The sequence below is a fragment of the Pogona vitticeps genome, chromosome 3 (genome assembly GCF_051106095.1).
Source record: "Pogona vitticeps strain Pit_001003342236 chromosome 3, PviZW2.1, whole genome shotgun sequence".
Taxonomy (NCBI): Eukaryota; Metazoa; Chordata; class Lepidosauria; order Squamata; family Agamidae; genus Pogona; species Pogona vitticeps.
In genome coordinates, this window is record NC_135785.1 from 53,857,324 (window position 1) to 54,145,681 (window position 288,358).

The 288,358-nt window shown below is 40.4% G+C and overlaps 2 protein-coding genes and 2 long non-coding RNA genes across 46 annotated transcripts; 2 read left to right on the forward strand and 2 right to left on the reverse strand.

Moving 5' to 3' along the window:
• Nucleotides 1-1,584: 1,584 nt before the first annotated feature.
• On the reverse strand, nucleotides 1,585-205,737 carry BTRC (beta-transducin repeat containing E3 ubiquitin protein ligase). Of its 11 annotated transcripts, XM_020790753.3 has the most exons (17): nucleotides 205,507-205,711; nucleotides 204,215-204,276; nucleotides 169,714-169,782; nucleotides 149,444-149,551; nucleotides 113,652-113,729; nucleotides 101,733-101,822; nucleotides 39,249-39,480; nucleotides 34,978-35,164; nucleotides 27,333-27,429; nucleotides 26,052-26,189; nucleotides 25,417-25,535; nucleotides 22,066-22,315; nucleotides 21,621-21,739; nucleotides 14,877-14,987; nucleotides 13,188-13,266; nucleotides 7,128-7,321; nucleotides 1,585-6,592 (listed from the first exon to the last, which is right to left on the reverse strand). In XM_020790753.3, the coding sequence occupies exons 3-16, from the start codon at nucleotides 169,768-169,770 to the stop codon at nucleotides 7,160-7,162; spliced, it is 1,827 nt and encodes a 608-aa protein (XP_020646412.1). In that variant the 5' UTR covers nucleotides 169,771-169,782; nucleotides 204,215-204,276; nucleotides 205,507-205,711; the 3' UTR covers nucleotides 1,585-6,592; nucleotides 7,128-7,159. The 11 variants fall into 11 exon arrangements, with proteins under 11 accessions (XP_020646412.1, XP_020646411.1, XP_072851753.1 ...); XM_020790752.3 differs by lacking the exon at nucleotides 204,215-204,276 and having other exon boundaries at nucleotides 205,507-205,712; XM_072995652.2 differs by lacking the exon at nucleotides 149,444-149,551 and having other exon boundaries at nucleotides 205,507-205,710.
• Nucleotides 39,340-93,973, forward strand: LOC144587889 (uncharacterized). 33 transcript variants are annotated; one of them, XR_013543098.1, is made up of 9 exons: nucleotides 39,340-51,641; nucleotides 52,115-52,151; nucleotides 63,874-69,567; nucleotides 70,828-70,875; nucleotides 71,280-71,425; nucleotides 71,603-71,733; nucleotides 87,251-87,312; nucleotides 87,913-88,058; nucleotides 93,247-93,973. XR_013543098.1 is itself a non-coding variant. In XM_078389448.1 (5 exons), exons 1-4 carry the CDS (start codon nucleotides 51,546-51,548, stop codon nucleotides 88,017-88,019), a joined length of 240 nt encoding a protein of 79 aa, XP_078245574.1. In that variant the 5' UTR covers nucleotides 39,340-51,545; the 3' UTR covers nucleotides 88,020-88,058; nucleotides 93,247-93,973. The 33 variants fall into 33 exon arrangements, 3 of the variants coding, with proteins under 3 accessions (XP_078245574.1, XP_078245573.1, XP_078245572.1); XR_013543092.1 differs by having other exon boundaries at nucleotides 87,251-88,058; XR_013543106.1 differs by lacking the exon at nucleotides 87,913-88,058.
• Nucleotides 205,738-209,499: 3,762 nt separating the features above from the next.
• On the forward strand, nucleotides 209,500-216,832 carry LOC110077628 (uncharacterized). The gene is made up of 3 exons (XR_002300314.3): nucleotides 209,500-211,236; nucleotides 215,376-215,476; nucleotides 216,670-216,832. It is a non-coding gene; the product is annotated as an uncharacterized LOC110077628 (long non-coding RNA).
• Nucleotides 216,833-234,005: 17,173 nt separating this feature from the next.
• LOC140705509 (uncharacterized) lies at nucleotides 234,006-235,831 on the reverse strand. The gene is made up of 2 exons (XR_013543118.1): nucleotides 235,409-235,831; nucleotides 234,006-234,235 (listed from the first exon to the last, which is right to left on the reverse strand). It is a non-coding gene; the product is annotated as an uncharacterized LOC140705509 (long non-coding RNA).
• Between the last annotated feature and the right edge of the window lie 52,527 nt (nucleotides 235,832-288,358).

Below are 288,358 nucleotides of genomic sequence, written 5' to 3' on the forward strand. Positions count from 1 at the left end.
TCTCACACAATATCAGAAGCAGGGATCATCCACTCAAATCGAGTGTTGAGAGAATGAGAAAAGACAAAAGAAAAAATATTTTACCTAGTGTGTTGTTAGTCTGTGGAACTCCTTGCCACAGGATGTGGTGATGGCATCTGGCCTAGATGCCTTTAAAAGGGGATTGGACAGATTTCTGGAGGTTACAAACCATGATGGGGATGTATAATCTCCAGACTTAAAAGGAAGGTACCTTCAAATGCCAGATGCAGGGGAAGGGTATCAGGAGACCGGTATCTAGTTGTCTCGTGTGCTCCCGCAGGCATCTCGTGGGGCCACTGTGAGATACAGGGAGATGGACTAGATGGGCCCTTGGCCTGATCCAGCAGGGCTCTTCTTATGCTTATGTGAACTTGCAGTTTTTTCTTACCTCAGGCGTCTGAGATTGCTGGATGCTTTTTGCTTTTGTGCTCCAGTTTCTTGGTCGCCCATCAGATTGGGGAATCATTTTGCCACAAGTGGCACATTTATCACGGCTGAGGCCATAAATTGTTGAAAAAGGGGATGGCTAGAAGCCATGGACAGGGCAGGGGGAGAGGGAAGGTTGTTGAAACTAACTCCCCCTACCCTTATAGTTGTTGTTGAGAAGAAAGGAAAAGGGGAAAAGGCAGTAAGAATGAAAGGCAGTTGACTTATCTACAAAAAAGCAGGTAAGTAAGCAGAGGCTCTGGAGCAGTCCTTCATGTGCTACTGCAGTGCAGACAAAAACAGACTTTGCAATATAGGCAGAGAGGCACTTTCATTTTTGAGGCTCTGGAACTTTCCAAAACAGCCTTCGCACACACACAAACCCTTTTCTGTGTGCATACATGGACACTACGAAGAAGAATCAACATTAGAAGAAGCATAACAGATGGTACATAATTAAGGCACTGCTGCCACAGAGTGTGCCTCCAAGTTTCCTAAAACATTTTTCATCACTACATTGTATTTTAAAGGTTAACTTTCTCCAAGAACATCCTGGAGAAAAGGTAGTAGGCAGGGGATATTCCAAACTACAGCATTATGACAACTAGGTCATTTTACATCATACATAGGATTGCAAAAAAGGATGTGTGTGGCCTAGGATGTCTTTACCTGTTGAAATGGTGCAAATTCAAGTCACTAACTTTTGGAGGGGATGCATTCACACAATAGCTAAACATTATGCAGTTGACCAAGCAGTGGATCCAATGAGACGTATAATCCAAATAATTATGTATTTGGCCTTGTTTAGATCAATAATATTAATCAATGCAGCTACATTTTAGGGACCTTCTAAAGCAAAACATTTTTCATTAAAATATCCTGTAGGACCCAGGATATTCTTTAAATACGTCCCCTCCACTGTAATACACTTGAGTAATTTGGTGTTTTAGCTGGAAGCCATTGTTAATGAAAGAACGCTTAAAGAGATGAGATTTTATGAATAAGCTGTCCTAGTGTCAATGAATGGCAGCCAGTATATTAAATGATGTTGCATTTCTGTACTAGTGAGTTCCTTGCAACAGTGCCTGGGAAACAAGCCCTTCATTTAAGGTTCAAGAAATAAAAACACTTCGCAGGTTCACAGCTTAATCTTATATTTGTATTTAAGTTATTTTCTGAACAGTTAAAATATTTCTTAAAAAAAAAACACATGACCCTAGCTCAAGTGAACACTAGTACATTAGCTACACATCACTGGAACATAATCACAAAAATTCCGAAGCATTCATTATTTTTAGCATCTAGAGAACAAAGAGAGCAGAGTTACAAATATGACCATATGCTTTTTTTCCTAACCTCCTGTGTCCACAATTCTTTGAACTTCCTGCAGTTGAAACAGGCATGTATTTGTCTTCTGAGTGTTTACTTTCAAAGGAGCAACAACCTATTAGATTAGCAAAACTGTCATCACTGCCACTTCTGTTTTCTCACACAAAAGCAGAACAGGTAGTTTTCTTTTTGGATTGAAGGCATAAACAAAGACCATATCTGAGCAGCATGTCATTGTGTGGACCAACTGTTACCTTCTCTTTCCTTTGTCAACCAATACGTACAGTCTGATAAAGAAAATTTACCCCATTTCTTTAGTTCCTCAGAGCTAGAGATTGATATTATGTGATAACCAATAAATGTGAGCAGTAGGATTACACTCTGACAAGTAGAAAACAAAACCAGGTATTTTTTTAAAAAGACCCTCTGCACCTCTCTAATAAACCATTTGCTTTAGGAACCATATGAAAGATATGTTTTCTCCAGTTCTGCATGCACAGTATTAATTTATGCGCATCAGATCCTTGAGAATCTTTTTTCATGGAGTTAAGTTTCTAGACTGAAGTACAGTGGAAGTACAGCAGAAAGCATGCAGGAATAATTGTAAAATGCCCTGGCCAAGGAGCACAGCTTCAGTCTTTGCAGCCTTCCTTCATGGCCTCCAGTTCTGCTCTGGCCAATGTAGCATAGCTATTGGTTTCCTCTTGCCAGTCTACCTCTCCCTGCCCGATGTGTGGCTACTATGTAAGAACTCATGTGCAGAATTAAGAACAAACAACAAACCATGCAAATTAATACAAAATAAGCAAATGTGGATACATTTTATTGATTTGCATCATTTACTGTGAACACTGAATTTTGAGTTTTCTATGCACGTAAGTAGATCATCAGAGTAGACCTATTTTTTCCAGAAAACCTGTGCAGCACTTTTAAGGCAACTAATATCTGCATCTAAAAAGGTGATTTTAGATTTTAAAAAATTGCAGGAGTTCTACAGGCATAAGTTGGCTAATAGCTTTTACATGGATTTAGGGTTATGATTAAGTTACAGGGCTAGTATGGATTTGTTCAAAGAATTCCTTCCTGAGCATACTTTTCATCACTGAAAGATTATGAACAAAATTTAACAAAACCTGGTGTGGCTGCTGTCACTTGAGAGGATCTGAATGCAACTGAGTGCATTCAGTAGACCTAGGCCATCCTTCCTATTTACAACAATGTTTTTGAGGAAATATGCTGGAGAGCCTTGCAGGAGATGGATTGCAACAGCAATTTTACTGGAGAACCCAATAAAGGATGGATGTCCTGTGTTTTATTCCATTAGCTAAATTATTGATCAAAAAGGAAGTAAAGAGTGTTTTATAAATAGAGGTGCTCCTCCCAGAACATGCAGTTCCTAACATGCAGCATTTAAAGTCAAGTGAAGGTTGCTTGGGTCAAGTTGGACCACAGTGAGGATTGTGCTTCTATGACCATGGCTGACTCACACCTAGCTGGATATGTGACACTGATTTCATATGAAAGGATGATCGTCCATAAGTATACTTTGAGGAGTTAAGAATAGTGTTTGGAAAGTTACCTGTTCCAGGAAGATTACTAGCTGACCACTTGGTTGAGAGAGGGAAATGAATTGGGGCACAATTCAGTCTTGTGAAAATGTATCACACAGGCCATTTAAGGAACATTTCTATACCCCTGCTTTTCCAGTTCTTCCTTCCTCCCTAGATCCAAAAGGATATATTAAAGAGGAAGCACACATTTGGGATACACCTTCATTACTGAAACCAACTAAATCTATCACCCTGCTGAATATTCTCTTCCCAATATGTTGCAATAGTAGAAAATAACACACAAACAGCTATTTTTTGTGGTAACATAATTGATTTCAACCCCTGATGACCTTGATCTAGAAGGAAGGAAACCCACAGGACCAGAAAGCTTAATTTTGAGAGATGCTGATCATCCCACCACTTATACAGGCTCCAATAGACAGATTAAATTATGTGAGCCCAGAAAGGAGGTAAGGAGACATGCAATGCTTTGTTTTCCTTTAATGAAGATGAAGCTTTCTTTTGCCCCCCCCCCCCAGTTGTGGGATATCTCTATTGTTCTCCAATTTTGCAAACAAGCATAAAACCTTAGAAGAACAACCAAAATGTTCAGTTTGCCCAGATGTTTAATAAATAATACAAGAAGTGGCTCAGAGGTACTTGCAGGGGATTCTCAAGTACCTCTGGCCTTACTGTAATCAACTGTCCTAGTATTAGAAATACACATCTTTACGGCAGGAATCTTTCTCATGACTAACAGCCAGTTATATGTGGTTTTGCCTCCTGTGAATACTTGCCCACATTGTTCTGCACTTTGGTATAAAAGCAAGAGTATTTGTTGCTATCAATTCTACATTAACATTTCATTCAAAAAGCAAGGAGGTAGAATTCAACCTCCTTCCAACAAACAAACAAAAAACAAAATTAAAAAACCCTCCTGAACTTCATTTTCAGATGCATTCGCAAATTAACTACTCAATTTATTAAGTATCCATGTACAAGATGGTCACATAGAAGATTTCAAGCCTTCCTCTCAAGATTAACAGGTAAATGGTTGAGGATGCATTAATCTGAAGCTTGTTAATGTCAATACATCTGCTGAGTTCATGCAACCTAAATGGCTACAAGATGGATAGGGACAGTCTCCCTTTTGCAATAGCTTTTCACTATGCCAATACACGGTGGACGCTCATTGTATCACGACTACACCATTTGAATTTCTTTCTTTGAAATACTGTAGTTTATTGGGAAATCTCATTACCTTATCCTTAAGCACTTATTTTACTCATTATGATAAACTGTTTAGCACCATGTTTGTTGAGAAAATCAACAAGCATGTTAGAAATGTTTGGGAAGAGCAGCTGGAAAGATCAGCACCTTGATAGTCAAGGAAGGGTTGCTGCACCAGCTATTTCTTATCTGATCCCCAACTCTTCATAACTCAGTAAAACAGAAAAATGTGCTTGAAATGGCCATAGCCCCCTCCACAAAATTACAAGGAAAAATTGCACTAATCTTACAACTCTGCCATCAAGCAAGAGAATGGGAATAACCTGTCAATGCTCCAGCTGCAGCAGATCTGCAATCTTGTATATACTCAACCCTGCAAATTTTGTAAGCGTAGGACAAAAAAGTGATTTAACAGTGTTAAGGGCAGTTGTGAACACAATGATAACTTAATATGTGGTAAATGTCCCCACCCCACCCCACTGTGTGCAAGGCAAAACGCTGCTATCTGAGGGGCCTATTTAAGACACATGCAACAATGCACACACACAGATCAACATGATCCGACCCCCTGTAAACAAATGCTTCTGACTATGCTTTTGATGATGAAATGCGTCTGGATTATATGTAGGGTTAAAATCCGTGGACAAGACAGGACCTTCCTTTTGAATCATTGTTGAGAACCACAGAGGCAGAACCGGCTGCCTAATTATTTTTAGTTCCCATCAAATACTGACCCGCAAAGAATGACACAGCAAACGCTAAACATCATAGACAATGAGAAAAGACCTATTCCCAAGGGGAACAAACAGAAAGGCCACTGAAGGAATCTGTCCTGAAGCATAAAATGAAATTCTTGTTTCTGAGCTTCAAAGCCTAAAACAGACCTCTGCTCAAAATGTTAACTTCTCTTTGTCAGGAGACCAAACTTCTGATATTCTCCCTAGAGGGCAGTGGTTATCTGAGTCATTCCCAGAGTAATTACTAAGTACCGTAAGGACAGGTTTGCTTTTGATCTTTCCTGCTCCTCTATTTACCTCTATTTTTCTTGTCTCCCTTCCACTACAAATCAGTTGACAGTTTTCAGACAGAGATGTGAGTCATCATAAGCACCCACTGATTCAGTAGTTCCTTCCAACTGAGTATGTTGGCAATTCATAACCGTCTGCCCAGGTGCAACAATGCAACCAAGTTAGCAAGAAGAGTCTGCATCACTAAGCCACTTGCTCAACACTGAAGGAAGTCCAAATAAGATGGCTTCCAATGTGAATGTAATATGTTTGCTATGGAGAAAGAGAACAAGTGCCACACTCCACAAATTGCAAGATGAAGCATTATCTTTCTGTAGACTATCCCCCTTACTTTGATAGTTAAATACGGCATACTACAACCTGATGTCATCTCCAATAAGCCTCTCAAAAGCAAACTCTCCATTTAATGCATCTGCTGGATAAACATTTCATACAGATTAATAACAGCAAAGGGCTTAAGCTGAAATTACTTCTGTCATGACCTAACTGGTTTCTAGCCACCAGGGCCCTCATTTAGCATGAATTTTGCCCTTCTATAAAGTTTGAAGCCCTTCTATAACCAGGCAGAGACGTTGCTTTTTTTAAAGTCCCAAGGCAGAGGCATCAGCCTGCTGTTCCCCTCCTACAACACATCACACAGTGATTCTGCCAGATATATAAATGGTGGCAATGCTTTTTCTGCTTAAGAGCAAAGCAAGAGATTCTGGCATCATGTTAAATATATTTATAGGACATCTGCACTTTGAAAAAGAGGAGATACGGGGTGGGGGAGAAGAGAGTGAAGAGGTGAGGTTTAACACATCAGTCATTCAGGAGATAAAAGAAATCTTCTGATAGCAGCACTTGAGCAGTCAGCTGTGCTGAGTAGACCTTGTCCGAGATCAACTGCATGCCAACTTGGTTCCAGAAGTGTGTCTGAAAGCTTCTCTCCAGTTAATATCTGTTATGTGGATAATTCTTTTGCCCTGGGATTGGCAGATAATTTAAATATCGCAGTTTAAATGAGTCCTGGTGAGAAAAGACAAGGAAGCTATTTGTTACCCATATGTTTATAAATAAAATTCTGACAAAATCTAAAGCACCTCTATACAGCTGCTTTACTTGTACAGGCAGGATTGCAACTATTCCAGAGAGTATATACTGTGCAAGCCCCACTGAACACAGTAAGTTTATTTATGTGTAAACCAGAGCACCACTTGCTAAGTACCAGCAGTATTTTTACAAATGACTCCTTGAACTGAAAAACAAATAGTTACCCCAGGTTCAGAAAGTCATTATATGTCTTTTAAGCTTGCAATGTTGATCTTTTTTCCTTCAGATGGTAAGCTGAACAAACCTTACATGTGATAAAGTAAGCAAATGATTGGAAGTACTGGCAACAGTATAGCCTTATGATCTTATTGGGGCCTGCCATTAAGGGACCACCCTCAATGTAAGGATCAGAAAGGCTTCCAAGGCTGCTCTTAACCACTTTACCATTTATGACTCATGCCTCTTGACTATGCACCCTACCTATTCCCTTCAAGGCCTCTTCTATATTTACCTGTGCAAGTGTGAGGTACAGTGTAGTACTATTTATCTGGAGATGTACGTATATGTTCTGGATGGGGAGCAATTTGATTCTGCTTGAGTAGCTGGATCATTCAGGAAGTCCCAGATAAGAATGGTGTCATCATGCGAGCTGCTTACAATTTGAAATTCATCGAACTGGAGACGGAAAACTCTGCCAGAGTGTTCCTGAATGGGAGAAGCAAGAATCCAAATTCAGACTTTAATCCCCAAGAGTTACTGAAGGCTTTATCAGGTAAGTCATATTTTATATTTATCCTGCTTAGAACATGTGTTAAAAGATTGGTCAGCAGTCGGCCTATGCATTGGCTATTTCCATCTTCAGCAATTTTTTTCCTATGCTTCTATGAGTAACTCAAAAAACTAGAAGCATGGCTGCCATGTCTACATGGCACAGAATCCATTTGTTTCCTTTGAATTTTGATATGTTGATAATTTCTGTTTCTACATCCATGTGTCTATATGCATATGTTAGCAAATTTCCAACCCACAGATATTTAAGGTAAAAAAATAACACATAGACAATCTTCAGAAGCCTCAGAAACCTGGGGGGGGGGGCTTGTAATAGATATAGTGAAAGACATTATACTATATCTACTATGAAAGGCCATTTTCACAGGTTCTTCCCATTACCAAGACCACAATGTTCACAATCATTCTTTTAGCAGCACTGTTCTTCAGCATTTTGGGAACAGACTATATTAGCAAGAATTTGAGACACAATAGATAATTTCCATATTTAACTTCCATGTTTACTGAAATCTTGGAAATTGGCTATTCTAATTGCAGAAAAGTATATGGTTTTAGATTGGAAATACAGAACTAACTAAAAATATACAAGGAAATATTCAAGAGGCTGTTTTTCAAATTAAACAAACGAAAAGATATAACATGTAAATTCAAAAACATATTGATTCATATTCAGAGACTTGAAAGGACAGGTTACTTACCTGTAACTGTAGTTTTTTGAGTCAATACACATTAATGGGGTTCTCCTACAGCTGCACAGACATTCTTGGAATCTTTCAGAAAAACTGTTAGCCCCACCCTCACACATAGCACATGCTCATCCACTGAATGGTTACCTCTCAGTTCTCATGTCTGCCACTGAGAAATACACAATGCATGACAGACAAAGGGGAAGTTGTGCAGGTTGTGTGAAAGCACAGATGACCACTCAAAGCACCACAGTTACAGGTAAGTAATCTGTCCTTCATGGTTTCTGTGATTCACACTAATGAGTGACTACCAAACTCATTTACTGGCCAGTGGGACGTCACAACAACAATGAAGATATTACTGCTTAACTCAACATCACATCTAGCTTAACTCTGACATCTAGTTTGTAATGCTTAAAAAATATCATGAGCTGGGATCAGGAAGCTGCTTTACAAATCTCTGTCATCTGAATTCCTTTCAAGAAGATTGGGGAGGCAGCAAGGACCCTAGTAGAAAGTTCCTTTAAGGACTAGGACAATGGCTTCCTTGCCAATTGGTAAGACAAGGTAATAACATTTACCAGCCACTTGGATATTCTTTGGGAGGATAGTTGGCTGTCCTGTTCTTTGCCTTGGTAACAAATGAACAATATTTTAGTTTTCTGTAGTTTTCCAAAATGACTTTGTCCTTGACACATAAACAGCTAAGGCTCTGAGGACATCTAAGAAATGCAAGGATCCATAAATGGAGATGGGGAAAAAGCCAGAAGCACCAAAGGCTGGTTAATATGGAAATCTGTTACAACTTCACCACTAGCTGTGCTGGCCAGGATTTCTGGGAGCTGCAGGCCAAAAACATGGGAACCCAAGACCAGGACCCAGAACTCTAGATGGTTGCTTGGAATCATAGTCTGATGTCGAGGATCTTGATGTCGAGCCTGAACGCTCCCAGGCCATATGCCTACAAGGTTGCAGAAATTTTGAAATGGATCGCCTCCATTTATCATGCTGAGTCCATTGGCGATCCTAAAGTGGGAGACTTGACATCAATCCACAGTATGTGGCTGAGTGTGCAATTCCTTGTGCCTTTTGGAAATTGAGATAGGGCGATGCATATGACCATTCTGCACCCATATAAAACTGGGGAGAAAACCAATTCTCCCCATTGAGAATTGCCCATAAGGGAAAAGGGGCATCCTTTTACCTTATGGGTTTCCTGATACCAAGGGTTAAGGTGACTCCAATTCCGATGATGATCCTGAGTGGGAAGTAGTACAGTGGGGTCTTGACTTACGAATGGCCCGAGTTACGAACATTTTGACTTACGAACCGCTCTCATAGGAAAATATTGACTTGACTTACGTACTTAGATTTGAGTTACAAACTGAAAAAAAAACCATGTGGGAGGCAAGGAAAGTGCAAAATTTGAACTTTCAGTTAACTGTTGGCCAGTGAAAAGGGTGCCTGTCTGCTTCCTCACTCCTCCCAGCATTTAGAGAGTGGACTGGGAGACAGTCTTCAGACTGCCTGGTACTGTACTGCCTGGACTGTATTTTCCCTGCCTTCCCTGAACCTTTCTTGACCTAAGAAAAAAAGAAACAAAATATCCCCCTCTAGTGGTCGAAGGCGGAATAGCAGCTTCCCATTAGTTTCTATGGATGGAAAAGAGCAGATACGGATCAAATGGTTTTCAATGCATTCCTATGGGAAATGCAGATTTGACCTGTGAACTTTTTGACTTGTGAATCGCCTTCCAATACGGATTAAGTTCGCAAGTCAAGACCCCACTGGTAACTTGTTTTGAATATCCCACTCTCCTTTCCATTATCTTTCAAATGCAGGCTCACTCTCTGACAATCCACACTGATGTCTGTGTCAGAGGTGGGGAGACACGAGGAGACAGATATGGAGCTCTGTCTTCCTCTGACACTGAGGAAGTTCATCCTGCTCTTTGTTTTGTGAGGCAGATGACGAGTTGGACGCTATACTATTACAAATGATAGTTTTCTTTTTTTCTTTTGACTTTTTTGTCTGATGTCAGTCTCAGAGAGGTCTGTTCCTCTTCTTTGATACTGATGGTGATGGTTTTAAAATAGATGGTATTGAAACAGGTTCTTTCGATGGTGATTACTGTTTTTTTTTATGCTTGTGGAACCGATTCTTCCTGGGCATTTAGATTCAAGTCAATTTGAATAGACTCTATGACTACTACTGTACCTTAGAAAGTTTTACAAATCATAACTGCTGATGTCAAAGTCTGCTTTGAGATCATGTCAACTGCCTGAAGAGATCTTAGCCAAAGACATCGCTTAAGTCGTGACTGTCTGTTTCTTATGGTAACTGTGGTGACTTTTTTTTTTTTTTTTTTTTACAAATTTGACATGATGTCCCTTCCCTGCATTTGATGTCTCTCCTCTAAGCAATAGAGACATTTGGAGTTTCCATTTGTGAGATGGATTTTATTTGTACAAATGACACACTTCTTCAAAGGGACTGTAGAGACCATGAATAGTGGGAACAAAATTTATGACAAATATACATTTTTTAAAGATTTAACAGAAACAAGAGGCTAACTGAAGAGGAATATTGAAAGAGAGGTAAGATTGTAGAACGATGTACAGATTCTATCCTAGAATATGCTCTGGATGACCACTGAGGTGTTGCTTTGGTGGCAGTCAGAATGGAACTGAGAGGTAATCACTGGGTTAAGGGGCATGAGCTATATATGAGGGTGCAGCTAACAGCTTTATGGACTCTGCAAGATTCTGAGAATGTCTGCACAGGCACAGGAAAACTGTATTAGGGTGATCACACAGATTACAAGAAATAACAAATGAAAGACAAGGTACGTAAAGGTTAGCATTGCCTCTGTACTCTATTGCTTAACACTCCATAGACACCCAGCTAGCTGCTGCTGTAATAGTATGCTGGACTAGGTAGAGCCTTGGTCTGATCCAGCCAAGCATTTATTTCTTATTAATCTGTAACCAGTATATGTTACACAGATCTTTCCTCTACTGAAAATTAAACATCAAACCACACAGTATATGCTGTGTTCATTGCACACCCAGATTCAGTTTCAGTCACAGAAGAGAAGCAGAAACAGCACACAAGGTATCTTACCAGCTGGGCAAGCATCTCAAACTTAAAATATTGCTGCCCACCCTTTCTGGAGAAGGGTATGAGACAGCTTTAATGAGGCAGTAAAAACGTTAGGTTTGTTTACATTGGCAGGTTAGCCATGAGCTGCAGGGTTCATAGCCCAGTCTCAGCTGAAGTGTGAACAGATTCCCTCAGAGGCAATGGACACAGACTACCTTTGCATCTCATTAATGCTCAATGAATTCTACACTGCTTCCCATATTTCGCCCTGTAGGATCAGAAACAAGATAAACTTTTTTTTACTTCACATTCTCTATGATTAAAGAAAACTATGTTTTAAGCCAGAGAGTTCCAGAAAAGCCAGAGAGTTCCAGAAAAATATCTACTTCTGCTTCATTGATTATGCAAAAGCCTTTGACTGTGTGGACCACAACAAACTATGGCAAGTTCTTAAAGAAATGGGAGTGCCTGGCCACCTTATCTATCTACTGAGAAACCTATATATGGGACAGGAAGCAAGAGTTAGAACTGGACATGGAACTGATTGGTTCAAAATTGGGAAAGGAGTACGACAAGGCTGTATATTGTCCCCCAGCTTATTCAACTTATATGCAGAATACATCATGTGGAATGCTGGACTGGAGGAATCCCAAGCCGGAATTAAGATTGCCGGAAGAAATATCAACAACCTCTGATATGCAGATGACACCACTCTGATGGCAGAAAGTGAGGAGGAATTAAAGAACCTTGTAATGAGGGTGAAAGAGGAGAGTGCAAAAAACGGTCTGAAACTCAACATCAAAAAAACTAAGATCATGGCCACTGGTCCCATCACCTCCTGGGAAATAGAAGGGGAAGATATGGAGGCAGTGACAGATTTTATTTTCCTGGGCTCCATGATCACTGCAGATGGAGACAGCAGCCACGAAATTAAAAGACGCCTGCTTCTTGGGAGGAAAGCGATGACAAATCTTGACAGCATCTTAAAAAGCAGAGACATCACCTTGCCAACAAAAGTCCGAATAGTCAAAGCTATGGTCTTTCCTGTCGTGATGTATGGAAGTGAGAGCTGGACCATAAAGAAAGCAGACCGCCAAAGAACTGATGCCTTTGAATTGTGGTGCTGGAGGAGACTCTTGAAAATCCCCTGGACTGCAAGGAGAATAAACCTATCAATTCTAAAGGAAATCAACCCTGAGTGCTCACTGGAAGGACAGATCCTGAAGCCGAGGCTCCAGTACTTTGGCCATCTCATGAGAAGAAAAGACTCCCTGGAAAAGACCCTGATGTTGGGAAAGTGTGATGGCAAGAGGAGAAGGGGACAACCGAGGATGAGATGGCTGGACAGTGTCTGCGAAGCAACCAACATGAATTTGACACAACTCCGGGAGGCAGTAGAAGATAGGAGGGCCTGGCGTGCTCTGGTCCATGGGGTCACGAAGAGTCGAACACGACTAAACGACTAAATGAGAACGATGTTTTATGATATAAGACAGTAGCTGTTGAGTTAGCCTGCACTGCACTGAGAAAAAAACAGGTCTGTGTCTTATAACAATTTATATGTAGGGCCTGGAGACCGTAAGCCCAAACATTCTCTTTTCAACTATAGATAAACTCTCTTTTCAGTATAGAGGTTACTGTCAACTGCCCGATGCCATCATTTCTGGTTTTGCTTGTTCTCATTTTCCGGAGTCTTTTAAAATATGTGCTAATAAATGCTAAAGAAATCCAAGCTGGTCAATATTATGTTCTCTCTCATTTGTATAGGACAATACTATTAAAAAGTCCTTCACAAAATGATTCTTGCAGTACAGCCAAACTGCGTTCTAAACCTTTGTGAACTCCATCCTTAAACCTAACTTCCAGTGAGCCTGGAGGGGCACATTATTTTGTGACTATTATTCACCAGATCAGATGAGATTTCAGTATACGGTAGGAGCTGAATACTCGTAACCCTCCCTCCCATCTCAAATTGAGTGGCTGATCCCTCTTACCACAAGAGTGCGCAGACATAGGGTTCCAGCAGGGGCACGAGGATCCAAAGCAGCCACCAGATCCCACACTTTAATCTTCCTGATAGCAAGAAAGAAAATAAAGAACAAGTATTCATTAAAGAGAAAACCTACACACTTTTTCAGAGATGGGAAACTTCTGACCCTCCAGATATTTTGGCCAAACCTTTCCTAACCATCAGAAGGTAGATGGGCTGAGAGGAGTTGGAAGTCAAAACATTTAGACATTCAAAGGTTCCTCAGCCCAGCACTGGTTGAAATCAAAACAAATGAGCCACTGAACAAAATTTAAATGATGAACAAATTTTATGAGGGTGGGGGAGAGAAGCTTTTGTAACTTGGTGATCCATTCTTGCTCATCTTGGGGTAGATGATCTACAAAAGACAATTCTCTTCTCCTTGCTCACCACAATCCAATAGCAAATCAAGATGCTCTAGATGGTGCTCTAGAAGGAAGAGTTCTAACTGTCTAGATGAAATGCAAGCCCTATTCAAGCATTAGTAGAACACATTTTGTGACCATGCTTGAAGGGAGTGCCTGCCTCCTGCTTCCCTTGGTGTTCCATTTTTCACACTATCAGTAGCCAGTCTAAACAGGAACTGTTCCTGCTCATATGTAGGTCTACTTATTTTAAACCATTTTAAAAAACATTTTTACACATTTGTTTTTAATGTGTTCTTCATAGTGTTTTTAAATAGCAACCACTGTATGATTTTAGTTAACTGTATGCTGACTTGAGACCCCAATAGGGAGAAATGCAACACAGTGCAATGCTATGCTAGGCTATGCAATGGAACACAATTTTAGACTTTCTAGGCCTACATGAGCAGGAATCTCTCTTCTTCACACTGGGAACTGAAAATGTGACAACAGAAAAGCCACGTGGGTCAGGAGAGATGCTCCACAATAAGCTTGTTTAATTATGCCCGGATAGAGCTCCAGTTTTTTCAAGGGAGGGTGGATGTGGTATAATGCAGTGGTCCCTAACCTTGGGCCTCTAGATGTTCTTGGACTTCAGCTCCCAGAAATCCTGGCCAGCAGAGGTGGTGGTGAAGGCTTCTGGGAGTTGTAGTCCAAGAACATCTGGAGGCCCAAGGTTGGGGACCACTGGTATAATGAATGCTGTCTGAGAGTTGGAACTGGTCTACAGCAATGCAACTACATGACTAACTGGTCCCTAATATGAAATTGTGATGTACCATTCGACAGCAGCAGGTTTTAGTGATATATAATTTTGGAAGACAACTTACAGCAGAATGGCAAGATAGTAAGTCACTTGCTATGACAACTGATTCTGGGCCAGGGAACCCTAATAAAGCTGAATCAGGAATTCAGAAGCAGTTTTGGTAGCGAGCCTTTCATGGTCACAAAAACTCCAGATAAGCAAGAAGACATACAAAACCAACCAAAAGATCTAAAATCAAAGAAGAGATGCCAAAGAAAGGGTTATCAGATCGCAGCCAGGAGGCTCTATGAAGCTGAAGAGGGTCCTAGCAGTCTAAGCTATTCAGAGCATTGCAGTCTGCACTAGACAGTGAGGATTGTAGGAGAAAGAGAGTGTTGGATTTGTCACAGGAAAGGTTTGGTAGTTTTCTGATGTTCAGGATAGACGTCACTTTGGGTGTACAGAAATGAAACTAGGCATTTGTACTTCAGAAGTAAATCCTCACCCATCATAGGCTCCACTGACTATCCTCTTGCTATCAAAACGAATGCATCTCACCAGCTCCTCGTGGCCTTCCAAGACCCTCAAGCATGCCCCACACTCAATGTCCCATAACCTGGGGAAATACAAGATAAGCAATCATTGTTACGTATTTGTTTTAAAATCCTATACTAGAAATACAGAATATGAATTGTACTTGCCTATTTAAGCTCGAAGTATTTCATATTTGATTCAGAAAACTACAGTTTTTCATGTCAAACCCTACCATTTTTCATTTCTAACAAATCTAGGAGTCACTGTAATATCCCTGAATCATTGCCTGAATCTTGTTAGGGTTATATGGGGGAGCAAGAAAGTACATCTAAAATGGTAACAAAGAATCCCCATGAACATGAAGAGATGCTGCCTGTTCCAGACAAGACTACATCTTTGTCAGAAGCTAATTTTGCTACTGAGGGAAGATTCATGTGGTTGTAGGAAATGCCCCCGACCCGTTTTAGAGGGAACATCTGTAATGTTAGCTTGTTAGAGGAAACCAGCCACTATCAACCATGTCTGGCTTGACTGGTTACCATAACTCAATCTACGTGAGACCACCTGGAAAATGTTTAGATGCTTCAGCTATGCAGAAACCAGCCTTGACTGTGGTTGGAACAGAGAACAAGACATATGTTGCACCAATTCTAGCCCAGATGAAGATGCTTGTTGTATAAATCCCCAATCAGACTAGGCTCATTGTGTCTTAGCATCTAATATCCATCAATCATAATACAAAACAAAATGTACATGTTGCCAACATAACCTTTCCTCAACAAAAACAAAAGCTGGTCAGTAACAAAGATTTGTAGTTGGAATCTGCAAGATGTTTGCAAGGTTGCCCCAGGGGAACAGGTGGTATTATACACTTTATGACCTACGGATAAAAAGACAGTTGTTACACATTTTATGACCCATGAAGCACACTGCTGTGTAACTTGGAAAAACTGGCTTCCATGGTTTTGTGAACGATGAATCATCTTTATGTCATTTCTGCTTTCCAAGTTGAAGATCAGTGAGAAATACCAATCACTTTAATTCAGGGGTTGTGCTGAACATTCTTATAAAATATATATTCACTCTGTTCATGAAGGGTTGGAAAAGGTGAAAAATATATGGGTATCTGCTGGGTGTGTGAATTTCTCTAAACTTTCTGATCATTTTTTATAAAGGGGACTGAGAAAGTGGATAGAGGGAAGCTATTTCCCCTCTCATGCAATATCAGAACCAGGGGACATCCACTCAAATTGAGTGTTGGGAGAGTGAGAACAGACGAAAAATAATATTTCTTTACCCAGCATGTTGTTAGTCTGTGGAACTCCTTGCCACAGAATGTGGTGATGGCATCTGGCCTAGATGCCTTTAAAAGGGGACTGGACAGATTTCTGAAGGAAAAGTCCATCGCAGGTTACAAGCCTTGATGGGGATGTATAATCTCCAGGTTTAAAAGGAAGGGACCTCAAAATGCCAGATGCAGGGGAGGGGTATCAGGATATAGGTATTTGGTCGCCTTGTTCCCAGAGGCATCTGATGGGGCCACTGTGAAGACACAGGGAGCTGGACTATATGGGCCCTTGGCCTGATCCAGCAGGGCTCTTGTGTTTTTCTGGAGAGGTGTACTGTGGCGTTCACCCTTATTATGTTAAATAGTCATGCATTATTCATGTTGTAGGCTAATGTTTTTGAGAGTCAGAGCTGAGAGAGAGAGAGAGAACAAGGCGGAGCCTGAGAATGAAGAGTCAGTCAGAGTCAGAGAGTGAGATGAGAGTGGAGTGAGAGAGAGAGTGATATTTGGGAGATCTGAGGTGTGATTAGTCAGAAGAGTGTATAATAATTGTAAGATCAAATAGAAGATTGTTATTGATGACTGATAAACCTGAAGATACATATGAATTATTACCAGAACATCCATAATCAATAAACCTGTTTTATTTAAAATACAGTGATGAATGGACCTTCATCTTTCTTTAGAAAAGTATGTTGATTTAGTGATCAACTGGTGACAGCGTGTGAAGAGGAGTTTGGTTTGCCTTCATGTGCTCTGTGGTTGGAAGATAACCAGGGGTAACTAGGGGCAAAGGCAATATGTACTACAATTTACTGGTCTGTGAGTGACTGGTGGTGCTTTTCTGTATTTGACACCTTTTTTTCCTTGAAATAAATGTTACTATTGTACAAAGCCAATGACAGCAAGTTCTCCTGATACAGGTCATTTTATCTGCAATGCATTTAAGGAAAGGTGCTACATTGTGAGATGATATAACGTCCCTCATGGTGATGTGATATAGCATCCTTTTGACTGTTTACTGCAGAGACCTTTGCCCTTATGTCTATATGTGTGGGGCTCTTTATAAAAATGGAATTCAGTAAAGTATCTAGCAACCTCAAAGGCCAAAATGTAAACATTTTTTTCCTTTGACAACCCTGCCATTCATGGAAAGCCTATCCACCAAAAACAAAACAAAAACAACAACAAAAACCCCACTATGGTAACACTGAATTTTTGGAACCCACTCACCACAGAGGCTGCTCCAAGGTTACATTATGATACAGTTTTCAGTACTGGACAAAAGCATGTTCTTCTTCTCTCAGGCCTTTAACTTTACACATTTTTAATGCTCACTGGTTTTGTTCTATGTTGCTGCATTCCCATCTAGTTATTATGCATGTTTCTTCTTACTTATTGAATTAGTATTGGTTCTACACATTGCACACCGCCTTGAACAATCTCTGTTTACACTTTAAAACAAATTTAAAAATCAATTTTATGTTTAAAATAAATACTACATTATTAAGCTTATTTTCAGTACTAAGATAGTTTGCTATCCATATTTTTGACTAGGGTACTTAAATGTTCTTTCTTAGCCAAGGGGTAATGTTAAAGTTACCCCAGTGTAATTTAGAGAATTGTGCTAAATTCTTATCAAATACAGAAGTAGTGGCAATTGGACATGCAGCATAGTGGGCAGGTGCACTGAGCACTCCCATCCATTAATGCTTGTCCTTGACGTTGCGTATGCCCAAACCACATTTCTTCCACAGGCATTTACTTCTAGGCTTGGAACCCCACCAAAAGAAAATCAAGTGGAATTAAATGGTCAAAGGGATGGGAGACAGAAACCTAGGCAGGTGGTAGATTTACTTTCCCTGAACCCCTTGATCCATGTTGCATTTTAAATATGGCTGCCCCATATGTATTTAGTAACAAAATAACTCTTTAACACATGCACCAGTTCCTTTGGCCCATAGATAGCAATGTTTGTAAAAAACAGAGAATGCTGTTTCTCAACCTATTAAGGTACTTTTATATTACACTGATGAGGCAGTGGCCAGTAAGGTGCACTATATCCTCACTTTTCCATGCTGGAAAGTGTTTGGGTAAGAGTTGCTGATATCAGGGGTCTCCAAACCCCAGTCCATGGCCCAGTGACACTCCATGGGCTTCGCAGGACCGGGCTGCAGAGACAGATCCCCCGCCACATGCACGACAGGCGTGGTGTGCTCGTGGGTGGGCACCCCACTCACCCGTGAGTGCACCACGCCCATCTGCGAACATGCCACACCCACCCCACAAGCATGGGAGGGTGCCTGCGCTCCCTACACACAAGGATCCCCCCCCCAACGGTCTGCAGTTCTGAAAAGGTTTGGGACCACTGGCTTATATGGTGCAGGAAAATTGTAACAGTATCACTGAACAAACTACTTCCATCAAAAGTGACACTAGAAGGGTAATTTGTGAAGCCAACCTAAGCGGCATCAATATTTTTTAGATGCCAATGACTTCATAATAACTTACGAATAGCCCTGTGCCTTGTTCATTATAAGTTTCTCATTATAAAATTACAAAATCAAGAACCATATCTTCTAGATACTTTTCACACTTGGCCAAATATGCAGAATTTTAGAAGATTCCAGTTCACTCCACTTCAGTAGATTCTGAAGTTTTAAATCTTTGTAATGCTAAGTTATCAATGGCTCTACAGAATAGTGAAGTCAGCATGCAGCCTTTAAATGTAGAGTTTTCAATCTACATTTGAAATAGAAGAGAAGGATGACAGAAACGTTCACTTCAAGTTTTGAATACCAAATCTAGGAAACATGCAGGCCAACTATGCACCCAACCTGGATTCTGCAGAGATACACTGCTAACTGCTGCAAAATTCCAGCACAAGATTTTTTTTCTATGTAAGCATAAAAGTAATTGTATTCCTCTTGGAATTTATTACCATATTGACATTTATAGTTGCTTTTCCAAGCTCTGCAATATTTAACTGTTTCCTCCTTTGATTGTTGTTGAGATCGGTGCTCCCCAACGTTAAGACTATAGGTCTGTCTTGCACATTTGTTTTGCTTTTGACTGAAATGACAGAGAGACTCCCTTCCTGGCTGAAAGTTTGTGCCATTAACTAAATTCCTAGTGGTTGATCTTCTCTGTCTTTTGTTGACTCATACAATGAAGCCATCACAACCCTTCCCAATAAAAAGGATGTCACTATTTACGAATCCGTTGATCTTTACAAGGCATTAAATAGAATGGCATTAAACAGAATGCAACTGGTGAGTGAAGGTGATAATTGGTTAATGTCTTTAACTTTCCCATTCAGATTCCCCATGTCTCTCATTTAAATTGTCTACTATAGCTCTCTGATCTGTTTGTTTTCATTACTCATGTTACTGCAATTACCTTCAGTAACTAGCTTTCTCTAAAAGCTACACTAGTTAATTAGCCTCTAAAGTTCCTTAATGAAAGCATTTGTTTTTCTGTTGCCATATATTTATTTGAGCAGTCAGTGGTTTGGTGTATTTGACCTTGAATCCAGAGAATTGTACACAAAAGAGGAAAGAGTAATATTAACTGGAGTGACTGCTGTTGATCCACTTGAAAGAAATCCTTTACCAATTTTGCAGATTCACTAACTGTTTACCATGTTTTGCTGTTAGTTTCTTAAATCAATCTTAACCAATGATTGAAACTAGGATATCAAGACATTTTCATGAAGGCTGCTGCAGCTGACCAGAAGAAGGTTTTAACCGAAGGGTATAATGTTTGGACACTATACTTCCTGAAGGAAAGAACATAATATAGCTTTTAAGCAAAAACAATGTTTACACTAACAAGAAGACTGGACAGGAGAGCAATTTGTAGGACTAGAGGTAGGTCACCATCATAGAGTTCCTTTTAAAACCATGAAGACTGCTTATCAATCATAAGGATGGTCTTCGGAAGCCACAGCTTCCAATTACTTTTGTCAGACTTCCTCTCCTAAGGACATTCAAATCCCATGTTTTACATAACCTTCTGCCCACTGTGTCATGGTCCTGTGTCATCATCCCTAACTTCATGCATTAGGCTTGCAATTCAGTTCTAGGATGAGCCTCTCCCTGATATACTTGGTTTTTTTCATACAACCTTCTAAAATGCAAAACAATGTTTAGCAGTGTCCTCTATCTACATTGTTGTTGTTTAGTCATTTAGTCGTGTCCAATCTTCGTGACCCCATGGACCAGAGCACGCCAGGCCCTCCTGTCTTCCACTGACTCCTGGAGTTGGGTCAAATTCATGGTGGTTACTTCGATGACATGGTCCAACCATCTCGTCCTCTGTTGTCCCCTTCTCCTCTTGCCTTCACATTTTCCCAACATCAGGGGCTTTTCCAGAGAGTCTTCTCTTCTCATGAGATGGCCAAAGTATTGGAGCCTCAGCTTCAGGATCTGTCCTTCCAGTGAGCACTCAGGGTTGATTTCCTTTAGAATTGATAGGTTTGTTCTCCTTGCAGTCCAGGGGATTCTCAAGAGTCTCCTCCAGCACCACAATTCAAAGGCATCAGTTCTTTGGCGGTCTGCTTTCTTTATGGTCCAGCTCTCACTTCCATACGTCACGACAGGAAAGACCATAGCTTTGACTATTCGGACTTTTGTTGGCAAGGTGATGTTTCTGCTTTTTAAGATGCTGTCAAGATTTGTCATCGCTTTCCTCCCAAGAAGCAGGCGTCTTTTAATTTCGAGACTGCTGTCTCCATCTGCAGTGATCATGGAGCCCAGGAAAATAAAATCTGTCACTGCCTCCATATCTTCCCCTTCTATTTCCCAGGAGGTGATGGGACCAGTGGCCATGATCTTAGTTTTTTTGATGTTGAGTTTCAGACCGTTTTTTGCACTCTCCTCTTTCACCCTCATTACAAGGTTCTTTAATTCCTCCTCACTTTCTGCCATCAGAGTGGTATAATCTGCATATCGGAGGTTGTTGATATTTCTTCCAGGAGTCTTAATTCTATCTGCATTACAGTGGTTGAATTCCAGTAGTAAGTCACAAGTAGGGTAGGAGCACTGTATTCATAAAAGGTATGAAATTCCCACTGATTTATTGGGCTTATTCTATTTGAGAGTTACTGCTGGATTTCAGCTAATCTTAGTTTAATTAAATGGTTGGAAAGCATTGTGTATCACAATTACACCCAATACATTTAACAGTAGCCCAATACTCTTTCCCTCTTTTGAGTAACAGGAGAGTAGACCAGAGAAGCTGAAGTATGGACATGATGAACATGGAAAGGTTTAAATACACACACATATGCAGACATACAAACCATGTGACTTATGTAACAAATGGCTATTTGGACACCAATTCCACACATTTGTGTACCATATACACTTTGGTCCAAAAGGACCATGTTGCTTGCTGTGTGATCCAGGCATGTGCTGTGCTTCTCACCTGATGGTATTATCTGATGAACCACTGACTACAAGTCTGTCTCTGTACTGTAGACATGCAATGCCTCGTTTGTGGCCATTTAAGGTGCGCACAAACTCACAGGTACTTGTGTTCCACACCTGAACAAAAGGAAAACCAAAGGAAATTGATTATTCTGGAAGTAACACACATAAATTTGTATGAAAAAGCTATATATACTTAATGAGAGTTAACGGTGTCTTGAATATTGGTTTGGGACTGGGGAGACCACAGATCAAATTCCACTTGGCCATTAAGCTCACTGGTTGATGATGGCCCTGTCATTCTTTCACAACCTATCTTACATACAGGTTGTGAGGATAAAAGGAGGAAGGGAGGAATATTTATGCTGCTTTAGGTATAAAAGTTAGAAATACAATAATGAAGATGTAATTGTCTAAAGTGATAACAAAGTTAAGATTTATACCTTTATAGTTCTATCACCTGACGCTGACACAATGTACTTGTCATCAAAGTCAACAACATTGACAGCTGCCCTGTGGCCAACCAAAACCCTTCGTAGGGTAATGTCTGTTGGGGAGGCCATGTCCCACACAGCAATGGAACGATCTTTGGAGCATGTCACCATCATGCCATTATTGAACCGCAGGTGAAGTACTGCTTCACAATGATGGATCAGTGTGTTTAGCATCTCACCCGTATTTACATCCCATACCCTGGAATTCATAACAAAAGAAAGGAGACAGAAGAAAGACATGATGAAATGATAAAAGAATACCTCCAATATCTGGTGAAATGTACAAGGAATAAAATTAATATTGTTAGTACATAAACTGTTAAAATGCTTTTGAATGATGTGTGAAACAAACCAATCCTTTAAAGCTTAGTTTGACAGCAGTGATATAGATAGCATTTTTTGTATTTAAAAAAGCATTTCAATTTTTTAAAAAATCATTCTTTGTTTATAGCAACTCTTTGAGATTAGAAGAACAGGTTGCTTATTGTAACTGTGGTTCTTTCAGTGGTCACCTGTGAACATACCCACAAATACATTTCATTGGGAACCTTCTAGAGCTAGGTATAGAATTTTGGTGGGAGCCCTGCTCCAACACCAACAAGCACACCTATTGGGGCTCCTATTTTCTCCTCACTACAGTGTCTGCCAAACAAGCAGCAGAACACTGTAGAGACAAGAGCAAGTGGAGACTATGCTAGTGAGCGTATGAGCTTACAGATGGCCACTTGAAGAACCACCGTTACAGGTAATTCTTTGTGGTCTGCAATTCACACATATGTGTGACTGAACAGCTGAGAAGGTTGGTTATGCTGTTACCACTTAGCTGTGGATATGGCCAAAGACTATTTTGTCTTGCTCTCATGCCCAGATAATAGTGTCTTATGATGGTGGATAACTGAGACTGCATTGCTTCCTGGCACATCATATTGCTAGAAGTGGAACTTGAGGGATTTTACAGTGTACGTTGAGGATGGGTGCTACCAACTTAAATAGTCTTTGTGTACAGACAAAGTGATCTAGTCTGTCCTGCTTTGGAATGTGGGGCTTGATTAGGTCGCTAGTTCCATTTTTATGGAAATAGCACTTATAGCCCTATATTTGAAATCTAGTTAACCACATGCTGGTGTTAGATCACTCCATTTTGCTCTGTTTGGTCACAATGTGCTCCTCCCCTTCTTGCTCCTTGCCTCCTGCTTTTTTTTTTTTGCAACAGCTGTCAGTCAGTTGGGAAACAGCCTGCTTCTCCTTGCTTGGGGATGGGCATTAAGGCTGGGTTTTTATGCACACAAAGAAGGTAGTATGGAGTGCCAAGTTTCAGTATCACATATCTCTTCCTTTCTCTTTTTCAAATTAATTTTTGGTTAGCAACATAATGCTGTATTTTTTCATCATTGAAGAATCCTAAGTGACCCCTTGTCTTTCTTCGTTTCTGAAATACATTTCTGTCTTTTAAAAAAAAATAAACAATACTGCCTACTGTGGAAGTTGCGATTAATAAGAAATGCAGGAATCTGGCTTTCAAGGGTAAGAAGGAGTATGGACCCAGCAGAAGTGGCTACATACATGCAAGTCATACCAGAACGGTGCCACATGGGAAATAATGATGTCCAGATGCAATCAACACTCCAAAGTAGGTGGACACTGGTGTGGTTAACCAAAGATAGTGATGCTTTGACCTTGAGGGAGATTGGGAATGTAACAGATATTGATAACAGAATCTGTTTAAGTGATATATCTGTGAAGATTCTCGGTTATCCAGGTGTGGTTATCTGGAAGTTGAGTCCTAGCAACTGGACTTCTTTCTTGTTAGGTTGAAATGTTTCACAACTCATCCAAGTAGCTTCTTCAGTCTGAGGAGAATTGGTAGGAGATCCCTGATATGTCCTCCATAGGCTTCTTAGAAGGACAAAGGACTAGGGGTGAGGGATAATCCCACTTCTGCAGTCCTTCTCCACCCATTGTCATGGGTCGTTAACAATGGCCTTTCTGGTTTGTGTGGTCCTAATCTTTCTGGGGATGGATGAAAGGACAACATAAATATTATTTATTTATTTAATGTAATAGATTTATATGCTGCCCACCTAGAACGTAGGAGACAGATTGTATCCAAGGCCTTTACCCTGTTGAGTGAGGGATTTTCTATATGCACATGTATGGCCTCCCTGACCCTTTTCGAACCACGTATCTTCTCGGTTCAAAATAAGTACATCTTGGTCATCAAATGAGTGTCCTTTGTCCTTCAAACGAAGGAACACTGCTGATTGTGTTCCTGAGCCGTTGCCCCTCTTGTTCTGGGCCATTCTCCTGTTTAGTGGCTGTTTGGTTTCTCCAATATGGAGCTCCAAACACTCCTCTTGCACCGGACTGCATATACTATATTGTTCTTGTTGTGTTTTGGTATCCGGTCTTTTGGGTGGACGAGTCTCTGCTTTAGTGTGTTTGTGGATTTGAAGTGCATGGGTATGTGGTGTTTACCAAAAATTCTTTCAAACTTTTCAGATGCACTCACCATGTAAGGAATGACCAGGTTCTTCAGTCGGCTCTGGGTCTCAGACTGTTCCATTGTCCTCCTGAGTCGGGACATTGCCATTTTGGATATCACTGTTCAAGTGATCTGGAGCAAGACTGCTGCCAATGACAATCTCAAGAACAGCCTTGAAACTGGTCTTTTCTCTTGAATACACATCAGTGTCATTGGTGGGAGCAGTATTGGGAAAGCAATCGATTACCTGAGCCTGCTTGGTTTCAGTAAAATAATGATGATCTTTTTAACTTGTCTAGAATCTAGGTCTTGATGCCTGTGAAGACTTGGTATTTGAATAGGAATGCATAAACTGGACTTCCTCAGCTGGGTTGGTTTCAAGAAACTCATAAGGAGCCTGTTCCTGAACGGAGGCAGGTGAGGTCAGGGCTGGTGTTTACAGTGACTCTCAGGGGGATGGGAAGAAAACCACAAGAATGACTATCTGGGGTACTCTACAGTACCATTGGGGCTGTAGTCTTCTAAGAAGGGGCAGAGTTTGGCTTGTGGATGTTCTACTGTACTTATCTGTTACTAGTTGTTTTAATCATGTGCAGGCTGCCCTGGAGGCTTTGGCTGATACCTTATTGCTTATTGTAGTAAGCTGCAGTAGAGTAGACCCACTGAATCAGTGAGGATGTGGTGAGTCCTCTGTAACTTCCATTGATTCAATAGACCTAGTCTAGTTGCAACTTACTATTGGATTTCAGCCATTATTTGTTAAAATAGTGAGGTAAGTATTTTCAATTAACAAATGGATAAATAAATAAAATAATTACCTCACTGTGGAATCCGATGATCCAGTGATGATCACCCGCTCATCATACTGGAGGCAAAGCACTGACCCCGTATGTCCAGTCAGAATCCTCTTGCACTCTAATGTATTCTTGTCCCAGATCTAGGAAGCCAAAGGGGCAGACATTTGGACATTGTCACAATGTAAATGAACTGTATTGCTAGACTGGCTCTTTTGTTTTCTGCAACACAGCATTTTATTTACTAAGCAGTACTTCTTTAAGTGGCACACAATGCACTTTATATTCCACAGACACTTGGAGCAATATAAACTATCCTTAATATCTCTGTTTTTAATATAAAGATAGTGTTTACCCTTCTCATTAGGGAACAGAAGACTTTAATTACTGCAGGACCAATAACACAACTAGCAATGAACAGAGCACAAGAAAATGGAGCAGATAAGATAGATTTATCTTCCTTGTACAGAAGAGTGGGAGAAAACCAGTGCATTTCAAAGTCAAACTTGACGGGGGAGGGAGCAGGGAAAAAGGGGAGAGAAGGATTAACCTCATCTGTCTCAGTTTCTCTCTTTATTGTGCCCCTTCTAAAGCTGTAACTGCATTCTTTTTGGAGCTGGATTTTGTGTTCCATTTGTTACCCACTGAGGGACTCTCACCTTTATAGTGTTGTCTCGGAGGCCACACACTATCTTCTGATCATCATATTGTAAACAATAAACCCCTTTGCTCGTTTCGCTTCTGCAGTGGATTCGCTGTAAGCTGTGCCTTCCACATCGCCAGTTTGATTCTATTGTCTAGGGGAAAGATAAAAACAAATTTAAATTTAAAGTATGAAACAAACATTATGGAAATTTTCCAACTATCAAGTCTGCTAGACTCCTGAGATAACAGAAGCAGCACTAGTGCAGAAACCATTTTTCATCAGAAAGTCCTGGAGTGTGCTAGGAGGAAGAAGGGAAGCCTGTTCCCTCCCTGTTTCCCTTATATTTCAAGTTTTGCTCAATACATTCCTGTCATCATGAAGAAAGCAAAAGTGCCAGCTATCTAGAATATGGTTAATCAACAATGGGAGGCAGTTTTGGTCTAGAAAATGGGCAACTGTCAGGGGAGGTGTGACTTCTTCCAAACCTTCTTGTCCTCTCTTGATTGAGGACAAGGTAGAATGCTTCCTGATCCCTTTCTACTCTATTCTACACACTCATTCTCTACTCTATTCTACACACTCATTCCTCTTTTGCTGATTGCCAGTCCTGGCTGTACCTTACTGAACATCTTCCTCTTTCTCCACAACTGTTTCATCCACACATACCACTACTTCACCAGGAACTAGTCCTCCCCACTTCTTCGAGAATAACTTCCCAATATCTCCACAATTAGTTGAACAGTGCCTACTGTCAAAAAGTCATTTGCTTTTATTTGGTCCTAACTACACAAGAAGAAGCTCAAATAGTTATTTGACATCAGAAAATCCACTGAGATACTATGGAATAATATTTATATGGAAAAGTTGATGTATTTAATTCATCCTGTGCATGAACAAAGGAAGTTTTTGATGTATAGCATAATGAGATTTTAACTGTGAACACAAGATTGTACCAGATTACTTATTTCTTCTTTTCATCCAAACTTCTAGACAGAACAGTTCACATCTCCAAAGTACCTTTCCCTTTCTATGAAGGCATAGCAGCAAGATATACTATGAAGCAACCTGGTATACAAGATAATTATTTCTAACAGGGATGTAATATCCAGAAAAAACATGAATCTGCACTTTCATATGCAAGGATGTTTCTCTTTTATTTTTGTGTACAAATAGTAGGAAACCACAACTGGGTGGTATGTGTAAAAGAAATGAAACAACCCTAGAAAGCTCAAGTGATGGATTTCTCCCATAATCACCCATCTCCTACTCCTATACAACATTTTCTTGCTCTTACCTCTATATCCTGTATAATTTTGGGATAAAGTGCTCTGTAGAAGGAGTTGGGTGGGGCTATCCCATCAGGAGGCTTGTTTTTAAAAAGATATTGTCCCCTAAAAGAAAGAAAGAAAGCAAGAAAGCCAGCAAGCGAGAAAGAAAGAAACAAAGAAAGGTAGCATTACTCATTAAGCTGTCTGGCCCCAGCTATTCTGTTCAAGGATTTGTAAAAGACTTGTAGCGCTCTGATTCCCTATTTAAAAGCAAAGGCTAATTAGACTAGATTTATAAGAAATGTCTCCTTTGGCAATGCTATTGCCTTTAGATATATGGCATATTTATAGACTAGTAAGTGGCTAAGGAAATCTAGAGTCCTTTGTTATTTTTTTTCAAATGGGGAAGTGAAGCCTTCAAAGTTGCAAGTGATGACCAATAGACAGGGTGTCCTGAAATGAAAATGACAGTAGGAGAATATCTCAGGTCTGCCAAGTTCTCCACAATGTGACTGTACCAAATCAAAGACAAAAATAATTAAGCAAAGCACAGTATGAACAAATGCATGTTATTGGTACTGTCTTCCTAGCTTCTAATAAATTGCATCAGCTTCTTCTTCAACACAACTTGGTTATGGAAAGCACATACCTTTCAGATTTTTAGAAAATTAGAAGTGTGTATGTGTTGGGGGAAAATGCTGTGAATGGCAGTCAATTGTGTTAAAATTTTAAATTCCTCATCTAAAAGTTAAGGAGCCACCAAACATTGTGCAGATGCTACAAAACCCACCAAAGGCATACTAACCACTCATTTATTTGGCAGCACTTCTCATGAAGTAGAGATGAGCATAAATACCTTAGAATGTAATCCTGGCATCTCAGGCACAGTGCTTAGCCTAGGCCAGCATTCTGTTCTCTTTTTAATTGTTGCATTTCACTAATACTTTCCCCCTACAGATCCTTCCCTTGTAATAAACTTTGAAGCCGTACTGACATGTTCCTTTGTATGTGAGGTTGATGATGGTTCAACAACCATATGATGATCTGAACCTTATCTGATTACTCCAGAATAAAAACCAAGGACTTCTTATTTATTTTTACAATTTATTAGAAACTTTACTTTTAGTTTTTTTAGATCTCATTATATTGGCCCAAATCATGTTGTTTAGAATAGTAAATTACACTAGAGTAGGCCCGCTGAATCCATGGGGATTTATTCAGTCGAATACTCTGTACGTTCTATTGATTGAAATGAGCCCACTGTGTCTTACTTTACCATAGTAAATCAGAGCTAAAATAGACCCATTTAGAGCTATGGAGCTTACATAGGGTTGACTTGCTAAATTCCAAATAATTTGCAGGGTCTACTCTAATGTGATTTACTATGCTAAGAAACAGGATGTTGGCAACAGAATCACATGTTTTTTATTACTGCAAAGATTAGATACTTCTAAAGTATAAATGTTGATATTATCTTAGAATTCTAGAAAATATATTGGTGCAGAAAACATTCGGCTAAATAGATAACTAAGTGATTCAACAGCAGCTTATTTATGAGATTACTTTGAAATACAATGTCTTAACATCATAGGCATTTGATAGCCTATTATTTAATTTACTGTCTCTTTTGGTGCAGGGAAACAGAAGAGGACACTGTAAGCTATTATGTTATTCCATTATTTCTTTGTAAGCATAATGGATCAGTCTTGTTGGATCCACTGATTCATCACTAAAAGTAGTGAACAAAGACACAAAGGAAAATATTTGGTTTAAAAAAATTTAAGCATACATTTCTGGAAAAAAGACTGAGTTCTGACAATCTGAGTTCTCAAATTGTCCCATGTAGCTCAAAAACATCTCGTAAACAAGTAATCTAACATATTGCTTAGTGACAGAGGTACTCCTGTTACTGAACTCATTTTTGTCCCTAATGAGAATCATAGACCAGATAATGAACTGTTATCCAAGCAAGTAACTTATAAGCCACTCTCTAAAACCTTACGAAGTGTCATTTCTCTACACTTGGGAAGAAAACTCTAGGAAAGAAAATTCTATTAATATTTTGAAGGTGGTAGAAGCAACACATTCCAATTACTTTAAATTCTGTCAGTGTGTTATGTGTTATCTATGATCCATCAAGTTCTCCATGGTAGGAAAATAGCTTAATCTTGACCACAGATTATTGTTTACTGAGCACTTGATTTAGAAAAATGGGTCACTATGTCTTCTTTGCTCTTAATGGTAATATGAGTGAGAGAGGAAGGTAGTCTGAGAAGTTCTAGTAATCAATATAATCACTTCTTGCCTTTGTCTAAGACCACGTATGTGTAATAATCAGTATTATTGATTGGTGTTCCCCTCTCCCAGCTGTGTCCGCCGGGATACTCAGTCCAGCACCAATGTCGCTTGGAAGGTCGAGGAGGGGGAATTGCTATAGTCTATAGGAGTTCTATCTCTTTGACCAGGCTTCCTATCCTTTTGGGATGAGGTCTTGAGGCCCTGTATTGTGTGTTGGGCTTATGGGACAGATTGGGGATTCTGTTGGTGTACCGCCCACCCTGCTGTGTATCAAAAGTCTCCTTGCCTGAGCTGACGGAGGTAGTCTCGGGCCTGGTGTTGAGGACTCCCAGGCTGTTGGTGCTGGGGGACCACAACATCCATGCCGAGGCTGCCTTGACTGGGGCGGCTCAGGACTTCATGACCGCCATGACAACCATGGGGCTGTCTCAATGTGTCATCGGCCCGACACATGAGAAGGGCCGTACTTTGGACCTGGTTTTCTCAGAAGGACTGGAAGATGGTGGTTTGGATGTGGAGGGGCTGGTTGTGACTCCATTGTCATGGCCAGACCACTTCCTGGTCAAGTTTGGTCTATTAGCTTCTCCCCTCTGCAAGGGTGGGGATCTATTAAGATGATCCACCCTAGGAGACTAATGGATCTGGATGGTTTCCTGAATGCTCTGGGGGATTATCCATCTGATAAGGTCGGCGCTCCTGTCGAAGCTCAGGTCACCCTATGGAATAGGGAGACGACACGGGCGGTTGACACAATTGTGTCTAAGCGCCCTCTCTCTGCATGCAGAGCCCAGACAGCTCCCTGGTATACTTCTGAACTGCATGCAATGAAGAGAAAGGGAGTTGGCTGAAGTGCAGGTGGAGGAAATCCCGCGGGGAGTCCGACTGAACACGACTTAGAGCCCATTATTGGGCCTATTTCGTGGCAATACTGCTGGCGAAATGGCAATATTTCTCCAGCTGTATTGTTTCCTCAGAATGTCGTCCAGCAGAGCTGTTTTGGGTGGTCCGGGATCTTCTTCAACCGGGAAATCCGGTGGAGGTCCCGGATTGCTCATCAGCTTGCTGTGATGAATTTGCCAATCATTTTGAGGGGAAAATCACTCAGATTCACAATGGGTTGGACTCCACCGTCACTGCAGAATCAGAGGATGTGTCCAGTGTGCCATGCTTAGATCAAGTATTAATTCATGAGCTTCAATTGTTGAGACCTGAGGATGTGGACAGGGTGCTTGGATCTGTCCATTCTACCACCACTCAGCTCGACCCTTGCCCATCTTGGTTAATTGGAAGATCTGCCAGGGGGGGTTCACACCTGGGTCCAGGAGGCCGTGAGCACCCCTTTGAGAGAGGGAGTGGTCCCTACCACCGTTAAAGAGGCGGTTATTTGGCCACTCCTAAAAAAGCCTAACGTAGACCCAAGGCTGGTGGTTAACTACTGACCAGTGGCGAATCTCCCTTATTCGGGCAAAGTATTGGAGCGGGTTGTGGCTGGGCAACTCCAGGCACTGCTGGATGTAACGGATTTTCTGGACCCATTTCAATCAGGTTTCAGGCTGGATTTTGGTACAGAGACTGCCTTGGTCACCCTGTACAATGACCTTTGCCAGGAGAGAGACAGAGGAAGTGTGACCCTATTGATACTCCTGGACCTCTCAGCGGCTTTGGACACCATCGACCATGGTGTCCTTCTGGTTAGGCTGGCTGGGTTGGGAGTTGGGGGCACCGCTTTACGGTGGTTCCGCTCCTTCCTGGCTGACCATGTCCAGAGGGTGGTGCTGGGGGACAGTTGCTCTGTCCCTTGGTGTTTATGTCATGGAGTTCCTCAGGGCTCGAGACTGTCCCCCATGCTGTTTAACATCTACATGGAACTGCTGGGAGAGGTCATCAGGAGGTTTGGGCTGAGGAGTCAGCAATATGCTGACGACACTCAGCTCCACCTCTTGTTTTCCACCAATCCAGGTGAGGTGGTTTCTGTGCTGAACTCGTGTCTGGACCTGATAATGGACTGAAGGAGGGTTAATAAATTGAAACTCAATCCAGACATTTGCCGGACAGGCTGGAGGGCCATTTCCATGCCCTGAATGGGGTTACATTCCCCCTAAGGGACTGGGTCTGCAGCCTGGGGGTGCTCCTGGACCACAGTTTAACTCTGGAAGCCCAGGTGGACTTGGTGGCCAGGGACGCCTTCCTTTAGCTGTGGAAATGATACTAGCTATGGCACTACCAGGATGAGCTGAGTCTCATGACAGTTACACACACACTGGTAACATTTCATATAGATTACTGCAATGTGCTCTACGTGGGGCTGCCTTTGAACATGGTCTGGCAACTGCAACTAGTCCAGAATTGAACTGTGCGGCTGGTGAGTTGTGGGGCTGCTCGGGAACATATTAAGCCGATTCTGATTAAATTACATTGGTTACCAGTTGCTGCCCGGGCCCAATTCAAAGTGCTTGTTTTGACATATAAAGCCCTAAACGGCTTGGGCCCTAGATACCTGAAGGACCGCCTCCTTCCATATGAACCTACCCAGCAGTTAAGATCTAGCTAAGGGGCCCTTTTGAAAGAGCCATCCCTCAAGAAGGTAAGAAGGATGGCTTGTAGACAAAGGGCCTTTTGGGCAGCTGCCCCCAGAATATGGACTGCCATCCCAACTGAGATTTGTCTGGCGCTGATGCTGATGACATTTTGGTGCCAGGTCAAAACCTTCCTGTTCCAGAAGGCTTTGAACTGAAATAATATCAACTGTGGGTCCTGATGGCAATTTTTAGAGTATATATTTTAAATATATTTTAATTGTTAATTTTTTTTATAATTGTATTTTAATTGTTGTAAGCCTCCCAGAGACCTTTGGGTAGTGTGGGCGGCATATAAGTGAAATAAATAAATAAATAAATAAATAAATAAATAAATAAATAAATAAATAAATAAATAAATAAATAAATAAATAAATATCAGGAACAAAACTGCATTTTAGATATTTTAATAGCCATAAAAGTATTTAACTGGCTAAATTATAATGTTCCTACAGTGTCAAAGTACTGAATAGAATTTGCACTTGGAAGTGTGTGGCCTTATTATTTTTCCTAAGGAATTTAATATCAGCTAGAATGCCTTAGCTGTCACTTTTGTCTTGTTTATGAAATATTCATACCATACTGTCTCACAGATAACATACTACTGAAACCACTTGAATATAAAATTATGTATTAGGGGGATTACCCAAGAGAGGGAAGCATGTAATAAAATGTTAATAGACCATCTCTAGATCTGGATGAGTCCAACATAATAGAAAGATTATTCCAGTTGATTAACTAACCTATCTGAATTTCTGCAGGCTTATTCTCAGTGGTCTGTGTTCTAAGCTTTATGACTAAAGACTAAACAGATTTCTAATTGCAAAAATCTGCTGGGAAAAACATGGGTACCTATCTATGCATAAGATTAAGGAAACCTGCTTTTAACTTCTAGAAAACTACCTGCTTTCTAAAGTACTAATGAATTTTTAACATCCACTAGATATATACCCTGTTACACATCTGTAAACCAACTTAGTTCCCTTTTGGGGAGAACAGTAGGAGACCTAATATAAACAGGTAAATAAATAAACCAATGGGCAGGAAAAATACTGCACCTCACATAACTCACAAACCAGGAAGTACTTACACTTACTCTACCTTATTTGGAGCACTGCCTTCTACAACATGTGAGAACTGTAATGTGAAATAGATTGTGAACATCCTGGGGTGCACTCCTTTGTGCTCTATCTTCCTAAGCAGTATTGACTGAAATAGAGGCCATTTTGAGGACAGCCAATTAATTTAATTAAGAAACAAATCTGAGGCTAAAAGATAATGCTGAAGCATTATTTCCAAGAATGCACATTCAAGCCTCTTTCCTGCTCCTCATATTAACAATAAGACTAAATGCTCACATTTAAATCAGTTACACAGCATTCTGAGATGCAAAACATGGACTCTGTTGAGAGACCGCATAGGTCAAGTACTTAAAATAAGACCATGGAAATATGAATTTGTCTTTGCGGTAAAGGCCAAGAGGTATAGAAGGTTAGTTTAAAGAGTTTATCAGCTGCCAGTGACATGTATGTTTTTCTAAAACAGATAATAACTGAGTGGACTTCTCAAACTAGGCATCTCTCCTTGATTAGGAAGCAAGGTCTGTTAACTCGGTTGTTTGTGAAGAGGCTTCCTTCTACCCTCCTGGACTGGAGCAGAAGAGCAGATGCATTTCCCAACTCCAAACCAAGAAACAGTGGGAGTGGGACACAGTTAATTCATCTCTCTTGACTCAGTAACATGTAAGGTGTTGTGATACAATGGTAGGCAATAGACATGGGTGCTTTGTATTCGTATCCAGGGGATACAAATATGAAGCATGGCACCACACCAGGCACCATGCCAGTCCATTCCTGACCCCCAGAACCATTCCCGTCCACTAACTGTGCTTGCACAAAGGGCATGTCTGTCAGCATCATCATGTGCCAATCGCGGAAGTAGCCAGCGCTTTCCCGCCTCTCCCCACACCTGAGCAGTCAGCAGTGGGGAGAGGTGGGGAAGCACCAGCCAGACTATTTCTGCAATTGTTGCGATGATGATGCTGACAAATGCGTGCACCATGTGAGTCCAGTGAGTGGACTGGGCTTGTTCTAGGGGGCGAGAATGGAGCGCCATGGCATCTGTGGTGCCGTACTTCATATTCATATCCACTGGATATGAAAACAAAGCACTCATGTCTACTAGGCAATCATATTGTAAGGTGTCAAGAGTCCCTGCCTCTTCCCAAAATGTTGTCAATTAACGCATCCTATGCCTGCGACACTGCTGTCCAAATATAAGGTGGTACTGCAGCCGACAATCCCTAAGAAATCAGGGAGGTGAAGCCACCCCTTGCTGTCTGCATGTTTTCAGTACTGAGATGCTGCTTCTCTGATTAAGCTACTTCAGGTGAGAAGAAAGAGAGACAGCAAATTTAAAACAATCATGCTGAGTTCTTAATAGCACTATTTAAACTCTGCCTCACCACCAGTAGACAGCTGTCCAGTGAGGTGAGGTAAGCTTGAATAGTAACTAATTGAAAGATCAGGTATGTTGCTTCTTAGAGATCTCAAACAGAGATCTCAGTGCATAAATCCTCTTAAAAACCTTTTGGATTTTTTTTTTGGGGGGGGGATTACCATTCCAAAGAACAGTAAAAGAAAGTGAGAAATGCATGTCAGAATTTATTAGACATCCTCTAATTTTCAGATAGAATGAACAGTCATACTGGGGACTCTTCAACTGTGTGTTGAAGTTAAATCATTGGCATCTGTTTCTCTTAATAAATAAAAAAATTATGCATGTACGATACTCTCACCATCCTCTTCGCTCTGCCAACCCTCTCCACAATGAATCTGTTTGGACCATCCTCTCAATCAACTTCTTCCACAGCATGCCATCAGAGGTCACCCGGTACCACTCCTTGCATACCAGCTCAACAGCACACAAAGATTTAGCATCCAAATACGACAGGATATTCTCAGCAATGTGGTCCAGGCCTCGAGCTGGAAGAAAAGTGAAGCCAGACAGTGAATGCTGGGGAGCTCCCTATGAGTCTACAACTGTTGAGAACACACTTTCTTCCCCATCATTGCTTGTTTCCTTTTCTGTATTATAGAGCTGGGATTATTGGGCAGAAAATAATCTGTGAAGTTGAGAAACCAGTAGCTTCTTCTAAGTAAGAAACAGGAAAGCTTTAAAGATGATAAAGAGTCCCGAAAGTCATTCTAATCTATTTCTATGGGTTTTAGCACTAGAGGGATGTTCTATGGAAGGCTATTCTCGCTTGATGATGCATCCCCCAAATCTTGCTATATTAGGACCATTTCTCATTTTGCTACTACAGCTGTTCTTTTAGTCCAACAGCTCAAATGCTGCTTTTTAGCTAAAAGAAAAGCTTTTTGATATCATGAAGAACTGAACACATATATTTTTAATATGTACTCTTCATGAGCAGAGTGTGTTGTTTACACACATGTGTGAAAACAAAAATCTGTGATGAAACTCTCACAAAAAGAAGAGGAAGCAAAAAACAATTTTACTGATGCCATTTACTTTGCCAGGAAGGAAAAAAAAAACATGCAACTGATTGCTACAAGTTACAAACATCTTCCAACGATGGCAATTGGAACAGGCTGTAAGTGCCCCAACATGGCTGGTGTAAAATAAGAGACAAGGTAACATTGACAAAAACATAACAAGGGTATTGCAGTAATAAAGTGGTTAATTTCACATAGACTAATAAGGAATTCTCCTGAGGCCCTTGAACTAGGAGGATTCTTCCATTAAATTATTGCCTTCTACTTGAGCCTAATGTATGCAAAGGGCTATGAAGAGTAAGAGGCCCCTAATATGTCTCACTAATAAAGCTTCACCTGATTGCCCTTGTAATGCAGAAGAGGTATGGAGGCAGTCAAGAGGCCATTTCTGCCAACTGATTTGGACAAATATGTAAAAAGTCTGCTCTGTTAAGAGCAGCAGAGGTTCATCAATTGGAGTTGTGGCCAATACACAGCTTATTTTGAGCATGTAACACATATGAGTGCCTGGCTTGCTTGAATGAATGGGTAATTCTCTAAACCATGTGCACAGATACTTTAGCTCTCTGGCTAAGTCTATCCTTCAATTTCATTTGGGAAAGAGGCAAACATGGCAGATTAATACTGTAGCTGACTTTCTTACCCTTAAAAAGAAGCTACTGTACACCCACAGCAATCAAATGCTTCATTTCTTCCTCTTACTACAACTGCCCCGAAGACAGAGTTTAGTTTGTCAGCAACAGAGAGTAATTGTAGGGAATAGTAAAGGCACTCTGGGCCTTCTTAGATCAGACATGAAGCAGACATGGATAATTAGAGGCACCTCTCACATGATTCTTATTAGGGTTTATGCCAGTCTTTGTTGCTGATGATAAAAAAGCAAAAGGTCCCCTAATCAATTTCTCATGCATTAAAGTTGCTTTCATTCCTTTCTTCCATCGTTTCCAAATTCATTAAGCATAGGTGTGAGGGTGGGGTGGAACTAATGTTAAAAGATAATTTTCTCAATCCTGCCTCTACAAGATGTGGGATAACAATTCTTAAAATCAAAAGACAAACTAATGGAGATAAATACAATTCTGTATCACTTCTTGGCAAACAAGATGGCATACTTGACAGGTGTGTAAAATATTTTTAAAGCTGAGTTTAAAAAGGCTTATTTCTCTTTTAGCACAAAGGGCACTTGAAGCGTATGCTTACCACAGAAAACAATGGTACTAATACTTTGGAATTTGATCACTAGAGCTAAATAAAGAAAATAACAAATTGGCAAGCAAATATGAGCCCTAACTTTCACCACATGCTGAAATAAGCAGATATAGAATGATTGCACAGCAGGACAATGACTAGCCTTCATTCTGTACCTTATTATTTATTTATTTATTGGATTTCTATCCCACCCATCTGGACCAAAAGTCTACTCTGGGCAGTTAAGGTCTACTCTGGGCGGTTATAACATAATTTTTTTTGCAGAAAGAGGCATCTCTAGGTTCTGCTTTATTCATTCACAGCTTTTATTTAAAAATGAATCTAGCATGTTTTTATGTATAGGTTCCGATGCCCTCCCAAGCAGCTCTACTGTATGATACAGAAGCATGAATTCTGTAATTGAAAGAAAAACAAGCTCACAAAGGTAAAAACTCCAACAAAACACAATGACCAAAATCCTGTTTGTATAAAGTTATGTGGTGGGAGCTGATGAGATTATCAGCTGGCACAGCTAACAGTTAATTAAAACTAATTAAAAACTTTCTACGCACCTCCTGTTTTAGGTTCCAAGGCTCCCTAGGGCTCCCTCTTATCTTGGGGAGGACTTTTGGAACCTTAGGAAGAGTGCAGGAGATTTTAAAAGTCAAAAATCATTGCTGAATCACAGCAACTTGTCCCATTCGTACCAGCAGCAATTTGTGAGTTTTAAACATCTCCCCCCCCATCTCAAGACTAGAGATGGGGTATTTGCATTTGTATACAAATACCTCTGCACAGGTGGACATAACGAGGGTCCAGCCCCCTCTGGGCTGGAGAGTCCACTCACCGTTCCGCCACTGCTGCGACCTCCGCAGAGCTTTCCAATGGCTCCAGAGATGGCAACTGGCTGGCCACTCCTGGCAGGAGGCGGGATGACAAACCTCTCTGCTAGGTCAAAGAGTGGCTCACCAAACACGATCTCCGGAGCCATTGGAAGGCTCTGCGGAGGTTGCGGTAGCGGCGGAATAGTGAGTAGACCGTTGTGCCCCGGGGGCTGGACCCTTGTCATGTCCACTTGTGCGGCGGTATTTGTATTCATATATGAATACAAATGCCCCCTTCTCTAAGACTCCAAAGACTTCCCAAAGGCAAAAGTGAGTCTTAGAGAGCCTCAGAATCTAAAATGGGAGCATAGGAAGCTTTTAATTAGTTTTAATTGTTACCGGTGCCAGCTCATGACATAATCAGTTTCTGCCATGCAAATTTACAAAAACTGGATTTTGGGCACTGTGACAAGCCAAAATACTTCAAAATGAGGACTTCTTTTTGAGACTCCACAGACATAGAACATCTGAGACTTCACAGACATAGAAAATACATTGCAAGGCTGTTTGAGAGATATGGCATTGTAAGAAATGTAGGACAAAAAATTCTAGAGTAATTTTAATGGTAATATCAGAAGCAATAATGCTGCTGCAATGTCTAACCTAGATCCCTTCAAACTGAGGAAGCAAACTGGCCATATGATGTGGTCCACAGCATCGAGAGAGAGACAATCAACACCAAGCCTAAGTAGTGACAGACAAATGTGTTTTGTTCATATTTTAAAGTGACATTACCAAATTAAGCACTTCTAGACTGCCACACAAATCCATATACTGTGATTCTTCAAAATGTGCCTATGATTTCTGCAATAGTTCTCCAATTCATACATGTACACATAAATACCCTTATTGGGGACTAGTGCACACAAAAATGTATATATTGGGAAAATAACATTCAGAATGTATTATATTCAGGAAGTCCAGATCAGGCAAAATCATGTACAAAAATTTATTTATTTGTACATGGATAGACTGTATTTACTATGCACAAATACTTACTAAAATTCACTAGTAAGCTGCAACTAGAGTAAGTTGAACTTACAGAACAGTTGACTCCTCAGATATCTACTGATTCAATATGCCTACACTAGTTGCAAGTTACTACTAGATTTCAACCAACTGGAAAATAAATTCTCAAGGTCCATAATGATATTTCTAGGCCCTGAAAATAGAAAACAGTAAAGTCAAAATTAACAGATTAGCTATCCCTATATCTAATTACCAGTAAATTTCTGATGTTGCATGGATATAAAACCCCACATGTAGTCTGCCAGTCAAAAAGAACCTGTTATTAGAGTAAACCTATTCTAGATGGGCAGTATATAAATCTAATAAATAAAAAACAAAACAAAATAAATAAATAAACTGTGAAACACATTTGTGGTCTTTTGCAATACAGCTTAATCCAGTTTACAGGATTTAAAATTCTGGAGGGAAATGGCCAAACACAGAAAGTGAAGACAGGCCCATGGAAATACCTGGTAGTGCTGTGATGAAGTCTCTCTGTAACATAGGTTTGAGGTACGAGTTGATGTGCCCATGCTGGTAGTGACACATCTGGGAAATGAGATGTTCTACAAATTCTACTTGGTCAGACTCTGACCATTGTTCAAAATACTTGATGCAGAGCTCCTTTTCCTTTTCATAGCTTGCAGACAGCTTCCTTTGCTTGGGGACAATCATGCTTGAAGTGCCATTGGCAAGTTTCGTCTAAACAAGAGAATAAGAAAATGAGGGAAAATATATATACTTAATAACAGAGATTTTATATCCCTAGAAGACAATATAGCACACATATACTCACATGGGTGATAGGAAAAGCAAATTTATCCAAGTCTTAATTATATATTACATTGACTACATTGCTGCCAGCTTCCTATTTTGCCATCATTACCTATGTTACCATCTAACTGTTTGCCTGCCTAACTTTGCTCTTAAAATATTTATCTTAGGATCGTAATGGATTGCTGCTAAAATTAATAGAAAATATTACAAGATTAAAAAGATAAGCTTCCCACTGACGCTATTCAGTATCATGCACAGCTAATCCAATGATTATGAACTTAAAGCCACCTAAACAGAAAAATTTGAGAGTTCTATTAAAAATGTGTTTATAGTTTTATAGTTTCAGATACTCAACAGAAGGAAGGCTGCAGAAGTAGTAGTTCAGGGACCCAGTTAAGTTATAAGCCTCTTCTCCTGTATGAGAAGGATGACCACTGTTAAATTCCTGATAAAATATTCAAACAGTTTTCAGTACATGGGTATCTTGCTGCTACAAGGACATTCACAGATCAGCAACTAAATGAATTATGGTCCAATGCTTTTCCGGGCAGGGAAGCTTGTATCCAACAACTAGAGGTTCAGGCATTCCACAACTATTAACAGACAATCATCATAATCCTCATTAGTAAAATGCTACAAAGAAACTATTACCAACATTCTGTTTTGTAGTTACGTCCACACAAGGGAAATGGTGTAGCTCCCAGAGGAAAATCCCTATTAGAGATTCCCGGCTTGGATTCCTGGTTGTACAAAAAGCTACCCAGCTGGAATGCAATGAGCACTCCAAGCAGGGAATTGTTAATCAGAGGTATCTTGCCACTGCAAGCTATACTATTCCCTTCTGCCAGTGTAGCTTTGCAACAGGATTTCGGTGACAGGTGAGAAAATAAATAATTCAATAGCCCAACCTTGGATTCAGTGGGACAAAGTGGAACTATCAACGGGACTTAGAATAACAGTCTCAGATGTTCTTATAGATGAACATAACGTCCAGAATCCTTGGGTACCCTGACAGCTAGAAGTCTCAGACATAGCTCATCTATGGACAATTTGTATTATTCTGCATTACTTGAAGTGAAACACAATGGGTTAAGAATGAAAACATGATATACATTTCTCATAAAATTGCAATGACTGAACTTGGGCCATCACACTTCGGACATATAATGAGAAGAGAAAACTCCCTGGAAGAGACATTAATGTCAAACAAACAAACAAACAAACAAACAAAAAAAACAAAACCTGAAGCCAGAGATTGAATATGAAATGGATTGACTTGGTAAAGGAAGCCATGATTCATACTTAGTCTACAAGAGCTGAGCAGAACTATTAATGATAATGCCTTTCAGAGGTAATTAATTCATGGGGTTGCCATATCAGAAGCAACCTGATGACACATTAGCAACATTTCTCATGCCCTACCAGAAGTTGCATACAATACAGGCAGCGTCTACACTATACACAAAATATACTGAAGATTGTTTCCTTATATAGTTTCAAGTAGTAATTGATTGTCAAAACAAAATGTTTAGGTGGCAAAACAAAAATCATAATAAACATAATAGACTTTCTCTGTGTCAAGGCCTCACCATCTTTATGGAAATACTGTAATAAAAAACGGTTACGTGATAAAGAAAAACTGGATTTCTCTATACTCAAATGTTGCTGGTGATAGCCTACTATTAAAGCAAGGAGGTTGGACTCACTAAACAATGGCCTACAGGGTTTCTGTGACTGTTTTCTTAGCACTTCAGTTGTTTGCAGTACAGGAAAACCAATGAAATGCTGGATTAAAGTTCAGATAGTTGATAAATGGTGTATTTTATAAGCCCGACCTCATTTCATTTCCCATTTCATTTGCTGCACAGCCAATCTTACAGGAGGCCATCTTCTTACAGCAGGCTGTCTTCAGTCAACATACCAGCAATCACTGCTGTCTAATAACACTATAAGAATCGTATGCTTTTAAAATGTGGACACAAGTGAATCAAATAAAAAAAAAATCTGCATAAGATGTAGTGTTACCGTTCAGCACACAGGAATGACCGCTCTTGTACGTCCACTCTGTATCATCATCCACCCTAGGAAGATAATCTCCAAACTCAGAGCAGATCACCTCTGATGTCTTTCCATGCTGCAGTGCTAAATGAGGGTCTGATACATAGGAGTTTACTACCATTGGTAGCTCTTTAACATGGATTCAGAGTAAGTATTTTATATATAAATGTAAAAAAGCAAAGTATCTCAGTGAGAATGACCGCTTAAACTATCGGAACTCAAAAGAATCCAGTGCATTTCAAGTGATATTTACTTTTCAATGAATATACAGTATAGGGCAAGATTTTATTTCATCAAAATAACAAGGGATGTTGGCAAGTCTTCAGGACTGACTTCCAAGTCTGAGTTTAAGTCTTTGGGACTGAATCTTGAGTCACTAGTCTCTCCCGGGGGAGGGGACATTGAGACAATGGGCCTGGAAGGGAAGTTGGGCTGGTGTATGCACGTCCATGCACAGAGACAGTGGGCTACCTTCTCTTTCTGGAGCTAGCTGCTGTCTCTCTGGCACATGTGCTGGGGGGGGGCAGCAGCCAGCTCTGGGAAAGGAAGCTGCCTGCTGTCTCTGTGCATGTGCTGGCGTTTCAGCTGGGCAGTAGATGCATGGGCAGAGGTAGGAGCTGACTCCTAGAAGGGAAGCCGGGCTTGCTGCTCTGAAGATGGTGATGGTAGGTGGTGACAGCAACAGGTAGGAAGGCCTATAGGGACTCAACATCATGCCTCGGACAAATTGTTCCAAGTCATGAGTTTCCCCAAAAACCCCTAAGCTGAGTCTGAGTCAAGTCACTGGCATGTCTTAAGTTGGACTTGACAGAGAGTCACGAGTCCCCATCCTTGAAAATAAAATACTGATTTGTTACCATGCATTTGGCTTTATGAGCTCTTTAGCTGCTAAACAAAAAACAACAAAAGACTGTAAGCCTATACCTAAAGAAGTCCCCTTTCAGCATAAGGAAAACGAGATATCCTTTTCCAGCTATAAACTGATTACCCTTTTTCCATCATTAGAGAGGTGGCAGTGATTACTCACTTCCACAGCATAACTAGATAGTGCAGACTGTCTGTCCATTTATGTTTGGTTTTTGATGCAGTTCAGGACATGAAGTTACCTTTCTAGCCCATGCTGACATTAACCAGAAGACAGTCAGCAGGACGGTGCCCCTGTTGATTTTCCTGGACATCATTGGATAGGGCTAACATTAGGAGTCAGAAACACTGAGCACATGCTGCAGCCTATCCAGCAACTGAAGGTCTGTTAACTCATGCTCCTTGATGTTACTGCCTGTACAACGCTCTCTAACAGCAAACATGTAAGCAAACAATGAGGAGTGTAAGGAAGTAGAATCACATCAGATATCTAGTCTCTCCCTCTGGACAGCGGTCAGAGCAAACTTCAGGGAGTGGACCTGATTTCCAGATCTTCTACCATTCTGGTTGCACTCCCTGGACATGTTCTAGCTTGTTGATGTCCTTAGAACTGGACACATACTCACAACAGGGCTTGATTAAAAATGAATAGCATGGTATTATTACTTCTCTTAACTTAGAAACTGTATTTTTGTTGAAGCTGCCTAGTACTGCATTAAGTGTTTTGCTTTTTTTGTCACCATATTATACCACTGATTCATGTTTACTCTGTGGTCTACTAACCATCCCGTATATATGAATCTGATTTTTTTCTGCTTAAACATAGAACTTTACATTTTATCCTGTTTATTTTGCTCTAGTTCTCAAATCTCTTAAACTCATCTTGAATCCAGATTCGATTTTCTGGAGTATTAGCTACCCTGTTTCCGTGAAAATAAGATAGGGTCTTATATTAATTTTTGCTTCAAAAACGCATGAGGTCTTATTTTCAGCGGATGTATTTTTTTCATGCATGGCAATCTACATTTATTCAAATACTGTCCTGTCATCTTCTTCTGGTTACTGTACAATGGTGAAGGCCAGCGTTTTGCTCAACTGGGGCTTATTTTTGGAGTAGGGCTTTTATTACGAGCATCCTGAAAAATCATACTAGGGCTTATTTTCAGGTTAGACCTTATTTTCAGGGAAACAGGGTACATCTCCCAGCTGGGTGTCATCTTTGTGAAAAGCCTTGCTACAATTATAATACACTATATTTAAAGTATTATCCAATCTACCAAGCTTCTGACTCTATCAAAAGAAGATGCATGATTAGCTCAACATGATTCGCTCTTAAGAAAGACACACTGGTTCTTAGGAATCACCATCTTTTTCTAAGAGCTCACAGGCCAACTATTTATCTGTTCTAAAACTGATAAAAAGCACGAATACTGATGTCAAGCCCGCTACTCAGTTGCTGCCCAGATGCACCTTTCTCTCCTTCTGAAAACAGCAACATTTGCCCACATTCAACCTTCAGGGATTTCTCTTGTATTCTCAGAATTCTCAAAGATGATGGACAGAAGTCATGAGATTACGTCTTCAAGTTCCTTTAATACTCTCTGACACACCATCTGTCTCTAGAGATGTGAATTTACTTAAAGAACCTGGAGTGTTCCTATATAGCTTCTTTAGCTACCTTATGCAGCAGCTCACACATCCCGCCCATGTCAACACAAGCGACTGAAAGTCACGCCAGAATTGGCAAATCAACTTCAGTGGTGGACGTTCCCACCACATCTACTGATAAGACGACCCTTTCGTCCCCTACAACTTACACGTCAAGTAACAACGGATGCCAGCCCCCTTGGCTGGGGAGCTCACTGCAAGGACCATCAAATTCATGGACTTTGGTCCCCTCAAGAAGCCTTTCTCCACATGAATCACCTGGAGCTGATAGCGGTCATAAAGGCACTCAGAGCATTCCTCCCCCTTGTGAGAGGCAGAGCAATACAAGTGGTCACAGACAACACCACGACCATGTTCTATGTGAACAAACAAGGGGGAACACGGTCGAAGTCCCTACTGTTTCTGGCTGTCCATCTATGGGAGTGGTGCTACCAACAACACATCTTCCCAGTAGCCATTCATATCTCCACGACAATCAGTTGGCAGATGAACTGAGCCGCCGCTCGTTCCAATCTCACGAGTGGGAGCTAGATCAGGAGGTGTTTCTCACTCTCTGCCACAGGTGGGGTCGACCAGTCATAGACATGTTCGTGACGCTGACCAACAGGAAATGCGAGAAATATGCCTCTCGAGCAGGAAGGGGCGAAGGGTCACTAGGGGATGCATTTATGATCCCGTGGAACAAGGGACTTCTCTATCTCTACCCACCGATACCTATTCTTCAAAGAGCCCTCGTCAGGTCTCTTTAGATGAAAGCGGAGGCAATCTTCGTTGCTCCTTGGTGGCCACGTCAACCGTGGTTCTCCATGCTTCTTCGGACAGCGGTAGACAAGATGACATTGCCACTTCTACCACATTTCATCACTCAGGACGAAGGGAACATCCTTCATCTGGACTTGGAATCACTCCACTTGACAGCGTGACGGATTTCCCATCATTGACAGAGGTCATTGACAAGGCAAGAAAACCAGCCAGTAAATTACTGTACAAATACAAGTGGCAAAGCCTTCTGAAGTTTGCTAAGGTGCGCAGGTTACAACCTTCGCCTGCGGCTTTATCTACCCTTCTCCTTTATCTTTGACACCTCTTTGATTTTGGACTATCCAAGTCTACCTTAAAAGTTTATACATCGGCCATTGTCGCCTTTCAGCCTCCTGGCTCTGAGTCATCCCGGTGGTTTTCACACCCAACTTTAAAAGCCTTTTATAAGGGTCTGTCCAATATAAGACCACCTTTGAAGAAACCAGTACCACAGTGGTCATTACAGACTGTGCTACACTGCCTCACTCGTCACCCCTTTGAGCCCATGGCCTCATGTGATCTCAGATTGCTCTCATTTAAGACTCTATTCCTGGTAGCCATCACTTCTGCTCATAGAGCCAGTGAACTGGCAGCACTTCGTGCGGATTCTCCGTACCTTAAGTTTTTCAAAGACAAGGTGGTTTTACATCCTGATATTTCCTTTCTCCCTAAGGTGGTTTCCGAGTTCCATGTTAACCAACCTTTAATATTACCAACGTTGTTTCCTGATGCAGTTACTGATGTTGAGCGCATGCTCCATTCTTTGGATGTTAGGAGAGCATTAGCTTCTTATGTTACTAGGACTAAGGACTTTAGGAAAATTCCGAAACTGTTCCTTTGCTTCTATGGTCAGCGTAAGGGTTCCGCTGCCTCATCTACTCTGTCCAGATGGCTGGTCTCCACAATTTCTCTGGCCTGCGAACTGCAGAACAAACCTATTCCCAAAGGTCTCAGAGCTCATTCTGCCAGAGCTGTTGCCACATTGACGGCCGTGCTGCGGGGAGTTGACATCCAGGAGATTTGCAGAGCAACAACCTAGTCCAATGTGTCTACTTTTGTTACACATTACAAGCTGGACCTAAGGGTCAAAAATGAGACCAATTTTGGGAGGGCTGTACTTACTTCACTTCTGCAGTGATGGCCTGCCATCCAGTAAGTGAGCTTGTTAGTCACTCACTGGTGTGGATTCATAGAGACCACGTTGAACAAGGGCAGGTTACTTACCTGTAAACATGGTTCTTCAAGTGGATCTCTATGAATACACACATCCCGCCCAGCCTCCCCACATGTCCATCACTGTTGAGTGGGTTCCAACCCTCTATATGCGGCGGGCATATGAAACTGAGCTGTTGGCGGGCGGAGCATGCAATGTACAGGGCAACCTAAAACTTTGTTACTTTTCTCTATAGCTCTAGGAGATTCCGAGAGGCCAGCGCAGGTGCTGTCTTAACCCACTGGTGTGGATTCATAGAGACCACGTTGAAGAACCTTACATTCTTAGCAGAACTGGACTTCCAAAGATACTGGAGAGCCACTGGCTCTCATGAGAACAAGCCTGGCAACTGAAATAATAATTAGGGGCTTTATTTCTGGCACATCCATTGATAGAGGTTAAATAAGCAGTGTTTTTATGGTTCTGTTTTGTATATAGCACTCTCTGCCAACCTTCTAAATGGAATATTATAGAAACCAGGAATATGACTTGTTTACTTCGGCTTTTGGTGCTTAGCTGATTTTGTAGTTCCATAATCTGTTTGTTTTACTTAGTACTTGTTTGGATTTGGGTTACAGGCCATTGATATTCTTTTTAAATGTATGTGATTTAAGATTTATCAGAATTGTTTAATTCTAGATTGCTTGGGATACGTCAGAGATCTTTTCACAACGGTAGTACAGAAGGCCTCTTCTGGCAGCCACCCATCCTACCTGCAATAATGCCCTTGTGAGTGAATGATTAATCATTTTGTAGCATAAGATCGTTATAAGGAGAGGATGCGGCTGTTTCCCTTCCCATAAGACTTTATAAAACAGCAATTTTCACATCTGTACTCTCAAAAGTGAGGAAGGGAAAGCCCTGCAATCCTGAGAAACAGAAATGTTTTTACTTTTTGAGACATTCATTTGTTAACATCTGCATTATCTATGTTAGTCTTCTTGATGTTTTGCCTTCTTAAATCTGGTGCCTTCTGGATGCATGCTGGCTTGAAGTTGTGGATATTGTAGTCCAACACCTCTGGAGGGCACTGGCTCGAGGAAGAATGATTTAGAAATTAAGGTAAATATCAGATACACTGAAAAAGCTCTAATTCTGAAGACTAAGGAATTCTTTGATCATTAATTCAATGTTTTAATGCATTTTTCTATAAATAAAAAATTTGTAAAAATAAAAAACTTCATGTCTCTTAAACACAAAACACAAAAGTATAAAATGATAGGAATTACCAGTTTGCTGAAACTCATCATTTAAAAAAATCAGTCAGTAGTATCCCATAAAAGAGAGACTTGTTTTAACCTGGCACTATACAATCTTTTGTGATATTGAGCCATTATTTATGTATATGGAACAGAGGTGGGCTGCCAGGTATCTTCTACATGTTTTCAATGATGGCTTCCATAATGCTTCACTACTGGCCATGCTGTCTGTTGCTTACAAAAGTGGCAATTCAATACACCTGGAGGGCACCAGGTTGTCTGTTGTAGTCTAAAGGTTTCAAAACTTAATCGTCACCACTCTCCCACAATCACGGCAACATCTGGCAGTTTGTCTTATTTTCTTTTTACCATTCCAGGATAAGATACCAAGAAAACAATAGAATAAGCCAAAACAGTCAGCTTGAGGTTGCCACTTGAAATCAAGAAAGTAAGGATTTCCTATGGATGAGAAACTGAGAGTTCTTGTTCATAACACCCTATGAGTGTATCTTGCGCTATACTCAACAACCCATACAGGTTTCTTCCAGTGTTTTCCACAGTTGTCCTCCTTTCCTCAGGTGTAATTTCATCAAATCAAATCCATCTTTTAAACACTAGCAATCACTACTGCTCGGTACTGAGGATGAAGGGAGAGTACAATTATTGTTATGACAGCAAGAAAGTGTGCATATGAATGGGACTGGCAGTGATTGGAAGAGAGGCCTGGAACTGGAAATGCCCCATTCAGTTACAGGCTGTTCAGTTTCTGGCTCTAGGCAAGTCATTTCAAACCTCTCTGACTCAGTTTATGTAAGGTGCTATATAATTTCTAGGCAGTATAACTTTTTATGACAACAAAAAATCATCTTTACCCCTATATATACAGACCTCAATGCCTGTCCTTTAATCTCTAATGAGGCTGTAAAGTACAAGATTTTCCACCTCTGAAACATTCACTTGACAAATATTCTAAGCATCTGTTATCGTTTACTGAAGAAAAAAGAAAAAGAAAAAAGAAAGCCCTTATTTTGTCTTGAGGCAGACAGCAGTAAAAGAACTGACTGGATTTCTGAGAAACCCATCAGTGACTAACTGTCTCCAACTGTTTTGATAACACCTTTCGATAAATACTGATAGGAGAAAGTAACTGCTGCAGCATTGTGTGTATACTAACACCTCCATCTAATATGAAGGAAAGAGAAAGGATAACTTGTCAGGTCTAAACTGTGCATGTCAATAAGAAACATGTGTTTCAACACCAGGTTAACTCATGTGTAAAGGAAGAAGGTGTTGGAAGAGGCAGAATGACCAAATGAGTTTGGTAGCCCATCTACCTGCATTATTCCCTCTCCCCACAGCTTCTCCCACCAAGGAGTGACAGCAGATAGAGTGGTGCAAAGTAGAAAGTGGCAATTTTAACTTCAGAAAGCCAGAGCAGGAAAGAGTCATGTTTCAGTAGATGTGGAGATAGCCGGAGACCTGTTCAGCCTCTTGCTTTTTTGTGCCTGTTGCCATTGGTCAGGGGGCACTTTTCCCAACTTCAGTTCATGTCCCAGTTCATGTCCCATGGAAGGGAGACTGGAAAGAAGAGAGCAAACTAACTACAACGACAGTAAGAATGGGGATTTAGCATTTAGTCTGTTAACCCATATGGACTTCCCCAAACTTCATAAATAAACGAAGCAGGCATCTTGCAGTATATAAGCTACTATAAGCCTCAGAAACAGCAGTTAAAGTTAATTATGTATTTGGAAATATTCAGAATTAATTGAATGGTGCCATATTCAAATAGTTCCAAATACATCTGAATCAGAATTTGATAATTCTGAATATCTGTAATAATAATTCCTACTATATGGAGTCCCAATTTCTCCTATAGATGCATTAGAAAGCAAAAGGCTAGGTTTCTGCTTGCTAGAGGAAGCAGTGAAAGTGAAACCTATTTGTTAGGTATCCGAGAGTGGTTTTGAGAGAAACAAAAATGGAAATATTCTGGCACCAAGGGTAGTGATGGTAGAGAACTCCTGACTGGGTTTGCCATGGCTTTCCCAAGGGGAAGGGCTGGGATGAGAGCAAAACCTGTAAATCAGTCATCCCCAGCCTTGGGCCTCCAGATGTTCTTGGACTCCCAGAAGCCTTCACCACCAGCTCTGCTGGCCAGGATTTCTGGGTGTTGAAGTCCAAGAACATCTGGAGGCCCAAGGTTGGGGACCACTGCTGTAAATAATGCCTGCCTGCACCAATGTTGTCTAGAAGCAGGCACAGACACCAGAAGATTTTTTTTCCTCATTGGTTCTTTCCAACTGAAAGATAGACATAGCAGCTTACGAGAAATCTCCTGAGCATTTGCTGAATGAAGAAGGTCCAGTTAGCTCTGAAGGGGCAAAGAGCAGTAAGAAACCACCAATATTCATAGCAACCCAAACAGCAATATCAGCAGCTGTGTTCTAGAGTCCAAGCCCCTCATCGTTGCAACAACAGGGCAAACTTTATGGGAAATTGACTTGGAAACATGGCAGAAGCCTGTCCTCCACATACACCACCCCAGAGGAAGGACACGGTCTAGAGGCAGAGTAGAGATGTACATGTAGGAGCCCTACAAGACAAAAGAGACTGATCCCTTATTTTATTGGGCTGAAAAGGAGTCTGAGGAGGTTTGGTCAAGGTAGCAGTGGAAGTGCTGTCTTGTCCACTGACTAGTGACCCTAGTGAGAGACTGTTCTCTCAGGCAGAGGACAATGTCACTCCACACCATTCATTCCTGGCACCTGGATCTGTAGAAAAATTTACTTTCCTTAAGTTCAACCTACCATTGCTGGGCTTTCCTGAAGTCCTCTTTAAGTAAAAGAAAATAGCATACACTACATGCGTACTACGTATGCCATGCTTCAGTCTGTTGCTCCCTCCTTTTGCCTCTTTCTTTCTTCCAACTGTTACTTCAAGATTGTGCCCACTCACACACCAGTGCTGTGCCCCATGCTATTGGCACAGTTTCAACCCACCACAGGCTATCTGCTGCTTCAATCTGTCTGCCAGTATTGCCTAGGGCATTTGCTCACACCCAGTGTGACCTGTCCTTTGCTTTCCCAATGCTGCTGGCATTTCCTGCTGGCATTTGCATTGTTCAGGGTTCAATCAGTATGCTCATTACACTCATTTCCTAACATCTAGGCACTAATGGTGGTTGGTGTGCACTTTTTTGTTTGTGTGTTTGTTTGGCATAATCACTGGGAAAGTGTCAAAGGACATCTGGAAATACTTTAAAAACATTTTGCCTGATTTTTTTAAAAGGGAAAAATAATGGTTATATAGTATTCATGTGGACTGTAACAGATTTCTGGATATCCAGAAATTCAAATTTTTTAAAATTTGGAATTCCGAATCTGAATGGCTGTAATTCCAAATTTGAATTCTGAATCCATTTTTTGTGCTAGTGCACATCCCTAGTTAGTGTACTGCAACTCCTAGCTATATCTATATCTTTATCTACGTGCACGCACGCACGCACATACATACACACAGAGTGTGTTGATTTGACTCCTTCAATGCCAACAGAGTTCCAGAATTTCAATATATACCCCCTTGAGGTCGGCTATATAAATGAATAACTTAGCCTAACTGCCGCCATCTTGCTTCTGCAATTTGCTTTGCTATATAAATGTGTAAACCTATCACATAAAGGGTTTCTGCTTAGCAGATAAGAATAGACAAAGGAGGGAGGCTGCCTGAATTCCTTTTGCCTGCAACTAGACACTGTAGTCTAATTGGGAATTTGTCCTTGGTTAGTGATAAGAGACCTGTGCTGAGAGATGAATTATTACCAAAAGCCCAGGCACCTGCAATCCCTCCTTTCCCCTTCTCCACACCCCCTTCTGCCTCCCTCTTTTCAAAACTTATAAAATGTATAATCTGTAACAAGTGTGTGGTGCTCTTCTCTGCATGTTTTGGCGGACTGAGTTGTGTCCATTATCTTTGCTTCTTTTCAGCTGAAAATAAACAAATATATATATATATATATATATATATATCGGATCTCCTTGTCCTTGGTTAATTGAACATATATCAGAGACATGTTAATGTGCCAGAAATTAGTTCTGGCACTCTTCAGCATGATCATAGATCATTTGACTGAATATCAAGGACTCCATGACCTGGCCATGGTGACACATTCCTAAATTACATCCTGGATGGATTACTGTAACACACTCTATGTGGGGCTGCCTACGGAAAATGTCCAAAACAGCGGGTCCAAAACAGAGAAGCCAGATTGCCTACTAGAGCAGGTAACAAAGATCACATAACCCTCCTGTTACAGCAGTTCCACTGACAGCCAATCCATTTTGGGGAGAATTCAAAGTATTACTTCTAACCTAGAAAACTGTAAATGGCTGGGGCCATATCTCCCTTTATGAGCCTGTCTGGGTGTTAAGAGATGCCTTTCTTTCAGTCCTAGTCTTTTACAGGTAGATGGGAGAGGGCCCTTTCTGTTGCTCCTCAGACTTTGGAACTCCCTCCTACAGGATGCTAGACTGGCCCCAAATTTGTTCTCCTTCTGCAAGCAAGCAAAGACCTTTCTCTTCAGGCAAGCTTTCCCTAAGTGACTGGCTGTCTGACTGCGGTTTTTTAATAACTGGTGTATCTTCCTTCTTTGAATGGCTTTTGGTGTTGCTTATGTTTTTTAGTACGGTATTTGTTTGATCCTTTTAGTATTTGTATACAACTGTTGTTAACTTTTAATGCTTTTAATTTCTTTTAGGGACATAAGCTGCCTTGGGTCCTTTTTAAGGAAAAAGGTAAGATAAAAATATTTTAAATAAGTAAATAATCCCCATAATCCAACAAAGGCAAGTTCTTTAGTTGTTTGTGTACCCCTTTCCTGTTTCAGTTTCAAACAAGCAGAACGATAAGCAGCACTTTGCAACAACTTCTTCCACCCACCTTTTAAAAATCTGAACTTTACAAAATGCAGTTTTTTATTACTGAAGTTTATCTCAACAGTGTCTTCCAGAGACAAATTCAGCAGTCTTGAACACAAGAACATTCTATTGATCTCATGAAGGACACAAGATATTTTTGCTGAGGTTTATTTTGAAAAAATTCTTTAGGTACAATAGTTAATGTGGAAGTCACATTATCTGTACAGTGAACTATTGGCTTAGAAAAGAAGTATGGAGCTAACCAGTCAGTAATTTAGAAAGGGACATTAATGTCTCAACACTGGCTATTCTTACCAATGTTATCACCGAGAAGATAATCAACTTCCCTAGCAGTAAATTCCACAATGACTTCCTATTTTAATATCATAAGCTATGATTAAATAGAACCAAATAATTGCCCTTGGCTTACTGCATACTGGTCAGAATCCAGAATAGTATGTAATTGTTTATTCTCCAAATGGCTCCTTTGCTACATAAGCAGTCCCTGTCCCACCCAATTTATAAGTTGCTTTTAAAAAAAGTCAGGTAGCCTTAAATTATCATTTGGTCAGCATGAAATATGTAGAGTGGTGCCTTGCTTAACGAGCGCCCCGTTTAATGACGAAACTACTTAGCGACGAAGAATTTGCGATCGAAAAAGCGATCGCATTGCGATGTTTTAAATAGGAAAAAATTGCTTTGCGATGATCGGTAAGCTGTTTCACTTACCGATTATTGCATAGCAATCTTTTTCCTACAGCTGATTGGCGGTTCCAAAATGGCCACCAGAAAAAACATGGCTGCCTGCTGTGTTTTGGGACGGATTCCTCGCATACCGGGCAGCAAAAATGGCCGCTGTATGGAGGATTTTCGCTTAAAGGTGAGTTTTTTGCCCACAGGAACGCATTGAAGCGGTTTCAATGCATTCCTATGGGCTTTTAGCAGCGATTTTTGCTGCACAGATTAACATCGCTAAGCGAGGTACCACTGCATCTTGTAGCTTTATGGATGTATTCAAGCAGCTGCATGAACTTAACAGAACTACCCAACTGTAACCATTAGCTCTACCAGCTGGCTATTAACCAGTACCTGGAGGGAAAGGTTAAGACCAAATGCTTCCTTGCTATCCCTACAGGATGTATAGGCAGTGTAAAAGGAATTATTGTAACACTAGTTATATATACACAGCTTGGAGAAATAAACCCACTACATACCAAGAAATAAACTGTGTGTGAGAGAAACTATCGTCAGCAAGCAAGCAAAAAACAAATAATTCCATTTTTAAAATGTTGGCAACCACAACATAAAAATAACAGAACACCACACTGTGGTCATGAAATCTATCTGCGAAGAGTACAAAACAGATAAAGGAAAGAATAATGCAATGTATGGCATATAATGATAAGCTCACAGTGAAAGCAATTAAAGGAGGGGGTAGTAGGTAGTTTTTTTTCACACCATGAAGTTTTCTGTAACTATTCACTGTCTGCTGACACTTCAGAGTTGACTAGAAATAAGTATTCAATTAATATTTGCGCATTTTCTTGTTCAATAAAAAAAAGGATCTTGACAGAATGAGACACTGTACTAAAAGAACTGTCTCTCACTGGGAGTTTTTTGTTCTTGCACAAGAGTGGAAAGTAATGAAAGTAACTTTTACTGATACATTCACTGAAATATTAGGTCAAAAAAGAGGGGAAACTATAGTGCCAGGATGTAGAAAATATCAACTCTTTATTCCAGTGTAAAATGCTTGACAGATTTTAGCCTGTCAGCTTTCTTCAAGGGCTATATAACATTAAAAAAATGCATTTATAACTTACTGGGAACAGCATAATGTAAATAAATTCATGTATCTATAATTCTACAGAACATCCATATTTTACTGTATTCTTATGCTAATTAATAATATTCTTATCTAAAGTACTGAATCAATATGTTAAAATTAGGATAGGTGGAGATGAAAAGAATATTTCATTAAATCTGTAGTCATAAATATTATCTATCCATACCATATTTATTTAATTGTAATTAGTTCTTACTGTTTATTTGGTCTGTGACAAGCTCCATTAAATCAAGTCAACTACAGAAGGAAATAAAAAGCCTGTATATACACATTTACAACCACATCTGTTATTTAAGGTCATGCTGTTATTGTTTTATCTGGTGATCTGCAATTGCTATGGATACTGTAGTCCTTGCAGTGTGTTCCCCATCCTTGAATCAAGGCATCTGTGGCCAAAACAATGGATGGGATGGAGGGGGCAAATGGAATCCCTCTGCAGATGTGGAAATTGGAAGTCCACCATCTCAGAGTGTGTCATATGTGTAAGAGGAGGTAGACACAAGCTGCTGGGTTCTCCTTTACCTGTATGAAGCCATGGAGGAAACATTATTGTAAGAAGTGCATGTGAAGCCGGGCTATTGGGGTGACTGTTGTTGTGGAGGCAAAAAGGCCCAGGAGCACCTGAACTTTCCTTCCCATGCATGCTTTGATAGAGATGAGAACTTGACTGTGTGCAATAATCATCCTTGCTCTCCTGAACCAAAGCGATACCATAGCTGTCGTTGAATCTAGTTGAACATCAATGAAGTCTATTACAGGTAATGGAATGAGATGAGATTTTGTGGTATTGATTTTGAGACCCAACTTGTTTGTAATGGAGACGCAGCTGCTGTGAGGCCTTCCTGAAGCAATGCATCAGAGACTGCAACGAGCACCCAGTCAACTATGTATGGGTACATTATGATGCCCCGGGAGTTCTGAGGTATGTTGCTATGGTAGCTATGCACTTTGTGAATACTCTTGGGGAAGTAGCAAGGTCAAGCAAAGGTTAGTATTGGGAAGTAGTTGATGCGGTTGTCAATCATGAATCTGAGAACTGACCTGTGAAAACAAGCATCCTATTAAGTTGATTGTCATGAAGTAATCTCCCCTATGGAAAAGCTGGATAATAAACTGTGTGGTAATCATGCAGAATAGTTTGGGGAGTATGGAAAAATTTACTTCTCCTAGATCCAAGATGGCTCTCAACTCATCATCTCATTTGAGAATGGTGAAGTAGCATGAAAGAAACCCTAAGTTGGCGTATTGAGGGGGAACTCCTTAGATAAGCCGAATGTTGATTTCTGCATGAAAGATGAGATGGCCAGGTGACAGCACATGCATCAGTTGGTGGTAAGGAGGTAAATTCTATGGCATAGCCACAGCAGATGATGATGATGATCCAATGGTGGGTAGTGATGGCTTGCCAGTGCTGGTAGAAATGGGAGAAGCAATTTTCAAAAGGTGTAGGGTAGTCAGATTCAGGGGGTGGAGTGGTTAGAAGGTTTTTTTCCTTTGGGAATGAGGGATCTTGTGAAGATCTGTGACGATCTGGAGGTAGATTGGCCAGGTGGTGAAAAGAAATGTAAACAGGTGATTTGTAGTTGGTGGAAAACTGAAAGGATCTGGAGTTGAAACGTTTTGAGTGAATATCCAGTCTTTTGGCTCTGGTTTGTAATTTTACAACTTATCATCCATTTTTTCATTAAACAGGTCTAATTTTATTGAATGGCAGCTCCTCTATAGTAAAGCAGGTATCAAGGGGAAGGCCAAATCTAAGCCAGGCATGTCTCCTGAGCACCTTGGAAGTGGTGAGAGGCTCAGGAGCACAGTTAGTTGAATGTCTTACTGTAGTGATTTGCTGACTGCTAGACAGTGAGGCTCTGCTTGGGAAATGAAGGCCTTGGTTTGATGAGTCGCAGGGAAATGATCTAAGAGTGGAATGTTCCCATACACTCAGTGTAATTAGTGATCTTAAGAGAAAGTGTTGCTGAAGAATAGAGTGTTCTCTGTGGAATAGCTCATTGGTGTGCGTTCAGAGAAACCACAAAAAAAATTGCTTTTTTTTTCTTCACAGTAAAACCAAGCAGTAAAAGGTATGCTATCCAAATTTGCTTGTTTGAGATGGATAAAAGGATTTGCCACTGAATGTATGATGATGGCCAAAATCCTATTCATGTTTGTGTACGTTTTGGATAACATCCCACAGCTAATTAATTGCCAAGGTGCCCTGGTGTTTCTGAATCACGTTTGCTCACAGGCCCAACAAGACAATGGGATGTATCCCAGCATTTCACCAACTAATCACAGCAAGCAATGCAAACATTGGGGGGATGTGGTGGGGCTGTGGGCTAAACCACAGAAGCCTTTGTGTGCTGCAGGGTCAGAAGACCAGCAGTTGTAAGATTGAATACACGCGATGGAGTGAGCTCCCGTCGCTTTGTCCCAGCTCCCTGCCAACCTAACAGTTCGAAAGCATGTAAATGCGAGTAGATAAATAGGTACCACCTCGGTGGGAAGGTAAACAGCGTTCTGTGTATAGCCGCGCTGGCCACGTGACAACGGAAACTGTCTTTGGACAAACGCTGGCTCTACGGCTTGGAAACGGGGATGAGCACCGCCCCCTAGAGTCGAACATGACTGAGTAAAATGTCAAGGGGAAGCTTTACCTTTATCCATGCAAACATTATGGAAACACCAATAGTGTTCTGGCTGATGTGCTACACTAATTAACATCACTGGTCCAATAAGCTCAGTATTCTTTACTCTGATAATGGCTGCCTAAAATCTAAGGCAGTGAGATCTTTCTCACCTTATGGTTTTAAATGCAGATGCCAAAGTCTGAGCATGAAACCTTCCACATGTAAAGCATGCATTCTGGAATTCAGTTAATCACCTGCCTCCCCACTGCACACCATCTGGTTGTCTTCCATTCCCCAATAAGCTCTGCAGCCATAGTATTTAACTAGGCAAGGTCAAACCTCTATAAACATACTTTTATTTTTTTACACATTGTAGCATCTACATGGTTGTGCAGAAATGGTAGAGGACCAAAAAGACAAGGGTCGGTGGTCTGGTGAGAGCCCCTTCTTGTTAGGCTCTTATAAAACACTAGTGTAGAACAGAAATCTGTATTAGTACGTATTATCATAATATTACTATGACCATTATCATCATCACTGCCACCAACACCACCATTAACTATCACTATCATCCTGAGGAAGCAAACAGCACTGAGTGCTAGTTTTGACAACCAAATAAGGCAACAGTAGTCTTCTATGCTCAATGTCAGCATCAGGGTCAAAAAGAACATTTCAGTCTTTCCCACCATTTCTTGTCTATCAAAGCTTTTATCCCTTGCTGGTAAACATGCTGATCTTTTCAGAGCCACCTTAACAGAATTTTTGGTTGGGTCCAAGTGAAGGGAATGGAGGGGGGATGGGAAAGACATAATGTTTAATTATAAGAAATGATTGAAATAGGCACAGACATACCCTGGGTGCCTCTGCACTGCAGCAAGCTCTAAACTTGTTATCGTTAATGGTTTAAATTTCACTGTGCTAATCATTTCAGGACACAAGGCTTTCTTGATAATCTAATGAATTATTCCAACATCCTTCAGGAAAAAAAAACGTTCCATGACAGCACTAATTACAAGACGTTTTCCCAGTGCTTATGTAAAATATGACAGAGCAGCAGCTTAGGGAATTGCAAAAAAACTGCTTCTAATTTCCACTGAGAAACTGACAAACACCTCTCTTGCATCTCTCCCAGCTCTCAAGTAAGATTTAACTTTCTCATTTAGTTAATTACCGAGTGAGGATCATCATTTTCCCGGATCGGAGCGGCACAGAGCCTTTATCGTGTTAACTTGTGAACTTGATCGATGGCTGCTGCTAAAACTTAATAACTTCACCCCCTGGCAAATTGTAAGATAAATATAATAGGAAAAACTCTGACAGTAAAAACCTGCCAGAAATGAGTGCTGTGTTTATGTTTCTTTGCAGGCAGAAAAAAAAAATCCACCAGCAAAACAAAAGCAAAACAAACAAAAAAAACACCAACCAATAGCTTATTATTGGGTGTGTGTTACTTATATTTAAAAGACTCCAGGCAGTTAACTTTCTGTGTACTGTTCAAACTTTGCTGGGAAGATGAAAGACACCGGGGACAATTACAAAAGTACAAGCAGTAGAAGAATACATAAGGGCAGAAATACTCTGTGGGTGAGGTGAGAGGAAGAGTAGCTACACATGGAAAGGGAGCTCACAGTCAAATCTGTCTGCTTATCACTGCTTTGCAGTTTGGGAATCAGTAACCAGCAGTCAAGTTGACTAACTGGCCATTCAAGCATAAGATATAGTTCACCTAATTGGGTGCATCGTGAACAACTGAGCAAGAAAAGGGGACTCAGTGGTACAAGATGTAAACATAAGCTATATTTTGGCCTTTGATGTGAGCAGGTTCCACATATCGGAGGCCAGAGCCTTTCACATTCATTCACAATGTTGTCAGTATCACGATAGCAGCCTGGATTCACATTAATGAGAAAATACAGGAACATAGGATGCTGCCTTACAGAGTCAGATTACTGCTCTGTCAGTCCCAGTATTGTCAACACTGACTGGCAGCAGCCTCTAGGGTTTTATGCAGAATTCTTCCTAGCCCATTCTGGAGATCTGTCATTATATGTTGGTTCCTAGAGATGGGGCTATTCGTATACAAATACCCCCGCACAGGTGAAGATAACAAGGGTCCGGCTGCCTGGGATCAGACTGTCCGCTCACCATTCTGCTGCTGCTGCAGGCTCCACACTCCCTTCCTATAGCTCCAGAGCTTGCAGTGGATTAGCCACTCCTGACAGAAGGTGGGATGACGAGGTCGAAGAGTGGGTAATCCATCGCAAACTACGGAGCAATAGGAAGGGAGCGTGGAGCCTGCAGCAGCAGCAGAACAGTGAGTGGACGGTCTGGCCTCAGGAGGACGGACCCTCGTTATCTCCATCTGAGTGGTGTATTCTTATACACTTGGGCTGGGGTATTTCTATATTAATATGAATAACCCATCTCTAGTGGTTTCCCATCCAAGTACTAAGCCAGTGGTCAGGGAACAGGGGTAAATTATCCCAAATGGGTTATAAATGAAAATCCTGGGGGTAATGAGAACGGTCGCGGCAGGCATTTCACCCCCAGGCATTTTATTTCCAATGATGCTGTGTGTAGGCGGGCATTCTGGCGCAGGGAGAGCGAGCCCTGGCAAGGAACTGCACAGGACACCCGCCTGCCCTCCTTGCCTCCAAAGTTGGGGAGAGGGTGGTGTACCAGGTCAGCTGGACTCTTTTGCCTGGCAGAGCCCTGGCCGGGGCTCTCCTTCCTGCCCACGCCCACCCACCTGGTGCACTGGCAAGGAGGGCCTCTTCCCACCCTGCCTCACCTGAGTTCATGGCTAGTGGACCTGCCAGCCCTGTGGCGCCCGCCTCCCTTTGCCAAGGACGTGCTTTTCCAGTGCTGTGGTGGCTCCAGACTGGCTGCCCGGGTGGTGGCCGCAGGTCCTGGGCGAGTGCAGAGGCAGAGGTGGTGGCCGTGGACGGCGAGAGCCGGGGGGGGGGTAATGTTGACGTATATACATTTTTTGGGTGGGGGTAAAAGGTAAAAAAGTTCCCTGACCCCTGTACTAAGCAGATGCAACAATAATTAGCTTCTGAATAAAATGATTCAGTTCTATGTGTTGAGGATCATACGCTCCTGTCACTAGAAGACCTTTAAAAACTACTCTCAGCCCAGTCTGCTCCTAGAATTTTTTGAGCAGAACATCAAATAAGCTAACAGTGGTCACTTAGATGAGAAGCAACATACAGTGTGACGGATCACAGCAAACAAATTGCTAGTAGATAGGGAATTGTAGCAAAGATCCATAGTAACAATCCTGAAACTCCTGCATTGGGGTAGAATACTATTTTCCCCTAGGAAAGGATGGCTCCTGCTCACTTACAAAGGAGAAAATGAACAGGCCAACAGATACACTGCTGTGGTGACCATTAAACAATATGACTCCAGCATCTGGAATTGGAGAGCAAGTTTTGATCACTTTTCATGTGTGTATAAAACTCTGATTTATTTTGCTTAATCCAATTCAATGGGAGCTATTGAGAATCTGCAAACTCCTTGCTGAACCTGCAGATTCTTTCCTAAGGAAGGAAGCAATTTATGAGAATATGATTTAAATTCTTTAATTTTAAATGAATAAAAAGAGAACACAGACATATAAATTATGTTTCCAATTTTCTAATTTATATGTTTCTTCAGCAAGAAGGCAATCATCTCCTGGAGCACAAATTTGACATGCTTGTAAAACTCACCAATATTCCAACAGTACAATTCCCCTTCACATCACCCAAGAATTCTCAGTGTTTCCAACTGTAATCTAAACCAGAAAAGAATTATCTCTTCCCTCTTGCCAATCCCCTTCACTTACTGCCCTGCAGCAGAAAAGGAGGGAAGTCATTCTCATTCCATCTTCCCCCCAGCATTTGAAATACTGCCATAACGCCATTGCTTTAGAAGTATTTCAGCTGCTTTAGTAACATTTTGAAACATGTTCTTTCAAAGCAGTATCAGCAGCAGCTACACCAAAATACACAGCCTCATTATGTTCTGACTGGATAGGATCCAGATTCAACTAACTAACTAACTAACTAACTAACTAACTAACTAACTAACTAACTAACTAACTAACTAACTAACTAACTAACTAACTAACTAACTAACTAACTAACTAACTAACTAACTAACTAACTAACTAACTAACTAACTAACTAACTAACTAACTAACTAACTAACTAACTAACTAACTAACTAACTAACTAACTAACTAACTAACTAACTTACTTACTTACTTACTTACTTACTTACTTACTTACTTACTTACTTACTTACTTACTTACTTACTTACTTACTTACTTACTTACTTACTTACTTACTTACTTACTCATTATACTGCTCCATTAAGTGCAATCCACTATTCTGGGCAGTTTACAATGTAATAAAATACAGTAGAACACTACAAGAACAATGAAATTATAAATAAAAGGTCAGAAAAATAAAATAAACAACAAGAGGCCAATTATTCCGGTAACAGGTAGGACATAAGACATGAGATCAGGTAGGGTTGCTATGGAAGGCCTCTCTTAAGAGGTAACATTTTGGTATTTCTTCTAAACGTCATGAACTACACCAACTGCAAATACTGTACAATGAAGCACTGGGCAAACCTTTTCTAAAAATTTAAGCTGCCCAAGAACACGGTCATGCATCCCATATGCTTTTTCCGCCACAGCATTTCTGTCTGCTAAAATTAAAAAATTTGGGATTTATTTGCTATCCTCTATACTCACGTAAGGATACTGAGCAAGACCACTTCACTTGACAGCAAATTTTCCAGACCTTTCATGAAGCAAGAGCTGGATATTTCTGGGCAGGACAGCATCTCTTCATCACAAGGAAAGTGTTTATACTGCTCACTAGACCATTTAAATGTCTCTTGCTTTTACTATATGACGTTTTGAGTTCAGGAGTCATATTTTCAGCCATTTGTTTAAACAGAAAAGCAAGTGTAAATTCCATGGGTATGCTCCAGACTCACTTGTTTCAACAGAAAGAATTTCTCACTGAAGCCAATGAGAAGCAAGAAGTGCTTCACTTGACTGGATCATACTCACTGTTTTATAGTAAACTTTTAAGAGAATATGAACGTTGACTTTAACATATTGCTATTATTCATGTGCAATTGTCATTGGAAACCAGGCAATTTAAAGGAATGCTTAACTTTTCCACCCCAATCTGTTTTCAACAGATAATTTGTATTGTGATTTGTTTTTAAAAAGAATTCTTCCACATCCATATTTAATACATGTCGAAATTTATTCCTTGCTATTTTGCTGTTATGACAGAATCTGGGAAACATTTTTAAATGCAAGCAAAAGAAAGAGAAAATGTTGGGAAGTCTTTCTCCCTCTTCCTGGCTTCTGTTTCTTAACTGTCAGAAGCCAGAGTGACAGTGCATCCCACAGTAGCATTCCTTTTGTATTAGGGGTCAAACATACTTCCCTTTGTTCAGAAGCTTCTGCAGAAAAAAAATTGCGAGGGCCCATGCTACACTATTTTCACAACTTGTCTTTTAAGAATTTTTATAAAATGTAATATTACAGGAAGTAGTTGTCTCTTACCTTTCTGTTATATACAACAAAGCCTGAACAGTTTTGATTCTGACTTGGGAAGGCTTAGTGAGGTAGAGTTTGACAGCAATTAGCACTGTAATCTGGACACGCTACACCAGGGGTCTCAAACTCAGTTTACCTGGGGGCCGCTGGAGGCAGAGTCTGGGTGAGGCTGGACTGCATCAGGTTTTCCACTAAACCCCTGTGGGAGAAGACTGCTGGGCAGGGAGAGCGCTCCCCTTCTGGACACGTGGGCACTTCAGGGGGGGCAGGTGGGACCCAGTCCCTAAGAGGTGGGGAGGAAGCCCCGCACTTGCCAGTTCGGTGCCGCCGCCGCCGCTCCCGCTCCTTAAAGTTTCATATTAAGGGGGGGCACAAACTATCCTCCCCCAGGCTGCAATTGGGCCCTGGGCCGCAAGTTTGAGACCCCTGCGCTACACCATGTGAATTAGATTCAGCTTCGTAGCTCCCTACCTTAAAATGTGTAGGATGAAAATATACTCTCAAGTTTCTATTTCACTGAATGAACCTATTTTAGTAACATGTCAGCTGAAGAATCAAAGTATAGTAAAAACATTTCCTCTTCAGAACGTTCTGTCAATTTCCTTTTATTTCAAAAGCTCTGCTTGGAAACTACCAATTTCTATCAGCCTCCTTCTATTATTCCAGTTTGGACAAATTCATTCCAGGAGGTAAACTGATGCAGGACCTATTCAACTAATGCTGAATCATTCTTTCCACCCTGCAAGATCATGAAAACATCTAAAAATCCTGAGCAGCTTAAAAGTAAATCATCCCAGAGTGTCATAACAATCCTTATGAATGAATGCCAAGGATTTCATTACTATTTACACCTAGTTATTTCACATCCACATGCTTTTTCTAATTGTGCAATAAGCAAATTCACAAAACATGCACCTCAATGGAAGAGCATACATGAGTAAAATTCTAGTTGCTTTAAGCCACAGAGATAGTTTACACAGCTAAAAAAACCTGGACAAACGGAAAGCTTAGGCACTAATGTAAATATATTTTTTAAAATTTTAAAGTGTTATTTTTGAGAGAAAATATGCACAATACCAACTCACTCTTTTTGTTCAGACTACTGACTTTTGCAAAATTTTAATAAATTAGTAGGGTAATTTCTCATTCAACTTATTTTACAACAGTTTCCTTTCCTTACCCCATCCCTAAAACACAAACCTTGCATTTCACTCAAATGGAAAGAGAAGCAGGTTATACTACATTCAGCATTCAAGGCACAGCTTCCCTATGCACAGGATGAGCATCTTGGATAATGCTATTTATTTAGAGTGCAAGGCTATAATGTCTGTTCAGAACTGAAGCCCACTAGCTAGAATGGTTTAGGTTTGTGTTTAGGTTTATAATTTTATTCTCTATTCTCTTGTAAGCTAAAGCTTCAAGTCAGAATGTCTAAATGTCTAAAAAGAAACTGTTTTTAATATCTTGATACAGAAAAGTGGAGGGGAAATGTTCCAGCCCTAGCAGTTGGCCTTACCTCTTTTCCTCATGCCTATATCCATTTTTTTCCTGTGCAGACAGAGGCATTGGATTCCACATTATTCTTTGCACATAGCAAGTTCCTTTGTCTGCCCTTGCCATCCAACTGGACAATGACTGAGGATGACAGGTAATAAAGGGAATCCCACTAACAAAAGTGAGGAGAAACCTAGCAACTCTCTAACCCCCTAGTTATCTCCAATCATTCATCAATTCCCTCCTCACTAACTCACTTGCCTTCTTACCAGAGAGGAAAAATGAAGCAGATTTCTCAACCTTCATCCTTCCCATTGAGAAGGGGAAGAATGCACCCCTCCCAGTGTGGAACAATAAGAGCTTTGGAGATGGGGCAGAGTTGCTTCCATAAACTTCACAGGCTATCCTCCTCTTCTCTCTTATAGATAAAAAAAGAGTTGAAAATGAATTAAGTGTATTTGTCCGAGGCCTTTTCTATGAAACTTTTGCTGTGACATATTCAGATAAATATCTCAAAATAAAAGGATGACTAGAAAGACTCATTACATTTGAGACTCAGTAGAATTTATGCAGTTCTACCAAGCGGCCATGAATATGTCTCTTGGGCTGGATGCAGTCTGTATATTACATATGTACCTTAAGATCCAAGAAATCAAAGGAAAATGTAAACCTAGATTAGTAATAATGAATGGCCAACAGGAAAGCACTTTATCTGAGCAGGAGAAAATAAAGAGAAGATGGAAACAATATACTGAAGTGATAAAAGAATAACTCCTTGAAAGAGGAATCCTATGATGAAGATCCTGCAGATTGATTGAGTTCTAGAAAGGAAAGTGAAAGTTGCTCGGAAAGCACTGGGAAGACATAAATCACCAAGGGTAGATGGGATACTGATATAACTGTTTCAAGCCACAGAGACTGGATCTGCCAAAATTCTAACAAGAAATATGCCAATAAATATGGAAAACAAAACAATGGCCCACAGATTGGAAATGCTCGATATATATTCTAATTCTCAAAAAGGGAGATGCCAAGGACCACTGCTTTAATTTCACATGCAACCAAAATGAGGCTCAAGGTGTTGCAACAAAGGCTTTTACCTTATATGGAATACGAAATGTCTGATGTTCCAGATGGATTTTGAAAAGAAAGGGGCACTTGAGATCACAATGCAAATATCTGCTGGCTACTGGAGCATACCAAAGAGATTCAGAAGATCAGTCATAGACTACACCAAAGCTTTTGACTGTGTGTATCACAGAACCAACACTATGTGTTGGTTCTGAATGAAATAGGTGTGCTTCAGCACTTGATTGTCCTAAGGTACAACCTTTATTGTGGAAAAGGAGCTACCCTTGGGCCAGAATATGGAGACACAGAATGGTTTCCTATAGGCAAAGGTGTTAGACAGTGGTGCATTGGATCCCCTTATCTGTTCAATATGTATGCAGAACATATCATATAGAAAGCCAGACTAGATTCAGATGAAAGAGTGAAAATTGGTGAAAGAAACATCAAAAATTTAATAAATTTATTTTGTTTATTTAAACAATTTTAAATCTTCTGCTTAAAAAGGACCCAGAGTACAACAATCCATTTAAAAAAAACCCTTGGCAGCCATTCACTCAGGGAAAGCTTGCCTGAACATAAAGATCTTCGCCTGCTGGAGGAAGGACAATAGAGATGGGGCCAGTCTAGTCTCCTATGCCAGAGTTCCTGCGTCTGGGAGCAGCAAACAAAAAGGCCCTCTCTCATTTACCCATCAAATGCACCTGTAAAGGTGGCAAGATCGAGAGGAAGGCCTGTCCTGATTATCTTAACACTTGAGGTTAACAATGAAAAATTTGAAATGGTTAGAGATTTTGTATATCATTGTTCAATTATCAATCTAAATCGAGTGTGTAGCAAAAAAAAAATTAGAAGAAAACAAAGACTTGGAAGGGCAGTAATGAAACAACTGGAAAAGATCATGAAGGGTAAAGATGTCTCAAAGGAGATGAAGACTAAGATCATCCATACTATAGAATTTCCAATCACCATGTATTGGTGTGAAAGCTGGACAATAAAGAACACTGACATGAAAAAAAATCATTTGAAATGTGGTGCTGGAGGAGAGCTTTGTGGATACCCCAGCCTGCTAAAAGATGAACAAGTGACTCCCAGATAAAATCAAGCTTCAACTATCTCTATAGTAAAAATTGATTAAATTGAGTCCGTCCTACTTTGGGTATATCATAAGAAGATAGGATATTCTGGAAAAGACAATAAGGCTGGGAAAGGTTGAAGGCAACAGGAACAGAGGAGACCAAATATGAGATTGATTCCCTAAAGGAAACCACAGGCTTACGTTTAATAGCTAAGCAGAGCTGTTGAGGGCAGGGCATTCTGGAGATTGCTCATTCATGAAGTCGCCATAAGTGGGATTGACTTGATGGCAAATAACAATAATAACCTGAAGGACATAACAAAGCACTTTCCTCAGAGCTTTAGAATTATCATATTTAGAAATGAATTTGCATTGTATTCTGTTGGCAGCATGTAGTATAAGAATGGTAGAGAGTTTCTTCACTGAATGGGTCTGCCTAAAACAGAAGAACAGTGCCTCTCCCACACTGCTAAACAGTAAACAGCAACTGGGAGAGGAGATGAAAAATGTTCTTTTAAGAGTTACTGCTTTATGTTTGAGACAGACTAGTGAAGTTTACTTGTCTGGAATATGGTGATTCTTAGTGCATAACTTTCCTTTGATATATGTAGTCTCCTATTTGAATTTTAAATGATGGTGAAACTATTGAAATAAAATGTCTGTGATGTTGGGACAGAAGAATTGAACAGACTTTGCCAACATCTAATTTCAAGTGCACCTGCAAAGGCTGAATTGAAATTGAATCATCTTTTAGCAATGAGAAGCATGAAAATGTTTTGGGGGAGCATCACTAGATCAAATGACTTTGCAAAAATCTGGAGAACATGCTAATTTAATTTGTTGAGATTTTCCGTGAATTACCTTTTTAAAAACACACATTGGTTGAAATCCTGTTGCTTAGCATAGTAAGTTGCATTTGAATCAACAGAGCTTATAGGATAAGTTGACTCAGCAAAACCCCATTGATTCACATGCCCTATATTACACTAAACAACAGATTTCAGCCATTATGTGACATAAATTAGATAGGGCTCATGAGCTTAAGTCCATTGTCAAATGTGGACAATGGCTCCTATAAATTTGATTCTCTCCACAGATATAACATCTGCTTCTTGGGACAACTGGTATCACTGTGGAAGCAGGATTTGCTTCTAGAGGTGGAACCTACCTGTCAGAGCATCTCTCCAAAAGATCTGCTGTTCATTGCACCTGGTCCTCCCAGGCCTTGTTGATGCAAAAGAACCGAGGACAATTTCAACAAGGAACTGAATCTTCTCAGTGGTGCCCCTTTCAATCTGGAACAGTCTCCCACTGAAGATGCATCAGGCCCCCTCCCTCCAACTTTCAAGAAATTATTAAAAACAGCACTGTTTAAAGAAGCCTTTAAGGACATTCTTCTTCTTAGGTAGTAGTTATGACTAATGCTTTACTTTTATCACAGAAGACAGATGACATTATTTAATTATTTGGTTATTAGTTTGAGTTGGTTGTTTTCTTGCTTCTCTTTTTGTTTTTGGTGTCTGTAGGGTGATCTGTGAGGGCCTGATTCTGTTTGTATGACTGCACAGAGTAATGAATTTTCACTTTCAACAGGCAAAATACTGCAAGAATTATTTCAGTACCTGCTCTCATTATCCCTATGTAATCATCTAGACAGGTTAAAAGAACAAAAAAGTAAAATCTTTTCAAGGATTCATCTCTCATAATCTTAATTTTATGGTCAACCTACTCTAAATATTCTTCCAGAATTACTGCAGAATTTCAGTAAAACTGAAAGCACGCACATCCCCCAAATCAACAATTTATCAGCTAAAGTGATTTATCAATGTTAACATGCCAATTTTTTTTCCTGTTATATGTGAACAGAAACAAGTTGCTTCCAAGTACAAGTCACAAAACCATAAATGATGTAATCTTAGCAGGAACTAGTTTTGTGTTGTTCATTTAGTAGTGGCAAAAAGAAAGGTTACTTACCTGTAACCATGGTTCTTCAAGTGGATCTCTGTGAATTCACACATTTGAGTTAAATCAGCGCCTGCGCTGGAACTTTGGAACCTTCTAGAGCTTTTCTGAAAAAGATACAAAGTTCAGGTTGCCCCTAGCACGCATGCTCCATTCCCTCCCCGCCTCCAGTTCCATTTATCCGCCATTGCTAGAGCAAGAGCTCATTATAACATAAGCACTGACGGATAGTGGGGAGGCCGGGTGGGAATGTGTGAATTCACAGAGATCCACTTGAAGAACCATGGTTACAGGTAAGTAACCTTTCTTTCTTCATCGTGGTCTCTGTGAATCACACATTTGGGTGACTGACAAGCTAACTTACCGGAAAGAGGGCCGTCACTGCAGGACAGATGACAAGACAGCCCTTCCAAAACTCGTTTCCTTCTTTGCCCAAAGGTCCAGCCTGTAGTGGGTGACAAAAGTGGACAATCTGGACCAAGTAGCTGCCTTGCAGATGTCTGGAATGTCCACACCATGTAGTAGGCCAGTAGATGTAACCATGGACCTGGTGGAATGTCCTTTAAGACCTTCAGGCACATCTTTACTTGCAAGTTGGTAGGGAAGAGTAATAGACTTGCAAGTCGGTAGGGAAGAGTAATAGTGGAGACAAGCCACCGTGACAAGGTAGATGATGCTGGACAACCCTTGTGTGGTCCAAAGAAGCACAGGAAAAGTCTTTCAGATTTCCGAAAGTCCTTTGTCCTGGAAACATAGTATGCTAACGCCCTTCTAACATCCAGGGAATGGAGCATCTTTTCAACGTCAGATGAAGCATCAGAAAACAAGGTAGGTAATGAAATAGGCTGATTGAGGTGAAAGTCTGTAACAACTTTAGGCAGGAATGAAACATCTGGAAACAACATAACTTTGTCCTTATAGAATTGCAGGTAAGGAGGATCATACCTTAGGGCTGCCAACTCACTTGCTCTTCTAGCAGACGTAACTGCAACTAGAAACAGAGTCTTTAGGGAAAGAAACTAAACAACACATGAAGCCATAGGCTCAAAGGGGTGCTTCATGAGTGATTGTAGAATCAATGTAAGGGACCACTGAGTTACTGGGGGCCTTGTAGGAGGACGGATGTTGACTAGTCCTTTTAAGAAGGCTTTCAATGTAGGATGAGAAAAAAGACGTGAAGATTCTGAGTCCCTAGGTTGGAAAGAGACTATTGCGGAAATGTACACTTTGAGGGTCGACAAGGTAAGGCCGAGATCAAAAAGATGTTTGAGATAAAGGAGCAAAGTCTGTAGGGATACAGGAGAAGTCTGGAGATCTCTGGCAGTGGCAAAATGAAGGAAATTATTCCACTTATATTTGTATAAGAGCATAGTAGACGGTTTTTTGGACTTGTCTAACACCTCTTTGATTTCAGGCAGATCCTCCACACAGCCAAATGGAGGGAGTCCAAGTCCAGGTGTAGAACGCTCCCTGAGTCCTGAGTCAGCAGATGTGGCAACTGTGGAAGTCTGAACACCTCGGTGGCCAACTCCTTCAGAGTAGAGAACCATGGTTGACGTGGCCAGTATGGTGCTATGAGAACTGCTGACAACCTGTGCTGTCTGATCCTGACTAGAGATCTTTGGATCAGAGGGATCGGTGGAAACAGGTACAGAAGGTGGTCCTGCCATGGTATCATGAAGGCATCTCCCTGGGAACCCAGGCCCCTGCCTGCTTGAGATGCATACCTTTCGCACTTCCTGTTCATGTGCGAAGCAAAGATGTCGATGGTGGGATGACCCCATCTTCTGCACAGCATCTGGAATACATCGTTGTCCAGTTCCCACTCGTGTGATTGTCCCTTCCGGCGACTCAGCTCGTCTGCCAGTTGGTTCTCTGATGTGGATATGTGGATTGCTACTGGATAGATGTGATGGTGGCAACACCACTCCCACAGGTGCACCGCAAGGTAGAGAAGGGACAAGGACCTCGTCCCGCCTTGTTTGTTGATGTAGTACAAGGTCGTGGTGTTGTCTGTTACAACTTGCACACCACGACCCTGTATCAGTGGCAGGAAGGCTCTGAACGACTTGATCACTGCTAGCATCCCCAGATGGTTGATGTGGAGTCCTCTTTGGCGATGTGACCAGAGGGCATGTATGGTATGACCGTTGCAGTGAGCTCCCCAGCTTGTGGGGCTTGCATCTGTTGTTACTTGAGCAGAGAGTTGCAGAGGTCGAAATGGGCGGCCCATGAGTAGATGAAGTCAGAAAACCCACCACTGTAGTTGTTTTGCCAGCTCTAGGGTGACTAGGATCTTCCTCGGATCCTCCCACATTGGGTCGAAATGATGGGGAAACCAAGCTTGTAGCGAGCGCATTTTTAGCTTGGCGTGTGGTAAGGATGCTGTAATTGAGGCCATGAGACCCAGCACATGTTGTGTATGATGTGTTGACACCTGGGCATGTGGTTGAAACTTTTGAAGAGTGGTCTGTAGTTTGTAGATGCGCTCTGGAGGAAGGAAGAGTCTTGCCCTTCTGGAGTCCAGTGTTGCTCCTATATAACTCATAACTCAAGAGGGCTGTAGGGTAGATTTGTCAAAATTTATGGTGAGACCTAGACTCTGTAGGGTGTGGAGGGCGAACTTTGTGTCCTGAATGGCTTTCCGTCTGGATGGCGACACTATGAGCCAATCGTCGATGTACGGGAATACTTTGACACCCTGTAGACGTAGAAATGCAGCCCCTGGAGCCATGCACTTTGTAAATGTGTGTGGAGCCGTTGCTAAGCCGAATGGTAAGGCCGCATACTGGTAGACCTTGTTGTTGATTATGAACCGTAGATACTTCCTGTGATGCCGGTGTATGGTGACGTGGAAGTATGCGTCCTTCAGGTCTATAACCACAAACCAATCTCCCTTTTTCAACAGGTGGATGATGGACTCTAGGGTGACCATCTGAAACCGGCATGGCTGAAGGTAAATGTTGAGGTCCCTGAGGTCCAGTATAGGTCTGAGACCTCCATCCTTTTTTGGAACGGTGAAATACCGGGAGTAAAACTCCCTGAGGATGTCCTGACGAGGGACCCACTGTATTGCCTTCTTTTGGAGCAGTGTGAGAACCTCCTCCTCCAGGGTGGGATTGGATGTTGTCATTTGCACATACCCTAGAGGAGGAAGTTCTACCAACTCTAGCTGGTAGCCGAATTTGATGATGTTCAGTACCCAATTGTCCTTTGATATCTTTTGCCAATTGTGGTAAAATGGGGCCAGCCGTGTATGATGGTCCTGAAGCAGAGGGTTGATGCAGTCAAAGGTATTGCTTGGATTTCTTGCTGGGTTGGCGATAAGATTGATGCTTATATGATGTTTGCTGTTTGTAGGGTGGAGCAATAGAAGACTGCTGAGAAAATCTACCTTGAGAGCTCCTGTAAGGCCTATACCCCTGAGAAGCCTGATGTTGATATTGCTGCTGGGGAAGTTGCCTTTGCCATTGTTGTCTTTGAAAATGAGGCTGTTGATGAATGGTGTAAGCTTTAGCGGTTTTCTTCACTTTCTGTTCAGTTGGATATAGCGAGTTTTCAGTTAAGTAATTTTATATTGATCTTGTCAGTACTACTGTGAGGAGCTTGAACATTGTTGGAAGGCATGTAATAGGTTGATAATTATTGTGTTCATTGCCTTTTTGATTATCTTTTATTACCAGAAATGTGCGGCACGTTGTCATCCAGTCTTCAGTTGTAGAATTTTGAAGAAAGTGGTCAGATTGCACTGCTATACATTGATGGAGACTTGTTAGATGCTTTAACAAAAATCTGTGCAGCTTATCTGGACCAGGTGCAGCCTGTTTTTCACATCCTTTACTTGCCTCTTAATCATTTTAGTTGTTCCAGTTATTACAATATCATCGTTGTTGTTGTTATAATAAAATACCGGTCACAGTCAATCAAAATTATTAAAACAGAAATAGGTTTTTTACCAAAAACCTAAGTATCTGTTAAATATCAGCGCAGTATGATCTAATATTGCTGCTTTTTGTAGATCTGAGTGTTATTTCTGAGATCTGCAACCATTTATAATACAGTGTGAAATTTCTTGATATTGTTCCCAAAGCCTGTATGACTATTATTCTTATTTTCATTGCCATACGCTGTCATGTCACTTATCATGAATCACCCAGACTTATTCTAGTATTTTCTGTTGCACATTTCCACTGCTGTCTCCTGTATCTTGGCATTCCATTCCAACATATCTATTTCCTCATACATACTTATTTAAAAATAATTATCTTTCTACTTTCCTAAATCGTTATCTCCTACTCCAACCTCCTACTCTCAGTATATATCAACAATTCTCCTCATTATCTTAATATGCAACATTGTCTTTTCTCTATATATATCTTTTCTCTCAATCCATTACTTCCTTCATGTTTAATCTTTTGAATGGAAAATAATGACATAGGGACCTCACATATAGAAAGTCTTATCTCTGTAGAAGGCGTTATGACCATAAATGGCAAAGCATAATAATATATTTTCCCACTCTTCATTCAAGAGGAACACTGACATTTCTCAGACAGAGAACCAATAGTAATAGCTCCAAGCCTCAACCTGAAATAGCATCCTGCATAAGGACCTACCTGCATGTGTTATTTAAACTATGTCAACCAATTTCCTAGGGACACTTGAACAAGTAAGACTTGAACTCCGAAAGCAAATGACACTATGTGTTTTTCATTGCTGAAGTTCCATGATTCTTCCTGATAGACATGCTACATTCTGACAGCTGCCTTAAAATCAATACCAATATGAAACCAGTGAACAAATTTGTGGAGTTCAAAGAAGCGCCCTAGAGAGGCAGCACTTTAGTAAAGTTACCTTACTTATCACAGCAAGTTCAATATTTAACCAGCAGGGGATTTTCAAACTTTGCTAAGATTTTTCAAACTAATGATTAATTTTTCTGCCATCTATAGACAGAGAGAAAGAGACAGGCACAACAGACTGTGTCAGGATAACCATAATTACATTTTTCTTACTGCCTATATCCCACCTCTTCCAAAATGGAGAAAATACAAGTGACAGAGAAGACCAGTCAAAACCGATCCTTCTATAAGATAATACTCCAGCTAGGAATTACTGCAATTGCATTCCAACACATCTGTACAGCAAGAGATTTGAGAAGGCCATCCTGCCTTACAATTGAGCAAATCAGACCACACTTTGGCTAAGATACAGGACAATTTAGAAAACCAGTTCACAGGCTATGATTAGAAATGGGGGTATTCATATTCATATGCGAATAACCCCGCACAGGTGGCAATAACGAGGGTCCAGCACCATGGGGCTGGATGGTCCACTCACAATTCCGCCACTGTAACGACCTCCATGCTCCTGTCCTATCACTCCAGAGATCATGATTGGCTCGCCACTCCTGGGAGGAGGTGGGACAACAAGCCTCTCTGCGAGGTTGAAGAGTGGCTCACCGATCATGATCTCCAGAGTGATCAGACAGGAGCACAGAGGTTGTGGTAGTGGTGGAATTGTGAGTGGACCATCCGGCCCCATGGGGTTGGACCCTTGTTATCACCACCTGTGTGGGGATATTCGCATTCAAATACCTACATCTCTAGCTATGATCCACTTACTGTGGTTTAATTTTATTTTGTCTGAACATTGTTGTTGTTTAGTTGTTAAGTCGAGTCCGACTCTTCATGACCCCATGGACCAGAGCATGCCAGGCCCCCCTGTCTTCCAATGCCTCCCAGGGTTGAGTCAAATTCATGTTAGTAGCTTTGGTGACTACAGAGGATTGGACTTTGCAGTCCAATCCTCTGGACACTGCTGAGTTTTCCAAACTTGCTGGCATATTGAGTGTAGCACCTTAACAGCATCATCTTTTAAGATTTTAAATAGTTCAACTGGAATGCCATCACCTCCACTGGCCTTGTTGTTAGCCATGCTTTCTAAGGCCCACTTGACTTCACTCTCCAGGATGTCTGGCTTCTCCATCTTTGGCTGCAGAGAATATAATCAATCTGATTTTGCTATTGCCCATCTGGTGATGTACATGTGTACAGTTGCCTCTTGTGTCTGAACATAGCATTCACCTAATCAATATTGAGGAATATGACTTTGAATGGAAGTGACAGTCTTAAATTAACAACCCCAAGAAGCATTCTGGTTGAGTTCCTTGATTTATACATTTTACACAGTTCTGTAAAATGCAAAGTCTCAGAAAGACACACACTGACATTAATTAAGCAACATTTTTATTACCTACTATCGAATTATTCCAAGGAAGGCTTACCTGTCATCTCCACTAAGGAATTACAAGCCTTACTTCAATTATCAATCTAACTTTTTTGTGTTGCGATTGGTAATTGAGATATTTTTCATTTTTATATCTTATAAATTAATGCAATATATGTGTGCTCAGTCCACACACATAGGCAATCAGAAGAATCAACATGAATGTTGAGATCTGATGAATTAACAATTAGGTATTTTAGTCATTAACTAATTTTAAAGATGCTGGCATTGTGAAATAAGGTTTTACTTTAACTTATGATGGGAACATCCTAGGTCAACAGGTATGTTTACATTTTAAACTTTGAAATTTGAACTATGAATCTGTTCTCCAGCACAACTGAAAAATCAGCACTGCAATTTCCCAAAAGATTGACAGTAGACACAAGAGTTATTTGATACTAAATATATGTGGAAAACATGGCTGGAAGCTCAGTGAGTTAGGCACCTGACTGTAGAGGCACAGGTTGGGGGTTTGATGCCCCGCTATGCCTCCTAAGAGAAGACCTAGCCCGTGCAGATGTGATTGAGCTGCACAGCCCCATGGTGCTTCCAGAAGATGGAAAAGGCAAAGCACTTCTGAGTACTCAATATGTACAAAAGCCTGGAAAGGACTGTCATAATTTGGAATCAAGTTGTCAACACATAATTATTAGTTTGTGCAGAATGGTAAGGAAAGGAAAGAAATCCACACAAATTGTGCACTTAAATGAAGTTAGATTTTTTTTAACTATATGAGAACATGAAAACTATGGTATCTATGGTATCCTTTCATCAGTGACTCTGGGCCAGATATGGACATGGGGATGAGCATGGCAGGTGAAAAGAAATTTTATTGCATGAGCAAAAGTCCTCTTGCATAATGACCAGTTATAATACAATTCATTCTGTCAATATACTTCTTATGAAAAATTAAGGGGTAAAGAATAAGAGAGAAAGAAAGAGTGAGAAAAAACAAAAGACAGAATGTGGAAACTTAAAGATGCCCAGATTTATTTCAGTGTACGTTTTTGTGGATCAAAATACACTTCATCAGATACCACTTCTTACTGTAACTAATACAGTATCATTTTAAATTGACCAATTTCAATAATGGTCTGCTGAAACACAGACAATGCATAATACAGATCCATACTCTGCAGATTTCTCAAAATACACTCAAAATGCTCACATAGCCCATTACATTCTGTAATTATAAAATGTTTCTGAACTATCTCCAGTGTACAACTTTAAATGACTGCTGCAATTTTCATGTAATTTAGAAAAATGAAGCCAGGACCAAGGGAATCAACTTCCCAGTCCTTAGATGAGTTTAGATGTTCTTTACCTTTAAGAGTCAAGCTAAACAAGCTGTCATTCACACAATAAACAATTGTGTGAGTGACATTGAAAAAAGTAAATAGGAGGCACAAGGGTACTTGATTTGGAACAGGACTCAGATAGGATAGGGAGGTTTTGATCCTTTGCCCCCCCCCATTCTTGATTAGCAGCTCTCTGAGCCTGTTATAATGACTTGGAAAAATATACGTAAATGCAAATTTGCACTACTGGAAGGCTTCCCCACTCAATGCATATAACAAGTACTGGGTTCTCATCTGGAGTATTCTTCACTGCCACTCTCCACCCTGATGGCACCTGCTTTAAAAGGGTGGGCTAGTGAACACTATTCTACTTTTCAAGGAGTCTGAGAGGGTGTTGTGAAGGAAAAGGAGCTGGAAGTGGTGAGTGAGGACTCCAGGGTCAGTTTCCCTCCTCCACCACATGAAAAGGCTGGATGGGAGATGGCTGTGGCATCCGCCTATCTCATTATTCTGCATGGACTAATGAGAGTGAAGGAGAGGCAGGGTCATGAGATATAAGAGTCTCTGCAGCAGGAGGAGAGGGAGATTGTGAGTTTGAGACTGAGAAGTTTTGGAGTTTGGAATAGAGAGAGAGGGTTGGCAGCTGAGAGTGGATGAAGTAGGATGTTCTGTTAAGAGTTAACGAAGGTGCTTGGGTAACTCAGAGAAGCTATGGACTATGCCATGCAGGGACACCCAAGACAGACAGATCATAGTGGAGAGTTCTGACTAAACGCAATCCACCCGGAGTAGGAATTGGCAAGCCACTCCAGTATCTTTGCCAAGAATACCCCATGAACAGAAACAAAAGGCTAAAAGATATGATGCTGGAAGATGAGCCCCTCAGGTCGGAAGGCATCCAAGATGTTACTGAGGAAGAGCAGAGGACAAGTACAAGTAGTTCCAGAGCTAATGAAGTGGTTGGGCCAAAGCCAGAAGGACGCTCAACTGTGGACGTGCCTGGAAGTGAAAGGAAAGTCCAATACTGCAGACAAAAATAATGCATAGGAACCGGGAATGTAAGGCCTTCCTGTCTTCCACTGCCTCCCGGGTCAAATTCATGTTGGAAGCTTTAATGACACTGTCCAACCATCTCGTTCTCTGTCGTCCCCTTCTCCTCGTGCCCTCACACTTTCCCAACATCAGGGTCTTTTCCAGGGAGTCTTCTCTTTTCATGAGATGGCCAAAGTATTGGAGCCTCAGCTTCAGGATCTGTCCTTCCAGTGAGCACTCAGGCTTGATTTCCTTCAAAATCGATAGGTTTGTTCTCCTTGCAGTCCAGGGGACTCTCAAGAGTCTCCTCCAGCACCACAATTCAAAAGAATAAATTCTTTGGTGGTCAGCCTTCTTTATGGTCCAGCTCTCACTTCCATACATCATGAGTGGAAAAACCACAGCTTTGACTATGTGGACCTTTGTCGGCAAGGTAATGTCTCTGCTTTTTTAAGATGCTGTCTAGGTTTGTCATCGCTTTCGTCCCAAGAAGCAGGCGTCTTTAAATTTCGTGGCTGCTGTCTCCATCTGCAGTGATCATGGAGCCCAGGAAAATAAAATCTGTCACTTCCTCCATGTCTTCCCCTTCTATTTCCCAGGAGGTGATGGGACCAGTGGCCATGATCTTAGTTTTTTTGATGTTGAGTTTCAGACTGTTTTTTGCACTCTCCTCTTTCACTCTCATTACAAGGTTCTTTAATTCCTCCTCACTTTCTGCCATCAATGTGGTATCATCTGCATATCTGAGACTGTTGATATTTCTTCCGGCAATCTTAATTCCTGTTTGGGATTCATCCAGTTCAGCCTTCTGCATGATGTATTCTGCATACAAATTAAATAAGCTGGGGGACAATATACAGCCTTGTCGTACTCCTTTCCCAATTTTGAACCAATCCGTTGTTCCATGTCCAGTTCTAACTGTTGCTTCCTGTCCCACATATAGGTTTCTCAGGAGGTAGATAAGGTGGTTAGGCACTCCCATTTCTTTAAGAACTTGCCATAGTTTGTTGTGGTCCACACAATCAAAGGCTTTTGCATAGTCAATGAAGCAGAAGTAGATATCTTTCTGGAACTCTCTGGCTGTCTCCATAATCCAGCGCAAGTTAGCAATTTGGTCTCTAGTTCCTCTGCCTCTACGAAATCCAGCTTGTACTTCTGGGAGTTCTCGGTCCACATACTGCTGAAGCCTACCTTGGAGGATTTTGAGCATAACCTTGCTAGCGTGTGAAATGAGTGCAATTGTGCGGTAGTTGGAGCATTCTTTGACACTGCCTTTCTTTGGGATTGGGATGTAGACTGATCTTTTCCAATCCTCTGGCCACTGTTGGGCCAGATATATTCCTCTCAAAATAATATATTAATACATAAAATGATTACAGTTTTATTTTAACAAAGGAAGGCAAATATTTGGTTGTGACAATGAAACAAGGTGTGAGAGTTCAAAAGGGGCCTGATTTGAGTTATGTTGGGAACCGTTACCTTATATTGATTGTTTTTATTACGTGTTTGTGAGCCGCGCAAAGTAGATTATGTCTAAATGGGCAGCATATAAGCTCAATAAATAAATAAATAAAAATAAATATTGTCTTTTTGCACAGAGACTACAGGCTCAGTTGGAATAAAGTCAAAATCAGTATTTATTGCAACCTTTAACTCAGGGTTCGTAACTCTCAAACTTATATCAACTTTATCTCTTGTTGACAACGGGTCCCACGAGGGCATGCAAACATCTTGCATAAACGGGTTGTAACCAGTTTCGTTCCATGGTCCCTTAGCGAAAGCGTTAGTGTTCTCAGGATCACCTAAGTCTAGTCCCGGGTCGATCAAGGGTAGGGTCTCCTCGTCTCTCCCCTCTGAGTCGAAGGAGTTTCTCCCCTGGGTAATAAGTCCCACGGTCCGGCCAGTACCCTCTCTGGCGGGCCTCCTCCAGCTGCCATGCTTTCCGTTCTCTATCCTCTCTCTCCACAGCCTCTTTCTCTTCCCGCAACCGGCGTCGCCACTCCCGGGCTTCCTTTCCCCCCCAGTAAGAGGGGCGCTGTGGTAGACCTCTTCTCCATCTGTAATCCGCCTCTTCCCAAGGCACCCGGGCCTTTTCACACTTCCCCATCCATGGGTCTTCCACCCATATCAACTCCCCACCTCCCGGTATCTCATCTCTGTTCCCTTTTATATCCACCATTCCCACCTCCACAATGGCTCTGCCACTTTCTTCTTTTCCTGCTGTTTCGGCTCCTGTTTGAGTGGCTATAGATATCTTGGCCAGCCCCTGCTCTAGGTCCCTGGTGTCTACACCCTGATGAGCTGTCATGACGACCGGTGTGGGCATGTCAGTCTGTGCTTCCTTTTCTTTCTTAGAGGACGACAACACTCCAGCGAGGGCTTCTACCCCCTCGCCTCTAGTCTCACACAAGGACACACCTGTTTTCTCTGATTATTTTAGACTGAAAACAAAAAAATTTATAGCAGGTATTTTTATTTTTATTAAAATGATGTCCCAAAATGCCTTCACTATTTTTTAAAAAAACTATCCACCTAGAGAATTCAATAATATGCACGTTTATTTAAATATAATTGAATTATCAATCAACAGTTAATCAACCTGAACAGGTTTAAAACAGTATTAGCTATGGATTACACAAGTTATTTAAAAATTAATATGGTGTAATGCCTAACATGAACATCAAGATTCATGTTTCAGTTCAAGATGGACTTGTTTTGTGACTTTATAATTAGAGTATTTATAGATGGAGAACCATACCATGTGTCCCTGAAAATAAGACAGGGTCTTATATTAATTTTTGCTCCAAAAACGCATTAGGGATGATTTTCAGGATTTTTTTTTTCCATGTACAACAATCTACATTTATTCAAATACAGTATTGCCTTTTTCTTCTGGTGGCTGCACAATGGTGGAGGGCAGGGTTTCACTTAACTGGGGCTTGTTTTTGGGGTGGGGCTTATATTACGAGCATCCTGAAAAATCATACTAGGGCTTATTTTCAGGTTAGGTCTTATTTTCGGGAAAACAGGGTAGTAACAGTCTAACACACTGCGTTCTGGTTGAGTTCCTTGATTTATACATTTTACACAGTTCTGTAAAATGCAAAGTCTCAGAAAGACACACACTGACATTAATTAAGCAACATTTTTATTACCTACTATCGAATTATTCCAAGGAAGGCTTACCTGTCATCTCCACTAAGGAATTACAAGCCTTACTTCAATTATCAATCTAACTTTTTTGTGTTGCGATTGGTAATTGAGATATTTTTCATTTTTATATCTTATAAATTAATGCAATATATGTGTGCTCAGTCCACACACATAGGCAATCAGAAGAATCAACATGAATGTTGAGATCTGATGAATTAACAATTAGGTATTTTAGTCATTAACTAATTTTAAAGATGCTGGCATTGTGAAATAAGGTTTTACTTTAACTTATGATGGGAACATCCTAGGTCAACAGGTATGTTTACATTTTAAACTTTGAAATTTGAACTATGAATCTGTTCTCCAGCACAACTGAAAAATCAGCACTGCAATTTCCCAAAAGATTGACAGTAGACACAAGAGTTATTTGATACTAAATATATGTGGAAAACATGGCTGGAAGCTCAGTGAGTTAGGCACCTGACTGTAGAGGCACAGGTTGGGGGTTTGATGCCCCGCTATGCCTCCTAAGAGAAGACCTAGCCCGTGCAGATGTGATTGAGCTGCACAGCCCCATGGTGCTTCCAGAAGATGGAAAAGGCAAAGCACTTCTGAGTACTCAATATGTACAAAAGCCTGGAAAGGACTGTCATAATTTGGAATCAAGTTGTCAACACATAATTATTAGTTTGTGCAGAATGGTAAGGAAAGGAAAGAAATCCACACAAATTGTGCACTTAAATGAAGTTAGATTTTTTTTAACTATATGAGAACATGAAAACTATGGTATCTATGGTATCCTTTCATCAGTGACTCTGGGCCAGATATGGACATGGGGATGAGCATGGCAGGTGAAAAGAAATTTTATTGCATGAGCAAAAGTCCTCTTGCATAATGACCAGTTATAATACAATTCATTCTGTCAATATACTTCTTATGAAAAATTAAGGGGTAAAGAATAAGAGAGAAAGAAAGAGTGAGAAAAAACAAAAGACAGAATGTGGAAACTTAAAGATGCCCAGATTTATTTCAGTGTACGTTTTTGTGGATCAAAATACACTTCATCAGATACCACTTCTTACTGTAACTAATACAGTATCATTTTAAATTGACCAATTTCAATAATGGTCTGCTGAAACACAGACAATGCATAATACAGATCCATACTCTGCAGATTTCTCAAAATACACTCAAAATGCTCACATAGCCCATTACATTCTGTAATTATAAAATGTTTCTGAACTATCTCCAGTGTACAACTTTAAATGACTGCTGCAATTTTCATGTAATTTAGAAAAATGAAGCCAGGACCAAGGGAATCAACTTCCCAGTCCTTAGATGAGTTTAGATGTTCTTTACCTTTAAGAGTCAAGCTAAACAAGCTGTCATTCACACAATAAACAATTGTGTGAGTGACATTGAAAAAAGTAAATAGGAGGCACAAGGGTACTTGATTTGGAACAGGACTCAGATAGGATAGGGAGGTTTTGATCCTTTGCCCCCCCCCATTCTTGATTAGCAGCTCTCTGAGCCTGTTATAATGACTTGGAAAAATATACGTAAATGCAAATTTGCACTACTGGAAGGCTTCCCCACTCAATGCATATAACAAGTACTGGGTTCTCATCTGGAGTATTCTTCACTGCCACTCTCCACCCTGATGGCACCTGCTTTAAAAGGGTGGGCTAGTGAACACTATTCTACTTTTCAAGGAGTCTGAGAGGGTGTTGTGAAGGAAAAGGAGCTGGAAGTGGTGAGTGAGGACTCCAGGGTCAGTTTCCCTCCTCCACCACATGAAAAGGCTGGATGGGAGATGGCTGTGGCATCCGCCTATCTCATTATTCTGCATGGACTAATGAGAGTGAAGGAGAGGCAGGGTCATGAGATATAAGAGTCTCTGCAGCAGGAGGAGAGGGAGATTGTGAGTTTGAGACTGAGAAGTTTTGGAGTTTGGAATAGAGAGAGAGGGTTGGCAGCTGAGAGTGGATGAAGTAGGATGTTCTGTTAAGAGTTAACGAAGGTGCTTGGGTAACTCAGAGAAGCTATGGACTATGCCATGCAGGGACACCCAAGACAGACAGATCATAGTGGAGAGTTCTGACTAAACGCAATCCACCCGGAGTAGGAATTGGCAAGCCACTCCAGTATCTTTGCCAAGAATACCCCATGAACAGAAACAAAAGGCTAAAAGATATGATGCTGGAAGATGAGCCCCTCAGGTCGGAAGGCATCCAAGATGTTACTGAGGAAGAGCAGAGGACAAGTACAAGTAGTTCCAGAGCTAATGAAGTGGTTGGGCCAAAGCCAGAAGGACGCTCAACTGTGGACGTGCCTGGAAGTGAAAGGAAAGTCCAATACTGCAGACAAAAATAATGCATAGGAACCGGGAATGTAAGGCCTTCCTGTCTTCCACTGCCTCCCGGGTCAAATTCATGTTGGAAGCTTTAATGACACTGTCCAACCATCTCGTTCTCTGTCGTCCCCTTCTCCTCGTGCCCTCACACTTTCCCAACATCAGGGTCTTTTCCAGGGAGTCTTCTCTTTTCATGAGATGGCCAAAGTATTGGAGCCTCAGCTTCAGGATCTGTCCTTCCAGTGAGCACTCAGGCTTGATTTCCTTCAAAATCGATAGGTTTGTTCTCCTTGCAGTCCAGGGGACTCTCAAGAGTCTCCTCCAGCACCACAATTCAAAAGAATAAATTCTTTGGTGGTCAGCCTTCTTTATGGTCCAGCTCTCACTTCCATACATCATGAGTGGAAAAACCACAGCTTTGACTATGTGGACCTTTGTCGGCAAGGTAATGTCTCTGCTTTTTTAAGATGCTGTCTAGGTTTGTCATCGCTTTCGTCCCAAGAAGCAGGCGTCTTTAAATTTCGTGGCTGCTGTCTCCATCTGCAGTGATCATGGAGCCCAGGAAAATAAAATCTGTCACTTCCTCCATGTCTTCCCCTTCTATTTCCCAGGAGGTGATGGGACCAGTGGCCATGATCTTAGTTTTTTTGATGTTGAGTTTCAGACTGTTTTTTGCACTCTCCTCTTTCACTCTCATTACAAGGTTCTTTAATTCCTCCTCACTTTCTGCCATCAATGTGGTATCATCTGCATATCTGAGACTGTTGATATTTCTTCCGGCAATCTTAATTCCTGTTTGGGATTCATCCAGTTCAGCCTTCTGCATGATGTATTCTGCATACAAATTAAATAAGCTGGGGGACAATATACAGCCTTGTCGTACTCCTTTCCCAATTTTGAACCAATCCGTTGTTCCATGTCCAGTTCTAACTGTTGCTTCCTGTCCCACATATAGGTTTCTCAGGAGGTAGATAAGGTGGTTAGGCACTCCCATTTCTTTAAGAACTTGCCATAGTTTGTTGTGGTCCACACAATCAAAGGCTTTTGCATAGTCAATGAAGCAGAAGTAGATATCTTTCTGGAACTCTCTGGCTGTCTCCATAATCCAGCGCAAGTTAGCAATTTGGTCTCTAGTTCCTCTGCCTCTACGAAATCCAGCTTGTACTTCTGGGAGTTCTCGGTCCACATACTGCTGAAGCCTACCTTGGAGGATTTTGAGCATAACCTTGCTAGCGTGTGAAATGAGTGCAATTGTGCGGTAGTTGGAGCATTCTTTGACACTGCCTTTCTTTGGGATTGGGATGTAGACTGATCTTTTCCAATCCTCTGGCCACTGTTGGGCCAGATATATTCCTCTCAAAATAATATATTAATACATAAAATGATTACAGTTTTATTTTAACAAAGGAAGGCAAATATTTGGTTGTGACAATGAAACAAGGTGTGAGAGTTCAAAAGGGGCCTGATTTGAGTTATGTTGGGAACCGTTACCTTATATTGATTGTTTTTATTACGTGTTTGTGAGCCGCGCAAAGTAGATTATGTCTAAATGGGCAGCATATAAGCTCAATAAATAAATAAATAAAAATAAATATTGTCTTTTTGCACAGAGACTACAGGCTCAGTTGGAATAAAGTCAAAATCAGTATTTATTGCAACCTTTAACTCAGGGTTCGTAACTCTCAAACTTATATCAACTTTATCTCTTGTTGACAACGGGTCCCACGAGGGCATGCAAACATCTTGCATAAACGGGTTGTAACCAGTTTCGTTCCATGGTCCCTTAGCGAAAGCGTTAGTGTTCTCAGGATCACCTAAGTCTAGTCCCGGGTCGATCAAGGGTAGGGTCTCCTCGTCTCTCCCCTCTGAGTCGAAGGAGTTTCTCCCCTGGGTAATAAGTCCCACGGTCCGGCCAGTACCCTCTCTGGCGGGCCTCCTCCAGCTGCCATGCTTTCCGTTCTCTATCCTCTCTCTCCACAGCCTCTTTCTCTTCCCGCAACCGGCGTCGCCACTCCCGGGCTTCCTTTCCCCCCCAGTAAGAGGGGCGCTGTGGTAGACCTCTTCTCCATCTGTAATCCGCCTCTTCCCAAGGCACCCGGGCCTTTTCACACTTCCCCATCCATGGGTCTTCCACCCATATCAACTCCCCACCTCCCGGTATCTCATCTCTGTTCCCTTTTATATCCACCATTCCCACCTCCACAATGGCTCTGCCACTTTCTTCTTTTCCTGCTGTTTCGGCTCCTGTTTGAGTGGCTATAGATATCTTGGCCAGCCCCTGCTCTAGGTCCCTGGTGTCTACACCCTGATGAGCTGTCATGACGACCGGTGTGGGCATGTCAGTCTGTGCTTCCTTTTCTTTCTTAGAGGACGACAACACTCCAGCGAGGGCTTCTACCCCCTCGCCTCTAGTCTCACACAAGGACACACCTGTTTTCTCTGATTATTTTAGACTGAAAACAAAAAAATTTATAGCAGGTATTTTTATTTTTATTAAAATGATGTCCCAAAATGCCTTCACTATTTTTTAAAAAAACTATCCACCTAGAGAATTCAATAATATGCACGTTTATTTAAATATAATTGAATTATCAATCAACAGTTAATCAACCTGAACAGGTTTAAAACAGTATTAGCTATGGATTACACAAGTTATTTAAAAATTAATATGGTGTAATGCCTAACATGAACATCAAGATTCATGTTTCAGTTCAAGATGGACTTGTTTTGTGACTTTATAATTAGAGTATTTATAGATGGAGAACCATACCATGTGTCCCTGAAAATAAGACAGGGTCTTATATTAATTTTTGCTCCAAAAACGCATTAGGGATGATTTTCAGGATTTTTTTTTTCCATGTACAACAATCTACATTTATTCAAATACAGTATTGCCTTTTTCTTCTGGTGGCTGCACAATGGTGGAGGGCAGGGTTTCACTTAACTGGGGCTTGTTTTTGGGGTGGGGCTTATATTACGAGCATCCTGAAAAATCATACTAGGGCTTATTTTCAGGTTAGGTCTTATTTTCGGGAAAACAGGGTAGTAACAGTCTAACACACTGCGTTATAATGAAAATGAGGTCTGAATTGTCAAATAAATAAAAAATGCTGACTCAAGAACAATATCAAGAACAATATCACTACAACTAAGGTGCAGCCATTTCTGGGACAGAACACAGCCACTTCGTTACAGAAGATTTTTAAAAGCAAAACTCATTCTCTCCAGGAGAAAACTACAAAAGTCAATCTCTCCAGTGGAAACTACAAAAGTAATTTAGGTCGCAGAATGTAATCATCAGAGTTGAATTTGGCCAGAAGAACATCAGGGTTAATAACCTCACTCTTGCGATAAGCATCAAGGGATCCTTAATGACCAGTATAAATTGAACTCCTTCCTCCCTCTTTATGAACATACTATGGGGCTGATTCAAACCTACAAAAGCAAGAAATTAAGAAATGAAACTGCTAAATTCACCCTGTTGTGCCTGTATGTTGAAGCTATCAAGATGGCCTACTGTTGTGAAGCAGCCTTTGTAAGACAGAGCCACTACACTACCAGTGCATAATGATGTGAAATAAGAGGGAAAAGTAACTTTAAACAATTACATTTTAAGCTGCACTTTTAAATAAAGCAGGTGCATTTTCTTCTTGGGCTCTAATGGTGGGGAGCTTTTCTCATTTATGTAAATTTTGTAATCTTTTAGGTACGGGGTTAATCCAGCTTTTCTAAATTGAGATAAAATCACTGAAAATGTTAGCTCACACTGTTTTTATATTAAAAGCACATTATGTTGAAAAGGGGGAAAAGAGATGATGAAATCAATTATACTGATTAAATTGACAGTTCCCTCCTTTGCAGCCTATAAAGTTGTGTATGTTCTTTTTACTACTTATTTCTGATGAATGAGAAAAATTTTGATTTCTTGCCTAATCAGAACATTTCTCCACTGAAAGGCACCTAAAATTAAAAGCAGCAATCTAACAAAAACAGTTTGAAAAGAACATGGCAAGCAGCAATCATACTGAATTTCTCAAAAACAATGTTTTAAAGCATGAGATTGTGCAAAATGATAACACAGGAGGACAGGTTAAGTAGTAGTGACCTATGTATTCACAAATATGGGTATTGCACATGAAAAGAATCTGGTTCAGAACATTTTAAGAGCTCAGAAATGTATTTGGGGTCCTGTCTCTACTACACATGCTCAGTGGGCCTGTTTCTCATTACTTCCTCTCAAGTCTATTGTTGTGGCCCAATATTTTAAAAAAGAATTAAGAAATCAGCGGAGATGTCCGGGATAGGTTTTGTGAGTAAACAGATAACTATTCAGAGAACTAGAAGTAACTTGTCATATTTCCTCATGGTCTCTGACTTGCACATATGGGCAGATTAGAAGCTAAACTACTGGAGGTTGGCTCTTAAGTCACAGGTAAAAGAATACGCTAACAGGCAACAGTTGCTCTCAACTCCCTTGTCCAGCCATTAATATTTGAGAAACACAGAAGGATGAGGATGTGTTTCCTATTCTGCAGAGGCTAAGGGAATTAAATTAAGAAATGCTATAGAAGCTGCTCTATATGTCAACTAGGCCTCAGAAGGTGTCAGCAGGCAATAAACGCCTATTTTGAGTAACATTCTATTAATTAATTACGTTCTCTTTATGTTGAGGATGAGTTCCCAATGGGAGTGCCGCAGAATGATACCAAGGACATGGGGGATAGGTCAGTCCCCTGTACTCGTTATGGAAACCAAAGCCATGGTATGCATAAGAATGGTACCAATCAAAATAGTGATGTCTATACTGCCTTGGACTTCGGTTTGGTAGTATTGGTCCTCATGACCATAGCCTTGGTACGGAGAGGTGTGCTTACACTTCTCCATCCTCTTTCTCGGAGAATCATGCACGAGCTCCTGTTCCGACTCAATGTCAATATCTGCCCGCCCTGAAGATCGAGAGCTAGAATGGGCCACGGCCGGGCTGGAGGGTATGTTAGCCCCAAATTGGCCTGAGTTAGGAGACATGCTAGGTACGCCCTTAAGTGCCTGGGCTGGAGGAACTGCTCTCTCCTCTCTGTCTGAAAATCCCAGATCATCCCTTGATAATTCCTCCACAGGTAATGAGACTGGACGAAGGGGAGCAGGAGACGGCTGAGCAATTTTCTTTTGCTTCTTGTTCTTATCCTTATCCCTTTTCTTTTTTGCAGAATCATCGGACTGGACTGGGGCCTTGGTGGATTTAGGAATCTTTAGAGAGTCCTTTGACTTGGTAAGTATAGATTGTGCGGCCGGGCTGGGAGTAGTTTTGGCCGCCTCCGGGTGAGGAGGGTTAGACAATGGAGGGGTCTGCGCCTGCATAATAGGGTTCAAAGTTCTCTCGTAAAGGAAGGATCTCAGTCTCGGAAGCCTGAGCTTAATCGCTGGCTTGGAGAGGTTTCTGCACGCGGCACATGACTGGGTTTGGTGGAATTCCCTGAGACAAAATAAGCATTTGTTGTGCCCGATTTTTCGGAGACAAGCTGACCACCTCTTAAAGCCTCAAGGGGCCATAAAACATAATAGAAATAAAAAGAATGCGGGGGGGGGACTCCAACTGTTGGAGGGGGGAAGGCGAGGGGAAGGGAGAAGCATGAAAAGAACAGCAGGGGTTCTGATGGCTGCGGGGAAACAACAAGGAGTAAAATTAAGACAAAAAGATCAGGAAGAATAAGAAAGACTAGCAAAAAGTTAGGGTAAAACCTTTCCTTGATCACTCTAGTGTTCCTCATGTCCTACCTAACCGGCGGAAAAAAAGGAACCAAAAGGTGGACTGAGGAGGAGGAGCTAGCTCCTGGGGGGGGGGGACACTAAATTGTTACTCTTTTTTAAGCTCTAGAATCTTCCGAACGTCCTGCGCAGGCACAGAATAAACCCACTTGTGTGCATTCACAGAGGCCACTACAAAGAAGGAACTGGTACATCCACCAAAGCTGTTAGGCAAGGAGAGACACTGGTCCCAGGATGTAAAAAATTATAGTATGCACTTTATTCCAAATTAAAAGCCTGACATATTTCAAATTAGCCTTTTCAACTTTCTTCAAGGGCTGTATCACATGAAATAGAACAGGGGAAAAAACATAGCATTATTATTATTTTCTTTCTAGGGACAACATTTAAAGCATCTCCTACAGTACAATATGATAATTCAAATGTACCATATAATAATTCAACTGTATGAAATGCTAAAAATGTTGTACAAAGCATAGAGAAGATAATGTTGAGTTGTGTAATCTTTGAAACCTAGTCCTAGATGAGCAATCAAAGGCACAATCTTGGGGGGGTGTTGTGTGTGTGCATGCTTCATAAATCCTGGGCACTAGGGATGACTGTTGATGGAAGACACCAGCCTCCTACTTACAGCAGTTTTTAAAGAGGGGAGTGGAAACCTCAAGATATGCTGATGACATCGGGAGCAACGTTCCCTCTAATTTCCTGTCCCAGCACATGGGAGCCTCGCTCCATACGCACGGGGGTGGGCTGTCTGTCTGTGCGCAGCTGTGACGCAGCTCTGGGTGCGCACATGCAACTTAGAGGGAATGTTGATCTAGAGATATACAGACAAGACTAAAAATGCACATAACTTCCCTTTTTGTGAAAAAATGGTAACAGAATTTTTTTTATCTGCATTAACTGTCTATTTCTGTAGGTAGTACATAAAACATTACTAAAAAGTAACAATTAATAGAGATGTTGGAGGGGGGAGAATAAAAACAAAATTATAAGAGGCAGCTAACGCTCAGAAACATTTGTGAGGATTGAAAAGACCTCCAGAAGTCAGCCAATGTTCATAGCATTGCTGCTGAGACATACCACAAGAAATTGAGATGGAACAATGAGACCCACAACTTTTAAGTATGCATGGTGGGGATGAGGTCCCATCAAAAGGCTTTGCTCAGGTCTTGTATGCTACAATTCAGTCTCTGCGCAGGCTCTGAACTACATGCGAGTCACAAACAACTAAAAAACCCTAACAGAAAAGGGAAAAGGAGAAGTGCATATTGAAAATTTTGTATATGTAAAATTCACACTGTAAACAGATTCCTTCTCAGACTTCTAAAGTAGCCACATCCCTTAATCATACATATTTATTACAGAATTCCAAGAGCAAATGGAAGGTGTCAGGATCTACACAGTCTGATGACTTTTATTCTCTGTACCTGTAGCTTTTTCAAAATAAAGTTATCTATGGAGAGAGAACTCTTCAATTAGTCATGGATAATTCTTTGCAGCTCTATACAGTCAGCAAAAACAAGACCTGGAGCTGACTGCGGTTCTGATCATCAGCTTCTCATAGCAAAATTCAAGCTTAGACTGAAGAGATTAGGAAAAACCACTGGGCCACTCAGGTATAATCTAAACCAAATCCCTTATGAATACACAGTGGAAGTAAAGAACAGATTTAAGGAACTAGATTTGGTGGACAGAGTGCCTGAAGAACTTTGGATAGAGGCTCGTAACATTGTCCAGGAGGCAGCAACGAAAACCATCCCAAAGAAAAGGAAATGCAAGAAAGCAAAGTGGCTGTCCAACGAGGCCTTAGAAATAGCAGAGAGGAGAAGGGAAGCAAAATGCAAGGGAGATAGGGAAAGTTACAGAAACTTGAATGCAGAATTCCAAAGAATAGCAAGGAGAGACAAGAGGGCCTTCTTAAATGAACAGTGCAAAGAAACAGAGGAAGATAACAGAAAAGGAAAGACCAGAGATCTGTTCAGGAAAATTGGACATATTAGAGGAACATTTTGCGCAAAGATGAACATGATAAAAGACAAAAATGGGAAGGACCTAACAGAAGCAGGAGACGTCAAGACGAGGTGGCAAGAATACACAGAGGAATTATATCAGAAAGATTTGGATATCCCGGACAACCCAGACAATGTAGTTGCTGACCTTGAGCCAGACATCCTGGAGAGCGAAGTCAAGTGGGCCTTAGAAAGCCTGGCTAACAACAAGGCCAGTGGAGGTGATGGCATTCCAGTTGAACTATTTAAAATCTTGAAAGATGATGCTGTTAAGGTGCTACATTCAATATGCCAGCAAGTTTGGAAAACCCAACAGTGGCCAGAGGATTGGAAAAGATCAGTCTACATCCCAATCCCAAAGAAAGGCACTGCCAAAGAATGCTCCAACTACCGTACAATTGCACTCATTTCGCACGCTAGCAAGGTTATGCTCAAAATCCTCCAAGGTAGGCTTCAGCAGTATGTGGACCGAGAACTCCCAGAAGTACAAGCTGGATTCCGAAGAGGCAGAGGAACTCGAGACCAAATTGCTAACTTGCGCTGGATTATGGAGAAAGCCAGAGAGTTCCAGAAAAATATCTACTTCTGCTTCATTGACTATGCGAAAGCCTTTGACTGTGTGGACCACAGCAAACTATGGCAAGTTCTTAAAGAAATGGGAGTGCCTGACCACTTTATCTGTCTCCTGAGAAACCTATATGTGGGACAGGAAGCAACAGTTAGAACTGGTCATGGAACAACTGAGTGGTTCAAAATTGGGAAAGGAGTACGGCAAGGCTGTATATTGTCCCCCAGCTTATTTAACTTATATGCAGAATACATCATGCAGAAGGCTGGACTGGAAGAAACCCAAGCAGGAATTAAGATTGCCGGAAGAAATATCAACAACCTCCGATAAGCAGATGATACCACTCTGATGGCAGAAAGTGAGGAGGAATTAAAGAACCTTGTAATGAGAGTGAAAGAGGAGAGTGCAAAAAACGGTCTGAAACTCAACATCAGAAAAACTAAGATCATGGCCACTAGTCCCATCACCTCCTGGGAAATAGAAGGGGAAGATATGGAGGCAGTGTCAAATTTTATCTTCCTGGGCTCCATGATCACTGCAGATGGAGACAGCAGCCCTGAAATTAAAAGGCGCCTTCTTCTTGGGAGGAAAGCGATGACAAATCTTGACAGCATCTTGAAAAGCAGAGACATCACCTTGCCAACAAAAGTCCGAATAGTCAAAGCTATGGTTTTTCCTGTTGTGATGTATGGAAGTGAGAGCTGGACCATAAAGAAAGCAGACCACCAAAGAATTGATGCCTTTGAATTGTGGTGCTGGAGGAGGCTCTTGAGAATCCCCTGGACTGCAAGGAGAACAAACCTATCAGTTCTAAAGGAAATCAACCCTGAATGCTCACTTGAAGGACAGATCCTGAAGCTGAGGCTCCAGTACTTTGGCCATCTCATGAGAAGAAAAGACTCCTTGGAAAAAACCTTGATGTTAGGAAAGTGTGACGGCAAGAGGAGAAGGGGACGACCGAGGATGATATGGCTGGACAGTGTCTGCGAAGCAACCAACATGAACCTGACACAACTCCGGGAGGCAGTAGAAGACAGGAGGGCCTGGCATGCTCTGGTCCATGGGGTCACGAAGAGTCGGACACGACTAAACGACTAAACACACACACAACTCTTTGCAAAGAGTTTAGTGATGAACAGTTAAGTTATACTTTTAAAAAAAACCACATTTTCCCCTAAAGCTGTTCATGAAGCCGTTTTTGTAGAGGAGGAACAGGGTAGGCTTGGAGGGCTGCACAGGGCCAACCCTATGACGTGAAGAAGGGCATCTGCTCCTATACCCTAACCCAGGGGTAGGCAATTAATTTCTATAGGGGGGGGGGGGCGACATGAAAAATCTGAACTGTATTCGGGAGCCGAACCAACTTTACTTAAAAATAAAATGAAACAGTGATGTTATGATTGTTTTTATTTTAAACTTGTTAATCTTCACAAATACTAAAAAGGCTTTTTGCAGTATAAGCAACTGATCAACTTTAGACAAAAAGCTATAAATGGTTTTGAGGTTCAAAACTCTCCGAGGGCCGGACAGGAGCGGCTCGCGGGCTGTATGTGGCCCTTGGGCCGCACTTTGCCCAGGTCTGCCCTAACCCATCCCCAACATATATTGTTTTTTAAAAGACCATCCTATTGAGAAACCCCCTAATGTGGCTAAAATTTTAAAATGGCAAAAAATTTCCTTCCAAACCACCTGGAGGTGCACAAGGGGACACTGAGTGATTCTTTTAAAAAATTAAAAGTTTTTTAAACATTGGGAGAGCTGGAGGCCAGATTTTTGTCTCTGGAAATTAAACACTTTGCCTACCGTTGAGCTATATGATGTACATCTGAAGCCAAGGCATCCTTAAGGATATTCTTTGACTTTTAGAAAACAGCTGTTGTGAATGTCTCCTGATTATCGAGAAATATTTCAGCTGCACAATGAAAAACATCAAAACAGAGCACATAGGTGTTAGGTTTCAAAGAACTTTGTGAGGAAACAGTTCCACTGTACCAAATACAGTACTTCAAAATACTGAAAAAAATCAAACATGCATGCAAATCTGAGAAGACACAGAAACTAATTACTACAGATGCAAGAAAGAAGCATCAATAAAGCATGGCTTTTGAGTCTTACAGAATCCCAAGACAGAAAAAGAATAGGAATTTTAGTAGAAGCAGAAAAGCAAAGCTTAATGGTAGAGGTTTTTTTCATACATTTGGCTTGAGTTTTCAGAGCATCAGATGTTTATTGATTTTCTGTTATTGACCAAATCTACCCATCAGCATTTTGTTGCACTTTTGGCCTCTTTCAGATATTACTCCTGAAAGAGTCCCTGGGACAAGAAATTGTTAACTTCAATATACAAAAGTATCTTGTACATAGTACAAAAAGCTGAACTTTTCACCCAAAGTCTATATTTATGTGGCACTCTTTAATACTAGAAAAGACTGTTGCAGTGAGAAAAGAAAATTTAGTTGGCAGGCTGGACAACAATAGTGCCCCTATTCTGCCCCCCATCCCCACATTACATAAACAAAAGATATGCCACTCCTTTGAATAAAAAAGATTTAGTACAAACAGCTGCTGCAAAGCCAAAGGAGCATGTGGGTCAGGCAACTACAGCACAATTACCTTCTTCAGATCTGAAATATAGCAAAACTTTCAAATCAAAGCACACTTTCCTTGAATGACCAACAAAAGGAGCAAATGCTGATGTGCATGTCAGAAAGTGTCTTGTTTACAGTGTTTTAGTGAATGGAAGCATTGTTTCCAGAGCTCTGAGGAAAGGTTTCAAGATGGAGATACACTGCTGGTGGGCAAGGAGCAATGCAGGGTAATTTTAAAAACATGTTTTTTTTTTCTTTTTCCTTTACAGGAAGCATGGCTGTCACTGCACAGCTGTGCTGCTGGCGTCATCACTCCCTCTGTCTCCTGTCTTGCTAATTAAAAGGTTGATCACAGAACAATGCTCTTCTCATTAATTTCAGTGTTCCGATTGGGCAGGATCCCCATTTGCTCCGCCTGATCTTTTCCATGTGGTTGAAGTTAATCTGACAGGAGTCCAAAGATGAATTACCTGCTGCCATATTGCCCATCATCTCCAATCAGGAGCTATCTGTGTAAACTGATTGTTCTAATTTGCTCTCATTATTTCTACAATATCAGGAGAAAATAACACACACAGCTCACTGTCAAAGCCAAGAAAATCAGTCATTAGTTAAATCTAGACACTGAATGGGTTTATTAGGGAACTAGAGCTTATTGACGTGTAGCTCTGGTTAAAGTAAAACAGCCTTTTATTTTCAAGGAGAAAGACCGTGTCTTCACTTGAAAGGATACATTTATTAGACTAATTTCTGATCTGAGTATAAACCTACAGACAAACTTGAAATCTGTTTATGTGGCCAAATTTCACTGAAGTATGAGAATCAGTACAAGAAACAGGCTAGGGGGATGGAGAGAAACTACACTTCTTCAGCTCAAAGTATTATATTAAGTACTATACAGCACAGCAATGGATGTAGGAAACATCAATAGTGGACAACATTGCCAGGGATAGCTCACAAGGTCAGACATTTTGTTCAGAATACCCATGAGTCTGCAGATTCTCGGAAGGTCAAAAGACTGTACAGCTTCATTAGATCAATAAGGCAGCAGGTCCAACTAGGAACCTCTGTAAAAATGGAACACTGCATTTGTTTGTTTGTTTGTTTATTGGATTTCTATACTACCTGGTTAAGAAAAAACACTACTGGTGCCTCAGAAATGGACATTCTTAGAGATCAAAGGAAACTACAGTCCTGCTGTAATCTGCTGTGCTGATATGTGACAAAAAAAATTTCTGTACGATATTCAATAGCTTCCACAACCAAATCATTAACTTAAGTATTGATAATGAAACTGAATGAGAATTCTTATAAACCAAGCATAACAATTTCAGTAGCAGTCCTATTCTCACCATGACAGACAAGAAGAATTCTAAATTCAGTTAGCTCTTTGCATAGACCTAGGCAGAACAATGTGGCACTGAGCTACGAAAAGGGGAGGGAGTTAAAATCTGGTGAGGAATATTTGAACTTAATACTTTCAGATTTATGCATAGCAACAAACAATGAAGGCAACAGCTGGCAGATACAAGAAAAATCTACTTCTGTCCCTTAGTCAGTTTTGAGTTGTTCAGAACAGAGTCTCAGTACTTTTTAATGCCTTTGGTAGAACACAGCAAGCTACCTTTACGTCCATTAATCTTTAATTCTAAGAAATACGAAAGGAACAGTATCCCACATTTTTGTTGTCTTTTACTATTTGCTTTTAAAGTCAAAGGGTGAGGGGTTTTGTTTGTTTGTTTGTTTTTTTGCGTTTTCTGAGTAAACCAAGACTGTGATTCTCTATACTGATGGGCAAGTGCCCCACTCAACAGTCTTCTCTTTGGAGAGGCTTTGCAAAACACTGTTCCTCAGAATTCCTACTTGGAAAACGATGCACCATACCACAGTCTGAGAAACATGCTGTTGGCACAAATTACAAGCCCCCAGCCGAATACTTCAGCCCCCACCATTCGGGCAGATTTATGTGGGCTCTTGCCGACGTTATTACAAGTCAGAGTTTATTGGGAAATTGTTACATTATGCGGAGTGTCTAACAAATTGCTTATGCTGCTATAATTGGATTACAACAGCCGCTTGCTCCCACCGGTAAGATTAGGCAAGTAGGACTCCTGCCGATCTCTGAGCGTTAGCAGTAATTTTATTTGCCTTGCCTCTCTCTTTCCTAACAACATGCCTCTCTCCCTGCCAGCTGTCTGCTGAAAAGGCACAGGCTTGTTCCTTGGCCCTAACAATGCAATTACAGCCCTGCAGATCGCACTGTTTGTGCATTAACTACAGAGCCAAAACGAGGCGAATTGATCGTTTGACTTTTGGAGTGGTCACGTGATCCCTGTGTGCGGGTGATCCGGCATGCATCAGCAGGCAATGCTGCAGTGCATGCCTGATGAGGAACTTGCTCCTCATTATTACCCTTCCTAGGGAAAAAAAATAGAAAAGCCTTTCTAAGCTGACCGAGACCAATGTAAATTCATTCGTAATTGAGTTTAAAAGGGCCAGTAAGGCTAGAAAGGGGTTGCATTCCCAAAATGCTTCACCCAGATAACTATGTCCTGGGTGCTCCTGCAGAATACTAGGCAGTTATCCAGAAAGGTCACTCTGATGTTTCAGCTTTCTTGCATTACAATCAGGAAGTGAATTTTAATCACCGGCTCTTCAAGTATGCCATTATTCTTCCCACTTCACAGATGGGAAAACAAAATCGAAAAATTAACAACTCACCTGCTGTTATTCAGTGATGCCACTGTTGAGTGGGTATTCAAACCCAACTCTTTAAGGTAACTAGCCAATGTCCTTTTCGCAAGACCAAAAGTGTATATAGTACTGCTGAAATATGCAGTTTTAAAACATACACTTGGTCATTACATTTGCTTCCAAGTTTATGTTGTAAAACAGAAATGTGTTTGATTACAAGATATCTGACTATTGCATCTTGCCCTACACTGAAACAGGAAAAAGTATATCATTATTACCTTAAAAACAGGGAGCATATTTGTGAGGCAATAAGGTAGAAGGTAAGAATATTAAATCCCCAGGATTTCTGGCTTCTACATGCAATTCTAGAGGTTTGAAATGCTTAGCATGCTTAGCTTCAATTAATTCAAGGCAAACATTAACTGTCAAGAGTGGCTCTTTATCTGTAGAGTATTTAAAAGATCCTTGGTTGAAAACTAGCTGATGTAAGCTGCAATGTATTGTGAAGCTATCAGACACTGCTGGGGAAAAAAGACATATCCTTTTTAAATTAATGATGGGCCCAATATATAAAGTAGTTTTGAAGAGGGAAAGATGCTAAAATAAAGGCAAATGATATATGGTGTGTGCACATCAGTGACTAAACATGTCTGTTAACACGTAGTTTAACACTCAAAAGAAACTCTGAACAGCTGAAATACCTTGTAAATAGCTCAGACCCAGAGGAAGTGCAAACGTCTGCATTGTGAATTGTAGATCTTAATTACAGACAATGGCTGGTACAGCAAGTACTATGGAAAAAAACAGTGAAACAGTTGCACTGTTCATGGCTGGCAATAACTCTTTAGGAAAATATTTACTATCAATCAGTTATGAGAAAAGGGACTCCGTGCTCATAAAACAGCACGTTGCTTCTCATACCAGCATCATTTTGATTCAGCATAATCTGAATTTAAACGGCTTGTTTCCTGCGGATATAATTTTGGAAATAAATAAAACAACTCTACTATCAAAATCTGGGGAATGTGGGAAGGGTGAAGGGAGGGAAGAACTTGCACATTCTTGTTTCAATCCCTTCACAAATAACTTTGACAAGTGGTGGGGTGGGGAGAAGAGAGAAAAGAGAGAAAAGTATAATATATTCCAAAATAAAGCAGCATAATCTCATGATCAAATTTGGGCTATGGTAAAAAAGACTGAAAGGCTACTGCTCTGAGGATTTTAATTATATGTTATGTAGACAGAATACTATGAATATTAAGGAAACCTCATACTACTACTATGTTCTTAATGTCTTTTACTTCCATTTAACAACTGTGTACTCTCATTCAAAGATACACATTACTTACCTCAACTCCTATTCAGGAGTAGGGCTGTGCAGAGGAGATTGCATTCTAATTCCCCCAACAGAAAAAAAATCTGAGCAAAGTGTCTCATCCCCGAGAGAGAAATGCAACAATCCCTGTGATGTAGTATTTAACGGTTTATTCGACCTCATTAAAAAGAAAACACGAACATGGGCAATTCATAAACTCAGGTACTCTCACAGAAAAGGGAACTAGAAATAATACTGGATGTGAAAAGGTTAGTGTATAAATGGTTCTTCACAGAAGAGTTGCCTGCTTTTAGCAAGATCCCCCACAAGGTCAGTAGTAGTCAAGATATACCATATTTTTTGCTCCATAAGACGCACTCCCCCCCAAATGTGGGGGGGGGGAGTCTGTGCGTCTTATGGAGCGAAGGTGGTGATTTCGCCCCCGCTGGCCCCGTGGGGGAGAGTGTCGCAAGGGTCCGAGTGAGCCTTCCCGGACCCTTGTGCTGCTCCCCCCCACCCCCACGGGGCCAGCGCGGGCGAAATCGCCAGCTTCTAGGACCTTTTCTGAGCCTTTCAAGCCTCAGAAAACGTCCTAGAAGCTGGCGATTTTGCCCGCACTGGCCCCGTGGGGGGTGGGGGAGCAGCGCAAGGGTCTGAGTGAGCATTCCAGAACCCTTGCACCGCTCCCCCCACCCCCATGGGGCCAGCGCGGGCAAAATCACCAGCTTCTGGGACTCCTTTGAGGCTTGGGAAGCCTCAGAAGAGTCCCAGAAGGTAGCGATTTCGCCCCCTCTGACCCCCGGGGGGGCAGGGTGAGTCTCTAAAGGGTCCTGGAACACACCCTGCCCCCCAGGGTCAGAGGGGGTGAAATTGCCACCTTCTGGGATTCTTCTGAAGCTTCCCAAGCTTCAAAAGAGTCTCAGAAGGTAGCGATTTCACCCCCTCTGACCCCCCGGGGGGCAGGGTGAGTCTCTAAAGGGTCCTGGAACACACCCTAGGACCCTTTAGAGACTCACCCTGCCCCCCCGGGGGTCAGAGGAGGCAAAATCTCCACCTTGTTGTACTCTTTTGAGGCTTGGGAAGCTTCAGAAGAGTCCCAGAAGGTGGCGATTTTGCCCCCTCTGGCCTCCGGGGGGGGGCTGGGTGAGCCTCCAAAGGGTCCAGGGTATGTTCCATAAGACGGACCTCTCCATAAGGCTCACCAATTTTTAGGAGAAGAAAACAGATTATTATTTTTTTTTCTGTTTTCTTCTCCTAAAAATTTGGTGCGTCTTATGGAGAGGTGCGTCTTATGGAGCGAAAAATATGGGACCTCAGGTGTACTTTTTGACCCCAAGATCACTAATACAGTTCAAACTGTTTGGTACTCTTTTTTCCACCTTCTGTTCCTTCCCTCATCAGGCCAACTATCTTCTTATAACAGAGCTTGCAGTGATCTTTACGTGCAATTAGTGGTGTGAAATTGCCTAATAGTGTTCAAAGACCTTTGGACTGGGGAAACAAATCCAATGATTGGCATTAGAAAGTGACAGAGAAGACATCCCTACCATTTCTTAAAAGAGATAGTTCAAAATTATTTGAAAGTAAACAGCTCTTTCCAAATCTCAGAATGGGATGATGGAACAGATAAGCAAGAAGTGATGCTACCCCCAAAGCAATTTAAAGGGGAAGAAAGCCAAAACATGTTTTATTTATTTCAAGATTCTATGCGTTCATGGAACTTTCCATCCCCTTCTATGTGTTCTGTACCTTCAAAGGTGAGAGGGGGACAAGGCACTAACTGGATTTTATTTTAGCTTTGCATCATTCTAAGTGGACATTTAAGCCCACAATCACCAACACACAGCTTGGAAAGCCAAATTTACGAATGGTAGAACAGCTGCTTGCTTGGATGGCTTTCAATAATCCTCATTAAAGTAACACCTTGTTTGTCCTTGAGCTTCAGTAAGAGTTGTGAGGATGCCTTATCTAAGCAAGTTTTGCCAGTCCCCTGAGAGGCCACCCATCTGCAGCACTAGAACAGGAATGAAAACTTCAACAAGCCTTTCTGTGGCACTCAGTGAAGACTGTGAATGATGGTTAAATAGTAAGATTATTAAAATGAGTTAAATCAAGCAAGTCTGAAAAACGACAGACAAGACTACAGTCTAAAATGCACACATATCCCTCATCTGTCTCAGAATCCAAGCAAACAGAAGACTGGTTCTGACTCCTGGTCCATCTATTTCTTGTGTCAGGGGCCAAAACCTGCCATGCCAAAAGATTTCTGCTGTTGAAATATTATCTCAAATGCTGAAATGTTTTGAGCCAGTGAATCTGTCTCTCATGCATGCGCACACACACACACACAGACACACACACAAAATATATATACCCAAGAATAAACACCCTGGTGCTTGTATGGAACATGTCTTTGGCTTAGACCAGGATTCATTACCTAATTTTTTTGTCTTTGGCTTTCTTCTCATAGATGTTTGTCAAGATCCCAGGGGAAATTAACAGAGTTCTAATTTTTGTGGGCAGTCATTTTGAGGGCACACCTTTAATTAAAGGTGCTAGAAACTACTTTTAGTATTATCTTATTATCTCCCTCACAGTTTCCTGGAAGCTACATGTAAGTTCTGGTCAAACCAACACACTCTAAACAGAGCAACAAAAAAATTCCCAAGACCTTATTGATAGGGGAGCTGCATATTGGGAAAATGCTGCCAAGCCACTTAATAATCTCAGAGTAAGAAATGCAAGTCAAAAACTCAAAGGGATTTTCCAAAATGAGTCTATAAGCTAGCAACTAAAGAGAGAAAAACCTCATTTGCATAGAAACAAAGTAGATGTAAGTACTGTAATAAAGAGAGCTGTTAGACAATGGCTGCACTCTGGATACACAACCAAACTGTATCCACACTGTAGAAACTATGCAGTGATGTTTCCTGCTTTCCATGTGATGACACGTATCCAGATTTTCGTGACCATCACAGAAAAGACATGTACAGGCCCATGCTGCTTCAATATATACGCCCTAAGTACAGACAACATGTAACTGTTGGGGGGAATTTGGAGGTAAGTCCACCCCAGTTGGTCCATGATGCACAGAGTCTGATCCATACTGCCACATCATGAGTTCCACTGGATTCAAGAACATAGAGAACTGGGACTGCTGAGGCATAGCCTAGCTGATACTACACAACCCCTACGGCAACAGACTCGCCGTTCTGGCTTTACATAGCATTAAATTGCCCAGCTGCAGCCTAAGCTGCAATGCATCCACTCTACTTGCTGAAGTTCCTGTCATACCGAATTGTAAACTGGCAAAAATACATGAGGTGATCATGCTTGTACAGGAGCTCTGACTACAAACAGCTTGGGCCTTCAGCACATTATGCTCCTATGATAAAATTCATGCTAAAACATTTATCCTGCTTTACTGAGATTTTATCTGACTGTGACTGGACAGGTTTCCTGCAGACAAATCAACAATTAGCAACTGCCCAGGCGCTCATACTCTGGCACCCACCCTAAACGGAAGATTATACATGGCATTCTGCAAACAGATACATTTGTGGCAACACATTCTGTTAAAGGGGCTTTTTTTGCTGTTGTTGTTAACTAAAAGATGAGAGAAAATGTGTACAACAAGGGTATTTGGATACGGTGCCTCCATAGATTCAGCATCCACAATCTGGAAAACAGAAACTACATGAAGGACCAATGTGAAGGGAATGCCAATTTTCCTACCAACCATTTTGTTGGGGGTGGGAAAAGGAGGAGGTGGGGAAATGCAGCAAAAGTGCCAGCTGGTTTTACTAACAGATGGCTACATCCACTGATCTGTCCTGCAGGGTTATCCTGAACTTCCTTCCAATGGAAACATGAAGCTTAAGCAAGGCTAAACATGCCCTTTTTATACAGGCAGCATCATGACTGGAATGTTTTCCAGTCATTCAAAATCCCTCAGACACAGTTCTTGTTTTATAGGAGTTATATTTAGTTGCAGAGAAAGCTAAGACGGGATGCACGTTTCCCCAAGAATGCTTCTTTTGATGTAGCAATATAACATGGAACATTCCCGATTTGCAATCCCTTGGCAAGTGTTTTGTTTCAAAATTAGAGGCATCTTTAGCACTGTTTACCCATCCCACTGACAAAAATCTTCATACCACAATGAGTCTGCATTCTTACTGTGCAACTGGCTAGCAGAGGAGGTATAAGCATATCGCATGTTCACATTTTACCATAATTCTGTGTTTGAAGAGGCAGGAGCTAAAATGCACTTTGCCTTCAGAAGAGAAAGAAGGTTTTAATAGCCACTCCAGGCCCTCCCTCTGCTGAAATTAATGAGTTCCATAGAATAAATAATCAATGGCTGGACAAGCAAAAGCCAAATGCTGCATTTTCATATTAATATGACTACCGTTAAGCAAACTCAACGGGCATCTATATTTTGTTTTAAAAAGCTCAGAAATTGTATTTCTTTAAAAATTGGACTTTTAACTTATTAAGCTCTTTATCATTACAGTTTAAAAAATTAATGAGCATTATAAAAGAGCAGGCTTCTCAGGATTAACACAACAAACATGTTCATCAAATACTAGAAACAATAGTCAAGGCCCCATAGGCCCCTAAAGGTTTGATTACATTTATTCTAAAACATTCAGAAAGGACAATTTTAAAATATAAGAATATTTCACTCTACAAGATAGATCTTACAATTTACTTAGACCATGGGTGATAGCTATAGATACTTACTTTGGCCACAGAATTTTCAGTCTTCATATTGGTGTTCCCTAAACATACTGCTTCTTGGTTTAAACAGAGCCTGGCACAGCTGTTATAGGTCTGTGAAGAAAAGGAATAAGTGATTTTGGATACAGATTTATTTTGCTTTAAGATATTCCACATTCACTGCATTCTTACACGGTTACATGACAAGCAGAAAATGAAAGCCTGCATCATATAAGCTATCTAAATATATGGAACACGATGGCTCCTCCTTAAAGGGACTTCTGTTTTTTTAATGTAAGGGCCTCACACTTTAAACATCATAAAAATAAATATTTGCATCTCTAAATTCTCAATTTTAAAAGAGAAACAAGAGGAGCAACACCGAAAATAGCTAATTACTCTGTGTAATAGCTAATTACTCTTGAAGTTATGATAAATTGGATATGGAAGGTAGGTTAAAAGAGAAATGACCAGGACAGGGGCAAAATAGTCTGAAGGCAAAATCTTGGGTGGAAAGAAGAATTTGAGAACAAAAATTAGGTAATAATGTACTTTGGACAACTTCCACTCATCCAAAGGCCTCCAGTGATGATTTTAAAACCCAGACAAGCTCATAAAAGGAAACGTGGTCTTTCAGATAGCTTGGACCTAAGTAATTAAGAGCTTTATAGGGCAAAACCAGAACTCTGAATTGTGCTGGAAACCAACAACCAGTGGAGCTCTTGTAACAGGGGAGTTATAGTTAACAATCTGGATTCAGCATTTTGAATCCCCTGAACTTTCCAGACACTTTCTAAAGGTAGCCCCAGTTATACTGTTTTATAATAATCCAAACTTACATATTTATTTTATTTACGTTATTGAACTTCTACCACGCCCATCTAGACCAAAGGTCTACTCTACATGCACAACAGAGACATAGATTTCCATCTTGTAATTGTACTTTGTTGACTGAATTTCTCTAAGGTTATAGAGATGAAGACAAAATACAAGAGCATGTTCCTATAGTCTTTGTGATCAAGTTAGGAACTGTTCAGTTGTTTGGTAATACAGCACAAGGCACTCAGTGCTGAAGATTAGATTTCTTAATAAATCTACATCTGCTCCAAAGTGAAAACTGAGTTTCTGTTGGAGGTATTTAAGGAAGATATATCTTTTCAGAAGCTGGATGGATAGCTCAGTAGACATCTGGCTATGGAGTCAGAGGTTGGAAGTTTGATTCCCCACTATGTATCCCAGAAGAGTCAGCCTATGTGGCCTTGGGCAAGCTGCACAGTCCCAGGATGTCCACAGAAGAAGGAATGATCAACCACTTCTGAGTACTCTCTACCTAGGAAAGCCTGAAAAATATTGCCATAAGCCAGAATTGACTTGGAGGCACACAATTATTATTATACCCCTTTGGAATTATAATATATTATTTAAAAAGCAAATATTTAAGCAAAACTGCAGCATCACTCCTCTACCCAAGCTTTTTGGACAGAGGTTTAAACCTGAAACCCAGTCTATTCTTTATTTCATTTGCACAGAAGCATGAGCATTTTCATTGAGCATCTCATGTGCTATCCACTCAATCTCAGTGCACAATATCCTTCTGAGGTCGGTAAAATGAGTACCCAGCTTGCTGGGGGGGCAATGTGTAGCCGGTATAGATTGTAGCGCTATGGGGCGGTATATAAGTCCAATAAATAAATAAATAAATAAATAAATAAATAAATAAATAAATAAATAAATAAATAAATATAGTGAGGGAAGCAAGAATATAGCTCTCTCTATTCGCGAAGGCTTTCACGGCTGGGATCTATTGGTTGTTCTGGGTTTTTGGGGCTCTTTGGCCGTGTTCTGAAGGTTGTTCTTCCCGACGTTTCATCAGTCTCTGTGGCTGGCATCTTCAGAGGACAGCAAGGTTGCTGTCCTCTGAAGATGCCGGCCACAGAGACTGGCGAAACGTCGGGAAGAACAACCTTCAGAACACGGCCAAAGAGCCCCAAAAACCCAGAACAACCAATATAGCTCTCTGTTTTCCAGAAGATTTATTTCCCCCCTAATTATCTAAACTACTATTATTTGCTAAATTAATCTAGTTTTTGCACTTTGAAAAGATGTCAAGATTTAAAGAAAACTAAATTAAAAAATTAACACATATCTAAATAAAGGCAGAATAGTGGGAAAATAATAAAATTCAACCGTGACAGAAAACAAAAGCCTCATTTTCTGAAACATGCACAGCTCATGGAAGGATATCCTATGATAGGCTTAAGTTCTTCCTATTTCATTCTGGACAGTAAAAAGCACAGCCGCACAAACCATCTGTTGTAGCTGCTGGTTTAACTATCCTTGAGGAGTTTGAACAATTGCTTTCTTGATTTAGGGCGGCACTGCTACTACAATGATAAAGTTTGAGAAACTGACGGTTTGTGACATGGACAATGTTGAGTTTTCAGATGGGTCAGTCACGTAAGTATAAAGTCTCATTCCATCAAGCTCAATTTGTTCCATAAAAGTATTGAAAGTACAGGGAGATACAGGAGATTTTGCACATCTATATAAACCTGTGTAGAGACTGATATTTGCAATTCTGATTTCTGGGCATTCATATATTATCTTCTTACTTTCAAGGAAGAAAATTTGAAGATGGTTTTAAAATGAAGATAAATTGTGTATCAATAGAATTTACACAGACCTACTTGAATATTCATAGCCAGTTGGATTACTTGCCTATCTAAAACAATCCTGCCTACTGATTGGGAATGGCTTTCCAGGACTTTGGGCAAAAATCCTTGTCATCTTCAGCTCACTACTCTTGTAACTAGAGTATACCAGGGATTTGACCTGGGACATTCTATCTTCAAAACCTGTCAATCATTTATAAAAGAATTCTTCCCTTAAACAGACCCTTCTGAAAAGTGAAAAACAGAGTTATAAATATTTGAGTTAATCAAACTTCACAACTTTTGAAAAATTAATTCTGCATATGGTCAACAAAGTGTTCTGATGAAGAAACCAGGCATTTTTCTCTTCAATTACACCAACACTTACTGTGATATGCAACACCTAAGAGATAATCCCATCATCATGAATGATGTGGGGAGAGTGCTTCTCCTAAGGTAGCACCCTAGCTCCTAGGCACGGAATTTAAAAATTAAAATACTTTGTTTAAAAATACTGTCCTTTCAAATTAGGAATAACTTTTAATTGATTAAAAGGTATTAATTAACAATGAGCTAAACAGTACAGTACTAAGTAACAAGCTCCTAATATTCTAACTTGTCATTTCTTCTTTGAGGGTTCACAGAGGTTGGACACACTTCTAATTGTCCATGTTCAAATTTCATGTTTTAACTATTAAACATTTCTAATTCAGTCCTAACTCAGAAACGTGAAGTGTCCAAGCATCAACTCTCCAGTCACCAAAAGATTATTCTTTAAGGCCATGGGTAGCACTGTTTGAAATGGCAACTTGATTCTGTGCCAGAGGCAAAGAGCTTTGTGTTGGAGTGTTTTAATACAGTTTTATACTGCATATAAAGAATGCAAGCATAAACCAGTTTGTTGAAAACTACCCTTTTGGTGAAAGCAGGCTATAATTCTGAACAAGTTTTCAATTTCACACTGCTGCTAGGGTAAAGCATTTTAAAGAGTTTAATTTTTACAGTGGCTTCAATGACACAGGATTATCTAACAAAGTAATGGCTAATCAATAGATGGTTTAGTTGTCAGGTGAAACATATAACACACTAAAAGGGATTGATTGCTAGGCTCCTCCTTATTTACTGGAAGGTATATATTTAAAATGACACAAACTTGTTACCAAGCTGCATTCCTTTAACCTTGCAAAAGCTATTTGAGATGAGTGTTAAGCAGCCTATAGCAAAACACACACTAATAGAAAAGCATAATACAGTCACTTCAAATCCTGTCAACAGAAGGAATGCAATGCGAAGAACAGAAAGTACAAAGGTGATTCCATCTCTAGACAAGGATAAAACTACTATCTGCATATTAGGAAAAAAAGAACAAACTGCTCTACCACTCAAATTTATGCAGCTTGAAAACTCAGAATGAATTTTCTTTGCCTATAGTTAAGCTATATACGGATTGCAAACAAAATTATAATTACACAAACGGAGACAGAGGTATAGAATGATGTAATAAACAAAAGGAGGAAGAGACCAAAAGAATTAGAAAATGATGAAATGCATCTTTCTTTTTGTATGGCTGCAGTAAATATTATTAGCATAGTTGGCCAACATTTTTCCTGCACCTGGAAGGGCTAGAAACTTTTTCTTCCCTTTATAAACTAGCAAAATATGCTTTAGAAGCAAGATATTGCATCACGGTCCAGGTTTCATCCTGCCTCTTTTTGATGTACAAGCATCTTAAGGCCTTGAACACAACATATGTAGGGGCATCTCAGAAAATATGAAGCATAAACACATGCTCTCACTGAACCAGTAGGGTGAAGATTAGCTGTAGTTCTCTGCAACAAGCAAGGCCAGGTTGGTCTTGCTGCATAATGTGTCAAATGGCTCTTACATTAGAAATCTACAGTATCAGTGTCAATTAAACCTAATTGTAAGATAATAATCTAGTTTGAATCTCTAAGGGTCTTTAAGCTCTTCATCCAAAGTAACAGCTACTTTTGCTATTATATGGGTGATGCAGAAAGCTGATTATATGTGTATTCATCCAAGAGATCTCCAACTCTGCAGCAGATACCACAAGCTAAGTGCTCAATAAGTTGTGTACTCTTAATAATTATGTTTTATCAGAAAAATGTTGTAATAAGAAAACAATATCCAAAAGAATTGTCTCCAAGTCATTTTCAGAGAGAAGATTATTAAACTCTTTTTCTCACTGTTCAAATAAAGGCTTCTGTAAAAAGCACTAATTGCCAAATGCTGAGAAAATTGCTATTGACTTTAAAAAATTACTTCTGCAGATTCAAAAATATCACTTTCAACTTACTTCTGGGGCCTGGAGAAAGAGCCATTAATTACCCTTAAACTTTTTCACACAAGTGATTTTTAAAAAAGACTAGTCATTTCCAGCGAGCTGCTTCTTTTGAATGTATTAAATGACTGCAAATTTGAAAGATTTTTTTAATAAATAGGCAATTTAAAAAAGAAGATGGGTATTAAGTCAAGCTGGAAAGCATTGCCCAGAATCTATAATGATTAGTATTTCAAAATTCAAAAAATATACAATTTCCATAGCTCAGAATGCTTGTGGGGAAGGAAAAAGATCTCTGCAGGAACTCAGTACGACAAAATATAGACTAACTAAGCCAAAGCCAAGAACATTTACAGAAATGTCCCCAAAGCCCAGTTTGTCATATTGCAATTACACCTTGCCTACTGTGGAGCTAGGATTCCTGATTTTGCCACTAGAGGGAAGAATTGTCTCAACACATGACACTGGTAGATGGGGAATGGGTTTTCCTGAGCAATTTCCATAACAATGTTCCCTTGGCTATATGTACCTTCTAATTACTCAGTACAATTAAAATGACTAATCTAAAAAACAAGGGTAGGGGAATACTCAGCCCATTTCCAAGACTTCATTATCTTAACCATTCTGTTTGTCCTTCCTTATCAATCAAATGGATGGGGGAAAGGACAATGTCATTTCCCACCCCATTCTTTCCCTATCACACCCCTAGAAGTTATGGGGGAAGCAATATTGACAAAAGTAAGGAGAACTGGATTGCTTGTAAAACAAAATCTTTAACAGTTTAAAACACACACAAACAAACAACTCTGAACAAAAAAGAAATGCCATGGTATTTAGCCATCTGGAAGCAGCTTGAAAATAAATTGTCCTCTAAAGAGCAGAAATACAGTATGTTTTTTCTCAGTTCACTGGCTTATGAATCCAGCTTTCCTTACATTCTACTTTCCTTTCAAAGTAGATAGCCTAATGTTGTCTTGTTCAGCTGCAGCAATTTTTACTGCTCTGCCTTGTAATTCAAACAGCACCCTCAGCTACTAGGCCTGAATGTAACTTCCCCTAAAGATGTATTTCAAATACCTATGTAAATTCTTCTGGATTTTCTTCCTCCCAATGACAGCTTGCCTTGTGTATGTCACTCTTCAGAGGTTTAAATCCTTCATTTTACAAGGCAAGTCATTAAAAGAGAAGATGGCAGCCAAGGCAGTCATTTTTCTTCCCATTGACAATTAGTGACATTTTTCCAGCAGCGGCACAAGGTGTTGAAAATCTGGCAGCTGTTACCTCCTGGGATGGAGCTCCTTTTTTTATCCTCCTCTTGACAGTTTAACTCAATGGGTCAGCACCTTTAAAGACTGCAAAGTATCACTGAGGTGGATGGCCAGAGTTGAATTACGGCACCCTCCCTAATCAATGTTAAACCCTCACTGCAGGTGAAACTCTTCATCTATAGCGGTGCATGGGGGAGGAAAATGTAATGCCCTAAGCCAGATGGGTTTCATTTCGTGGTTTTGTTTTTGCTGCTTCTTTTTTAAAAGAAAGGAACAAGCTAACAAGGGGACAGCTACTTTGTTAGCTTCTTGGCCTCTCTCATGGCTCTGAAGCCCTGGGGTTCCAGCCACACAAGAGAAAAGAATTCAGCATACACGTAAACATGAAAGAAATATAACTAGGGAGATGGCAACATGCTGTTTTCAAAGAGTTGAGAGTCCTGTTCAAAGCTTTATTTATCACTACCCACATTCACTGGGCTATAAGTGGACACAAAGACAAAAGGTGAGGAGAACAGATAACTCTTGCAATGTACTCCCTTACAGAGGAATGTAGAAATGCAGCACTTCTGACAGACCTGATTAGCATTACAGCAGGGGCAGGGGTAGAAGGAAACCAGCGGGTTTTATGCTGCAAGAAAACATCTCTGCTGAGCAGTCTTGAATTTCTGTTCAATTAATATATAGGATAATACCTTGGCTACAAAGGAAATAGAGAAGGACTTTAACTGTTAACAGAAAAAAAGCACAACAAAATTCTAAGCATATGTGCTGTTTTTCCTAAAAAAGTATTAAGTATGGATAAATTTACAGATTCTACAAATCTTCTCTTGCATGCCAATACAACACACTCCTGATTTTTACAGTAACTGTGAGTTGATGTTATCTTTTATCTTGCCTCTTGCTTGTTAATGATCTGGCAATACTTACAACAATGCGTTCTATAATAAGGACTTTGAAATTTGCACACAGCTCCACAAACTGTCAGGCTTGGTCACTCCTCCAAGACTTCTTAGCACTGCAGTCATAGAAATCTATGCCTAACTACTGAAGTAAGAGTTCATGAAAATGTTATGGTGGTGAAGAGGAAAAGGAGGAACAAGCTAACAAGGGTACAACTTCTTTGTTAAGTTTTTTTGAGAATAAGGAATTTTGATGATGGGGAGACTGATGGCTGCCCACTTCAATGCCATCTGGAATCTCTGTACCTCAGAACAAAAAAGTGCAATGTGCATCGTCCCCATCTTGCTGTTGTCAGCACTTCCCCACACAGCACCTTTTGACATGATTTCCTCTTCAAAGGGATTCCCCCTCCCCAACCCACAATGCAAATACTGACAGCAAAAAGGCACTTCATTATTGTGCCATTTAAGCATAAACTTTCTTTAAACAACCTACATTGTGCCAATCTTTTTAAAAAGACAGTAGGGTAATCAAGTTCAGGGCAGCCCTGGACAGCTGCCCTGTGACCTATGCCTGCTGACCCTTGCTATTCATCACTTTCCTTTGGAGAAGGAGGGCAAGCTCCTGGGGAGTGACTGCCACAATAGTCAGACACAAGCCAACAATAATATGGCTCCTGCAAAGAGAAGGGGAAACCCAGATGGCACTGCAATAAATTTACAAATCTGCATTCATGGCTCTGTTTAATACACCCAAAAGCCAAAAGGCTCAAAGATCCCTGGAGAGCTTCCCCCTCATTGGTTTCTGAGGCCTGTCTGTGGGATCTCTCTCTCTCTCTCTCTCTCTCTCTCTGCTACTAAGTCCTAGCTCCTCAGAAATGGAGATGAATCTCTTAAAATAACAAATGCCGACTTAATCAATCTACCATTCAGATTCAAAGCTAAATGATGGCTACTGAAATCTAATTAGAGGCTTTGGCAAGAAAGCTGTACTGGAAATGGAAACACACAGGTTAAAAAAGCAATGAAGCACAAACAGGATGCAAACTGGGAATCTGATTCAATAATTCACAGATTTACTTTTAAAATGAATCAGATTAGTCCCATGTGTGACCTTCCAGTCCATCTGTATTCACTGGCCTTAATGGGCATTCTTCTCACACCAGCTTCAACTTGAAGTATGAGGCAGATAAATTTAGTTTAATTTTCAAATGATCAAGCTATCCATTTTCCAAATGGACCATCTGGATCAGCCTATTAAAATTAATTTATAACTTAGCAGTGAGAAAATTCGTTGTTAGCTTAAATATTGTTGCCAAAAATTTTGTCACCTCATGATGATTTTCCCAGACTTCATACATTCGTGCATATATCTCCATGCACCTCCTTCATTTTATTTTTATTTCAAATTCGCCCTCCTCCCTGCATAAGAGCTGCCAATAAGACCTACCTATAGTTCTATAAAACACTTATGTTTTTAAACAATTCTCACTACTCATTTCTTTCAACAAATAGTAGTGGAAAATGGCCAAAATAAAGGCCAAATTGGGAAACTTGTTTATTGTGTACTGAATGGTAATCAAGGCCGTACACCTGTCATACATTCACAATTTAGGGAGGTATGAATTGTAGCCATTATTGGCCCACATACTTGCAGTGGAAGATACTGGTGCTGGCCTTCATTAATAACTACAGTGGTGCTTCGCTTAACGTGCGCTTCGTTTAACGACGAATTCGTTTAGCGATGGCTTTTTCGGAGCGATCTTGCGCTCTGTTTAACGATGTTCCCTATGGGCGATTTTCGGATAGCGATGTTTGGGACCATGCTTCACATAGCATGACAGTTTGAGTCCCCCTGTTTCGCTTAACGATCGTTTTGACAGCCTCGTGTTGGCTGTTTTTTATACGGTTAAAATGCTTAAAAATGTTTAGAATTCTTGAAATCATAAGTGCACTTAATAAACCCTGTGTTAAACTAATTCGACTTTGTTCCGACTCTTTTTAAATTTGTTGTAATTTCCACCACCACCCCGAGATGCACTGAATAGGTTTTCAATGCATTTCTATGGGAAACCGTGTTTCGCTTAGCAATGTTTTCCCATAGCGATGAATTTTTTGGAACCAATTAAAATCGTTAAGCGAGGCACCACTGTACAGCGATATATTTTTCTCAAATGATGTTTCTGCTTTAGAAATGCACTGCTGAACTAACTTAAGTACAGTGGTGCCTCACTTAGCGATATTAATTAGTTCCGAAAAAATTGCTGCTAAGAGATTTCATTGCTAAGCAAAACGCGGTTCCCCAATCGAAATGCACTGAAACCTATTCAATGCATCTCAATGGGGGGAAAAATACAACAACAAATTAAAAAAGAGTCAGAACAAAGTCAAATTTGGTTAACAAAGGTTTTATTAAGTGCACTTTATGATTTCAAACATTTTAAACAGTAAAGTTTAACTTTATAAATAACAGAAAAACATTTTAAAAACAGCAAACATGAGGCTGTTTAAACCATCGTTAAGTGAAACAGGGGATCCAAAATTAAATCGCTATGCGAAGCATGGTTCCAACCATCGCTAAGCAAAAATTGGCCATAGGGACCATCGCTAAACGGAGCACAAAAATGCTCCGAAAAAGTCGTCGCTAAGGGATTTCATCGCTAAACGGAGCGCCCGTTAAGCGAGGTACCACTGTATAAGCAGTTATTAAATGCTATTCGCCATTTGTACAGGACTGGCAGGATTTTGTGGATCACCATGAAAACTGACTTTGATTAGCAGGAAAATATGATAAAGCCTCATTTGCACAATGCTCAAATCTCAGTACAGTGGTGCCTCCCCTACAAAAGGCAACAGAAAGATGGGACCTATTCAACAAATGGACTAAATCAACAGGCAACGTGTAAATAGCATATACTGAAATGTGTGCTTAATCTAAAAGGCAGAAAAGAGAAAACAGAACAATTTAAAACTATGATATGGCATTAAGTTTAGAATGGTTGTTAGCATGTTATGGTCTCTCCTCTTCCCCATAAATTCCTAAGTCCCCTTTTCCTTTTTGTCACCCCTTATGTTAAAAAATAAAATTATTAAAAAAAAAATCTCAGTACAGTGGTGCCTCACATAGCGATGATAATCGGTGCAGCAAAAATCGCTGCAATGCGATTTCGTCACTATGGGATATTAAAAAGACCATAGGAATGCATTGAAACCCGTTCAATGCGTTCCTATGGGCTTCAGACTCACCTTTAAGCGAAAATCCTCCATACGGCAGCATTTTCGCTGCCCGGTAAGCGAGGAATCCGTCCCAGAAAACAGTGGGTGGCCATTTTTTTATCCCACGGCCATTTTGGAACCGCCAATCAGCTGTTAAAAAATCATCGCTTTGTGATGATCGGTAAGCAAAACAGGGTACCGATCATCGCAAAGTGATTTTTCTCCATAGGGAACATCACAAAGTGATCGCAAAAAGTTAATCGCTATGCGATTTCATCGTTAAACGGGCCACCCATTAATCGAGGCACCACTGTATCCACAAAAGTTGTAGAACAGCCTTTACCAAACCAGTGGCCCCTCCAAATGTGTTGGACCACAATTCTGATCATCCTCAGCCAGAAAGGTCAGTGTGCAGCTGAGGAATTAGTGTAATATAAATGGAGGGCACAGAGTTGGGAAAAGCCACTGCACAAGCTGTCAGCATGTGAAAAAATAAGCCGGTAAGGACTTCTAGGAGTTCTAGGGTCAATTTACTAATTCAGAAGATAATAGAAAGTATAATTATTTCAAGATCCATAAAGATTGTCTTTTAATACAGATTTTAAATAGAAATGGGATGCCCTCTCCTTTCTTCTAGGCTGATTTGACTTTTGCTTTATATCTGCTCTCTCTGGAACAGAAACATTCCATGCACATCCTAAAAATGGAACTTTTTTTAAAAGAGCAGTATGCTGCTTTCTCCTGTTCATGCTTCCAAGCTCACTGCATCTCAAATAGGCTAGAAGTAAAATTAGGTCACTTTTAGAAAAAGCTCACCCAAGTCACAGTTTTTCCTTCCCCACACACTCTCTCAACTTTCACTTGCACATTACTGATGTTAACTACACTGCTTCACCAAACATCTTATTATGTGAGTAATCAGTAACATAGACACTGAAGGGTACGAGCACAGCATAGCTATAGTTAGCACCAGTTTGCAAATGCACAGAGTTTATCAGAATCAGCTATGAAATAATTTCTCTATTAACTAAAGAGCTCAATTGCACAACTGAGTTTCCTTCTGTTCTTTTCCAAGACTAGTTGGGACCAGGAATATAAGTGAGTATTTGTTCAGTTTGGGTTTATTATGGTTACACAGACAAATTAAGACTGAAGGCCTACCAATATATTAAACTTCTGCTCAATGGTGGTGCAACCTTGCTACTGCCTAAGAGGATCAAGCAGGTTGTGAAAGTCATTAATGTTTGCTAACATATGATGAGGAATCCAATAGAAATGTGACACTGGCAAGAAAAATAACTGCACCATCTGTCCAACCATCACTGGAACATGCAGGATTCACAACAAGGCATCTCCCATGCAGCTATGCAAAGATATGAGTTTGTCCCATTTTTGTTGCTTCCAATGGGTGCTAAGTAACTTGAAACACTGCATACCTTTTACAGCAAAGCAGGTTTAAACAAGGCGGGGGGAAAGAGAGGAACAGACAGAACCAATGAGATATGGTATTTATATAAGTTGGATTTTTCAAGGTTTAAACACAGGTCAGGGAACTCTACATTATGAAGCAGGCCAGATCTTGCAGACCTGAATGAAATGCATACCTGCCTGAGTGCATTCTTCTCAGGAATGATCTTCCTCGGGGGCTCATCATTATTACAATCTTCTCTGTCAGAGGAATTCTGTGCAAAAGAGAGGGAGAAAAAGGAAGAAAATATAATACAGGTTTGAAACTAATCTGAGAAAGCAGCAAAACAAAATGCTGGAAATTTCAAAAAGAGATGTAAATACGCTTTATTCCTCTTGTTTCTTCTTAAGAGTGGTATTTTTTTCCTAACATGAATTTGGATAGGTAAAGTACATTAAGTGTCTGGGTATATTCAGTACTGTTGAAAGCAGCAAGTCACTGAAAATAGATTCTAGATATAATCCGTTATGACAGTTACTTGATACAAAGCAACTTTCAAAACACCATGAAGTTGGAGACTTTATAGTCCTAGCACGTGATCTGACACTTCTCTATTGCTGGATCTTCATTTTACACTGCTAAATTGGGATGCATGTACAGTGGTGCCTCGCATTACGACATTAATTCGTTCCAGCGAAATCGCTGTAGAACAAAAACGTCGTAATGCAAAATAAAAAAGACCACAGAAACGCATTAAAACCCGATTAATGTGTTCCTATGGGCTTGAAACTCACCATCCAGTGAAGATCCTCCATAGCGTGGCCATTTTCGCTGCCCGTGCAGTGAGGAATCTGTCCCAGAAAAGAGTGGGGAGCTATTTTTTTTTGAAACTGCCGATCAGCTGGCCGAAAATCGTCGTTTTGCAAGAATCAGTTCCCGAAGCAGGGAACCGATCATCGCAAAGCGAAATTCCCCCATTGAAATCACCGTAAAGCGATCACTTTTGTGATCGCTAAAAGTTTGTCATACTGTGATTTTGTCGTTAAACGGAGCGCTCGTCTTGCGAGGCACCACTGTACTACTAACCACAATAGGGTTTGATACATTAGGACTATTGCTTTACATTTTAGACTAATATTGTACCAAGATAGCCATCTCATTGTATAGCAGTTAAATATTTTAAATGTTTAGCTACCAGAAGTAAAATCTCTTTTCTAATAGCAAAAGATAACAATACATGGTTAACAACAACGATGACTAGGACTGCTTTGCCTACTGGAAGAAGATGAAACTGATGAAGGAACCACGGTTTAAAATACGGACACATACAGAAACAGGATCTACTACTGGTTCAAAATATTCAGTGGGGCTTTAACCAAACAGTCACTGTATTGCACAATAAAAATTTCTAAAACACTTCCTATGTGTTACAGTCATTCAACCATGAATCATTTTTTGTAATGTCTATTAGTGTAAATTGCTTAAATTATTTTACCTGCTTGTTCTTGTACTCACTCTGAGACTGTATTATAACAGGGCAGGATATAAACAATATCCTTAAATACACTTCATAAATAATAATAAAACTGCTAATCATAATGACTATCGTCGTTGATTGTGTGTCGATGTTAAAGTTTGGACAAGACTAACAGTCTACTCTTGGTGTTACAATGATAACATATATATATAAATTATTAAATACAGAAGTACTATTATCTTCTCTAGTCAGTTCTAAATGAATTCAGGTACTTGTTTAGTTAACATATCCATGGACTCAGTTTAACTTTTAAACATCAAGAACCTTCTATGAACAACTACCTTCATATTAGGTTTGACAAGTGGTTCATTCATCTAGTACAACTTATTCTGAATGGCATCAGATCATCATGGTTTCAGGCAGAGATCTTTTCCCAGATGTGCTAACTAGGATCCTTCAATTTGAAATGCAAGGAATAGAACAAAAGTACATAATTTGCTCTGTCACTAAGCTTTGAAGCCTTCTGAACAAGACATCATATCAGAGTGGAAATTATATAATCCCCGTATCCACCTCTCTCTACCAACAAGAGTATCTGATTACCCACATGGGTAATTTTAGAACAGATAGCCATGTAAGTCTGTTTCAGTAGGTAGAACAAAAACCTAGTAAAAAATAAAAATAAGTACTGTGTCTCCTTAAAGATTAATATATTTATTTCAGTTTGAGTTTTCATGGATTACAATTTACTTCCCAAGACACAAGGAATGAAATATTTAGCGATAAGTCTATATAGAATATAAACAGGAGCTCTACAGCCCCACAAAGCATACAGTATATAAACATATCACAAAATATTTCATACCATGTGTTTGAGGAAGTAGGTTGTAACCCACAAAAACGTACAATGAAATGTATGTTCTTATTTTTAAGGTCCCAAAATTCTTTTCTTGTAACCCTTCTCTACTTCTCCTATTCAATGAGAAGGGCTTAGATGTGCTCCTCACATAGTCTCCTGTTAGGGCAGTGCATTGAATCAGATCTATGCAACTTCATCAGTAAAATTGCATTGTTGACTTACACAACATTATCTAGCACTTTGTAGTTCCCAACCTTAAGTCCTTATATCTTGCTGAACTACAATTCTTATCATCCTGTCACTGTACATGCTAACGGGAGGTTATGGAAGTTGCAGCCCAAAAACATGTATGGTCATCCAAATGTATCTGAGTACCTGAGATGAGCTGATACCACTTTAAGTAGATATCACAGAGTTATATTTACAGACGTAATGCAGAAATAGGGATTGATTTATATTGTTTGGTACCTTCCCAAATCTTATTATAAGAGTGAAAAGCATGTACCAAAGGATTTAGAAATATAGAATGGAAACAACTATAAAAATAATAACATTGATTGTGGGAAAACACAAGTTTGAATGGTAGACTAATATACAGACGGCCAAAGAGAACTTTAAAGCACCATGGCAGTATGACAATATACCTTAATATTTTGAAAACAAACACTAGCAGTGGTACTAGGTATCCTGGAAGCTCTTTTAGAGTTCAAGAGGAAGGCAGTAGCTTTGTTAATGAGTGAATAAATGTTTTAGAGATAGGATTTCTACCCAACAGGCTTTTGGACTAATCCAAATGGAGAGAAGGCAAGAGACTCCATGAAGGGAGTGAACAGGAAGGAGTAGACAAAAATACATTACCACTCATTGTATATGTAAGTTTCTAAGAAAGCTTCTGCACTTGAATGACCAAAAACAAAACAAACAATAACAACAAAAACCTTTAATAAATAACAAATCGGGAGAAATACTAAATTACAAAAAATAGTGGACATGAGTAAACATAAAGCAAGTAGACACATTATATTTTAGGCTAACAACCAAGTACAGTACAGTATAAGAAGTAAAAGCACACTGAAGAGATTTACAGTATCTTTTCAGAGTTCATCACTCTTACTGCTCCTTGGCCTTCATTCGGAGTGAAATGCATCACCCAAAGCCACAGAATTCTATTGCCTTTATGTTGCCTGTCCCAACATGCTTCAAGTTTACCAATTTCTTTCTTGAAACTAAACAGCTAATTTGAAGCATTTGTTTTATTCATTATCTTTATAGGTGGCAAGACTAAGAGGTTGGCTGAACAAAGACCAGACAATGACTGCCAAGTGCATATGGTGGCTCACAGCTTGCTGTCGCCCCATTCTACTGCTCCAACACAGCAGACTATTAAAGAGGAGCACTGTTCCTGCACTTTTGTCAGCAAGTTAAGTTACGCTTGGCAAATACTGAAAGACTGGAAAACATTATGCTTCTTAAGAAGCAGCAAAGATGCAACCAACTGCTTAGAAACCAAAAGTCTTGCTTTCAGGTAGACAACAACTTTTTGAACATTTCTGAGGAAGAGACCGAAAATTATTCTCAATGGTAAGCCTCTTTTAATAGTCTTAAACAGCTAGCAGATATGCATATGTCTAGGTCAGTAGTGGTGAAACTTTTTGGGCTCCCATGCCCAAATTGGGGGAGGAAAAAACAGGGGGTGGTGGAACAGGAAGTGGAGGCAGCAGAACTGGAAGTGGTGGCAGGAGGGGGAATCCCAGGCATGGAGGTGCATTGAGACCCCACTCTGGATCTGGCGCCAGCACCAGCTGCTCCGGATCCTGATCCACCGCCAGTCCAGGCACCAGCACCGCGGTTGCAGCCACCTGCTCAGGTTTCGCTGCAGGGGGGAGGGGGGAGTAGCGAGCCGGCGACTTATGCCTCGTGTACTGGCAGAAAGGGCTCCGCGTGCCATTGGTTCGCCATCATTGGCCTAGGTACTGCTCCTCACTAACTTGCCCACTTAGTTCCTACAGTTTTGTGAATGCTTTCTTTAACAAAAGACTGTCAAAAAAAGGCGCACTCAACAGCAGCAGCTACCTGCACCACAACAGAGGAGCAAACTTTGCAAGGTGAGCCCAGACAGCCTCCAGAGCCGAGGTGGCTGAAGCAGGATGAAGAGGAGGAGGAGGAAGCACCGCCAGGCGCTGAGGCGGCCGCTGGCCGGGCTGGTGCTGGGGGTGCCGAGAGAGAAAGAGAGCCAGAGAGCCCCTTCCCTGGAAGAGGCGGCGGCGGCGACTGCTGTTGGTGGCTTGGAGGCACTCTTCGAGGACGGGCAGGGAGCAAGCTCCACCCTCAGGCATCGCTCAGCAGCGGCTCAGGCGCTCGGGGAAAAGGGCCGGCAGCGCGCGTAGCTCGCCGGCTCTCCCACAAGACAGCGCCTCTTGCACCCTCCATCCGGAACTGCAGCCTGCCAGCCAGCAGACAAGCGGGCTGGCTGGCAGGCTGCAGTTCCGGATGGAAGGTGTAAGAGGCGCTGTCTTGGGAGAGAGCCGGCAAGCAAGGTGAGGCTTTTTCTGACTCTTGACAGCAGAGGACGCGTGGGCACTTCAGGGGGGCAGGCAAGGTGGGGGCCACAAACTATTGTCCGGTGGGCCGCAAATGGCCCCCAGGCCACATGTTTGAGACCCCTGTTTTAGACCTAAAAAAAACAAGCCTGCTCCATCTTTCATATCACAGCCCTTCAAATAGCTATCATATCAACCACTGGCTGGTTGTCTCACTAAGTTAGGTATCTCGCTGTGGAGCAAGACATTCAGAGTTTGATTCCCCACTGTGCCTCCCTGACAAAGGCTAGACTTGATGATCCATAGGGTCCCTTCTAGCTCTGCATTTCTAAGACTGAAGCCTAATTTAGATAAGTTAATTCATATTCTTCCTATTGCTAAACAACTAAAAACCAAAACCTCACCAATCCACTATAAACCACCTAGAAATATATCAGAAAATCCCATGTACCTTCTTCTTCCCTTGTCTGTTCTATAAACAATGGGATTTGAACTGTACCAGTAATAAAAAGGTTACTTACCTGTAACCATGGTTCTTTGAGTGGTTCTCTGTGAATTCACACATATGGGTATTGTCTGCACCTGTGCTGACTCTCTCGGAAGATTCTAGAGCTAAAAGTAACAATTTTGTGGTGTGATCCTCCATGAGGTATATGCTCCTCCCACCCACCATCTTCCTCAGTTCCTATTATCCGCCAGGTGCGAAGGAAACAATTAATTAAGTATCCAATTAACCCGTGACAAATAGTGGGGAAGGATGGGTGGGTTGTGTGAATTCACAGAGAACACTCAAAGAACCATGGTTACAGGTAAGTAACCTCTTTCTCTTTTTCGTGGTCTTTGTGAATGCACACATATGGGTGACTAGCAAGCTGCACTTACCGGTTGGTGGGTTGTCACGGTAAGAAGGATGACAGGACAGCTCTGCCGAATGCAGCATCTTGGCGTGCTCTGACATCCAGCCGATAGTGTTTGACGACCGTTGATGGCGTGGACCAAGTGGCAGCACAGCATAAGTCAGGGACCTCGGTGCCACGGTGAAAGGCAGCAGAGGTGGACAACGCTCTGGTAGAATGAGCTGTCAGATGCTGTGGAGGAGTTTTCCCCAACAGGCTGTAGGCAAGAGAAATAGTCTGTACTATCCAGCGTGCTATAGTTTGAGAAGAGGCTGAATGCCCCTTGTTTGGGCCATGGAAACACAGGAAAAGTTTGTTAGATTTCCTGATGGATTTAGTCCTTTCGACATAGAAGGCCAAAGCACGTCTGACATCGAGGTTGTGGAGCATATGTTCCAGGGGTGAAGATGGGGATTTGAAAAAGCACGGAAGTATGATGGGCTGATTGAGGTGGAAGTCGGAGACCACTTTAGGGAGAAAACAAACATCAAAGTAAAGAGTCACTTTATCAGGGTGGAACTGAATAAAGGGAGGATCAGCCTGTAGGGCTGCGAGCTCGTTGGCTCTTTTGGCCGATGTAATAGCAACTAAGAAGGCCGCTTTGAAGGTGAGGAACCTAAAGTCAATAGACGCCATAGGTTCGAAAGGATGCCACATAAGGGCGTTGAGAACCAGTTGCAGCGACTACTGGGGAGTGATGCGTTGCCGGGGGGGCGCATATTGTTAAGTGCCTTAAGAAATTTCTTAACAGTTGGGTGGGAAAACAACTTGGAAGAAGGTGAGTCGTCTGGCTGGTGAGCCATAATCACTGACAGGATTGAGAGAGACCGAACTCAAAGAGGTGAAGAAGGTAAGTAAGCACAGTCTTTAGGGAGACGGGTACAGCAGGTAAGCCGTTGTCGTGAGTGTATTTCAGGAAGGATTTCCACTTATTCTCATATAGGAGAGTGGTAGAAGGCTTACGGGCTTGAAGGAGGACCTGCATCACCTCGGGAGTATCCTCCAAGCTGAAAGACTGAGAGAGGCGACATTGAGGTGAAGGTCGAGGCCGTGGTCCAGTGAGAGGAGATCTGGATGGAGAGGAAGGCGGACCATGTCCGACCACATCGTGACCAGGTGAGTGAACCATGGCTGGCAAGGCCAGAATGGGGCTATGAGGATCGCGTTGGCTCCGTTGTGTCAGAGGCAAAGGATGACCCTCTGAATGAGGGGAAGCGGAGGGAACGCGTAAAGGAGGTCTTGGGACCAGTCTATGAGGAACGCATCCCCGAGGGAGGCGCTGTCTCTGCCTGCTCTGGAGCAGAAGCGGGGACATTTTTTGTTGGTTTGGGAAGCAAAAAGGTCCAGTGAAGGACTGCCCCATCTGCGGCACAGCTGTCGAAATATGACATCGTTGAGAGTCCACTCGTGTGTCCGAGTTGGGAGTCAACTGAGTCAGTCCGCCAAGGTGTTGTCATCCGTGGAGATATGGACGGCAATGGGAAAGACATGGTTGGAATAGCACCACTCCCAAAGGTCGACAGCTAGGTAGAGGAGAGAGGGGGAGTGTGTGCCGCCTTGTTGTCCGTTGCCAACTGCACTATTCGGCCCCATATGAGGAGAAGGAAGGCATGGAACGCTTTGATGATGGTTAGCAGTTCCAGGTGATTTATGTGGAGCGGAAGCTCCTGTGCTGACCATAGTCTGTGGACCTTGTGCTGTTGGCAGTGAGCCCCCCAGCCCGAAGGGCTGGCGTCGGTTGTGACCTGTATGGACGGTCGCAGTAGGTAAAAAGACCTGCTGATGAGGAGATTGTGTGGGGAAGTCCACCAATCGAGTTGGGAGGCTTGTTCTGGCGTTACGCTCAATAGAGAGTATGGATGCTCCGTCACTGGATTGAAGAGGGAAAGGAACCAGGCCTGCAGGGATCGTCGATGCCATGAGCCCGAGGAGGTGCTGGGCGTGGTGGGCGGAGACAGACTGATGGTTTTGAAAGAGCTGAATTGCTTTTTGGATTTTTGCGATTCTCTTGAGGGGTAGCCGCCTAGAGTGGTCTTAACTGACCAGATAGGCGGGGTATAAATAAAAGAAATAATAAATAAAAATAGGAGCGCCCACGCTCGGATGGAGTCTATCTCTATGCCGATGAACTTTGCGATCAGACGAGATTTTTCGATGTTGACCCTGAGACCGAGGGCATGCAGGGTGTGAAGTGTCATGTCCCGGGCCCGTATGGCATCGTGGTATGATGCCGCCACGATAAGCCAATCGTTGATGTAGGGATATACATTTATACTGCGAAGCCGGAGAAAGGCGGCCACCGGTGCCATACACTTTATGAAAGTCCGGGGGCAGTAGAGAGCCCGAATGGGAGTGCGGAGAACTGGTAGGTGATGCCGTTGAAGTGGAACCAGAGGAATTTCCAATGGTCCGGATGAATGGAAATGTGAAAGTATGCATCCTGCAGGTTGATGATTATGAACCAGTCTCCCTGCGAAAGCAAAGGGATAATAGAGTCCAACGTAAGCATGCGAAACTTGCGGGGAGATATGAAGCAGTTGAGATGAGTGAAGTCCAAGATAGGACGAAGTCCTTTGTCCTTTTTGGGGACGGTAAAGTACTTGGAACAGAAGCCATTGTGAGAGTCCGATGGTGGGCCTGGAGAAATGGTGCTCTTTTGAATGAGCTTGGTAACCTCGTCCTGCAGGGTGGAGGAGTATGAGGTGTAACAAACCCCAAAGGGGGTAAGGTGGAAAACTCTATGAGGTAGCCACGTGCTATTATGGACAAAACCCATTTGTCAGAAGTAATGGATTGCCATAGGTGAAAGAAGGGGGCCAACCTGGTAGAGGTCAGAGGGGGCCGGAGGTGAGGGTGGTAGGGATGAATGTCAATACTGCTTACCCTTTCGTTGTCCTTTATGAAAGGACTGGCGGCGACACGGAAAGGATTGCTGCTTGTATGATGCCATGAGAGGTTGCGGGGCCAGCAGCGATCTGTCAGTTTGCTGCGGGCAGTATTGCCTGTAAGGCTGAAAATGTTGAGATTGGTATTGCTTGGGGTAGAGCTGACCCAAGTGATAAAACGGTCATTGGTAAGAGGTAAACGGTTGGACCGAGTAAGAACGCGTGGTTTTGCGTTTCTTATGAAAGTCCTCCATGGTGTCATCGGTCGACTGGTTGAAGAGACCAACACCGTCGAAGGGGAGATCCTTGATTCTGGACTTGGTGTCGTCCAAGATAGTTGAGGATTTGAGCCAGGCGTGGCGATGGATGGAGATGGAAGTGACTAGAGTTTTGGCAGCCTCTTCGGCAGCGTGTCAGGCCGTAACCATCTGATATTTAGCCAGGGGGATGGCCTGGGCATGAATATTAATGAGGTCAGTCCTGACAGGTTCAGGGATCACATCAAGCAATGGAAGAATTTGGTTCCAGAGGTGACGCTGGAAGGCGCCCATTGTCGCTTGGTAGCTGATGCTTCGAAGTAAAAAGGCTTGTAAGGAGTAAATTCGTTTGGACAACGTGTCCAGCTTTTTGCCATCCTTATTGGTAAGGATAGGTTTGGCCTTGGCATGGGCTCAAGCTTGACTCGATTCCATGATGATGGAATTTGGCACTGGATGCCTAGTAAGGAATTCAGCCTTGGCGCCGTGGGTTCTGTAAAGGCCATCAGTACGGCAAGAAATCTGCATAGTGGAAGGGGGTTTTCCCCAGGTGTCCTTAATGAGTCGAAGGATAGACTTATTAAAGGGTAGGCTCAATGGAGCAACCCGTTCTTGGTTGATGTCATCAAACACTGGGTCGACATCAACGGGTGGAGGCTGTTCTGCATCAAGATTTAGGGCTTGTGCCATCTGGAACACCAAGTGGGTGTAAGAGGAAAAATTGTCCAAAGAAGACGAGGTGTGACTGCCCCTCGTACCGGGGGGGTGGAGGAGGCAGGTCAGGCTCCTGAGAGGATTCGGAGTGCTGTGGCTCCGTAGAAACTGGTGACCCCGGGGAGGAAGGGTAGTCAGATTGGGCAAGGCCCTCAGTTGGTGGGGCTTGGTGTCGCTGTGTCAGTACAGTCTCGAAATGATCCCGAGAGGGAATCGGGTCTGGCGCCGGGGTAGGGCGTGAAATTGGGGCCGAAGGGACCGTAGCATGTCTCATGGCCGGTGCAGACGATGCAATGGGGTGCAGCAAGAGTGATGGGGCCACTGTACCAGGGGCCATCGTATGGGACCGATGCAGATCCATGGAAGGGGCTGCCAAAGGGGGGGTCCGGCGTCAGTCGGGGGTGCTTAGCTTGATCGGGCTGGTACCAATCATAGAAGGACTGCCAGATATAGGAGTCAAAGCACTGGAAGGGCGCCATCGGAAAGTGGCAAAAATCGCCCTGGGGCGCGATGGGCCTCGGCGGGAAAGTGCTTTCGTTTCTCCGTTTTCTTTCGCGGAGAAGAAGGGGGAGCCTCCGGTTCTGATGCCGAGCTTTCAACTGCCCGCCCTGATTCGGGGTTGGAATGGGCTGAGGCCGGGCTGGACTGTGACGCAGCCGCGTTGAGGCCAATGCTCGGAGTACTGAGGGGAATCGAAGAAGGACCCGCTGGTTCATGGGGCTCATCTCCATCTGAGATTAGATAGGGGGCTTCCCTCGAGGACTCCTCGAGAATGGGAGAAGGTAATAAGGGTAGAGGGGGCTCCACAGCAGGAGGCTTCTCCCTCCTGGGCCTCTTGGAAGCAGGTTTCTGTTTCTTTTTCGGCCCCACCTCGGGTCGAGCTTTCCCAGAAAAAGGCATTTTGTGCTTACCAGAAGACTTTGCTTTCTCAACAGTGTCCTTAGCTAGTAGCACGAAAATGGAATCAGAGTAGATTGACCTGCTGGAATCCGGTCTGCTGAGAGAGCGGGAGATCTAGCCACCTCTGAGGACGTAGCAGGAGGGTTCATGGCCGTTTGCCAAAGGTAAGATCTGAGTCTTTGGAGTCTCTGCTTAAGTGCCGGCTTGGTAAGGTTTTTGCAAGCAGGGCACAAGTGGGTCTGGTGCTCCTCGCCCAGACAAAAAAGACACTGTTTGTGGCCGTCTGAGAGTGCGATTTTGTTTGCACACGTTGTACAGTGCTTGAAAGGCGATGGTGAGGCCATTCAAGGCGAGTTAGAGAAGGAAAACGGGGAAAGGGAGGGGGAAGGGGGGGAAACCAGCGGGGAAGCCAATTTAGGCTAACAAAAGGCTAGGAGGATCACTAACTAAGTGATAAACTGCAAACAAAAGCTCAAAGAGCCTGGAAAAAATAGCCTAAAGGCAAAAGCGAAGCACTCTAGTTTTCCTGAGAACTGTTCAGCTCAGCGGAAAAAAGGAACTGAGGAAGATGGTGGGTAGGAGGAGCATATACCTCACGGAGGATCACACCACAAAATTGTTACTTTTAGCTCTAGAATCTTCCGAGAGAGTCAGCGCAGGCGCAGACAATACCCATATGTGTGCGTTCACAGAGACCATGATAAAGAACCAGTAATCTTTCCTCACATCTAGCATTTTTCTGGACTGCAAGGAGAAATCAAATATCTTAAATTCAACACATATGTTATCAGTGAATGAACAGTACTTGGACGATCACAAAGATCCGAAGTTCACAAAATGATCCTCAGAAGAACAATGGGATGATGTAGGTGGGATACCGAATACAAATATCCCAAATTAACAATGCTTGCATCAAACTTTTTGTTATGTAAAAGGACCATAAGGAAGACAGTAAGTGTAAACTTCCTTAGCCTTTGTCCATGGAACTCTTATATTACATTTAATTACCTTTCTAGCACACAAAACAGAGACTTCCCCATCTTGATGTCTTTAGATATGTTGGTATAACTGTAGGGTTAGAGTTGCAGATTAGCACATTATCAGAGTACCATGTTAGGGAAGGCTGCCATGCAGACTGAAAAACAAGAAACAATCAGAATGTTTAGAACAGCTAAATATATGAACTGGGTCTGAAATCCACAATTTTATCTTAATTGTAGGCAATAATTTAATTGTCAGCAGGGAGGAAAAGATTGCTTATATTTTCCAATACCGATATCAGAGGAGCATGTTTCAAGACAGTTCTTTATTTTTAGATAATAATTGTCTATTAAGAGATTCTTGGCAAATCCAATCTGTGTGGGAGGGCTTTACTCTCTAATTAACAAAGAATATGTAAATGACATAGCTCTCCCAACTCACAGTTTCTTAAGAAAGTGCCATGTGTTATGAAACTCGACAGCTTCTCCTTTCCTTCTAACATCACCACAATTACACAAGGATCTAAACTGTAATACCACAAATTTCTTCCTCAGAAACCTCTCAAACAAATTTTGGAATTAAATGCAGTGGGTGGGAGAAAACATTCCATAGGACCATCAACTGACGGGAACCCCCTTTAAGACAACCTTTATCTCACAGCAGGAATTGCAATCACCATGCCAACTGGGGAGATGCTTTTCACAGGAAGGGAGCGGAGGACTTTGTTTGCCAGCACTAATTATAAAACCATACTGATGCAACAATTTTTCAAATAACTATATGTGAGAAAAAGAGATGGAGAAAGAAAGAAACCATGTCTATGCAGAGAACATTTTTTTTCTGTTTTCAAATCCTTAATCCTGTTTGGAGCTGTCAGTGGGGGTTAATGGAAGCTTTGGATAGGAGAATTCCAATCTGGTTGGCAGATGGATAGGTTGGTTATAGCTGCATAACTATGTCTTGCCTGCAGGCACAATTCAGAACACTGTTAAAGCAATATAAACTCGCTGTCAAGCTGAACCATTTGGATCAGTAGCAAGGAGAAATAATAATAAAAGGAGTTCATTTCTGGGCCTTGTGCGTTCATGCTAGTATGCAGAAACTGATTAATTGTCGTAGTGAGCTGGTCGGCTGTACCTCCGATTCCTACTTCTGGAGTAGATTTTGCATGCTAATATAATCATTCTCCCTCTTGAGACATTAGCAAATAATCAAATGAAAAACAGGATCATAATTTACTGAGATTCGGGCAATTCTCTATGCAAATTTGACTTGTTATTGCTGCTGCCTCGTTAATCTGAATGCCTTTGACAAACTCCTTTGATTTATGAACTCATGACAACTCCAATGTGTATATATTTTGCTAGATTGACATTATCATTAAGAGTGGGTGGACTGAGCTCACATGAATGGCTGATTTTATTCGCTGGTGTCGGCTGCTCAACAGCTGAGCATCTCCTTTGCACAAAGCCCCCAAGCACAAGGCTCTTCCCATCTACCCATCCATTCATCATCTCGATGTTAATTGGCCCAGGCTTTAAGCAAATTTTCAACACGATTTAAAGGCATGATGACACTGATTACTGACCCTCTGCCATACGGTGCCTATTGATTAACCTGACAGAGATGATGAGCTTGAGGGAAACTAGGTGTGTGGAGACCTCAAAAGGATATATATAGTTTATGCAGGCAAGACACTTGTCATTATCCCAGAGGCCAGAATTTGTACAGAATTGGTCTTTAAAAATGTTGTTGCCTTTAAAAACCTACATCCAATAAGGAAGATGCATGGTGCTTTGAGGGGGAGAAAACCAGTTACACATATCTTGTCATATAGTCTCTTATTTTGGCAGAGCTCCTGGTGACAAACAAATCTCTTCCAAACAAGTAGGACTTAATGCAAACCACCATGTATGAATGTACATTATTTCAGAGACAGGAATATGTGGATGGGGAGGGAATGAAGTATATTAGTAAGGATTAAATGCATAGAGCCTGACACCAACATGTCTGGCCTTCAGAACTGAGACACAGTAGTAGCCCAACTAATCAGTTTTTAACTAATTTCATAAGCAGCCAAAGGACACTGTAAAGGTCAAACATGACATTCCCAACAATTGGGGGGGGAGTTTAAATGCTTGGCTTCCCAGTATTCCAGGAGTGAGATTTCTGTGTGTTTCCAGTACAATTTCAGCATCTTATGGGATAGCACAAAGGATGAACGTAAGCAGGCTGGAAAAATTCATTTGAATTACCTTGTGACTCTGCCACACATAGATTAAAGAGGAGGGGGAAATAAATGCCAGTCTAATGGTTGCAGGAGAGTAAAACTCATGTAGTCCCTTTCCAATAACCTTTGTAAGTGATAGATGAATCCAAGAGCCCTGCTACTGTAAAGGGACCGTCAGCATCCCGATTTCATAAATGCAGTTTGGCAGTTTATAAATCTCAGCTATTTCAAAAAGCTTGAGTCTGAAAACTGATAGAGCTTATGTGAAAGAAAATGTAAACAGCTTATAAAACTTATGGGCTCACTATCTAATTAAATCATTTAGAAGACTTCCTTCACCCACTCCATGAGGAATTAGATACTTATGCCCCCAAAGCAATTCTACTTTGGAAAGTAGAATGAGGATGCAAGGCCAAGCTGAAACAAACCAAAGCTAATAGACTACTGAGCGTTGCCCTATCCCCCAGGAATTATCGTCAACAAAAGGGACATTGTGATATGGATCACAGTAACTGTGTCTAATTTTCTGATTGAGAAATTTATGTACAGACTGCTTAAATCCACTGCTACTCATCTACAGCAGGTTCCAATTCCTAGCTCTTTGGAACTTCATGTAAGTAAAGGCATGATGATATTTAAGACAACATGGATCCAGTTTAAGCTGTAACTGGTTTGGGGAAGAGGCTGGAAAAGTTAACAGTCTTCACTATTCTCTCTGAGAAAATGATACACTGTCTTAGGACATGGGTTTGCTGACTAAAGAAACTGTGTCAAAACTCACAGAGTCTAACTATTTACCCTTTAAGGCAAGCTTCTGCAAACCAAATCAGGAATTCATGTTTGAAGAGATGAAGACGGGGTCAGTTTTTAGATTCTATCCCCTTCATACTGCACTGAATCACAAGATATCTTATGCAATCATTATGACGTTTTTCTTATTTTGTGGCATTTCCAGAAATAACACATTAGCATGTTTCACTGTGACAAGGCATATCAAAATCCCACAAATTCAAAAAGCACAATCAAGTCATTCCTTGTTCATTCCTAGTTACATTTCTTGGAACTATGATTGTTAAAATACTTTAGACTTCAGTCTTCTATAGCCACATATGTAAAATCTTCCCTATATGTAAAAACAATATTTTCAAAATAGTCTAAGATGTGCCGTCGTTTAGTCGTGTCCGACTCTTCGTGACCCCATAGACCAGAGCACGCCAGGCCCTCCTATCTTCCACTGCCTCCCAGAGTTGTGTCAATTTCATGTTCGTTGCTTCGCAGACACTGTCCAGCCATCTCATCCTCGGTCGTCCCCTTCTCCTCTTGCCGTCATACTTTCCTAACATCAAGGTTTTTTCCAAGGAGTCTTTTCTTCTTCTAAGATGTGCACAGCCCTTAAAAAGAATCCTAGATAGCATTATGTGTAAGACAATATGCCCACTAAATACAGTACCTTTTGAGAACAAGTCCTACATTATTTTTATGTTCCAGGAATTTAGACAGAATGTTAAGTAGTACATTTCATAGGTATTCAAGGTTTCTAACCTCACAAGCTAGCTGGTCAGTGGTCTTTCAAGTTTATGTGTATAAAATCTTATTTTCACACTTAAACAGCCAAGATCCTTTGAATATAATTTTCCACATATTAAGCAAAGAACATTTGCTTCTCATAATCAGGACATCTGGTTATTTTTGTAACAGACATCTGCATTCAGCAGAGCTGTTTCTTAATTTTTCTTAACAAGAGGTTACATTAGAGCTATAAAAACCTTAAGGACTGTAAGGAATTATTTGTGAATTTTCAAAATGACCAGACCATTCTGTTCACTTACTGGACACAAGATTTTGATGGTTGAAAATGTCCCAATAATTTTCTTAAAATCATATCAGAAAGGCCACAATGCCAAACAAAAGAAAATATCATTAAATTGGATTTACTACTATGATTATTCAATTCCTTTTAATCAGCTATCCAACGTACCTAAAAATAAAACTGCCATGTGATACATCTAAATCTGAACTGATATCGTCTGTATTTTCTTGCCTACTATGCTGTTCTTTCATAGTCACCTTTAGACCTATCAAAGCTGAATCCAATTTTAAATAAAGTGCTAGAAGTGTGTAACAAATTATTTGTGGGCTTAGTTTTAACTTGGAAAAACAGTACAGTATATTAAAAAGAGAGGAGGAGAGAGCAGTACACTTGCAACTGTAATGATTTTTTTGCTTCCTTGTTATGCTTCAATTCCATTGTTTGACTACTTAACACATTTAAAAGGTTGGACTGCAGAACACAGAAGCACTAGATTAAGAATTAGTCCCTTTCATTCTACTTTCTGCAGTGTCAGTTCAAGATTTTTCTAAGTTCAGTACTGGTGAAATTTAAACTGAAGGAAAGAACAGCATAAAATCAGGCTATGAACCCATAGTGACACTATCTCTGGGTAGTGTGGGTGGCATATAAATTGAATAAATAAATAAAATAAATAAATAAATGTCAAAGTGGCAGCAAAAACATGTAGTAGTAAGAGCCAATACATCTGAGGTGGGGTTTGAAGGAAATGTTTTATTATAATTTTTTAGACATGGAGTCACTTCTCCTTTCAGTATTTATTGTGGCTTCACCTGTAGGCAAATTTAAAAGCACTTGGTAAACAGACTGTGAAATTGGCTAGTCTTACTGCACATTCTGCATCATCTCATATGCTACTTTCTAACTTCTCTTCTAATATCACTAGCAGAACATGATGCTGAACCCAATGTTCTTAAAATTAACTGGACTGTCCCCAACACCATTCTCTCCACTGAAACATTGCATCATTCTTTTGGCAACTCTCAAACTCTTTAGGGTCCCTAAACTGGCCATTCCTGAGCAAATTTGCTTCTCTATGTTCTGATGTCATACACACCCCTCACCACAAAATGTCCTGTTGTAGACAGTTATTTTTTTTAAATTAAAGTTAATAATAACAGCACTTAACATAAAATGTGTATACTGTACATACAATACAGTACACCTATAATTCCCCTCCAGTGCCACCTTCACCCTCAGGACTAGGTAACCAAAATATTATTTTAATCCCTTTTCATCCCATTCCACTCCAAAAATACATTGATTCTTCTTCTGGCTTATGACCTTTACCTTTCAAAGACATATTTCAAATATAGATTCCATAACTCTTTAAAATCATTATGTTTTGTCATTCCCCTTCTTACTTTCATTTCACATGTTAGTTTCTCATTAATTGCTAAACTCCACATTTCTTTGTACCAATCTTCAAGATTAATTTGCTTATCACTATTTCAATTATTTTCAAATACAAGTCTTGCTGCTCTAACCATTATAATAATTAACTCTTTCTGTTCTTTTTTAATATGGTCATTCTTAATTACTGTATTTTTTGCACCATAAGACTCACTTTTTCCCCACAAAACAGGGGGGTGGAAAGTCTGTGCATCTTATGGAGCGAAGAAAACAGATTATATTTTCCTGTTTTCTTCTCCTAAAAAATCGGTGCGTCTTATGGAAAGGTGCGTCTTATGGGGAGGCAATAATTGGTGATATTTGAATATTATATCCAATAATTTCTCTAATTTCTTTAAAAATCAGTGCTCGTTATTTCTTTCTTATTTCACAAGTCCACCACATATGCATATAGGTCCCCTTTTCTTTTTTTACATCTCCAGCACTGAGATGGTACTTTTTTATTTATTATATTCAGTTTTATTATATTCAGTCTTGGTGGAGTAAAGTACCATTCCATGCAAACTTGTGATGATTTTCTTTTATCCTTATAAACATATTCTTCATTATTCTTTGTGACCATATTTTATTCCAATCCTCACTTTGACCTCCTCCTCTAAATCTTCTTGCCACTGATTTTTCATCATAGCTTTTTCAGATCCTGCTTGTGTTAAAAACTTTTAGATTACACTAACTGTGCCCTTTCTTTTGTTTCCTTCCCCTTGAGTTTGTCTTTGCTCAATAATCTCCTCAAATTTTGTCAACTTTCTAATTTCTCCTACTTTTCTGATCAACATCTTTGTCCAACTTTCCATTTGGAGTATGTTTAACCAAGATATCCCTTCTTCTTGCCCTAAAATTTCCTTTATAGTATTTTTATCTTTCATCTTTTGCATCCAACTCATTACTGTATTTAACCCTTTTGCTACTAATACTTCTTTACGTTTAATTTTAACAATTTTGAGGAAGTTCTGAGTCTCCACTACTTGTTGTAATGGGGAAATAAGTGGACTTAGGATATATCTATTTTCTTTCCAACATTCTAATATGTTCTTCAAAAACGGATTAGTTATTCTCTTTACTTCTTCCACAATTTTTTAAAGAGGAAGTCTTCTGATCTATTAGAATATTCTGACATTTCCACTACCCTCAATATTAAATTTCTTGTGTTGAATACAGTTCTATTTTAATGTCTCTCCTTTCACAGTATCTTCAAAGCTGAGCCGCTAGGTTCAGTTCTGTCCTTTGACTTTATCTAGAAATAATTAGCTTTGGATGACACAGCTTTTCAGATTACAGTGGTACCTCGCTTAGCGATGTTAATTGGTTAAAAAAAAAAAAGCATCGCTATGGGAAAACATCGCTAAGTAAAACACCATTTCCCATAGGAATGCATTGAAAACCGGATAATCTGTTCCAATGGGAACGGATTACCATCCTTAAGGGAAAATCGCCACAGGAAACATCGCTAAGTGAAACACGGTTCCCCCATTGGAATGCATTGAACTGTAGGTTTGACATTCCAATGGGGGAAAAAAATTCACCAAAAATTAATGAAGAGTCAGAACAAAGCCAAATTAAGTTTGCAAAGGTTTTACAAGGTGCACTAATGATTCCAAGCATTTTAAACAGTTTTTGAACATTGTAAGACACTTTAAAAATAGCAAAAACGGACCTGTCAAAACCATTGAAATGCACTGAAACCTATTCAAGCATTTTAAACAGTTTTTGAACAGTTTAAGACACTTTAAAAATAACGAAAAACGGACATCGCTAAGCGAAACAGGGGGACCCAAACTGTCATCGCTATGCGAGGCATGGTCCTGAATATTGCTAAGCGAAAATCGCCCATAGGGAACATCGTTAAACGAATCGTAAAATGCTCCACAAAAAATAGCTAAGCGAATTTTTCGTTAAAGCAATCGTTAAGCGAGGCACCACTGTACTATGCTGCAAATTCTTTCTGTGTAGGCCATCAGCATGAAAACATAAACACGCACTTCATGATTTTCAACAACTGCTTCCATTCCTTCCATTTCACAGCTTTTGATAGCTTAAGTGGTAGTCCAATCGTCTCCCCATATTCTTGTTTAACCCTATTATCCTACTGAGCCATATCTATATGTTTTTTCATCAAACATATAGGAGAGGTAATTGTACAATAAAGTCCAACAATTTCTGTGGCTTAGAAATCAGTGTTCTAGATGCGCCATACGTAGAGGTCTAGAAATCAGTTTTACTGTGCATCTCTTTCATCTTTGGGCACCCTTTGGACGTGGGTTGGAAGCACACTTTAATAGTCAAAAACTGCTGCCAGATTGTTGTCAGCAGTCTTGATTCCACTGTTGGCAATCCAGTGGATTTTTTGTTGTTGGAACTATTAAAGGTTCCCCCACCCCCACCCCATCCTGGAGCTCCCAAAGCTTCTGTGGGACAAAAGGGATTCCTAGGGAGCCTCATAACCTGAAAGTGGTAAATAGGAAGTTTTCAATTTGTTTAAATTAATTATTTCTGGTGCTGGATTCAATTTATGCCACTGTAATACAACTGTAGAGTAACCCAGAGAGGCTAGTGTGTTAGATTAAGAAGGCAGCTGGCCCTCAAGCCCAGTTACCAAGACAGTAGACAGAAACTAATGCAGCTACACCAGATGTGGCAAAGATTACCATGGTGGAGATACATAATTTTACAAGCTCATACTTATATTCAAAGAAATATACAACAGTTCCTTCATCTTTCTCTGCTACAGGCCAATGGCACTGAAGAAAAGGAATACTGTAGTTATAAAAGAATCCAATATAATTCACTCAGCATAGAAGATTTAATGTGAATAGGACAACGCTGCCAACTTGATTTCTAGACTTAACCAACATCATTGTTGGATTATTATTGTTATACCACTGTTATCACTATGCTATATAACCCAATTGTTGTAGTGATGTCTATATGCATTTCAGTTTTTAAAACTCTGACACTAGAACACAGTCTATTACATAATATTGATATTGATCAATGGTTTTAAATATGGCAAAATAATATAAAGCTTACAAAATCGGTTAATTTTAAGGAAAACATATACAAGATGTTATACAGGTGGCATATGACTCCGGAAAAATTGTCAAAGATTTATACAGATGCGTCAAATGTTTCCTGGAAGTGTGAAGCACATGAGGGAAGCTTTTAACATATGTGGTGGACTTGCAGAGTAGTGAAACAATATTGGATAGGAGTGCATACTTTGTTACAAAAAATATTGCTTTGTAAGGTTCCACTAACTCCAGAACTGTTTCTATTGAGTATGATACCAGACAACATAGATAAGACAAAGTGCTTAGTTATATATATAGTCACTGCAGCCAGAATTCTTTATGCCAAAAATTGGAAAAGACCTGTGATACTGAAACAAGAGGAACTTATTGAGAAGATACGGGAAGTGGCAGAAATGGACATTCTATCAAAAGCGTTGAAAGACTGTCCAGTACAAAAGGCAACTGAACGATGGGATTTATTTTATAAATGATTCGAGTCACCAGATAGTGCTTGAATAACATAGATCTAAACTAGGATGTAAATGTCAATTAAACTCTGGAGGGCAGCAAATAGTAGAAAAGCAGAAAGTTTGAATTTTGATATTGCAATATGAATAGACTGGATGTCAGTACATTTTGTGTTTCTCCTCCCTCCTCCTTTTTTCCCCTTACATTTCCTTTTACCCTCTGTATCCCATACCCTATCCCAAGTTATAAATAAATAAATAAATAAATAAATAAATAAATAAATAAATAAATAAACAAACAAACAAACAAACAAACAAATAAAAAGAACACAGTCTATTGATTCAGGAAAAACTTCAAAGGCAATACATTTCCTCACTGCCGGGGACAAGGCATGATAGTATCAAGCAACTTCATCACAGAAGAAAGAAATATGTCTACATAATAGCTCCTGATTCCATACCTGAAAGCCAGGCAGATTTTAAGTTTCTAAAATGAAGTCCGCAGCTTTAAAGTGGGGTATATTGAAAGCCACACTCTCTTGCTTGTACATGAATGGCCTATTAAACCAACAAAATATCTGTTTTAGTTAACTTCAGGGTGGGGAGGGAACCAAGAGAGAAACTAAATGTACTTAAATACTGGGGGGGGGCTCCCCCTTGGGCTGAATGCCTTTCATCCAGCAAGACATTCAAAGCAGTGACCCAGCAAATGGATTGAAAAAGCAATCTTCCGTCTGAGTGCCACATTATCCTTCCTATTCAGTATTCTCTGTGAGATATCTCAATCAGCTGTGTGCCTGTGTAAGTGACACTGCAGCCCATTGCTGGGTTAATTAAACATTTGACTTTAACACCCTCCCATCATTAAGCAAATAAAAACAGATAATTCGAGCCACATTTCATATACAAGGTACACAATACACGTCAAAATTTTAGCAAGTTCTAGGCCCCGAGGGGAGTTCCACTGGGGAGATAATCAGTTTAACTCTTAGCTGGTTTATCAATTATTCTATTGATTAAAGTGGGGTGATTATGCAAGACTCTGTTTTGCCACATGGGATAAACATTAGAGCAAGTCAAACTCAGGAGGCCCAAAAGAGTCTTGGAAAATTAAGAGGCCGATATCTGCTCAGAACAACTCACTTGAGACACACAGATGGGAAAATTGATTTCTTTTTTGTTTGTTCCCTTGCTTATTTGTTTGATTCAGGATAACAGAAGTTCCTGATCAAAATATGACAGTATGGTTATCTCTCATGAATGTATATGTATCTGCATGGCATAGAATTTAAGTTTGTTTTTCTACATTTCAAGCAGGAAAGCAGTGCTTGATTTATAAATTCTGGTTTGAAAATGCAATGAGGGAATACTATGTTGTGTACTGGAACCCAATTACTTAATTATCATACAGCACTTATATATTAACTAACCAAGTGTTACCACCAAGCGGACCTGTGAAGGGTGATGGGGCCTGAGTGAAAGGCTTCCCTGATGATCTTAACAAGATGTGGTCCTTGAGACAGCTTGGACCCAAGTGATTTGGAGCTTTATAGGTTAAAGCCAGCACTTTGAATTGGGCCCAGAAATGGATCAGCAGCAAGAAGAGCGACTGTAACAGGGGAGCTACATTATCATTGTATCCAGCCCCAGTTAACAAACTGGTTCCAGTGTTTTGAACCCTTTGAAACTTTCAAACTCTTTCCAAAAGTAAGGCCATATACGTACCGGGGGGGGGGGCAATTAATTTCTATAGGGAGGGCCACATGAAAAATCTGAACTGTGTTCGGGGGCCAAATCAACTTTACTTAAAAATAAACTGAAACAGTGATGTTATGATTGTTGTTATTTTAAACTTGTTAATCTTCACAAATACTAAAGAGGTTTTTTTGCGGTATGCTAAAGATAAGCAACTGATCAACTTTAGACAAAAAGCTAAAAATGATTTTGATATTCAAAACTGTCCGCGGGCCAGACAGGAACAGCTTGCGGGCTGTATGTGGCCCTCGGGCCACACTTTGCCCAGGTCTGCCATATACAGTGCTTTACAGTAATCCGTCCAGGATGTACGTAACTAAGGCATGTGTCATTGTGGCCAGATCAGACTTCTTCAGAAATAGGCACAGCTGGTGCACTAGTTTTAAGTGTGCAAAGGCACTGCTGGCCACCATCAAAACCTGGGCATCCAGACTCAAAGACAAATCCAGGAGCATGCCCAAGCTGTGCACCTGTGTTTTCAGAGGGAGTGTAATCCCGTCCAGCATAGGCTGAACCCCTCTTCCTTGACCTGCTTTTTGACTGACCAGGAGTACCTCTTTGTTGTGTGGGTTAAGTTTCAGTTCATCCACCTTTATCCAGTCCATTATTATCACCAGATACTGATGTAGAACTGAAAGAACCTCCTTGGATCTTAATTGGAAAGTGAGATAGAGTTGGGTATCATCTGCATACTGGTGTCATGAAACACCAGAACTCCAGACAACCTCTCCCAGCCGTTTCATGTAGATGTTAAATATCATAGGGGACAAAACAGAACCCTGAGGGACACAACAGACTAATAGCCAGGGTGTCAGACAAGGTGTCACTTTCTGAGTTCTCCTCTCCACAAAGGACCAAAGACACCATAAAACAGTGCCTGAGAGACAGCCCAGAAGGATACCATGGTTGATGTTATTGAAAGCTGCTGAGGTGTCCTGCATGTATGGGCATATTTAGATAAAAATTGTAGGACAGCCAGAGTCATCATGGTACAGACTTAACAGAGATACAGGTACAAAGAAATTTAGGAAAAGAGGTTAACCCATCTATTTTTTCTGAGTCCTCTATGGGAAAGAAGTGAAAACATGAAAGCCCCAGTATCGATTACAGTATCATCAGAATATGTGCATCTATTCAATTTTTCTTTCTTTGTGTTAAGTACATTTCACTGGTTGTGTTCAGTGGCTTGTCTCAGCAGAAAAGACATCTGACTTGCAAAAGTCAAAAGCAACTAATTTTTTTTTAATTTTTCTCCAATCTAGTCAAGCCTCCCTAGAAGAAGGTCTAAGTAAAACTCCAGAACAGAATGGAATATAAAGCTGAGAGCTGCGGTATATGTGTACTGTACTGGGAAGGGGATCCAGCAAAAATTCTGCATCACAACAAAAGCAAAGCCACCAATGGATATAACCCACCACTTCCTGTTTAAGTGATAAATTTGACCATGGTGGCTAAAATCTGTCTGCATTTCACATGACTTACTGTATGCTATATTTAAAATCTGATACTAATATACTAATAACATTGTTATAATATTTGATTAAATATTCAGGTTACACAGTCTACTAATCATTTTCTGTTTCTATTAATATGAATTCACTTCAGAAAAATGGTGCTGAGGTCTACATTCTATTTCTAGAAACAAAGACACATAATCCTCTTTTTGTTCTGTCAGAGTTATTCTGCACTGTTGGTTTAATTCTGAACTTCACTTTTCCACTATTTTGTGAAAAGCAAGAAAATCCTACTTAAAATGCCTTTAGAGTATAAGAACTGGGGATTCTAATACAGTGGGGTCTCTACTTAAGAACGTCCCTACTTAAGAACAATCCAACTTAAGAACAGCTCCATTTGCTAAATTTTGCTTCTACTTGAGAACAGAAATCCAAGATAAGAACAGGAAAAAAAACCTTTCCTGCTCTTTTTTGAACCTTAGGTCATCGTAGGTTAAAAAAAATTTCTCCCCCTAGTGGTAGAGTACGTATTAACCAGCTTTGCATTAGTTCCTATGGGAACTAATGCTTCAATGTACGAACGCACCTCTACATAACAAAAAAACAGCCAGAACGGATTAATTGGTTTTCAGTCCATTCCTATGGGAAATTTTGCTTCAACTTAAGAACGTTTCAACTTAAGAACACCATTCCAAAACGGATTAAGTTCTTAAGTAGAGACCCCACTGTACTACTTATATACATAATTGTTGTTTGAGTTTCTAAAAATTGTAAAAGAATGATATAATATGCAAGCTAATTTATGCATTACTCATTTCACCTTATTAGCACATTTACCGCCTTACTCTTTTGCCCTGTCCTCATCAATGTTTATGGAATTACAATTTCAAGAAACTTCACATCATGAATCACTAAACCTTAGTTCACGTGGAGAAATATGGGCTGACTCTTGCCACTTGTAAGAGGACATCAAGCCAGACCCCTTGTCCTTACCACAGCCAACTTAGTTGAGCCAGATTCATTCTTTTCAAGCATATTTCCTTTTCTTCATCTTTTAATTCAAAATCTTCAAATTTCAGTCTCTAAATTTTATACACAAATAGGAATCAGCTTCCAAAGAGCGGCTTCAGCTGAGTATCTTGATTTGTCATATACAAAAATAAAATTGGAAAAGTCTAGAAAAGTCACAGCAGAAATGACAAAGAATAGTGCAGCACCTTAAAAATCTATACATTTAATGTGACATAATCTTATATAGGCAATAGGTTATTTCAAATGCATGAAGTTTCCTGGCTACTGTATGAAACTGAATATATGTGACACAAGCTTTTGTGCACTCCAGTCTTTTTTATTAGTGGAATTCATTGTGAGAAAACGTAATGCATTTCAACTAAACTGTAGGCTCATGTCACAGTAAGGGTTCATTTTAGCTGCATCAAAAGGCACCCTAAGTTACTATTCCCTTCAAGAATTTTAGAAGACTTGAGTCCAGAATGTATTTAGCTTTGTTTAATTACTGATCTTTTTAACAAGTACTTATTTGCCACCTCAACACTGTGTATATTTGCAAAAAAAATTGGGAAAGGTAGAAAAGGACCAGAATAGGCACATGGCTGGATCTCTCCTAGAATGATTTTAAAAATACAAAACTATTTATAAGAATACTCTTGATAAATAATAATATGTGTACAGATATATGGAGAGGTGTCATTTATTTGGTATTAATAAAGGGGAAGTGACACAGACTTTTGCAAGAGTTAAAACAATCTTGAATGCGGAATGAGGATCCACAGAGGAAAAAGAAAATGTCGTAACTCCCAAATCGTCTCGGTGCAGGGTGCGGTGGGGAGCACGATTTGCATAGTTTTTTTGTTATGTGTTAGTATATTCGTATGATTTTTGTTTATATTTTTTAAAATGAATATTCCTTCTGGAATACTTAGAATGTTGAATGTTGAGAATGTTCAAATCAATGCTGTAAAGATAAGGCCTCCTATGTCGTGATATGAAAAATACCAGCAGACAGCACATTCCAAAACAGGTGCTACTTTCCTAGATTTCTTCTCTGTGTGTGCATAGACATATAATAATAACTATTCTGCATCAAAGCTGAAATCCAAGACATCCAGTCAAGTCATCCGAGGCTAGCAACAGTTCCATCTACATAAGCATCCTTGTTTCAACAGTTTCAACTACCAACAACTGCAAAGAAAGCCACTCTGAACCTAAGAGGAACCATGCACATCAAAAAACAGACCTAGAATCAAAGTACAAAATCAAAAACTGAACTTCTGTCTCAAAACTACTTAAAACTAGTAGGATACCTAATGAAAAGTGTGACATAGGCACAGGTTAGTCCTTCTTAGCCACTTCCATTGCAAGCTGCATTGGAAAAACATGTAAATACAATATCAGTTGGAGCTTTCTCCCTTCAGATCTTCCATCTCTTGCAAAGGCAGTTAAAAGAACAAGTTGTATTAACATGCTGCATTTTACCCTCACCACTAGAAATACTAAGGGTGCTGTTTGTAATGGTATTCTTTTAAGAGGTTTGTTCTCTGCAGCTGTTTTCTGCTTGCAGTGTATTTTGTGTAATCAGCACATCATCATAAATACATTGGCTGTTCCCCTGAGGGGAGCTGTCAGTGTTTAATTTACAGAACAACCTGGCCAATGTGAATTCTAACACTACAGCACTAAGGCAAAGCATTGCCAGACTCAGGGAAAAAAACAGATTTCTATGAATTTTTATATCAAGAGCTGGTCCCAGGACACCTTGGGTTCAGAAACAGATTATTTTAAAAAGCCTTTTGTACAGTGTATGAAATGGATTCTTTGCCAATTACAACTTAAAACCTCCCCTACAGGCATTAAGAAGACCTGGACTAACTAAAAATAAAAATAAAAACATACTCTGATTTCCATAAAATCCAACCAGCAGGAGACAGCAAGGCTCTTTGAAGAAAATGAACTTTTACTGATCTATTGTTCTCCTGAATGATGAAGTAGGGAAATCCTGTGAGTCTGTACATGTTTCACCTGTAGGTTCCATAGAATTAAAAAGTGCATTATTAAAGGATAACACTATAAATACCCCCCTCCGCCTTCTATTTTAAAAGCTGTTTCTTGCTATCACTTTGGCATAGTATGACTACCATTTCAGATTACTGAAATGTGTTTCAGCCCATTTACATGTGTTCAGAGGATTCTCTTCTTCAAAGCTCTATGCAAATCGTATTCAGGAATACTATTGTTACTGATGCAAAAAATACAAAAAAATTATATGCAACTATAGCAACATTTGGAAGTTGAACATTAAAACAGTGGCAATCTATTTAAATTAAATTTGAGAATGCCAAAGAATCTGGGTTTCTCTTTCCAGACATAACACCACAGAGGCACTTAAAAATTAGATCTGTTTATAAACCTGACATATTTTAGCCCTTCTGAAACATGACAGCTTTCCCACCTTGAGAAGTTTCTGAATATTTGAAAACAAAAGTCTGACCACACATTAATAGCACCATCTAACAAATATTTAATAATGGCTGAGCGTAATCATTAGCTGGACTGATTTCTGTGATGTTACACCCAAAAATCGGTGAACCAGAAATTGTATTATTTCAGATTGCAAGTAGGCATAAATACACAGTGTTCCATGTAAAAATTTCCCACACAAAGCAAACCATACATCAGAAAAAAAGATTCCTGCATTCCTTACTAGCTTTCGTCTTCCTTTGCGAAGATATTAGGGTGACAGCAGCAATGAGGGAGTTTAAACAGGAATGACTATAAGTGAGAACAGAATCTATCAGTAGATCTCTGGATATTCTGCAGTAGATGAGTAATGGTCTCTGCCTCCCAACTGTTCAAAATAGCAACAACAAAATGTCTTTCCCACTCAAATTAGACTGCTGACATGCAGAGAATATAGACTAACCAGGAGTGGTGCTGTATGTAAGAGTACTGAAAGTTCAGTTCGGTTCTGGTAGTGAAAAGAAACTCCTAGGCCAGGATCCAATGTGGTGGTTGCACTGATGGAATTAATTCTGTCAGCTGAACTAGGAGACGGCGATACCCTGCACCCAGCACTTCCCTGTAAATCCTGAAAACCTGCCTTGGTGGTATGGGAGGTTCTCCACAGTCAGGTTTTGGGTAACATGCAGAACTACACCTGTGAGGAACATTCAATCATGAGATTCCCCACTTGCAATCTGAGGTCCTACAGCCCAGACACAGTTCTGCTATAAGAAGAATTAGAGCCAAAGGCACATTACATAAGAACCTTGTTTCTGAGAAATAGCTTTATGAAAATTAACAGTTTCCCATTTGCTACTGCAATTACTAGAGGTAAGTAAATATATAAATATATTTAGCTATTTTTGTAATAAAAAGTAAGAACTTTGAAGGTGAGGTTGAAAAGCTGAGGGAAATACACTATGAACCTTTTCATTAACTACTATATTTGCAAGAAGAGAGCTATGATCTTATCAATTTTTCTGAACTTTGAAATGAGGTAGGATGCTATTTCTATATGAATATAAATCTATACTTGTTAAGGTTAAACACTGCATATGTAAAAACAATACACATGACCAATGCTGACTTGAAAGGTGAGATAACAAATCTTTAACAAAACTAAATTTCCTCCCATGTTTGGAATAAAATTAATTATTTGAATTATCTGCATCTGCATAAAGAAAAACTACTATTTTAAGATATGTCTTTAAGCCATATAAAAGACCCTGGCATTGATTTTATTGGTCAAAGAGAGGACAATTTGCCTATTCAGGTTAAACTGCAGTTTTCCACATACTACATGCCAAAACTACTACTTCTTATGAAATGTAAAAGATCTTTAAATAAATAAGTGAAAAAATGCAGGTGTAAGTTTATTTATTGTCCCCAAAAGTATATGTTGTGCAGCTCTTCTGAAGAGTTTAATATCAATGAGTGGGATTTAGTCACTATACCTGCTCATTACTGAAATGTATACAGTAGTTAAAACATTCAGACTAGAATTATTAGCCTTGATTCGGTTTAAACTAAGGGAGAAATGGTTTCTGGTACTGATACAGTACCACAAACAACCATGAGGTAGCAGCACAGTACACATGATCTCTCCCTTTTTATCATACAGCTTTGGTTTTGCTAATTTCAATGTGCGCGCAGACGCACACGCACACATGCTAATTCAATTAGTGCAGTCTGCAACTCTAGAAAAACAGTGATTCAATTAGTGCATTGTGGGACTCTGCTATACCTCTAAGCAGATGTTCACAATACTCAGGAACTTGGAGCTAGCTTTAAGAGTACCTGTATCCCATGCCATCAGTGCTACATGTATCATTTGACATAATAGACATGCATACCTTTTCAACTTCTAACAAGGGAAAGAGGAACATTCACACTTGATCAGTACAGGTTCCCCTTTACCAACACAATATTCAGAATGGGCAATTTTTTTGAAAATTAAACATTTCCCCCTCCCATCACAAAGTCCCTACAGGTCTTTTTCATCATCAGGAATCTGTGGGGGCTGAGGAACAGGAGGCAAAATCTTTAATTGCAAAAAGTCACCACAGCTGGGATGACTTAAGCAGAAGTAGCAATTTTCAGTACCGTAATTAAATACTTCCTCTTCCCATCCTTGGCCCTCACAGATTCTTGACAATGAAAAGGATTGTTTGAGACCCACAGAAGTTTGTGATAGGAGGGGGAAATGTTTAATTTTCAAAAAATTGCCCTGGCTAATGACATCATTAGTCTTATGCTGCAGCACTAACAGGAATAGGATTTCAGCCAGTGTTTCTTGCATTATACCTGAGGTATGGCAACAGACACCACAATGTTTTTTGCAACTTTTATATAAAAAGAAAAGGGAGTAAGGAAAAAAGAGAAGAAAGATGGCTCCAATTTTGTCATGGAAGTGCTAGATAACAGCTTGCTTTGAATCTACCTTTCCCATGTTTCACGTCTGCCTTGCACATTTTGAAAACAGTAAAAATGCAGGGTATAAACCGCCCCCTTTTTATTATTCTTTAAATAGCATAGCATACACATCTCCACTATACATTTCCTCAGGCAGTAAACTCACTCATTTTCCTCTATAAACTCTTGTACAGCTAATCTTTATCTACCACAGATGTGTTTGGGTGGGAATATCAAACTGCTGATTTTGTTTTTGCCCTTCACAGTTGTTAATTTTTGTTTTCTCGGTGAGAGAGGAGGGTGGGCTTTTTGGAAAGTTCTAAAGGAGAAGAAAACAGAGAATCACATAGCTTGGACATAGTCTCTTCCAAATGAGGATCATTGCTTAAAACTGAATACTATCACACACCATGGCACTTCAATATTTCATAGGCAATACAAGGAATGAGCAACTACAGAAACTTTAAATCTTGGTAAATCCTCTATGTCAGCCTCTCCCTCTCATTGAAATGCCAGAGGGAGCAGCAATCAGAAAGGAGATGTTCAACGTGATAGAGGTCAGGACACCAGTGGATCAACGTATCAGAAACACGACCTTGTTTATTTTTTTCTTCCAGTATTATTGTTTACAGGGTGCTTTGTTCATGTACCTTGTGGTTCTTAGCTAAAAGATGAAATTACAGCCCAGAATGGTGCGCTCAGGCACATATCCAATTTGTGTTTCCATCTCAGAAAACAAAAAGCTTTGGAGGCCCTCAGGCTGCCATTCAAACTGGAGAGGCTGACATTTTTAACAGCATGAACCAGAGACTGGCAGAGGGAATGATCGAATGCATTTCTAACTTGTCAATCAAAGATCTCACCTCTGCTGTCTTGTAAACAGTTGGAAGCCACCTAAGTACATTCATAAATGGAGGACAAGCCAGGCCCCAGCAAGTGAGGCTGAAGCTATGCATTTTGACTGCTATACCCCCAAACTCAGATTTGGCTTTATAATCCCACAGTAAATAACCTGCAGATACTTTACCAGAACCACCAAAAGCAGAGCCAGAGTAAGCAATACTACTGTATATGGATTTCAGTAAGAAAGAGCCATCTCTTCTGTTGTGCAAATAGAACTTCTGACCATGGTGTTCACCTTGCTATCAGTTATAGAGGGGGGAAAAACACATTTTGTATTACTAGACCAGCTCATTCGTTCATCAGGTTACTAGCTGAACACTGCATGCTATTCTAAAAATGTCACTTTCTAGATAAGCATTGTGGGCAATAATGTAAATAACTTGACAAGTCAGTATATTTTTGGAATCCAGCCCTAGATTCTTCATCCCTTCATTTTCTTAAGCAGTGGTATTCTATTGGTATGCTTCTTTATGTCTTTCAATTTGCCAGAGAAAATACATAACTGGTGATGCAATCCTTACTAGCCAAAATGGCTGAGGGTTGGCTGAATTGACACTAGTTAATATTAATTTTATTTCCCCCTTGTTTTTTCTTTTTCATTTAATGAATTTTGGATCTCTATCTGTGAACTGTCATACTGAATATATTGTTATAGGGGGTCTTGCTGGGTACTACATTTTAATCTGTAAAATGCTCAGCAAAATGTTTGCACTAAACTGCCCAGAATAGTGCTTTAACTAACTAACTAACTAACTAACTAACTAACTAACTAACTAACTAACTAACTAACTAACTAACTAACTAACTAACTAACTAACTAACTAACTAACTAACTAACTAACTAACTAACTAACTAACAGTTTGGGCCATACAACAATTCCATTAGATAATGAGTGGAAATCCCATACTGTACACTGTAGAAAGACCTAGGCTCTACGGGGACTGCTAGCATGCCACAAATAAAATAGCATAAGGAACTCTGTAAACTTCACTTCCCTAAGAGTAAGAGAAGCTCTGCCATGACGACTGCAGCCAAGAACAAAAGATTTCTAAAAGTAGTTTCTGTTCATGCAAGCTTTTAGTAACTGACTGGATGCCAAGGAAGAATCTTTAATGGCGGGTACTGTACTTTTTAAACTTCTTCTAATGCGCTTTTAAATACTGTAGTTTAAAATGTTTTTTATTCAGGGGTTGTTTTAATATGATAATATGTCTAATTGGTTTTTAAAGCTGTGATTTATTGGCTTTTTAGCTGTTGTTTATTTTAAAAATATTTAATAAGCTGCTTGAGTCCCTTTATTGGGGAAAATGTGAAATATAAACAGAATGAATAAATGAATCTTTATTTGTATCAGAGCTTTGTACAATTTAAAATTATGGACATGTATGTATAAAATGTAATTTTATATAGAGAAACTTAAAACAAATTGAAATGTTAAGATAATTAGACTATATTTGACAAGATGTGGGTTACTTCAATAGCATTGTTGTGGTCATTTGTGTCTTCAATTCCAACAGAATCTATGAATGAATGAAAAAGTACTTTCATGTCAGTAAACAAAGGAAGGAAATTTCAAACATGTGCTGATGTCTTCCTAATTGCCAAGTCACCACCGGTAACCATACACAAAGGATATCTTGAACAGACCAATCTGAAAATTATTTGTTTATTTTATTTAACTTAAATGCCGCCCACATACCCAAAGGTCTCTGTATCCTCTCTTATACATCTATACACAGTGTTTAACATTAGCTTAAGACATCACCAGATCACAATCTGGGAGCATAGCTTTGTAATAACTGGCCAACATAAATTCAGTTACATAACTGGAAATCAAAGAAGAATTTCTATTCAGCGCAGAACCTGAGCTACTTTAAACTTTTATCTGACCCCTCCCACAAGCATGCCCAGAATTGGGACTCCTCTGTACTTTTTGCCTATGCTTGAGCCAAGCTTTCAGTATGGCTGCACACAGATGTCCTTTTGTGGCAGCAAATGATCTTCCCAGGGTCTCTTTGGTATACTGCTTGTTCCTCATGATTTGATCCTACCAGTAGCACTTTCTCTGGGCCAACACTACCTTCTAGATTCCAAGCATTTTATTTGATTGCTCAAACCTGCCCAAAAAGACCTCACTCCATGTGAAGCTATTATTGTGGCTGTTTTCATCACAGTGATGCACCACAACCAAGGCAGTGAGCCAGATCATGTGGCTGAGATATCTAGAGGGACTTTCTACGTGAGCAGCTACAACACTGGGGTTGTGTCCATTTTTGAACCAGCATTCACAAAGCTACATGGAGGACAATATACAGTGGTGCCTCGCAAGAAGGGCGCCCCGTTTAACGACGAAACCGCATTACAACGATCTTTTTGCGATCGCAATTGTGATCGCAAAACAATGGTCTGAATGGTTTTTTTTTCGCTTTGCAATGATTGGTTCCCTGCTTCGGGAACCGATTCTCGCAAAACGATGATTTTAAAACAGCTGATCGGTGGTTTCAAAATGGCCCCCCGCTGTTTTCTGGGACGGATTCCTTGCCGCACAGGCAGCGGAAATGGCCACGCTATGGAGGATCTTCGCTGGATGGTGAGTTTCAAGCCCACAGGAACGCATTAAACAGGTTTTAATGCATTTCTATGGGCTTTTTAATTTCGCTTTACAATGTTTTTGTTCTACAGTGATTTCGCTGGAACGAATTAACATCGTAATGCGAGGCACCACTGTACTATATTTGAAGTACTATTCTGAGTTGCTGGCTTACAATGAAATTATCTGTCTGTCATGTAGCCAAGTTGAGAGCAAACAGCATTTAGCAAAGGTTTCCAATGGGTCCCAAGCATCAAAGAATAGCCAACTAGAAGAATTGGTGCAAAAAGGTTCCAAGATGCATCAGCATTATTTTCACATCAGTTTAGGCAAGAAGCAAGGTTTGAAATTTTTTGGCCAAGAACACCTGATTTGACTTAATTTCTTGTTCTTGGCCAAATAATGATCACTAATATAAGGAACATGTTGGATTAGCTATGAAGTTTCTCTATTGTTTTGAAGCAGGAAACCATACTTGTTTTTACTGTGGGCATGTATATATACAGTCATTCAGGTCTTCACACTGCTTACATTTAGAAAATCCTCCTTTTAGCTATCCCTAAACAGTCATCAAGATACTTCACACATACCTTTAATTCAGTGATTTGAAAAAGGCAAGTTAGGTTTGTGGAAATTAGACCAAGCTATTGTTTCCGTGTATTAATTAAATATTGAAAAGATTTTAGATACATATAGGTTATAGATTTAATATAATTGTCCCAGTGATATGGCAAAACTATTTTTTTGGGGGGGGGGAGCCACTTAATACTGATTCATAATAAACATTCATTTTATTTTATTTTTTTAAAAAAAAACTCTTCAGTAAAACATATACCTCTCTTTCTAACATGGACATCTTGAATGGGCACTTCCCTAGAACAAACCCTGTTCTCCAAGACGGCAGTTCACTTGCTGCTAACATATGCTATTTAGGGGACTTTAAAATCACAGTAAGTGTCAAATGTTCAGCCTAGAAATCTAAATTAATCATAACAGGAAAAATTTATGAACTGACACTGTCACAAAACATCAGGCGTATTTGCTCCAATCTGTCTCCCTCTATTTGTAAAGCCAAAACCCTAAGGAGTTTGGGGTGGGAGTTTATAAACCTAAACCAAGAAAGTTAAATTTGTAGACCTCCAGCTCTTCCTGGCCTGCAACTTTTATAGGTTCCAGCCAGCACAACCACTCCTCAAGAATGATAGCAGTTTCAGTTCAGCAACAGTGAAAGAACCACAACTTGCTCGCTTTTTCCTTGAACAAATGATGGTCACCACTGTTCCTATGAATTTATTTATTTATTTATTTATTTACAATATTTTTTAGCCGCACCATTGCCAGTGGCTTCTGGCATTCCAACAGTTTTCTGTGTATCATAAGAATATGTGAACTGGATGTGAGAAAGAGAGCATCTTTTCAGTTGTGCCAGACTTCTGAAAACATCCTCCTAATGAAGACCTATGTAACTCCCACCACTGCACGTTTTTTTAAGCAAGCAGTGAAAACTTATACTGGTCCACCGAGCACTTAGGTCTGCTGATCTGAAAGTGGGTTTTAATGAATGTTTCTGCAACCGATGTTGATATTTTTGATTACCTGCTGTTATATTTAATATGCTAATATTCTGTTGAAATTTTCAGGGTTACTTTAGTTTGGTGAGATGGTGGAAATTTATTATTAGCTATTGGATAAGGAATCTAGACACAAATACTCTGAATAAATAAGCAGACAAGAAAGCTGCCGGATTGGGAGGGGGGATTTATTTGCAGATTTCATCTTATAGTACCGGATCAAAGATAGCTCAATTCTAGGACTGCCTGATTTTTAATACAATCATATCGCTAATACCATCTCTCACAAGCTGCTCCCTCTAAGTGCTGACTAAAACTCCCTTCATTACCATCAACACAGAAAGTGGTCATGCTGTGTGGGATAATAAGAATTGACATCATATGACAGTTTGGGGAAACTGGCTCTAATCCATCTAATAATGACCAAGCGAACAAGTGACATACTTCATGACTAGCATGACAACCAATGCTTCATCTGCAGGATTCCTTTCTCCGGGCAGATAAAAACCAGGATCTTAAGATTAAATGTGAAGTTCATACTTTCCATCAGTACTTGCTCAGTATTTTAGTAAGACTATAAAGTTTCCAACTGCTGTTTTCAGAATAATACAATGGTAACAAAGCAAAGGCAAGCTGGTATTACAGACTTTTGGCTCCTTAGCAAGGAGACGCCCCCTGAGTCTCAGACAGACCCAAGAAGTACGAAAGTCCTGGAACAATTCACAAGGTGCAACAGGGGTGGCAAATAGCAGGAAATAAAAAGCACAACATGCAACACTGCTATGCTCACATTTCTGGCCTCTCCCTGCTTTCTTCCACAATGTTACCACTTTTTCTTGCAGCTAGCTTCAAAAAGAGAAAAGCAATAGCATATAGCAATAAGCCAAGGGCCCAAATGGTTTAAAGGCAAGACACTAGCTCTCATAGCATCACTGTCCCAATTTAACAATCAAATACATTCCCTTTAGCAATTCCAGAACATTAAAGGCAAGGGCAGTGATACCTTAAGTACATCCAGATCTGTTAGTTACTGTAAGTACTATATGTTACTGTAAGTACATCCAGATCAAAATTGCATTGCCCTTTTGGTCAAGCATTATCAACAGGCTTAAGCAAGTAGCATCCAATTATGTGTGATGGTTTTGTTTTAGCGGTCAGCTGTGAATCTATGCAAGATGAAGATGGTATCTAATAGCTTAAATGAGATGAAGGAAGCACAATTATTGAACAAACAATAACATAATCATCATGATAGGGTGTTAATGAAAGCAGGCACAAGCACAAGCAGAGACAGAGTGAGAGAGTACCTGGAAAGCTGTGAGTGCGCCAGTCCCTGGGTTATAGAGGCATCGAAGCGAGGGCATACTGTCCGCCAGGCTGGAGCAGCCCAGCCACAGAGACCGGGGCATAGAGCACTGCAGAGAAAGGACAACTATGAGATGGGACTGTATGAAACAGGATGGCACAGATTATAGGAAATTCTAAGGTTGGATTTAGGTTCTCTGCAAAATTATATATGACCATATGATGCTGGAGTAGCTTCCACACTCCAGCACATACTACTGACCTATCTATTTGGCGGGGGGGGGGCAGAAAGGGAGGGGAGAGGCTAAGAGCCAACATACATACAACACCAGTGAAATACCTCTGACTTTTGATAAAGTTTTTCACAGAAGTAGTCTAGCACAAGGAATTTAATCCACAGTGCCTTTAATGGATTGAAATCACTTATTTTTTACCCAGTTAGACTACTAACTAAAACAAATCTGGCATTAGCCAGTGCAGACATCACCATCCTAATCCTTTAATCAAGAGGTAGAGAGCATCTGATCCTCCAGCTGTTTTGGACCATCTCTTAGGAACCACAACCAGCATAGCCAATTGTGATGGTTATTCTCTCAAACACCAGGAATGTAAAGGTTATCACTGTCTGGTTTACTATGTCCTCTATTCTTCTATACAAATTCACCCTATTCTTTCTGATAGCTCTTAATCATAACTAGCTATAGTCATATCTGTAACTACTTTAAACATGGGACCGATTGAACAACAAATAAAAAGCTTTTCTTTAAAAAATGATTTAGAGTTTGATTAGTAGGAAACCTTAACAGGTTAAAATCAGTGGAGGGACACTGGGGTATCTAAACAGACAGGTCGTTCTCAAATTTAGGGCTCCAAATTCCTGGATTGAAACTTCCAGAAGCCCTGACTATTGGCTATGGTGGCTAGGGCTTTCAAGATTGCAACCCCAAAGTATCTCACACTCCATGTTTAAGAACGACTGTTACAGACTCTGCAAGGCACTATCTAAATCTGTGATTTTATGGATTTAAGCAAAAGAAAATATACATTTCATGGCTTAACTGTGATTGTTTAACCATGGCTCAAAGATGCACATCAATAGTATCCACTGTATTAATTCAGTTGGTATTTTAAAGGATATTTAAGATAAAAGTTTCTGCGAATACAACGAACGTCCTATGCTACGCCTTCCCATCTACAGAATTTCACATTAGGTTAATACTTCTGCACATGGTGCAGTCAGTCGAATCATTGTGCACGGCACAATGATGGCAGAAATCCTGTTGCTTAGCATAAACTGAATTGTAACTTTCAGCCATTTTCTCTCTGATAAACAAACTACCCCTCCAATGATTCTTGGAGGTGTGCACACACGCTGTCTTGCTGAGCGTGCACACTGAGAATTGTGGCAAGGTTCTTTTTTTACCAGCAAGAAACAAGCTGAACATTATGATTTGGCTTACTCCAAACAACATGATTTTAGCCACTGTACTCTAATATGCACTGTAACATTTTCTTCAAAAAACCCTAAGTTCTCCTTTGCCCTAGCAAGGACCAACTGAGTTAATTTATTTCTGGGGGGAGTTTTTAAGTTAAGTTCTTTGATTCTAAATGAATAAACGCCTTTCTCACATACTTTTCTGGATTTCAGGATTCCAGTACAAACAAACAAACAAACAAATAAATGCCGCATCTCACAACCCAGAATTCTGACCATCTGGACCACCATCATTTTGCTCCCAGCTAAATCTAATAATTTTTTCAGTGTATTTATGGGGAGAAGCTTTTTACTCTGTCTACCTTTTCTCTACAAAGGACAATTTGTTCTTAGCCTTCTACTGTTCTATGGTATAAAATACTGTCTGTAGAGAAGCTTATGGCTTATCTCGAAACACCCTCCAATACGTATCTTTGGATGTTGTACCATTATTTGAAGTACAATCCATCCAAGCTGTAACTTTTCATGTTCCTTTCAAAGACCTTTTCTCTTTACTTTTATTTACTGACTGCATAACATCTATCAGTTCCACAGACATAAAATTTTTCATTTTCTCACAAATTCCTTCCCCCTGCCCACCCTATTTTCAGGCAGTTGTGGAAAACATTTTACTTCTGTCTTCACATCCCAGAAATATATCTTTTTCTCTCTAACACCTCCACAAAAACATGGCTTTGTAACATCACCTGATTACTAAACTCACCTCTTCTCTGATGTCCTACTGACAATTAGATCCATTCTTATTTGTTCATCACTATGCTGTTAAAATGATTAATCTCTACCACTGTCACATAACATCCCTTGTTAAAATCCTTACAGTGCTTTCCAGTCTATTGCTAATCTGCCAACAAACTACTTGCCTTCAAAACTCCCCATGGCTTCTGTCTCTCCTTATTTCTCTAGTCTTATAACATAGCCATACTTCAAGATTTGACAAATACTCAGACATTTTCTCTATATCAATGAAAAATTGTGTCAGCACATGGGTAAACCCTATGAAAGTTTATCAACCACTGTAAAACCTGGATGAAATGCCACTAGTCCACAAAAGCTTTTGCCATAAAAAAATTTAAGATGCCTCAGTCATGACTACTTGTTGGCAATACCATACACCGTAACTAATTCTAAGTACATGAAATAAGTTCAGTATGATTCCCTTGTTTAACTGCTGACTCCTTTTCCCTGTGGGCTTCTATGTGTCTGTTTTGGCAATATACTGTAATTACTTTCAGGTAGGGATTTATTCCCGTATTCTCTTTAAAGCACAAAAATAATGAAAGTAGATCTGTGATCTGGATTATGAATAGATCTGTGAAGTGTGGATAAACAGATGGACATTGTCTGGCAACATGTGCATATGCCAGGCAAAATAAAAGCACTAACGCCTCTCTGATTCTTCTCAACACATTCTAAAATTGTTATGGCCTATTGTTATGTTAATCTCGCAGTATGCACTTGCTGAAATATTACTCACGCCTCTATGACTTATAACATGTACAACACAAATTTACTATTGCATGGTCACGTGATGGGAAACAGCAATCAACCTGAATGCCCTTTCACATAAACCTACCTAATACAAATCTTTCTTCCAGTCGTGCAATAGGTTTATTCACAAAAACCTGAATATGTCAAAAAGTTACGATGTTTGGATCAATCCTTGAATAATACTAAATCCTACCTATGCTATAAGACACCAATTATTTATCAGTATCACTACAATACCTCACTGTGGTCACTGATATGGAAGAACTGAACTAATTCATATTCTCACATTTGATGTAATCACCTGGAATACCATCATGTGCTGCATTTAACAAGATTTATATTTACCTTCATTGTTATTGCTTTCTCTTCTCTTTTAAAGAAAACAACATTAATTGCCTTTAAAAGACCATATATGAACAGAAAATGTCATTGCTGTTCTTGCATTCTGCCCAAAGAAAGCAGAGGCTTTAAATTGGTACTTGTGTCTGAAAGAAGCTTATTCACAAACTCAAATAAAAGGCCTCTGGTGTTTCAATAGAAACAGAACATGAGTAAATCAGAAGAGCAACCCAACAGGACACCTTCATTTGCTGCTGAGCGCTAGGAAAACTCAATAGGCCCTGGTTGAAATGACTGGTCAAGCTGTATGTTTCAAATACTCACTATGGCATTGACACCTCCACAAATAAGGACCACATTGCTTATCACTGGAAAAGTGACTGACAGAATCTCCTTATACTGCCATCAGCTGCAGATATGTTTTAAGCCACAACATATAATGCAAACAGAAGTGAAGCCAGAGTTGTCAATCAAGAAAGAAATGTGTGATATTTCACAAAGCATCACTTGAGGGAAACTGCTTAAATAAAGGAAATAACTGATCAGTGTTGGAAACCAAGCTCTAAAAAAATGAAATTAAGAGAAAACTTAATTTCATGTCTATGGTTCACTCATTTGATGGAATATATACGGTATATAATTTCTGGCACACAAAAAAGTAGAAAATAGAGAAATTAGGCTGTAAGCCCTATCTCCTGCAGAATGTTTTCTTATGCAGTAAAGGGGGAGCAATCTTGTGATCCCCACCCATAAACCTGTCTTTGGAGTCTTAGCAGGTTCAAAAGAAAACAGAGCAACCTCTTTTGATCTTTCTTTCTTTGCAGTTGTAGTAGAGATGAGATTGGAGGAGGGGGCATTGAACTACAGATTTCACAATTCCCAATTGTGAGTGTTCCACCTGAGGGACAGACAACCTCACAGATGCCTAAATGTGGTTCACCAGGAGAAAGTCCTCAAATGGAAGGTTGTGAAGCTAAGTTAGGCACAATGGAGAACTATGAGATTTGTAGTCCATTTCTGGAGGTATCTGATCTGGCCATGTCATACACACCCTAATTACCTCCCAGCTGGATTACTGTAACTCGCTCTACATAGAGCTGCCAATGTAAAGTGTCAGGAAACTTCAGCCAGTCCAAAATGCAGCAGCCAGATTGTTGACTGGGGCTGGCTACTAACTGGCAGCTCCACTGGCTGCCAATTAGTTTCTGGGCAAAATTCAAAGTGTTGGTTTTAACTTATAAAGCTCTAAATGGCCACCTCAAAGACTGTGTCTCCCACTATGAGTTGGCTTGGGTTAAGATCATCAGGTGAGGCCTTTCTCTAGGTCCCACCATCTTTACAGGTACTTCTGATAGGGACAAGGGTGAGAGTCTCCCCTGTTGTTGCTCCCGAACTTTGGACCTCCCTTCCTCAGGAGGCCAGACTAGCCCCATCTTTGCTGTCCTTCTGAAAGGAAGCCAAGACCTTTCTCTTCAGGCAAGCTTTCCCTCAGTGGCGGCCTACATGAGTGAGCGGCCACATCATGGCTGGCTACATTAGTAACCTTTAGATGGATTGTTAAATACAGTGGTGCTTCGCTTAACGATTTTAATTGGTTCCAAAAAAATCATCGCTATGGGAAAACATTGCTAAGCGAAATGCGGTTTCCCATTGAAATGCATTGAAAACCAGATAATCCGTTCCAATAGGAACGAACTGCCGTCCTTAAGCGAAAATCGCCATAGGAAACATCACTAAGCGAAACGCGGTTCCCCAATTGAAATGCATTGAAACCCATTCAATGTATCTCAATGGGGGGGGGGAATTCAACAAATTAAAAAAGAGTCAGAACAAAGTCAAATTTGGTTAACAAAGGGTTTATTAAGTGCACTTTATGATTTTAAACATTTTACACAGTAAACTTTAACTTTATAACATTTAAAAAACAGCAAACAGGAGGCTGTTTAAACCATCGTTAAGCGAAACAGGGGACCCAAAAACCTAATCGTTATGCGCTAAGTGAAAATCACCCATAGGAAAACATCGTTAAACGGAGTGCAAAAATGCTCCGAAAAAGTCATCGCTAAGCAAATTCATCGTTAAACGAAGCGCTCGTTAAGCGAGGCACCACTGTATTACTGCTCTGACTGCTTGTGTTTACCATCTCTCAGAGTGGTGTTTGTTTATTCCCTTTTAGCATTTGCATACTTATTGTTTTAGTTTTAATACTGCATTTTAATTATGCAAAGTGCCTCCTTATACTCATTGTTCTTAGCTTTAAATACTGTCTTTTAATGACATAAACCACTGCTGCATACTCACCATTTTCCACTTTAAATATTGTCTTTCAAGGATGTAAGCTGCCTTTGGTCCTTTTTAAGAAGGAAGGCAGTGTAAAAATATTTTAAATAAAAAAATAAATAATAGTAAAAAAAAAATCCAAATATCCCACCCCTACTGAGAACATGCAACACCTAACCACAACCTAATAATGACTCATCTTCCTTTTTAATCAAGGAATTCAGGTTTTTTAATACAAATGCACTAGTATGAAATTGAAGCTAGATTTTAATTTGAAAGCATCTGAAGTAACCTCTTACATATTTGGTGAAGAGTATGTATCTCTAGAAAAGAAGCAAATCAGAATAATACTTCTGAAAGCAACAAGATATAAGAACAATGACATATTACTGTACAGAACTTCAAACAATGCTTTCTTGAGTCGTTCTGGGTTTTTCGAGCTCTTTGGCAGTGTTCTGAAGGTTGTTCTTCCTGACGTTTCGCCAGTCTCTGTGGCCGGCATCTTCAGAGGACAACAACCTGTGCTCTGGTGTAGTTGGCTTGGAAGTGCCGCCTTCGCGAATATACTTTCTTGAGTCCTTTTGAAATACGTACTTCCTCAGTGCACTCTCACCTTTTAAGGCTTTTTCTTTTATGTAATGCACTAATCAGCATGCTCCTTCTCATTGTCTTCTCTTCCCCTCCTCCACTATAATAATTTATATATCATCACCATTATCCTCTTAGAACTGCAGAGTTGGAAGGGACCCTATGCATCAAGTCCAGCCCCTATCAAGGAGGCACAGTATGGTGCCAAATTCCCAATATCTGGCTCCTAGGCCATCTGCCTAAACCACTGAGCTATCTCAAGTTCAGGAGTAAGGTTGAAGAATAAATCCCAACATCCACTGAATGTTCAATCTTCTGTAAGAACTTTTACCCCCATCCCAAGGATCCTAAATGTGATGGATTCAAAACTCACAATGTGCATAATAACACAAGGTAGAACAGCATTCATATGGCATAGATATGATTTTCCAGGTCATCAGTTTTGTTCATACAATGACAGCCCTTCCAGGGAAAATATTTCTCTTGATCATCACAGTGCCATGCAAGACAGTTTCTACCAATTCTGAATCCATCTAATGTGCAAAATCGAGTTAATATCATCTCTTTTTGTAAGGTACTACGAAAGAAGTATTTCAAACTGCCTGAATGTCAAGTAACATTCATTCACCCACCAGGCTGTCTACCTTCTTGAACCAAGCAGTTCAGACTGCCTTCCCAATGTTCAAATTTTACTACTCACCCTCCTCCCTCTTCAGGCTTTGTCTAAATAGATAAAAATAATCTGTCACTTTCAGTTTCAGTTTAACAAAAAGAAAGTATTTCAGCATGTCTATCATGTTTTAAATTATATTTTGAAATAATACTTTGAAGGTCTGAAGTATGAACTGTATGAAACATATACATATAAAAGCATTTCCAACAGAATCTTACAGTGTAACTGTGATGCATAATCCAAACTATGGATGTACTGATGCCACCGCCTTACATATATAATAAGGCTGCTATCCTAAATACAGAAGGGAATAATCCCCACTGAATACAATGAGATGTATTTAGGGTAAACACATACAAGATTGATTTTCCAGTCCCCCTGAAAAATGTGCAATTTTGCAGACTAGACAGCAGTCACAATGTTAAAGTTTGAACCATCTTAATAAAAGAGAAAAATGAATATATTGGTAAAGTCAATTTTGCACAGCTATATTTAAGATATCTCAGGAAGACATTGCCTTTTTAAAACATAACCTTCAAATTTAAATAACTTATGTTAAAACTATAGTTCTGGAATAGAATGGTAAAGACACAGCGGACACGTTTCAGTGAAAGGCAGCATAAAGCACAACTCTTTAAAGACCAGCAGAGCATGAATTTATCTACTTGCATTTTAACGGCCTTGAATGCAGAGGTAAAAAAATACTTGTAATTCTTCAGCATCACCAAAATTAAGTGTTTGGTACTTGGATGATTAGATACTTCTGATTTTACTGCTGCTATGTTAATTATATTTAAATATGGCATTGAATCAAAATCTGAAATTCTGTTATTTTTTTATGCATGTGGAAGGTAAGCAGCTTAACATTCAGCCATTTCTAGCTGGCAGTTAATGAGTCCCCACTGGGATTCACAAGCATGTGCCAAGCCAGATTGTCCCTAAGAATTCCAGCAGTAATTCATTAATTGCCAACAAGAAACAACAGAATACTAGGATGTTTGCCGTCTACATTCATAACAAATATCAAGATTCCAGCCAAACTATATTATCATCAGTGTTACTAGAGGTAATCTTACAAAATGTAAGAACTGGTGAGAGGGGAATCCCATTGAGAGAAGTTTATCAACCCTTTAAAATGTGACATTAAAAAGAAAATAAAGATTATGGGTTTTAGAAACAAGCATCTGAAGTTTAAAATCATTTTTTTAAAAACCTATATAGACGGTTTGGGAAGAGCAACAGCTGCTATGTTATTACAGGGGCTATAACAAGGTAAACAGGATATAGTGCAGAATACCAAGGTGTTGTTTTCTGATTAGCTCTGACTGACAGTTACATTAAACAATGTTTTTGAACATTTTATCAAGGACAGTTGCCACAACCATGACGTACCACATTTTTCTTTGTCCTTACCAAAGAAATCACACTCTCATTTTGTTCCTTATGCTATTATTCATAGCCAAAACAAATTGTTTATACAGTACTCCATAACACTTCTGTGATACAAAAGGGAATCCTTCTCATAATAACTTGTAAAATCTTTACTAGTTTAAAAAATAGAGTAAATTTTAAAAGAACAAAAACAAACAAACCCCAAACTCTGTATGTTAATAAGAATAAAGGCGGGAACCGGAAATGATTAAGGAGCTCAAATGATCAATGCTAAACAGTTTTCAAAAAGCATTCCTACCTAGGCTTTCTAAAAGAATTACTTTTACTCCATTGCTATGTCTCTCTTATCTCTTTCCCTTTACAGACTTACAAAGGTTAATTGCTTTTCTGTATGTCATCCAACAAGTTAACATTGTACTCAAAACCAGGACCAAATTTCTTTATTCGGAGACATTATTTAGCCATTCCATCACCACTCTCCTTCTTGCTCCAGTGCAGGATGCTTTTGAGTCTTCAAATACTTATATCCAGCTACATTTATTTGGTTACTTCATCTTCTTATAGAACAAGAAACACCTCCAAGTCTTCAAGTAATTCAGAAGAATGGTCATTATCTCATCTCTTGGTAATCCCATTGTCCTCAAGGTAGCTAACATGAAACTAAAATATAGTAAGTGCCAACAAGAAATTCTAACATACAAACTCAGTCACATTCTAGCAGACATTTCATACAAACACCACAAACGGGGCACAACATGCGAAACATTTATTTGTAGCCACTTCTTGACCTCTGATGCAATGGGAATGGAACATTGTACAATGACTCTCATGGAGCTCTCTCACTGTCAAAAACAGCACTGAATTGTGCTCAGACTAACTAGAAGCCAATGCAATTCCTAAATCCTCATACCATGTTTTCCCTCCATTAGTTCTTGTTAATAGCTGCCATATTCCGTATTTTTGGGGCTCAGACTATCTAAAGTATTGCTTTGTTCCCTATAAAACTGCTCAAGAAGCCCTTCTCTCAGTCTGTCACCCTCACAGACACATTTAGAGGGGAATGCAAGAAAGGGTATTCTCAATGACGGTTTCCAGATTGCAAAACTCTATTTCAAGAAACATTAGCTTGCCTTCCCTCCAAGTTTTCCTTCTGCATGCAGACAAAGGCCTTTTATTCAGGTAGGCTTTTGGTAGCTCACTGGCTATGGAGACAGATTTTAATGAAATAACATCGTAGATATTTTAAGTGGCTTTAAAGTTTTTTGAAATCACAATACCATCTTAATATTATCATTGTTTTAGTTTTACAACTTTGATTATATTGTTTTTTCTGTTTCTACCTGCATTTGATTTAATCATTCCCTTACTACCCAGTTAGGAGGACTATCTACTATAAATTTCTCTATCCTATACGGGCTGAGCTTCAGTTTATTTGCTGTTGTCGAACTCCAAACAAGCTCGTGTTCAGAATATGTTTTGCATCATTGGAATTTCAAGGAGGAAAAAATAAGGATAGGCATCATAAGCTTAAGGGCAAATATCCCTGCACAGATGGGTCCAGCCCCATGGGGCTGGACGGTCCACTCACTGATCCGCCACGATTCTACGAATGGCTCTGCAGCGTGCAATCCACTCGCCACTCTCCGACCTTGCAATGAGACTTGTCCTCCCGCCTCCTGCCGTCTGGCTCCATGGGGCAGGACCCTCGTTAATGCCACATGTGCGGGGACATTCATATTTGTATATGAATACCCCCATCTCTATTAAGGGCTCAAGCATCTCTTCCAATGATTTTTTTTAATATTTATTTTTTTTACAACTAGGAATAGGGTAGGGAATACAAAAGGTAAAAGGAAGTGGGGGGAAAGGGAAAGGATTAGATGGATAGGAGAACACAAAGTATACAATCATCCAATCTATTCATATTTCAATAACAAATCAACTTTCTGCTTTTTTTACTATTTGATTACCCTCCAGCTATCAACTTAACAGTTATGTTTTAATTTAAATCTAAGTTACTCCAACACTATCAGGGAACTGAGGCCATTTGTAAAATACATCCCATCATTCAATTTCCTTTTGATTTGGACAGTTATTCAACACACCTAAAAGAGTATCCATTTCTGTCACTTCCCATATTTTCTCAGTAAGCTCCTCTTGTTTCCGTAGCTCTGCTTTCTTCCAATTTTTGGAAGAGAAGGATGAATCCAGGACAGCAGTCCAATTTTTAATATAACATTTTCTGACTGTAATAGCTAAATAGCTCACTGAGAAACTCTTTATCCCATCTATGTTACCTGGTATTGCACTCAATAAAAGCAGTTCTGGAGTTAGTACAGCTTCTTTTAACTATTGCTTAACATCTGATAACTTCTCTTTCATCAGATCTTCTATCTGGCTAAGACGTTCATTTACTTGCTGAAATCCTGCTGTTATTATCTTTTGCATGGTAGTCTTTATCTGATTTTTGTGCCACTATGCTCAAGTTTTGATAAAGATAAAGTCCCAACATTTGATATTTTAATTTTTTAGAGGTCATTTCAATCTTTCCAATGAGTAGGGTCTGTATAAATAATTACCCTTGACGAAAGTGGCCAACCCTCAAATAACTTTCAAAAGTTTCCACTATTTTATCAGCAAACCAAACCCACAATCATAAACCTCCCCATGTTCTTCCTCCCATCCCTACACAGATATTATAATATATAAATCAACTTTTAAAATTTAAAATTCAACCGTGGCAATATTATCAGAGTCCCACACAGTCCAGCCAAAAAACTCGACTAAACAGCATTCATAGGGGGTCAGTCTCTCTAGTAGATATCCTTATAATCCATCTAATGTTCTTTCCATTAATCCAAAGATTCAATAAAAGAAAAAAAACCTCCAGTCCTGGTTTTTCTAGCTCCTCAGTCCAGTCGACCACATTGTCTCAATGACAATTCTCAGTCCGTTTTCTTGCCTCCAAAAGCTTATTACTTCTTCTCCAAAAACCCAACAAGATTCTGTTATCAGAGTCCCATACAGTCTAGGGAGAAACGTCCAGGCTAAACAGCAATCACAAAATTTCAGTCTCTCTTTAAAGCCTGTCCAGAGGTATTTCACTCTGGGTTTTTTTCCAAAAACAATTTTTTTTTCTGTCTCTCTTTTGGCCTTGAACCAGCCTGCTGTTTAAGAATCAGTTTTGTTTTTGAAGAAGCAGGCTGGTAAGCAAAACTTGCCACTCCTTGTGGCCAAATATTTTCACTCGGATTTCATTTTCAGCTTAATGGGGTTGTTCATAAATCAAAGGCTTCAACTTACTTTGTTATTGTATATTTTCAATGCCATATTACTTGTTCTCCTCCCTCTCCTTGGGGGGGGAGGAGTTGCTCACAACTCACTGCCAAAATGGCTCCTGCATCCAATCTGTGTTCGGGTGAATTTTCAGAGGGAAGAAATACCGGGTTGCTGCCCAATCTTCCTCTTTCTGTTGCTCACCAGCTGCTTCAGAGTGACCTCTCCTAGTCTCCCCTTTGATCCCCCATTTCTAGAGGGACCCTAGACTGGGCAGTTCCAGCTTTTCCCGGGAGCTGTTGATGGCACCGCGACAAAGCCCCGCCTCTCAGCATCTCTTCCAATGATTTTTGAACAGCATAAGTGATTAGCTCATACATCCAACCACTAAAGGTAGATGGTTGAATCTTTTTTAGCTGCAGTTTTTGGAATAATTAAAACTACAGTAGTACAGTGTTACCACAACCCATCCTGGTAGTTCTCATCACTATGAAACATTATCACGAATTCCAAGAGAATCACTATAATTGCAACTGTATTGCTCACTGGCTAGCAAAAATGATCCAACCAAATCACCAGGGCAAAGTGTGTCCCTACAACAGATTGGAATCTTAACTAAAAGGGGCCCTGACAAGTTTCAATGAGTTTGGTGATCCACTATGAAGACATTGGATATATTTGCTGTGTATCAGGCAAGCTATTTAGCATTTTGCTGAATGGGCATATCAATAATCATACAAAGATAAACAAATCTGAAAAATAATTTGCAGGTACATGAACACAGAGAATGAAGCAGTTACGTATATTCAAGAATACATCCTCTGAAGAACACCTAATCATAAATTTATCACAGAAACTATACAGGCTCAGGAAGTTATCACCTTTTATCTCTTTTGAAGATAGTTAAAAGGCTGGGGAAAACACATGAGTATAGGTGACAATACATTAGTTATAACTAACAATGCAATTTTATTGCTTAGACAGTGCTACCAATGGAGGTTCACAACGTCCTGAGCAAGAAACCAGAAGATAAACACATATTGCTGCTCAAGAAATTAACAATCTAAAATCTTAGACAGAGGGTGAAACAAAGTGACAGAGAAAGAATAGAGTTGAATGATTAAGGCCTGACACATTTTTTTCAGTCTAAAATGGCAGGAATTAAGCTGCTCGGACACTGTTTTCTACAATGCACACTTCCTCAATATCAAAGTGGAAATTGGGGGGGGGGGGGGCAACCTATACACTTGAAGTAAAAAAGGGGTTGGTGGAGTAGCTTCATAGGAAAATTGTCTGAAAAAGATATGGTTTCCAGTATACTACATAGCTTTCTTTCACTTCTCTAAATTCAGTGGTCCTCAAACTTTTCCAAACCGTGGACTGGTGGGGGGCAGGGTCTGTTCCGGGGGTAACCCCTGCCCTTATGGGTAGGAGGGGGCGCTTGCTCGTGCATGCATGGTTGGGTGGGGCACACTCACAGGTGGGCAGGGTGCGCTTGCACACATGCACGGGGGCACCCGTGTGTGCGGGTGGGTGGGCCATGCATGCGTGTGGGCGTGGGGAGGAGTGTATGTGGGGGTGGTGGGAGATCTCTCTCTGCGGCTCAGTCCTGCTAAGGCCACGGCCTGGTACCAGGCCATGGACCGGGGGTTGGAGACCCCTGACTTAGATCAAGTACACTGAAATGTTGCAGTCTAAAATAAACATGGCAGTAGTTGTCTGCTGCAAACATGAGTTTTTTCCTCTCTCCTCTGTTCCTGCTGCAACCTTCCACAGCATTGAAAAAATAACTACTGAGGATTTCTCAGTTCTGCACAACAGATTTTGGGGGTGCATGGAGAACTACAGTGAGGAGAGGGAGCTGTTGTTCTCTAGATCCAGAGATGGAAAGAGATGTCAGTAAAGTAATTCCTTGAATTTGAGGATTTGTCCAGTAATATTTGCATCTGATAACATTGTTATCAACTGCAGCAGGAATAAATTCTGTTTTAATAGACAGTGAGTACCTATAATATTCAAGTTCAAAAACACAACTCAGCTGTTATATAGAGTTAGATAAGTTACAGCCTCTTCATTACATCATATGATTTGCATGACAAAATATGACGAGAAAGAATTTTTGAACTAGCATTTTGCAGTATGTTCCTCCCTAGAGAAGCTACACAAATAGGATTTGCTCCAAGACACCAGTGAAAGTTTGCATACAAGTGATTATCGAGATCTGTGTTTTAAAAATAAGATAAAATGTGTTGCTGGATGTTTTTACATCTTGAGAAAAGTGAAAAAGAATGATTTTTCGAATCTCTGTGTATAATATACTATTTTGTATACTCAAAGTGTTGAGTATTAGCAGTCTAGCATAGTACCATGAGATAGGCATAGCAAACCAATTAGCACTGGGGTAACATCTCCATTGACTGCACTACTCTTGAAGATGAGTGTCTTAGCCCAACTCTGGAGCCAGGCTTGGGGGTCAAGGCTCAAAACTCTTTGGTTCAAAGACCTCTGACCTTTATCTCTTTTTGTATAACATTGACGGGCTAGAGACTTCCTCTGTTAGTGCCACAAATTCTACAGGCTCTGAGGCTGTGTCCAGGTCACTGCAGGACATTAAGATCACGACAGCAACTTGTGTGAATAATATTTCAGGTTGAAATAACTATGACGAGTATTACAGACATTATAAAGGATTTAATACTACATATAAAGCCATGGTTGCCTGAACCTACTTTAGAAGCCAAGTCGTGGTTTAAGCTTCCAATCGTACAGCAGAATATTACATTTTAAACCTGCCTACCTGCTTCCGCTCTCTCAGAATTCAGATTCTTAAGTCTGCTTCTGTCTTTATTATATATTATATTATATAAAGGTGCGACAGTGGTTGTAGTTGAGTTCTGTTGACTCAGAAAGAATGATAAAACACAAATGGCTCAACCCTTGGTAGCACAAACCATAGTTTTTATGCTATATTGCTAGTCAGTGCCAATCTGTCAATTCAAATATCACTGAAAATTATAATTAAGAGTCCTTAAACATTGTTTGCTTAATGAATTGTCTTAATGAATCCAATGACTTCAGAACTCAGCTTGAGTAATCAAACCTTTAAATCAGGAATGGGGAAAGCAAGTATTTGTAATATTGCCTTCTAAATATATATAAGAAAACCTTTTTGTATGAAAGCTCACTGTTAAAAAAAGACATCAGCTTTCTATAGATGGAATATTAGAGATGAAAACAACATTCCATCTGACAAAAGAGGATTTGCACTCTCCTCTTTCACCCTTATTATGAGGTTGTTTAATTCCTCCTCACTTTCTACCATCAGAGTGGTATCATCTACATCTCTGAGGTTGTTAATATTTCTTCCAGCAATCTTAATTCTGCCTTGGGATTCATACAGCCCAGCCTTTCGCATGGTGTATTCTGCATGTAAGTTAAATAAGCAGGAAGACACTATGCAACCTTCGCATACTCCTTTCCCAATTTTGAACCAATCAGTTGTTCCATATCCAGTTCTAACTGTTGTTTCCTGTCCCACACCCAGATTTCTCCGGAGATAGATAAGGTGGTCAGGAACTCCTATTTCTTTAAGAACTTGCCATAGTTTGTTGTGGTCCACACAGTCAAAGGCTTTTGTGTAGTCAATGAAGCAGAAGTAGATGTTTTTCTGGAACTCTCTGGCTTTCTCCATAATCCAGTGCATGTTAGCAATTTGGTCTCTAGTTGCTTTGCCCCTTCAAAATCCAGCTTGTACTTCTGGGAGTTCTCCATCCACATATTGCTGAAGCCTACCTTGTAGAATTTTGAGCATAACCTTGCTAGCGTGTGAAATGAGTGCAATTGTACAGTAGTTGGAGCATTCTTTGGCACTGCCCTTCTTTGCAACTGGGATGTAGACTGATCTTGCCCAATCCTCTGGCCACTGTTAAGTTTTCCAAACTTCCTGGCATATTGAGTATAGCACCTTAACAACATCATACTTTAAGATTTTAAATAGTTCAATTGGGATGCCATCACGTCCACTGGCCTTGTTGTTAGCCATGCTTTCTAAGGCCCACTTGACTTCACTCTCCAGGATGTCTGGCTCAAGGTCAGCAACCACACTATCTGGGTTGTCCAGAACATCCAGGTCTTTCTGGCATAATTCCTCTGTGTATTCTTACCACCTCTTCTTAATGTTTTCTCCTTTTGTTAGGTCCCTACCATTTTTGTCCTTTATCATGTCCATCTTTGCACAAAACATTCCTTTAATATCTCCAATTTTCTTGAACAGATCTCTGGTTTTCCCTTTCTTTTGTTTTTCTCTATATCTTTGCACTGTTCATTTAGGAAGGCCCTCTTGTCTCTCCTTGCTATTACTTGGAAGTCTGCATTCAATTTTCTGTAACTTTCCCTATCTCCCTTGCATTTTGTTTCCCTTCTCTTCTCTGCTATTTGTAAGGCCTCGTTGGACAGCCACTTTGCTTTCTCGCATTTCCTTTTCTTTCGGATGGTTTTTGTTGCTGTCTCCTGTACAGTGTTATGAGCCTCCATCCAAAGTTCTTCAGGCACTCTATCCACCAAATCTAGTTCCTTAAATCTCTTTTTCACTTCCACTGTGTATTCATAAGGGATTTAGTTTAGATTATACCTGAATAGCCCAGTGGTTTTTCCTCATTCCTTCAGTTTAAGCTTGAATTTTGCTGTAAGAAGCTGATGATCTGAGCCACAATCAGCTCCAGGTCTTATTTTTGCTGACTCTATAGAGCTTCTCCATCTTTGGCTGCAGAGAACATAATCAATCTGACTTCGGTATTGCCCATCTGGTGATGTCCATGTGTAGAGTCACCTCTTGTGTTGTTGGAAAAGAGTGTTTGTGATGACCAGCTTGTTCTCTTGACAAAACTCAATTAGTCTTTCCCTTCTTCATTGTAAATTCCAAAGCCAAACTTACCTGTTGTTCCTTTTATCTCTTGACTCCCTACTTTAGCATTCCATTCCCTATAACGACAAGAACATCATCCTTTGGAGTCAGTTCTAGAAGGTGTTGTAAGTCTTCATATGAGGGGGTGCTGATAAGTATTGAGCCTTTCCCAGAAAAAAATGAGCTAGGAAGCTGTAACTGCCACACTATTCTACATATTCCCCCAGGAAGTCAATGCACTTGCGACATCTGTCCTGCAGCTTCTTAAGTCCCTGCAAATAAAATTCTTCCGACTGCTCATATAACCACTCATTTGCAGCAGTAGTTGCCTCCAGAACACTCCCAAATCATTGTCCCTTTAGGTGTTTTTTGAGTTTGGGGAACAGATTATAGTCAGAAGGAGCCAGGTCAGGAGAATAGGGTGGATGGGACATCACGTGAAAGCCTAAGGAGGTCAGTTTTGTTATTTCACCTGCAGTGTGTGATGAGGCATTGTCATACAACAGGATGACACCTTTGGAGAGCTTTCCTCGACGTTTTTCCTTGATGTTTTGTCTCAACTTCGACAATGAAGCACAGTAATATTTTGCATTGATGGTTGAACCCTGTTGGAGGTAGTCCACCAGCAGAACTCCCTTCTTATCCCAAAAAACTGTTGCCATTTGCTTCTGCACCGACCTTTGCACTTGGAACTTCTTTGGCCTGGGGGAACCACTGTGCCTCCATTCCTTAGACTGTTCCTTTGTCTGAGGATCATAACAGTAGATCCATGTCTCATCACCAGTTACCAGTTTGCCCAGGAAATCTGACTCTACATGACAGTGCTAAGTAGTTGATCATATTTGGCTATAAGATAAAAATAACTGAGGGTAAACAATGTAAACCGAAACAAAGAAAGGGTAGGCACATAGGAGGCAACAAAACCACAAGTAAGAATATCTTTTGAAGCACTTATGAAAAACAACGTTTTTAAACACAGGGAATTTCTGAACGCTAAGAATGTTCCTGAAATATAGTGATTAGCTTCAGCTCAGCCATATTTACTGTCTTATTTTGAATCAATACAAAATTCTGTGCAGGTCCTAAGGGCATAACTATCTGTCGACTTGGTAAAAATAATTTCTCAGCAAAATTACTTTTAATATGTGAGGAGAGTACATAAAACAATGTCTCTACTAACTCCTTGGCAAACCCCTTTTTTAAACCTTTGGAAAGAGTCACTTTCTGTTCTCAACTATGAATTACTGTAAAGACTGCATCACAATAATTATACATGTTTATCATCAAAGAATCCACAATATAAGTGTAATACGTTTGCAATGGGAAACGTCAAAACATTTTGACTTTGTTGCACATATAAAGATATCTGAACAAATGGCTGCTGCATCTTCTGGGTTGCCTATCAGGCTACAGAACCAACTGATAGCAGGCATATGACAGTCTAGTAAACTCACACAACTTGCATAATTGCCCCTACATAACTGTGTAAGCAAAAGGTTTTTACTCCAAAGTTTAAGTTTTCAGGAAGAAGTTGGCACATCCACACAGGGGAATATTTACTGATAGCATAGAACTAAATGGATATCTAAATCTATCCTCGAAAGTAAACAGGGAAAGCCAATATCACTCATTCATATCTATCAACAGATATGATAGATATGAATGGTTGACACTGGCTTTCCCAGTTTCATATTTATCAACAGATATGAATTGCCTGGTCAAGTTGTGTGATTATAAAACCACAATTGTAATAGCTAATTTTGCTTTAATTAACATAAACATTAATGGACAAATTAATGTATAGTTAAGAGTTATTTAAGGGGTAGTGTGGCAATCTATTTCTGAACCGTCCTACGAGCCTGGCTGCTGAGCAGACAAGGAAAATAGCAGATTGATCAGTAAAACTGAGAGCAGAATCTACCACTTTGAGCCTTATACAAAGCATAGACCCAAAAAAATGGTTTTAAAAAAATGGATTTTGTGTACTTACAGTTAAACTGCTTTTTATTTTAAAAGCCCTTTGTGATAACAGCAGCAATTTAAAATGCACTGTAGATCAAAAATCTCAGTATGGAATAGGGATTATAAATTATAATTCTATTATTACGAGACTATTCATTCACATAATCTCTTCAAAAAACTTTTGTAAATAGGGTCCAACTTCTCTTGGATTGTGTCTGTTTTAAAGGGTTCCACAGGTTTTTGTAGAGATTATATAGGATAATCTATCTCCTCTTAGTCTAGTATTCAAACTGGAAAATCCCATGAGAAAATGTTGCAGTTCTCGCACAGGGTTTGTCTCACAATTACATATAAACCTATTAGCTCTGTTTTCATGCTGATGTTATTTCTGGACCTTCTGCCTGCTTTAACACAATGTGAGGTAGGAAATTCTTATTAAATTATCCAGAATTGCTTTCAATAGTTTCCTTGAGCAATGCTGATTCCTTTAAGGTAGCAAACCTAGCTATTTTCCTCTGCAACTCTGTGTCAATGAAATTAAGCTCTTAGCTGCACCAATATAAAATGCATATTTTCAGATACTGGGAGTGTCGATGAACAGAGGACTATTGGAAATGGAATAAATCAGGGCAAGCAGAGTGTGAAAAATAGCATACTTTGGAAAATATGCATTGAGGATATAGCAAGCAAGAGTGTACTTTTGAGAGGTGGAGATTACAGGATTAAATTGAGTCTGATTAGTGATTTAAATTATAATTTAAATCAAAACCACACTGCTTCTACATCACCAGCTCATTAGAGATGGTATGCAATGTCACTCAGTATCTACTACAATCAAACGTATTAGGGTAAAGTCTTAGAGAACAGTGCTTTACAACCCTGGCTACCTTTCTGTTTGCAGAGTAGGACTCACAGATTAGCATGTAATCAGAAAAGGATGAAGAGACATCAAGAGTCTGTCCCTCCACTTAAAACCAAACAGTTCATCCTTGATTATCTTATTCCCTTTCATTTCATCTCAAGGTTTTTATTCATTTGTTTCTTTAAGTTCAAAACACCAAAAAGACCTTCAGTCTATCATAATCTTCACAACTGTAGCTGACAGAACAACACAATGCAGCTTATCAACATTATTTTCTCTTTCAAGTGCTGCAACAATCATGTCCACATTCTACCATGCAACAACTTTCCCTCTTTACTGAAAGGATGCTGCATTTTCCCATAAAGACACATACATGTTGTGAATGTGCATGTCTCATACATGCAAAGTTTAAAACAAGATTCTTTGGGGAGAATTGTTATACTAGATTTGTTTTGAGATGCTGACAGCAATTGCTATAGCCAGGCTGCCGAAACATCTAAAGCCTGGCCTTTAATAATCACCAAAGTAATATAGCACCAGACCACATCTGAGCAGGGACTCCCAATAGTGTCACAGTGTGTCAAACTGTAGGATTGTTATGGGATGTGAGCAAATGACCACACTTGTTTTACCCAATCAAATCTGAATTAGGCTCTAGATGCATGTCTCCTGTGTATTAACCCATTGGCCTTCCTGTTATTACCACTACCATAGACCTTCACACTTGAAGGCTAATTTTAATTTAGCAATTTGAGTTTCTGGTACAGAGCTTTCTACACATTGTCCCACTCTCCCTTCTGATGAGCCTTGTTTGAACTTTTACTCACAAGGAGTGCAAAGAAGACATACACATAACATGCAGACACACAATACATACAAATAAAGAGATGCAGTGAGTATCTGATCACACAGCACCATGAGGGTGTTGAACTTATGTATACTTCACTAATGAAACAAGCACAAATTTCTGATGCAAGCCCCCAAAAGAGATGAGAAACAGTAATACAGTCCAACCTGCTTTAGCCATGCTTGGTATCCGGAAGATGTAAGCTGAAATCCATCTTTAGGCATGTGTATTCTGGGCTAGGAGAGAATAGACATAAGAGACCTCCTTTTACATTGTGACCTGGCTAACCTAACCATTCTTTCCAGGTCATGGTAAACACCAAACACAATTTTATACATATAATGATTTGTCCTTAAGGCATACTGAGGAAGGTTATTACTCAAGAGTTTTCAGAGCAACAGAACTGCAGGTTCAGAAGAACTGTGAAGATAATTTAGTACACAGGATTCTGCAGAGCTAAATTTCTAATATAATGTAACTGTAAATTTGAAGACTTTAAAAAGACAGTAGTGAACATTAAGCAAAGCCTGAGCATCTCCTTATATATACTATGTCTACTATTACTGGGATCGAAAGTTCTGATCCGTATCATTTCATTTAAAACAAACTTGGTATCTGACTGCTTCCCATTTACATTTGCAAAGTAAAGGACACATGAAAACAGTCTTCTGCTTCCACAGATCTGATTTAAAGGCCCAACAAAACAATGTGAGAATTCCATTGAAGGATTCGTTAAAAATACTGAAGCATAAAAAAAAATAACTGGTTGCTTACCTGTAACTGTTGCTCTATGAGTGGTCATCCATAGATCCACACAAATGAGTTTGCATGTGTGTAGAGTCACGTTCTGGAACATTTACCAGCTAGGCTTTCTGGCGGTGATCCCACCATATCTACCCTCTGCATATATAAGTGTGCCCCAACCAGCAGCCCTCAATTCCATCTGCTGAAGAAAAACATAACAAGACACTGAGGAGAGGAGGGGAGGTTGTGTGAATCCACAGATAACTACTTAAAGAACAGTTACAGGTAAGCAATGTTGTTCTTCTTTGTTGTCTCTGTGGATCATACAAATAGGTAGACTGCAAGCTAACTTACTAGAGGCAGGAGAGTCACTGTAAGACAGATGAGAGCAGTTCTCCTGAAATGTGTCATCTCTGGCTCTCACATCCAATCAATAATGCTTGATGAAGGTAGATGGTTGAGACCAGGTGATAGCTTTACAGAAACGGTGCAGGGTAATACCCCTGAGAGCTGCAGAAGAAGCAGCAAAAGCTCTAGTTGAATGTACCTTCAGACATAAAGGTGTTTGAAGGCCTGCTAATTGATAAATCAGAGTGATACACTTTGTGACCGAATGTGCTAAGCACTGTGATGAAAGCTGGATGCCTTTTATTTAACCTCCATTACAAACAAAAAGATGGCCTGATTTACAAAAAAGAGTAGTTATTGACAGATAGAATGCAAATGCTATCTAACATCCTACACGTGTAAAGGCATGCTCAGGCATGCTCCAGAGGCAAGGTAAGATAATGGAAGAAAGCTAGCATTATGTCTTGGTTGGAACGGAATGTTGAAACCTCCTTTGGGACAAAAGATATGTCAGGATGGAGTACAACTTTCCCACATGAAAGACAGGTAAGGCAGATCAATTCTGAATACACAAAGTTCAGATGTGTGCTGGGTGAATGTTAGCCACTTAAAAGGAGTAAGTAGAAAGCTTAGTTTGCTAGAGGCTCAAACTGATGTTTCATGAGTAGAGACAAAACAAGCTGGAGAGAACAAGATGGTAATGGATGTCAAACTTGAGGAATCACATTAAGTCCTTTTTTAAATCTCTGTACAACAGGGTAGGTGAATAAGGAACAGGAATCCATGAAACTAGATCTCTTAGCTGATATAGCAGTGAAACTTTAATAGACAAGTATGAAAGTCCCTTGTATTTTAGAAATAGAAGAAAATGAAGAATGTCAGAAATGTCACAGGAAAATGGTGAGAAATTGCTCTTGAGCAAACTTTGCAAAAGCTGTCCATTTGTCATCACAGAACGTATGGGTAAAAGGTTTCTTGGCCGCTTGAATCACTTCCTTAATTTCAGATTGTAGGGATTGAGGGGTTATATCTAGAGGCTATTAATTGGCGAGATTCATCTATGGGCCTGAGGCAATAGGTCTGTTCCGCTCAAAACATGAATAAACCTGTTGCAGAATGGACAAAGAAAGGTCACAAATCATGGTTGCCTAAGCCACTAGGGAATGATGATAGTGGCCTTGGTCTTGAACCTGGCAATATGTGCTACAGAAGGATCAACAGGCAAGGAGAGAAAGAGGATCAACAGGAAAGGAGAGAACATGTACAGGAGGCCCTCCTTCCAAGGAATCATGAAAGTTTATCATCCTTGAGAGTACCCACCCACTCCTACTATGGTACAAAAAAATGGGGCATTTGGCATTCTGGGTAGATGCAAAAGTATCTATCATGGAGGAGCTCCATATGCTTGTCAGATAAGTGAAAACCTCTTGTCTGAATTCCCACATGTGGATCATGCAGGCTGATCAACAAGGCTTTGTCTAAGATGTCTGAGGAGCCAATTCAGTGGATAGCTGCAGGATGGATAGCACTGCAAATGCATCAACACCAAAGGGACAGTGTGAAGTTGAAGTTAGTTGAAGTTGAAGAACCAGCATTGCAGAGCTCACATGTGAAGATGAGCAAATGGTGTGATAGACATCATTGATGCCATATGGCTGAGCAGTTTCTGTATTATAAAGATAGAAAATGTGGAGTTCTGAATGACTTTCATAGCCAATCTTGAATGCCTTTTCTAGGGGAAGAATAGTCCAGCTTACATGGGAGTCCAAGAGAGTTCCAGTGTAAGTGACGGAACAAGGTGGGACTTCTCTTTGACTAACAGTCCAAGCTTGGGGAGAAATGAGAGGATGTAGAAAACATGACACTTCAGAGGGTTTTGTCACCTTGCTTCGAGCAACCAATCATCCAAACAGGGGGAGATGATAATACAACTTCATAGGAAGCCACCACAGGGACCATCCATTTAGTAAAAATCCTGGACACTGTGGCCAGACCAAACTGGAATAGCTAGTACAGTATTGTCCCAGAGTGAAATGGAGGTATTGATTGTGGGCTGGGCTGGTGGTAATGTGAAAATAAATCTACTACTGCAAACCACCCCAATCTCCATGATGGAGCAGAGGGGTGATGTTGGCAAGGGTTACCATTCATAAGATTTTTTGGATTGATGATGGGATTTAGGTGCTGTAGATCCAAAATGAGTCTGAGGCCTCCATAGTGTTTGGGAACCATGAAGTAACAGTAGAAAAAAAACTACTGCGGAACACTGGCAAAGAACACGAAGAGATATTAAATCTCCTCTTGGAGAGGAACCAATGCAATGCTGGAACAAAATACACTGGGAGGAGGTAAAATACTTGATGGCATAGCCTTTATGATCAATGGTGAGCACCCATTGATTGGTGGTGATGGTCCACCAAGGTGTTAAATGGTGCAAGAGAGACAGGGTGAGCTGGTAGGTAGGACCGACAGTGGGAGAAAAGAGTACTGATCAAAATCGGAATTTAAGATGCAAATGAAAATTATTTGGCTCTGGAGGTTGAAGACATGTTTTGGACTGTTTGTAGAACTATCATTGTGTTTGTTACGGAACTGAAGAACAGGACAGCTGAGGAGAAAAACAATGTCTCTGAGCCGAATAACACATGTGACATCAGATCTGTTTACGGGGGTGGTGTGAAGGGCCTATTTACCTGGCCGTGGTATGGGACTTGACCAGGTGGCCCATGACATAATCCATGGTGGCATTAGAGAGATTATTTCCATCAAACATGAGGCCCTCTACCTAGGCTCCATAAGTTTTCTTGTATATTAGTGTAGAGAGCCACAAGTGTCTGCCTGCGAACAGCTACTGTGCCAGCAATGATATCTGATGCACGGTTAGCTAAGTGTCATGCTGTTTTGATTTGGTGACCAATCAGTCTATGCAATTCTTGATAGAAAGAAAGAGCTAGGAGCTTTTGACTTTCTGACAACTGATGGAGGAGAGACTCCAATTTTTCCGAAAGGAGTTGTAGATATGCTGCCTGGTAATTAAATTTCTTCTCTATCCACCAGTGAGGAGTGCGGTTTCTGTTTTCCTTTTGTTTGGGCTGTCCTAACCACAATTGTTGGGCTTGGCATAGTGAAAGAAGGAGGAAGCTCCATCTTCTTAAATGCAAATTATCTATCCTTCACAATGATGGCGGGATGGATGAAGGCTTGGCCCAAGACTTCTTAATTAGAGTCGAAAGGGCTGGTAAGAGTGGCAAGAGCACTGGCATAAAGACTCATGGTTGTTCCCTTGCAAAAAGAAGGATAGTCAGAGGAGGTTCCTTCATGTCGATCCCAAAGGATCATGCAAGTTAAAGAATTTGATCAGCACAGAGATGAAGGTCCTTTGATGGAGAGAATGTAGTTGAGTCCACAACAACTGGGTCTGAAGATGAGACCCTGGCAAAGGAGAAGGGGATTAAGTGGGGCTCAAACAGCCCTTCATCTTCAGATTCAGAGCAAGGAGGTGAATCTGAAGGCTTTTATATGTCAACATGGTGTGACTGCTCCATTAAGAAATGTTGTAACAGGGCCTCAAGAGCCATAGTGATACGCAAAGAAACAGGTGGGGTGTGCAAGGTGATCTGATAGGCAGATAAAGTTATGATCACATAGATTGAACTTTTTGAGCAACTTGTGATGGTCGAAGAGGAAGGGCATGGTGAGGAGACAAAGCTGGACAGGGATCTTGTCAATACAGGTTCCAAATGTGACTATGAGATAAGAAAACAGTATGAGGTATGAAGCTGAGGTGACTGATATCAAGCTGACTGGTGCCAAGTGGAACAGCAGAACGTAGAACAGCTATCAGGTGAGTATCAAGGTGAGAAACCTCATTGATATTGAGAAGCACAAGATCTGGAGTGTGAGGAATCAGTGCAGCCAGAGTAGTCAGAGACATCTAATATTAGTGCACAGGATCTGCCATGTAGTATTGAGAATGACAGATTTGAGCAGGAAACCGGTGACAATGTGAAGTAGAGGGAAAAGGCTGATGTGTGAAAAAATGAATTAGACTTCTCCCTCCAAACCAGACAGGATATCCACAGGATCTATTGTAGATGTAAATAGACGGTAAAGTTACTACCACAAAAATAGACTTAATTTGGATTTTCTAAAACATAGCCCCAGCTTAGTTAAGCCTTTGTAACAGTTTCCAACGTACATGGTTGGAAGAGATGAATTTTTCTCAAGCAAAAAAAAGGCACTTAGAATGTTTATCAGTTGGGACAATGCTCCCTCCACAGGCTGTACATTTTTAAAATAAGGCTTCAGTGGCCAAACAACTGTACCAACGTTGGCTGCTGTACTGCAGTTTAACCACTGCTCCACAAGTCATTTACACAGGAGAAAGGTAAGGGAGAAATAAAGACATTAAGAACTTATACTAGCTGAAGATCTGAGGCAGAGAAAAGGAAATGCAGGCTTCCAGCTGAGGTGCATCTTTAAATGTGTAAGAGTGGGTAGGACAAGGTTGTATCACCAAAAAGTCTAGCTGGAGAATGTTCTGGAATGTGACTCTGCACATGCACAAACTCATTTGTGTAATCTAAGAGACCAGGGAGAAATAGTGATACTTCTATCTAGAGATTTGGAACACTGTACAGTACCAGACCCATGGAAGATTGATCTTGTGCTCAGGCATCTGATATATTTTTTCCAAGCAAGTGTGTTACAACTAATTCAATTTATCAGATACTTTTTCTTTTAAAAAAGATTAAAGGTTTTCAATATTGAAATATTTGTAAGTTAAATACAAGAATAACAACCATCTACCTACAATGTACAAATATTTGAACACCTAAAATCAACAAATGACAAGGATAATAGAATGTTCTAACCATCCAGGTTAATGTAAAGTAGTTCTGTAGTTAAGTCATAGTACAGAACATGAAAAGAGAAGGTACAAGTTCATCTTGCAGATAAAAACATCTGTAGAAAAGCCATATACATTTGGCAAAAAACAACAAGCTTTTTTCATACTGTAAAGCAGTGGTTCTCAACCTTGCATCCCCAGATGTTCTTGGACTAAAATTCTCAGAAGTTCTTCACCACTAGGTATGCAGACCAGGATTTATGGGAGTTACAGACGAACAACATTTGGAGATCCCAGGCGGGAAACCACTGATATATGGGATGACAAAATGATCTTAGGTGTGCAGCCTGAAGAAATATTTTCCTCCCCACGTGTAGACCAATATTCTATCTTAGTGGTTCTCAACCTTGAGTAACCCAGGTGTTCTTGGAGTGCAACTCTCAAAAGCCTTCACCACTAAATGTGCTTCCCAGGGTTTTTGGGAGTTGCAGTCCAAGAACACCTGGGCTAACCAAGATTGGGAACCACTGTTCTATCTCATTCACTCTACTATTTCTGTGTTGCACCTGTATTCTGTTCTTCCAAGAAACAAGAAATCTTCCATTCAGGAATTGTCAGGTCTGAATCTTTTTACACTCAAGAATGAACTATTTTACTCCATTATCTATACCAGGACTAAACTACCTATCAGGCACATATAGGATCTGCTACAGAAAACACCTTTAGATGCAGCACAAAAAGATAAAAATGTGAGGGCTTTCAGTTTTGGTGTACTTGATGTGGCTCCTCTGGTATCAAGATGACTGGCTAACAGTCACATGGGCTAGAAAGGAAGTTTCAATTACTGTGCAGTTGATTTGGCAACGTTGAATATATCTGATACTTTTTTCAAAGTAGAATTCTGATTTTCAGTTCATGTTATATACATAAGTCAGCCTGCTACTCCTCAAAATTCAGGCACCACAGACTAGGGCAACATTAAGGTGCAACTGGAGATTCATATGAACTTGCTGAAAATACTGGAATATCAACCTGGAATTGGCTACATTGCTCAAAGTTTGTGCAGCAAACCGGCCAAAGTGAAATGCTTCACCGAAAACAAGTAACTAAAAGACACTGATCTAGAGAATAAGGTCTTAATTCCTTCAAATCTCCAAGCTGCTTTAAAGTCATTTTACGAACTTCTCATTCTTTCAGCTTAAGGTGTATACAGTGGACCCTCTACTTAAGGAATTAATCCGTATTGGAATGGTGGCTGCAAGTCGAAAAGTCTGTAAGTCGAATCTCCATTGACCTACAATGCACTGAAAACCGATTAATCCCATAACCAGTGGTTTTTATTCTATTTTTATTCCATTTTGGTTTTTTTCTGGTCTGTAAGTTGATTCTCTGGCTGCAAGTCGAATCTAAATTTTGCAGCCAGAGAAGTCTGTAACTCGAAAAGTCTGTAAGTCGAGCCATCTGTAAGTCGAGGGTCCACTGTATCTGTTAACATCAGGCTCACAGACGCAGCCTAGTCCTTAAGATTGTAATGAAGACTGCTGAAAGAATTTATATAAAGCGACTTTAGCCCCTTAAAAATCACAATATAATTTAATTAATTATAACTGTGTTCTCTGAACATAGCAGCTAACAAGTCTTCGTTTAAAGGCTACAGTCTCTGTTCTACAGTATTGCAGCATTTCACAATGAGACAGTTATCAATTAGGGCAGAGTCAAAAAAGAGATAGTACAAGTCAATAGAGTTCTCTGTCTTTAATTTTTCATCTATTTACCTTCCTATAGTCAATAACTGCTACATATTCTGGAATAAACTAAATAAAATTTCCACCCGTAAATTACCAATCTGCTCCCTCTCATCCTATTTACATTTGCAACCATCAGCAGTACATTAGAGATGGTTTGCCATAACTATAATGTCAACATTTAAGTGCCGCTTCATTTGAAGCAGTGTTAACTTAAAACAGTTTCTGAAAGGAATTTTATATGTCCTCCCATTTTGTGAAACTTCAAGTGTCTGTTAGAACATAAATCTCAAGTAACTGTTTTAAAGAATACATTCTGACGCAAGGTATGTCCTGCTCACAGATTCTGGTTGGAAATTCCAAGATACCCTAACTCTGTTATCCTGACCTGAATCAAATACATCAATAACCCAGAACATGGTTGTGAGCATTGTGTATTCATACAGCTATCAATGAGCCTATTCAGACCAGGGGGAAGCAAAACCAAAGTGGAGGATATATCAGGGATCTCCTACCAACTCTCTTCAGACTGAAGAAGCTAGTACTGTACTTGGATGAGTAGTGAAATGTTTCAATCTAAGAAACAAGTCCAGTTGCCATGACTCAACTTCCAGATAACCTCGCCTGGATGACTGAGAGGCTTCACAGATACATTCAGCTATCAAGTCGGCTCTCAAAGGATCCCTATTAACAATAGTCAACATAATAGCTTTTGTGATACACCATTCCACAGAAGTTTTGCAAGCACAATCCTAGGTTTTGCTAACCTAACACCTACGAAATTATACTTCTCTAAGACACTGTAACTCAAATATTGCTTGTAATATGCAACCTATTTCCAGTTCTGCCTTCTCTATAGTCTCCTTCTCACAATGTGCCAAAGCCATTATTAGCTCATTCCAATTTCATTCTGTCCATCTTTTTCCTGCAATCGTTAACTGACTTTTTGTTTTATTACTTTCCTTTACCCCTTCTTCCATGGATCTGAGTAGTCTCTGGTGAGGTTTGAAAAGGCTGTTTTCTCAGAATGACTCGATATTTTAAATTTCTATGGAAGGCATTTATTTTATCCCCTAAAAATTAAATAAATAAAAAGAGCCTTTAAAAAACAGACATTAAATTACAGGCATCGGTTCCTATTTTCTAAGCCTAATGCAACCCCTGAAGGCTTACAATATTTGAATCACAGCTGGAGCCATGGTTACCACACAGTTTAAATATCAGCTTCTTTACTGTGCAATTTGTTTTAAAAAATCAAATCAGAGCTGTGTCATAAACAAGTACTCATTAAGTAGCAACCAAGAACAAGACTTTCTGTGCAAGAAAGGTTCTTAAGTATCTGCCTCCCTATGCTTGTAAGAAAAGATAAATAAGACTAGCTAGAAAATCATAGGCCATAGCTAACATGAAATGAAATGAAATGAAAAGAAAAGAAAGAGAGAAAGAAAGAGAGAGAGAAAGAAAGAAAGAAAGAAAGAAAGAAAGAAAGAAAGAAAGAAAGAAAGAAAGAAAGAAAGAAAGAAAGAAAGAAAGAAAGAAAGAAAGAAAGAAAGAAAGAAGCTGGCATTACCTCCAGTGTTATTCCTTCTGTAGCAGTCAAAGTGCTATAGATTATTTTTTTAAAAATGTCCTGCTTTAGGTGAATAATGCTGAGTTAGTACTGCAGTGTGAATTGATCACACTATTCTTTAAGAATACAAGCCTATTTCCAGCAAGCCACTCTCCTTCAAGCTAGTCTACAGTATTCTGAAATGAGAAATATCAAAACAGCAGGTCCTTTCTGGAGCCACAAAACTGCTGCTAGGATGGCACAGGATTTATTATTTTTATGCAGTCCTTTAGACAGATGTATTTGTTAACATCAAGAACAGCACAATTTATTATTATCTCCTATTTAGTAAATTCATTTATTCTTAGCTAAATGCTTAGATAAGAATAAATGAATTTTTAATACAGTTTTTAGAAACACTTGTCACTGCTTCAGTCTTTCCATTTAGTGAATAGGACTGATGTTTCTCTCAGCAGGGGGTGATATTTTAATGATGCAATGCTACACTTCCTAGAAGACAGACAAGCCTCATGAGGCAGATTATAGGACGAAAGAAACTCAGATCCCATTAAAAGCAGACAGCTCCAGACCATTTTTAAAATTAATTTTGTTTAATGATAAAATATGTTATAACAGGTGGGTAGCCAAATGTAAAATTAACCAAAACATACTTAAAGGAACAGAAGAATGTGAGAAGAACAAATACAATAATGTTCTTGCTCTCAGTTTACTGTATGGCTTCATGGAAATAAAGTGGTGCCTCGCAAGATGAGCGCTCCGTTTTACGACGAAATTGCATAACAACGAAGTTTTTGCGATCGCAAAATGATGTTTCCTATGGGGGAATTTCGCTTTACGATGATCGGTTCCCTGCTTCGAGCACCGATTCTCGCAAAACAGCAATTTTCCTACAGCTGATAGGTGGTTTCAAAATGGCTGCTGGGTTAAAAAAAAGGCCGCCCGCTGTTTTCCGGGATGGATTCCTCGCTGCACGGGCAGCGAAAATGGCCGCGCTATGGAGGATCTTCACTGGACGGTGAGTTTCAAGCCGATAGGAACATATTAATCGAGTTTTAATGCATTTCTATGGGCTTTTAAATTTCGCTTTACGATGTTTTCGTTCTACAGTGATTTCGCGGGAACGAATTAACATCGTAATGTGAGGCACCACTGTACTGACACTTTTCAATACATTGTTGTCCACATTCACAAAGCAGGTGAAGGCGTTATGGTCATTTTAAGTTGCCACAGTTACAATACAGTACCTTATGATGTCACTAAAAGCCGCACATCATTTTCAACATGCAGTTCACTTCTCATTGCACTGTGTAAGATTATGAATATATCCATACAAAACATATAAACTAATCAAGAAGTAATGCAGTAACAGCAATTACTTTTAACTTGAAACTAGCCAGTAACTTCTATCAACCAACACACACCACTGAAAACAAAGTACTGCATTGTAGTTCTGAACTGCGCTATCTCTGGAGAGAAACAGTGTTCTTACTAAATTTGTTTGTGCTTTTATTTACATGAGTTTGACTGAGAGAGAAAACATTTTGTTGTTGTTTAGTCAATACCTGGCAGATCGTCTTCTCCCACCCAGATCTACCCGAATCACCCGACACAGCCAGCAGGGACGGCTGAGGGGTCTGACGCTGAAGGAAAAAACAAGAAATCGGGCCTTCTCAGCAGTGGCCCCTCGGCTGTGGAACACCCTTCCCACTGAAATTCGGCTGGCACCCTCGCTGGGCATTTTCAAAAGCCAGCTGAAAACTTGGCTATTCAAGCAGGCCTTCCCTTCAGTCAATTAAGTCATTCTTATTTTTCTTCTTTTATTCTTGCCATCTTGGGACTCTTTGCTTTAAATTAACTGTTAAAATCGTAAATTTATATTACATTTTCTATCATTTTGTTTTTAATGTAAAACTGTATATTTTAAATTGTTTTTAACTTCTAAGTTGTGAGCCGCCCAGAGTAGACTATGTCTAGATGGGCGGCATATAAATGCAATCAATCAATCAATCAATCGATCGATCGATCGATCGATCGGATAAATAAATAAATAAATAAATAAATAAATAAATAAATAAATAAATAAATAAATAAATAAATAAATAAATAAATAAATACATCGTGTCCAACTCTTCGTGAATCCATGGACCACAGCATTCCAGGCCCTCCTGTCTTCCACTGCCTCCCGGAGTTGGGTCAAATTCAAGTTGGTCGCTTCAATGACACTGTCCAACCATCTCGTCCTCTGTCATTCCCTTCTCCTTTTGCATTCACACTTTCCCAATACCAGGGTATTTTCCAGGGAGTCCTCTCTTCTCATGAGATGGCCAAACTATTGGAGTTTCAGGATCTGTCCTTCCAGTCAGCACTCAGGGTCGATTTCCTCCAAAATAGATAGGGTTGTTCTCTTTACAGTCAAGGGGACTCTCAAGAGTCTCCTCCAGCACCACTATTCAAAAGCATCAATTCTTCGGCGGGCAACCTTCTTTATGGTCCAGCTCTCACTTCCATACATCACTACTGGAAAAACCATGTCTTTGACTATCCAGACCTTTGTTAGCAAGGTGATGTCTCTGCTTTTTACGATGCTGTCTAGGTTTTTCATTGCTTTCCTCCCAAGAAGCAGGCGTCTTTTAATTTTGTGGCTGCTGTCTCCATCTGCAGTGATCATGGAGCCCAAGAAAGTAAAATCTGTCACTGCCTCCATATCTTCCCTTTCTATTTGCCAGGACGTGGTGGGACCAGTGGCCATGATCTTAGTTTTTTTGATGTTGAGCTTCAGACCGTTTTTTGCACTCTCCTCTTTCACTCTCATTACAAGGTTCTTTAATTCCTCCTCACTTTCTGCCATCAGAGTTGTATCATCTGCATATTGGAGGTTGTTGATATTTCTTCTGTCAATCTTAATTCTGCCTTGGGTTTCGTCCAGTCCAGCCTTTCCCATGATGTATTCTGCATATAAGTTGAATAAGCAGGGGGACAAAATCCAGCCTTGTCACACTCTTTTCCTAATTTTGAACCTATCAGTTGTTCCATATCCAGTTCTAACTGTTGCTTCCTGTCCCACATACAGATTTCTCAGGAGGTAGATAAGGTGGTCAGGCACTCCCATTTCTTTAAGAACTTGCCATAGTTTGTTGTGGTCCACACAGTCAAAGGCTTTTGCATAGTCAATGAAGCAGAAGTAGATGTTTTTCTGGAACTCTCTGGCTTTCTCCATAATCCACCGCATGTTGGCAATTTGGTCTCTAGTTCTGCCCCTTCGAAATTCAGCTTGTACTTCTGGGAGTTTTCACTCCACATACTGCTAAAGCCTACTTTGGAGGATTTTGAGGATAACCTTGCTAGCATGTGAAATGAATGCAATTGTACAGTAGTTGGAGCATTCTTTGGCACTGCCCTTCTTTGGGATTGGGATGTAGACTGATCTTGCCCAATCCTCTGGCCACTGTTAAGTTTTCCAAACTTGCTGGCATGTTGGGTGTAGCACCTTAACAGTGTCATCTTTTAAGATTTTAAATAGTTCGATTGGAATGCCATCACCTCCACTGGCCTTGTTGTTAGCCATTCTACCTAAGGCTCACTTCACTTCACTCTCCAGGATGTCTGGCTCTAGGTCAGCAACCACAGTTTCTGGGTTGTCCGGGACATCCAGATCTTTCTGGTATACAGTGGTTCCCTCACATTACGAAATGGCCGCTGGGTGAAAAATATGGCCGTCCGCTGTTTTCTGGGACGGGTTCCTCGCTGCACGGGCAGCGAAAATGGCCGTGCTATGGAGAATCTTCGCTGGACTGTGAGCTTTAAGCCCATAGGTATGCATTAATTGGATTTTAACGCCTTTCTATGAGCTTTTTAAAATCGCATGACGACGTTTTTGTTCAACAGCGATTTCTTCAGAACGAATTAATGTCGTCATGCGAGGCACCACTATAATTCCTCTGTGTATTCTTGCCCCCTCTTCTTGATGTCTTCTGCTTCTGTTAGGTCCCTCCCATTTTTGTGCTTTATCATGTCCATCTTTGCACAAAATGTTCCTTTAATATCTCCAATTTTCTTGAACAGATCTCTGGTTTTTCACTTTCTATTCTTTTCCTCTATATCTTTGCACTGTTCATTTAATAAGGCCCTCTTGTCTCTCCTTGCTATTCTTTGGAGGTCTTCATTCAATTTTCTGAAGCTTTCCCTATCTCCCTTGCATTTTGTTTCCCTTCTCTTCTCTGCTATTTGTAAGGCCTCGTTGGATAGCCACTTTGCTTGTTTGCATTTCTTTTTCTTTGGGGTGGTTTTTGTTGCTGCCTCCTGTACAATGTTACAAGCCTCCATCCATAGTTCTTCAGGCACTTTGTCCACCAAATTTAGTTCTTTACATCTGTTCTTCACTTCCACTGTGTATTCATAAGGGATTTGGTTTAGATTATACCTGTCTAGCCCAGTGGTTTTTCCTACTTTCTTCAGTTTAAGCTTGAATTTTGCTATAAGAAGTTGATGATCAGAGCCACAATCAGCTCCAGGACTTGTTTTTGCGGACTCTATAGAGCTTCCCCATCTCTGGCTGCAGAGAACATAATCAATCTGATTTCGGTATTGCCCATCTGGTGATGTCCATGTGTAGAGTCGCCTCTTGTGTTGTTGGAAAAGAGTTTTTGTGATGACCAGCTTGTTCTCTTGACAAAACTCAATTAGTCTTTCCCTTCTTCATCGTAAATTCCAAAGCCAAACCTACCTGTTGTTCCTTTTATCTCTTGACTCCCTACTTTAGCATTCCAATCCCCTATAATGACAAGAACATCTTTCGTTGGTGTCAGTTCTAGAAGGTGTTGTAAGTCTTCATAGAATTGGTCTATTTCAGCCTCTTCAGCATCGGTGGTTGGTGTATAAACCTGGATTCCTGTGATGTTGAAAGGTTTGCCTTGGATTCGTATTGAAATCATTCTATCATTTTTGAAACTGTATCCCAGTACAGCTTTTCCCACTCTTTTGTTAACTATGAGGGCTACTCCATTTCTTCTACGGGATTCTTGCCCACAATAGTAGGTATGATAATCGTCTGAATTGAATCCGCCCATTCCCATCCATTTTAGTTCACTGATGCCCAGGATGTCAATGTTTATTCTTAACATCTCCAGTTTGACCACATCCAGCTTACCAAGGTTCATAGATCTTACATTCCAGGTTCCTATGCAGTATTTTTCTTTGCAGCATTGGACTTTCCTTTCACTTCCAGGCGCATCCACAGCTGAGCGTCCTTTCGGCTTTGGCCCAACCACTTCATTAACTCTGGAGCTACTTGTACTTGTCCTCCTCTCTTCCTCAGTAGCATATTGGACGCCTTCCGACCTGAGGAGCTCATCTTCCAGCATCGTATCTTTTATCCTTTTGTTTCTGTCCATGGGGTTTTCTTGGCAAAGATACTGGAGTGTCTTGCCAGTTCCTGCTCCAGGTGATCGCGTTTAGTCAGAACCCTCCACTATGACCTGTCCGTCTTGGGTGTCCCTGCATGGCATAGCCCATAGCTTCTCTGAATTACTCAAGCCCCTTCGCCATATCAAGGCAGCAATCCGTGAAGGGTTAGAGAAGACATACATTTGTTTTAAAAGATGATTCCTGCCTCACAAAGTAGCTGCTCCATGTCACCCTGACATGGAGCAGCTACTAAGCTAATTTTTCTAAGTCAGAAAAATTTATCAGTCTCTTACTACAGAATGGGTCCCACATCTGAAGTACAGCATATTCATCGGCCAAATGTTAGTTAGAAAAGCACTTCTCATACCACACAGGAGCTGGACGAAAGGAGACAGTCTGATTCTTCAAGATATGCAGATGACACCCTAGCAAGATCTGAAGCATTCAAAAATATTCACAAAAAAGCTCCAAAAAGATTGCCTTAAACAGATGTTTCTGTCAAACCCTACAAAGTAAACACTGCTATATAGAGAATGAATCAACTGTAATTATGGATAAGTGGCAAAGACATACAATGAACAGCTCCATATAATGAATAGCTCCAGACAAGGCCCATCTAAAAACAAACAAACCAAGATACTGTGACAGAATTAACAAAATTCAGGAAACATTGAAGATGGAACAGCACATGCAAGTGACATCAGAGGCAGATAAAAATCAATTCTTTAAAAAAATCAAATTGAGTTAAATCACAATTTAAATCAAAAAAATCAATTTTAAAATTTTAAATAATAAAAAAATCTGATTTTTAAAATTTAAATTGTGATTTAAGTCAAATCCACTTTGTCAGAAACCACAACATCAACAATGACACACATAATTCTAACGGCCAAAATCTTGGTGCATTATGTTTTAGACACAACAGGAGTGATGTCACAGACAGTGGCAAACAGTCACTAATTAAAGGGTTCCCTCCTTTGATTTTGGCTTACATGTGACTTCAGCTCATTGCACAGTTGTGCAAAAACTATAACTGAAGCAAGAGTTCTTTAATCCATGGCAAACTGACACCGCTAGTGGTATCACTCCAGCTATGTCAGTAGAAACATGTAACAGAATACTATCCATATCCATATGCTAACTGCAGTCACCTATTACCAAGACTTTTATTTTTTTTATTTATTTAAAATATTTTTACCCCTTTCTCCTTAAAAGGACCCAAAGCTTCATATCCTCCTGCTTTTCAGAATTGTGCATATTGTACTTCTCAAACATAATGATGAGGACCAAACTGCTAAGACTGGGGTATTTAAGAATAGAGGAGAGGGCCTTCTCTATTGCTACTCCCAAACTTCCTACCATAGAAGGCCAGGCTGACCACATCTTTACTGTTCTTCCACAAAGAGTTGAAGACCTTTCTCTTCAGGCAAGCATTTCCTTGATGACTGGCTGTCTGAGCAGCATTTTTAAATGGATGGTTGTGCCTTACTGCTTTGAATGTGTTTTTGGTGTTGCTGTGTTTATTGTCTTTTATTGGTGGTATCTGCTTGTTGTCAGCATTTGTATACTTACTGTTTTAAATTTTTAATATTTTCTTTTAATGATATAAACCACCTTGGGTCTTTCTTTAGCAGATAAAATATTATAAATAATAATTCTTTCTAACATTTTCAGTTCAATCTGTGGTGAGTCACAGATACACCTGCTTCTTGTAGAAAGAAGAGAAACCTTCCTACAATCTAAGACCCAATGGGCTATGATTTCTACTACTTTCAAATTCCAATGTTGCAATATGTCTATTTTATCCCTATCTTTCCATGATTCCCACCTAAAGGTTAGCATCTAGTATTGTTTTGATTCACTCCACTAACATGAAGTATAATTTAGCTTTAACCACTCATGAGGAATTATAATGGGGCTGGCTGGTGGGTAATTTGCCAAAGAAACCAGTTTGGCTACATAAAATAAATATCCACCTGCATATACTAGCACTAATCAGGGCGTGAAATTAAACTTTTTATTCAGTAGAAAATAACTGCTGCAAGGCAGCAATTTAGTAGAAAACAAATATTAAGGTCACTCTATTCTTTCCCAACGTCTATGGTAAAATTTGCTAAAAGAAACGGCACAGAGCATCAAAATCCACTTTTCTAAATCCATAAAGCTAAATACTTCATTGATGCATTAGCAAATTTACTATTTGCTTTTACTAATTGCATACATTTAATGAAGCACACAAAATACTGTTAACTTGAACCCTGCACTTCTGTTGCACTGCACCTAAAGCAACTAAAAAAGAGAGCCAGTTTGTAAACTCTAACATGAGAACGTAAAACATTCATTGCTTATCTTGCACAAATTCAAAGGCTTCAACTATTTGATACATACCCCTCATTTCTTCTCACTGGCCATAATCTTACTGGTTTTCATGTACGGTTTGTGTAACTTTCTATGGTTTTCAGCTAACTTTCAATTGCAGCTAACCAATGACATGCCAAGGCACCTAACCATGCAACTGACATGCATATTGGCACTATCACTTAGCCACGGTATATTATGCCCACCTTATATAAACATCTATAGGATTCCAACTGTTATGCTATGGGATCATACAATATACAACTCAAGACAATGTACAAACCTCATAAAGCTGGCATTAGCATCTTGAGACACAAGGAGCACTCTTGGGGAATTTTGCTACTACGGAATAGATTAGTAGAGTTTGATATAAATGCAAAATAGCTTGTTTCTTTCAAATGAATAGGATTCCCTATATGTGTAAGAGATCCATGTGTACTAAACAATGCATAGGGATATAGATTGAGGGGTCTGTTCATGCTGGCTTTCCAAAAAACAAACATCTTTTTAGGATAGAGTAGCACAGTTTCTTCAGTTTATTTGTAAATATATAATGATAAAAATGTGGTATTTATTATCATCAAACTATTAAAACTGGTATTTACAGCTCCTTCTTTACTGAAATACTTGGATGAATAAAGAATTAGAAAACCAACTGCCATTAGAAGTATATAACAAAATAAAGTACAGTGGTGCCTCGCATAACGATTTTAATTGGTTCCCAAAAAAACGTTATGTGAAACATCGTTATGCGAAACACCATTTTCCATAGGAATGCATTGGAAACCAGTTAATCCGTTCCAATAGGCACGGATTGCCGTCCTTAAGCGAAAAAACCCATAGGAAACATCGTTAAACGATACAATGTTTCCTCCATTGGAATGTATTGAAGCCGACTCAATACATTTCAATGGCTTTGCGAAGTCAATTTTTGCAAAATTAAGTGTGTCATAAAAGGGTCAAAAATGGTTTTAAATGCTTGGATTAGCTTCTGCACCCTCTAAAACGGATGCAAAAGTTAATTTGGCTTTGATCTGACTTTTCGTTAATTTTTTCTGAATTTTTCCCCCCAACTTTTGACAGCTGTCAAAATCTGACAGCTCCATTATTTCCTATGGGGGAAGAAAAAATTCACAAAAAAATTAATGAAGACTCAACAACTGTTCTAAATTCTTGGGTTCGTTAGAGGACCTCCTAAGTCGTGAGCAAACCTGATTTGGCTTTGATCTGAACTTTCGTTAATTTATGGTGAATTGTTTTCTCCCCCATAGGAAAGCATGGAGCTGTCAGATTTTGACAGGTCCATTGGTTCCTATGGGCCGGAAAAAAAAATTCACCATAAATTAACGAAAAGTCAGATCAAAGCCAAATCAGGTTTGCACATGACTTAGGGGGTCCTCTAACGAATCCAAGCATTTAGAACCGTTTTTGACCCTTCTAAGACACTTTTTAAATTGAAAAAAGAAACATCGTTAAGTGAAGCAGGGGACCTAAAATCGCATTCGTTATGCGAAGCATGGTCCCAAACTTCGCTAAGCAAAAATCGCCCATAGGAAACATCGTTATACGGTGCATATTATTTTCTAAAAAAATACATCGTTATGCAAATTCCTCGCTAAATGAGGCAATCGTTAAGCGAGGCACCACTGTAGTAAAAAGGCTTTTTAAAAAACCCAAACCACAACTTTAATCTATAAATCTAAAATAGTATTGCTCTAAATTTTAAAATGAAACACAGGAAAAGCCAGATGTTATTTATATCAATGGAATTACTGAGATTACTACAACATGTCAGGGTAGCATATAGGATTTTCATATAGCTTAAGCCAGGCTTGCAGTTAACCCTTAACATTTGCCACAGGCAACAATGAATTACATATAGAAGAGATAGTTGCCAACTACTGTACATATCAGAAGGTGATGCAGAGACAGCACTTCAATAGCCCCTGTCCTTATGTGCCAGGCACAGAGCAGAGGAAAAGCCCAGAAGGGAAACCAAATCCTTCACTTAGTCATCATTTGCTTAAGAAGGAAAGGTAAAAGTGCTATCTTATAAAATTCAAGTCTTAAAAAGGATACAATTTTTCCAGAGGTGTAGTACAAAAAGGATCATACAAAGTTAACAGGAGAGGTGGAACGCTGAGTGACTGGCAATCCTCTTTCTAACAAGATTGGGAGAAAGATTCCAATCAGCACTATCAGAGGCAGAATTTGAAACCTACACCTCTGACTTGAGTCTGAAACCTATACCTCTGAACTTCTATGTTTTTTCTGCACCATCCACTGCTCTCTGGTGACCAGTCTCATGGAGACCTCTATGGGGTTGAGCTTCTGTGATCCCCCCCCCCAGTGGTTTAACAACATTTATCATACACCTTTGCTCCAGATTCCCATTTATTTATGCATCTCCACCATATGCCCTCACCTCAACAAAATGTAGGATATTCAAATAAGCCAAACTAAAAGTATTACAGTACAGGTAGAAAAGATAACCAGAAGTCAGTTTCAAAAGTATTTAATTAGAATTCAAAACTAATAAGGTTTAACTCTATGCATTGGTAATTAGATGAAACTGAAGTGGTTGCTAGTCCATTCATGAAAACAGATGTTGCTTCACAAAACCTTGATATCTTTCTTAAATACCTCTGAAAACAAGGATCAGAAAATATGAACTCTTATAAAAAGGGCTTTATTGTATTTTTATAGCATATTACATACCTTGTAAGAATCAGTTTGTTAAGTGTGAATGTCAGTTTTATTTTCTGTCCCCTTTTTTTCCTGGCTATTTACAAGCTTTGTAAGAAATTGTTCTTTAATTAAGTCTAAGCATAGTTTTATATAAATGGATTCCCGGAATTAAAAACGTTCAGACTTAAGAAATGATTGTTGCAGAGACTGTAAGAGGCTGTAAAAAAAGAATGCCACTTTAAACAAAGATTTCTCATTTTAATTAAAAAGATAATCATCAGAACATTCCTACATTTAACAGAATCATTTGAAGCAACTTCGAAGGGGGGAAAAGCTCTTTTTTGATGCAGGCATATGAAGTGAAGTTTAGATTAAATTTAATCAAAGTCCCAGCCAAGTCCATTCTGTTGTATTTTTAAGAGGTATACTGCCATTTTGGTAGTTTTGTCAAATATACACATTCCTTATTAAACTCATCTATAATACACTTACAAATGGTTGCAACATATTCTAAAGCCAATTTAAAGAATTATCTTGGGTTGTACGGATTTCCTAAATTAAAGACTTAAAAAGAGAACATTTGATTCCTTTATATCAGAATCACCATGCATCCCACCAGCTGGGTTTACAAACTACACCATGAATGTTGTTGTTCTAAGCTGATCAGCATCCATTGCTTTCATGCAATGGTGCTGGTAAACATCCATCAGATGCAAGCCAACATATGTTTAGGCAATTGAAGTATGCATAACTCTTACACATTCACACTGAAAGAAGCATCCCTAAATCAGTATTGGATTGTGGGCATTTGTATCTCCCATATTTTAGAATTGCACACAGCAAAAACAGTTTCTCCTAGTAAGCATCAACAACAAAGTTAGATCAATAATAAATTACAAAGGAACCTGCATACATGTTTTTTTTCTTTCAAAGGACTACTAACAGAGTGGACAAATGTAACAATATCTGCACTAGATGAGATAAACAGATTATATACCCTGGTATTCCATTGTAGTCTGTGGCCTACCTGTAATTCATACATCCACTCTAGTAGCACAAACTCCCAGAAATTTAACAATAACCTGAGAATACATAGGATATTTGAAGGGTGTCAGCCTAAATCCAGTTAGTGGTTTCAACCACAGTAAATTCATTCAGTTCAGGTGAGTCAGGTGTTGAATCGTTATGTTTATATTTATGTAAACCTGGTTGATTAAATCGATCTACTGTAGCTGAGACTACCAAATGGATTCAAACCAATATATCTTATACTTTGAATGACAAAAAAGGGATGTAAGGTAATGTGATACTATACACTGATCAGCCACAACATTAAAATCACCTGCCTAATATTGTGCAAGTCCCTGTTGTCCTGCCAAAACAGCTCTGATGTATTGAGGCATGGATTCCACAAGACCTCTGAATGTGCACATTTTTTGGTAGATAATAACCACCGCATACCTGGTATGCTGTTTTGGAGATGATTTGACTCAGTTGTCTGGCCATCACTATTTGGCCCTTGTCAAAGTCACGTAGATCTTTTTGCTTGCCTGTATTTCCTGCTTCCAGCACATAAAATTCAAGAACTGATTGTTCACTTGCTACCTAATATACCCCATCCCTTGACAGGTGCCATTGTAACAATATAATCAATGGTATTACTTCACCTGTCAGTGGTTTTAATGTAGTGGCTGATCAGTGTATATAAAGCTTGACTATGGTTCACTTTCATGGGCACTGCAGGAAATGGTACATATTAAAATAATGAATTTAAAATTGGATGCACTGACTAGTCATTATGGAAGTTACAGAAGTTAAATTGGTCAATTCAAATACTGATCAGTATACAGTATGCTGCATACTTTCTAGTTTGAAAATGCATGTACTATCATGGAGGTGTGAAATATTACTTTGATACATGGAAATATTAACATACAGACCAAGGAAACCTTTCTTATGTATTGTACCCCCCAGACTTAGCAACACCAAAGATTCCCTTTCCTCAACACACAAAAATATTCCTTTGTAACACAAAAAAATCCACAAATCACACAAACCTAAATGTATAAACTGCACTCTATGTAGCATGGAGAAACTTCAAATGTGATTTTCTTCACTAAACAGGATAAGAAACAAATATACAGTTAGGTCTGAAAATAACTGGACTGGACACTGACACAATTTTCATAACTTATGTATGCAACCACAATGGATTTGAAAGGAAACAACTGAGATGCAATTGAAGTGCAAATTTTGATCTTTAATTCAAGAAGTTGAACAAAAACATTGTATGAAACCTTCAGCAATTGCAACCATTTTCATACACAGTCTCCTTATTTCAGGGGCTTGAATGTAACTGGACAAATTAACACAATCATAAATATAATGTTCATTTTAAATACAGTGGTGCCTTGACTTACGAACGTCCCTAGTTGCAAAAAATTCATGATACAAAAAACTCTGGCCACAAAATATTGCTTTGACTTGCGGACAGAGCTTTGAGTTACAAAAAACAACAACAACAAAAAAAAACAAAAAAAACACGGGGCAGGCAGGGAAAGCATGAAATTTGAACTTTCAGTTGACCGTTGGCCAGCAAAGAGGCTGTTTGTCTGCTCCCTCGCTCGTCCCAGCAGTTAGAGAGTGGATAGGGAGAAAGTCTTCACCTACTGGTACTGCCTGGTATTGCCTGGTACTGTACAGTACTGCCTGGTACTGTATTGTACGAACTGTATTTTTTTCACTTTAAATTTTTTTTTGAATTTTTGACTTTTTTTAAACAGAGAGACTGCCTCTTCTGGTGAGTACATACACTGTATAGTATTTACTGTACTGTACAGGGTTTTTTGCAGCTTGGGGGGGTAGGGCTTGGTGGGGGGTTATGTTTCTGTGCCCTGATGGGTCTTGCAGTGTGGATTTAAAATATGAAAAGTAGACTGTAATATTAAATTAAAATTAAATGTGAAAATTAGACTGTAATTTTAAAATGTAAAATTTATTTATTTATTTTTGCATTCCGTGGCTTCTAGGGTTTGTATACTGTGACCTCTCTGTTGATTTAAAATGTGTGGGTTTAAAATGTGACTCCAAAGTCTTTTTTTTCTTTGGGGATCTGTTTACTCCAATAATGGTTGCTGGTTGTTGATGTAGGCAGGCTGTAAAATCCAGTTTAGACTTCACAGTCTTTTTTTTCTTAAAATCAGAAAATATTCTGTGAGGGGCTGTGCTGGCTGTTGAAGGGTCTGGTAAGGCAAGGGAGGTGGCAGTTTCGGTCCTGGTGGGCCCACGTGGGGGTGGAGAAAGGCCCAAATTGATGCCTTCAGTACCCTCCCAGCCGTCCTCCACTCCCCCCGTGGGCCCAGCGAGCCGAAATTACCACCTTCCCTTCACACACCCTTCCCAGCCATCTTCCACACATCCCCGCGGGCCCAGCGGGCCAAAATCGGCAGAACATTTTTTCCTGTTTTGCTCCCCTAAAAATTAGCTGTGTCTTATGGAGAGGTGCGTCTTATGGAGCGAAAAATATGGTAAGTTAAAAAAACAATTTTTAAATTTGAATTTGATTTTTTAAAAACATGTATTTTATCCACTCTGTTCACAGCATTGATATCAACCATCAAGACTGTATATAGGATCCCACTTGTATCCACTACCATTCACAAACAAGCATCAAGCAAGGGAAAATCCCAGAACTGGACTTCTTTCTTCATTGGCTTATCCACACACAAAGCAACTGCCATAGTTGTTTTTCAACACACTCTCTAAGTATTTATTGCTGGGGCATTAAAAAATCCAAATGCCTAGAAGAAATTCTCTTTTCAAATATGACCATCTGACTTATTATCAGACACTGTGATAGAATTTCAGTGGCTCATTCACCCGCATGAGCAATCATATTTATGTGTCAACTTGCCTTTAATCTAACTGCAGGTTTGTATGGAGTGGCTTTGACTCCAGATTTCACTTTCTGGATTTTGTGGATACAGAGGACAGCAATCTAGTTTCCTTCTCTACATCTCCATAAACAAGCTTTCTTCTCTCTGATGATCATTCGTAGCAACAGAACCTGATTTCAGTAGTTGCTGCTGCTGCTCGTGCTCTCATTTTGAATTTAAAATGCCCTCAGTGTGCTCAATAAGGTAACAATTCAAAAATGTATTTATTAGGGAGCAGGTCAAGGTAATAGTTGACATTACTGGCTACTCTACAAGTCTTCTCACATAACTATGAATGTTAATTCAAGAGGTGGGAGGTGCAATACTAATGCCTACGTAGACAGAAATTCTGCAACACACATCTTTCACTGATACTTTGATTTGGTTTAACTTGGAAATGCAAGAATTAAAGGGCAATATAGAAGAATATTATGTTTAGGAAACACAATAAGAATTATATAAGAGAGTTGGAAAAATTATTTTTGAAAAACATGCTGCAAATCTGGATTCCTTTAACAGCTGTAATTGAATTAGGTAAAATTCCAGAAAAATTATTTAATGCATATATGAAACCACTGGGAGAGGATGTCCAAAGCTTTGGAGTCTGGTACCAGAAATATGCTGATTACACCTAACTCTCACTCCTTTCCATTGAATTCTAAGGAAGCTATATAGTTTCTGAACTAGAGTTTGGTATCTCATCTATTGATGAGAGCAAACCTATTGAGACTTAATCCAAATGAGAAAAAAGTACTCTGGGTCAATCAAAAGGCAGGTTATGGAATAGAGATTCAACTGTGATGGATGGGATTACACTCCCCCTGAAAACTCAGGTCTGCACCTTGGATGTACTTCTGGACACTCAGGTTTCAGCAGTGGCCACAAATGCCTTTACACATTTAAAATTAGTGTGCCAGCTGCAATGATTCCTTACGATGACTGAGCTGGCTATAGTGACACATGCTTTACTTATATCCCACTTGGATTATTGTAATATGCTATATGTGTGGCGGTCTTTGAAGATGGTTAGGAAACATCAGCTGGTTAAGTGTAACATTTGTAACTTGCAGCTGCCAGAATGTGGACTAGAACAAGTTACAACAATTGCACTGACTCCCTTCCCAGCTCAGTTCAATTCAAAGTGCTGGATATGAACCTATAAAGCCGTATAGGCCTACACTAAGGACCATATATTCCCATGTGAGCTTTCTCAGCTCTTAAGATCTTCAGAAGGGGGCATTCTCCCAGTCCCACTGCCATCACAGGCATGTCTGACAGAAACATGAGAGAGTACCTTCTCTGTGAATGGTCCTGGGTTGTAGAATAGTCTCCCTTGAGAAGTTAGCTCAGCACCCTCCCTTTTATACTTTCACTGACAGTTCAAGACCTGACTCTGCAGGCAGACTTTTAATAACTGTGTCCCTACTCCGTACTCAGTTTTTGTTCATTTAGGTGTCTTTTAAAAGTTTTTAAACAAGTTATAAAAGTATTACTGTATAATTAATAAATTGCTTTTAAATTATTATTGTATGTTCAATTGTTTTTAATCTTGTAAGGTATTGTGTTTTTAGTGTGCCTCCTTGTAATCACTGTGAGCTGCCGGGAGCTTACTCACCAGGAGAAAGTGGCCTAAAAACGAAACAAAAAAACCCCCCAAAGAAATATGAAAAGAGTTGTGCAGTTAATGTCCTAAATTGCCTGGCCTATGCATCCGTTCAACTGGCAGACACCCCTTTCATTGCTTATTGTTTCAACTGCATGCATGTTTCTACTTTACATTAGAGAATGAATCTCCATTTGATGCTTCCTCTCTTACTTAGCTGAGAATAGTTTCTGCATTTGAATACAGTGGTGCCTCGCTTAACGGCGATAATCCGTTCCAGGAAAATCGCTGTTAAGCGAAAACGTCATAAAGCGAAAATAAAAAGCCCATTGAAACGCATTGAAAACCGTTCAATGCATTCCAATGGGCTAAAAACTCACAGTCCAGTGAAGATCCTCCATACGGCAGCCATTTTCGATGCCTGTATAGCGAGGAATCCGTTCCTAAACACAGCAGGGAGCCATTTTAATCACCCGGCGGCCATTTGAAGAATCGGTTCCCGAAGCAGGGAACCAATCATCGCAAAGCGAAATTCCCCCATTTAGACCATTGTTTTGAGATCGCAAAAAACGTTGTTGTGAAGCAGATTCGTCGTAATGTGGGGTAATCGTAAAGCGGGGCACGACTGTAGTTTCAAATTCTCTTTGAAATTCCTCCACCTAGCCTCACCATGCAACTTCCCTGATTTCTTCCACACAGACAAGAAAGACCTTTGGATTTCCATCAATAAAATAAGTAATTAGCCTCTTTGGGAAAGCCTATCTTGCTGCTTCTATCTATTCTGATATCATTATTTTATTAAAATCAATGAAACAATGCTGTTAGAAAGTATATTTAATTTTATTCTGCTTACATGCCATTTTATGTATTCCTTACTAAAGGCATTATTTACTATCTTTTAAAATCCAACTATTCCTCAAGATTTATGCTTGCTGTCACAGACATTTCATGACACACATATTTAAAGACTTCAGTATTAATCAAATTCAACAATGGTGCAGAAAGAGGTCTTCTGCATTATAAAAGCCTTTAATCCATAATAGCCAGAGTTCAACGAACATGGCCAGTCACTTCTAATATTATTTCAAGGAGACAAGTAAGACATTTCTAACCAGCAAGACATTTCTGATTACCGTTCAATGCCAATTAAGTTGGTATCAAGCATTTGTGGGAATTTGTGTCACTATTCTCCACACAAATCAGCAATATAAGCCATGCTATTAGGGAATCAAATAGGCTGAATCAAGTACAGCACTCAAGAAGGCCTGACGTAATCTGAGTGCTGTTCTTCATTTCAGAGTGCTAAAAATACTGTCTAGGAGCTTTCTACATACTATGATGCATTAAAAATGCAATGCTTTACTGTAGACCAGTGGTTTTTAACTTATTTCTTTACCACAGACCTCTTTTAAATATATTTTCTTGTCACAGACCACCAAGACTTAAATCTAGATTTAAAACCCGAACGTGCATCAAATATTTATTTAAAGTTTCTCATGAAGGGTCTCATTGACAGATATTCCTTGCCACAATGGTGACACTTTTTAAAATGACTGCAAGAAGCTTCATTTTGCTTTGACCAGGATGCACCCTCATCAAAAGCATCAGTACTTTTATGTTTCAAATTCAGCCAGCAATCCAGTCTGAGTCTCAGCCAAAATAAATTGTTATGAAATTCATTGCAATAATAGCGAAAAGTCCCTTTACCCTACAAGAATCAAATGGTTTTATAAGCAGAAACAAAAGAAGAAACACAATCATGAAGTACGTCCAAACGCTCACTCACACTGACTGACTCCAACCCTCTCTTCCTGTGGCTTCCGAGACTACCCGCACAGTAGCAAGATGCTGACTGTCTCTTGGCCAGTCAGCATCATTCACTTGCATGTTCTCACCATGTGCAGAAATATCAAACAATTATTTGTTATCAAACTTATTTTCATAACCAGTTCTTAGTTTTGTTTGTTTTTAATGAAGGCCATAGGCAAAAAAAGCGCCAAGTTTTATACAAACAAGCAAGGAAAATTAAGATTTTGTTTTACGTTTCCTTTTCTTTCTTTTCTTTCTTTTCTTTCTTTCTTTCTTTCTTTCTTTCTTTCTCTTTCTTTCTATTGGAACTGCAAAAGGTCATAACATTTCTTTAAGCCTTCATGGATCCCATGAGGACATCGTAGTCCCCTGGGGGTCTGCGGACCACAGGTTAAGAAGCTGTGCTGCAGACTACCCTTTTGCTAATGGCTAGTAAATAACAGAGGCAACAAAGGGCTAACCTCAATACTGTAGCAAGAGAGGATAGAGATGGTAAATCTCACTTTCATTCATAGGGACAAAGGTTCCCAACTTCAACACTCTCTGCAGATAAGTCTAGAAGACATTTTTTAAAAAAAGAAAAGAAAAGGCAGGAAAAGCTTGAAGATGTAATAGAAGAGATATATTAGGGGACCCTGATTAATACTTGTACTTTTGAATATGTATAAATGTGGTTTTGGTCCCCCATCAAGGAAAAAATCTTGTATAACTTAATATCAGTTCTACTGCTTATAAAAGGCCCATCTATCCATTTTCCTTCTGCCAGCAAAACAAAAGCCAATCATCATCATCATCATCATCTTAGAACTGCAGGGCTGGGAGGGACCCTATGGATCATCAAGTCCAGCCCCTGTCAAGGAAGCATGTGTCTGAATAGTTGTTATCACTCAAGATAGAATTTGCACAAGATCTGCATACTGGGGAAAATCCTGTTGACATGGTTGTAGATGAATGAACTGGATTAAAGTATCAGGAATAATTAATTGAAATTAATTTAATTTAAAGCTTCCTCTCCCCCACCCTCCATTTCATATTCTAAGGCTCTCAAAGTGGTCTTTTCACTATGAGAAAGCCTTTGGAAGGCCTGAGAAATGGGATGCAGGGAAGTCTTTAAGAGTCAAATATCAATCGATCACCACCACCAAGATTAGGATCATTGGTGGCAACCTCACAAAGGCCTTCCATGAAGCACTGGTAATCAAAGTAGCCCAAGTTGCTGTCTAATAAAGCAGTTTTCACCTCTGGCAAAGATCACCAGAAAAGCTACTTTTCAAATGGGTTCTCTAATTGGGTTATAGTCTTCAAAGATGCAAAAGGCAGATGGTAGTGATAAGGACTTTTAATGCTAGAGATTAATCTAGATCAGGAACATTTGGACAGTGGGATGATTGATGAAATAGTCTATTTAACAAGTATTTGAAATGCAAAGAAAGGATGGAGAAGAGCCATATGGTCTTCTATAGTACTATCTTAACATTGCAGCTTCTCTCTGAGGTTTCAAAAAATGATCGAAATCATCAAGGCCCAAAAAAGGGAAAAGATTAAACCCCTCCAGAATCAAAGAAAAAGAGATGACCCTACATCTGTGCCACATTTTTGAAAAACCTTTTATGCCTTCTGATAGATCTTATTGGCAAAAGACTGATACAAAGTCAGAATTATCCAGACTGTGGCAATAGACAAACTGTTGCTTATAGGATGCTATCATGCAGTTTCCATGCACACGACTGTATCCATGCTGAGTTTGGATAAAGGCTTGGCTCCTTAAAAAATGACATATGGACAAGTTCTGAGGGGTCACAAGTCAAGGAGGTTTGTATCCATAGGGGTTAGTGATTACTGCCTGTGGGACAAGAAAAAATGCCACTATTATAACTTCTGCCCGCAAAGCTCTCAGGTTCCACAACACATCCTAGAAGGGAAATGATAAAGCACAGGCAATGCCATACAGATACCTGACCAATAATGCATACCTGCCTCTATGCCTTATCTCTAGAACCCAAAGAAAAACTAGTCATCTGGGTACTGAATTTGGTTGCAAATAAAACAGCAACTGACATTCTTCATTGCAGGTACATAGTAAAAAAAAAGAAACTTTCACCGTGTTTCAAGGTCTTCCAGCTTCAAGGAATCCACAAAAGAATTCTGGAAGCATTAGATAAAGTTCTTTGCAAATGCATCCTCTGATCACAACAGAACACAGCATAGATCCACTTGCTTACTGCAGAATTTCTATTACTCCTCCCAGATAACTAAGTACTCAAATAAGCAGCAGCCCAAAAGGACTGGGGTTCTTTGGAGCCACCATCTCCTGCTACTATCCTGAAGAAGTTGCAACAATGAAACAGTTGGCAGAATGTTACCCTGTTTCTCTGGGGACACTTGCATTTCCCACAAATCTGTTTGTAGGGTCCTCTGTGGGAGCCAAATCTTCCAAGCTCTCAATCTTAAAAACAAACCACAGGTGTATTAAAAGTACTTCTACATTTTTAAAAAAGGAAGGTCCCACTCAGAACTGGGGGGGGGATCTGAATTTATTACCACCTTTTGATGGACAGCAGGGAAAACTATCTTTCTACCTTTCGGCTTGAACAGGACCAGGTAGAACATTTATTTGCAGAGTTTACCCTTTGTGCTTTAACAACATATTTCTACAGATTTTAAACAAACGCAACATAGCCCTCACAAAGGGCAAGGATTCCTTGGACCTATCTGCCCATTCATTCTACCTTACTGACCACCATTTGAGCCCCTTCTATGTCCGGCATCTGAAGGGGATTTAGAGAATAAACGTGAGGCCTACAGTACAGAAGACCTTGCATCCAAGACAGAATTACCATAGTCACCCTGATATATAATGACTCATGATTACTGCACACAATACTGTAGAATTGCTCTTTTCTTCTGTAGCATGTAACAGAGATTATTCACTACTGCTGGGTACCACCAAAACAGAGATCCTCTAAGCTTGTTCATGAACCAGTTCAATGTAGTGCACAGTGTCAGACTAGGGCTCAGGATACCTGGGTTCAAATCCTTGCTTGGCTATGGACACTGATTGGCATTTGGCAATGATAGAACATTCCTTAAATATCTCCCTGTCCATAATATCAGAGGGTAGAATCTAGATTTTGTTTCATTATCAGATTACCAGGCGTTCTGATTGTTTTCAACTGTTTTGAAGAATATAATGAAAAGTGTCCAGAGAAGGCTATAATATTCTTCTAGTTAGCCTTCAAAAACACCTCAGAAGATCCCTGGGCTTTGACAACATGGTTAATATTGGATTACATGCACTGCTTTACACAGGACAACAGAGAAATAGTTAGCATCATATATGCTTTGGAGAGAAGGTAGCATCTCCCTCAGGCAGCTCTCCTCCCTTCCGAATTCTGAGCGGGACTCTTCTGTATTCTAAGAGCATTAATAAGACCTACTGATTAAAACAGTGGTTTAAAACAGTTTTTTCCAACCTTGGGTTCCCAGATGTTCTTGAATTACAACTCCCAGAAATCCTGGGCAGGACAGCTAATGGTGAAGGATTCCGGAAGTTTTAGTCCAAGAACATCTGGGGACCTAAGATTGGGAACCATTGCTTTAAAAGAAGCCAACTCCAGAAGTAACAGCACCAGATCAAGATTTGAGCAGAGCTGGAAGTATTTATCGTCCCTCCTCCCCAAAAACTTCCAAGCTTACCACTTCCCAGCATCCTCAGAAGCGGTAAGGGAATAGCCTAGGACAATATCAGAAAAATGGGAATTAATAAGCAAAACAATATGAGTGGTATCTCATGCCAGCTAGATGCTCCATCGTGAGGACCCCTCTGGAAGTTAATGAAAGCACTCACAGGTCTGCCACCATCTTCACATGCTTTTCCATGCTGCATAGACTACAATCAGCAGCAGCAACCAAACAAGGTATCCAAGTAGTTGGTATCCAAGTAGGAACTTTTTATTTATTTCATTTAAAATATTTATATGCCACCACCTTGTCTCCTCTCTTTCCTCTCTCTCCCCAGTCAACAAAAATGTCTGTCACATCCTTGACTGGAGACACACTAGGGAATCAAATACCCAACCTCTGACTCTGCAGTCAGATACTTGCTCACTGAGCTTGTACTTGAGAAATAGAAACAGACCCTACTTTCAATTTACTGTAAATGAAAACCCCAAAAACTAAAATGGAGAAGGTTCTCCTGTTTTGATAGGAGGTCAGATTTTGCTACATCTGTCTTCTATTGAAGGAGTTAACACTTTGCTGCCTGCTTGCCTGAAGACTACTGATCAATAATACATTAACTAACAGTTATTGACAGCAAATCTTAACAATGGACTATGTACAAACCAGACAAGTAGCCATATCACAGACACTTAAATCCAACCACATAAATATTACTTTACTTTTGGAGCAGCAAAAAACTTCAGTGCTGGCATAGTGAGGATCCCAGATTCTGTTAAGAAGTTTTCTTTATTGATAAATAAAATATCAAAGGGATATTCAGAGTGAATCCTTTGTATCAGCAAAACTAGAGCAAGCCACAAGAAAAAGTAGGAATGGCAAAGTGGTGGGACTCAGTGATACCCAAATCAAGCAAATTAAACATTTTGGGCAAAACACAAAGGGACAGCTCCTTTTACTCTTTAATGACTGCTAGACAAGCACAAACATTCCAAAAATATGGCAGAAGATGAAAGTAATCACTATACTGAAACTAGGCAAAGAACTATCAGACAAAATGTTTGAACGAATGATATTAAAATATCTAGCTCTGAAAATTGAATCTCTTCTTATACCAGAATAGGCAACAGCTATATGGTTCAAATTTAAATCTAATTCAACATATAGAAGATGTTTTTGAAACACATAAAATAACCGGAGCAGCATTTGTTGACATTACAGTGGCATATGATACTGTCCGCCATCAATTGCTGTTCAAAAAGCTCTTCTTCCTTATTAAAGATCATGGATTAACAGAAACAGTAACTACTGTACTTAAAAACTAAAGAGTCTGTGTTGAACTTCAAAGAAGGCACAAATGCTAGAAAAATCAAGGGGACAGCCTCTCACAAGGAGTGCCCTGGTACCATTACTTTTCAACATTTATTCAAATGATCAACCAACATTCCCTTACCTCAGGAGTTTCATCTATGCTAATGACCTTGCCTTGACAGTCCAGGTGTGGCCATCAAGCACCAACTAACCTCTGTATTTGATGTTTTCTTATATTATAAAAACAACTAGCTGAAACCAAACCCTCCAAGAACACAGGTCTCTGTCTTCTACTAAAAGAATAGAGAAGTAGAGAGACTGCTCTGAGTTATCTGAGAAGGCAAGATTTTTGAACATTGCCCTACCCCAAAGGAATTGGGAATCACTCTGGATTAAACCTTGACCTACAAAAACATTGTCTAAACACTAAACAGAAAGCTGCTATAAAAATAACATACATAGGAAACTGGCTGGGTCAGACTTGGGTGCACACCCACAAACAATAAGAATAGTTTTATCCCTGTGGTACTCCATAGCAGAATATGCTACTGTCATATGGTATAAATCAGCACATGACAAGCAAGTGGATGTAGCCCTTAATGAATCATGCAAAATTGTTATTAGCTGCCTGAAATCTACTTCATTGAAAGTTTATGATTTGGCTGGCACTGTCCCTCCAGAAGTACACTGAGAGGTACTAGCTACTTAGATACAGGACAAATTTTCTGTGACTGTGGAGAAATTCAATCAACCCAGCACATATGTGCGTGCAATTTATGTACAAAATGACCAAGATAATGGCGATCAAATAGTCCACTTCTGATCAAAATTGGTCTAATTATCTTAACAGTTTAATTTGTTTTTATTGTTACCTATATTTCACATAATTTTAAAATGTACATTACTCTGATACGAAGGAAGGAAGGAAGGAAGGAAGGAAGGAAGGAAGGAAGGAAGGAAGGAAGGAAGGAAGGAAGGAAGGAAGGAAGGAAGGAAGGAAGGAAGGAAGGAAGGAAGTTTAGAGTGATGGATTCTGGAGACCAGGGTTCAAATCCTCACTGTCAAAGGAAACTTACTGGGGGAGCTGAACTGGTAAAATTACTCTTTAAATGTCTCACTAACCTTGAAGGGCCCAACAGGGTTTCTATAAGTCAGTTCCAACTTGATGGCACATAACAAGGTAGATTCTGGTTATTTTTTTACATTGATATTCTTATTACGTACTGTTGAGTCACCTCCAACTTATGTCAACCCTACCGACTGAGCAATATCCAAAATGTTCTGTCCTCCACAGCCCTGCTCAGCTCCTGCAAACTCAAGCCTGTGGCTTCCTTTATGAAGTCAACCCATCTCATGTTTTCCTGCTGCCCTCAACTCTTCCTATCATTATTGTCTTTTTCAGATAATCTTGCCTTCTCATGATATGTCCAAAGTATGAAAGCCTGAGTTTCATCATTTTTACTTGCAGAAATAGTTCACGCTTGATTTGCGCTAGGGCTCACTTATTTGTCTTTCTAGTGGTCCAGGGTATCTGCAAGGCTTTCCTCCAGCACCACATTTCAAATGAACCAGGTTTTTTTGTTTTTTGTTGTTATTGTTTTTTCTGTCAGCCTTCTTCACTATCCATATCTATAAATGACATCACTTAAAAGAAGAGTTAAAGAATGCAGAAAATAATACTAAATATTAAACTACAGTCTTCCAAACAAAACTTCCAATTCCTCTCAGAGATTTTACAGCACATGCATTGATCACTCTTTCCCACCACAAATGTACTCAACTTTGTGGGCATTTGTGAATTATGCCATCTTTAATATGCAAACATTCTTGAAATTAGAGCTAAATACCTCTGTGGGCTCCCCCTAAATCTCCCAGCCCAAGAGGAAATAAGCATTTCAAATAATAGATGTTCAAGGATTGTTTCCTGGCCTACACAGGATAGAAGAAACTGATAAGCTGTGTTGCAACCTTCACTTGCTTACCTATGCAGTATGTAGGCCCTGTGCTTCCTATTTGCAGGGGGGCAAGCAGCAATTCAACTGAGGATGAAAACTTTGGGTCTATATGGAATTGGCAATTGTTTGCTTCTTACATACTAAATGCATTTATAACCCACCTTCTCTCCAGTGAATTCACAGTTGCACATGTGGCTATTTCTCCTGCCTCTCAACAACACTGTGAGATAGGTTAGGCAGAGAGTGGGTGGCAAAAAGTTGTCCAGAGAAAAGTTGACTCACTGGGGATGTAAGTCCTAATCAAGCCACAAATTTTTCCCACAGTCTAACCAAATACTCAGTGCAACATAAAATTAGCCACTTTCACTGTTTCTAATGGCAGAACTTGTACAATGCAACACAGTGTATATATGTTTCCACTGACAAGAGAAGGGGTTTATAATATGAATGGAATCTTTTACACCTTTGAATCCTCAAACTACTGTAACTGAGCAAGACAGAACTCTGGCTAATTACAAAACCTAGGCCTGTGCCAGCCTGATGACTTTACATTTTCTTTCTGACTCCTGTGTCACCATTTCTATTTAGAGAAGGCTGACATTATAATACTGTACACGAATTGGTTAAGAGGCTATGCCAAGTGACCGAGAGAGAAGATTTCTTGAAAGATACCCTGATTCATGCAGAGCTACAGGAAAAAATGCCTTCCATTCTGCCTTTGCTGCCAGACAGTCCTATAATATAATAAGAAAAGTTAGCAGTTATATTTGGGAGTTTGGGTATTATCTTAACTTAGTAAATATATCAGCCCTAAGATATAAAGTTAGATCACACTTCAAATTGTATAACAGCTGTAGTGTTAATCTGAAATCCCTCCTGCAACCCCTTTGAAAACTCTTTCAAACACAACCTTTCAAACACTCTCATATCCAGTAGGTTGTTGTTGTTTAGTCATTCAGTCATGGCTGACTCTTTGTGACCCCATGGACTAGAGCACGCCAGGCCCTCCTGTCTTCCACTGCTTCCCGGAGTTGGGTCAGATTCATGTTGGTAGCTTCAATGACACTGTCCAACCATCTCATCCTCTGTCGTCTCCTTCTCCTCCTGCCTTCACACTTTCCCAACATCAGGGTCTTTTCCAGTAGGTACCCATCAATTAATCTCAACAGTCTTCCTTCCTCCACCTAATGGATTACTATAGGTTCCTGAAGGTCCTTTTTCACTATGTCCCAGCCCACTGTACACTGCTGTAATCCAAGCAGAAGACTTGCAACCTTCAAGAATAACTATAGGCCACTATTAACTTTGTCAGCAAACAACATAAAAATGGAATTAAAAAAACACTCATACCCCCATTCACTTTTAATGGTGCTGTGGTGGCCAATTGTCACCACAAACTCTCTAAAGAAAGTCCAGTCATTCCTAAATTCCTAATTCCTTTCACTTCAGTCATCGTTCCCTCTAAGTAAGCCATTTTCAGCTTTCCTTCAGAGTGCTGCGAAGCCTTCTCCTTTTCCTCAGAAGAACCATCATCCGGCCACTAAAACCATTACATTTACACCTCCAGTTCAGACTTGAAACTAGTCCCTTGTTTAGAACAACAACAACAACTGATCCTCTTTCCAAAGAGAACACAGTGGAAGAGAAAGCATCGCCCTTTCGAGCACCCTAAAGACACCAATACGGGCACGTATGACTTGGCCACCCTTCTTTCTTCCGGACCCCGCGGGAACCTCAGCTCACAAAAACTGGTCCTCCCCAGGGACCTAAGCTCCCCTATACCCACATCGTAGAGTTGCCGGGGGGAACCGGGTGGCTCACATACTCTCGCCGGATCTTCTCTCTCCTTAATTCCACCCCATCAGCCTTCCATCACAATCATCAGCAGCGGCAAACGCTTACTCCCGACCGCACTCGCCCCCCCCCCGCTCCGCGGTTTTCCTCCTCCCTCCCTCCCTTCTCACCATGAACTTGAGAGCCTTCTCCTGCACCACCGCTTCGGTGGGGTCCATAGCCCCCCCAATCCGCCTCTCCTGTGGCTCCTGTTCCCCCGCCAGTTCCGGGCTTCAAGCCAGGGTCGAGGCCTAGGCCACCCACCCACCCCCTCTCAACTCTTTCGTTCTCCCTCAATGGAAGGCCGCAACCAGCACAGAGGCAAACAGGAAACCCCCGTTCTCCTCCTGCTCAGGTAAATGGGAAATGTAGTCCTACGCCCCTCTCTCAACAAGGCGCCAAGGAAGCACGGTGGACTACAATTCCCGGTAAACCTTGCGAACGGAGAGCCGCTACCCTGTGTCACTGCTGACGGAAGTAGACGTATGTTAGAAAGGGCTGGGTTTGGCTGTATTAAGAGGAGGCGGGGAGTAGAGTCTCGAAATGACCGATGGGAGTTGTCGTTTCCTAGATCGGCTCTGGCCAACAATTGCTTTGGAGAGCCGTTGCATTTCTTGCTGTGAGTCTAGATTTTGTGAGAACGCAGAAGTTTTGGCTTGTAGCCCGGTATCCCAGAGACCAGTGCCGGGTATTCAGACGGTGCAATGATATTCGACACGGAGGACTTCAGATTCCCGCGTCAGGCGCATATGTACAAAGCCATAATGCAACCGTTGTAGCTTTTCAAAGAAAGGATGAGTTAAACTTTTGATTGACGACATTACATCCCACCAAGCCTGGATAGCCGCCTGACGCCAGTGGATAGAGTTGCTCCTTCCCTCAGGCTGTGAGAGTGGCAATTGTGCGCACAGTGATGTCAGTGAAAATGTTGGCAATCACAAAAGTCAACTAATAATTACCATGGATAGTTACCACAGAGAAACAGCTGGGAGGTGGGAGCCCTTCCCACCCTGTGGTAGTCTTCTTGCTAGTAGCACCAGAAATGTAAGACAAGGCAAGTCTATCTAGTATTTTGTTCCTGCAGTGGTTAAGTGGATGTCAGAAGCAGGAGTGCTGACCATACTAGCACCTTTCTCATATTCCCTGCAGGTGGTATTAAGAAGCAAAATAGCTTTAATACTGAGAGTAGCCTTCATGAGCAGGAGCCATTGTTAGTCTTGACGTCCATCAAGAGACAGTGCTAATACTTCCCCCCTTCTCAACCTTCTGAAGCAGAGGAGTGGCAAGGCAGCCACTTCTGCTTATTCACCTCCCGTCTTCCTCTGAAGAGTAGTGGGGATTGAGCCCAGCCACACCATTCAGAGAACCCAAGCAAGCAGTAGCAACAAAGAGCAGGAGTACAATTCCATGCATATTTATCAGAAGCAGGACCCATCCAATTCAGTGGGGCTTCCTGGTGAAACGAAGTTCATAATATTAATTCTCCGAACATTAGAATTGGTGCCTTTGAAACAGATTCAGCATGTCTTGAGGTGCTCTCTGTATAGGAATGGCATAAATTGGTTTGTTTTTTGGCATGTTGCCTGTAAAGTAAGACCTTCATTTTAAAAAGTATTTATTACATATATAGTATATACAGGTTTTGAGTTTGACTGTGCGAAGAACAGCCGGAAGCAACTGGGATTCTGCCCTGCTACTCTGTGGTTCTGGGTTCCACCCCAGATATAAGAATGTTTTGTTGTACAGATTGTAGAAAGCGTGGAATATTCCTGTAGCAATTAGGATCTTTTATTAGTATCAATAGTGCCATCAGAATATTGGATTTTATATGAGTTTTTAAATTATGATATTATTATTGCTCATTTTGCACTATCAGTTGGCAGAACAGCATAGACTATAAAAAACAAACAAAAAATCCCACCCTGGCCCCAAGGTGATTACATTGTTAAATTTCAGTAGCTGGGGACCAGACAGGCGAGAGGAAGAAAGGGGTACTATTTAAACTAAATAATATAGAGAAAGTAGGAATGACAAAAGCAAGAGAACAAGACAGGATTGTAAACAGACTGAGAAAAGGCCTTCCTGCAGAGGAAGGTCTTTACCTGCTTACAGAAGGACACCAAAGAGGGGACCACTCCAGCCTACCATTGGAGGGAGTTCCACAGCTGGGAGCATTGAAAGAGAAGACCCTTTCCTGTGTCCTCACCAAATGCACTTGTGAGGGAGACAGGGCAGACAGAAAGGTCTCCATTGATTATTCTGAAACCAAGGCAGACTCATAAAGGCAGATGCAGTCTTTCAAGTAGCTTGGACCCAGTGATAAAATATGTGGACTCACCTCCCTCTATTACCATTTCTACACAAGAATTGGAGGTTGTTCATGACTTTGCACCTTGGCTCAACTATCTATGACATTCTTGTCTGTCCCTAGATGTCAAGATGGATAAACGCACTGACAAAGCAGCTACCATGTCCTTTAGAATCACAAAGAGAGTATGGATTAATAAGAAGCTGACGGCACATACCAAGATCCAGGTCTATAGAACCTGTGTCCTGAGCACACTCCTGTACTGCAGTGAGTCCTGGACCCTTTGTGCACTATAGGAGAGGAAACTGAACACGTTCCATATGATATGCCTCCGACGCATTGTTAGTATCACCTGGCAGGACAAAGTTCCAAACTGAGTAGTCCTAGAATGAGCTGGAATTTTAGCATGTATACATTACTGAAACAGCGACGTCTACGTTGGCTTGGGCACGTCGTGAGAATAGCTGATGGTCAGATTCCAAAAGTTCTCCTGTATGGAGAATTAGTGCAGGAAAAGCGCCCCAGAGGGAGACCACAGCTGTGATACAAGGATATCTGCAAGTGGGATCTGAAGGCCTTAGGAATAGACCTCAGCAGATGGGAAACTTTGACATCTGAGCATTCAGCCTGGAGGCAGGCGGTGCAGCATGGCCTCTCCCAATTTGAAGAGACACTTGTTCAGCAGGCCGAGGCAAAGAGGCAGTCCTGGAACCAGCAAAATCAAGGAGCTGAACTGGGGACAGATTGTATTTGTCTTCAGTGTGGAAGGGATTGTCACCTTCGAACTGGCCTTCTCAGCCACACTAGATGCTGTTCCAAGACCTCTATTCAGAGCTTATTATCATAGTCTCTCGAGACTGAAGGATGCCTATAATGCCAGGGAAAACTCAGTGACAAGTAAACTGCTCTTTTAGCTGAATTTATCTACCATTACTGTTCTCAGTGAGGAATTTCTTACAAGCTTCCAAAGAATTCTAGGATTTTGAAATTCAGTCTGATAAGTATTGGGCTATAGTATTGTATATTCTCTTATTTTAGTCATGTATTTTTTATTCTTCTTTCAATGCGTCACTTACTTGTTATGTGTGTTTTATGTGAGTGTGCACAGAGGACTTTGAGCAGTGGAAACGTTTCTAGATGTCTCATTATAAAAGAATGATTAATTTATCAGATTCATTTTTCAACCATCCTGCAATGCAGAAGGAGGCTGTGTTTTAGTACTGAAAGAAAAGGTGACCCTTGGACATCTACAGTTTTCCCAGGAGAAATCCACATAATGTCATCATCTTGATATTACTCAATATCTTCAAGATTTTATCAACCATTGGTATCCCTGTGGCATGTTCAATACTAGTAGATGGTGGTAATGATTCAACAAAGAACAGTTGCTACTTGATTTTAATGAAGGCTTTCTAGTCAGTGAATAGTTCCTTGATTAAACAGTCTACCTCATATATTTTTGTACCTCATTCTCCATTCTATTTTTGCACTACTGATTTCAGTAACTGTTTCAGGAATCCTGGAAACACTGAGATACTTCCATCATATCAGCTCCTTTAGGGATTATTGCCTGGATTATAATATTTTAAATAATAAGGGAGGGGAGAGAGATTCCAAATTAAATTTGCAGACCTGCCATCTGTATGCATTCAGACTTATTACAGGCAGCTTCTTCCAGCCCCTGTCAAGGAGACACAATGGGGAATCAAACTTCCAGCGTCTGGCTCTGCAGTCAGATACCTAAGTAACTTAAAGCAAGGTAGGGTGTCAGGAGGTGACCCAATTTTATCATAGATTCTTGGACATGTTCTACTTTGTACTTTACTTTTTTGTACTTTACTTTTTGTAAAGGTCTTGCCCTTATAATCCTGTGTGTTTTTCATGTGTTTCATTTACAAAATCATATTCAATATCTACATGTCCTAGAATCCTTTGAAAAAGTGTGGGCAAGAAACAGAGAGGCTAAGCAATTTGAGTTGTAAGCCCTAGAAAATCCTAAATTCAAATGTCACATCTGTCTGTCATGAACTCAGGAGATGGCTGTAGGCATACAACTCTCTGTTAAACTCCCCCTTCCCCACCAGAAGTAATAATACCTGCATTGCAAGATTTTCAGAGATTACTAAAATAATGTTAGGCAGGGCCAGCCTTAGGAGCAGGGTCAAATAATGGGTGTGAAGTTGAAAGGGATACTGAACAGAAGTTGATGGCTTCATTTTTATTGAATGTACTATCTGCAGGTTGTTATGATTATTTATTTAAATGTGCAACAAAAAATACCAAATCCTAAACAACCAGGAACCAATACCATAGTGTGGATGGAGCCCTTTGTCTTTTTATACACTTATCACTTTTTATAAAATCTAGGCTTCATTGTTCCTGAAAAGCAACAGTCCCCCTGAGTCAGGGCCATTCTCACCCACAATATGTCTGACAAAGAATGCAAAGTCAAACCCAGCACTTTTTTCAAGAGGGAAGGGCTTAGTGCACCGTACAATTAGGCAGTGGAAGCAGCCATGTCTCCCCCAAGGATTCTTTATTATGAGATGCACTTTTCTCCATCCAGTGCTACTCTTTCTTTGTTTTACATTGTTCATTAATGATAATGAGCAGCACTGCATAAATATTTCCATTGCATTGTAGAACTGGTATCCTGTAGGAACAGTAAATGTGAAGAACAGAGGTGACCTTAGGTGTCAAGTCTGGCCCACCCAACACACACATTTTGATCAAATTAAAAAAAACAACAACAATGTAGTTAACATACAGAAAAAATGAATTGGAGCAGATGCAACAGGATACAGGAAGGAGTAAAATGCTTTCCTTTATTTTAAAATGAAGGAGTGTGGGGGAAATGCCAGCTCACTCCAACAGCACAAAAACAACCCCAACAGTCCCTTAGAGCCAGAAGAGGCTTTTTAAAGCCTCATGAATATTTAGCTTGTCCTCATGTAAAATATATGACTTTGTGTAAGGATCAAGCAAAGGAGGTGCATGATTTTTTTCTGATTTATGGGCCCAGTGACGGATTATTCATAGCAGAGCAGCTGTGTGGAAAGATTCATCCACTGCAAAATGTGATTGTACATCAGGCAGTCTGAGGGAATGGAGCTATGACTAATGGCTACTTTACATATAAATGAGAAGGTTTGTGCTAGGAACTGCTAAAAAAAATACAGTCTCTCTCACTCACCAAGGCCTGGCCTCTTCAGTATGAGGAAAGTACTGGGGCCTGGAGGAAGGAGGGACTAAATCTTGCCTGGCCTCGTTACAACCTGGCATGCTATTAATGAATGCTTGGAAACCAGGAGCTAAACCAGTCACCCCTTTGGCACTGCACTTCTGAAGATGTTCAACTAGCAATGGATGGTCTTGTTGCAGTAGATTCAGCCTTATCAGCCCAGAGGACAACAGAACTACCAAATTCTATTTCTACCCTACATAGATGCGACGGCAACCACCACTAAGAGAGTAGTCACAACCAACTGTAGCCAAACTTGCCAACTGAATGGTTCAGATAATTCACAGACTGCAGGAATTCCTCTACTTGCAGGTGAGTAGGTCTAACTATGTTCATAAAGGAAATAATGGAGTGAGGATGGAGGGAATGTAGCAATGGAGAACAGAATATTGAGAGCCTGGACAGTGTCGTGTTAAAATAATGTTTGGTGTTGGTAGAGGAAACCTGTGTTAAAATCCCTGTTCAGCGGAGACCTTGGACCAGTCACTCTCACTTAACTAACACACCTCACAGATTTGTGGTGAGGATGAAGAAGGTAAAATGTATGCCACCCTGAGCTCATTTAGTAAGAAGAGGAACAAAATAGGAGGAGGAAAGGAAGATAATGATAGTTAGATAATTATTCCCTAATATGGTAGGGAAATAGTTTCGAATACTAGAGAGATATTCTGGGCATAGTGTGTGGACAAGCCTGTGTTTGAGGACTAGGCATTTGTAATTAACAGTTGCACTGGGGCCTACAATTAGTGTACTGATCAAAATGTCTCAACATTGTTCTTTGAGACCTTTCCAGTTGCCTTTGTGACCCATTTTGGACAGTAGATACAAATAGGATATAAACTGAGCAGACTGAGGCAGTTGACTCAAGCACCAGATAATCGGAGGCAGCAGCAGACTACAGGAACAGAGAAGCTGATCATGTGATGTTACCTGTGCCTTTTAAGCTAGCAAGCTGTCTTCCTGTACAGTGGAGTATACTGTTCAGTCACTGTCTTTGAAGCCTCAGCTGCCAATGCAAACAGCTTTTGGGATGGGAGAAGAGGCAGTTTTGTTCTTTATACAAGGCAGCAAAGCTGACCCTGACTAGATAAACAGGCACAGATTTTTAATTTCAGACTTAAAATAGAAAGTGAATGTTTATTTCATGGGGAGTCAGGTTGTAGTTTTGTGTTTGTAATATACCCACACATTAGCCCTTCTCATGAGTGCAACCCTACCTCCTTCCTTACTCTTGTGTTTGTTACAGACTGTCTAGACATTGCAGATGTGGGCAGATGTTAAGGCTGTAATTTATAACAATGGCCTCCAGAAGGCAACTCCAATTTGTTTCATGAATGCTTTCAGTTACAGATGCTAAGATCTCCTGTAAATACTCTTGACTTACATATTAAGTTATTATTCTGGGTTTGCTCAGCAGACAGTAGCTATCTATAAAAGGACTTCATCTATGTATTAGCCTCTGCTGGGACTTAGAACTCCCATAAAGTATTATGATTTTTCAAATTATGTATACACACACCTGAATTGTGAAATGTAGGTTGTAGCCTGCAGTTCTGTGCGCAGTAGCTTGGAAAAGTTTCAAAAGTAATAATAGTGAAAAATTACAACATAACATCTAAAAACAGAATTAAAAGCTAGAGCAGCAACACGAAGCATAAAAATAAAAGGAACAGCAAACAAAATAGGCAAAGATAGGATCAGAATTGAACATCATCGTAAAAAACAAAACCCTACAACTGAGTAAAAACTATAAACAGAATCAGCCATAAAAGGAATATATTTGCTACACAACACAAGGCAATTAAAGAAAGATCAAGGTTGAGCTTTCCTCAGGAAGGACTTCCAAAGTAATTTAGGTATAGATACCAAGAAAGCTGTTCCTATGGTTTCAACCAAATATACTCAAGGGCTGGATATGCAAGTAGTCCTTGCTTGGTTACCTTATTGACTTGGTGGATGCTTAGTAGAGAAGGCATCCTCATTCTTAAACCATAAATGAATAGGTACTAATGTACTGTATACAAAAATGTGGGCTGAAAATATATTCCACTATGTTCTTTCCATTCAGTTGAAGGCAAGCCCCTTGATCAATATCTTCACAATGCCATCTACAGAAAGGAACAGCAGCTAGTTCAGTAATGACATGAAAAAGATATCCTTAGAATCTCACCCACAAAAAGATAAATAGCTGATGTTGCTGAAAGGGAATCAGGAAAGGAGTTGCAAACCAAGTGTTTATTTATTTGATTTATAAATAAAGTGTTGACTTAGGCATCCTTCAGTCTCAAAAGACTATGGTAACGTGCTCTGTATGGAAGACTTGGAAGAGCCTTAGCAGAAATAAAAGTGGCCTTGGATTCCCTCACCTCTGGCAAGGCAACTGGAAGGGATAACATCCCTGTTGAAGTGCTGAAATGCTGTAAGGAGATCATCACCACCGAACTGTATGAAGTCTTTCGTCTCTGCTGGAGGGAATGTGGAGTACCACAGGACATGAAGGATGCAAACATCGTCACATTGTACAAGAACAAAGGAGACAGGGGTGACTGCAATAACTACCGTGGCATCTCTCTTCTTAGTGTTGTAGGGAAGCTGCTTGCCCGTGTTGTGCTGAAGAGGCTCCAGGTGCTTGCAGATAGAGTCTATCCAGAATCACAGTGTGGATTTCGAGCTAATAGATCCACCACTGACATGATATTCTCCCTCAGACAGTTGCAGGAGAAATGCAGGGAACAACAACAGCCACTCTTTGTGGCCTTCATAGATGTCACAAAGGCTTTTGATTTGGTTAGCGGGGATGGCCTTTTTAAAATACTTCCCAAGATTGGATGTCCACCTCGTATGCTTAACATCATCAGATCCTTCCATGAGGGAATGAAAGACACTGTAGTTTTTGATAGCTCAATATCAGATTCCTTTGACATCCAAAGTGGAGTGAAACAGGGCTGTGTCCTTGCACCAACACTTTTTGGGATCTTTTTGCTGTCATGTTGAAGCACGCCTTTGGAACTGCAACAGAAGGTGTCTATCTTGGGACTAGATCAGACAGAAAGCTCTTTACTCTCCCTAGACTGAGAGCAAGGACCAAAGTCCAACTGAAATGCATGCGGGACTTCCTCTTCACAGATGATGCAGCCATTGTTGCCCACTCTGCTGAAGACCTCTAACAACTCAGCCTGCCAAGACTTTGGACTAACAATCAGCCTGAAGAAAACACAAGTCATGGGCCAGGGCATGGACTCACCTCCTTCTATTACCAACTCCACACAAGAATTGGAGGTTGTTCATGACTTTGTGTACCTTGGCTCAACCATCTCTGACACCCTCTCTCTGGATGTCGAGTTGGATAAATGCATTGGCAAAGCAGCTACCATGTTCTCTAGGCTCACAAAGAGAATATGGCTCAATAAGAAGCTGACAGCACATACCAAGATCCAGGTCTATAGAGCCTGTGTCCTGAGCACACTCCTGTACTGCAGTGAGTCTTGGACCCTTTGTGCACAGCAGGAGAGAAAGCTGAACACCTTCCATATGCGTTGCCTCCAACTGATTTTTGGTATCACCTGGCAGGACAAAATTCCAAATAGAGTAGTCCTAGAACGAGCTGGAATTTTTAGCATGTATACATTACTGGAACAGTGGCTTGGGCACATTGTGAGAATGGCTGATGGTTGGATTCCAAAGGATCTCCTGTATGGAGAATTAGTGCAGGGAAATCACCCCAGAGGGAGACCACAGCTGCGATACAAGGACATCTGCAAGCGGGATCTGAAGGCCTTAGGAATGGACCTCAACAGATGGGAAACCCTGACATCTGAGTGTTCAGCCTGGAGGCAGGCGTTGCCTCACGGCTTCTCTCAATTTGAAGAGACCCTTGTCCAGCAGGCCCAGGCAAAGAGGAAGTCACAAAAGCAGCAAAATCAGGGAGCTGTACAGGGGACAGATTGGATTTGTCTTCAGTGTGGAAGGAATTGTCATGCTTGAAAGTGTTGACTGGTGCTTTGCAAATGGAAAGAGAGATTCCTTTGACTGACGGCTGGATAAAATAAGATTGAAGACTTTCCTTGTGTGCTCTTATTCCTTTCCCTAACAATTTAATGAAGACCAGATCAAACGCAGTTTCTCATGTATGACATCTGGAAGCCCACAACTGTATCATGTAATCTTCTTCCACTGAGTATAGGCTCATCTGATATATTGCTGCACTGTGGCTTGCCCACCAAAGGGCTGTTCATTTAAAACAAGAATGAGGGACCAATTTTCCTCCAGATGTTGTTGGACTACAACTCCTATCAAGTTTAGTTGGTATAGATAATGGGAAGGGATGATGGAAACTGTAGCCCAAAACTTATCTTCTGCAGACCCAATGTAAAGTTTCATCTGAGACTCTGGAAGATATTCTGATACAGTGGAATTTTTTTCTCTTCTTCTATCTTTCCATATGAACACAGGTTGACTGTCTTGCCCATTGTTTAGCTACTGATTTGAACAACAAGGAGGAGGGGTGAACACAAACAGGATGTGTCAAAGGAATAGACAACTAATAAGTAAAGTAAACAACAAAAAAGATACATTTTATGAAGAAATTGGTAATCAATATAAAAGGCTGAAATAACCATGTTAAGTAGGAATCTGGCAGGAGCATGATGTTTATCAATAATATGTGTGATTACTCTGATCCTACGTAAAATTTTTTTTGAAGGGAGACCCTTTTGTATGTAGTGAAACTTATTTACAGAAAAGTATCAGAAGGCTTCTCAAATCTTGATTTGCTTCAGAGTTACAAAGCAAGCCAAAGATTGAAATAGCTCATTTATTCATATTTTTTAGATTATAGCCAAGTGCTTTCCCCACACTGTTGCATATTGGTTGGGCCTTGAAAAGAGGCAACATACGGCAATATCTCCTTGTTTTTACTGCCATGTTTTCCCGAAAATAAGTCAGGGTCTTATATTAATTTTTGCTCCAAAAACACATTAAGGCTTAGTTTCAGGGGATGTTTTATTTTACAGCCATGTCATCTTCTGGTTGCTGCACAATGGTGCACAATGGTGGAGGATGGGCTTTCACTTAACTAGGGCATATTTTGGGCGTAGGGCTTATATTACAAGCATCCTGAAAAATCGTACTAGGACTTGTTTTCAGGTTACGTCTTATTTTCGGGGAAACGGGGTATTTGAATATATATTATCTCAGATGACCTGATTTCTTCTGATACAGTTATTCAAAAATTAAAATGACAATCCTATAGGATCCTCTGATTAACACCAACAGTATGTACTGTATATGTCCGGGGCTATGACATCATTGGTTACTAGGCAAGAGTGCTGTGTCCTATTTATGCCTGGTACATAGGGCCAATCTTGCTCCTCACTCTGTGAAGGAATTCCCTGCACTACTGTGGGAGTTGCCATTCATGTGTTTACCACAAGCCTTTTAAACTTCCCTAGTTTTTTCTGGGAACTGATCCTTGTCTCTTATTCTTAGAAACAGTCTAGCACTTATTTAACACATGTTTGCCCTGTGTGACTGCAATATTTTTGGCACTTGTGAATGTAGTTGTGGAGTGTGTGGCCTGTTTCTTTCATTGATTGACAGCAGAATTGCCTTCTAATATTCATGTGTTGTATATTGCATTGCTGCAGGGATGAATCCTAATCCAGATACTGCTTATGTTGCCACTTCCACATCTACTTCTGAGCTATGCAAGAAGTCATAACTGTACTATCTGTGTCCTTTGAACAGATGCAACATCAGAGTTGTACAGCTGTGCCGGAGGAAGATGGGATTAACAACAATGTGGCAGTGCAAGGACAGCAACAAGACAATTCTAAGCATGTTCACTTGGAAATAATTCCCGCTCAGTTCAATGGGATCTGCTTTCAAATAAATGCACTATTCTCAGTAATTGCTTGACAGTGTCTGGTTAATTTTTTTAACAATGCAAGTAATTTATTTAAGAATCATATTTGCATATTAATATACATAAAACTAATATGAATTGAGAGAATACAGACACATCACCAAGAGATGATCCAGGTTTATTAAGATTTCAGAAATCATTTGATTTGGGTTTTTTTATATGTGAATATCATATTCTTCAGCTGCTGATGTACCATTCAGTGAAGCCAACAAAAACAGAAAAAGGTATAGCAAATTAAACAAAAAAACTGGATAAGACTTCATCCAATAGATGAGACACAAGCTTCCCTAAACAGAAAATATTTTGACGTCCAGCAAGAAACTATAAGAGTGGGTGACGGCTTAGTTTCCTGTGCAGATTAGATTTTCCTTTGACAACATTCACCAAGTCTCCACCACATTTGGGACATAGATGAGGGTCTTCATATCTCAAGTCATAGACTGGATAGTATATAAGATGACACTCTCTACTATAAATCCTTTAAAGCCAATACAGGACTGTAAAGGCCATTAAAGGGAATCAAAGTACTGAGGTAAGATATTATAAGGATGCATTGTTAATATAAAAATAAGCATCTATTTTGAAACTCAAGATCCACTTGTGAAAAACAGTGAAGGATAAAACATGTGGCTGAAGCTTAACTATTACTTTATTCTGTGTTTACTCTGGACAGTCTGTACCTGTCAGTTGCTTCAAAGTTGCTTTTATGGCCTTAGTGGTTCACAATGAGACTTGCCAAATCTGTTGGATAAGATAATTCAAAAAGTGTTGATAGGTCATGAACATTATTTTTGGATCTTGTTGACTAACCCTTATAGCCTTGGAAACATTAAGATACTTATAGGTCATTGGCAAAATGAAACAGTACTGGAAGGATCAGTTGGAGCAATTCAGAGACAGTGGAAGCAGTGTAGTCTCTGGTAATCTCCAGAGACAATAGCCAAACAGCAGCTTGCAGTGAGGGAGGAGACAAGCTGAGATTTCTACAGGTGGAAACTTTGAAAGTTAACCAGGACAGAAAGAATCCGAGACAGCTTTGTTAAGACATAGTCTGATTGAAATGGAAACAGTTTGCAGTAAAACACTTGCAGCTAGGAAGGCACTGTATGCATAAGGACCTTGCCCAATAATGAGAAATTGGGGATGCATTCTCATTACATAGAAAAAGTAATGAATTACAGCATGATCAGGTTCACCATTCCACCTAGTAACTGCAAAAAGTAACATCTTACTTCCAAATTCTCCTACTGAAGACAAAAGTTCTTGCAAGTTTAAATGCAACCATATGCAACTATGGGGGCACTACCTCTGACCTTCTCCCTACCCCTCCCGAAGTGATTTGTGTTGTCTAGAAAATTTTGATGAGTACAGCTGGGACAACCTCACCCCATCTTGTCCATCCCACTTGATTTTCTTTATAGTGCTATTCAGGATCAAATCTGGGATAGTCATGCTTTTAACATTTACTGACATGGCATTCAAGAACACTGTTGTTAGATCTGGGCATTTGCCACTAGAACTCCACAACCCTAGCTGAACCTTTGATTATTTCCCCTTTCTCTTGTAACAGCTGTTCTGCTTGCCTCTGCCATTCCTTTTTCTGGCCACTGCTCTTATAATGACTATATTCTGCTCATCAATTATTCCTCCTCGTTCAGAACCCCTAGCAAGGCTCTCAAGCATTCAGAAAGCAGCAATAACAAGAGAGAGAGAGAGCACAGGGCAAGAACAAAAGAAGGTACCTCAAACTATCCAAGAACAAATCCAACACTAGCCTAATCTTCACAGTTCCTGAACATGCAGCATATTGTTGTCTTACTTTTCCACTATCTGAGTATGAAGAAAACCATATTCAAACATTCGGACTCACATTCAAATGGCATACGGACATCAAGTGATCCTATTTAGTCCACTTTTTAAATGTGTTACGTGTATTACAAGTGATCTTTAAGAGAAGCTTGGCTGAGAGCTTGCCACAATCTAATACACAAATACATTTCTTTATCCTTGCCTTAAAATGCTGGCCAAGAAACTGGTATAACAGTGGATTCATCTGTAGGCAGTTCCTTGACTAGCCCTTTAAGGCAAGGGAACAAAAAGAATATTTTTAAAAAAACCACAACTGATGCAGCAACCTTCACTTTAAATTTACTCCATGGTAGCAGCATGGGCACTGGACACAACTGCCTAGGCAATTCTGGGAGTTAAAAGTCCAAAGAAGTAGCTTTTCCAAACTCTGCAATAGAGTGACTTAGTTCACAGTATACATGGTTCAAAACAGGTTGCAAGTTTATTTATGATTATAAAACTGATCAGTACAAAGACCTTTGCAGTTGCCAATTCAGGATGAACTGACGGCACTTAAAAAGTAATCAAATCCATGTCCCTCACAATGTAGGATGGTAGGGCAGGATGCTTACTGTATCCATTACACTTGGAATAAACCTCTCTAAAGTTTTAGCAGGTCACTTTCCTCATGTCAATTTAATCTTCTTGCAGAGTTTAAATTTTTAAAACTTGAAATGGTCCAGTCTTTTATTCACCAAAAGCAGTAGAAGGAACTCTAGATCTTACTCATGAAAGCTTGCCATATGTATGATTTTTAGTGGTTCAATAAAGGTATCACCTTGTCCTTGCACTGGTTTTAACATGTTGTTCACTGTTAATGGAAAGCATAATTAGATAATTTGAAATACCGCATTCAAGCTGAAGGCATCTAGATAATTTCTCAATCACAAAGCTGTCATTGCATAGGAATGGACAAAGGGGGAAATGTCCCTTATTATGGTAGGTACAGGATGTGCCATCAAAAAGCAATGAGGAAAATATGTACCAGATTGTGGAAAGAAGAGGTGGATGATAATTTTTCAGATACACAATGTGCTGTGATGAAGAACTGAAGCAAACAGGGAAGCCCCAAAAAATAAAGGAGCCTTCTTGACCAGTGGTTTGTCTCTTAGTCTTAGACATTTTTGTTCCATGCCTCATTCACTTATAAATGTATTAGGTGAGCTGTATCTATTTTATTTACTTTTTTCCCTCCCCCAAAGGAACTTAACAAATTCTAAGGAAGATGAAATAGTAGTGCAAGTTATTACACAAAACACACCTTTTCACTTTAAAAAGCACACTGTGCAGCTCTGATGCAGACGAGAGGATAAAAGGAAAAATAATTTAAAACAATTGACAGATAATTGAATTATTTTATTTACTCTCTACCTTTGTATACCACCTTTCTTCCAACAGTTGCACAATGGGTGGCAATTTAAAATAGTGATATATAGTTTAATAGGCATGATACACAAGAAAGATGAGAGAGTAACAAAGAAAATGAGCATACAGTATTCAGGTACCTTATGGCTGAAATCCTGTTGCTTAGGGTAGGCTCACTGAATCAGTGGAGATTTGTTTAGTCTTATATTAGTGTAGTAAGTTGCAAATAGAGTAGGCCCGTTTTAATGAATGAAACTTATGAACTGACTCACCAAATCCCTACTGATTTAATGGGCTTATTTTAGTGGAACTTGCTATGCTAAGCAACAGGATTTTAGCTGTTGTTACATAAAGATGTATAAAGTATGCTGTCCCTTATATTTCAGGAAATTATAGCTCAGGAGCAATCTTTTTTATTTTTTAATTATATAGTGGTATATCCTATCCTGGGAGCCAGAGTGGTGTAGTTTATAGAGTTGTTGAACTAGGACTCAGGAAACATGGGTTCAAATTGCTGCTTGGCCATGGTTATCTCACATATCTCAATAACCATATTAGGATGAAATAAAAAGGCCATGCGTTCAATGCAAAATCCAAATCCAAGAGCAGGCAATACTTTTATAAACTACTAAAAAAGTAATCACACAATATGCGATTTTTTGTGGATCCAGACCAGTTTGTCAGGCTTTAACCAGCGTGAAGAACTTGAAAGTCCAAAAGTTCATGGTAAGACGGATTTTGCCAGGAAAGTTACTCTAGTTACCCTTGGATTTGCAACCCTATTAGGGTTACTGTACAACAACAACAACAACATCCTAAATACCAAGGGCAATATTCATTTAAAAGGTTATGAATTGTCCTAGACATTTTGCTAGGGAAGCTTTTCACAATCTTGTTTCCTGTGAAGATGGATCCATACCAGTTTTCTAATAAAAACAGCTTCTCATTTAGAGCTAGAAAGCCCATAGGATCTCTCAAGTGCTTCTAGCATCTCTTTAGTAGTTTCACAGTCTTTTATATATATCATCTGTTTATCTGAGAGGCTTTGTGAAATTACTGTTTTTCCTATAGAATCTTCATCTTCCCAATCAGTTTTGTCCTATGCATCTGCAGGTCTTCGTCTCTGTAAACAACTCCATGCACTCTCAAAGCTCTGAGGTTAAAGTGCGGCCTCTGTTTCCACTGACAGAAATTCAGAAAAGTTAACTCTTTCATTTTGCCAAAAAGTGCCTTGCTGTAATCAAGATTAATTCTACCCCCTCTCTCTTTCTGAGTAACTTTAGTTAGCAATCTCAGAAAAGAAACAACTCTTTCTCTTCAGCCAATGATGGGGTGTTTTGTTTAAACACTTTGAAAAACAACACAGCCTGAAAAATACTTGTTAGTGATCTGCCTCTCTGGTGAATGGTTACTAAAGACTGGGCCTATCAACTGTTGCAGAGTTATGAATTTCAAAACTTCTAGCTGTGCAGCAAAAGTACAAGGATTCACAGAGCAGGATAGCTTCAGGTCTCACCCTTTTTCTCATCATTAACTGATATGTACAGTCTCAGTAACTCACTCTGAGATATTAGTGAGAGAAAGAATAGGGTTAGAATTTTTCATTTATTCACAATTGAACGGGTCAAAAACAGCATACTGTACAAAAACTGACTGCTTACAGCAACAGGCCTCAAAAGACTCCTGCAGAGTAGGTTCACTAACTACACTTAACTGCACAGCTGTTAACTGAAAACCGCAGACTGAAAAAAGAGGGGAAGACACTTAAGAAGAGAGGCGTGGCTCTCTTTGAAATCAGAGGCAGGGAAGGAACAATTGGTTACTGCTAGATTGATTGACTGTCATCCCAGCAGTGAAAGGTCCCTCCAAGACTAACCTATTAAAGGCAGCATAAGAGGTTGAAATAACTCTAACAAATGATTAATCTCTACATGTCTGCCAGGTCAGTGATTCATCTCTCTCAACTCTACATGTCTCTCAGATGAGTGTGTGATATTTTAATTTAAAAACAAATCATTTAGGTGGATAATTTGTTCATGCCTCCATTGTACAATTCATATGGGGGAATATTAATTAAGGCACCGTATGCATGTGTACTCCTCACTATACCCAGTAAGCCTCAATTCTGAGTAAAACTATATAGGATTTCAATATAAACCATATATTTAAAAGATGAACAGCAGCAAGGATATCATTCCCTGAGACGTTGCATGAACATGTACTTTATTCTACTCAAATTATTTAAGTACTATTAATTTCTTTCCCCTACAGCTTCTGCTGGAAGTCACATATACAGATAGATCCTAGTCAGTGGATTTGGCACACCGGGGAGAGTATTGCAAATCACATTGTAAATCAATGTGAAATAAAATGAAACTACTTTGAAGCAGTCTGTTATTTTTTTAATTAATTAATTAAATGCTTCTAATATGATCCATTACTAATTCCCTAGTGCTAATCAATTCCAGCAGCAACTTTTCGCTGATTGGTAAAACAACCATACAGAAACAGGGAGCAAATTTATGTATTGAACTATTGATCAGTTCATTCTTTTCCCACATAACTCTATAAAAAGAGCTAGAAACTTGGTTTCTTCTTCTTTTTTAATGCCAGCTGAAAATACAGGAAAATGGAATGAAGGAATATCCCTGAGGGAGCCTAATTTTCTTTAGCTTCAGCCTTGCCTCTAGATATTCTTTTTAGGTAACAAAGTTTGTTAATGGCAAGGTGAACGTGTTATTGCCACTGACAAAGCCTCTGAGTTGTTTTCATTTATTAGGGAGATTACATGTACTGTAATAGCTAAACAGAAGAGAGAATTTCGCCAAGTGCATTTGTTGTGCAAAGGTTTTTGTTGTTATTTTTGCAAGGCTTTTCCTATGCAAGTATTAAAGGCAAGAGAGCCCATTTGTCCATTGAATCTAGCCAGCCCATTTCCACTTGCTAGAATGTGTTTGTGGCATTCCATGATTATATGAAATGGCCCTTAGCAATGACACTAATGTTGCAAGAATGAATGGAGGACACATTGTAAAGCATTTTGCTGAGATTAAAATGTTTACAGCACTTTAAATATGCAGTCATAGGTCCTGAAGCCACCAGGACTGACACAGCTGCCCCCTAGGAGGTATCTGAAAGGTACTTCTTCCTTTTTCTGTACATTGCCCTGTCAATGAACTGCACTGGCTTTAATAATTCAGGCAATGGGCTATCGCAACAGGCCCAAAACCACTAGACATATTGTGTCTCACTCTTTCCCACTTAGATTTCTTGCAACTTAGCCTCCCATGGAGGAAATGGGGCAGTGGGTGAGGGTTTTTAGAGGGAGTTAGCAGGACCCTCTTCCACCCCCTCTCAGCTCACTCATGCTATTTCAATTAAGCACTGCAGAATTTAATCTCCTGCTCTTAATAAAGTTTATTGTTGTCTTGCCAACTCGCCTCCGGACACCAAAATGCTATTACTCCTAACGCAACGGGAAGGGCTATTTTACTGCTGCAAACTTTCTGACTGAAGAGTCAGGGAAGAGAAACTCCCATCCCACAGCAGGCTGCAAGCCATTTGGATCCAGGGAAATTAACGGCAAGGAAATGCGCAGGAGGCTGCAGGAGTGAGCCAGAGGGCAGAAGGGTACTGCTGCAAAGGCAGAGATACCCACATGCACAGACAATGATGAAAATGCACAGCCAGAGAATGACATATACTCCAAAAATGCACACAAACATTTCTTCCTGCAAGAATGTCATGTTCCAGGATGCAGCCACTGAAGTGAACTTACTGCAAAGGTATTTCATTGGAATGGGAAAAAAAAATACTGAAGTACAGCTTCTTGTCAACAGAGTTTTAAAGTCTCTTTGGAGTCTGATAACTAACATGCACCACCACTTCAGCAGTCTCTGTTCTCCACTGCAGCCCAATACTGCCTGGCTGGAATAAATGTATTTATTTTAAAACTGTATAAACTGCACTTTCATGCCAAGGAAAATTTCAGAGCAATAAGCAGAATGCTGCCATTGCTGTCTCTTTTCTTTCTTGTTGATAATGGGTAAACAAGTCATGTCCCTTTGCCTGAGAAAATTCCTTCACAGCCATTGGTGCCAGCAAGGCAGGTGTCCCGGATGCCATCTAACAGGACAGGCAGAAGGGCCAGCAAAGGCAACAGGGTTGGCTTACAACCTTTGAAGGTGAAATTTCTATTCCAGGTAAGATAATTAGGTCCAGGTTCAAAATGTCCCTGAGAGCAGGGAAGGTGCGCTACATTTTCTCTTAGGAAGAATTGTGACCAGAGCAGGGAGGGCGCTCCACGCTGAACTTTGGAGGTGAGGCACCCACCTCTCAGCTTACAAACTGCTCAGTCCTATGGACACTTCCTCAACACATTTAATGCTACTGTTCCTCCTCCTCCTCGTCCAACATCTGCAGGCCTCACTGGAAAACACAGTAAGACCTGGAAAAGTTTGAGGCACCGGGAGAAAAAGAAGACTAAAACATGACATGATTTAAATCAGTAAATGAAACCACAGCCTTTGAGTTGCTGTTCAGGATAGGATCGTTTGGTGATCACTAATCCATGGGGGCAGCCACGAACTGGAAGCAACATCATTGCACAAAATCACAATATGTTGGGGCGGGGAAAACTCTAAGAGGTGAACGTTTAAGAGCCTCTTCACATGAGACAAAACTGCGGAGAATTCTGACAGAAACGTAGTTTGGGTGCGTGTGCTTTTCTTTTTTTTAAAGCACTTCCTAGTCTGAAGCCCAGACCTGTAGTTCACTTTTCTCGCGCATAAATCCGACGTGGTCTCCGCCACGGATCTACACATACGCCAGCACCTTCCCTGGGCCGGCCGGCCTGTCCGCGCACCTCCTTCCTTCCTCCATCGCCCGTGCTGCATTTTCCCATCCTCCGGCCTCCCAATGGCCTCGACACCATCCGGCCTGGTCCTCCCGTCCGCGCCCCGCTCGCTCGCCCAGCTCTTCCCCCGCCCCGCCTCCCCACACACACGCCCGCCCGTCCCCTGCTCGGCAAAGCAGGCCCCGCTTTCTCTGCTCTCCTCTGCCTGACAGATGCCTCAGAGCCCGGGGCCGCAGTTAAGGTGACAAGATGCAGCCATTCTTTATGAACATTTCATTCCCGCTCGCTACACGACGTAAATTAGATTGGTGTGTTACATTCGGGCGAGAAGCAAGCGATGTCACCGCCGCGCCGGCCCATTGGATGGAGAGGCTAATCCTGCCGTGAATTTCATTACCGCTTTTATACCCTCGGAATTAGCCGGGCGGCGGTGAGCCTGATTGCCTTTCACTAGGGGTTTACTGGGGAGCTGAATGGATTCCAGTTCTGGCGGGGAGCGCTGCCGAGTGACCCGGGTTCCCCAGCCATTTTGATCGTTGCGCCTTTTCTTGGGGAGGGGGGGAAGGGGAGGTTTTATATCTACCTCCCCCCCCCCCCCGCTCCCGCCTGGTTGCGCCATAATGGAAGGGGAAACGGACCCCCTCCATGAGAAATGGTCAGGGCCGAGACAGGAGTAATTGCTCCCTGTGGGGGTGCATTATGTCCGTGGCTCCTCTACCTTGCGCTTCCACACTTCAGCTCTGGAAATTCTTTCCACTTCCTTGATTGTTTCTCATTTACACCTTGGGCCCAGCATGGTAATTTTGCTCCAAATGCTAAGATTGGAAAGAGAAGTTAAGTCCCTCAGAACATTGAGATGGCCACACCAACTTCTCTTGTCCCCACTCTAAACTTTTTATCAGAGGCATATAGACTCACACATACACACAATTGCATTCCCCCTGTTCTTGGAAACGGAGGTTTCCAGTTGTTCAAGGAGAGGGGTGAAGCAGGACAGGTAAGGGGATGGAGAGAAGGAAGTCAGTTTAGCTTCATTTGGAGAACTGGGGTAAATGGGGGGGGAGAGGGACTCCTGTCTCCCTGTCTGTTCATGTGAAGCTGCCCCACAGATGCTGCAAGGGCATCACTAATTAAGAGTTGAGGAATTGTTTCTGCTGGGGTAAGAAGGTAGCAGCTCAAAACAATCCTTTCTCTCCTGGGCTGGTTGATGAACATAGCCAGGTGTCCCATCCTGAGCAGGAAGGCAGATGTCTCTTTGACTCCCCTTTTATGGCAAGCCAAAATATTTGGCAACTTGAGGCAAAGGGCAAGTTACTCCCCCAGGCTAGAAGTTGAATTTAGCTGAATTATGTGTTGTCATGTCAACTCAGACTTATGGGGATCGTTTTCATGGCTTTCCAAGTACAGTATGAGTATTCAGAGGTAGTTTATCCTTCTTTTCTTCTGGGGCTGCTCTTGAGACTGGGACAGCATTCACAGGGAGATAACCATATCACCTCACCTATACCCAAGCTATATACATTCCCAAACAGCCTCAGCTAGTTCATATCATGAAGCTGTGACAAGCAACATCTGGAATGAAGCATGCAAAGTCCACAAAGCATATATTCTTAGGCTGTGAATTTCTCATCCTATTCTAACTTGTCAATTGTCCCACTGTGTCATTTGCAGAGGCTTTCCTAGGTAGCCCCTCACTTACCGTATGCTCTTTTCCTATATTCCTCCACATTCAGCTCGTATGGGAAAGGGACAGAACCATTAGCCGGTTGCTTCTTTGGATCCATCTATCCATTATTTGATCTTACTTTGCATGTTTGTTTCCTCAGTGGTTTTTGGATCACAGGGAAAAGTATCTCAGTCAGGATCTCATGGCTCTCTGCTTTGTTCCCACTCTGGAAGTACCTAGATAGAGATGCCTCATAATTTCTGATTCCTCCACTTGATTTAACAACAATAATAATAATCTTAGAACTGCAGAGCTGGAAGGGACTCTGTGGATTGGTAAGTCCAGCCCCTGTCAGAGAGTCACAGTGGCAAATCGAAATCTCAACCTCTGGCTCCACAGAGAGATACCTAAGCTTACAGAGCTATCCAGCAGTTCAGCTCAGATTGTGCCTTTTGTGCCTACTGAAGCCATGGCATCTGTGTAGCCTATATATGGGCAGCCCATCTAGGAGAAGGAAAACTCCGATTTCAAACCTCCACTGCCTTGTGGCTATATCCAGTCATGGAAAAGGCTTCAGGAGTTAACCTAGAGGCAAAATTTGGAGCTGGAGTCCCGGAGGCAGCTCGTGTCGTTCTGCCAACTCCTGCAGCGTTGCTGGAACCAGTTGTATTGGCTCTTGCCTTTCCATTGGACTATTTCAGCGACATGGAGAGGGGGGATCTGCTGCTTGGGTAACAGCCTATCCTCCATATTACTTTACCCAGGCTTCATGCTCTGGAGAGGACACTCCTCGACTCAGAGCATGTTACCATAGTCTTTCGAGACTGAAGGATGCCTGTACCTATGATGTCTGTTTCAAAAGGGTCTACTCTGCTCACCATGTAGTTTAGTTATATAAATCCTGTCTCTCCCACAGTTTGAAATTAATACTTTTTTGGATTGCAGCTCCCAGAATTCCTCAGCCAGCAATGCTCGGTCACTGTTCTGTGACATATGAAAGAGGTCTAAAACCAAGGAATTTATTGATTCCTTGCCACATTCTCCAAGAAACCATTCTAGATCTATCCTGGCTCTCATCTAGCCTAATCCCCCTCCACCAAAAAAACACGTATCTTTACAGTCCAGGATAGCTAGCCTTCTTTTACTAAGTCATGATCCCCCCAGAAACTAGTTATCAATTATAGCAGACATATCAGTAAAGCTAAGAAATTGCATTTGTAAAAGGAAATGGTGGCCAGGAAAGATACAGTGCTTGTACTTTTGAGCATAAACATATTGAAGAGGGTACTGAGGTTATGTACTCTATTGGTTTGCTTTCATTTATGACAATTGGTGGGGCAGCCCCCCCAGTGAAAGTAATATTCAAGAATTCATAAGCAATGCACTATAGCTAATAGCTTATGTATATTATACTGCACATGACTGCAACATGCAAAGTCTTTTAATGCAGCTGTGTGGTGGGTTCTCTTTGTCTACTGTAATATGTGTAATTAAATTTTCATCTGGATCAGTGCTATATAATGGAAGTTCTCATATCAGCAGACAGAATTCCCACAAAAATTGGTGTGATGTAATCTTGGGGACTTTTCACATAATAGTAATGAAGCACAGTGGGATTCTTGATACTGTGTCAAGTGTCTGTCTGGGGCAAGAATGGCACTGTGATAATGTATGAAGTAGCCCAGAAGCTACAGACTTTCCACAGTTACATAGGAGAAAGCCACTTTCATTTCAGTTGAAAGAAATATATGCAAATCTACACAACTGTAGTTTTCATGGTTAAGAGGAAAAAAAATCAAGCCTGCCAACAATCAGACAAGGAGGTCAATATTGGCCAAATTCTTCCACATGGAGGAATAAGATTTGTAAACTGGACAAATTCCAGATGGAAGAATGAAACACACCTTAGCACTAAAGGTCATTGGATCCTATAATGAGGCCACTTTGGGTAGTTTTGCTGAAGGCACGGGCAGCTTGTGACTCCAGAGGATGTGCAGTGAATGGTTCCACCTCAGACCACAAACCAACCCTAAGTGAAATAACACCAGGCAGCAAGCCTTTCTGCCAATACAGAAAAAACTTAAAAAGGCAAAAAAAGTAGTACAAAATGGCCAATATATCAACCAAATAGACTGTATAACTGGAAGTAGGAAATGGAACAGCTGTATTCTCTCTGCCAAAACAAGAGCAGGAGCGGACTTTGGTCCGGACCACAAATAGGCAATATTAAAAATTAGAGTAAAGTAGAAAACAAACATGAAAAAAAATCATAGTGCCTAAATATAATTGGGATAAAATTGATGATGAACTTAAAGTTCACATGAAGAACAGATTTGCATTATCAAACTAATTGACTATGAACAGAAAGAACTGTGGAATGAAACCAGAGATCTCATTAGAATAAAATGCAAAATGTCTGTTCCAGGACTAAAACAAAAGAAATGCCTAGATGAATAATAGGAAAAAAAATCTCTTAAAATTATTAGGGACAGGTGAGAAGCAAAAGCAAAAGGTCGCAGAAATAGGGTTATAATTGTGAATGCAACTTATCAGCAACTATCAGTTAGAGACAAAGAGAGCTACAATGACTATTACATTGAAATAGAAGAGTTCAACAAAAGAGGGGAAAAAAAACAAGAGATCTCTTCCAAGAAATCAAAGCAAAATTTAAACTTAAATTAGGGATGCTGAAAACCAACAGGATAACTAATCAGATGACAAGAATAATATAAAAAGAAGATGGAAACTATAAATTGAAGAACAATACAGAGAGATAAATAGATGACAGATTCCTTTGAAGAAGAATCCTATGATGAAGAACCTGAACTTTTATAAATTAAGTGAAACTGTTCTGAAAACACTTGGAAGAAATATGGTAAATCACTAGGGTAAATGGAAAACAATAGACCTATTCCAAGCTATAGAAATGGAATCAGTCAAAATCCTAGCAAGAGTAAACCAGCAAGTATAGAGAACAATGCCCCACAGACTGGACATGGTCATTATATACAGTATTTCAGTGTCCTAGAAAGGAGATGCAAGAAGTTCAGTAACTATTAGGAACATTGTATTAGTTTCCCATGCAAGCAGTGTGATGCTTGCAGTGTTGCAACAAAAACGTTTACCTTATGTGGACTGAGAAATACTCAAGCTGGATTCTAAAAAGGAAGCGAAAGTAGAGATACTATCAAATATATATATTGGTTATTGGAACATACTAAAGACAATTGGAAGAAGGTCAGTATTTGCTTTATAGACTACAGTAGAGCCTTTGAATGTGTAAATCATGAGAAACGATGGATTATTCTAAAAGGAAAAATTTAAAGAAATCTTTGTGCCTCATCATTCTATTGTCCTGAGGCATAACCTATATTGTGGACAAGAAGCTACTGCTAGAACAGAATATAGAGAAACAAACTGGTTTTCCCTATGCAAAGGTGTCAGGGATGTATTTTATATCCCTGTTTTTTCAATCTACACTAGAATATATAATATGGAAAGCTGGGTAAATCCAGATGATGGAGGAGTAAATATCAGTGGAAGAAATACCAATATTTTAATATATGCAGGTGACATTAGATTACTGACAGAAAGCAGAATATTTGAAATGATTTCTGATGAAAGTGAAATAAGAAAACTCAAAACCAGGACTGAAGTTGAAGACAAAAATCAAAGATTACACAGCTGGACTGGAAATTGGAAGGGTAAGATCATCTACAATACTGTATTCACTGTTTACAGGTGTGAAAGCTGGACAGTGAAGAAAGCATAAAGGAAGATGTCAAGGAAAATTACAGGCCTGAGCAGAATGGAGTGTATTAATGAGAAGCCGTATTGATCAGGTGTGTTAAAGCTGAGTCAGGATGACTCAGCAGTGCTGATGCAACTCATGGATGATGCAACTCAGGGATGATGTAATGTGTAATCTGATTGGTCCTGTATATGTATATACAGTATGTGTGAATTGTACAGTCAGTTGTATCTTCTTCCTGCTTGAAGATCACTTCTACACGTTATGCTGCCAGAATGATGTAAATACTGCTGTAAATACATGTTGCTGAAGGAAATGCTGCTGGACTGTGTGTGAGTTATTTCTGGACTGCCTGGACCGCGAATTACTCTGCTAAAACCCGTGATTTCCACTATAAACGCTGACAGAAGATAATTAACTAATTTGAAATACAGTACTGGAGGATTGCTTTGCAGATGTTTTGGACTGCCAGAAAGGAAGTCAGTCATAAATGAAATAAGGGCTGAACACTTTCCAGAGACAAAAATAATGAAACTGGGGCAATCATACTTTGGACACATCATGGAAAAACAGGCTGGCTGGAAAACAGAATACAGTAATGCTAGAAGTTGAAGGCAGCAAGAAAACAGGAAAGGGCAATGAGATGAGTTGATTCCATGAAGAAAACCACAGCCCTGAGTTCGCAGGAGCTGAGCAGAGATGTTAGTGATAAAACATTTTGGAGGTCACTCATTCATAGGGTTATCATAAATTGGAAACAACTTGACTGCACAAAACAACAGGTACTATTAAGGTGGCCACATTGAAATCCCACCCCCGCCGAAAGAGGAAGGATTTACATTGTTTAAAATGAAGACTGAGATGTTCAAAACAACTGTGTGCACCAATTTATATAGAAAAATGTAAATTGATTTTTAAAAATTATCATTTGCATAAAAATACATACAGCTCATCATAGGAGGGAAAACTATGGCCAGGTGGCCTGTGTGTCTGCTCGGGCTTCTGTTCTGGTGCTAAATGTCAATTCACAACTTCCCTGTTTTGCCTTTTTAAGTTTTTTTTTTTAAAAAATCTCTAAAGTAGATAACCCTTAAATAGAGGAAGCTTTCAACAGAGAACTGTACTTAGATAATCTTTAACTTAAGGAGTGCTGCCTTTAAATCAGAACATGCGGACAACATGGTACCGCTTGCCCAGATCTTGTAACATTTATTGGAGCTAATCACAAGCAGTGCTAAAGTAGAATAAACAACATCCCAAATGTTTGGTTTTCAGGGACATCCTTCTATAGACTGTGGGAATGTACTTGAGTAGTTCAAATAGGACTTCTTGCTTGAGAGAGAGACAGATATGTGCTTCTGTGTGTGGCAGAATGTGAAAGAGAAATAGGAAAGAGAGAGAAAGATGAGAGTGAGCCGTCCCCTCAAATAGAAGTTTGTTTAGTAGAGGAAGGAAAAGGAAAAGAGGAGGAGGAGTTTACCAGTGTGGGAGGAGGATATAAAAGATCAGAGGAAAGAGGGAGTTTTCAGTACAGTATATCCTGGGGAGAGAGAAGGAAAGAGGAGAAAAGTAGAGAGAGAGAGAGAAAGGTGAACAGAGAGATGAAAGAGTGTGTGGGTTATTAGAAGATTTCCCTAATTTGAAGGTAGGAGGATTACTACCTGACCCCGACTTGTCAAAGGGAAAGGGAACATTGACAGAGGCGCTAGAATGGACAGTTGTGGTCTTTCTGCGCGGACCAGGTCACTTGAGGAAGGTGATCCGACCAGACCAATCCTTCAGCCAACCACCACTGGAGGGAGTTTGGGCCAGACACCCTTGTTGCAGGACAATTTGCAGGGTTCAGAGTGCTCCGACCGGGAACGTTTTGGACCAGCCCCTCAATGAACCGTGCCAGTTTACAGTCGGAGTTCTCACCTTCACACTTTGGACAGTTGCCAGATCTCACTTGTTATGAACCCATAGAAGTTGTTGTGGAATCAAGAAATGTTAAACCAAATAAATCTGTTAATATTTCAAAAGAGGCTCAGTCGTCATTTCCCGCCAAAAGAGAGGAGCTGCTTCAAATGTCTAATGAACCCAATCACACAGAAGAGCTGTTAGAATTCCTTGTGCAAAAGAAGGAACTACAGGTGGGAGGGGAAAAAATTCCAACAAGCAAGTTCATGGAATATCTATGTTAATCTGTTACAGTAAAAACAGCAAACTGTCTTTTGGGTATGATAGCTCGGTGGTTTAGGTATCTGGATACGGAGCTAGAAGCTGAGAGTCCACTTTCCCACTGTACCTCCTTGACAGGGGCTAGGCTCGATGACTCGTGGTGTACCTATCAGCTTTGCAGTTCTAAGATGAATTATTATTATTATTATTATTATTATTATTATTATTATTATTATTATTATTATTATTATTATTATTATTATTATTATTATTATTATCATCATCATCATCATCATCATCATCATCATCATCATCATCATCATCATCATCATTATTATTATTATTATTATTATTATTATTATTATTATTATTATTATTATTATTATTATTATTATTATTATTAATTAACCTTAAAAGCTGATTTATTATAGCATAAGCTTTCATGAAATGGAGTCAAATGCATGGCACTTTTAGCAACATAGAAAAGCTTAGTAGAAACTTCTTCTCATGACTGACAACGTTATACAGATGGAAGGTGATAATGGTATGGTGTGTAGGAGTAGATACTTCCAAATTAAGTTTGGGCCCTACTTGCTACCCTGACAGTATCGCTGTGCATTTCAAGGAATATGGTACCGAACGAAAAATCCATATTCCCTATTTGAGAACCAATTGAGTATTATGGACAAGGTGTTTTGGACCAGAGAGAGTGCAGTTCAAATCCCACACTGGGTGGCAGTAGCTCTTAAATGACGTAGGATTGCAGGCGTATGGGACATAAATTTGCACAGATGTTGCATATGGTAATGCATGTTGGAAGAGATCTGTGGCCCTTGGAAATAAATTTGGGACTGGGATTTCATGGCCTAGGCCTAGAAACATCCCGGTGGGTTGACCTTGAGCAAAGATATCACCCTGTTCCTGAAGCAGCAGATTTAAGCTTGTGGTGGCTAAATAAGGACAGTAATGATAATAATAATAATGATAAAGATGTGACTAATAGACTGCTGCTGTTTAATAGCATTACCACAAATGATGTCCTCTGAGGTGGACAGTTCCTCCTGCCTAAATGAAAAGACACCCTGGCAGAACAACTGTGTGTCATCTTCCTCACAGACTGCATTGAGGAAGACAGAATTATCCCTGTGTATGCCATCTTGATGTCTTAGGAAAGGCTGGATAGAAATACGAAAGAGACAGCAGAAGCCAGCACTTGGGTGGGGGGTGGGGGAGAAACTACAAGTAATCATTTAAGGTGGGGAGGGGGGTTTCACAGTTGGGTGCATCCACTCTGCCCTGCTGCTCTTCTGTCATCTCTAAGCTGACTCCAGGTGAGATGTGCAATGCTGGCAGATGATGCCCTTCTCTCCATCTGGGGCAGGTAAAGCTGGAACAACTCTCTGGTGTCTGAGTGCTGCTGAGCTGTCATTAGTATGCAAAGAATGTGAGGGGAGTGAAAGACAGAGAAAGTGTGTGTGTGTGAGAGAGAGAGACAGAGAGAGAGAGACAGAGAGAGAGAGAAAGGCAGTTGTTTTATTCATGGCTGGTGATATTACAGACTGAGTGAAAATCACATTATCGTAATGGGAAAGTTAGAGTTGCTGAGACGATGCCCTGAAGCCTGCACGCTGATTGGGGTGTGATTGCTATCTGTATTTATATGTAGAAAGCAAAGTTCACTCTCAGTTCAAGATGGTGGCGCCTGCTTCCTTCATGCTACATAATTCTTCAGCAGGGAAAAGCCTGGAAGAGAGAGGAAGCGTGTAAGTGCTTAACCAGGCATGGGAGGGGGACGGACTTTGAGAATGCCTGGTGAGTCCCTCCCTGTCTCTCCCCACCCCATCCCATCTCCAGCTACCCCAATTCAGGTGTAATCAAGGAGATTCACTGCTATTTCCTTTTCCCTTTTTCTTTTAACCAAACAAATCTTACCAGAGTGGCAAATATACAGCTCAGTTTTACCTGCAGCTGATGAGGGAGAAATACTGAACAAAAGACTATAATTCAGAAATCATGGAGAAGAGGTTTGAAAACAATAACAGATAAAACTCTGAGTTCCCAATACAAGTTGTGACCACCCTCAATTCACTCTTCACCTGCAGAGGCTTTAACAACTGATCTGTCATGTTGGCTATCAATATTTCAAGACCTCATTGAGTCTTCTCTGCTCTTTCCTGTAGGCTGTCAAGTTTAACTAACACCTAGTGAGGAGACCTAGGGTCCGAGATGCTTGGGTTATATTCCCTGTCACCTAGGAAGAACATAGTAAAGGAAAGATCAACATGGTCCATCTATTAACCAGAGAAGGTTTGCTAATCCATCAGTTGAGCCTCGTGGCGCAGTGATTAAACCACTGTATTTCAGCCAAAACTGTGCCCACAACCTGGGGTTCAGTCCCAGGTAGCTGTCTCAAGGTTGACTCAGACTTCTATCCTTCCAATGTCGGTAAAATGAGTACCCAGCTCGCTGGGGGGGGTGCTATGTGTAGCCTGCATAATGAACTTGTAAACTGTCCAGAGAGTGCTTGAAGCACTATGGGGCGGTATATAAGCAGCACTACGCTTTGCTTTGTTAAAGAGTTGAAAGAGCCATTGAATTTTGCCCAAAATGCTTAATTTGCTCAATTTGGATATCATCAAGTCCCACCACTTTGCTGTTCCTGCCTCACCTTAAGGTTCTTCTAGTTTCACCAAGTTGAAGACATTAGAATGTTCATTGGATTCACTCTGAATATCCCTTTGATGTTTTATTTTTATTTCGCGTTGGTTGGTCTTCCCTGCCAGGAGCAGCTGGTGTGGTATTTGATCAGGAGTTATATTTGCATACATTTTATTTAGATTGTTGCACACATTTCAGGTTCTAAATATTAAACCAGAAGAGGCTAGGCTGAACCTATGTAGAACAAAAACAATGCACCTTGCCAAATGGACAAATGCTGAAGAATGTCTCCCATCGGGATTGGGCTCTAGCTCTAGCTGGACCATCTGGAAGTCCCTTAATAGCCTAAGAAATGAAGTAGGAAGATCAAAGAATAATAAAGTAAAATGGGCTTACCTGAATACAGGACAAATTTTCTGTGACTGTGGAAAAATTCAATCAATGTAGCACTTGTGTGCATGCAATTTATGCCCCGCCATCTATACAAAAGAAGATCTAGCAAAAGAAGATCTAGCAAAGCTGAGATAACAATATTGAAGTAGTCCATTTCTGTTCAAAGAGAGTCTAATCATCTTAACATGTTCATTTGTTTTTAATTTTACCTATAGTTCATATACATCCATAATTGTGCAATTGTGATACAAATAAATAAATAAACAGATAAATAAATAGATAGATAAATAGATAAACAAACAAATAAATAAATAATCATAGGAGGAGCTGCTGGAAGGAGCTTACTTTTTCCTTCACTGCCAGGAAAATAAAAATACTTGGCTCCTACTGTTGGTTCCGGTGGGATCAGAAAACTGAAGGGAAGTACAGCCATGCCTCTGTCATTGTCCAAGGCCAAGATCCAGTGAGCAGTTGAACCTCTTACCTCCCAAAGGATCACACAACAAGGAGAAGGCTAGTACTGTATAGCCGTCTCCATTGGCCAGGGAAGGACAAGCTGAAAAGAAGCTGCTTGCCTCATCGCCAGCTACCTGTTGCCATGGAACTGAAGAACTGAAGGGAAGGTGATCCACCCGGTTGGAGGCTAGTGGCTGCTGGGTTGTGTTGGCACATATGTGGGAAAAGTTACTGTAGTATAACAAATCACTGTGAGAGTCATTGAATAGAAGTGTATAGAATCATTCTTGAAATAAATCTCTATATTGACGTCAATCTACATGAATGGTGTTCCATGAGCAACCCAAAGAAGCAGCTGTGACTTCGTCCAGGAGAGGGCACTGTGGCACTAGGTAGCCAGGGTGTGGTCCTATCCAGCCCCTAATTAGAGGTAGCAAAGAGGGAACAGGATGAGGTATATGAGTGACGACAGTGCAGACTGGAAATATAGTTGCTTGCTAAGGCCATATGCAATGCTGGCACATTACACAACATAGTTTTTGCTGTCTGCTACTAGGCAGCTTCAGTGAATACAGTTTGTCAGCTACCAAATGTACCATCACTGTGTGTTACCATTTTTAAAAAATGCAGTGATGGTAGGAACTCTGTGATTAAGCTGCCTAACCAAAGCTTGAAACAGCTCCTTCTTAGGATGACCATGTTCAACATTTCTCAGGCAGCCTTGCCAGTGGCCTGTGACCATGGCTGGCTTGTAGTGGGCAGGAGGGGAGCAAGTTCTGAGAGTTTTTGTCAAAACAGTAACTGTTCCAAGCTCTGGATAAAATGCCCATTGAGGCACTCTTCCTTAACCTTTGTGCCCTTGAGATGTTTGCACCACATCATTTTAATATATTTTTTAAAAAAGTCTAATCCATTACACTTGGGATTGATGGAATTTGTAGCCTGAACATCTGGAGGATCCCACTATTGAGGCAGATTGCTGCTGTAATGATTCTGTATGCTAACTATACACTGTTTGTTCTTTGTTGTTTATGGTCTGTGTTCCCTTTTTGTGCAAAGCATGTTTTCTTTAGAACCCTTATTGTCCAGGTTCCCGTGCACTCTAAGCTGGAGGTGAGGAAAACCAGTTATCTTTGAGATGTTCCTGGATTTTAGCTCCCATAAGCCCTAGCCCACATGGCTAGTGAATGGAGAGGATGGGAGTCAACAGTTTCTGGAAGATGTAATTTTCCACTCTTGCTGTAAGCTCTATAACCACGAGTAAAGGGCAATATGCCTATGTGCATTGTATTGGATAAATGAGATGGGTGCTCCCTGAGTGGAATTTAGTGTGGCATAAAGACAGGTGAACTCATCAGAAATCTGCCCTTTGCTGGAGTTATGATGGTGAAAAAGAGGGGCAACTTTGTGGGTGTCCTAAAGGACTTTGGTAGAAGTATTTTATGCAATGGTTGTTGGAGGTTTTTCAGGCTGTTTGGCCATGTTCTTATTTTATGTGACTTCATTTCATTATTATGTATTTATTTTATTTGATTTCTGTATCACTCATCCACCTACCAAGGCCACTCTGGGTGATTCACAACAGAAAATAAGACAATAATCTACATCAACAAACCAAAATAAAATAACTACAAATAGTAAAGAAAAATAAACACACACTAAACATTATAAGCCACTTATAAACATTATGAACTTAAAATAACCCACAAAAACAAGTCATGATTTCTCTTCTTCTAGAGACATAACATTTTAATGATGCTGAAGATAGTAGTAGAATTAGCCTCTGAGCAGTCCTGTAGGGGCAGGAGGGTTTGCAGGGTTGAAGCACCATGATTTCTTTGGATGGTGGGAAAATGTTGCAGCAGTGATGTGATCTACAAACTCTCAGCTCAGATTTTCTTTTCTTTCCTTGAGTTTTGTTATGGTCCTCAGAGCATTGTCAATGAGGGATTTTTCCAGCAACAAATATATATTCATTGAAGGCCCACACAGAGGAACTGTTCCCAACAATAGATAAATAGATAGATGATCTATCTATCTATCTATCTATCTATCTATCTATCTATCTATCTATCTATCTATCTATCTATCTATCTATCTATCTATCTATCTATCTATCTATCTATCTATCTATCTATCTATCTATCTATCTATCTATCTATCTATCTATCTATCTATCTATCTATCTATCTATCTATCTATCTATCTATTGTTGGGAACTGTTCCTCTGTGTGGGCCTTCAGTATATAAATTTAACAGGTATTATTTGGTCATTGAAGGCCCACACAGAGGGGCCTCTGTGTGGGCCTTCAATGACCAAACAAGACCCGTTAAATTTACAAAAGATGAAAACTGTAGAATCAGATGGTTGCCTTTGCGATAATACCTTTCAATGCTAGGAAAAGTCAGAAAAACAAAGAGCCAGCAGTCTTGCACTGGAGTTCTGTTGTGTCCTTCCCTTTTCTCATGCAATCTCAGATTTCTCCAGAGCAAGTTCAATACGCTGATCCTTGCACTGCCCTTTGCCAGCTCTCTCTGACTGCTAGCTAGGCTGATATAGTATTCTCTTGTGGCGTTCTGCCAGCCTAGCAGACTGACATCATTGGCAATGGCTGAATGCCACTAATGAAATCCATCAGACAAGAAACAACATAAGACAACAACAAACAACAAACCAAAATTAAAGAAGACAGAAACATTGTGTCACCTTAAAGACTAGCTGCTCCATTTTAACGTGAGCTTTCATGGATCAAGCCTGAGGAGTACCACTAATGAAATATATCAGACAAGAAACAAAACAAAACAAACAAACGTTGTCTGAGGAAGTGTACTTGATCCATGAAAGCTCACATTAAATTACAGCAGTTAGTCTTTAAGGTACCACAGTGTTCATATCTTATTTGTTTATTCATTGTTCTTCTTTTCTTTTGTTTCTTGTCTGATGTGCTTGTACAAACTAACATGGCTACCACTTCAAAAACTAATGAAATACAGTAGTTTCTTTTTTGATTCTGGGAAGTGCAAGAATTGCACAAAATGAGGCAAAGTTGCAACTCCCCCCCCGAATAAAACAAGGAACTCTTAAATTAAGCGTAATCTGCCACTGCCAGTGATATAATTTCCAGTACACTGCTGTAGTTCTGCAAGAAGATACTGGCCAGTGATTATTAAGCTGTGTATTGCTGCTCTTTCACTGTGTATGTCTATTGCTGTTTGTGTGCATATGGATGCATATGGATGAACACTGTTGCCTGCATTTTTTGCCTTCCTTGGGGACGTGGTTACAAGGCGTTTATGATGCATACCTACACTTCCAAATTTACACCAGACCAATACCTTTGAGGACCTGTAGGAGGCTTGCTCCTTCCTCTGCTCTGCCATGCCACTAATTTAACCCATTGTTGCCCTTTCTGTTTATAGCATTATCCTGGCACAAGCGTAATGGAAGTTTTATTGTAAATGCCTTACAGTGATATATCTTGGATTCTGAACATAGAAGGTAACATAGTAGTGATCCTGTCTCCATCTTATGAGCAAAATTTGTGCTTAGATTTGCACTGTAACACCATTACATCACAGCTTTGGATGTTTCCCTAAGGGTATCTGTCCTTCCAGGTAATAATCACTGCACAGCTAATATTTCACTCTAGGAAAAAAAAATTCTCCTTTTCCCTGGATGAGAACATGTTCACAAGCACTAAATGAAAACCACTCCTGTTTGATCTGCTGATGCAGCTCCTCCTTTGTCAGAGCACAGGTTGTGTTGGGGTTTTATTTGCAATTTCACATGCTGTCTCTAATAGATGTGACTGGGAGGGACTTTTCTGGGCTGGGCTAATTATTTATTTATCCAGCACAAATCAATACTGTACTTCATTCTAGCTTTTGATTTCAAAGAGATCCCTGGCTTTCTGCTAAGTGCTTTTCCTTCCCTTTAGTCTGTTCGTTGCAGTTGTTTGTTTGCTGTTGATCTGTTGAGTTGGTTGCTATGTGTGTAAAGAAAGCAGCATATACAAGTTTGTGATTTCAAACAATTGTAAGGAAGGAATATTTTTAAAGAAAATTATTTATCCTATAAATGTCACAGAGTGAGTTATTGGATTTTTTAAATTTTAAACTATTTTATTATTACTCATACTTTCAAAACATACAAAACAACAAAGTAAGACATAACAAAAACAAGAAGACAACAAAAAAACTAAAGAGCCATACTACATATATTGATCAAAGGTTTTGCCATCATAGGTAATCTAATACCATCAAAGGGTTCTTGTAACTACTAGTTCGCCACAATCATTTCTTCCTGTAATGACATCCTGTCTGTTTTTGGACCCAATTGTACATTAGCTTCCAGCTTTCCTTTACAAAGTGTCTCGGTTGATCCCGTATCATCTCTGAAAGCATATCTAGTTCTGCAATATCCAGTAGTTTCTTTAATAGCTCCTGCATCAGTGTTTCTCCATTCTTCCATTTTTGGGCTCAGAGTAACCTGGCTGCTGTGTACAGTAGACTACATTTAATTTTTTTTAATCAGTGATCTCTGACAATATATTCAATAACAACATTTCAGGTTTAAAACTTCATTTTTGCTGTAATTTTTTTCTTTTTCTTTTCTTTTTCTTTTTCTTTTTTCTTTTTTTGCTTTTTCACATGACCACCATACATGATAAGTCCCTGGACATTTCCAACAAACATTGCTGGTCCCTTCTGACATTTTTGCGAATCTTACCGGAGTAAAATGCCATCTGTAAAACATTTTAAGGATGTTTTTCTCTAAGATTAACTGGTTTAATCAACTTCTAATTATCTTTCCACATTTTTGTCCAGTCATCAATATCAATATTATAGTAAAGGTTTTGTGCTCATTTGACCATCACCTCCTTCACCCTCTCATCTTCACCCTCTCATCTTCCAGGTCATACGTATACATGTATACGTCATATGTATACATTTTAAAAATTATTTTCTCTTTTGTATAGATCCATAGTTCATCCACCTGAACTTTCTCCTCAAAAAAGCCTATATTTTTATCCTTTTTATATCTTGATTCTAATTTCAGCATTGACCACCAATCTGTTGATAGATTCCATCTCTCTAATTCTTGTTTATTTTGCAGAGTTTGATCTTTAGTTAACAGGTCTTTATATGTAAGTAGAACTCACGGAAAGCAATGACAAACCTAGACAGCATCTTAAAAAGCAGAGGTATCACCTAGCCGACAAAGGCGTCAAAGCTATGGTTTTTCCAGTAGCAATGTATGGAAATGAGCGCTGGACCATAAAGAAGGCTGACCGACAAAGAATTGATGCTTTTGAATTGTGGTGCTGGAGGAGGCTCTTGAGAGTCCCCTGGACTGCAAAGAGAACAAACCTATCCATTCTGAAGGAAATCAACCCTGAGTGCTCACTGGAAGGACAGATCCTAAAGCTGAGGCTCCAATACTTTGTCCATCTCATGAGAAAAGAAGACTCCCTGGAAAAGACCCTGATGTTGGGAAAATATGAAGGCAAAAGGAGAAGGGGACGTCAGAGGACGAGATGGTTGGACAGTCATCAAAGCTACCAACATGAATTTGATCCAACTCTGGGAGGCAGTGGAAGACAGGAGGGCCTGGCATGCTCTGGTCCATGGGGTCACGAAGAGTTGGACATGACTTAACAACTAAATAGCAAAAGAACTCCTTCCTGGCTTAATACGAGAGAGTTATTAGATTTTAAGTGCCACAGAAAGGAGTGGATTTTGGGGAACTTGTAGCTATTCTCCTCTGTAAATCTTTGTACTTCTACTACATAGCAAAAAGTTTGAGCCCATGCAGAAAGCTGTTTTCCTGTGCAAGAAGCAGCAGACTTTTATTTTCTGTTCTTTATTTGTGTGGGCTCTTCTCCCAAAGCCCACTTATTCCATGTACTATAGAACTGTTAAAATGTTTGCTATAGAAGATACTTCAGCAACTCTGTGATGAGCTTTTAATCAACTAAACAAGAAGGATGTACTGTTTATCTTCTCTTATTGATCTGTGGTATTTTAGCAGGGGAAAGAATTCTAGAATATACAACACAACTATGAATGTCCCAAAGCAAGATAGAAGGGATAGGATTAATAAAGAGCCTTCTTTGTCATCTCTGTTTACTAAATTTCTGCCTTTCCTATTTCTTCCCATTGGCAGCTCTATTTCTACTTCTTCCTTCTTTACCTTGGAACATATCCCATAAAGTATGGTAAGAACCGGTGGCACTCCAGAGGTTGTTGGATTCCAGATCTCATATTTGTTAAACATTAATCATGCTGGCCTGTGATGATGGGAACAGGAGCTCAGAAACACCTGGAAGATAAATTTGTATGAGAGCTTGTTTTGGTTTCCTCTTTGAGCTAATAGAAAAAAAACCAAAATATTAATGGTTCCTTTCTAAAGTAAAAGGTTTTCATAATAATGATAATGATAACAATAATGATAATAATAAAAGCAGCAGCAACAACAATAATCTTAGAACTGCAGAGCTGGAAGGGATTCTATGGATCACCAAGTCTAGCCTCTGTCAAGAAGAGACAGTGGGGAATTGAACACCCAGTTTCTGGCTCCACAGTTGGATACCTCAAACATTGAGCTATCTAGCACAAGTACACACACTTAGATATGTTTCATGTATTGTTCCTTTCTGGAACTTATGATTTAACTTTAACCTTTACAGTGTCCCTGCCAGTAGCACATATCTTAAATCAGGAACAGAAAAGGTTTTGTTTGGTATGCACAGGCAAAAATGGGAAATCTGTATGAACAAATGTGTAGAAATATATGAAAATTAGACATGGCTAAATACTTCTTCACATTCCCTCCTCCTCTACAGGGTGTCAATTCTAGCTTGCACATAGATGGGAATAAATGTGAACAACAGTCTGTGCCAGTGTCATGAGAGGACAAGACCTGGAAATGGCTGGAGGAAGCAGAAAAGGAGGAAGCATAAAGTTGTGACTACATTGGAAAGCTGAATTGGAACAATTTGGTTTTGCAGCAATTTGATTTGCAGTCTGTATTATGTTTGAAATTGCTATATACAGGGGCTGCAGATTGATTTGGGAGTTCACCCTTCATAATGGATGCAAGATGATCAACATTCCAACCCACAGCCTCCCTTCTTTCCTTCCTTTCTCTGGTCCTGCCTCTGCCCATTCTTCCTTCCTCTGGTCGTGCCTCTGCCCATTCTTCCTTCCTTTAGCCCTGCCTCTGCTGATCTTTTAATAGTTCACTATGAAGCTGCTTTCTCATTTAAAAGTTCAGACCACTACATGTCTCAAAAACCTTTCTGTAGAAAAATAACATGGAAAGACACTTAACAGTCTAAAAGTACAAATCATTGAAACTTTGAACAGTAATTTTTCAAAATACATCATCATCCACATGTCAGATTTCTTTAACTGGCATCACAACCTTCATCTTCCCTTCTGTTTCTCTTTCCCCCTACTTTCAAGTAACACATGCAGGAATTACCTTATCTCTGCTCACATATGGTTTTCAACTATTAGCATGATGAACTTTTACTGTATGTGTATTTTCAGACCTGTCACTTATCACGACCTGGGGTTCAAATCCCAGGTAGCCGGCTCAAGGTTGACTCAGCCTTCCATCCTTCCGAGGTCGGTAAAATGAGTACCCAGCTTGCTGGGGGGGCAATGTGTAGCCTTTATAATTAAAATTGTAAACCGCCCGGAGAGTGCTTGTAGCGCTATGGGGCGGTATATAAGTCCAATAAATAAATAAATAAATAAATAATTAGGCGCTCTAAGCTTTTGCTTGACAACAAAAGGACGTTCCCACATTTCCCATCATCTGAAACCTACTGCGTTTGGCAGGATTCAGGACTAGCATACAATTCCCACATTAAAATCACAGTCCTTCATTTTTGCATGTCTCCCACAGGTGTGAACATCATGCCCTAACAGCCTACGTTACCAAAACACCATCTACAGACACACACCCATCTTTACAAGACATATCACAACTAACTGCATGATTAGAGGAAGCAACATGCTTGCCCTAATCTTTCTAGCTTGAAAAAATAGAAGCCCCAAAGTGGCAGAGAGAAAAAAAGCCACTTTGGGAGCAAAAAGGGTTGGACCAATTTGTATTCTCCTTTGCATCACGTGGTCAGTAAAAAATAATTTGAATTCACCCATTTAATAAGCAGAGCAAATTGTGAATTATTTGACTTTGTAGCTGCACTCTCAATATAAGATGGATTGACTCCATAAAGGAAGCCAATGACCTTGCGTTTGCAAGAGCTTAGTAGGGCTGTTGGTTATAGGACATTCTGGAAGTTACTCATTCATAGGATTTCTATAAGTCTTGATGGTACTTAATGACAACATTGCAAGGACATTCAGCTCCTTGATACAGGTCAAGAAGAATCTATCCACACAGGAATTGTGTTTGTACACATGTAATTTCTGCATGTATCTGCTGTCTGTGTATGCTTATTGTTTGCCAAGCAGTCTTGAACATTATACCTTAACTGAGTACAGAGATGCCATAGGAATATTTTTAAAAAAGGTGCTAGACTGAAGTGACAAGATACAGCATAGTTTGGTGGCTCTTCCTTTTCCCAGCTCACCTTTCTGAGCACCCATCTATAATATTAAAGCACAAATGGAAACATTTTACATAGAGTTTAAAAACCACAAAGCACTTTACAACCATTATCTCAGCTGCCTTCATTCCCTTTGTCCCTTGGAGTATATGGTTGCCACCTGGCTGGTTTTAGAATAGCCTGACAGGTTCCCCCTTATTTTGTAATCCGACTTTTAAAAAACAAAACCACTACATGCTGACTAGGCTAAGGGCAATTTAAATGTTAATATTTTTAAAGAACTAACATAGAGGAACAAATTTGCCACTCTCTTAAAAGCGAGACCTTTACTTTTACTATTGACTGGTTTTAAGAATATTTTGTCAATGCTGAAAAATGCTTCTGCTTTCCCACCATTATTTGGCTGTCTTTTTGGCAATGTTAATTTAAACTGCCTTTGCCCTAAGTTTTGTCATCCTATGTTATCCCATGGCTAACACTACCATAGTGTTGAGGGGCTTTTGTAGTCACAGTGGAAGGAGAAAGGGGAGTAAATGAGAAATAAAACTGAAGGATCAGAAATGGGTGGTTATGATACTGAATGGCGCATACCACACTTCTAAAATGGCTAGGTTTGATCCATTCCAGGGGTCAGTCGTATTAGTCTCTTGCAGCAACTGCAAATATTGTTTCAGGAGCCTGATGTGGACATGATGGGGATTCCCTGAACAAGGGACATTTTTTGTATTTTTACTTTGTTTTCAACCTAGGGCTTTTGCTTTAGAGCTAAGAAGATGCCAGCACACTCCACTCTGCTCATATAACATAAGGTGAAGCGTAAGCATGGGATTCCTTCTGTGGCACATGGGGATGTACATTATTTTTAAAGCAGTCTCATCCAAATGTTTTGCCCCTGAATTCTGAAGGAGGAATTCCCACATAGCTGTGTGAACTTGGAGGATCCGTATGTGCTTGGACCCCAGCCTCAGACTTTGCTTTGCCTTTCACAGTTGCCTAAAATATCCCTTCCACTTTTCTCAGCAGGGTCTCCCCACTCTGTTTCACTTCTAAGTTCTTTCCTGTTTCCATGGTGTAACCAGACTCAGCAGCTTCTTACACCTGCTGCTACTTGCATCGCTGACTCTGCTGGAGTTAACAGATGTGAGTGTGTGATTAAATGCAAAAAAGGAAAGTTTAGTGGAGAAATGCCAGTGAGAGGGTCCCTTTTGTTGTGAAACAAGGTACGCAGCTGGAGTAAGATTTTCCCAGTGCTTTCCTCACAGACTGATATGATCACTAGGGGATTTGGGAAGAGAGGAAATGAGGGAGGAGAGTTATTAAAGAACAAGGTGTTAAATAGCTCAGCATATAAAAAGGTATCATGTCTTTGTGTATTGACACAGGATGATCTGAGGCATTACAGTTCAGTGGAGCGCCCTGTGTGTAATGGAGAACTCACTTGGGTAACTGTGGTGGTCAGTTCAGGATCACTCATTAGGAAATATGTCCCATTGGAGGCAAGAGTAGTTTCTGCATAACAGTGTTTGGAACTGGCCTCTTTCCCCATTAGCAAAGGTAACTTACAAAGTTCAACTTGCGTTCTGTATCTGAATTCACAATAGATGTTTTAGGGGCCGGGATTCCCCTTGGTGTGGTTCCGTGTTATATGCTATCAAGTCAGTGCCAAGTTATAGTTGATCCTAATAGGGCTTTCAAGGTAAGTGAGATATTTAAGGAGCAGTTTTCCCAGTTTCATCCCACCCACTCCATGTGTTTCCATGGCTGAGCGGGAACTCAAACCAGGGTATCCTAATCTGTCTCTCTATTTTCTGCACTAGCGACAGTAATCGGATGTTGCTTTGATCATTGTTTGTCATGTTCCCTTGCATCCTTTCTAAGCAGCCTCAATGATGGTATTTAGTTTGTTTTAATTAAATAAATAATACCAGGACAGATTGGGGTGATTCTAGGCTCACAAATAGAGATGGGGGTATTCATATTCGCATATGACTACAAATACCCCCCACACAGGAGGAGTTAATGAGGATCCACCCCCATGGGGCCGGATGGTCCACTCACCGATCTGCCATGGATGTGGACCGCATGATTCTACCAATGGATCCGCGGTGTGCGATCCGCTCACCACTCCTGTCAGGGGGCGGGAGGACAAGCCTCGTTGCAAAGTCAAAGAGTGGCAAGTGGATTGTACACCATGGATCCATTGGTAGAATCACGTGGTCCACATCCACGGCAGGTCAGTGAGTGGATCGTCTGGCCCTTGTTAACACCACCTGTGCGGGGGTATTCATATTCGTATACAAATACTCCCATCTCTACTCACAAATTCTATGCTAGCCTCTTTTGAGAAAGGGCATGATAGCTGGCAGTTGCTTTAGTAGGTCCTACTTCAGAGGCTCAGACAACTCCTTCCTTTTTAGATTTCACTTAATTTCAAAAAATTTAATCTTCCACCTTATCATTGGAGGTATATTTCAAAAACTGATTTGGTGATGCTCTCTGAGTGTATTTGCCCTGGCAGCATCATCAAAGGTCTATATTCTACCTAGAAAGTATGCAAGGGCCCCTGACAAACAGCTGTCACATTACTGTCAGGCCTCACATTACTGTACTAGAAGCTTCTCCCTATAATCCTTGTGAGGGCACATAACAAAGTCCTTCAAATCTACCAGCTACTGATGCCCTCTTGCTTATGCCTTTTATTATGGAAAGTTATTAAGCTGTCTAATCTTCCTCCTTGTTTCTTCTCCTCTGTCCTGCATCTTCCCACCCTACCATAAATCTTAATTGCATCTGTGATTCCCCCCTGCAGCATTAATTAATCATATTTAGGCCTCTTACCAGCTGTTGCTGCAAACCAATCCAGCCCCCCCCCCACAGCCGAAGGCAGGTGCCTATTACTTTGCATAAGCCCAACCAGGGGGAGGAGGGGATCTCCCACCCGTCAAGTGAGATACTAATTCATCTACCTTGCTTCTCAACATGCTGTCTTTCCAGTCTTGAGATGGGTCTTCCACCTTTCTTCTTCTCTGCCTGCTCAAGATTTCAGCAATTTGAAAACATGAATGTTCAAAATGACAGAGGCAAGATTTTGAGTGACAAATAACTTTTTTTTTCAGGTGGTCAAAGCAAATATAAATGGGGAGAAAATAAATATGGAACACATAATTATAGTGATGACATTACACCATGGTGCAGTCTTTGCACCAGACATTTAATACCATGGAGTATTGCATGGAGGAAACTGTGAAGGCTAGTGTGTGAATTACAGTAGCAGTTTGACAGCCACATTAGATATATGGTGGTATCTGTGTCTCTTATATTGTCACTGATCCTTCTTCCATCTCTAAATATACGTACCTGAGAGGGAGTGGCATGATGGCATATTCTTCCACTGGCCTGAGAAGCGCCAAAAGAATCCAGGGTTTATATAACAAGTGGTCCTGTTGTCACGATCATGGAACATTGGCCGTCAAAAGCAAGAGCGCATGTGAGTGAAACTGCAATGCCAGTGGATCCTTGAGCTGTAATCATGGAATCATATAGGCCTCTGTCAGTCTCTCTAATTCTGGTGGCAGGGACAGCAACCCACTCTCCCTGTAGGACTGTGATCAATATCTACAGGGGAGTAGTGAAGCAGGTCAAAGCTGTTGGGTAAGATTAGAACTAGCAACCTCCTGTTGCACAAGCCCATATATATGCCACCTCACACATATTACATTAGCTCTTTTCTTATGTGATGCTGTTTGAGGAAATTAGCCTGCTGGTAGAACTACACATACATGGAAGCAGCAGTGCAATCTGCTGCTCAGGCTACCACTTTTCTGAGAATGTTTGCTTATAGCCCAGAGGTCCAGCTTTCAACAGCCCTAGACAGCTTGCCAATGTTCAGAGAAGATGGGAGATGTAGTCCAGTGACATCCAAATGGCCACGCATTCCCAGGTGTCACTACACCTTTTTCTGGCTCAAATGTTTCCAAATCCCCACCATTTGTTCTCTTTCTCCCTCGTTTGTCTTCTCCTGCTTCTGCATCTATGCTGATGAGTTTCTATGCATTTTGTATTTGGGGTGATTCAGCCACACTGTGAGGGACAGAACCAGGTCTCCTACATTGGCCAATTCTTTTTGTAAGCTGATGCGATTTCCTCACTTCATATACACCATCGTACTTCCATTGACAGGGCGTTTTGCTCTATGGCAGGTATGATTTCCTGAAATCCATCCTATTTACACCCCCATTGAGCTCACAAGATAATCCTTCCTGTTCTTGGTTGCTAAATACACTACATGATATTTGTAGCCTACTATCATATCCTGTACTGACTCATTGTTCCCATAAACAGCACTTTAAAAATCTCTTTGTAAGTTATCCTCTCCAGCCCCCTCAGGGATCTCTTCCATTCCTCACTGAGAAGTGTACCAAACATTTAGCAAAGTTATACCTAACCTTGAAATGTTGAGAAGCTGAGTAGGTTGAGAGCAATGAGCAAGAGCATTACAGCTGTCAGGAGGATGGACAACAAATGGAGAATGCCATTAATTAGAAATGGGCCCATCTCTCTTGCTTGCTTTCTTGCCCTCTATATTTGTTGCCTAGTCCCATGTCATGTGCAGGTTAAGTCTGTTCCATCCAGACCTTGGAAAAAGTACTTGTTGTTGTTTGGATTACAACTCCCGGGGGCTATGGTGTTTGTTGGATTCTAGAAGCTATACACCAAAGATGAACTTTTCCAGGCTCTGGGCTCATTATTTCTAGGCGTCCAGCTATATTCGTGGTTATATTTGGGAACAGTAATCCCCCTCTTTTTCTCTGCTTTCCTTCCATATTCTAGGGATGCACTTCAAAGCCTAATTGTGTTTGTTTTTTTACATTCATTATTCTGTATTAACACTCCACTTTAAGTAGTTTCTTATATTTTGTAATGAAACATATTTTCTTTGATTTAAGTCTTGGTCTGTATCAGAGTTTGGACAAGCTGCTTTTTGGGGATTAAGCTCCCAGGATGCCTCAGCCAGCATGGCTGGTGGTCATTCTAGATGAGACTTTCTTGGAGCTATGGTTCAAAAGTGTAATTTCTCTGAGCACGGCAATGCATTCAGTTATCAATAGCTCCTTGATACAAGCATAGAATATATGTTTTAGCCAATTTTTGGGCCAAGAGCTAACATTTTAGAAGTTAGTGATTATATGTGTGCATTTGCACATACATGTGCTTGAGAACATGTAGTAAAATTTTGTGACATTTGAGGTAAATCTAATAAGTGTGAATTAACATCATATTACTAGTTTACTGCATCAGCCAAAGGTCAGAGCGTTAGAAGACCAAAGAATGCATGCTTCAAAATGCAAAGTATAAAGTACATGAAAGGAATAATAGTAACAGCCAGTAACAATGGCTTGTAAACTTTAATAAAACTAGACTTAGCTTTAGGAGCTGCTATGAGAGCAAATGATTATGTTAAATAATATTAACATAATTCTGAAGAACCTTATGATGAAGTAAAAATGGTTCATTTGGCAACCATTCCCCATACAGGTATTGCAGAAGGATAAGGGCAGAAAGAGGCTTTGTTGCTTTCTGTAAATAAACAGGAGAGGGATTTTAAGAAAGCAAAAACACTCATAGAAATAGGTGGCAGCTTGCCATACCTCTGTAATTGGCATGTAACACAAGATATTTAACACAAGATATTTTTTTTCTGTCCCTGTTTACATGTGCTTAACAAGTATACTTATATGATCACAAAACTCAAGGAATAGATACTGATAACTGGAAGTGCAGTATAAGGAGCTGAACTGTTGGTCCAGGTGTATCAATATTAGACAGTCCTTTTTTGGATGACAGTTCCAAGAGTATCTTGCTCATCCAGCATGGTGGGAAGCGCCACTTGCTCACTGTCACAGGGTGCAACCTATCCTGGGGTGATTCTGGCTACTTCCATTAGCTGTAAAAATCTACTGGAATCAGTAATGTTAACACTATGTAATAGTTATATATTAATCATGTATAGTCAGTAGATGCTTTACAAAAGGAGGTAACAGTGTTATGATCTAATCCAATTCAAAGATCAGCAGAAACAGTTTTTCATTAACAGGGGAAGGGTTTCTTTGAGTTCCAAACCTATGATCTGTAGACATGATTTGTCCCTTCTAGACTTATACTAATGATTATCTTTGAATACATCCTGAGTCAGGGAGTCCTGCAAGCTAATTAACAGACAGATGGCATTCAAGTTATTTAGATGGGGAATTTACAATGAGCTCATTTATGCTGCTGCTATGCTGACTTTGATTTGAGAAGTATGGATCAAAGGTTGGTGTCAGAATTAGATTTGTTGGATTTCATTTTTGTTTTGCAAAAATATGTACAATGTGTCCAGAACAGCTTGTTTTGTTTTTATTTAATTTCTTGTAGAATTTATAAACTGTTCCACATGAAATAAATTTCAAAGTGGTGTACAACGTGTACAAAACACCACTCAGAAACAAATACATACATAAATTCTTCTCCAACTCTTCCAATATGTCTGTGTGCCTCTGCTCCCAACCATCCAGGAGCAAAATGCTTCAGTACAAGGCAGTGGATGATGTATCAACTGGAGGAGGAGAAAAACAATTCATCCTACATTGCCTAAGTTGGCATACCCTTTCATGCAGTGTAATATTTATTTTATTTATTTATTTATTTATTGGACTTATATACCGCCCCATAGCGCTACAAGCACTCTCCGGGCGGTTTACAATTTAATTATACAGGCTACACATTGCCCCCCCAGCAAGCTGGGTACTCATTTTACCGACCTCGGAAGGATGGAAGGCTGAGTCAACCTTGATCCGGCTACCTGGGATTTGAACCCCAGGTCGTGAGCACAGTTTTAGCTGCAGTACAGCATTTTAACCACTGCGCCACTCCCAATATAGTGGGAGTATCTCCTTCAAGTGAGGTTCTCCTGTCTCTCCCTTGAACAAATTTTAAAATTATACTTATTCAATTTAGGTATCAGATAAGCATTGCAGTTTTACAAGTTATTATATCAACTCAGTGCTATTTCAATTTTTTAAAAAAGATGCCCACTGTCAATATAACCCTAAGACACACCTGCTACTGACCCTCCGGTTCAATATAGGTGATCATGCATGCAAGAAATATTAAAAATGTCAGTAAAAGCAGAATTGCTAACCCCCCCAACCCTTGATGGCTGAACAAAAAGCACTAAATTTCCATGAAAAAGGACCAGACTTATTTGCTTAGCTGTACATTGTATAATCAACGGAATATATATTGAATGTAACTTTGCCAAATTCGGCACAAACCACTGGGTAATTCGGAGTGTACTCATCATACTCTTTAAGAAAAAAATGTATTCAGAAATGCTTAAATCAGAATGAGTAGGTATATGTCTAATTTCAGTTTGAAGTGCATCACATAAGATTGTTGTTGCTGATACACTCGAAGCCATCCTGTAATCTAAGGACTTTTCCTCCTCTCAGGAGCTGAAGAGTATTACAGAGACAAGAAGATCAGAAAGAAAGTACTCTTTCTTCTTATCTTTTGGCTGGCTGACAATGACATTCATATTCAGGCAGGCCTTTTTAGGAGTGAAACGGGTTTGCTTTAGTTCAGGTGGATGCTTCCCCCCCTTTATGAAGTTATTTTCAGTTTTAAACTTGTTCGATTTAATTAATTTGTGCAGCATTTTAAATCAGTGGTTCTTAACCTGTGCGATATTGCCCCCCCAGGGGGCGATTTCATTTTTCAGGGGGGTGATGGAACAAAAAGGGGCGACATGGGGGCAAAGGAACAGAAGGGGGCGATATGGGAGCGATGGAGCAAGCCAAACCTGAGAAGGCGGCTGCAGCCGCGGTGCTGGCGGATCCAGCAGGCGGATCCAGAGCAGCTGTGATGGCAGCGGATCCGGTGCTGCCACCACTGCGCCACAGCAGCCGCGGGGAAGGGGGCGATGATAACTTCATCAATGGCTCAAGGGGGCATTTCTTTCAAAAACGTTAAGAACCACTGTTTTAAATGAATCTGTTTTGGAAAAAATGCACATGCAACGGTAATCAGACAAGTGGTTTAGTATATGTGTGTGGTGTTCTGTTTTATAGCCAGTAGTGTACTGGTTGTGTAAATGGTTGCTCAAATGACAGGGTGCCAAAGGTGAATGCCATTTTGCACCTTTTTTTTTCTCAACAGAATTCTGTCCTTCTTGCTTTTATGTTTTGTTGTTAAGGATCCTATTGTGGAAAATGTATATGCAATCCATCCATCCATCAAGCTATGGCAAAGCATTAGAAATTTAGGGGATGTAATGAGACCTTCATTATTACACACTCAAAACGTGATTAACAGCACCTCCAACCCACCCAAGTGTCTTAGTACTTAGGAGATTTTTTGGAGGTTGTCTCCTGTATCCAAGAAGGATGCAGGAAAAGTGCTTTCAAAAGAATGAAATTAAGTCATTCTTGGTGTACTGTAGTGGAAGATTGATTACATGTTTCACGATGCAATCACACTAACATTTATTTGTAGATTTTACTACCAATAGTATGTGAGGGCAGGAGAATACAGGCAGAGTGACTGATGACCTTCCTGACTCATAGGACTATGGGTAAAATGACAGGTGTGATGACAAGAAGCTTAGACATGATGATAGTGGTGCTGCCACTGTAAAGGGCAGGGACGCTGTGAAGGTAGAAAATTATAGACGCTGGTGTCATCACCAACTTTTCCTCTTAGCCTTTTGCTGAACCCAATTACCTTAACTGAAAGGAACGTGTTGTAATACGACAGAGTTTTCACTTTGATTAAAGACCCCCAGCCTCTTTTGCAGGTGGCACATCTCATAATTCATGGTGGAGATAGCTGAGTTTTATAACCAATGATAGACTGGGTTTGTTCTCTTCTCCCTTTCTGTCTTCTTCCCTGCATCCTTCTCGCTTTCCCCGCCTGCATCCACTTCCAGTTGAGACCAAACTGGGTTTAACTAGGCCTGAATAATTTAAGAGAGTTATTATGCTCCTGTGTTTTTCCCTTACTGTCAACTGTAAAATCCATACAGTAGCTTCGGGAAATGGGGGTAATTTGAATTGATAATAGGAAGCTCTGGAAAAAGTCATCTATTGCCGTGCAATGGTGGAGCAGATGCGTGCTAAATCTTGTATAATGAAAGAATATGCCGATGTCAATTATGTACGAAAACGACTTTACAGTGGTTTGAGGCAATGGGTTAGCATTCCGCCTGATATTATCACATAAAGAAACACCCATCAAAACCTCTCATAAATATGGAACGGCAAGTAAGATTACATTATAAATTTGAATGTTATGAATGTGTATGAGTAAGACAGATAGTAGAGGCAGGAAGGAAACTCACCTCACAACTGAATAGTAAAGAAGGACTGTATTTCAGAATTTACATAGAGACATTAAGAAGAGAATGGAGAAGCCACCAAAAAAACCCTCCTGTGCTGTGATCTTCCTTTGTTACCAAAATGCACTCCTTAAAGTTAGTTTCTGCATAGAGTATGTGTGTGCGCATGTGCTATGTGCTGTCAATTGGAACCAACTTATAGTGACCCTAGTAGGGCTTTCAAGGTAAGTGAGATCTTTAAGGAGTAGTTTTGCCAGTTCCACTCTCCCAATGTGTGTTTCTATGGCCGAGTGGAGATTTAAACCCTGTTTTCCAGGGTCCTAGTCCACCACTCTATCCACTACACCAGTGGTTCTTAACCTTGGGTTACTCAGGTGTTTTTGGACTGCAACTCCCAGAAGCCTTCACCACCAGCTGTGCTGGCTGGGATTTCTGGGAGTTGCAGTTCAAAAACACCTGAGTAACCCAAGGTTAAGAACCACTGCACTACACCACACTGGGAATTGGTTTTCTGCATATAGGCCCTTTTTAATAGTCAGCCAGAAAATGTTCATAGATGGTTCAAAAACAAAGCATAAAGGAGGATAAAGATGGGCCTTGTAGTCATTGACCCATTGCTAAGGTGATAAGATAGATAATTTTCATTCTTGCTTTTGAAAGCTTTTGATATTTTAGTTTGCCAAAACCTGCAAAACATCAAGGAACTTCAGTTAGTAGGAAGAGACTTTCACTAGAGTGTGTGTTGGGGGGAACCGCACATGGTCATTCTACACAGGATCCAATCCTGCACCTTTGCCTTTGGCTCACCAGAAGGGAATTTCTTTTCAGGGATTTGCACCATATGACCTCATGGCGAGTGTTTTTCATTACAAGAACTGTTGCGCAGTCTATGTTCACTGAGGTATAAGCCCCACTGAGATGTTTATTCAGTGTGGTTTATTGTAAGTAAAGCCCACCAAAGGTTGTAGCTTGTCACTGAACCATATAACCGCTAATCCTAATGTAGCTGGGCTTGCTTTTGAACAGTGGTAGATCTAGGCAATTCGAGGCTCTTTTAGATTGTAGTTTTTATTGCTTTATTAACTTTAATATACTGTATGGTAAATGTTTCTTGTCTTTCCTTCCTTGTGGCTGCCTGCATTTGGGCACCCTTATACAGTTGAATCATACCCTGGACATTTACTTGACAGTCAAGTTCTTATGGTATAATTGCTTTGAATAGTCACAACGGTAAAATTGTATTTTGTCAATGTCCGAGCCCTGGAAAAATGTTCTATAAATTTTATCTCAACACTACAGTTCTTGTAAAAACAAGCAAGCAAGCAAAACCCTAAAAAAAAAGCAATTAAGCAGTAAGCAAAGACCACACTGTTTATTTAAAAAATCCTAACACACATATTTTATTTTTAATATGCAGTGTTTTTGTGACACTTTGGAACAATCCTGTTGTGAAGGCAAAGTATTTATATCAAAATAAATGTATAGAAGTAAAGCCTCTGATGCTGTTTGACTTGAGCTATGACGGAATGTTTAGAAAGATAGCTGACATGGTTCTTCCAACCTAGAAGGGATTGTTGTCAGACCATCTGATGTTAAAGCCTCACAAAGGCCCAAGGGACAAGCATGGCTTGATAGGCAAGCTGGAGACTTAAGAAGAGGTCACAGCGAGCAGATAAGGTAACAGACAGGAAAGCCAGAGGCAAAGTGACTGTAAAAGTCTCCAGTGTAGATAATATGAATTGAAAAGAGGATGCTAAGAGAAGGATAGGAGGCAGGGAGAATGAAATTAGACGAGGAAAAGGCAGCAGAGAGAGAGAGAGAGCGAAGGGATGGAAGAAAGGATGGGCTAATGAGCAGAGTTTTGGGGGGCTTTAATGCACAATGCTGGCCATGCTGGCATTGGCCAGCATTGTGCATGCTGGATACTGGAAGTTGTTATGGCAAAAAATGACGTTATAAATTCTGCTCATGTTCAAAGAAGAAAGTGCACAGGCCAATTGGAAATCCAAAGGAGGCTATGATGTTGTTGTTGTTTAGTCGTTAAATCATGTCTGACTCTTCGTGACCCCATGGACCAGAGCACGCCAGGCCCTCCTGTCTTCCACTGCCTCCCAGAGTTGGGTCAAATTCATTTTGGTAGCTTGAATGACACTGTCCAACCATCTCATCCTCTGTTGTCCCCTTCTCCTCTTGCCTTCACACTTTCCCAACATCAGCGTCTTTTCCAGGGAGTCTTCTCCTCTCATGGCCAAAGTATTGGAGCCTCAGCTTTAGGATCTGTCCTTCCAGTGAGCATTCAGGGTTGATTTCCTTCAGAATGGATAGGTTTGTTCTCCTTGCAGTCCAGGGGACTCTCAAGAGTCTCCTCCAGCACCACTATTCAAAAGTATCAATTATTTGGCTGTCAGCCTTTTTTATGGTCAAAAGTAAAATCTGTCACTGCCTGTGGACCACAGCAAACTATGGCAAGTTCTTAAAGAAATGGGAGTGCCTGACCACCTTATCCATCTCCTGAGAAACCTATATGTGGGACAGGAAGCAACAGTTAGAACTGGTCATGGAACAACTGAGTGGTTCAAAATTGGGAAAGGAGTACGGCAAGGCTGTATATTGTCCCCCAGCTTATTTAACTTATATGCAGAATACATCATGCGGAAGGCTGGACTGGAAGAAACCCAAGCCGGAATTAAGATTGCCGGAAGAAATATCAACAACCTCCGATATGCAGATGATACCACTCTGATGGCGGAAAGTGAGGAGGAATTAAAGAACCTTGTAATGAGAGTGAAAGAGGAGAGTGCAAAAAACGGTCTGAAACTCAACATCAAAAAAACTAAGATCATGGCCACTGGTCCCATCACCTCCTGGGAAATCGAAGGGGAAGATATGGAGGCAGTGTCAAATTTTATCTTCCTGGGCTCCATGATCACTGCAGATGGAGACAGCAGCCCTGAAATTAAAAGGCGCCTTCTTCTTGGAAGGAAAGCGATGACAAATCTTGACAGCATCTTGAAAAGCAGAGACATCACCTTGCCAACAAAAGTCCGAATAGTCAAAGCTATGGTTTTTCCTGTCATGATGTATGGAAGTGAGAGCTGGACCATAAAGAAAGCAGACCGCCGAAGAATTGATGCCTTTGAATTGTGGTGCTGGAGGAGGCTCTTGAGAGTCCCCTGGACTGCAAGGAGAACAAACCTATCAGTTCTAAAGGAAATCAACCCTGAATGCTCACTTGAAGGACAGATCCTGAAGCTGAGGCTCCAGTACTTTGGCCATCTCATGAGAAGAAAAGAGTCCTTGGAAAAAACCTTGATGTTAGGAAGGTGTGATGGCAAGAGGAGAAGGGGACGACCGAGGATGAGATGGCTGGACAGTGTCTGCGAAGCAACCAACATGAACCTGACACAACTCCGGGAGGCAGTAGAAGACAGGAGGGCCTGGCGTGCTCTGGTCCATGGGGTCACGAAGAGTCGGACACGACTAAACGACTAAACACACACGGCCACTGTTGAGTTTTCCAAACTTGCTGGCATATTGAATGTAACACCTTAACAGCATCATCTTTTAAGATTTTAAATAGTTCAACTGGAATGCCATCACCTCCACTGGCCTTGTTGTTAGCCATGCTTTCTAAGGCCCACTTGACTTCACTCTCCAGGATGTCTGGATCAAGGTCAGCAACCACACTATCTGGGTTATCCGGGACATCCAGATCTTTCTGGTATAATTCCTCTGTGTATTCTTGCCACCGTTTCTTGATGTCTTCTGCTTCTGTGAGGTCCCTACCATTTTTGTGCTTTATCATGTCCATCTTTGCACAAAATGTTCTCCAATTTTCTTGAACAGATCTCTGGTTTTTCCCTTTCTATTATTTTTCTCTATATCTTTGCACTGTTCAATTAAGAAGGCCCTCTTGTCTCTCCTTGCTATTCTTTGGAAGTCAGCATTCAATTTTCTGTAACTTTCCCTATCTGCCTTGCATTTTGTTTCCCTTCTCTTCTCTGCTATTTGTAAGGCCTCATTGGAGAGCCACTTTGCTTTCTCGCATTTCCTTTTCTTTGGGATGGTTTTTGTTGCTGCCTCCTGTACAATGTTACGAACCTCCATCCATAGTTCTTCAGGCACTCTGTCCACTAAATCTAGTTCCTTAAATCTCTTCTTCCACTGTGTATTCATAAGGGAATTGGTTTAGATTATACCTGACTAGCCCAGTGGTTTTTCCTACTTTCTTCAGTTTAAGCTTGGATCTTGCTATAAGAAGCTGATGATCAGAGCCAAAATCAGCTCCAGGACTTGTTTTTGCGGACTCTTATAGAGCTTCTCCATCTTTGGCTGCAGAGAACATAATCAATCTGATTTCGATATTGCCCGTCTGGTCATGTCCATATGTAGACTCACCTCTTGTGTTGTTGGAAAATACTTTTTGTGATGACCAGCTTGTTCTCTTGCCAAAACTCTATTAGGATTTGCCTTGCTTCATTTTGAACGCCAAGGCCAAACTTACCTGTTGTTCCTTTTATCTGTTGATTCCCTACTTTAGCATTCCAGTCCCCTATAATGACAAGAACATCTTTCTTTGGTGTCAGTTCTAGAACATGTTGTAAGTCTTCATAGAATTGGTCAATTTCAGCCTCTTCGGCATTGGTGGTTGGTGCATAAACTTGGATTCCTGTGATGTTGAAAGGTCTGCCTTGGATTTGTATAGAAATCATTCTACCATTTTTGAAATTGTATCCCAGTACAGCCTTTCCCACTCTTTTGTTGACTATGAGGGCTACTCCAATTCTTCTGTGGGATTCTTGCCCACAGTAGTAGATATGATAGTCGTCTGAATTGAATTCACCCATTCCCATCCATTTTAGTTCACTGATGCCCAGGATGTCAGTGTTTATTCTTACCATCTCCTGTTTGACCACATCCAGCTTACCAAGGTTCATAAATCTTACATTCCATGTTCCTATGCAGTATTTTTCTTTGCAGCATTGGACTTTCCTTTCACTTCCAGGCACGTCTGCAGCTGAGCTTCCTTTTGGCTTTGGCCCAACCACTTCATCAGCTCTGGAGCTACTTTTACTTGTCCTCCGCTCTTCCTCAGTAGCATGTTGGACGCCTTCCAACCTGAGGGTCCCATCTTCCAGCGTCATATCTTTTAGCCTTTTGTTTCTGTTCATGGGGTTTTCTTGGCAAAGGTACTGGAGTGTCTTGCCAGTTCCTGCTCCAGGTGGATTGCGTTTAGTCCAAACTCTCCACTGTGACCTGTCCGTCTTGGTTATCTCTGCACGGCATAGCCCATAGCTTCTCTGAATTAGAAAAGCCCCTTGACCATGACAAGGCAGCAATCCGTGAAGGGGGAGGCAATGATAGTCAAGATATATGCATGTGTATGTGCATGTGCACATGCATATGTAGATTTCACCTGCTAAAACTCATCTGCTAATTCCTTTGCTACATTCTTCTTTTTGTTTTCGTTCAGATGAGTAACAGTGTAAGATATCAAGAGTTACCCAACAATTGCTAAGGGAATAACCTTATATATGTGAATACATCTTTTTAAATGTGTGAATAAACATAAGTATATCTGGCTTGATAAATTAACTGTAGTCACGTAATCAAGCTTTTCCATTCACAATAATTTGAGTTGCTTGTTTTGTAAACGTACAGAAACTCTTGCTTCATGAACCAAAGAGATTGTTAGCAGTTAGCACCAAGGCCAGTCCCATGAGAATAACTGTCCAGGGCTCTTGGGTTCAGATATTTAACTATAAAATCAATAAGGATATGAACTTTTTAATATAAATCTGCTTTGCTATTAGATAGGAGGGGATTTTTTTATTTTTTATTTTGCGATATATGCAACTGCTTCTAAAGTAGATCTCTTTGTGCTACAGAGATGCTGCTTTTCTACAACCAAACAAAACTGGAAATGGAATTAAAATGGAAGTTCCCAGTGCTATATCTGTTATTTAGCAACATCCTTGCCTGTAGCCAAGATACTTGTATAAAGTTTATTAACAAGCAAATCCCATTTAATATAGGTCCCCACAATATTAATAAAAAGTTTTTTCCCCTACAGCTTTATCCTATTTTCTTATTTTCTATTCTTTTTACCATAAGGATAAAAGGGAAAAGGAATTAAAGAAAACTGGTAATTATAGATGCTCCCTTTTGTGGGAAACAGAAGCCACCTTATTTCAGACAGTTAATGAGGGTCAGATTCCAAAAGATAACCTGTATAGAGAATTAGAGCAGGGAAATCACCCCAGAGGGAGACCACAGCTGTGATACAAGGATATCTGCAAGCGGGATCTGAAGGCCTTAGGAATGGACCTCAACAGATGGGAAACCCTGACATCTGAGCGTTCAGCCTGGAGGCAGGCAATACATCACGGCCTCTCCCAATTTGTAGAGACACTTGTCCAGCAGGCTGAGGCAAAGAGGCAGTCCCGGAAGCAGCAAAATCAGGGAGCTGGACAGGGGACAGATTGTATTTGTCCTCATTGTGGACGGGATTGTCACTCTCGAATTGGCCTTCTCAGCCACACGAGATGGTGTCCCAAGTCCTCCATACAGAGCACATTACCATAGTCTCTCAAGACTGAAGGATGCCTAAGAATTATAATGGGATCTTCATGCATTCAGCTGTACCATACAAATGGATGTGAGGGAGAGGGGTTAATTGGCACACATTATATTGTGGCATGGCTGCTTGGGACAGCTTTATTTTCTGCTTCTCTGTTGGTGCTCTGCCCAGGAACTCTTAATACGAGATACAAGTTCAAATACAGCCCACTTTCTCCACATTTATGATAAATCTCCCTCTGAAAAAATAGATATTAATCCCCCAAAGTATTTTTTTTCCTCTGCCGTCAGGTGAGTTCTTCCAAATATTCACACTCAAAGCCTACATTTTTGGATTATAGCTTCCAAATTTGTGGAATTCTGGGGGTTATAATCCAAAAGTAACTTTTCCAAGCCCTGTCCCAAATGCATCAAGAGGCAGACTTTCAACCTTCTATGTATCTGTCCGCATCCCACTCAGTATATTCCTGGCAGTGTTGTAGACTGTGTGACCTACTTGTGTTACTTGACCGTATTGATAAGGCAACTTTTCTAGGGTGCTGCTTTGCATCACAGTATGGTCTGTCTGGTCCTGCAATTTTCCCCTTAATTAAATCTGCAATAAACTGAGGAGATCATATAGAAAGAAAGACACTTTGGACTTACTGATTCTTGAGCGGACACAAAATATTCCCATTGAAAACCCAATTCCTGAAATGGAAACAGAGGGATCTGATTATGAGATATACAAGGGTATGCTCCCAAATGACTAAATGTTCTTAGCGAGAGAGGAAAAACTCAAGGATTTGTTTTGTTTTAATTACACTTGTACACCATAATGATATCCACATAGGTGACAGAGTATGGCTTAGAAATATTACCATAAATTACTAACCATTCTTCAAGCCTTCGCCTCACATCTTATCTTATCTGATAGTGTCGGCAAGTATTTAAGAAGCTCCGTGTCATTGCTGAAAAAACTGTGAGCTGCAGTGGATAAATATTATCAGACCAATACTGGGAAAATTCACAGTTTATATCTCCACTCAGCAATGAAACTCACTTAGTCCCTTTAGCACCCCAATCCCCCTGCTCTCCTGTGACCCCTTAGAGTCTAATTTATTATAAGTTTTTGTAAATGACACTAACTCTTATATACTCTACGTGGGAGACTTCATTTTCAGAGCATCTGGCTAGGTAGGTATGTTTCTGCCAAGCAGTACAGTTCATGGGTAAGACCAGAGTTTGGATGCATTACCTTTTTGGACAACTGGTCCCTGTGTCCATGCTAACTGGAGGATTTTGGGAGCGGTAGTAAAAAAAAGTAACTACTCTAGGCTCTGGATAAGGCTAACTTTGGGGCTAGTCAAGAAAATAAGACCAACTCAAATTCGTATTTTTTATACACAGTGTGGTCTTGTGGGTAGAGTAACAGTCTAGGACTCAGGAGGACACCTACTTTCAAATCAGCCATGGAACTGTATATGGGTGGTGATTAAAGGTAATAAAACCACCTTAAATATCTCACTGACCTTGAAAACCCTTTTAGGAATGCTGTAAGTTAGTTCTGACTTGGTAGAACTCAGCACATACATTTACTAAGAATCAAAAGCAGGGAGAAATTCAGGAATAATTAGTTGTTTTAAAATATAATAATATCCAGTTAATAATAATAATAATAATAATAATAATAATAATAATAATAATAATAATAATAATAATAATAATAATAATAATGTGACATCAAGCCAATTCTGACTTACTGTGAACCTTTTTATGGGGAGTGGGAGTTACATATAGAACACCCAGAAGTGGTTCACCATTCCTTTCTTCTGAGATATCCTGGGACTGTACAGCTTGCCCAAGGATACACAGGCTGGCTCTCTTCTTGGGCAGCAAATATATGTGTATGTGTAGACAAAGCAGGATAACAGCAAATAACATGCATTTCGCATGGTGTGATTTGTTTCTTTGTTTTATAATACTGTACATTGTATGATCTCTTGGATCCCAGTTTTGTGGAAAGGACAGCATATAAAAATAAATAAATAAATACCTACCTACCTACCTACCTACCTACCTACCTACCTACCTACCTACCTACCTACCTACCTACCTACCTACCTACCTACCTACCTACCTACCTACCTACCTACCTACCATACATACATACATACATACATACATACATACATACATACATACATACATACATACATACATACATACATACATACATACATACATACATACAGTACATACATACATAATACTGAGAGCTAGCGCTGTGTTCTAAACTGAGACAAATTCTGAACTGAATTGGTCTGATTTGGATTTCTATGAGATCAGGATTGAAGCAAAGCATCCAGATTCAGGTTTGAGGCAAAACAAAGCAGATTTACAAATCAGCTTGTGTCCAGAACCCATTAATTGGATGGGGCCACAAATTCTTTCAAGTTTCTCTCTCTCTCTTTCTAAACACAATATTGGAAGGTGCCTACTACACAAACCTTTGAAGCTACCTATCTGAAATTAGGCAGGTGCACTTCTCTCTTTAGGGTCTATCATATCTCCCAATGTCATACATGTGAGAGCAAAGTCATAAAATAATCTTAGAACTTCAGAGCTGCAAGGGACCTCATGGATCATTGCCCCTGTCAAGGAGGCACACTGGGGAAACCAACTCCCAACCTCTGGCCCCACAGCTAGATACCTGTTATAGATGTTTTGGTTTTCCAAAGAAAATCAACGAGAGGCCAGTTTAGATCCAAGATACAAACCAAATGGGATGGGCTAAGAATCGCACAGGATATCCTGATTACTAAGAAAGCACTTTATGAGAGAAATGGGCCATTCCAAAGTAAAAGTTAAAGATTTTCAAAGTTGGGGGTGACTGGAGTTGTAGTCCAACAAATCTGGAGTGCACCAGGTGGGGGGAGACGGCTGTATAAGATCTTAGCTTCCAACTAGCCATTCTGTTTGGAAATGCTACTTTTTAGACAACAGTTCCCAGAACCCTCCAGTCAGCATGGTCTCTGGACATCCAGCCTAGGGGATTCTGGGAGCTATAGTCCAAAAAAGTAACTTTGCCCATTTCTGTCCAGTCATTCTCTGCACAAAGCAGTAACCTTACCTTTCTTAGGGAGAAAGCCAGCTCCTCTGAGTCGCCGCACCATCTCCTGATTTGCAAGGCTGGCAAACTGGGAGGGATTTTAATCTTGGACTTGACAAATGCAATAAAGAAAGCCATTTGATGATCTAACAGACGGAAGACACATTCACCCACCTGCAGCAGAGGAAAGGTTGGATGAGACTGTCAGAACGGCCATGATTTGTGCCAGCGATTGGAAGAGGAAGCAAAGAGAGCTCAGGCTCCCTCTGGTCCTCCTGGTCTCACATTCCTCTCTCTTTTCTCCGATAAAACAAAGATGTTGGCTCTTAAATGTAGCTAACTTAGACGGAGAATGACAGCTTATCTGTCAGGCTAACATACGACCTTGTATTGCAGTTATAGCCGGCAGCACAAAGCTGGATAATTTAATATTCTAATAGAATTTGAGCAGCCCTTAAACTAACAGGGATAACAACTCTATTAACTGGTACACTGAAGAGGGGAAAGCAAAAAAGGCATTGGGAGGGAACTAAGGATGCATCATTTTACTCTGACTTTGATCAAAGGATTCACACCACTGAGGCTCCCCAGCCCCCCCCCCCCCCAGGGTCCTGCTGCTTTCCCCTTCTATCTGCAATCTGCCCCTTAAATGAAAAGGCCTTATTGAGAAAGAACATGAAGGGAAGAGGGCTATGAGGGCTAAATGCAGAGGTGGTTTAAAATGGCAAAACTCTCCTGACTTCAAGAGAGTTTGGTTCTCACTTTCTGGAATGAAGGAGACTTTTGCCTCCTTTCTCAGTAGATTTACATCTGGTGAAAACAAATCTCAGATAAGTTACTTTAAAAAAAATTAGTTGGGGGATATTCTGAGTGTTGTAGTCCACAAAGGAAGTTTTTCTGAGCTCTGTGTCTCTCAGGACAAACTGGTTTACTACTGGAGGCCAGTATGATGCTGTGGCCACAGGGCTTAACTTTTGTTGATTTCAAATTCCTGCCCAGCTTGAAGTGAACCACTTCATTTGCTTGAACTACCTCATGGGATCAGTGTGAGAATAGTATACCTTTTCTCCTGAGATGACAAGAAAGTGATGAATGAAATCTTGTTCCTTTTCCCAAAACATAGTATAGGAAAAAATTCACCTCAGGTTATGAGATTTAAAAATTATGATAGAGAAAACACTGGGATCAAACCTTGCGGTACTTTTCTGCATGGAAATTTCACAGAACTAGGGGTGAGTTTATAGACTTCCTTTCACAGCCTTCTCCAATATGCTCCATACCTTGCAAGTACCATATTGGTGAAATGCACCAACCTTTAACAAGTCAATAAATCAGAAAATTGACGGAAGCTAGAAGTAAGTTGATATTACCTCACACCCACCCACCCGCGCCACAGACATTTTGTACCACTGAAATGGTTATAGTTGAAATTTAGCTACACATAATTTGTCTGTAACATGTAGTTAACCCCCGAACAACCTCCCTGATTTTATTTCGGCCACAGACAAGAATCTGAGCTTACAATTAAATTCTGGCCAAAGAGCGGGGAATTTGACCATGATGACAATGGAATTTTGTGACCTGTAAGTCAAAAAAGGTAATTTTTCTTATCTCTGATTATCTAGCATTTTGTTTTCTCACCAATCCTTTACTTTCTTGCTACTGATTCTGCATGTTTTCTGTATGTTTCCGTGATATTACAGGCATAGTTTTTAAGAACGTTTTTTTCATTGGAAGTGCTGAATTTGCAGCAGTGGCCACTGAGGATTAGTTAAAGCCTGGAATTCTACACCACTGTATTAAACACACAGGAGTGGGTGGAATGAAAATACCAAACTGAAGTGGCGTCCCAGGCACTGGAGTGGTTGCCTTATTATGTTCGTTCATGGAAACTGATGAAGACTTTATATCTCACGGCAGAACTGCCACAGCAGCCCCTAAAGGCAATACATTTATTGGTAAGCACTTCACTGAACAGGCCAGCAATGAAGCTAAGAAATGAGGCTTCCTATTTACATGGATTTACCAACTGGCAATGAACATGTGCTGGTGTTCCCGCTGTTTGCCTCTCTCCCACTGAGAGCTCAGAAAAAGTTACTTTTTGGCTCAGGAAGGATGACTTGGTTTCCAAGCATCCTGTGCTTGAGATGAGGGCAACCCATTGGTTTCTGCCAAATCCCAGACTGAATCAGCCCTATTTGTGTTGTGTGTTTAGTCGTTTAGTCGTGTCCGACTCTTCGTGACCCCATGGACCAGAGCACGCCAGGCCCTCCTGTCTTCTACTGCCTCCCGGAGTTGTGTCAGGTTCATGTTGGTTGCTTCGCAGACACTGTCCAGCCATCTCATCCTCGGTCGTCCCCTTCTCCTCTTGCCGTCACACTTTCCCAACATCAGGGTCTTTTCCAGGGAGTCTTTTCTTCTCATTAGATGGCCAAAGTACTGGAGCCTCAGCTTCAGGATCTGTCCTTCCAGTGAGCACTCAGGGTTGATTTCCTTTAGAACTGATAGGTTTGTTCTCCTTGCAGTCCAGGGGATTCTCAAGAGCCTCCTCCAGCACCACAATTCAAAGGCATCAATTCTTCGGCGGTCTGCTTTCTTTATGGTCCAGCTCTCACTTCCATACATCACGACAGGAAAAACCATAGCTTTGACTATTCGGACTTTTGTTGGCAAGGTGATGTCTCTGCTTTTCAAGATGCTGTCCAGATTTGTCATCGCTTTCCTCCCAAGAAGAAGGCGCCTTTTAATTTCAGGGCTGCTGTCTCCATCTGCAGTGATCATGGAGCCCAGGAAGATAAAATTTGACACTGCCTCCATATCTTCCCCTTCTATTTCCCAGGAGGTGATGGGACCAGTGGCCATGATCTTAGTTTTTTTGATGTTGAGTTTCAGACCGTTTTTTGCACTCTCCTCTTTCACTCTCATTACAAGGTTCTTTAATTCCTCCTCACTTTCTGCCATCAGAGTGGTATCATCTGCATATCGGAGGTTGTTGATATTTCTTCCGGCAATCTTAATTCCGGCTTGGGTTTCTTCCAGTCCAGCCTTCCGCATGATGTATTCTGCATATAAGTTAAATAAGCTGGGGGACAATATACAGCCTTGCCGTACTCCTTTCCCAATTTTGAACCACTCAGTTGTTCCATGACCAGTTCTAACTGTTGCTTCCTGTCCCACATATAGGTTTCTCAGGAGACAGATAAAGTGGTCAGGCACGCCCATTTCTTTAAGAACTTGCCATAGTTTGCTGTGGTCCACACAGTCAAAGGCTTTCGCATAGTCAATGAAGCAGAAGTAGATATTTTTCTGGAACTCTCTGGCTTTCTCCATAATCCAGCGCAAGTTAGCAATTTGGTCTCGAGTTCCTCTGCCTCTTCGGAATCCAGCTTGTACTTCTGGGAGTTCTCGGTCCACATACTGCTGAAGCCTACCTTGGAGGATTTTGAGCATAACCTTGCTAGCGTGTGAAATGAGTGCAATTGTACGGTAGTTGGAGCATTCTTTGGCACTGCCTTTCTTTGGGATTGGGATGTAGACTGATCTTTTCCAATCCTCTGGCCACTGTCAGCCCTATTTAGGTTACTTTAAAGGAAGTCAAGATCAAAGCAGAATGATCAGGTTCAGTTCTGGGGTGAAGCAAAATGGTTAGAGACAATTCAGGCCTATTCAACAGTTGAGACATCTGAAATGAATGGGAGAGAGCCAGACTATGGGGAGAGATTATTTGAATACAAGATGGTGGTGTGATAGGGAGGGGAAGGAAGGCACTTGCAATTTGCTCATTGGCAGGTATAACATGCTGTCTGAGGTTCTCTCTGGGTGCATTGTATGTGGGAATGGATTATGTTAAGTGATTGAATTTTGATATTCAAGTCTTTCACATATATTTTCCTTAGTTTAGCAGCTAGTGCAATACTTACAAATAATAAAACTGTTGATAGTTGTTCATTGCTCTGTGTTGCTACCTTCCCTTACTTCGCAATACTTCTTCTTGTCAATTAGAGTAGTTTTGCCTAATTCTGTGTTTGCTGATATATTTGCTGTGGCTATAGCTGTGTGTGTTTTAGAAAGTAAAATTATTATTATTATTTATTTGATTTATACCTGGCCTATCTGGACTACCAGACCACTTATTCTCTCTCTTCCAGTTCCTTTTGGCCCTGATTGCTTTTAGGATTCTGATTTGCTTTCTCCACGCCTTTGGTAGTGTTAGAACTATCAAGGAGGGGTGGGAAAGTACAGCTATTCAGATGTACCAAACAGCAACGTCTGTCAGCCCTAATTAGCACAGCCAATCGTGACAGATGATGAGACTGGCAGTCTACCAACCGGAGGACAACACAGCCTTGCCATAAAGTCACCATTCCTGTTATAAAGTCTGCATAAATCAGAGCCTTAAAATTATTTTTAGATAATGTGCTAGATGAAAAACAATTCTTCAGTAGTTAAATTAGGTAGCTTTATCCAGTTGTTTGTCTCTATTGTGCTGTAACAGATACAGTGACTGCATTCGTGTCTGCATTCGGCCATGGCAACTCATTGGCATGGACGGCACTAGTAAAACCACTCCTTGAATATCTCACTTACCTTAGGCTTGGCTTAAGTCAGATACAGTGTGACAGCATTTAAAACATACATCTAGTGTTTAGAAAGACTTTATTTAAAAACAGTGTCTCCAAATGAAATCCCATATTCAAATACTCTGCATTATTCTGTGTCTCCAGTTTTGCCGATAAATGTGGGCTGAGGGCACCATAGGAATCATTTGTTTCTTTTTCTAGTTGTCATATCTGGGAACAAAAACTTTTCTGCAGACAGTCCTTTTCTCACTTGTTTCCATCCCAGAAAGGAAAAAAAAAAAGGGGGGGGGGAAGCTAGAGAAAAAGAGAATTATGTTGTATGGGATAATAATCAAAGAGGCAGCATAAATAATGCAACATTAAATAATCCATTCAAATATACTTGATTTGCAGAGTATGCTTTTGAATTACAAATTTGGATTTTGGTTTGCTGAATCTAAATTTGGGGGAAGGGCTGCTGGGTCTCATGAAGGAGAATGAGATGAATGAGGAAAATTATATTAGTAAAAAGCTATTTTCATCTGAATTGTCAAAGCAGGGTACTGTTGACAAGGTACTGTAAAGATGTGTTATTCTGTTACCCCCATCCTTGCATAAGGAGTAAAGCTGTTAATAATGTCAGCCTCAGCATCATCATAATCTCTGGGCATCTGTATTCACCCTATTATGGAGATGAATAGGCCAGCTTATGCCCAGAAATATTGCAACTGACTCTTGGAGGACACACACATTCTAGGTCAGGCCCATTAAACTAAATCACATCTTTTAGCATTGGTTTGCAAGGGGCAAGAGACAGAGATTCTTTTCTGTTGATGAGCAACTTGTTAAGCAACAGCCCTGAACGTGGGAGAAAAAAAGAGGGGTAGGCAGTGCCACTTATTTGGGGAAATTCTCTAGGCTTGAGTTTTTGTAATGTGTGGAGTCTCGTGAGATTTTCTGGGAATATGATCAGACTCATGCTGTGTTTCATTTTAAAATATTCCCCCTTCTAACTTCCAGACCTTGTTTCATTCTGTTTGAATATTCTAGCGCCAAGTGCTTCCCTTGCCCCCAGGCTCTTCTAAACCTTAATCAAATCCCCTTTGACGAAGTGTTTTGAGCAACTAATTCCGCTTATATAAATGCTACACAGTTTTCATGTTGTGTTTCTTTTTCTTTCACTGTCCCCAAATGACCAGCCAATACGATTTCAAAAACCGAAACTCTGAGGACAATATTTATCAGACTCTTATGGGCATCATCTGTGCACAGTGTTTTCTTCATGAATATGTGGCCATATATGAGGTCTCTCTCTCTCTCTCTCCCTCTCTCTCTCCCTCTCTCTCAGAGAGCTCTGTTTGGCTGCTTGTCCAAGTAGGCATCATAATACCTGCTCAGCAGCAATGGCTTAGTGGATGTGTCTGTTCCAATCATTTTTGGCTGCTTTTTGTTTCTTACTTCCTGTTATCAGAATGTAAGGAAATCAGTTAGTGTTCCTTGCCAACAGTAGGTGGGGAGCCCTTCAGCCAAAGATTTGAATTTAATCTTAGGAAAGTTTCTCAGGACCCACATGCCAGTGATGGGGGAGGGGAGAGACACAGAGGCAACAGGATAAGACTACATATTTTAGTTTATAACGTTTACAGTCAACAACAAAACCTTGGGAGACATTTTCCAGCTTTTATAAAATGGGAAAACGCCTATATAAAAGTTGAGGACCTACCGATTACTGTGTCATAGGAAAAGAGGGGTACCCATCTGGGGAACCCCAGATGACTAGACTGGGATATCAGGAAGGCTGGATTCATCCCAGAGTCTGGGGGTTACTAGCCACCTTGCCTCAGGGACAGTACAAAAACTGAGTTGTTGAAAAGTAAGACAAGAATATATGACCCTTTATCAAAGATAGGATGTGAAATAATCAAAATGTTATAATTAAAAGAAATGGTTGTGCATTTTCAATCAGAACAGACAAAGACTAAGGGGGTAATCCGAGGTAAAGAAGGTCCCACAACAGACAGGTGGCAAAGCCAGGAATAGAATCCAGGTGTTTAGTCTGGGAAGCTCCCATGCTATTAATTGGACACCTGCAGAGCTCTTCCTTTACTCGTTTATTGGTATTCTCCCCCCCCCCTTGCTTCTGTCTGCAGTTTGCATTGTTGAAAGGCCAGAATACTGGCTGAAGGTTAGACAGATGTAGCCCTGCCCAGGCAGATCTCAAGGTGTGCACACAGCACCCATAAATAAGGAGAATGCCACTGGATGTGATCATTGTTGTGCCCTAGGGAGGGAACGGCTATTAGAGCACTTACCGACATAGCAGTGTGTTACCTTGATAAGCCTGCTGGAGCTAGCAGTGGCTACAAGAACCAGAAAATTGCTGATTACTTCCTTCCCGCTGGGGCTGTTTGGAATTACCTGCCAATGCATCCTTGCGGTGCAGTGTGTATGTGTGTTGCTCTGCACAGTGAAGGAGAGGTGTATTGGAAGGAAAGGGTTGTGCCACTCCTGTATTCCTGTGATGGATTATGGAGGAAGATCTCTCCTTGCTAATAGCTCCTTGGGCACCAAGGCACAGCTTTCTTCTATAGGGGCATTGCAGCTCATCACTTTAGAGGCAACAAACATGTTAACACTCACCTAAGGGGCTGGGGGTAGGAATCATGCCTTGCTTTACTATTAAAAAAAGAGGAAGAAAGAAAATATGCCCGACCACATGTATTTCCTAGAGCGATACGTCTGCAAGCCCCAGTTCAGCAATTCTGCAATATCCTATCCCCATGTAATGAATGAGAATAACAAAATGAATTACCCTTCAAGCTAAAACTCAACAAGTAGCTTTCAGGAAAACAAGGTTTTCAGAACATATCTTCGCCATATAAATTTTGAAAGTGGGGGTGCTAACTTCTCCATTCGGAATCCAGTCTGTCATAGGCATAGCTAACTGACAAGTAGGAATATGCACTGGGTTCAGACAAAGCCTAAAATCCAAGCTAAAATCAGACTACTTTTAAAAAATTTGGATCCTTCCTGAGGCAAAGCAGGCTTCACTCTGAAGGTAACAGAACAGACGCTGTCCTCAAGCCAAAATTCCATGCAGGCCTTGGTTTCAGAAAAGTGGGTTGGATGGGATGGGGGGAAAACATAGCATATTTGTTTGGGTTTTGTTTCTCCCCTTTTTAAATGGGTAAAAGTGAATGCACAGGCTGGGTAACTGATAGGTCCACCTTCTAATCCTAGGACAGGTTATGTATGGGACTTTCTGATCTCTGGGTTTTAGTATGGGGCAAGGAGGGAACCATGAGATAACCAGTAACTCATCAAACATTACTATGCTGTACCATTTAAAAACAGCAAAACTAATTTTCAAGTACCATAGCTCCTTAGTCCTTGCACCTATCCTTTTGAAGCATTGTATCCTATTTACTTTTAGACACATCTATGATTTGTGCCATTTCCATACAAATTTCCTCACAAACCTGAGGAGGAAAGAGGAATCAAATCAGTCACCATTAAAAAAAAGGACTTCCACAGCTATCCCACTAAAAGACTCCACGTTTGCTACCAAGAGACACCTCTATGTCTTTTATTTTCAAACAATGATCAATAGAGAACTAGAGTGATGAATATATACCTTTGAAGAAACTCATCTATTTTAAAAGGTGGTCTTACATAAAGGAAGAGGAATATCACTGCAAATTTCATCCGGTTCCAATAATAAAACAAAAGGTGGTTGGCAGTCTTTCCCCCCCCCCCCCCAGGTTTGGGATCACAGTGTGTGAGCTCACATGCATGTACATACATGTGCACACAACCCCATTCATCTGTTTGCCTCCCATTTGGCACAGTCCCCACCTACAGTGACTTCTAAGTCCGTTCAGTTTGACAAAGAGAACAAATGTTACAGCCATTTGGGAATCTTCAGTTATAGTCAGGGGAAGCCCGGCTTTGAGATTTCCAAATCAGGTTTGGAAGCTAAGTCAAATGAAAATGGTTTTGAATCAGTCTGATTAAAAGAGGATGACTTTCAGGGTTTGAACTATACATTCCTCCTCAATGGTGGCACCCATTTTTGAAAAAAAAAAGCCTTTGAAGGCAAGTTAGGTATAATGATACGTTCATACTTGCCACTAAAGCTTGGTGATTTTATTCTAAGTTCTTCTCCCATTTGTAACAGGCAGTAATGTATCCATATCTTAACAGGATATAATTATACTTTTACTCACACTGGATAACTGGTGATCAGAGGTCTGAGGAAGGGAAAACAGTATGCCATCTGGAAATAAGGACATTGCAGAAGACATGACTGAATGTGAGACGTTCACATTTCTAACAGAAAATTTGGACAATGAAGAGGCCATGCTAGCTAGAGATTCAGGAAGCCGCATTAAAAAAGTGACTTTTCCAAGTTTTAGTGGTAACTTTACTTTTATCTGCCCATAATTCAGAGCTGAAGAGGCAACTTTGAGAGGCACCTGGGAAAGGAAAGAGAGTATGGTGCCAACCCTTTGGAAGATGGTTGTAGAAGAACGAGAGGCTGGATGTCGAAATAATGGCCTTGTTTCTCTTTCAAAATGGGTATTCACCACAGAACATTTGACTGACATAAGATATTTACTAGTAGGTCTTGACAGCTGGTCATTAATACAAGGAAAAAGATGTTAAAGACGGCTGAGGTCCACCTCCCCTGCCTGCCGATCAATTGTTGAAGCCAAGTGTCACCTTACAAACAGCTTAATCCCTTTGGTCATGCTTCTCAAGTCTGGGGCCAGTTGGGCCAAGACCAAGGATTTGACAACTCTGGCTACTTGAACATCATACAGTAGGCCTTGCACAGGCATCAACCCTAGGGATGAGTGACTGACCCCCTTGACCTAGGATGCCTGCACCTGGAATTCTCTTAGGCCTCCCTGCTCTGCTCCAGATGAATGTTTTGATCTGTGCATGGCTTACCTTCTACAAGTTTCTCCACTGCTTTGAGAAGGATCAGTCAGGTTTTAACTGGATACTTGACATCTTGACAAGTGTCAGTGTTAGGTCTTAAAAGATTTTATCAGTGTGGGTGGCTTGTAAAAATAAATATACAGCAAAGCAAGTTTTCCTATCTGCATAAGTTATAGTGTAGTGTATACATTCATCTTATCTTTTCTCTGGAACCATTCCTTGTTCTGAGCTTTTCCACCAGTTCCCTAACTGTGGAGGCAGCAGCTGCTTGCCTTTACCTATAGGAAGTTAAGTCCAGCAGGAAATGTCATCATGCCAAGCCTTTATTCATGTCTTTACAAAACCATTGCACCCCGCAGCGATCAATGTCATAACAGCTTCACTTTCCTGAGGCCCAGCTGCATACCGATGTCTCAGAGCAGCCTTGTTGCCCTATACGGAAGGACCTGGACCGCCAACTAGGCGCGCTCAGAAATAGAAGCTAGGCTGGATGAACAGGCTGAATGACAGCCATCATTCTTGGTCGCTCAGGCAGCTGGCACCCCCAACTGCGCGACAGCCACCAGTCACATGTTAGTATATGATTCCCATAGAACTGGAGCTGGTGGATGGAAGATTGCAACATGACACAAAGCTGTTTGACCTTGGAAGGGGAAACAGAACAACAGTCTCTGGCAGAACTATGTAGTGGCCCCTTGATTTGGTTTGTGTCCAAATAAGGTCACAGAGATCAGGACCCAATTTGTCCTGGGCCATTTTGGAAACATGTTTACTTGGTTCATGGCTAGGTCCTTGTCAGTATTGTGTATTACTGTATTTCTGGGGGAAAGCCCATTCCTGTGAATGGGGGAATGCAAAAAGCTATAATGGTGCGTTGAGTGGGCTACAGTGTATCTCCAGAATTGCTTGTAGTAGAATTATTTGCCCACTTGTTGTCCAGACTAGATAACACAAGAAAAAGAGAATCAGGGAACAGCTACTTTGGCAGTGACACCATGTCAACAGCAAGAAAAGAAAAACTAAGAGGTGTGTGTGTGTGTGTGTGTGTGTGTGTGTGTGTGTGTGTGTGTGTGTGTGTGTGTGTGTGTGTGTGTGTGTGTGTGTGTGTGTGTGTGTGTGTGTGTGTAAAACACAGACTCTAATGTCCCAAGTGAAGTTTTCAGCTAATCACTGAAAACCCATACAAGGGCACAGACATTCATCCATATTTACATGCACACCCAGTACGAATAATGTAATACAATGTAATCAGTTCAAAAAGGGGTAGGGGAATGATACTTGAAGAAGCAGTGTCAGGCCAGACATGCTGCACAGGTGCAAACCCTACAGCTAAGCCAGATGCCACAGACAGTGGCTGAAAGAGAATGTGTATACCTTGGTAAGTTCACTCAGACAATCCCTCCAGCACTTCAGTGAGTGGAGAAGCACTTGAATTTCATTGGAGGCCAAGCTGCCAAGTTTCCTTTTCTGTTGGTGCCTGTAAAACATCTTCCTTGATATTTTCTATTTCCCTTTCCCCACTTTTAATTGTGTCACATCTTTTTTATTTTATCGTACTAAATCCCACAAAATGCTGGATTTTACATGAGGGATCTATGATGAGTGTGGTCTTTGCATGAATACCTAGGCCTCTTTTGTTACAGCTCTTGTTGATGGGGAGATGCGCAAAAAGCCTTATGTCTTAACCTTAGGGCTCAACTACATGTCACAATACTCCTGTTTTTGCGTTAGGTTTACCAAGCTTGAAATTGATTTTAAAAAATTCAGCTACATGACATACAGCTAAGCATGCATGATATTCCTTTTAAGTCTGATTTCTCGACCAGAAAGGTGCCCTTCAGTCAGATCTCTCCAACACTAATGTGTATTCAGATCTAACCAAAGAATATAATAACAATTTCTGACTTTACCCTTGTTTGTGGTGGTGGTTGATCATTACAGAGATGTTTAACTTCCAAAATCAATTATAAATTTGTTGAGATATTTCAGAAACAGGATGATGTACAACTTTACTTTCTTTCATTATGCATCTGAGATAAGTGAGAGAAAAGACAGCCTACCAAAACTAAAAGCCAAGACAGTCTGTCCATGTGATAGGGGAGCTCAATTATTGTGCTCAACTGGTATAAAGTCAGTGTAAGAGGGAGGAAAAAAGTATGTCAATCAAGGGAAGCACAACATATTTGTAACTAGATCATGTATTTGACTTCAGCTGGGTTAATAACCCATTAGTTCTGCCCCCCCCCTTTGTACTCTATTTCTCTTCTTCTTTGACCAAACTCTACTCCTGCCGTTAGTAGTTTTCCTTCCTTCCAGTACATGGTCACTGATATTTAACAGTACTAACACCCAATAACAGAGACATGGGACTGCTTATTTAAAAATTTGGGATACTGATTTTGCAACTGTAATTACTACAGTTAACAGAATGGTTAGTTTCAGCTGATTTTGTTTGTAAGTTTTCTTGTGTGTCAGAGTGTATCATCATCTAAGACAGTTTTTGGACATATTGATTACAATACACACTTGCTATGTGATAAATTAAAAGAAAGAGAATTGACAGAAGCCCTGTGGACAACAAACGAGTTGCTTATGGCTAAAGGGGAAGGATTTTGGAGCTGTATTTTACGAGATGCACTTAGGAGAAGAATCTAACAAATAATCGGGTGCTACTGAAAGCTAATTATCAATAGGGCCAACTGGGAAACAGTTGCCACTGAGAAAATTGATGTTGAGGTATAACCAATATGGCTGTTTAAACCGGGAAGTCCATAATGTCATGTGCTTCTAGCTGTTCTAGTTTTGGAGATCTTCAGAAAGCACCATGAAACAAACTTTCAAAAATATTTACAGTATAACACTACTTAGTTGGAGGGAAATAATCTTGTCATTTAAGTTTTCCTGAAGAGTCCAGAAAAGATCTATGGGAAGGGCTACTGAAAGTTAATTAGCAGTGTGGGCAATTGAGGCTCTTGGGGAAGCCTCAATGTCAAAATAGAGCCAACTCAGTTGTTTAAGATATAAAATCAGTAACACTCATGTAAAATTTCATGGTTCTATTTCTCTCAGTGTCTGAGAACAACAGCAAGCTTCATGAATACTTATATGATTGACTGTAGTACAGTAACAATCCTAAGCATACTAATTGACTTTTGCGTAAAAATTCTAATCTCATAATGTTAACATGCAAAATGATTTTCATTCCTTATCTCATTGATCCTAATTGCAACTATAACTTTACATGGCAGAACTTTATTATTCCCACTTTATAGACAGGGGACTAAAACAGGTTTTGTCTTACTCAACATCAGTAAGAAAATTAATAATTTCGCTCAGATTTCAACCTGAATCCAAGTCCAGCACTCTATTCTACTGTACAAGCTAAATTGATAAAGCTGACACACACAAGCAAGAAGAGCCATAAGAAAGCTTGATTCATAGTCACCTATGCATAGACCCCATGAGTATAGCTCTGAAGTGCTAGTTTTTGAATTGATCAGGCAAGCAGGACTTCCACACCCATTTAAGTTCACTAGATCCTGCATTCAAAAGCAATAAAATCATGGGGAATGGAAATCTCTTTCCTACTTTGTCAGCATTATCCAGCTACCACTTAATTGACTTATGTGAGGCTCCATGAAAAGACCTCTAAGTATGAATAAATCTGAGGGTAGGGAGTCTGCCAATGTTTGTTTGAAAAGCTTCAAGTACCTTTGAGGGGAAAAAGTACAGACAATGGAAAATCAGTCAAGTGCCAGGGGACACAGTATTGAGGGGATAATTTTACTGGAACAGGGTGTGACATAATTGGAATTGGGTAGATTGTGAAATGCATCCATTTTGAAGGATGATGGCAGTTCACATTAACTTACTTCACAGATCTTGCCCTGTGACAAGATAGGGGAGGCAGTTGCCTCAGGCAGTAGACACTTGGGAGTCAGCAAGGTGTTGGAGCTGTGCTTGTCATACAGCCTGTTCTGTGCCTCCTAAAGCTAGCCTACTACCTGCACAAGTGTGCTGGAGAAAGGTCTCCCATTGCTAGGAGTGACGTTCGAGTCATCTGAAAATGCATTCAATTCCTGTACATGGAAAGTAGTTAGGGATACTATTTCTTTTCCTTTGGCTCACTCAGGCAGCAGTATGTCTTGGGCGACTCCAGTTTCTCCATAGCATGTGACCATGGAGGAATCTGGCAATCAGCCTTAAGAAAGTATTTGCTAGCAGAGAAAGTGCGAGTTTTTGAGAGATAAACAATTTTTAAAATGAAAAATCCTCCCACTTCTCCTTAATTTTCTCTAAAAACACAGCTATTCCATGCCAAATTCTGTGTGTTGCATCTTAAATTACTTTGGATTGTTAGGGGAGTATTGTCTACATGTGCCTTCAGTTCCACCCTTTTAGAGTTTCTGAGCTTTGAGTGTCAGCTGATTTCACAGCTGCCCAGTGTACATAATGCCAGCTGTTTTTCCTGATCTGTTTTAAGTCTACTGTAGAACAAGACAAAGGAATTAACAAACTCAGACACAGACTTTTACGAAGCATAGATTACTGAAGGGCTGGATAAAAAACAGCAAAGGACAGGAGATGTGATGAAAGATGGTACCTATCTTTTCTTTGGAGACCACTTTAAATCTAACATCTGAACAAATATCTTGGGAATTCCAGGACATTTTAAACACTCCAAGGCTGCAATTCTATACCCACTCAACTGAACACTAGGGAGCTATTGTGTGGTTCATGATTCAAGTATTGAGAGTGAACCTGGGAGAACCAGGTCTAAGCCCTCATCTGTGCTATAGAATTTTTGAAGTGGACACACTTTCTTAATCTGGCCTACCTCACAAGATTTTTGTGAGGAGGAAGGAAGCCACGTACGCTGTGCACTGAAAATATGTAAATGCAATAAACAAACAAATCAGCCAAAAATTCAGCATTCCAGATGTTGCTGAGCTGCTATTCCCAGGTTTCCTTATCATTAGGGCCGACTACAGTTTCAACTCAACGAAACTGGAGGACTCCACTCTTCTCATTCCAGAAATAAATCAATATATGCATGCATATGTACATAAATAGGACTTGCTATACTTCTGAAAGGATGGATATAAGGTTACACAAGAAACCTGGGAGCTGAATGTTCATTCAGGCCCTCTGCAATTCCTTTCTCAGAATGACTTCTATACACATGTGGCTTGCAGTCTGAATATTTCAGGCTGAGGAACCTTCCCATGCTCTCCACAGGCCATTCCTGACTGTTCGTTCATTCGTTTAGTTGTTTAGTCGTGTCCGACTCTTCATGACCCCATGGACCAGAGCACGCCAGGCCCTCCTATCTTCCACTGCCTCCCGGAGTTGGGTCAGATTCATGTTGGTTGCTTCAATGACACTGTCCAGCCATCTCGTCCTCTGTCGTCCCCTTCTCCTCATGCCCTCACACTTTCCTAACATCAAGGTCTTTTCCAAGGAGTTTTCTCTTCTCATGAGATGGCCAAAGTACTGGAGCCTCAGCTTCAGGATCTATCCTTGCAGTGAGCATTCAGGCTTGATTTCCTTTAGAATTGATAGGTTTGTTCTCCTTGCAGTCCAGGGGACTCTCAAGAGCCTCCTCCAGCACCACAATTCAAAGGCATCAATTCTTCGGCGGTCTGCTTTCTTTATGGTCCAGCTACCTCAGTGTTAATGTAGACCACTCAACATGCGAGGGATACGGTGGCCTCCAGTTTCCTGCCCAAGGGCCAAGATGACTCGTGGATTCCTCTAAAGACGAGTTCCATTCCAGGATGGCCAAGGTGATCTGGGAGATATTCTCTACAATCCCTTTTGCTTCCATGCTCATGCCTAAATGTTTCATTGTCTTTTGTTCATTTAGAATAGTTATTACTGTATCTACTGTTCCGACCTAACAGGAGCCCTGAGGAGGCACAAACTGGCAGAAAGGCAGTCACAAAGACTTTGGTCTGGGTGTTAGCCCAACCTAGCTTAGCTGGCTGTAAGGAACATTGTTATCCTGGATAATAATATTAACTTTTCAGCATATAGTGCACTTCTAACCTTCTTCCGAAATGTGTATTATCTTAAAGTGTCAACATTCTATATAGAATGTATTGAATGCTGAAATAAAGAATCATAAATGTTTGGGGAAAGGAGAGAAAAGTACTTGTCTTCTACATTAATAATGAGGAGCAACTATAAAGAGATTTCTAAATGGTATGGAAAGAGAATCACAATGAGAAGAAGGAAAATGGAGCAAGAGATGTTTATAGTATTTCTAAAATTATTTTAAAGAATAAAATGCCCAAGAAATTACATTAAGAGTAGAATTAAAGTAAGGCCGCAGTGGTATGCATATGTCTGGGATTAAGTCCCATTTAACAAAAGACAAACTTCTTTCAAGTAAACATGAGTATGATTGTGATAAAAGAATGTATTCTTGAATTCAGTGGCAAGCACAAGAGACATGACTTTGTGCTGACGATCAGAAATTACACCTCTATTTATTTACTAAAGTAATTAGTTTGAAGTGGGACACATGGAGGTAAGGCTTTCTGTCTGTCAGATTTTGTCTGATCTTCTATATTGTTCCCAACATTAGATATTTAACTAAGCTTGTTGAAGTACGTATTTTTTTAAATATAGAAGGCAGTGCAAATCTGATTCCTTCCAGTAGGTGGTAGCAGTGGCATACTAAGACCTCCCAAGGAGCCTACATTGTACCCCACAGCATGATACCTATGCCACTACACTGCCATCTTGTGGAAAGGTGATGAACTCAACTCAGAAAACCTTCATGCCTTTTGTGCTGAATTGTATTATGTATGATATAGTACATTAAGAAAGCCCCCTGTATTCATTGTTAGACTGAAGTGTATTATGAAAGCCAGCTTTGCTCTTATTTCCAGGGTATAGTTCTGTTTGTTGTAGCAAAGCCAAGAAAGAATCTTGTGACACCTTAAAGATTAATAAATTGTATTTGGCATAAACTTCTGTAGACTGCAGCGTGCTTGTTCAGATGCATGAAGGAGACATAGGTTCTGCCTATTGGAAAAAAGAGAGAAGTGTGAGAAATCGCTATAGCTTAGAAACATAGGAAATTGCTGAATAGCAGATCAGATTACTCCATCTCTGCCGCCCCTGAACCTTCTAGTGAAGCATGCATTCTCTCAATGAAGTATGATCCTTATTTTATGAGCTATGACTGATCCAGAGCTGCACATCTTTTGCAAGTGTTTTGCTACCTGGGACGTACTGCAGGCAACATCCTTACCGAGCTGCTGGATTTTGGTGGCAACATGTGGTGGTGGTGGTGGGGACCCCAGCTGGCTAAAGAGCACTCTCCTGGGGGGGGGGGCGATCTGCTTTAACCCAGATGTCCCAAATCCAATGTTCACCAAACTTGGAGGGGATGACAAGGAGAGTCAACTGAAGACTCACTGCAAGTTTGGCATCTCTAACTTGTGGGGGTGGGGCTCTTCTAGCACTCCCAGGATTCCCGAATTGCACAAACCACAAAGCACATGAATTGCCAACACTGATAAAGGTTGGGTGTTTTGTTTCATTCTAGGCAGGTACATTTCCCCAAATCACCCTGAAACAAACCACGAAACAGCCCAATTCATATTCTGTTTGTTTTTTTATTTAGCTTTATGGTTTGTTTCGTGCCCATCTCTAATTAGGACCAGTACTTTGAATTGTTCCTGGAAATGGATTGGCAGCCAGAGGCACTGCCATAACAGGGCTTTAGAAAGAAAGACAGCAGAAGAGGCATGGGGCTGTAGGAATTTAGGCCCTATTCATTAAGATTTAGGACATGGACTTCAAGGTTAGATGAAGGAAGGGCAAATTCTTTGTAGGGGATATTATACCCTACTCATGTATTTTATCCCTAAGTAACAGGCTTATAGAGCCAGAGATTGGGAGTTTGAGTCTCTCCTGTGCATCCCAGGAGAAGAATTCGTTTGTGCAGCCTTGGGCAAGCTGCACAGTCCAGGGCTCCAACAGAAGAAGGAAATGGAAAACCACTTTTCAGTACTCAATACCTATAAAATTTTGGAAATGGTCTCCGTAAGCCAGAATTGACTTGATGGCATACAGTTATTTATTATGCAAATAAATAATTTTTATTATTAATGTTTTAATTATTGAGCTTCATTTATTCACATGTACAACTATGGGTGATTTTAGGGATATGGTGAGTGATGGCTGTGTATATATGTTTGTGAGTTGAACATAACAAAACACACTAGAGGAGGGAGACATGTCAATATTTTCATGCTCCTTGAAAACGTAGCCATTTTGGTGATGACAGGGGAAGACTCTGAACAGCTGAATATGTTCATAGAAGGGAGAAGGAATGCATTTCTGTTGCATTAGTCAACGGAGCTACTGATTCCTGCATTGCCATGTTGCATTGAGGGAAATGAGAGTGTGGCAACACAAAACAGTAAGGCAAGTAAGGGATTATCAGTCTGGATGTACATCAGAACACACAGCTGAGTGCATCTATTGTCAATCTGTATTATATTGCTCTTAAAGGAATACTTGCCTGAATGCACATTCTGATGCACAACCCAATGCATATTCTGGCAAAATTAGAGCAAAATTAGAGCAGGATTTAGGCTTCAGCATGATGACAAAGTTGACTTTCTAGCCTCCTCAATCTGCTTGGGAGCAGATTGAAACACCACCAAATTATCCAGAAAGCAGGGTTTTAAAGCAGGGTGGTTTCAGCACACTTCCCGCCATGACAGCATTGAAGGGCAAAAATCTAGCACCACTCTCCTATATACACAAGCGTTTTACTGGACACTTTATGCCTCTGTGCAAGTTGATTCTGAAAGCATATTCCGTGCTAAATTTGTTGGTTGTAGGTCTTTGCTAGTTTTGCTGCAGAAGCCTTAATGTAGCTTTTTGTCTCGGATTGTTGCTGGTGTGTGCCCTACTTTTATTTCATTTGTACCGATCTTTGTTTTTCACCATGGACAAGCAGAGTGTGGTGAGAGTCACCTAGAGACTGTCTCTCCCCATGAGGCCGAGGCTGCCACAGTGCATGTCAGCAATGATTTAATCAGCAAGAGAGATATAGAAACCTCCAGTACTGACATTAGGGGACAGGCAGAGGAGAGTGAAAAAGTGTGTGATATGAGATAAAGGTACAGTGTAGACCAGCCTTCCCGAACCTAATCCCTTCCAGATGTGTTGGTTTGCAGCTCCTTTCATGCCTAACCATGATCAGTGGGGGTGATGAGAGTTGTAATCTAGCATGTTTGGAGAAACCCAAGTTGCAAAAAGCTGGTGTGGATTCTGTCAGAGAGATGAGGATTAAGTTGGAGACATACATGGAGAGATTTGAAATGATGTAAATAAGGGTGTGTGCAATGGCTCAAAGCCAGGCCAAGCATCATGAATCAGAGTGCCCACGTGTCCTCTTTTTAGGGGCAAATGTTTCATCATGTGAAGGCCTACCAAACGGCAATTTTCTGTTTAAGGGAGTTGATTATTTGAAGGGTTGTCTAGTTCATTTGATTTAAATATGAAGAACCAGAAAGATGCAGTCAAAGGACATTGAAGTTCCCCATCCACAGTACATACCTGGACGGAAGACTCCGCACGCACATAAACCACCTGATTATTACCTATTTGAGCAAGATGCATTATAATTCTGTTTAAGTTATATGAACAATTTCACATTTTTCATGTGTAAATATCAGTATATACAAATGTATCCATGTGCAAATTATGGTGAAGAACAAAATCCAATGCTACCAGTTTGTGGACTTGTTGGTAAACAAGCTCTTGATTCAAGAGATATATGTATAACTGGCAACCTCTTCTTGCAAACAAAACGCTACAGTGAAAGTTAAAGATTAGATGGCAGAGAGCATAGAAATATGAAGAGAAGTCCAGCAAAGGTTTATATTCTTGTTTCTGCATTTCAATTTGTTTACTGAGAATAACTTTAGAGAAGCACATGCTGATTCAAATGATGGCATCATGTTGAATGGAGAGATTATCAGCAACATTTCATGTGCACAATATAGCTTTCTAGCTGACAAATTAGATGGCTCACAAAGGTTACTCAGTATGAAGTGAATGGTGAACATTAAAAATGAATGTTAGGAAAAGCATGTTCATGGTAGCAATCAGCCGAAGAAATGTAGATAAAAATTCTGGATGAATGTGGAATATTTGACAAATATAAATATCCTGGAACTTGGCTGAACAAATGAACAGTGAATCATAGCCATGCCAAAAAAAAGAAAAGAAAAAAAGAACACAGATTAAATTAGCTTCTTTAAGATGAATAATGTAGTACGCAACAACATTTAAAACTGGCCACAAGGATGCATGTTGTACAGTGCTGTGTATTCTCAGTTCTGCTTTATTACATGGAATTGTGATGTCTGCTTAAAAAAAGCATAGAAGCTTTTGATCTATGAATTTATCACTAACAATTTCATGGATCGAGAGAGTGGCCAGTAAAGAAGTACTAATGAAAATGAACGAATGTGGAGAAATTGTAAAACACATAAAACACAGAAAGCGAGAAAACATTCATCTTGTCGTGTAAAATGAAAAGTTCAGGTTGTCCAAAGTAAAAATGAATGAGAAATGAAAGGCAGAAAAGAGAATATGCATCAGTTCTGGTGTTGCCTTCTTCAATAGGAAAAATATGTATTTGCTTACCGAAAAATACAAAGATGAATATGTACTTAAAAAGCATGGCCAAGTAAAAAGACTAAGAAGTTATCTCAGATTGTAATTCTTTAGCTAAGAAAGTAGAAGGTGTATGCTTATGGGATTTTTTTTTAATATAGTGCAAAATAAATATTTATGTTTATATATATGAACTCTGGAAATAAACCATGTTTGACAAATAAAATTTCATGCATCTCTTCCACAAAGGTATCTTAGCTACTACTGTCATAATGGATAAATAAAATCAAGATATGGAGACAGTTTCTTCACTCAGATCTCTTGCTGAGTCCAGGACCATGGTGGGGACTAATGTTGATGGTAGTGGTGGATAGAGGTATGGATGGAAACCTGTATATCTGATATAAATCCGCCTTGCAAAGCACATTTAGTTTCAAAATGTCCAATTACAAACCTATGATACCTTTGTTCTTTCTTAATTGTAAGCTGGGTGTTAATGTCAAGGATTCTACATGCATGACTATGATCAGAGGGCCCAAGCAGTATTTATCTCTCTGTCAAAATCTATTCACACAACATGTTGGAACCTTCAGCTTTTCAATCAGCACAGTTTCTCTTTGAAATATTTAAATACAAGGAAATAGGGAAATAGTTCATTCCACAACAATATGCAGAAATTCAGTTTGCTTTTTTTTAAAGTAATATTGAGGAGATTCCTTTTTTTAATTGTTCTGATAACTTGGGTTAGGGTTAGGGTTAGGGCATGGGATACAGAAGGTAAGAGGGAAAAGAAAGGGTTGGGGTTATGGGGGAGGAGAAACAAAAATATACTAACACCCATTCTATTCATATTGCAATATCAAAATTCAAACTCTGCTTTTCTACTATTTTCTGCCTTCCACAGGCCATGCGCTTTGTCTGTTCAAATAAAGCCTAGACAAGTTACTTTTCAGGGGCTAAACTCCTAGAATTCTCTAGCCAGCTGCATCTCCTCATATGCTAGCTGGGATATTCTTTCAGTTGGATTCCAAAAAATAACTTGTCCAAGTTGGTCCCCAAAGAAAGAAGCAAATGCAAGAAGCAACCTTGAACCAATATAGATCCTGTTTTCACTGACTGCCAGTAGCTTTCCAGGATTGGCAAGCATTGCCATTTGACCAACCTCCCTGAAAATTCTGGGAATTCACCACACCCAGTGTTCTGAATACAAAACATGTGCTCCCCCATATGAAACAAAAAACCTCTTTCAAGAGCTAAGGGCAAACAGAATAACTGTATACTGTATATCTCTATTCAAGAGAAAATCTTGCTGAGTTCCATGATGGTTTGTTTATAGGATTCACGCAGCCAGTGTGGTGTAGTGGATAGAGTGATGGATTAGGACTCTTGAGAACAGGGTTCGATTCCCTGCTCAGCCATTGGGGGAGTGGAACTGGTAAAAAAAAAAAATCACCTTAAATACCCTTGAAAGCCCTGTCAGGGTCACTATAGATTGCTTTTGACTTGATGGCACACAATGGCAACAACAATGTTCCAATAGCCAAGGGATGTACAGTATCCAGCACTGAAGACACGTGTTAAGTCCAGAATTCAAGAACCTGGAGGCACTGGAATCTTCAAGGGAAGGCCAAGCACCGGAATGTCCTCTTACCTGGCTTGTTTTGTCATTTACTCGCTCTCAGACATGTAGGTATTGCTATGTAGGAGGTGGACCTGGTAGGCCGGACAGGGCATTTCCCAGATTAAAACTTCTTAATATTCCATCTAAAATGTTTTGTGACTCCCTGTTCTCGATGGAGAGAGAGAGAGAAGAGCAGAGAGAGAAAAAGATGGACAATATTCATTGGCCTTTGATGAAGGCTCCCCCTGGCTCCTTTCTTATTTTCTTTCCTCCCTCCCTCCCACCCACCTCTTTTTATTTCCTCTGGGAATGCCCCCCCCCTTCACCATGTTTTTCCTTTTAATTCCAAGGGTAGGTTTACTTGTGCGGCCTTGAGGAAGTTAACCTCTTTTAGCCTCTGTTTTTTATTTCTAAAGGAAGAAAGAAAAGAAACAGGCAAAAGCAAAGAGAAGAGGTGCGCGCACACACAATGCACAACAAACCAGAAATTCCCCAGAGGGCTGGAAGCTGGTATATTAATCTCACCCAAGCGCACGCGCAGGCACACACACACACACACATGCACACAGACGGTCTCTCTGTCAAGTCCCTTTTGTGCAGTTCTCACTCATCCTTACACCTATTCTCTGTCTCCTTGCCTTTATTTATACTAAAACTGGTGCCAGAATAAAACATCCATGTAAAATCCAATTTCCTCTGAATCTCTCTCAGAGACGAAGCCTTCAGACTGAGTAGGTAACCTCTACAGTAATTGCCTGAACCACTCCTGTTTGCTGGAAAGGTGAGATCCATTTTTCAATTATCTATCTGCTGTGACAGCAACCAGCCACCCAGCTAAGAAGAAAGGAGAGGGAAAGAGAGAGAGAGAGAGAGAGAGAGAGAGAATCCAGCCAAACAAGAGCCGTCTGTGTCAATCCCAGCAAACGGGAGGTAGGATAGATGCGGTCACAGCTCCCACCATCAATATCCTCTAATATAAATGTCAGCGATGCCATTTTACCCACACTCATTTCCCACACTGCTGATTACATTATCGTCTAATAGAGGGGGCGCCCGGTCTCACTGCTTTCTCTCCTAACCCTCCTTGCGGTAATGTGTCAATAGCCTGCCTCCATGAAACAAGTCAATTTTCTGCAGGCTTGGCAGAGGAATAAATCTGACGGATATCTGGAGAGCTGGAGATATTTATACATGCCTGCCTCCTCTTGCTCTCTTCTCCCCCCACCCACCCACCCATGTGTGTATGTGTGTGCGTGCACGCGCACAGACGCATATCTGTGTCCTCAGCAGAATTGAATGATTTTCAGCCCAGACTCAATAAGAAGAGAATTTAAAGCAGTCCCACAGCTTGGCTTCCAGTAACAGCCGTACACGTTTATTTTCTTTCGCTTAACAGGAAAGAGAGAATTATGGTGGGATTTATATGACAAGGGCAGCGCTGCCCCAGTGGTTTTTTCTCTGAGCTTTGCAAGAAGGGAAAAAGCGGGGGGGGGGGGGGGAAGAGAAGGCTACGAATGTAGCGGATATAGAGGAGGGAAAAAAGGGATCATTTTTGCAACGTTGATTTTTTGATCTTGCAAAAATGATCCCTTTTTCCCCCTTCTCCTCTATATCCGCTACATTCGTAATGTGATTTTGAAAAGTCTGCATAAAATAGGAAAAGCAGAGCTGTGTATGCTTGTGCATTTGAGCCACGATATGATGAAACAAAAGCAAGTAGCAAACCCGACGCAAGTTACAGATCAGCCTCGACAAGCACATGATATTTTCGAAGGTTTTATAAGCTGGATCAGCCCAGAGGTACCAAAGTGAAGACAGCGTTAAATGACCCCTTGTGGCATTTGTTACCACGTGTCAGAAGTTGCTTGTGCCTGGTGGTGTGGTGGCGGTGGGGCAGTTTCTGTGCAGTGGCCCTGGAAGAGAATTTCCCTGCACAGGCATTTCAGTAGGGAGGTTTTTGCTGTCCCAGAGAAAATCGTACCAATGGAGTGGAGAGCTATGCCACAGAAAGGAGTCATCACCGCACTTGGCTCTGCAGGATGTTTTGCACTACAGCCCTGTAGTCTTTTACCACAGATCCTGGGAAGTGAAGTCCAAAACATCAGGAAGGCCAAAATTTCCCCACCCAATTTATCCCATGATAATAGCTGGAACATGCAGCAATTTTTTCAAGCAACTCTGTGTGGGAAACAGGGGACAAACTTTCCATCTGGCTCCTACATGGCAGAGTCTTCCTGACCAGAAGCAACTCTGGAGCAAGTTGCCAGCAAGACAGGCCCAATAATGAGGCAGAATATGGCGCAGGGTGTGACCCCCCCCCCAAAAAGCAGCACATTGTTTTCAGTTCTTACTATTCTGCTTTTACTGTCAAAGATGGGGAGAGATACTTGTGGGACGGCCTGCCTCACATAACAAAAACAACTTACTTGGTTTGGGGTACTTTGCGTCTTTATCTGTGTGGGCAAGGAATGCCATTTCCTGCTTTTTTGTCTGACTGGCCTGGCGTTTCAACTAATTAAAGGTTTTCAAGACAACTGGATATTTTTAAATGCAGACAATTTTAAATGAATTACCCATAAATTGCTAAAATATGGGTCTAACTTCTTTAATGGAAAGAATACTTAATTAGCTGTAACTATAAAGTCACGCGATCTTTATGTGTTCTGTTTTGTATTGGAGAGCTGATACAAATATTAAATCTGTGTGCATGCCACCTTATATGAAGGGTTATATTTACTTTTTACCTGCCCTTGCAAGGGGTGGCTTGCCTCTCTCGTTTGGAACATCTAAAATCACTATCTGTTCTTCACACAGCTAGGAGTCAATGAACATAATAACACAGGGAGCATACATTAAAAGCTGGTGACCTTCATTTTTTGAGATTGGTGGATCCATGCTGGGTTTTAGTCCAACCTTTATAGGATTTGTCCAAGGTGTTGAACCTGTTTGGAGTACCTTGG

Excerpts from the sequence above, each read along its gene's own strand:
- BTRC (XM_020790752.3), bottom strand. The coding sequence starts at position 205,554 with ATGGACCCCACCGAAGCGGTGGTGCAGGAGAAGGCTCTCAAGTTCATG. Across the intron at positions 101,823-113,651 it reads AGAAGAATGCACTCAGGCAG|ACCTATAACAGCTGTGCCAG; the intron begins GTATGCATTTCA and ends TTTTCTTCACAG. Across the intron at positions 27,430-34,977 it reads TTGGCAGAGCGAAGAGGATG|GGGACAATATCTTTTTAAAA; the intron begins GTGAGAGTATCG and ends TCTTTCTTTTAG.
- LOC144587889 (XM_078389446.1), top strand. The coding sequence starts at position 69,639 with ATGCATACCTTTCGCACTTCCTGTTCATGTGCGAAGCAAAGATGTCGA. Across the intron at positions 69,868-87,250 it reads TCCCACAGGTGCACCGCAAG|AATCATCGGACTGGACTGGG; the intron begins GTAGAGAAGGGA and ends TCTTTTTTGCAG. Across the intron at positions 87,313-93,246 it reads TTAGAGAGTCCTTTGACTTG|GAAGCATGGCTGTCACTGCA; the intron begins GTAAGTATAGAT and ends TTTCCTTTACAG.